Genomic DNA, 288358 nt, shown 5'->3' with positions numbered 1-288358 from the left:
TTCTTTATTTTACACATGAATATGCATTCCGATCCCGATTCCCGATATCGCAAAAATATCGGAACTCGGTATCGGAATTCCGATACCGCAAATATCAGCCGATACCCGATACTTGCGGTATCGGAATGCTCAACACCAGAGATGACCCATGCAAACAGGAGGGGGGAGATAAACCATGCATACAGGAGGGGGGAGATGAGCCATGCATACAGGGAGGGAGGGAGATGAGCCATGCATACAGGGAGGGGGAGATGAGCCATGCATACAGGATGAGAGGGAGGAGGGGGAATGGGCCATGCATACAGGGGGAGATGAGCCATGCTTCCAAGGAGGGGGGAGATGAGACATGCATATAGGAGGGGGGAGATGAGCCATGCATACAGGAGGGGGGAGATGAGCCATGCATACAGGATTAGAGGGAGGAGGGGGGAATGAGCCACGTATATAGGGGGAGATGAGCCATGCATACAGGAGGGGGAGATGAGCCATGCATACTGGAGGGGGGAGATGAGCCATGCATACAGGAGGGGGAGATGAGCCATGCATACAAGGAGGGAGGGAGGTGAGCCATGCATACAGGAGGGGGAGATGAGCCATGCATACAGGGAGGGGGCAGATGAGCCATGCATACAGGGAGGGGGCAGATGAGCCATGCATACAGGGAGGGGGGATGAGCCATGCATACAGGGAGGGCAGGGGAGATGAGCCATGCATACAAGATGGGAGGGGAGCATTATACAGTATGGAGCATCATGTGTGGCCATTATACAGTATTGAGCATCATGTGGGGTCATTATACAGCATGGAGCATCATGTGTGGCCATTATACAGTATTGAGCATCATGTGTGGCCATTATACATTATGGAGCACCGTGTGGATGTTATACAGTATTGAGCATCATGTGGGGCCATTATACAGTATGGAGCATCATGTGTCGCCATTATACAGTATTGGGCATCATGTGGGGCCATTGTACAGTATGGAGCATCATGTGTGGCCATTATACAGTATGGAGCATCATGTGTGGCCATTATACAGTATGAAGCATCATGTGGGGTCATTATACAGTATGGAGCATCATGTGTGGCTATTATACAGTATTGAGCACTATGGGTGGCCATTATACAGTATGGAGCAATGTGTGGCCATTATACAGTATTGAGCATCATGTGGGGCCATTATACAGTATGGAGCACTGTGTGGCCATTATACACTATTGAGCATCATGTGGGGCCATTATACAGTATGGAGCATCATGTGTGGCCATTATACAGTATTGACCATCATGTGGGGCCATTATACAGTATGGAGCATCATGTGTGGCCATTATACAGTATTGAGCATCATATGGGGCCATTATACAGTATGGAGCATCATGTGTGGCCATTATACAGTATTGAGCATCATATGGGGCCATTATACAGTATGGAGCATCATGTGTGGCCATTATACAGTATTGAGCATCATGTGTGGCCATTATACAGTATGGAGCACTGTGCGGCCATTATACAGTATTGAGCATCATGTGGGGCCATTATACAGTATGGAGCACTGTGTGGCCATTATACACTATTGAGCATCATGTGGGGCCATTATACAGTATGGAGCATCATGTGTGGCCATTATACAGTATTGACCATCATGTGGGGCCATTATACAGTACTAGACTGTGGCCCGATTCTAATGCATCGGGTATTCTAGAATATGCATGTCCCCGTAGTATGTGATTCGCGGCAGACTGTGCCCGTCGCTGATTGGTCGAGGCAACCTTTATGACATCATCGTCGCCATGGCAACCATTATGACATCATCGTCGCCATGCTGTGCCCATCTCTGATTGGTCGAGGCCGCCCGACAAACCGTCGACCACTCCATATAAGGTATGGTCTACAAACCGCCAACCACTCCATATAAGGTATGGTCTACAAACCGCCGACCACTCCATATAAGGTATGGTCTACAAACCGCCGACCACTCCATATAAGGTATGGTCTACAAACCGCCGACCACTCCATATAAGGTATCCTGTTTGTAGACCATACCTTATATGGAGTGATTTCCAGGACAGACAGACAGACAGACAGACAGACAGACAGACAGACAGACAGACAGACGGAAAAACCCTTAGACAATTATATATATAGATGGAGCATCATGTGTGGCCATTATACAGTATTGAGCATCATATGGGGCCATTATACAGTATTGAGCATCATGTGTGGCCATGGCATGCACAATTTGCTTCTAATAATCAGTTGGCACTCACACATTCATGTCTATTGGTTTGTGAAAAAAATCAGACCGTACTTGGATGACATCTGAGTGCAAACCCATTTTCACAAACTGACTGCATGGAGAAGGTGGAGAAACTTTTTTTCCATCCTCCACCTCAGAGAAATTCAGATCACACTCTGATTAAACCCTGATCAGAGTCTGATTAGCATAATTATGCTGATATTCTCGGATTGAGAGAATACGGTTGTCTGCACCTGCCCAGAGAGAAATCCATTTTCGGCATTGTTTTTGCTAGGTTCATTATGGACATTGCTGGATAGCCACTTTAAAGGGAACCTGTCACCCCCAAAATCGAAGGTGAGCTAAGCCCACCAGCATCAGGGGCTTATCTACAGCATTCTGGAATGCTGTAAATAAGCCTCCGATGTATCCTAAAAGATGAGAAAAAGAGGTTATAATATGCTCACCCAGAGGCGGTCCTGATACTATGGACGTCGCGGTCCGGTCCTGGGCCTCCCATCTTCTTACGATGACGTCCTCTTCTTGTCTTCACGCTGCGGCGCAGGCGTACTTTGTCTGCCCTGTTGAGGGCAGAGCACAGTACTGCAGTGCGCAGGCGCTGGGAAAGGTCAGAGAGGCCCAGCGCACTGCAGTACTGTGCTCTGCCCTCAACAGACCAAGTACGCCTGCGCCTGCGCCGCAGCGTGAAGACAAGAAGAGGACGTCATCGTAAAAAGATGGGAGGCCCCGGACCGGACCGCAACGCCCATTAGACTGGACCGCCCCTGGGTGAGTATAATCTAACCTCTTTTTTTCATCTTTTAGGATACATCGGGGGCTTATCTACAGCATTACAGAATGCTGTAGATAAACCCATGATGCTGGTGGGCTTAGCTCACCTTTGATTTTGGGGGTGACAGGTTCCCTCTAAAGTATCATTGTATTGCTTTGGACCAGAGTGAGACTCAGAATACACGAAGCTCTGCTGCAGACTCCACTAAATGTGCCTCAAAACACACCTCTGCCTGTCTGTGCCTTCAGCTCTGCCATATCTATAAACATGTCTGCCCTGCTATCTGATGGTGTCGCCCACACTCTCAGCTTTGCTATTCAAAGTGCCTGTCTGACAGCATAGTTCTGCTGTCCCAGGGTGCTGTCTGCATACTCAGCTCTGCTATTCTAAGGTACACGTCTGCCTTCACAGCTCTTCTGTTCCAAGGTGCTGTCTGCACATTCAGCTCTACTATGGCCCAATGTGCATGTCTGTCTACATTGGCTCCTTTACCAAGCCACTTTTCGCACATCCAATTCTGCTGTACCTAGATGACTACATACACTGATCTACTATTCTAAGGTGCCTGTGCACTCATCCATTATATCCAGCTCCTTTGTTCCACATGGCAGCATATCCAGTTCTACTGTTCCACGTGCAGTCCAAAATATCTAGTTCTCTGCTGCCCTAGGTGTCGATTCGCTAATCCGGCTCTGATGATAGTCTAATAGTGTATCTCTGCACTAATACCTCAGGTTCAAGCTTTTAATCCAGACCTATGACTTAGCAAAGCCATTTCCCTAGATGAGCCAAACAAAGTTTCTGAATATCTACCACATATCAGTACAATGACTGATTTAAAGGGAATGTGTCACAGTGTATCTGCAGTCTGATGTGTGGACATAAAGGTATAAACAAAGAGAAGCTGAGAAAAATGATATATAGGTTTGTTGGAAAAGATTCAGTATGCCTTGTATTTTATTTATAGAAATCCCTGGTGTTTGTACATGAGTCCAGTGGATGTTCCTACTCACCGATTGACAGGTATCTTTACATGTACAGTCCAACAAGGGAGGCTGTCAATCATGGAATAGGACAGCCCACTAAACTCATTCACACAAACACTGGGTGTTTCAACAAATAAAATGCAAGTTTTACTGACAATACATAAAAACGTATATCAATCTGATCAGCGCCTTCTGCTCTATAATAACATCTTACCTGCAGATCAGATACCATTTTAACATGTAAAAAACAGACGTATACTGAGCATAACAGGTTCTAGTAATAATTTTAATTAGTAAATCTTGTATAGAAAAACAGTTTATGAACAATATCAAGGTCAAGCAAACAAATGCAGACATAGGTCAATGAAACATCACAGATAGTAAAACACAAATCTTCATTAAGTGTGCTTATAGGCAAGGGCACACAAAACCAAATACTAACACATGTTATCTTTAAACCAGGTGCATGTATAAGTATATGTGTATAAGGTTGGAAAAGGTACCTCTTACCTATGGAAGCAGAAGGACTCTTGTTGTCTTTAAAACAGGCTAAGAATAGTCCCCGACGCGCGTTTCGCATAGTAAAATGTTGCTTTCTTAACTAGTGATGAGCGAACGTGCTCAGATAAGGCATTATGCTTGTATGCTAACCGAGTGTCTTCAGCATGCTCAAAACATATGTTCAAGTTCCTGTTTGACAGCCACAACACATGCAGGGAGTGCCTAACAAACAGGCTAACAATGAGACTCTCATTTTCAGCTTTTTTTGGCAAATTCCAATTATGCAAATTGAATAAAAAAGAAGGTGCATTATTAGTTACATCAACAGGATAATATGAAAAATATTACGGGGGTTCAGTGGCAATGCACTAAGTTGAGGGAGTCATCCAAAAAGGGACAATACTCTAAAGTGCTTCCATACATTGTTAGCTCAGCCTCTGTCATATACCCTTGCCAGAATCTCCAGGATCAAGATTGTTTTCCTGCATCAAATAAAATTATGGAAAAAAATCTGGATCTTTTCTAGCGTTGATTGTAAGGACTCTCAAAGAAAACCTCCCCGGTTAACAAGTAACTTTAGTTATGCTTTTTCTGAACAACTTGTTTCAGACCCAAAGTGGGTCTGTCGTCAGATTCCCAAATGTTTTTGACAGTATTCAGACAATCTGATGTCAACAAAGTTTTTTTGTTCTTGTATTTTTTATATAAAAAAATGAATGTTTACCGAAATATTTGAACTTATGTTGTTCTGTTGGCCATTGTTGCCATTTCTGCGGAATTTTAGAATTCTTTTATGCTTCTTAGTTGTGGCTCTCCTCTTTGTTATTCTCAGTGTATTTTGTACAATCCTCTTTGATTCCTTTTGTTTTTATACATTTTAGCCTTTTCATCTCTGAATTTCACCGAGTGTTCACATAGTTTCATCTGAAATTGATTTGTGACGTGTCTTTGAAGACAGTAGGTAAGTAATATCGTGAAAATCTGATGGTTTATCATTGTTTTAATCTTCTTTTGAAGTTTGCACATTAAAAAGTCCATGAAGTCCACAAACTTAAAAAAAACTGTTGTACTGTTATTTATTTTTATGGCTTTTTGAAAAATTACTCATCAAAAAGAAGAATTTAAATCACATATTAATTCTGCAGCAATTTGCAGACATCACCATCACTGTTCCCATTGGTGCTCGCAATCTGAATTCCCTATCAGTATGTCTTTGGAGTGTAGGAGGAAACAAAAGAACCCTGAAGCGCTATTAATTCAACAGCACTTTAAAGACATCCTCACTGGGGCTCAAAATCTGAATTCCCTACTAGTATGTCTTTGGAGTCTCCCCTTTGTGGATCAAACTTTTAATTCCCTATCAGTATGTCTTTGGAGTTTCCCCACTGAGGCTCACAATCTGAATTTGTGGGAGGAATCGGAAAACCTGGAGCACTATTGGTTCCGCAGCACTTCACAGACATCTTCATCACTGTCCTCATTTGTCTTTCACAATATGAATTCCCTATCAGTATGTCTTTGGAGTGTGAGAGGAAACCGGAGCACCCCAAGGAAACCGACTCAAACACGGGGAGAATTTGTTAACTCTTCGCGAATGTTGTCTTTTCGGTGGGATTTGAACTTAAAGGAGTTGTCCACTACTAGGACAACCCATTCTCATCCTGAATGTTTGCCCACTTACACTCACCTCCCATGCGTGCGCTGTTCCAGGAGTGCCGACAGTCTTATTCCCAGGGCTGACATAAGGTTGTTACATCACATGAGCCGTGCGGCCATCCTTCACTAGCATCACTGTCCCCGCCTTTGGACATATAAGTAATCAAGAGGAACTTAGAGCCGCGTCTGGCAGCCCACTTCCTCTTGATGGATTATACGTCTGAAGGTGGGGAAAGTGACGCCAATGCTGATTGTCTGCAGAGCTTATGTGATGCAACAACCTTATGCCAGCCCCGGAAATGCAAGTGCTGACAATGCTGGAACGCCAGTGGCAAAGGAGGTAAGTATAAGTGATTTAATTTCAACAGGGGCAAACATTGAGGATGAGAAGGGATTATTCTACTAGTGGACAACTCTTTTAAGACCTCACCATGCCAAAAACAAAGAGGTTGTACAGTTACACTGCTATTAGTGAATTCTTAGTCAAAAGAGAAGGTGCCCTGTTCAAACTCATCTTATGGTTACAAAAAGCGTTAAAGCTCTGGAGGACTGTCTCGGCAGGCAGGCAACCTATAGATTCATTAGGTAGTATGTAATAACTATTTCACCCTCTAGTGGTGCTGTAGGATAATCGAGCACTTACTGTCAAGTTTCTCTTGATATTACAGATTGGTGAGAAACCAGGCAAGATGACAATTTGTGATCAGCTTATTGAAAAGAGATCTGTCTGAGCAAAGATATTTGAAATATCCCTTGATAGGGCGTTGATCCAGGGAACTAGTCTGATTGCAGTATGTGGAGTCGGGAAGGAATTTTTTTCCCCAATGTGGAGCTTACTCTTTGCCACATGGGTTTTTTTTTGCCTTTCTCTGGATCAACATGTTAGGGCATGTTAGGTTAGGCTATGGGTTGAACTAGATGGACTTAAAGTCTTCCTTCAACCTTAATAACTATGTTACTATGTTAATAAAAGTGGGTGACCCCTTTACTACATTTTTTTTGTTCTATTGGGATGGAACATTTAATAGTGACCAACTTAACACAAAGATAAAAAATTTTCATAGCAATTGTCTCAGCAAGGCCTTGGAAATTGACTTTGCAATCTGGATTATTATTTTGTGAAAAGGAGGTCTCACATTTTACAATTTTTAACAGTTTACTTTACACTCTTCCATTCCCAAGAGATCTTCCATTTTCGAATTCCAAAGATTTAACCATTTTTCAGATGAAATATTTTTTTTCTGCCAAAAAAGACAGCATTAGTAGAGTTGAAAAAAAATTAATTGCCTAAGCAGTTTGAGGTATAACAATGTTTTCATCTGACTTCTTGGGCGTCTGAGAATGTATTCAAGTCTCTATCCTGTAGTAACTTACATTAACACAGTACAAAACTAGGATTAAAGAGAACACACTTCTAAGAACGTGAACGGCAAAAGAAATGCTTAAATGACGTTTACCTGGACTGTAACCTCATTTTTATGATCTATTGATAACAGTAAAGTCGCTTGAGTATAGAGGTCATAGATCAGCCATTTTCTAAAGCTTCTGATAATGGCACTCTGATTGCAGTCTATCGAAAAAAGTTACAGCTCTAAAAAACAAAGTTATTAAAAAATGTAAAGTTGTAAAAAACTAAAGAAACTTATATTTAGCATCAAAAGTTTTAAAGTAAAGACTAGTTTCAAACAGAAACAGAAAGAAAAACATGAAAAGATAGAATTTTTTACATTGTTAGTGCTATTTGCTGCATTGTCTAAAGTATCTATGCAGCCATATAATTCCCTGTCTGGGAATCAAAGATCAATTTATGGGAAGTATATGGAAAAAGCTTGTACAAGCCCTGGGAAAAATATAAATTATGTAGATATTTCCATTGACATATTTAATCTTAGATCCCTAGTGCCAGCCATTAAAGAATCATACCTCCAAAGCCTCTTTAGCTTTTTGCGAAAGAGAATACATTTTATACTGAAAAATAAGAACAAAAATCAAAACAAAGATGAAAAATAAACTAATGCTAACACTATACATAATGAAATTATAAGAGATGAGCGAAAAAAGTTAGATTTTTTTAGTTATTCGCATCAGCACAGATTCAGAAAGATGATTCATTCATCACCCGTCCGGTCCTTATCACATCTTCAGATTGCCACCAGCCACGTTGAATTCCCTGGGGCTCTCACGCTGGACTGGGATTTCGGGGTCTGATGAGGACTGGAATCTGCGTACAAGCAGAATCTACGTGTAAGCGAATTACAGAAAGTCCTATTCTTAATTCATTCGCCCATCTCTAATAAAATTCAGATGCGGTTGGACTTTATGTGACTTGCGTTTTGCAGTTGTTGTACCTTCAGGTTCACAATGCAACTCCATTCACTGGTATTGTGGCTGAGAACTTTGGTCACCCTACAGTTGTAGATGACAAAGTCGCCGTGTATCCTCAACCTGAATCACTGACATAGCCAGTTTTCAGCAAAGAGCAGAAGTCCATGATGTCACCTAGGTGTATAGTAAGGGAACCAGCACTGCAAAATATAATGTGAATCTTTGGCGTTGACTCCCACACTGGAGAAGAAAACCTAGAAGACAGCATAGACCATGGCCACTCCATGCTGCTATTCAGAATAAAATAGTGATTTAGATTCGTTGTGCACACTCCTGCCCTATGATCTTCTTTCTATTAGTGGAAGTATACTTTCAGGGTTTTCTCTTTTCTGAGAACATGGAAATAGGCACTTAGGCCCGGTTCATCATAATTTTGCATCCTTCTATATGTGAAAGCATTTTCTATTTTTGCACCAAATTCATTATGGCTTTCAATCAATTTTTCCCCTATTTTTTTCAGTCCTCATTTTTTACGTTCATTTGACAATGTGGTTATAGTTTTTATTAACAACGTCTTCAGCAAATAAACCATTGGCAAATTTTTGGTACAAAAATCTGTCTATATTTTTTGTGAATTTGAAAATTCATGTGCCATATTTTACAACTTAATAAGTGTAATAAGAGGCATTGAATTCATGGAGAACAACTTCACTGTGAATCAAATTTCCAGGGAAAATCCACTTGAACGGGAAAATTAAATTTTTGCATGATTGGATCATCTCTGCTTAACAGCTATGGTCACCCTTTTTATCGAGGAGGGGTATTTTTACATATGTTTGTGGTTACCATTTATTTATTAGGTTGTACTACATATTAATCTGAAATCTATGTTCCAAACTGCCCATCATGCTGTATGTAGTTTGCAGGATTGGTCCAAGTGTCCGATTTTTCTTTTCTCTTGTAGAAGTGTCTCTTCCTGCAATAGAGACTGAATGTGGGGTTTTCTAGTGTTTCTAGGGTGCTGCTATTTTCACTAGCTTTCATGTATTAGCAGAGCTCAAATGCTGTGATGCCTCCACTTGTAAGCCATGTTATCACTCCCAAAGGGATGTGACAATATGCTAAGTGGGCCAACTAGTAAAAAGGAGGAATGCAGCAGCACTCTGTAGAGGCGAATACACATGCAAACACAAAATCTTTCATAATTGCTGAGTAAACTAATAAAAAGTAAAAAAAAATAAAAAAATTACCCACAAAAATGAAGGCTCTTAGCACATAAAATGGCCAATTCATGTGAGCACGTCAACCGCGACAAGGTGACACTTTTCTGATGGGTCCTATCATCTAATAAATGCCTCTCTTGTGCTATAAAAGTCTACAGTGTGAATGGGCAAACACGCCTTTCTTGGGTTACAAACTTGCAGATTAAACTAAGCTGGTAGGAACCAGAGCTGATTATAAATACCCTTGGGCTGATGGGTGGGGTGCAGAGTCAGAAAGGAGGAGGTAACAACCTCCAATGGATAGCTTCAAAGAATAATAAACCTGACCTGCACCTCCATATAATAGGAACAGGTTCCTACTGCAATGAATACATAACTTGCAAAAAGGATTAACGCAGCAGCACTCTGTAGTGACTAATTCACATGCAAACACAAAATTTATCATAATTGCTGACTAAACTGTAATAAAAAGTAAAAAAAATATTTTTGACAAATTACTTACAAAAATGAAGGTTCTTAGCGCATAAATTGGCCAATTCATGTGAACACATCAACCGCAACAAGGTGACCTCTGTTATGTTGGGCTGGTGGTTAGGAGCACTAGAAATGACCAGATGAGCAAACTAGCAATACAGGACGAGCTCTGGGAAGTGGGAGCTCTGCTGACCGCAACGCTAAACCTATCACAACAACTAGAGATAGCCGTGGAGTGTTCCTGACTCTGCCTAGACGCCTCTTCACAGCCTAAGAGCTAACTACCCCTAAAGATAGAAAATACAGCCTACCTTGCCTCAGAGAAATTCCCCAAAGAAATAGGCAGCCCCCACATATATTGACTGTGAGTTAAGATGGAAGTCACAAATACAGGAATGAAATAGGTTTCAGCATAGGAGGCCAGACTGAACTAAACAGACTGAGGATAGAAAAGGTATCTTTGCGGTCAGCATAAAAAACTAACAAAAAACCACGCAGAGTGTGCAAAAGAAACCACCGCACCGACTCACGGCGCGGTGGTGCCACTCTGCATCCCAGAGCTTCCAGCAAACAAGATTAAATATAATAGCAAGCTGGACAAAAACACAGTGGTAACAAATAAGCTAGCAGGGACTTAGATTTTGCTGAAGTAGACAGGTCATCTGAAAGATCCAAGTGAACTGAACCAGTACTAGGACATTGACAGCTGGCATCAAGTAAGGATCTGAGTGGAGTTAAATAGAGCAGCCAGCCAAGGCCTGAACGAGATCAGCTGGAGAAGGAATCTCAGAACCAGCAGCTCCACTCACAGCCACCAGAGGGAGTCCATGAACAGAATTCGCCGAAGTACCATTCATAACCACAGGAGGGAGCTCGAGAACAGAATTCACAACAGTACCCCCCCTTGAGGAGGGGTCACCGAACCCTCACCAGGACCCCCAGGCCGATCAGGACGAGCCAAATGTAAAGCACGAACTAAATCGGCAGCGTGGACATCGGAGGCAACAACCCAGGAATTATCCTCCTGACCATAGCCCTTCCACTTAACCAGGTACTGAAGCTTCCGTCTCGAAATACGAGAATCCAAAATTTTTTCCACCACATACTCCAACTCCCCCTCAACCAACACCGGGGCAGGAGGATTAACGGAGGGAACCATAGGCGCCACGTACCTCCGCAACAACGATCTATGGAACACATTATGGATGGCAAAAGAAGCTGGAAGGACCAAACGAAATGAGACAGGGTTGAGAATTTCAGAAATCTTATAAGGACCAATGAAACGAGGCTTAAACTTAGGAGACAAAACCTTCATAGGAACAAAACGAGACGACAACCAAACCAAATCCCCAACACGAAGTCGGGGACCAACACAGCGACGGCGGTTAGCGAAACGTTGAGCCTTCTCCTGGGACAATGTCAAATTGTCCACTACGTGAGTCCAAATTTGCTGCAACCTGTCCACCACAGAATCCACACCAGGACAGTCCGAAGGCTCAACCTGCCCTGAAGAAAAACGAGGGAGGAAACCAGAATTACAGAAAAAAGGCGAAACCAAAGTGGCCGAGCTGGCCCGATTATTAAGGGCGAACTCAGCCAAAGGCAAGAAGGACACCCAATCATCCTGATCAGCAGAAACAAAGCATCTCAGATATGTTTCCAAAGTCTGATTGGTTCGTTCGGTTTGGCCATTTGTCTGAGGATGGAAAGCTGAAGAAAAAGACAAATCAATGCCCATCTTAGCACAAAAGGACTGCCAAAATCTTGAAACAAACTGGGAACCTCTGTCTGACACGATGTTCTCCGGAATACCATGTAAACGAACCACATGCTGGAAAAACAATGGAACCAAATCAGAGGAGGAAGGCAATTTAGGCAAAGGTACCAAATGGACCATCTTAGAGAAGCGATCACAAACCACCCAGATAACTGACATCCTCTGAGAGACAGGGAGATCTGAAATAAAATCCATGGAAATATGCGTCCAGGGCCTTTTCGGGACCGGCAAGGGCAAAAGCAACCCACTGGCACGAGAACAGCAGGGCTTAGCCCAAGCACAAGTCCCACAGGACTGCACAAAAGAACGCACATCTCGTGACAAGGAAGGCCACCAAAAGGATCTAGCCACCAAATCTCTGGTACCAAAGATTCCAGGATGACCAGCCAACACCAAACAATGAACCTCAGAGATAACTCTACTAGTCCATCTATCAGGGACAAACAGCTTCTCCGCTGGGCAACGGTCAGGTCTACCAGCCTGAAACTCCTGCAGCACCCACCGCAAATCAGGGGAGATGGCAGACAAAATTACCCCCTGTTTGAGAATACCAGCCGGCTCAGGAACTCCCGGAGAATCAGGTACAAAACTCCTTGAAAGGGCATCAGCCTTCACATTCTTAGAACCCGGAAGGTACGAAACCACAAAATTGAAGCGGGAGAAAAACAGCAACCATCGAGCCTGTCTAGGATTCAACCGCTTGGCAGACTCGAGATAAGTCAGATTCTTGTGATCCGTCAAGACCACCACACGATGTTTGGCTTCTTCAAGCCAATGTCGCCACTCCTCAAACGCCCACTTCATAGCCAACAACTCTCGATTACCCATATCATAATTGCGCTCAGCAGGCGAAAACTTTCTAGAAAAGAAAGCACATGGTTTCATCACAGAGCCATCAGAACCTCTTTGAGACAAAACAGCCCCTGCTCCAATCTCAGAAGCATCCACCTCGACCTGAAACGGGAGCGAAACATCTGGCTGACACAACCCAGGGGCAGAAGAAAAACGACGCTTCAGCTCCTGAAAAGCCTCAACGGCCGCAGAGGACCAATTGAACACATCAGCACCTTTCTTGGTTAAATCAGTTAATGGTTTAACAACACTAGAAAAATTAGCGATGAAGCGACGGTAAAAATTAGCAAAGCCCAGAAACTTCTGAAGGCTCTTCACAGAAGTAGGCTGAGTCCAATCATAAATGGCCTGAACTTTAACAGGGTCCATCTCGATAGTAGAAGGGGAAAAAATGAAGCCCAAAAATGAAACCTTCTGAACTCCAAAGAGACATTTAGACCCCTTCACAAACAAGGAATGAGCACGAAGGACCTGGAACACCATTCTGACCTGCTTCACATGAGACTCCCAATCGTCCGAAAAGACCAAAATATCATCCAAATATACAATCATGAATCTATCCAGGTACTTTCGGAAGATGTCATGCATAAAGGACTGAAACACAGATGGAGCATTAGAAAGCCCGAATGGCATCACCAAGTACTCAAAATGGCCCTCGGGCGTATTAAATGCTGTTTTCCATTCGTCGCCCCGTTTAATATGCACAAGATTATACGCCCCTCGAAGATCTATCTTGGTGAACCAGCTAGATCCTTTAATCCGAGCAAACAAATCAGACAGTAGCGGCAAAGGGTACTGAAATTTGACGGTGATTTTATTAAGAAGGCGGTAATCTATACATGGTCTCAGAGAACCATCCTTCTTGGCCACAAAAAAAGAACCCTGCTCCCAACGGTGACGACGACGGGCGAATATGCCCTTTCTCCAAGGACTCCTTTATATAATTCCGCATTGCAGCGTGTTCTGGCACAGATAAATTGAACAGTCGGCCCTTCGGAAACTTACTACCAGGAATCAAATTAATAGCACAATCGCAATCCCTATGAGGAGGTAGGGCACTGGATTTGGGCTCATCAAATACATCCCGGTAATCTGACAAGAACTCAGGGACTTCAGAAGGGTGGGAAGATGAAATAGACAACAATGGGACATCCCCATGTACCCCTTGACAACCCCAACTGGATACAGACATTGATTTCCAATCCAATACAGGATTATGGACCTGTAGCCATGGCAAACCCAAAACGACCACATCATGCAGATTATGCAACACCAAAAAGCGAATATCCTCCTGATGTGCAGGAGCCATGCACATGGTCAATTGAGCCCAGTACTGAGGCTTATTCTTGGCCAAAGGTGTAGCATCAATTCTTCTCAATGAAATAGGATACTGCAAGGGCTCCAAGAAAAAACCACAGCGCCTGGCAAACTCCAAGTCCATCAAATTTAGGGCAGCGTCTGAATCCACAAATGCCATAACAGAATAGGACGACAAAGAGCAAATCAGAGTAACGGACAAAAGAAATTTTGGCTGTACCGTACCAATGGTGGCAGACCTAGCGAACCGTTTAGTGCGCTTAGGACAATCAGAGATAGCATGAGTGGAGTCACCACAGTAAAAACACAGCCCATTCTGACGTCTGTATTCTTGCCGTTCATCTCTGGTCAAGGTCCTATCACATTGCATAGGCTCAGGCTTCTGCTCAGAAAACACCGCCAAATGGTGCACATTTTTGCGCTCACGTAAGCGTCGATCGATCTGAATGGCCAAGGACATAGACTCATTCAGACCAGCAGGCATGGGGAATCCCACCATAACATCCTTAAGGGCTTCAGAAAGACCCTTTCTGAAAATTGCCGCCAGGGCACACTCATTCCACTGAGTAAGCACAGACCACTTTCTGAACTTCTGACAATATACCTCCGCTTCATCCTGACCCTGACACAAAGCCAGCAAAATTTTCTCTGCCTGATCCACTGAATCTGGTTCATCATAAAGCAATCCAAGCGTCAGAAAAAACGCATCTACATTACGCAATGCAGGATCTCCTGGCACAAGGGAAAATGCCCAGTCTTGAGGGTCGCCACGTAGCAAAGAAATAATAATTTTTACTTGCTGAATGGGGTCACCAGAGGAGCGGGGTTTCAAAGCAAAAAACAGTCTACAATTATTCTTGAAATTCAGGAACTTAGATCTATCCCCAGAAAACAATCAGAAATTGGAATTCTGGGTTCTAACATCGGGTTCTGAACTACATAATCTTGAATGCTTTGTACCCTTGCAGTGAGTTGATCCACACAAGAGGACAGACCTTGAATGTCCATATCTACACCTGTGTCCTGAACCACCCAGAGGTTAAGGGGAAAATAAATACAAAACACACTGCAGAGGAAAAAAAATGGTCTCAGAACTTCTCTTATCCCTCTATTGAGATGCATTAACACTTTGTGGGCCAGCAGTACTGTTATGTTGGGCTGGTGGTTAGGAGCACTAGAAATGACCAGATGAGCAAACTAGCAATACAGGATGAGCTCTGGGAAGTGGGAGCTCTGCTGACCGCAACGCTAATCCTATCACAACAACTAGAAATAGCCGTGGAGCGTTCCTGACTCTGCCTAGATGCCTCTTCACAGCATAAGAGCTAACTACCCCTAAAGATATAGAAAATACAGCCTACCTTGCCTCAGAGAAATTCCCCAAAGAAATAGGCAGCCCCCACATATATTGACTGTGAGTTAAGATGGAAGTCACAAACACAGGAATTAAATAGGTTTCAGCATAGGAGGCCAGACTGAACTAAACAGACTGAGGATAGAAAAGGTATCTTTGCGGTCAGCATAAAAAACTAACAAAAAACCACGCAGAGTGTGCAAAAGAAACCACCGCACCGACTCACGGCGCGGTGGTGCCACTCTGCATCCCAGAGCTTCCAGCAAACAAGATTAAATATAATAGCAAGCTGGACAAAAACACAGTGGTAACAAATAAGCTAGCAGGGACTTACCTTTTGCTGAAGTAGACAGGTCATCTGAAAGATCCAAGTGAACTGAACCAGTACTAGGACATTGACAGCTGGCATCAAGTAAGGATCTGAGTGGAGTTAAATAGAGCAGCCAGCCAAGGCCTGAACGAGATCAGCTGGAGAAGGAATCTCAGAACCAGCAGCTCCACTCACAGCCACCAGAGGGAGTCCATGAACAGAATTCGCCGAAGTACCATTCATAACCACAGGAGGGAGCTCGAGAACAGAATTCACAACAGACCTCCCTCTGATGGGTCCTATCATCTAATAAATGTCTCTTTTGGGCTACAAAGGTCTACAGTGTGAATGTGCAAACATGCCTCTCCTGGATTACAAACTTGCAGATTAAATTAAGCTGGTAGGAACCAAAGTTGATTATTAACACCTTGTCGCGGTTGATCGGCTCACATGAATTGGCCAATTTATGTGCTAAGAACCTTCAAGTAATTTTTTTTTTTATTTACTTTTTATTACAGTGATGATGTTAGTCTCTGATACTTCCGCAATGTGGGATAAGGTGCCTGCCAAGTTTTATTTTTTGCAAACCGCAAATCGAATCTCCAATTGTACAAATTTGGGCAAAACTGCAAATTTCAGGAAATTCTGTTAAATCCTTCTGCTGATGGGCAAAAGTCCATGAGATCAAACTTCCACGAATGACAAATTGTTAACCTATTATTACAAATAGATCATGATTTTTCTTTTTCTGGAACCCCAGTGAATATAAAAAAAGTTTCCACCTTATGAGAAATTCATAAACCAAATAAATTGATCATTCACAACAAGCGTACATGTAATCCATCAGCAGCTGTGAGATAAAATATGTTTAATCAGATTACCCCAACTCGGAAAATATAATGTCATAGAAATAATATCTCTACAGTACTCAGCCATATATTGCAGCACAAGATTTCAGCATTTCTTGGCTCCTTTCAGGCACACGGCCACAAAACACAAGTTGGTAATCAGTAAAGTCCCAGCAACTAAATGCATTGATCTCCATGTTTTGTTCATGATCCCCCCAGAGATTAATAGATAACAGACTGACCTCAATGTATTACACTGGAAGAACAATCTCCATGATCATCACATCTCCATCTGCCTGAATGTGCGCTGAATGTACAAAGAGATGAATCTTATATATTTCAACTTTTAGTTGACTTCTGTTTTTTTTCAGGCAGCTTTTGATTAAATGAGCAGAATCTACTTCCAATGAAGACTATGGACAAGGACATGTAAATCCCTAATTCCACCGCTATAGGTCATAAATGATGGAATATACCGCACACATTTAAACCCTTCATACCCCGGCGACTTTACATTATTTGCGCATTCATCCCCCTCTCCCTCTGTCCATACTGTCATAAGAGGATCTGTTTTGATGGGGTTTTTTAGCAGTACAAGCTTTAATTTTGAAAGACACCATTCATTTTACCATATGAAAAACAGGAGGACAAAAAATCAATTTGCAGCAAAATGATGAAAAAAAACGAAATTCCAACATGGGCTTCAAGGACTCGTACCACAAAAAACTTATCTTCGTAAATCAGGACAATTATGGTAAATTTGTATAGTTTATGACAGGTAGAAAGAGTAACCCCAAACAGAATTTTCATATCTCTACTAAATATACAGCTTGCTCTGTATTATCTTTTGCTGGCTCATGGTCCTCTCCATGGATCCACCATGGGACATAAAGATAATGTGATCCTTAGTATCCTACCTCTAAATGCGGCCAAATTTGACCAAAAGATTTTCATGCAGCCACATACTGAACGATTTCGTGCTGGTCTGTGAAGTATTTGTAGAAAAAAAAGCATGCACTCTGGGAATTATGGCAGGTTCAGGCTGAACCTGGATGGATCCAGTAGAATCATGTACTTGAAAAAACAGCCGCACTCAAGATATGAATTTTTGAATGCATAACATAGGTGAAATTTATTGAAAGCACCACAGTGAAAATAAAGTGTAGAGGTAACGTTTTGACCCCGTGATGGGTCTATATCAAACCTCACTTAAAGGAAGAGAGAGACAAGAGGAGGAGGAGATGCCGCGCCGTAGGTAATTATAGAGGTTCCTGGAAAGAACTAATAATGTAGAATTCAGAGATCCGGAAATGCATGTAAGGGGAACACGATGCCAAAGGCGGCTGCAGGTCTGGACCCACAGCCGCCTTTGGTATCATGTTCCCCTCCCGGGCATTTCCGGATCCCTGAATTCTACATTATTAGTTCTTTCCAGGAACCTCTATAATTACCTATGGCGCGACATCTCCTCGTCCTCCGGTCTGTGAAGTATGACTTCAAGAAAAAGACCAAAGACAATTATCAAACTGATCACAGCCTTGCTCTATAACATGGACTTGGCTTCTACTGAAGTATATAGATTTTATTTGAAATGTGCTTCTTTACAATTATTTTGACATGCAACCACACTGGAGATCAGCTTTAAACAGATATCCAACATTGGCAAAATAATGTGCCAACAGTGAACAGGAAATGGTCAAAGTCTTTCTTTTCTCGTAGTATGAAATCTGTAGAGAATGATCAATTGCATAGGTATAGAGCCAACATAGACTGGGACCCATCTCCAAATGTCACTGGAGTGGCCAACATTATATGGACATCTTTTGAGTTTTTTTTAGTTTTTGTTTAGAACTTTTTTACCCTTATATTAGAGATGATCAAATCGAGACAAATAAAAATTGTTTTGAATTTCAGAAAAAAAATAGATTTACCAGAACTTTTTTCTGATTTCAAAGGAAGGGCTCTAAAAATATTATACTCACCCTGCCCCTCACTTGTCCTCTTGCCACTGCTCTCTAACCCAGTCTTCTTCTTGCTCTCTTCTTGCCTCCAGCACTAGTCTTGTCTTCTTTCTTCAGTCTTCTTCACCTATCATGCTTCCAGAGTTGACTAGAACTCAAGTAACACCATGATGTTGTGTGCCAACTTAAAGTATAACATTGTGTGAGACCTAGCGAGAGCCTGAGATGCCAAAGAGTGAAGAAGAGTGAAGGCGGAAGAGAAGACTAGAGGCGGGAGGAAGAAGCAAGTCAAAGAGGACTGGTCAGAGATCTACAGCGCCAAGATAGATGAAGTGCAAAATGGTTTTAACCTTTTAACATCCCAGGAGAGACGTAGAGACGTCAGAGTATAATAAATGAATTTTACCATCAATTTACTTCACGTCAAATAAATTTTGCACAAATCAAATTTCCTGGCTAAATACAAGTGAATCTGTCGAATCGGATTTAATCACATTCACTCATCTCTGATCTACATAGATAACATTTTTCCAAACTGATCAGGTATAAATGGTTGAATACTGGAGCTTGAAGGCAGACAATAAGATTTTTTATATCAATATCTCAGTTTCCACAAATAATAGGAAATTTTTGGGAGAAAAATAATATATTGACATTGGCTTTAGAACATTAAATATGTGACTATTCAGCAGGAGAAACAAATGCGTTTTACTGCTATGCATCAAGTACAATAAAATAATATATCATTTTCAACCTAAGGGTGAATGCACCTTGAAAAGAACTTACCATATGAAAGAAGATTTTTAAAGCTTTTTAAATTTAAGCTCTTGAAAGGTAACCATGGCAACCAGTAACTTAAAGGAATTTTGCCAGTCTTCTGAAGAATGTAGGGGTGGATTCGACAGTAGGTCCAAATCTGAGACACAAACACACTTAATAGCTGACATTTTAAAATCTCCTAATAATTATGATGCCATGTCGCAAGCTTAATTCCTGATAAAGTACATGCATTAAAAGGCCAATACGATTAAAAAGTAACTGCAGTTTTAATTTTTAGTTCATAAATCAATAGTACACATGAAAATAAGTAACTTTGTAATGTATCTTATTAGAGAAATTGGCTTCTTTCTCCTCTTGGACTGATTTTTAACTCTTAATTAATGAGTAAAATCCGTTTACAACTAATACAGATGTTCATATTACTGAGAAAAGAGATGACAGTTGATGCTTATAAAGATCTACGGGTAGGGAGAAAGGAGATGCAAGGAAAAGCAACAGGCAGAAAGAGTAGTCGTGAAAAAATGTAATTCAAAAACTTAAGCCATAAAATTCATTAATCACAATGGGAAAAAATTATTACTACTGTGGTTGCAGCAGTTGCAAACGAGAGTCCTTGGGATAGTACTTGGCACACTGTAGGCATCATCGAGCCTACCATTGTGCTTCACTGTAGGCAGGGTGTTCTTTTAATTCATTCTCCTCCAGATGAACGGATCATTCATTAGCCCAAACAGTTACCATTTTAATTCATGGAACAGAGTCTCAAAACTTTTGAAACTAATTTATATGGTTTTGAGCATATTGGAGTCAACGTTTTGTGAACTTTGGGGTAAGTAGAGCTGTTTGTATTGGAGTTTCAGTGTACAGAATGAGTCTTATGTGTGCAAACTCAAACTTTAGTTCTTGCTGCTACTAAATATTGCTACACGTCATCTGAAGTTACTTGAGTTTTTTCTGCAGATACAGCTCTGGCAAAAATTAAGAGACCACTGCAAAATGTTCAGTTTGTCTGATTTTTCTCTATAAACTTCTGACAACGTCTCCGAATTTCCAACCAATAAATTTTGCATTTTTGTTCTGACAAAGAAAAATGGTCAAAATAAAAAAAAAAACCCAGTGCTTTCAGACCTCAAATAATACAAAGAAAACAAGTTTATAATAATTTATAAACAAAAAATACTAATACTCTAACTCATGAGTTCAGAAATCAATATTTTGTGGAATAACCATGATTTTTAATCACAGCTTTCATGTGTCTTGGCATGCTTTCTACCAGTCTATCACACTGCTCCTGGCACAAAAATGTAAGCAGTTCTTCTTTGTTTGATGGCTTGTGACTATCCATCATCCTCTTGATTACATTCCAGAGGTTTTCAATGGGGTTCAGGTCTGGAGATTGGGCTGCCCATGACAGGGTTTTGATGTGGTGGTCTCTTAATTTTTGCCAGAGCTGTACATGAGGAAGGGCTGAAATTTGAATAAATCACTTGTTATTAGTTGTGTTGAGGTATCTAAATTGTTCATTTCATTGGTTTATTGGAAACAGCAGAAGGTTTATAAATTTTGCTAAAAAAACTTAGGCCCCGACTGAACAAAACCCTCAATGTCCATGTTGGTCTTGATGAGGGGGCATACTTAAGTAAAATGTGCCTCTGTGTACCTTGCCAAAAGTCTTACTCCAGTCAGGGAGTGGAGTAAGATTTCTGGTATAAGGCACACCGCACTATGGGCAGGATGAATCACAGCCTGGCTGCACAATTTCAGGCCAGGTATATTAGTCCCTGAAATGCTCTGGCATTTTATAGATAATATACTTTGAAGATCCAGCAGGGGACAAGAGCCGGAGACCAGACCAGACTTGTCAGGCTCTGACCTCTGCCATAGTTACTGATTCACATATCTCTCCCTATGAACACGGGAGGATGAGATCTGTTATTCAGCAGCTGTAGCGGTACGAAGAGCAGGCCAAAGGCAGAGCCGGACTAGTCTCGTCTCTGGCTATGTCCCCAGCCCGATCTTCAAACTGTTATCTGAAGCATTGGAGGGTTTTGGGAAACAATATACTCGGCTCCATGTGTGTAGTCCGACTACGAATCATGCTGCCCGCTGTTTGGGCAACATGAATCAGATGACAAATGACCTTTAAAATTAGGCCCAAATTTTAACTTAATTATTTTTATATAAAACAAATTTAAATGAAGAATCGAAATGACCAATCGGAGATATGAAAACTGTGCCTTTAAATAACAATTAAATGTGATCAGCATTTTCATTATTCTAACAATTGAACATTCTAGAACAGTTTTGAGCCAGGACATCTGTGCTGTGAGTCAACGCAGCATGGAAAACCTACTGTGGAGCCCTTTTCAGTTTGATGAGTTAAAAAAGAAATCAAATAAAAAGGAATCTGATAAATTGCCTTTAAAAAGAATAGTTATTATTTCCAATCTAATTATGTTGTCAGGAACGAAAAAAAAAAACTAGCTGGAGGTTTATTTTTAATTTCACTTAAATAGGGACTTTAATCGCTGAGCTGGAGATGTGGAGAGAGTGGAGGGAAGAATAATAAATAATTGGGCGCCTCCCAAACATAAATCGAAGATGTTTATACTGATGAGATGACACTGGTGAATGCGTGCATCCTCGCTGAATTTCATCGGGAAGACGCAGAGAAGAGATCTCTATTTACATTTCTATCGCCTGAAATAAATTCAAAGTTTAATTGTGGAGCATGAAATCATAACGATGAGCTAGCAGAAAAGGAGAATGATGTATAAACCTGTTTTGTGGAGCATAGTACTAGAGTTGGGCAAATTTATTGGAGTGGAATCGAATTCTTCTTGAATTATATAAAAAGTCGTATTCTCCAGAATGTGTGCATGGTCGGTAGCTGCATTCATCCTGCTGTGAGCAGGCTGGCAGATGCAGTGACAGACAGGAGGCAGATCAAGGGTTAACAGGTTTTAATAAAACAAGGAGTTACTCCACGCAAGGAGATAGGAAAAACGTTAGGTAAAATGCAGGCAGAATAGGGAATACAGGGGTTTGGTTAGAGGAAAATCAATGCAGGAATAACAAAGAAATTCGTTCTCAAAGAAGTCACTTATCCATTGGGCGTCTTCCTGACAGAACCGGTCCTGGAGTAGATAATGGCACCAACAGCCATCAGCACGACGTGGATTTGGTGTGGTACTGAAGTAGGCGATGATAAGTTCCTAGCTGTCAACGTTGAGTCTTTGAAACGTCCCATGGAGTCCTCAGTAAGGAGACTCTGGTGGCCGTCAATGTATAGGCGACAGTCCTGTCAAAATTAAGCGAAGCTCGACGAATATGCACCGGGGATTCAGGAAGCTCTTCCCAGCCCACGTCTCAGTCTCTGTCAGGTGCCACACACGCAGCACTGACCGTTATAAAGCAACTGGCACCACGATGTCTGGGAGCCAACCTGCACACTGCGGGCTTCTCGTCAGAGTCTCCGCAGTAGGTTTCTCTTACAGCCAGGGGCGCATCTCTACTGCTAACGGTCCCTGAAGCCGGAGCTCTCACTCTCCTCAGCCGTGCTCTGCGCCTTCCCACCAACTCTGCCTGGTCCCGCGTGTTGCACTGCCCCTGGTAATGCTTTGCTATGCCCCCTGTCAGCCAGTGTAAAGATCGATCCAGTTGCCTAAACTTTCCCCTAGACAACAGAGGAGACAGCTCCGACAGTTCCAGACCCGGCACAAGAAAGGCACCCCCAGCCCGGTTTCTCTTCTTACACTGCAACACCATCAGCGCAGTGAGCTTGTGAAGCGAAAGTGAGCAGTGCTGGAGAAACCCTTTAACCCTTTCCAATTCAACGTCTGACCTTGTCCAACATTACGATTCTCTTGTTCTGCTCTGATGTTGGAAGGCATCAGGCATGTTTATCTGGTTGCATTTGTTCTGATTAGTAATGACTTTAGCCAACATATAGCACAGGTTGTTCTCTTTCGGTTTTTCGGTGGGCCACTTGTTTTGAAAAATTTTTAAAAATTGCATTGGAAAAGGTTCCGACTGCTACCCTGAACCTGAATTTTTTGCAATGAGAATATTTTCCATTTCATGAATAAAATTGTATGAAGAGGTCATCATTAAAATCAATGCAGAAAAAAGTAATGACTACTTTTACTTATTATGCTTGCTTATTTGTGCCATCATATTCCGCAGTGCTTTACAGATATCATCATCAAAGTCCCTATTTGGGGCTCTCAATATAATTTTCCTATCAGTATGTCTTTGGAGCAGAGGTATATCTAGGTTTTCTAACACAAGGGGCAAGAATTTACTTTGGTCCCCCAAGCACATATGCAATTTGCACACGTACAGTCACTTGCCGATGAGCTGCTCTTCCTAATTCTCTCATTGAAAAACTGAGAGAAGCAGGAAGAAAAGTTAGTTGTCACGTGACAGTAAGCATTAAGATTACATATGAATGAAGTAGCCATGTGATGACTGCTGGAATGAGCAAGCAGAGCTGAATCCTGACAGTGAATATATTATACGCTGACAGGATTGGCATGCCACAGGGCTTCATTTTATAATTAAAAACCTGTCTAGGTTTCAGATAAAAGTCTGTAGTCACTCTAGATGTCTGCAGGCTTCTGAATTCTCACAGCCCATGCACTGCACACTTTTAAGACCCTCCCTTGTGGAGGCAAGATTGGACGGTCGTGTGAGCACAAGTATGTGATTTGTATACTTCTGGCCAAATTCCGACCAGATGAATCCGGCCTCGCTCAATTCATTTTCAATGAGTGAGACCACGCATATCTGGTCGGCATGTGACCACATGCATGCAAATCGCATACTTTCTGTTTTGTGACCTCCCACTTTCACTACCGCGCCAGAGAAACCTGACAGCATGCAGTGTGCACTGTGAGAATTCAGGAGTTTACAGTCACATAGAAAGGCTGCATACTCATCACAAACTTGGACAACCTCTTTAATGCTCCTAACATTAAATAAAACATAGTAACCCTTAACTTGTCAGTTGACACAAGACTTTATTAACATAGACATGTACCACGTAATCTTATAAGTAATAGATTGTTACATATATACAGGATCAGAACCAATAACAGTACAAGAATCCATCACCAGAATCACCAGCAGTACAGAAATACATCACTAGAACTCCCATCAGTACAAAACTACAGCATGACAACCCTCATCAGTATAGAAATACATCACCAGAACCACCAGCAGTACATCAGGTGGTCCGACAGCGCCCCCTGCCGGATGTGCCTGGGGCAAATGCCCAGCCTGCCTCCTCTGGATACGCACCTGCTTTGGAGTAAACGGGAGAAGCTTGCAGAAACCCACGCAAACATGAGGAGAACATGCAAATTCTTTGTAGATGTTGTCCTTGGTGGGATTTCAACCCAAGACCCCAGTGCTACAATATAATAGGGCTGAATACTGAACCACGTACTTTTAAAATCAGTCCAATATCCCAGCATGTAACATCAAAAAGAATTCTCACTGCTGCATTTAAAAAGAGATTTTCAAGATACTTAATACATTCATATGGAGATTGAGAGATTTGTATTGAGAGACTGAAAAGTCTAGGTGTAGCCCTAGCCTTAGTCAGCTCTGAGCTTACACTTCTATATTGTTTTCTTTAAGACGTTGACCTCCTTAGAAGTTTAGTTTCTACATTACATAAGGTAGTTAATTAAGCATTCATTGCTCTAATTATACCTGCATGGAACCGTGACCCACATAGGGCCAGGTTACAATTACTATGTTACATCACACACCTGCTATTAGATCGAGTTACCTACAAGGAACGTTTTGCAGGTGTTATATCCTTCTATGCAATGCACTAAATAACTCGGAGCAGAGGATCTAGTTCTAGTTACAATTCTTTCATGAACTATTATTATCTATAATCCAGGAAAGGTTTATGTTTCTAGAAAATACTTGGCTGCCTACAATAAATTCACCATATGGTGTGCAATACAAAATGTAGATTGCAATTCAATTTACTGCCTCCTTATAAACATAATGCATATAACTGAAGAACTTAATCATTACGTACTAAAAACTTGTAACTATAGGGTACGACCTTTCCAAACTTCTGATTAACAGAAAATAATTATTTGATGCACTATGTGGCCACAGTTCTTTTCTGTCCACCATTTTTGGTGAGATTCTTAGCTGATGAAATGACCCTTACTATTATAACTCTTTTAGGGCATCACTAATTTAGTGCTCATTGGAAATGTTCCCCAAAAATGGTTCTGCATGATGTAACATCTAATGGAAACTATATAAACATTGCATTATGTAATATAATGATGAGCGCAAGTGCTCGCTACTTGAGTTTGTCTAGGGTGCTCGGGTATGCACCGAGTATTGCGGGTGCTCAAGTGACATGTTCATGTCCCTAGCCTGCATGTTTCACAGCTGTTAGACAACCACAAAACATGGAGGGATTGCCGTGAAACATGCTGGTTGAAGACTCAAACATGTCATTTGAGCACCTGCTATACTTGGTGCATACCCAAGCACCTTAGGCAAACTCGAGTAACGAACACTGTAATGAGTTGCCTAATTATTGGTGATATACTATTTCAGTGGTGTGAAGGACGGATAAGGTTACAGGTCACATATGTGGATAACAATTGGTTATGTAACAAGGTGGCACAGGGTGGTAGTCAAGGGCGAGTTCAATAGGACACATTCAGTGAGCACCCCAGCCCCTTGCACACAAACAGACAAGTGAAGTCCCAGTCCTGTGGTACAGTCAGTTACCTCCATCATACACCGTCTCCAGCTACTGGGGATGAGTATGCAGGAAAACACCACAGTCCACAGTTCTGCTCCAATGGGAAAACTTTACTATATTAATGCAATGATTCCTGCCCTGTCCCAGCAACTCCATGAGCCAATCCAGCCTCACCAGCTCCCATCTGGGTTTAGGAGCCACAAAAGTTCTTCTGGGGACGGTACCACAACACAAGGGCTGACCACACTGCCTGGCAGTCCTTGGCAGCTTGTATCCCTCAGACGGGGGTACTTTCTGTTCTGGGCTGTGATAGGCATCCTACCTCAGGCAAGCCTGCCCAGGCTCTGCTGCAGGAACAGGAAATTTATTCCCTGTCAGCCTGCTGGACCGGCCCCCTTTTTAACTCCTGCTATCCCAAAACTAACTATGTACATATGCAGGTACATGTTGTATACAACACATTACACTTAAAACAGTACATATAAAACATTACACATAAAACTTAAGGGAGCCATCAAGGTGCTGCATGAGATCAGTGTGTAGAAGAGAGGAGGCAACTGCCACCTCCTTACAGTTACGCCACATGAGATCTGTTTTAGGTGGGGACAGAGTATAAATAAGGTTATGACTACATGCTGTAGTCACTAGGCAGTAGATAGTGTGTGTGCTGGTATGAATTAAGTTTTATAGCACACCCAAAGTTATATCAGTAAGAGGTCCAAAGTGTGGCCTGAAACAGGAACAGGAACAGAGACCCTGAGATCGCATAGGGCTGTTATAGATTTCTTTATATGTTCTGAAACCTGGTCTCTGAGGTAGAAGTAAATCTGCGATCAGTAATAGGTTGCGAATCACTCACTGACATCTACTGATTTTGAAGTGGCTGTAATTGGTCTGACCAAAATTATGACCCTGGGCCTGCTCTACTGCAGTGTCGAAGTGAAATTGACTATGACGTGTAGCGTTAAGTGGAACTGTGGCCTGAGACAGTGGAAGCAGTCATGGCCTGTATCGACTTCTGTGAAGGTACCAAGGTGGCCTGCATCATCGGACCCTCTTACACCAATATCAGTAGGTAGCATTTTAGACTGTTCCCAGCAGAAGCAAAACAGCGGGATGTGGATACAGTGATAAGCTGCAAAATGTGCTGAGTAACATTCCCAGACTACTGAGTTGAGGTGCTGTGCCCATTGCCAGTGTCACTTGCTGGGTGAAATTACTATAAGAAGCTGTTTGTGTTCTTTAGTCTAACCACCAAACTCTGTGCCTCAGTACAGATGTGGAACTACCAAGCTCTGTGACTCAATCATGAAGTTTAATCCTGTAAGGCTTGTCAGGGACACACTGTTGATCTAGTGATGATCTATCTGTAGGATCAGTCAACAATATGAGATCGGTGAGGGTCCAACAATCAGAACCCACACCAATAAGCTGATGTATGGTCCAAGTTTCTCCATATGTAAATCCCGTATAACCCCTTTAAACTTTGAATAACCATTTGATGCCGTTACACACCTGTCCCAGATCAGTGGTTTGCGTTCCTCATTTCGGGCTCCTAAACTATGTTGTGTTCCATGTCGGACTTGCTATACTTTTGTTGCTCTATACACATTGACCTGCTCTGCTGCCTTTTCATACTTTCTTCTGACCTGCTTGCAGTTTCCTGCATTCCACCTATCTGCCCGCAGTCTCCTGATAGCTTCTATCCACGTGCGGTTTCCTAACGTCTTCAGGCAGCCAGTGGTTTTCTGCATTATGGGGCCTATGTTCTCTTGGACGTCTCCCGCCTACCTTCCTGCTGTCTTTTGACGTATTACACACACCTGCGATTTCCTGCATCCCACCTACCTGCCTTGGGTCTCCTGTTCCTCGGCTGTGCATGTCGCCGCGTGCCCTACCTATCTACTGCAATGACGCCCATGGCTCGTGAGCCCACCTGGACCTTGAGCTTGGAGGATAACCTCACCAGATGCGTAACTACCAAGCTCCATGCCACAATACTATGTGTAACCATCAAGTTTGTGCATTGCATAAGAAATTGGAACCACTGTTTGAGCTAAAGCTTGTGTTGTCTGTGTAACTGCACCACCTTAAAGTAAGGTACCTTGTTTGGGGCAAAAGACCATATAAAGAAAACTGACCTGTTTATATGTGGGCAAATTGGAGATAAGAAGGAAAATTATCCAGAGTCTTTGGCTACCCGTGCCTTGTATTTTAATACAAAGTAAATGTACGGTAGTTTATTCCAAATGTCTTGATGCAATTGTCCATGTGAATGTTTTAGAATACCATGAGGGTATACTAAAACATAATATAATCTGTGCAGAAAGTGGTGTTAACCAGCAAAGTATATTAAAGAAATGACAAGAAAATTAGAATATGAGGCACTTAGATACCACAAAGGTCTAATTCTAGACACTGTCTACCGAGCTGAGTAGTTCCTGCTTAATAACCCATTTAGCGCCTGCGGCCTGCAGCACATCTCAGTGTTCTGCGTTCCGCACCCTTCCTTCTCCAAGCGGGTTAAGCCATAACGAGCGCCGCACAATATCCCCAGCTGTTTCCTATGAATTATATGTTTAATATTGAAAAAAGGGATTTAATGATACTGCAAAGTTTTAAGAGATTAAAAAATGGAGACAAGAATATTATTATATTCATTACATCTGGAGAAAATTGCTTTATTGGAGCTAAAAAAAAAAAAAAGTTCCGAAAAATTTATAATCACAAAGGCCATTATTTTTTTAAGGCAAAATGTAAAAATATTGCTTCATTAGCAGCACTGCAGTAACAGCTTTGTGAGGGACCAGGGATCATGAAAGCTTATAGCAAATGAGACGTACAAGTAATGGCCCGTCATTTACTAACATACTCACTCAATGCATTAGCAGAGACTTAAAAGATTAATCTGAGCTAAGAGTCCTATGGATGGAGAAGAGCGCGGAAAGCGGGCGAGGGCTGTAAAGATACATTTTAATGGTCTATTCTTCTGGACTGAAATGACTAGACGGGAGATATGTATTTATTGTAATGTTTTCTGTTTTAATTTTATTTCCAAGTGATAGAGTGGATTTGCTGGTGGGTAAGTTACTGGAGAGTAAGTACTTTTAGCATTATCATTTGCCGCTTAGAAGAAATGAGAAAATGGATATAGCTCTCCTGTAAAGTGCTGGTAATAATAAAAAATAACCTGTAATTGACCTTAATCTTATCCATTCTTCATTATTTTCATTCTTGCTAACAAGTTTTTTTTTTTCTATTGATTCTAGCCATTTACCCGCATTCAATAAATCAAAATCATGCCTTCTATTAGATCATTAATTTCTGAAAATCCTCAGCACTAACATTAATTAAAACAGTGGCCGCGCACATATGTGGGTGAACGAGTATTTTGAAAGTACAAAAAATCCTTTATTTGTACAGTCAGTGATGTTTGTGTGTAGGGAAAGGCTGCCGAAGTTGACGGGAGTCATTTCTTCTTGCAGAAAAGAAAGGGGTAATTCAGGTTGACCTCAGAGTCAGGTTTACCAATGCCTGTGTGTATAGATGGGTGAGGGCACTGGTGGAGTGATACTAATGACACATTTACATATGTAAATTATGTGCTTGTGTATTTTAATTAGATACTTTCAGAATTTAAAGAAAAGAGATGTCACGTCTCAACTAATCAGGTGGATCATGGATGTTCCTGGTTCTAGAAGAGCAGTTTTTGAGCAGCATGGAAAGGTGGCAGTGGTAACATCTAATGGCAACTATATAAACATTTCATTATGTAATATTATAACGATGAGCGCAAGTGCTCGCTACTTGAGTTTGTCTAATGTGCTCGGGTATGCACGAGTATCGCGGGTGCTCAAGTGATAGATAAAAGACAAAACCAAAGAATCTCTAGATGAACTCTGGGAGGCATGTAAGACTGCATTCTTTGCTATTCCTGATGGCTTCATTAATAAATTGTATGAATCATTGTTGAACCGCATGGATGCAGTCCTTCAAGCTCATGGAAGTCAGACAAAATATTAAATATGACTCTAATAGCACCACAAGTTCATTCACCAATGCTATGCAACATATATTTATATTTTAAGTTAATTATTTGTGTGGGCGCATTACTTTCTGTGAGCGACAAAACTTTTTTTTTTGCCAAAATCTGACCATTCTGTGTCCATTAACTGAGCAATATTTCTGTATTGATGCCAATTTATTTTCTTAACTTAAACCACATTTCGGAGGGTTTCAGCTTTCAAAATAATAATTTATACAACCAATGGATGAATTTAAAGTCAGGTTATAAGGTTTTATTTACATAACATGGATAAGCGACATAACTTCTGTCAGGGAGTGTAATGTAGGCTGAACTCATCGATATCACATTTATGACAATCCAATGTGTATAGGGATGCCAGCCAGCTGATGGTAGGGAGAGATGTCGATTGGTCATGTCTAATTTCAGACTGTCAATCACTTTGCTCTTCTGGAAGCAAGTCTTCACCAGACATGTCTGTCGATAGCATTCTAATAAGGAAGACAAGAGCGTTTGGCCAAACGGGTGCTCATGGGAGAGCCAGCCGAGAGGGCTGTTGGTCAAACGATTGGCCAAAAATTTTTTCCGCTGGACGATAGCCATCTAATGTGTATGGCGGGCTTTACTCCCCTTAGCCAGCTTGAACCTGCAATCACTTGACTGTAATTATACTTTAAACTGAAATACTACAGTAACAATATTGCAGTACATAATTATAATTGTAGTTGTCCTATAATGCCCAACCAGGCTCGGACTGGCCCCCCAGAGAACCGGAGGATTCTACGGTGGGCCCAGGCACTGACACCTGCTGGCATACTGGCCAGCAGCTGCCTAGGGCCCCCACTGCTTCAGGGGCCCCCAGTTAGTGGCTATGGGTCCCCTGAGTCAAGGGGGCCCACCTTGAGCCAGCGTAGCAGCAGCTGGAGACAGGATCCTGTCCCCGCTGCTAAAGGAAAATGAATATTCACGCTTCCCCATGCCCATATGGGCACGGAGAGGCGTGAATACCATTTCTCTTTAATAGTGGGCAGCGTTAGCCGCAGGCTGCAGCTAACACTGCCCGCATGTAAAGCCCCACCACCGCACCACACACAAAGCACCGCACCACATACACACACACGCAGGCACACAGACACACACAGCGCAGCTCACCTCCTGGCGTCCTGCTTCCTGTCTGAGACAGCCCAGCTGAATGACGTCATCATCCAGCATGCTGTCTCGGACAGAAAGCTGCCGGCGAGGAAGAGGCTGCAGGGATGGGCTCCTGCTGTGGGGAGGTGAGTTGTGCTGTGTGTCTGTGTGGTGTGTGTGTGTGTGATGAGCTGCTGCAATGAGCTGTGCTGTGTGTGATGAGCTGTTGCCGTGAGCTGTGTGTGCGTGTGATGAGCTGCTGCTGTGGTGAGCTGTGCTGTGTGGGTGTGTGGTGAAGGACAATGATATTGGTGGGGGAGACAATGATGGAGGTGAAGGGCAATGATGGTGGTGGGGAAAACAATGATGGAGGTGATGGGCAATGATGGTGGGGGACAGACAATGTCGGAGGTGATGGGCAATGATGGAGGTGAGGTGAGGCAATGATGGAAGTGATGGGCAATGATATTGAGGGAGGCAATGATGGAGGTGATGGGCAATGATGGTGGGGGAGGCAATGATGGAGGTAATAGACAATGATGGTGGAGGAGGCAATGAAGGAGGTGATAGGCAATGATGGTGGGGAGGCAATGATGGAGGTGATGAGTAATGATGGCGGTGGGGGGAGGCAATGATGGTGGTGGTGGAAGGCAATGATGGAGGTGATGAAATGGGCAATGATGGTGGTGGGGAGAGGCAATGATGGAGGTGATGGGCAATGATGGATGTGATGATGGAGGTGATGAAATGGACAATGATGTTGGGAGAGGAGGCAATGATGGAGGTGATGAAATGGGCAGTGATGGAGGTGGTGGGGGAGAATGAAAGGGTTGGTGGGGGGCTGCATTATACTTTATGAGGGGACTACATTATATTCTGTGGGGGGACTGCATTATTCTCAGGGGACATTATATTATGGGGGGCTACATCATACTATATGAGGGGGCTACAGTATACTCTATGGGGGGCTGCATTATATTCTGTGGTGGCACTGCATTATTCTCTCAGGGGACTACATTATATTCTGGGGGCTACATATTACTATATGAGGGGGCTACAGTATACTCTATGGGGGGCTCCATTATATTCTGTAGTTGGGCTGCATTCTCTCCGGGGACTACATTATGTTCTGGGGGCTACATCACCCTATATGAGGGGGGCAGCATACTCTATGGGGGCTGCATTATACTCTGTGGTGGGCTGCATTATACTATATCAGGGGGGCTGCATTACATTCTATGGTGGGGACTGCATTATACCTGAGGAGGTTGCATTATATTTTGTGGGGTGCCGCATTATATTCTATGAGAGGGGACTGCATTATATTTTATGAGGGAGCTACATTATATTCTATGAGAGGGTGACATTATATTCTGTGAGGGGGCTACCCCAACCCTTGCTACATACTGTAATTAAGATGTGTACTACCTTATATTATACCCTCATATTAGTGCTTTTTACCGCACAATTGGTGGTCTTGTATCTATTTCTATGTAGCTACATAGTAGACCCCAAGAACGATTTTCTCTGGTGGGCCCAAGGTGCGATTTTCTCTGGCTGTGCCCAACTACTGGGTTTCATAGGATGACCAACATGGAAGCTATGGTGGACTTTAGCAAACCCCAGAGTAACACATCAACACCCCACAATCACATTGTGGGGACCAATACATGCGCACACCAGCAACTTAACCATTTAAATGCTGCTGACCCTGAATGACAGCAGCATAGGTCGTGTCCCTGGACTCTATGCAGGCACCGGCGCTGAGTTCGCATGTTTTCTGGCACATATCAACTCATTTCATCAGCTGACATGTGCCCCTAACATCCGTGAGTGGAATCTCCCATGGAGACTATTGAAGCAAGTGAAAAGTAAAAAAAAAAATAGCAAAAAATGTAAAAAATATAAACGTTGAAATCACCCCCATTCGCCCCATTCAAAATAAAACAATGAAAAAGAAATAAAAAAATATACAATTTGGTATCGTCGCATTTAGAAATACCCGAACTATCAAAATATTAAAAGAATTAATCCAATCGGTAAATGGCATAGCAAGAAAAAAAAAAATGCCAGAATTAGTTTTTTTTGGTCGCCGCAACATTGCAATAAAATGCAATAACAGGGGATCAAAACATTGTATTGATCCCGAAATGGCATAAATAAAAGAATCAGCTTGGCACACACAAAAAAAGCCCTTAACCAGCCCCAGATCCTGAAAAATGGAGACGCTACTGGTCTCGGAAAATGGTGCCACTTTTTTTTTATAAACATTGGATTTTTTTTACCAGTTAAATAAAGCAGAACCTATACATGTTTGGTATTTGTGAACTCGTAATGACATGGAGAATAATATTGGTCAGTTTTAGTGTTAGACAGTGGTAAAAAAAAAAACTATTGTGAAATTGCACTTTTTTTTTTCAAATTCACCGGACGTTGAATTTTCTTCCTGCTTTCTAGTACACGAGGTGTCTTTCAAAACTACAACTTGTCCCGCAAAAATCAAGCCCTCACATGGCCATATTGACAGGAAAATAAAAAAGTTATGGCTCTGGGAAGAAGGGGAGCTGAAAATTGAAACACAAAAATGGAAAACCCCAAGGTCATGAAGGTGTGATGGAGAGAGACAATTCTAGATTATGTGGATTCTGCCCTAAAGATCGTGGATGCGGTAAAGATCTATTTTATCTGTCTTTTGATGGGTGGTGGACCACGTCATTGAACTTTGCCCTCTCTCCGAACTTGATGATGTCCTTGAGGAGGAAAGTGTGCCTGGTTAAAATAACCATATCGTCATCTCTTAACAGTTTTACTTTGTTAGGAACATTGTGAAGAACTGAGCTAAGAAGGGTTTCAGGGATCTAGAAATCTTTCAACTTTTTAATTGCCTGTTAAGGAAATTTTCAACAAAAGTTGAGATTTTCTGCTTTTTCTTCTTTTTTAAACTTGTTCTTTCAGAAACCTAGACGTATCCACGGGAATTCTTCTCCTTGGCTTTTAATTTTCCTAATAACTGAAGCTTCTCTTACAACTTCCTAGGAGGCATTTGCAATTTTGAGGTTTTCTTCAATGATAAATTGTAGTACTATAAATGACAAAGCATATAATTTAATCACTATAGGTATCCTGCATTTCTAGATTGATTCATAAAGATTACAATCGTACGCATACTGATTTGTGAATTGTATTTGTCATGTTGAGGAAACAAACAGCAAAAAAACCCATTGTATTGATGGCATAAATTGCTTGTAATGATCTTTCCTTATCTTATATTACTCTCATTAGTGTCTTCTTCCTGTTCCTGCATCAGTATTAATGTAGTTAAAACTCTTGGATAATGATGACTGGGCTTATTTGCTTTCAACTCAGATGTCAAGTGTAATCGTGAAGTGACAAGCAGTAGTCTAGCTGAAGATATACCAATCAATAAAGTTGAAGTTTAGATGGAGTAGAATTGACAATTTTGCACCAAAAAAACTAAAACAAATTCTGGATGGGGTTTAAAAAATATGGTGGTGAATCCAGTACACCATAAAAATGTTTAAACCCACAGGAGACTAATGGGAGGTTCTTGGGGCTACAACCATCTGTCAACAATCACACTTCACCCACGGGCCAAAAACTGTGTGTGCCCATAACCATGCCAAGGGTACGCATGAAACAAGAATATCAATCCTGCGCCAAGGCACAGTATTTTCTTCTGTTCCAATCACCTATGGCCTTGCTGCACTACTTCTCACACCTTATGCCATGTTCGCAATGCTGCTACAAATTAAATTGACATAAACCAAAATGGAATAAATGTAGAGGTATATTACACTAACATAAAACGAAATGAAGTCACCACATATTTCCAATGCTGACTGCCATATCTACCCATTCCCTACAAACCCAATCATGTACTGGGGCTAGTGGAGGACATTTCATGTGTGTAGTCAGTTCAGCTGTACTAGGACCTGTGTTGAAGCATGGCCTTGTACTTGCGGTTGCTCAGTCCACTTTCTCCCCATATAAGTTCTCCTTTTCCAATCTGGGATGTTGGGAAAAGGGTCCCTCTGAGTCTCTCCACAAAAGTCCTGCACAGGGGCCCCTCACTGTCAACATCAACTCCTGACTGCAGCTTCTGCAGTACAGCAGGGTCTTTATTGGCAGCAGTTCTTACTAGTATATAGATGATGGTTCATTCCACCTCATAATGGAAATACTGGCTGTGGCATGAAAATCTAAAATAGGCAGGTAGATGCCTACATGTCTTAGTTTTGTAGACTACGAAAAAAAATATTCAGATAAAATTAGAAAATTGATTTCCTTTGATATACAGAATCGTTGAGTCATGAACTAAAAAAAAAGCCTCTAATCTAAGAAAAACCTCTGTAAACAACTCTATAATGTAAATAAGACGGCAACGGGAACAAAATGAGCCAAAACAGAGCTAGGGAAAAGTACATGAAGCACCTCTACAAAAACGACTCAAAAAGAAACAGACTGGAAATGACAGAGAGCCGAACTTCCTGAAAGTTGAAGTCGTTGCTGGGATAAAACTTCTGTCAAACAATATTGTGCCTGTATATTCCAGTAGAACTAATAATGTCTTCTGAAGCAACAGTTGATGTCATCATATGCCTGTGTCAACAGATATGGACAACTGTCAAATGGCCCAAGGAATGGACAAGAGCAGTGTTGATTCCTATTCCGAAGGGAGAAGCTACCGACTGTGGGAACTATTGTACTATTGAACTCTTACTAGCAAAATGCTACTGAAGATCCTACAAAAATGGCTACAGCCTTACTTTGACAAAGACCTACCAGAGGAACAAGTAGGATTCAGAAAAGACAGAGGAACAAGAGATGTATTTGCTAACATTAGATAGATAGTGGAAAAGACCAAAGAATACAACAAGATCTATTTTAGCTTCATCAGATATACAGTACAGACCAAAAGTTTGGACATACTTTGTCATTTAAAGATCTTTCTGTATTTTCATGACTATGAAAATTGTAAATTCACACTGAAGGCAACAAAACTATGAATTAACACATGTGGAATTATATACTTAACAAAAAAGTGTGAAACAACTGAAAATATGTCTTATATTCTAGGTTATTCAAAGTAGACTACCTCTTGAAGCTCATCAAGAGAATGCCAAGAGTGTGCAAAGCAGTCATCAAAGCAAAAGGTGGCTATTTTGAAGAACCTAGAATATAAAACATATTTTCAGTTGTTTCACACTTTTTTGTTAAGTATATAATTCCACATGTGTTAATTCATAGTTTTGATGCCTTCAGTGTGAATGTACAATTTTCATAGTCATGAAAATACAGAAAAATCTTTAAATGAGAAGGTGTGTCCAAACTTTTGGTCTGTACTGTAGAACAGCATTCAACTCTATTGATCACCAGAAACTTTGGAATACCGGAAAGTATATGGGTGTGCCAATCCATCTGTTAAGCCTCATTAGGAACCTTTGCATTGACCAAGAAGAAACAGTCCGAACTGAACACGGCATAGTTCAAATTAGAGTGGAGCGTCAGACAAGGTTGCATCCTGTCACCATTTTTTTTCAATTTATATGCAGAAGCTATTTTCAGGAAGGCTGGACAAATCATCGACAATTAGTGTTGAGCATTCCGATGCTGCAAGTATCGGGTATTGGCCGATACTTGCTGTATCGGAATTCCGATACCGGGATTCCGATACTCTTGTGGTATCGGGTATCGGAACAACATTAATGTTAAAATGTGTAAAAGAGAGAATTAAAATAAAAAATATCGCTATACTCACCTCTCCGACGCAGCCGGGACTTCAGCGAGGGAACCGGCAGCGTTGTTTGTTTAAAATTTGCGCTATTACTTGGTTACGTGAATTCCCGGCTTGTGATTGGTCAGGTCGGCCACGTTGCCGGGACGCGGACCAATCACAGCAAGCCGTGACGAAATTACGTCACGGCTTGCTGTGATTGGTCCGCGTCCCGGCAATATGGCCGCCCTGACCAATCACAAGCCGTGACGTCACGGGAGGCTGGACACGCGCCCATTTTAAAATGAGCGCGTCCAGCCTCCCGGCTTGTGATTGGTTGACCGCGGCGCAACCAATCACAAGCCGTGACGTCACGGGAGGCTGGACACGCGCCCATTTTAAAATGAGCGCGTCCAGCCTCCCGGCTTGTGATTGGTTGACCGCGGCGCAACCAATCACAAGCCGTGACGTCACGGGAGGCTGGACACGCGCCCATTTTAAAATGAGCGCGTCCAGCCTCCCGTGACGTCACGGCTTGTGATTGGTCAGGGCGGCCATATTGCCGGGACGCGGACCAATCACAGCAAGCCGTGACGTAATTTCGTCACGGCTTGCTGTGATTGGTCCGCGTCCCGGCAACATGGCCGACCTGACCAATCACAAGCCGGGAATTCACGTAACCAAGTAATAGCGCGAATTTTAAACAAACAACGCTGCCGGTTCCCTCGCTGAAGTCCCGGCTGCGTCGGAGAGGTGAGTATAGCGATATTTTTTATTTTAATTCTTTCTTTTACACATTTATATGGTTCCCAGGGCCTGAAGGAGAGTTTCCTCTCCTTCAGACCCTGGGAACCATCAGGAATACCGTCCGATACATGAATCCCATTGACTTGTATTGGTATCGGGTATCGGTATCGGATTGGATCCGATATTTTGCCGGTATCGGCCGATACTTTCCGATACCGATACTTTCAAGTATCGGACGGTATCGCTCAACACTATCGACAATCTTAAATATGCAGACGATATAACACTGATAGCAACAAGCGTAGATGGAATGAAGGACATATTCCAAAGCGTCAAGCTGGGGAGCTTGAACATAGGACTGGTACTCAACACGAAGATAAAGATATTGACTTCTGCCAGGTACAACCAGGACACATTTGAGCAGGACAGCGACAAACTGGAAGTTGTAAAGGACTTCAACATATTCATATCGATGATCACTCAAGATTCAGTAACGACCATGGAAGTCAATCTGAGAATAGCTATGGGCTCTACAATGTCTTCATATTGAGGAACATTTCAATAGCAACTAAGATACAGCTCGTAAACATTTTGTTCTTTTCTGTGGTAACATACGGATGCAAAACATGGATGATAAAGAAATAAGACAGAAGAAGAAGAATCGATGCTTTCAAAATGTAGTGCTGGAGAAGGTTATCAATACCATGGATGGCAGGAAGAACAAACAAATCAATTTTGGAACAAATCAAGCCAGTCATGTAACTCGAACCAATGATCACCCAGCCCTGACTTGCCTGCTTTGGACACATCATACCAAGAGATCAATGACTGGAGAAGAATATCATAGTTGGAAAAATATAAGAAACAAGGCAGAGAGGAAAACCAGTAACTTAATGACTTGATACAATAAAAATAAAGGTGGCGAAGACCATGGCGGACCTAGCTACAGCTGCACTAGATTGATCTTCCTATAGATCATTCATCTTTTAAGTCACTATGGCTCTGGATTAATCCGAAGGCCATTACAAAAAACAATATTTAAAAATATATTACTAATGGTCAGATTGTTCCATTTATGGCCCTACAAAAGGCCAATACAACTCTATTCCGAATTAACCAATTTATAGTTAATTCTGTGAATACCATGTAAGACATTGTGGAGAGTCACAAAAATCACACATTACTAAGCCATTTTAACGTAACAGGGGGAGATGTTGCACAGGCTATGAGTATGAAAGAGGGTAGAAGTAGAGACAACATGCTTCCCAGGGAAAGCTAACTGAGCTCTGAACATGCAGCTACACAAGCAAGTTAGAGAATTCAGGTCTTAAAAACATAAAAGAAACAATAACGGTAAAAAAAAAGGTTAAAAATATAGTGCAAGACAATAAATTCATAAACTATTTTTTCCATGGCATATATGTGCTCTATTTTATAAAGAAGAAAATAAAGTTAATCTTTATCTATACAAGAACATCAAAGGGAGCTTTTTATTCTAAATATTCCCTTTGCATTTTTCTTTTCTAAGGATAACATGATATATTAGTAAAGTGTAGGGTCGTTAGAAATGAAATCTGTTTTGTCTATTAATCACTATTGGTGAATCTAAATGCAATATTACATTAGGTGTTGGGTAAACCACAGAAATTTTCATCAATATGATTCTAATTGCCTGATGAGAGCATAAGAAATTTTACACTTCTCATATAAGTACAATTAGATTGGTCTTGTGGCATGAGGCCAGACTGTGATTTCATTCTTTCGTTTACAGCTGGCACACGAAAGGAAATGTCAGGAAGTCAGATCTAAAAAACAATAAACTGTTTTGAAAAAATGCAAAAGTGTCAAAGACATCCATGCATCCGTAGATAATAGCAATGAAAAAGATTGTAGTAATCAAGCCAACTATTCTTGATCTTCCTCTTTAATTATTAATAAAGTCAAGGGGCACATCTGTTTAAAAAGTGAGATATCTCAATCAGATTTCTGTTATTCTGTTTCTGATGTAGGTCAGTGTACTTCTGAAACGAGAAAATGAAAATGCTGCAAAAATATAATTTTCTTTTAAAATCTCCAATGTGAGGCATTTTACATACTGGTGTCTAGAGATGAGCGAACCCTTTGACGTTCAGTTTGGCGAACATTGAAATGATAAAACTCTGCCATCTCCAGGACTGGAGGTGTCTCACCGGCGCTGCCCATAACCAAGGTGTATTTGGACTGGGGCATCGGGAGGGTAGTGCAGGAGGTGGGGGTAACCTCGAATATTCCCGCAAGTGTTTTGCTAGGGACACACTTGGGGCGGTTAGAGTCCCACTATGTGGCTGCTGAACCCCCAAGGTCTGATCCTCCAGACAAAATCATAATGTCCATTCGGTGTCATTTTGAATAATGTGCTTACCGATGGGGATGTGGGAGATGTACTATGCCCCATTCCCCTCGGGGGTAGGATATTAATCAAGCCAGCTGTGATAATGCCTCACAGTATGGCCAGCAGGCAGGCTGGAACAGTTTGTCCTGTGAGGTTGTCACTGAGGGGACAGACAGGGGGCTGTTGTGAATTCCGTTCAAGGTGGATTGCTGTTGAGGGAAGATAGAGAGAAAAAAAAAATCTATAAATCTTCAGCACAGCGAGTGTGAGCGAGCTGAGTGTGACCTGAGCGTAAGTGTGAACGGCGGTAAGTGTGTGACTTGTGATTCAGTGACTTTGGAATCAGGGAGTTTCCAAGGGAGGAATTGCTTCTGTTTTTTTTTTTTTTTTTTTTTTTTTAATTAATACTTTGTATTTATTTTTAATTAAAGTTTCTGTGTGGTGCAATCCCCATTAGGAAATGTGCTCCACAATTGTTAATGCCATCCAGTGTACATCTTGCCACATGTATGCAGTCCTTGACCAGCCGGTCGAGGGTGCATACTGCTGTGCGAGATGTGAGCACATTGTGCATTTGGAAACCCAGATACTGGATCTAAATGTGCAGCTGGCAACACTGAGATCCATAGACAACATGGAGAGGAGTCTTCTGCTCACAGAGCAGACGCTCAATGGGATAGATGAGGAGGGGGATGGTAGGATGGAGCAGCAGGACAGTGTGGCAGTTAGCTGGGTGACAGATAGAAGGCAGGGTAGAGGGAAGAGTGCCAGGGAGGCTAGTCCTGATCTGGCACACCCCAATAAGTTTGCTAAGTTGGCAGATGAGGGGGGTGCCAGTACAGGGGTAGCACTGCTGCAGCCAGGCATGTCCTCTGACAGCCGGAGGAGTGACTGCTCCAGTAAGGAGGGAAATAGGAGAGCAGGGCAGGCCAGACAGGTGCTGGTAGTGGGGGACTCAATTATTAGGGGAACAGATAGGGCAATCTGTCACAAAGACAGGGATCGTCGGACGGTGTGCTGCCTACCTGGCGCTCGAGTCCGACACATCGCTGATCGGGTGGACAGATTACTGGGAGGGGCTGGTGAGGACCCAGCAGTCATGGTGCACATTGGCACAAATGACAAAGTTAGAGGTAGGTGGAAGGTCCTTAAAGATGATTTCAGGGAATTAGGCTGCAAGCTGAAAGCAAGGACCTCCAACGTGGTATTTTCCGAAATACTGCCTGTACCACGTGCCACGCCAGAGAGGCAACGGGAGATTAGGGAGGTTAATAAGTGGCTCAAGAATTGGTGTAGGAAGGAGGGGTTTGGGTTCCTGCAGAACTGGGCCGACTTCTCAGTGGGCTACAGGCTCTACGCTAGGGACGGGCTGCACCTCAATGGGGAAGGGGCAGCTGTGCTGGGGGAGAAAATGGTTAGAAGGTTGGAGGAGTGTTTAAACTAGGGATTGGGGGGGAGGGTATTCATTTTATAGGAGGGGAAGATAGTGCAGATAGAGAGCTGGGCACAAATAAGGAAGTTGGGGGTGGCGGTGGCATGGGGGGTGGGGTTAGAACAGTTATTAATTTAAGAAAGAATAGAGGTACAGAGAGTAACATCAAGTGCATGTATACTAATGCCAGAAGCCTCGCCAACAAAATGGACGAATTAGAACTAATGTTGTTGGAGCATAATTATGACATGGTGGGGATATCTGAGACGTGGCTGGATGAGAGCCATGACTGGGCTGTTAACTTGCAGGGCTATAGCCTGTTCAGAAATGACCGTACAGATAAGCGAGGGGGAGGGGTGTGTCTATATGTAAAATCTTCCTTAAAACCCATCCTGCGTGATAATATAGGTGAATTTAATGAAAATGTGGAGTCCCTGTGGGTGGAGATAAGGGGAGGGGGAAAAAATAATAAATTACTGATAGGGGTTTGTTATAAATCTCCAAAAATAATGGAAGCAATGGAGAATATCCTCGTAAAGCAAATAGATGAAGCTGCGACTCAAGGAGAAGTCATTATTATGGGGGACTTCAACTACCCTGAAATAGATTGGGGAACAGAAACCTGCAGTTCCAGCAAAGGTAATCGGTTTTTGACAACTATGAGAGACAATTACCTTTCACAGCTGGTTCAGGACCCAACAAGGAGGGGGGCACTGCTAGATCTAATATTAACCAACAGGCCAGACCGCATATCAAATATAAGGGTTGGGGGTCACTTGGGGAATAGTGATCATAAAATAATAAGTTTTCATGTAACCTTTAATAAGATGGGTAGTAGGGGGGTGACAAGGACACTAAACTTCAGGAGGGCAAATTTCCAACGGATGAGAGAGGATCTTGGTGCAATTAACTGGGACGATATCCTGAGACACAAAAATACACAAAGAAAATGGGAGACGTTTATTAGCATCCTGGATAGGACCTGAGCACAGTATATACCGTATGGGAATAAACATACTAGAAATAGGAGGAAACCAATATGGCTAAATAGAGCTGTTAGGGGCGCAATAAGGAACAAAAAGAAAGCATTTAGAGAATTAAAGGAAGTAGGTAGTGATGAGGCATTAAATAAATACAGAAAATTAAATAAATTCTGTAAAAAGCAAATCAAGGCAGCAAAGATTGAGACAGAGAGACTCATTGCTAGAGAGAGCAAAAATAACCCCAAAATATTCTTTAACTACATAAATAGTAAGAAACTAAAAAATGACAGTGTTGGCCCCCTTAAAAATAGTCTGGGTGAAATGGTGGATGAGGATGAGGAAAAAGCCAATCTGCTAAATGACTTTTTTTCATCAGTATTTACAAAAGAAAATCCCATGGCAGCCAATATGACTAGTGATAAAAATTCCCCATTAAATGTCACCTGCTTAACCCAGCAGGAAGTACAGCGGCGTCTAAAAATCACTAAAATTGACAAATCTCCGGGCCCGGATGGGATACACCCCCGAGTACTGCAGGAACTAAGTACAGTCATTGATAGACCATTATTTTTAATCTTTAAAGAGTCCATAATAACAGGGTCTGTACCACAGGACTGGCGTATAGCAAATGTGGTGCCAATATTCAAAAAAGGGGCAAAAACTGAACTCGGTAATTATAGGCCAGTAAGTTTAACCTCTACTGTGGGTAAAATCCTGGAGGGCATTCTAAGGGATGCTATACTGGAGTATCTGAAGAGGAATAACCTCATGACCCAGTATCAGCACGGGTTTACTAGGGACCGCTCATGTCAGACTAATTTGATCAGCTTCTATGAAGAGGTAAGTTCCGGACTGGACCAAGGGAACCCAGTGGACGTAGTGTATATGGACTTTTCCAAAGCTTTTGATACGGTGCCACACAAAAGGTTGATACATAAAATGAGAGTAATGGGGATAGGGGAAAATATGTGTAAGTGGGTTGAGAGCTGGCTCAGGGATAGGAAACAAAGGGTGGTTATTAATGGAGCACACTCGGACTGGGTCGCGGTTAGCAGTGGGGTACCACAGGGGTCAGTATTGGGCCCTCTTCTTTTTAACATATTTATTAATGACCTTGTAGGGGGCATTCAGAGTAGAATTTCAATATTTGCAGATGACACTAAACTCTGTAGGGTAATCAATACAGGGGAGGACAATTTTATATTACAGGATGATTTATGTAAACTAGAAGCTTGGGCTGATAAATGGCAAATGAGCTTTAATGGGGATAAATGTAAGGTCATGCACTTGGGTAGAAGTAATAAGATGTATAACTATGTGCTTAATTCTAAAACTCTGGGCAAAACCATCAATGAAAAAGACCTGGGTGTATGGGTGGATGACAGACTCATATTCAGTGGCCAGTGTCAGGCAGCTGCTACAAAGGCAAATAAAATAATGGGATGTATTAAAAGAGGCATTGATGCTCATGAGGAGAACATAATTTTACCTCTATACAAGTCACTAGTTCGACCACACTTAGAATACTGTGCACAGTTCTGGTCTCCGGTGTATAAGAAAGACATAGCTGAACTAGAGCGGGTGCAGAGAAGAGCGACCAAGGTTATTAGAGGACTTGGGGGTCTGCAATACCAAGATAGGTTATTACACTTGGGGCTATTTAGTTTGGAAAAACGAAGACTAAGGGGTGATCTTATTTTAATGTATAAATATATGAGGGGACAGTACAAAGACCTTTCTGATGATCTTTTTAATCATAGACCTGAGACAGGGACAAGGGGGCATCCTCTACGTCTGGAGGAAAGAAGGTTTAAGCATAATAACAGACGCGGATTCTTTACTGTAAGAGCAGTGAGACTATGGAACTCTCTGCCGTATGATGTTGTAATGAGTGATTCATTAATTAAATTTAAGAGGGGACTGGATACCTTTCTGGAAAAGTATAATATTACAGGGTATATACACTAGATTCCTTGATAAGGCGTTGATCCAGGGAACTAGTCTGATTGCCGTATGTGGAGTCGGGAAGGAATTTTTTTCCCCATGGTGGAGTTACTCTTTGCCACATGGGGTTTTTTTGCCTTCCTCTGGATCAACATGTTAGGGCATGTTAGGTTAGGCTATGGGTTGAACTAGATGGACTTAAAGTCTTCCTTCAACCTCAATAACTATGTAACTATGTAACTATGTTCTGGAGCTCCCTCCTGTGGTTGCTAATGGTATTTTTGTGAGTTCTGCCCTTGGGCTCCCTCTGGTGGTTTCGAGTGGAACTGCTGCTCCTTTAGGTAGCTGTAGCAGCTGCCTTCAATAATCGCCTTGCCTGGGTTTGTTATTTAAACCTGCTCTGGGCTTTAGTTCATGCCTGCTGTCAATGTTCTTGGCTGGATTTGGTTATCTCCTTGGATTTCTCATATGGCCTGTCCTTGTCAGCAAAAGATATGTTTTTGCTAGTTTTTGTTTGTCCATTTGCTTGGACTCTATTGCTCTGCAAATATGTTTCTTTTTGTTCAGCTTTTCACTATGTCTTATTCAGGCTAGCTGGAAGCTCTGGGAAAGCAGATTTGCCCCTCCACACCGTGAGTCGGTGTGGAGTTCATTTTTGTAAACTCTGCGTGGATTTTGTAGTTTTTAATACTGACCGCACAGTATCCTTTTCTCTCTGTCTATCAAGTTTAGTATTGGCCTCTTTTGCTGAATTCTGATTTCATTTCTGTGTACGTCATTTCCCTCTCCATTCACAGTCAATATTTGTGGGGGGCTGTCTTTCCTTTTGGGGGTTTCTCTGAGGCAATATAGCTTTCTATTTCCTTCTTTAGGGGTAGTTAGTTCTTAGGCTGTGAAGAGGTGTCTAGGGAGAGTCAGGAACATCCCACGGCTATTACTAGTGTTGTTGTTAGGATTAGGGACTATGGTCAGTAGAGATACCACCTTCTCAGAGCTCGTCCCATGTTGCGTTTTAGCCACCAGGTCATATCAGTGTGGCCTCTTAACCACCAGGTCATAACAGTGGGCGCACAGCTGCAGAGGGGGAGCATGCAATTGAGGATGGGATGGTCCCAGGAGAGGTAGGGATCCCAGGTAAAGCCTCCTTGCAGTGATGTCAGAAGGCCAGGTTAGTTAGTTAGTCTGGATCAGCAACGTGGTTGGAAGCAGAGAAGTGGGCACTACATGGCCGCTGTGATGCAGTGATAGCGCCGGGGGCCCTTGGGGGTCTGACTGCTTCCCCCCTTTCCGACCACGTGGCTGCTGAGTCAGATGGAAGCCAGAAGACAAGTCCCGAGGAACTGACCAAAGATATGTCAGTCTAATATATTCTGGCCATGTCAAGTCAGGGGTTTCAGGTGGCGTTGGAAGCCGACGACAGCCTAGGGGCTCTTGAGGAGCAGGTGGCACAGCCTTCCTCAGACTCACACCTTGAGCAGGTGATCTGGGACCAAGGACGGCTGTACAGGTAACGATCCAGCAAGGTTCAAAGGAGGTGTAGCCCAGGGATCAACAGTTGTTGGTACACTATCCATTCAGGGAGGAGTTGATGCGTATTGCACCTAAGATTCCGATGGCTGGACACCTAGGGGTCACCAAGACCAAGGCCAGGCTAGCCCAGTATTTCTGCTGGCCAAGAATGTGGGCCAATGTGACTGCCTACTGCCGCTCATGAAACACCTATCAGAGTACAGGGAAGGTGAAGCAGCACCCAAAACTTCATTGGTAACTCCTTCCATCATTGAATAGCCTTTCAGGAGAGTGGCTGTGGATTTGGTTGGCCCGATGGTCAGTCCCAGCAGCTCTGGGAAATGTTTTGTACAGACAGTAGTAGACTATTCCACCCGGTACCAGGAAGCAGTAGCATTGTCGTCCATTCTGGCAGACTAGGTGGCCATCGCCTTACTGGAGATTTTCTGCCAAGTGGGTTTTCCACAGGATACGCTCCTGACCGAGGGACCCAACTCATGTCGCAGCTGATGGAGTCCCTCTGTAAGCAGATACAAGTGCAACATCTGGTGATCAGCCTGTACCACCCACACACCAATAACCTCTGCAAATGGTTCAATGACACTCTGAAGCAAATGCTTAAGATTTTGGTCGAAATCCCACGAGCATGACTGGGAGCAGTACATCTCACACCTGCTATTTGCCTAACGGGAGGTTCCACGGGTCTCAACAGGGTTCTCCCCCGTTTGAGCTCCTGCACGGACATGTGCGGGGACCTCTAGCTCTGGTGAAAAAGGTCTGGGAAGGAGACTTGGCCACCCTTGGAATGTCAGTCATCTGGTATGTCATGCGCTTCCATAATAAGTTGCAGGCATTGGCGCAGCTGGTGCATGATAACATGATGCGAGCCCAGGCCGATTATAAGCGATGGTACAACCAGAATGCTTGTGTGTTGACCTACCAGGTGGGTCAAAAGGTGTGGTTACTGGTCTCTGTACCCCAGGACAAGCTTCAGGCATCCTGAGAGGACTCGTATCTCATGCACCAGCAACTCAATATCGTAACGTACCTGGTCACTCTGGACCCCTCATTCCATTTAATATACATTTTTTAATCTTTTTTAACGCGGTCTGAGTCCTTTGTTCAGCCAGCTAGAAATTTCTAAAGGAGTTATGGAAATACTATGTGTCCTAGCTGTACATCGTATATATTTCCGAGACCCCCAAAACAGGACAAGCGCCTGCCTGGGTCTTGAGTCATTCTAACACACATGGGAAGGGAGATACATGGAACAGCCACTAGCAGCTAGGTAGAAAAATTGTGTTTAGTCTCGGAGTAGCAGGGGCCTGGTCAGATCCGATGACACCAGAACCGTTGCCCTAGGACTGCACAGAAAGGAGTTATGTTCTTTCATAGGTTTTGGGAGATTTATCTCCAAACCTACAGGGGAGGGATTAGGCTCCCCACTTGTCCTTTCTTTTCAGTTAACAGTTGAATACAACTCTCAACATTGTCTCCTACTAGTGCCGATTTTAGCATGAGCAGAGGACTGTGATGTGAGCTGTCTTCACTTCAGCACCTGGCGCCGGGGAACAACTCGAACAGTACAACTGATTTCCAGGCGCCATATATGTCACACTGATGACAGAGATGTGTCATCTGTGTGTTATTAGTGTGCACATGTGTGGGATGTTTTGCGGCCCATGCTGCTACCGGGAACACTGACGTCTGAAAGAGCGATTAGTGAACTTGGTCATTTACTGAACTTTGGTCGACTTTTGCAGATTTTTAGGAAAAATGCTCGGGAGTCCGAACATGAATCCAAATGAGCTACGTTCATGCCAAATTTTAGATTGGATCCCAGCTTATTATTGGATCCCATTGTCTTTTTTATGGGTCTGTCAGGGTTAAGGCAGAAATTAAATTTCTCAACATTTAAATTTATTGAAGGAAACTTTGTTGAATGATAAGCAATGGATCGATACACATGATAATGATATCCAAAAGAAGACAAAAAATGGACACTCTCAATTAGTGAAAGAGAAAGCTGTTAGCCAACCATCTGATCTGAATCCAATAGAAGATTAACAGAAGGCGCCCACGAGGAGTAGCTCAGAGCTTTTAGAAAGAGACCACAAAAACCTTCAGGACTGGAGGAGTATTTGTGTGGAAGAATATTCCAAAATCACACCGCGTCACTGTACCTGCCTTTGGACAAATCGTACATGAAGAGGAAGTCCGGCCGTCGCTGCTGGCATCACGTGTCACAACATCACATGAGAGCAGGTACCGACTGGGGCTGAAATTCAGCTCTGGCATTTGAAATCATACAGGCCCATGCTGTCCCCGTCCCAAGCCTGGATGGAGGAAGGCTAGATTTACTACAAGACCTATATTTCTATTGATACCTGTGGCCTGCTGGAGTAAGTGACAGATTCAGCAAATTTGTGCTCAGTCACAACTCTTACCAGTATGAGTGTCTTGAGAACACTGATTCTGTTAACCATATAGCAGACAAGGCAGCCCATGACCAGACAGGCCCTTCTGGCATTTGTCAGATGGCCAGTCCAGCCCTGCATGAGAGCCCCCGTGAGAGCAAGTGCTGGCATGGGAGGCGAGTATAGGTTTTATTATTTTATCGGGGCCAAACATTTTGATCAAGAAGGGGTTGTCCTAGTAGTGGACAATCCCTTTTTTATGTGCGGCTTCTTTAAGTGGACTGTTTTGTTTATTTTACAATGGAGCCGAGTGTATATGAATCAATTCTATGAGGACATGCAGTTTCCAAGCCACACACTTTTTTCCAACACTGTTTTCCACGCTGCAGACAAATTTCTTTAGTTGCTCTATGTGACTGCAAACTGCTGAAACGTGATAGAGTGCTGTACACACTGTCATGATTCATCTGTCTTCCCACCTTAGTCATTGCAAGTAATTAATTTGCATAGTTGCAGTCACATGCTGACTAATATCTCAGACACCGCTCTTAGGAACACACTGATAAAAGTGGATGAGAATTTAGTCGGTATTTGACCACAATTATCCCTTCATTACTCCAGCTTTATCTATTAATTATTTGTTTTTAGAGCACCATTAAGTCAATGGTGCTGTACATAAGAAGGGGTTACATATAAAATACAAATAAATTACAATGAACAAACTAACCCTGACAGACTGGTACAGAAAAATGAGGGCCCTGCACTTGCAGTCTTACACTCTACAGGATAATGGGGAAGGAGACAGTAGTCCTGGGGGTGGAGACAGCTTCGGTGATGGTGAGGTGGCAGGCTTTAAGCTTTTTAAAGAGATGGGTTTTCAGGATCCATCTGAACGTTCCGAGTGTAGCGGATAAACAGATGTGTTGCAGCACAGAATTCCAGAGAATGAGGGATACTCAGTCTTGGAGGCGATTGGATGAGGAATGTATGAGTGTGGAGGAGGTCTTGGGAGGACCAGAGGTTGCATGTTGGAAGATAACAGATGCTTAGTTTGGAGATGTACAAAGGAAACAGATTATGGATTGCTTTGTAGGACAGTGTTAGTAGCTTGAACTGGATACGTTTGGGAATTGGGAGCCAAAGTATGGACTTGCAGACGAGAGAGGAAAAGGCGCAGCATGGAGAGAGGTGGATTAGTTGGGCAGCAGCGTTCGAGATGGAAAGTAGAGGTGCGATATTGTTGGATGGGAGGCTACAACGGAGGATTATTGCAGTAGTTGAGGCGGAACATGATGAGGGCATGTACTAACATTTTAGTTGATTTATAGTTGAGGAAATTACGTATTCTGGAAAAAATTTTGAGTTGGAGGCGGAAAAAAGTGGCAAGAGCTTGGATGTGTTTTTGTAAGACAGGTAAGAGGGTTACGACAAGGCAGTGGTCTTCCGCTACTGCGGAAAGCGTGGGGCCATTATTTGTAATAGATAGACCAGGTAGGGGAGTTAGGTGAGGTGGAGGAAAGATGATGGATTCAGTTTCGTCCACAATTAGTTTTAGGAAGCAAAACGAAAAGGAGGATATGGATGATAGACACTCAGGGATTCTGGATAGCAGAGAGGTGACATTTGGGCCAGAAAGATAGGTCTGAATGTCATTAACAAATAGTTGGTAATGGAAGCAATGGGACTATACGAGTTGTTCCAAGCCAAATGTATAGATTGAGAAGAGTCAAATGTTCCAGGACAAAGCCTTTAGGGGACACCAACAGATAGTAGGTGATATGAGGAGGTAGTGAGTTTGGATGATGCTAAATGTGTGTTTATAAAAGTATGAGGAAATGCAGGAGTGAGCATAGTCTTTGACACCAAGGGAAGAGAGGATATGTAGTAGGAGTCATTTTGGTCAGGGCAACTTTGGTGGAATAGTGGGGACAGAAGCCGGATAGCAGGTTGTCAAAGAGTGAGTTAGATGAGGGGTAGGAGAAAAGTTCAGCATGTATATGCTATTCAAGGAATTTATAGGCGAACAAAAACAGCGATATGAGCCGATAGCTGGATGTAGAGGTGGGGTCGAGGGATTGTTTCTTCATGATAGCTGTGATCATGGTATGTTTAAAAGCAGAAGAGAAGGCATCAGATATTAACAATGGGTTGAATAGATAGGCTAGGGCTGGGATAAGTGTGTGGTGGTGGTGATGTTGGAGAACAGGTGGGATGGGGTAAAGTGCACAAGTTGTAAAGTGGGATTTGGAGATGAGACAGTCCTTCAGTGATGGTGGGGAAACAGGTTATAGGAGAAGGGCAGTGGTCTGTTAGACAGAGGTTGGGGTGGTTAAAGGGAACCTGTCACCCCCAAAATCGAAGGTGAGCTAAGCCCACCGGCATCAGGGGCTTATCTACAGTATTCTGTAATGGTGTAGATAAGTCCCTGATGTATCCTGAAAGATGAGAAAAAGAGGCAAGATTATATTCACCTGGGCAGGCGGTCCGATCCGATGGGTGTCATGGTCCGGTGCCTCCCATCTTCATAGGATGACGTCCTCTTCTTGTCTTCACGCTGCAGCTCCGGCGCAGGCGTACTTTGTCTGCCCTGTTGAGGGCAGAGGAAAGTACTGCAGTGCGCAGGCGCCGAGCCTCTCTGACCTTTCCCAGTGCCTGCGCACTGCAGTACTTTGCTCTGCCCTCAACAGGGCAGATAAAGTAGACCTGCGCCGGAACCGCAGAGTGAAGACAAGAAGAGGACGTCGTCCTATGAAGATGGAAGGCCCCAGACCGGACGGCAGCGGGACCGCCCCTTGGTGAGTATAATCTAACCTCTTATTCTCATCTTTCAGGATACATCGGGGGCTTAACTATAGCATTACAGAATGCTGTAGATAAGCCCCTGATGCCGGTGGGCTTAGCTCACCTTCGATTTTGGGGGTGACAGGTTCTCTTTAAGCAGTAAAGACTTGCCTTGTTTGGTCTATCTAGTTTTTGAAATGTGCGGCAAAGTCTTTTGCAGAATTGAGAGAGGTCTGAGGGGGCCGTGGAGAGAGGAGATGGGAGTTAAAAGTGTTCAATAACTGATTGAGTTTGTGGGATAAAAAAAGATAGGAGCGTTGTTAAAGCCTTGTACCATCTACTCCCTTTATGAAGCAGAGGTAAATACAATAAGGATGGGCCTCTGCTGTGTGCTAGCCCCCAGGACAACATTTTCCAGCCAGCCCCTGCTGTTTTTACTATTTAAGCAGCCTAATCTGATACAGAAGTGTGTTGTTAAATAGGCTGTTGGTTACCACCAGTTACCATATGCTTTCCACTATCCAGGGGTTGATAAGTGAAAATGGATACGGTCACTTGTACATTAATACATTTCCGCTTACGTTAAAGAGTTAAAAAGGGTTCAGTATAGATGGATATACATCTTTTCCAGGCTATTCGAGGCATGGCTGCATTTGCCATAAATCAAATTTTTTGGGGAAAATTCAGCAAATTCGAATTTCAAACCATCCTCTCATCTCTACTATCGGATGTATATGACCAGCTTCCACAGAATAATAACTTCTACCAAGCTCTAAGACAGATTTACAATGCTCCCCGTCCATAAAGTCTGTTTACTTGCTGTAAATATTATTAAAATCTTAAAGAAAAAAGATAAAACCCATATTCCCATTAGACCCAATAAACCCCATGTCTGACAATGCTTATAAAACGGGAGTAACCGCAGAGAGATAGAAATCCATGCTCACCAAATATTTATTGACTTTTGATTTTGAAACTGGAATGTCGATTAATTTACCAACCATGAAGATGAGATGATTGAAATTGCCGTTGGATCTAGAAGGTCCCTGCTAAATATTCTATAAGCTTTCGATTCATATAACAGAAAATGTCACCTTTGTTGTTGGTTGAGAGAAGGCCCTTATTCGGGAAGTTTAACCCTATAAGAACCAGAAATGTTCCTTACCAACAGACCTTTATCTACATTTTCGAAGAGATATCTAGATAAGTACTTGACGTAGACCTCAACTTCATTTAAACCCTTCAAGAGATCAATGGTCTTGGTTTATGTCTCCTCTGGACAACAATGACCTTTTTAATAGCTGTTTATTATGCTGCAACCAATCAAGGAAACAAATAATGGGCGATCGGCTGGGGGAACGCACTACATTTTCTGCTACATTAGGCTTATGAGAACAACTACATTAAATTAGCAGATTTTTAAAACTTGCCAAATGTTAATTCCCCATACAATGAATAGTCATTCAAACAAATGCAATTAGAAAAGACAGCTAACTAATACCAACCATGGGGCACTGCTCGTTAATGAGCATTTGTATTCTCTATACAGAAAGTGACCAAAATGTTTTTTTGCTTTTTAGATATTGTCTTGATTAGTTTTTATTTTTTACCATATCTGTGGCTGAAACATTTTTTTTAAAGGGAAAAAAATGTTTCAATTTTCTAACCTGAAGCTTAGCTACTGTATTTTACAAGGGACAGTTTGTATGAAAAAGTGCTTTCGGAAGGCGTGTAAAGGCCCCGTCTCACTAAGCGATTTACCAACGATCACGACCAGCGATACGACCTGGCCGTGATCGTTGGTAAGTCGCTGTGTGGTCGCTGGGGAGCTGTCACACAGACCGCTCTCCCCAGCGACCAACGATCAGGGGAACGACTTCGGCATCGTTGAAACTGTCTTCAACGATGCCGAAGTCCCCCTGCAGCACCCGGGTAACCAGGGTAAACATCGGGTTACTAAGCGCAGGGCCGCGCTTAGTAACCCGATGTTTACCCTGGTTACCAAAAAAAACAAACACTACATACTCGCCTTTCGGTGTCCAGGTCCCTTGCCGTCTGCTTCCTGCTCTGACTGAGCCGCCGTACAGTGAGAGCAGAGCGCAGCGGTGACGTCACTGCTGTGCTCTCACTTCTCACTGTACGGCCGGCAGTCAGTGAGAGCAGGAAGCAGACGCCAAGGGACCTGACGGACATCAGAAGGCGAGTATGTACTGTTTGTTTTTTTTTTACATTTACGCTGGTAACCAGGTTAAACATCGGGTTACTAAGTGCGGCCCTGCGCTTAGTAACCCGATGTTTACCCTGGTTACCAGTGAAGACATCGCTGGATCGGTGTCACACACACCGATTCAGCAATGTCAGCGGGGCCTCAACGACCAAAAAAAGGTCCAGGCCATTCCGACACGACCAGCGATCTCGCAGCAGGGGCCTGATCGCTGGTACGTGTCACACATAGCGAGATCGCTATGGAGGTCGCTGTTGCGTCACAAAACTTGTGACTCAGCAGCGATCTCGCTAGCGATCTCGCTATGTGAGACGGGGCCTTAAGGAAGGAACTTATGACAAATGTCAAACTGAAGTCACTGTAAGGCCTCATTCAGATGTTCATATTTTTTGTCATAGGTGAAAAAGAGAACCATTTTTCAGCGTGCTGGACACAATTGTGGTCCATTTCTCATGAATAAAAGAATACATAAAGCTTTTTTAAAGCTTCCATTAACTGCTCGGTGAAAAACGGACAGCATTCAGATGACACGGATGGCATCCAAGTGCTATAATTTTTTTTTTACACAGACTAATTGACTTGAATGGGCAAGTTTGATTTACAAATGAGATTTAAAAAAAACGCACATTATTTAATGAACATTCAATATTCAAAATAAAAGACCGGTAAACTGAACTTGCCCACAGACTGTAACTGGTAGTTGTTCTCACTGTGAAAAACACTGATAAAACACCTAAGAGAATAACAGATCCGAAGGAGGCATGACAAGTTACCAGCAAAGTTAATTGGATAATAATTTGCTCTTCCAGTGTAATATGGCACTATGCCACAACCATAAAAGACTCAACATTGAAATTGCAACATCAAGAAGGAAAAGTCAAGGAATTATGGAAATCACAGATCGATCGACATGTTAACGGTAAGCTAATGATAAAAAAATAGCAATTAAACTTCTCTATTTATTCAGTGTCAAGTATGAGTCCATGAGCAGAAATACATGCCTTGGCTGCCATCATTGCCGCCATTAATGTGCCATGCTCAATGCACTTGGGCATGAAAATCAACACAATCCACTGCTGGCAGATCTATGTGCAATTGACAACAAATGACATCCCAAATGTGCTCGATAGGGGAGAAGTCTATAGATTCTGCAAGCTAAAGGAATGCATATAGGCCATGCAGGCTGCTCACAGTAGCATGAGTAAGGCTGGTTTCACACTTGCGTTTTTTGCCGCTGCATTTTAGCGCTAAAAAACGCATGCGTTTTTTTTCTATACTTAACATAAAAAACACATGCGTTTTGCCGCGTTTTGACAACGCATGCATTTTTTTATGCTTGCATTTTGTTGCAGAAATGCAACCTGTAGTAATTTTTAGCGGCATTTTTTTTGACGCAAAAAAACGCATGCGTTTTTTCGCGGCAAAAAAACGTATTGGTCTATGTAAAGGCATGCGTTTTTAAGCACATGCGTTTGTTTGCGTTAAAAACACATGCGTTTTTATAGAAAAAAACAAGAATACACACTTATAAGCCACCCCCACCATCAAGGTGATAAAGGGATCCTAACCCTAACCCTACCCCTAACCCTAGGGATCCTAACCCTACCCCTAGCTATTTCTATTTATAGTGGGTTTTCTGGTTGATTTTGATGATTGGCAGCTGTCTCACACTTCTCAGCATGCGTTTCAAAAATGCAAACGCATGAAAAAACGCATGTAAACGCGGCAAAACGCCACGTTTTTTTCCTGCATGCAAAAACGCATGTGTCTAAAAAACACAGCGTTTGCACGCGTTTACATGCGTTTTTTCACCACATGCGTTTTGTTTTTAAACGCAAATGTGAAACCAGCCTAACATGCGGCCTGGTGTTGTCATGTAGAAAAATTACTCCTGGGACTTTCTGGAGAAATGGCCATACCTCTGGTTCCACCACCAAATCTCTGGACTTGTCTCCCATCAAACACATCTGGGAAGTCATTGCTACGCAATTACAAAGGGAGCTGCCAGCAGTGGATCTTGATGATTTGAGCCCAAGTTCATTAGGTGTAGCAGAACCTTCCTCAGGTAACCATTAATAACCTCATCCATGTTTGTATACTATAACGTTAGAGTTCAGCTTTCATTTTTTAGTTACATACGGAAGTGGATCTCTTAGCTTGCAACTGCTCACACGTTTTTCTGCTTGGAAGTGATGGTCCGTCTGTGATGTTTGAAATTTTGTAGACCCTGTCCACGACATGAACATGATTCTATTGAGTACGAAAAAAACAGCTCAAACACATCTTGATCAAGTCAAGATGGACTGCAAGGTCAATAAGGTATCAGGATCGCAAACATATTTAAGTAGAGGTTCCTCTCTCCACTGTAGGATGATTCTCCCGGGAGGTGGTGTGAGGAACACTCAGCACAATGTGAGATCAGAATATGAAACAGACACCTAGTGCTCCAGATTCTGGATATTTTTTTAACTCTTCTGTGCTGGATTCACAGTAACACAGTTCAGTACTGCTGTATGTTGTCATCCTTCCTACTCTTGTTTGTCTGTGTGCAATAGAAAAATATCAAGAATCTCTTGCACTTTCTGTAGTGTGTATGGAAGACATCAGAGGAGCTAGTCTCCAATAATTATGTCCGAAAAAACGGGAAAAATTAGTAAAAATGCATGATGCAAGTCATGTAATATAGTCAGTGCTTATTCTGAAAAGTTACGTGAAATGGTAGATATGTTTCAAGCTTTGTGCCCATTACAAAATGCCACCAAAAGTACATGGACACTTTACAGATATGAAAAATTGCCTTGAAAAGTATTCATACCTCGTTAACTCTGTCACATTACACCTACAAACTTAAATGTATTTTATGTGACATACCAACTCAAAGCAGCGAGTATTTGTGAAGTGTAAAGGAAATGAGACATGTTTTCTGCTTATTTTGAAAAGATAAATCTGAAAATTGTGATGTGCATTTGTATTCAGCCCCCTGGAACTACAGCTGTTCTGTGAAGGCCTCGGAGGTTTGTTTGAGAACATTATGGCTCAAAAGACATTATGAAAATCGAGGAACACACCATATAGGTTAGGGATAAAGTTGTGAATAGTAAAGCAGTTTGGGGTATAAAAGTAAAAATATCATCTGAAGAAAGCCATTTAAGAAAGCAAGCCATAAGAAGTCTCATGTTCAGTTTGCAAAAAGCCATGTAGGGGACACAACTAGCAGGTGGAAGACTGTGTTCTGGCCAGATGAGACCAGAATATAAAATTTTGGGGCTAAATGCAAAATACTGTGTGATGGAAAACGAACATTGCATATCACCCTGAAAACACCATTCTGACCATCAATCATGGTGGTGGCAGCATCATGCTGTGGGGATGCTTTTCTTCATCCTTGGGGAAAATATGTTAGAAGCTGCAAAAGATTTGAGACTGGCATGTAGGTGTAGGTTCACCTTCCAGCAGGACAATGACCCCAAACTGCCAGAACTACAATGGGAAAGTTCAGTTAGAAGCATAGTCATGGGTTTGAATTACCCAGTCAATGTCCAGACCTAAAGCCCGTTGAGAATCTGTGGCAAAACATTAAAATGTTGTTCACAGGTGTTCTTCATCCAATCCCACTCAGCTCAGGCTAGTTTGCTAAGAATGGGCAAAACTTTCAGCCTCTACATGTACAAAGCTGATAAAAGACATACCAGAAAAGACATGCAGGAATTAAAGTAGTGACTCCTCTCCCGGCATGGACGCGAATCACTAACCGCCCCAATCCCACACATACTCTTCCTCCTGCACAGGGTGTGCGCATGGCCCGCAATTCCCAGAGCACTGTGCTTAGGGTGTGCTCCCTCCATCTTAAACACCCAAAGCTTTTTTCAGTTTTGCGTTTTTGTCTTTCACTCCCCTTCTTCCCAGAGCCATAACTTTTTTTATTTTTCCATCAATATGGCCATCTGAGGGCTTGTATTTTGCAGGACGAGTTGTACTTTTGTACACCATTGGTTTTACCATATCATGTACTAGAAAACGGGAAAAAAAATTCCAAGTGCTGTTCAATCCCACACTTGTTTTTTTGCGTTGGCTTTTTTACTAGGTTCACTAAATGCTAAAAAAATGCCTTTATGATTCTTCAGGTCATTATGAGTTCATAGACACCAAACATGTCTAGGTTCTTTTTTATCTAAGTGGTGAAAAAAAAATTCCAAACTTTGTTTAAAACTAAAATTGCTCCATTTTCCTATACCCGTAGCGTCTCCATTTTTCGCGATCTCGGGTTGGATTAGTGCTTATTTTTTGCGTGCCAAGCTGACGTTTTTAATGATACCATTTTAGTGCAGATACAATATTTTGATCGCCCGTTATTGCATTTTAATGCAATGTCACAGTGACAAAAAAAACCGTAATTTTTTCTTACTATGCTGTTTAGCGATCAGGTTAGTCCTTTTTATTGATAGATCTGGCGATTCTGAATGTGGTGATACCAAATATGTGTATGTTTGATTTTATTTTTATTGTTTTATTTTGAATGATGGGGTGAAAGGGGTGCGATTTGAACTTTTTTTTAATTTATTCATATTTGTAAAAACATTTTCTTATTACTTTTGGCATGCTTCAGAAGCCTTCATAGGTGACTAGAAGCTGCCACAACCTGATCGCCTCTGCCAGAGAGGCGATGTTTAGATCCCCTCTATATAGATTTACTCACTTGCTACGAGCGCGGACCACTGGGTGGCGCTCACAGGAAGCCGGCACTGACAACCATGCCTTTACACCGGTGACCAGTGATCACAAGACGTGGATTACCGGTGAGCGTATATCCAGCGCAATTTCCAGAAGCGTGATTTAAATGCCACTGTCAGTTTGACAGCGGCATTTAACTGGTTAATAGCCGTGGGTGGATCACTATTCCACCCGCAGCTATTGCGGGCACATGTCAACTGTTCAAAACAGCTGACATGTCCCCAGAAAGATGTGGGGTCAGTGCCGAAACCCACATCAAAGGGAGTCGGATATCGGCGTACTATTATGGCCGATGTCGGAAAGGGGTGAAAAGGGACAGTGTGCACCATGGGTGGGGGCTGAGCAACGTGTTCACGCTGCCTTATTGCATGCTTGCTTTTCCTCAGTTCCCTGTATCTGCCTGTTTCTACCTGTACCTGTCTTCCCGTACCCACTGTGTTGCTGTACAGCAACTGTTCACCATCAGAGGTTCTAGCGAAGAGTCAGATTATCGCCCAGTCATGCCCCTCCAGGCTCTCTTCGGTCAGAATTTTATAATATTGAGAAGTGCAAACATAACATTTTAGTGGTAAAAATTTAATTTTTGTATTTGCTGCAAATTTGTCAGGTACACAAGGGTTAATTGGTGAAACCAGACCCCAAAATTTACAGCTCAATTTCTCCCGAACCTAGTGCTGCCCCATATGTTGTCAGAAATTACTGTTAAACCACAAGTCAGGGCTCAGAAGAAAGGAGCGTCATTTGGCTTTTGGAGCACAGATTTTGCTAGAATAGTTTGCAGGCGATATTTGCAGAGCCACTAAGCTGCCAGAACAGCAGAAAACCCCCAAAGTGACCCCAACGTAGAAACTGCATGTCTCAATGAATTAACCCAAGACTACAGTGGCTATTTTATAACATCCATGCCAGTCTAGCACCCATACATTGTGCCCCCATACAGTGTAGAGGCCCATGTATTGTAGTGCCCCCATACATTGTGCTTCTGGCAACACATACCCTGTAAATTGTTAAGTACTCTTTCCTCACTACAATAATGCCAAACATGTGGCCACTTACTGTGGTTTATGCACAGTGGGGCGTTTGGATTTGGGATTGCAGAATTCACTATTTTATTTGAGAGGGTTGGAGCCATGTCGCTTTTCTTGTTTTTGTTCTACCAGTAGTTCCAGTGACCGATGATGGACCCAAGTGGGGGCTGGTTTAGTGCGTTTTTATTGGTAACATTTTGGGGTACATAATTTTTTTCAATCACTTCCAGAATAAGGCTGGGATCACATTCTTGAATTCTACGCTGGGCAATTACCTCAGGGTTTCCGCGTAAATCCCATAAAAGGGTGAATCAGACGAAACCCCCAAAGGAATCACCCACCATAATGAGACAGATGGAGACACTTCGTGCTCCATTTGGCATTTGCTCTGGTGGTATCCATCTTTTTAGGCGTGCACGGATCTGTGGTCGCCCACATTTGTGTGCTAAAAAGGATGAATACAATGATGGGACGCTGATGAACACAAACCATTCCAAAGTGATTCCATCTAACTCATCAGTGACTGGTTCTGTCCGGGGTTTTGTCTGAATCGCGGTTTTGGGGAACTTGCACGGAAACCCAGACATAAGCGCTCAGCAGAGAGTGCAGGATAAATGTGAACAGAGCATTATTCCGATTTTTGAGAGGTATAATGAAGAAAGACAGCCAGGGGCGTAACAACAGTCCTGCGGGCCCCGGTGCGAACTTTTGAATGGGGCCCCCCCCCCCCCCCAAAAAAAAAAAATGATATACAGACACACGCATACAATGTTAAACTAAGAAGTAAATATCTATTGCAAAAAAAACATTTCCGAAAGATAAGAAAAAAGTGTTGTAAACAACAGCTTACCCTCAAAAGATGAACTTTCATGTTGCATCCCCTAAAAAGAAAAGATTGTAAGGAAAATTAGCTGACAGTATGATCTCCCCATCCTGCCCCATCGTATCCATCCTGGCCCATGATCCAATCCTGCCCCATGTCTTTCATTCTGCCCCGTGTCTCCAATCATGCCCTGTATCTACATTCTGCCCATGCCCCCAGTGTGTCCAGCAATCTGCCCCAGTGTGTCCAGCATTGCCTCCAGACAGTGTATCCAGCAATCTGCCCCAGTATGTCTGGCAATCTGCCCCAGTGTGTCCAGCAATCTGCCCCAGTGTGTCCAGCATATTACCCCCGTGTGTCCAACAATCTGCCCCCAGTCTGTCTAGCGTTCTGCCCCCAGTCTGTCCAGCGTTCTGCCCCCAGTCTGTCCAGCGTTCTGCCCCAGTGTGTGTCTCCAGCATTCTGCCCCAGTGTGTGTCTCCAGCATTCTGCCCCAGTGTGTGTCTCCAGCATTCTGCCCCAGTGTGTGTCTCCAGCATTCTGCCCCAGTGTGTGTCTCCAGCATTCTGCCCCAGTGTGTGTCTCCAGCATTCTGCCCCAGTGTGTGTCTCCAGCATTCTGCCCCAGTGTGTGTCTCCAGCATTCTGCCCCAGTGTGTGTCTCCAGCATTCTGCCCCCCCCCCCCCCCAGTGTCCCCCACTGCTCCAGGGGCACCCGCCGCTCCGGGGGCCCCCCGGCCGCCACCCTCCTTGAAGACGATACTCACCCTGCTGCCTGCTCCAGCGATGGTCTCGGCATCTGCTCTGCACTGCATCTTCTTCCTGCTTGTGCTGGTGCGGTCATGTGATACTGATTAAAGTAATGAATATGCGCATATTCATGGCCTTAATGAAGCGGTACCACGTGACCGCACAAGCAGGAAGAAGATGCAGTGCAGAGCAGACGCCGAGACCATCGCTGGAGCAGGCAGCAGGGTGAGTATCGTCTTCAAGGAGGGTGGGTGGGGGGCGGCCAGGGGGGCCCCCGGAGCAGTGGGGGCCCTCCCCGGTGGGCCAGTCCGAGCCTGCCGGGGCCCCTGACCTGCGGGGCCCGGTCGCAATGGCGACCGCTGCGACCGCGGTAGTTACGCCCCTGAAGACAGCAGTACGAGAGTATTTATTTTTATGCGGTTCACCCTGCGGTATAAATGATGAGGTGGTTTTATTCTTCGGAACGGTGCAATTACAGCGATACCAGATTTATGTCGTTTTATACACTTTTTATAGATTTTGCTGCGATTACACGGTAAAAATGCTTATTGACAAAAAGTAGTTTTTTTTCGCAAACAGTGCTGTATAAGGGCTTATTTTTTGCTGGAGGAGTTGCAGATTTTTTTGGTATCATTTTGGGGTACATAACATTTTTTGATCACATTTTATTGAGATTTTTAGACACAGAATGAACAAAACCAGCAATTCAGTTATTGTTTTTATTTTATTTAATTGAGCCATTCACTGTGCGGTAAAAGTGATGACAGATTTGTTCGTTGGGTCAGTACGATTACAGTCATACCAAATTTATATCGTTTTTTACGCTTTGCTATTTTTACACATTGAAAACAATAGTTTAACAAAATGAAGGTTTTTGCATCATCATATTCTGAGTTCTAACTTATTTTTTTTGCCAAAAGATCCATATTAGTGCTTGTTTTTTTTTTGTTGCAAGACTGTCTGGTGTTTTCATTTGTACCATGTTTTTTACATATGACTGATCGCTTTTTATTCAGTTTTTTGTAAGTCAATATGATGAAAAAGCCTAATTTAGCGGTTTTTCTTTTTTACGGCGTTCGCCAAAATGAGGTGCCAGTTTTATGGAGCGGACCAATTATGCGTACGTATTTGTTTACTTTTGTTTTAGCAGAAACTCTGCGTTTTGAGTGTCGAAATGGATTTTTGTGATATAGATGCTCCATTCTCAAATTTGAACTCAGTCCAGCAATCCAGCCCAAGGCCATCTTTCGAATGTCGTGTGCGCGCCTTAGGATCTGGCTGTATCGAATCATAAGTGTCCTGTTTATTACTGTAAAAGATGATTGGAGATTTCAAAAAGAAAATAGTGGACTAGTCATGTAGAAGGAAAACACCTGTCCACACCATTAATGAGGACAAGGGGAAATGTCACAATGTAATAAGACATTAGATGGACTGCAGAGCCGCTGTAAAAATTTTAGCAATGTGCCACTTTGTGGTGGCTTGACTGCAAATGTGACCCTTGACTCAACTGAGAGCAAAATATACATCACATTCAATTTTCCATGACCTGGCCACCATAAGCAGAAAAATGTCATACAAACATGAGAAGCCCAAGCAGTGACCATTTGGGGTCTAGCCCTGGTTGGTCCAATCCTCTTTACTATTTGGTGGCAGCTATCTATGCAGAACACTACCCTCCAAAGAACTGTATTGTTTGCAAACAAGCCGGTAGTTAAAAGCCCTAAGGCCATGTTCACTTGGTCAGTGTTTTATATCCGTATTTGTAAAATACTGACAAAATATTGAATATGTGAAACAACAAATGGAGGTTTGTGGAAGGAGCGCTAGCGGCCGTCCCAATGAGGAGGAAATAAGTTCGCAGGTCCCCGCAGCTCCAGCCAGATACCCCACAACGGGGGAGAAAGACTTGCAACAGGAACAGAATAGCCGGTCTCAGGAGCGCAGGAGAACACAGACACCAGTTAGGGTAAAACCACAATGCGTTGAAACGCGTTGTGGTTTAACCCTAACTGGTGTCTGTGTTCTCCTTCTGCGCTCCTGAGACCGGCTATTCTGTTCCTATTGCAAATATTAAACATGGCCTAGGGTCACAGGGTGGAAGGTACAGATCATCAGGCCCCTTTGCTCTTTGTGACATTACCTCCACCCTCTTTAGGGCATTCGTTTCCATCACTACTGTGGATGTCTTCCATGCACATTTGTTGCAGAGTAAAACATATGTTTTACACGTCTACTGACAAGCCAAAGTACAAAGTCATTTTTCACCATTCACGGTTTTGATCCAATTTCTTAAGAAAAAAGCTGGATGTCTTGACTGGATAAAAAAAAAATGCATAAAACAATTTTGGAATTTCTGTTTTTGTATTTTTTCCTCAAAAAATTATTGACAAAAGCCAACCAATAAATTAAGACTGAAGAGAGTACCATACAAACAAACAAAAAAAAAATTAAAGAGCAAAAAAAAATTATGACCCTTGGAAATCAAAAGGGAAAAAAAAGTTGCGTGGTTAAAGAGTTAACAGAGGTGATGATGGTGACTAGGTTATCCAAGCATGCTCAGGTGCTAACCGAGTGTCTTCGACGTGTTTGAAAAATATGTTCGAGTTCCCATACCTGCGTGTCTCTTGGCTGTTCGACAGTTGTTCGTAAGGCAATCCCTGCATGTGTTGTGACTGTCGAACAGTCGCGAGACATGCAGCCGCGGGGACTCAAACATTTTTTTGAGCACGCCGAAGACACTCGGTTACCACCCGAGCATGCATGGATAACCTTATCTGAGCACGTCCACTCATCGTTAATGACATTAAAAAAAATTATCTGGGTCTAAAATTGATATATTTTACTAACCATACAAGTGTATGATGTTATACTGGCATGCTGGGTCAAAGTCCCAATTCCTTGTTCACCACTGATGGGATTTGTAGAAGACTACATATTCCCCCAAAATTCTAACTAAAAATCCTCTCATCTTGAGTGTAACCATCATTTTATGTAAAAATCACCAGATATACACAAGGATTGACACACATTATCCGAGTCATTGTGAGACGTTGGGATTATAATTACAATGGAGTTCTTTATTTGACAGCTCCGCAAACAGAACAGAAAGATTTTCATGTATCTGAAAAGTAAAAACGGTAATAGACAGACCACAAATTTGTTTTATTCTTGCCATGCTGAAACAATTTAAAAACTGAAAACAAAAATAAAAATAAACAAAAAAAAATATGATTGTGCTCACAGGATTAATAAATTGGGAGTTAAAATAAAATTATATAAATTTAAAGATACATATGAAATTAAAAATGGGTAGATAGAAAAAAAAAAAAAAACTTCCCAGAGAGAAAAGGTAAAAGTTAAGGATAACTTGGGAAAATACATCAAATATTTAGAAATCGAGAAAACTTCAACGATAGCTTCTGATTATACATATTAATTTACCCATCGTAAAAATAGTTACATACTTTGCCATTATATTTTCAGTCAAGGTTTTTTTTTGTGTGGGATTTTTTTTTATTATATATATATATATATATATATAGATTTCTTTAAAGGTTTATATTAAAAAGCAACACTTTCATGTACATAAAACTGTACAAAACAAGGCAGCATCACAAGCAGGTAAATTAAATTTTTTGTGTTAGCCCCTTTCCATTGGTGGACATTGCCGATACCGCAATATGTCAGGAGGCAAATAGAATCAACACTAAAAATCTAAAAACAGGCTTTGATTATTTTATTTTTTTTATACACCCTTTTTCTTAAATGTGATACAGAATGTGAAGTTGGGGAAAAACCCAGACTACTCTGCCAAATGTAGCCATCGGAGAACCAATTTTACCATCATGACCGAATTTTAACCTTTGGTTTTTGCCCTCGGAAAGTAAATGCCTTGAGTTGTCATAGCGCAGGCTTAAAATGCTAGAAAGTCTTTATAATAGGAGCAATGACCTGCTCTCATATTGCACACACAATTAAAGAAAAACAGGATCGGACAACCAAATCAATATGGTGTACAAATAAGAGATCCATTATGCCCGTTCGGATTAGTTTACATTTTTGACATACCGTATTACCATTTGCAAAAATTTGGGAAGCAAAACAGATTAGAACTGTGCATTTATGCAACAATGCTAGATTGTATGTTACACATTCATACAGAGATGGGAAATTACAGCACTGATTTTTTTTTTAATTCCTTTCTTGTATATATCCAGTCAAGCCAAAGAGGTCATCTACATATCGTTGCACCTTTAGTCCACATATTATCTAAGCCTCAACTACCTGGTAGAATGATACTTTTTGTTGCCTACAGACCCAAAGCTATGGTCCATGCACATAATGCTTCCATGTAAAAAGACTCACCCCCCCCCCCCCCCCTCAAAAAAAGAAAAAAAAACAAAACAGTGTTCAGGTTAGACTTCGCTAGGTCAGACACCCAACACTATAAAACTACAGTAAATAGCTTGCAAGCACCATGAAACTTGGGTAAAATGACTTATGGCATGCAAATAATTACCCTCCCATCACCAGATAGTCCAAAACCTATTCTTTCACTTAGGCTACTTTCACACATCAGGTTTTCGCTGTCGGGCTAAATCCGGCTAAATTTCAAAAACCCGGATCCGGCGAATGTTGCCACCGGATGCAGTTTTTTTCCCATAGACTTGCATTAGTGCCGGATCGCGCCAGATGACAATGCGTTTTGTCCTGTTTTTGACGCATCCGGCAAATCTGCTGTTTCCGGTTTCTGAAAAAAGCGTCCATAACAATGTTTTTTGTCTCCGGTGAAAAAGCTGGTAGCGCTGGATCCGGCTGTTTGCTAGAATGGAAGCCTATGGGAGCCGGAAGATGCCGGATCCGGAAAATGACGGATTCCGGCGCCGGATTCCGGTTTTTTTAAATGGAGCCTGCTCCAATTTTTTTTATCCAATTATCTAGAAATGCTTGCTGGATCCATCGAAAAAACTGATCCGTCGCATCAGTTTTTCACAATCTGCGCCGGATCTGTTTTTTCCAACATTCGCCGGATTGTGCCTGATGCAAAAAACCTGATGTGTGAAAGTAGCCTTAGATGAACATGCAGTGGTAAGAACTCTATTACACCTCAAATGACAACGTTGAGTAAACATAAATAGCCATTTCCTTACAATAGGCAATTGTTCTACCTCCTAATGTTTGACCCCACAGGAAGGCCTTTTGTGATGAGGACTGCAGTGTTACATTACAGTATACAAGCTAAAATGTCCCATCATACTCATCCATTCAAAAGTTTCTTCTAGCACGGAAGACTATATCAAGTGTACTACTTATTTGGCCAAGCAGTTTTCTTTTCGTTGACAGCTGTCATATTCTAAAGGTGGCAGAATGCGTCAGACACCCGAGCTGTCCAAACTGACTCTACATATTGTGCATAAAATGTCAAGAATGATTGCGCCACGAAAATACTCTTCGCAAACAAGATCTCACCCACATTAAAAATGCAGCAACAATTATACGTGAAAGAGCAGCGGGTGTCCTGAAGTGCAATGCAGAAAATGCCGAGGTGAGAGGAGGTGAGTGAGGAATTAGATAGCAAGTGAATGGGAGACAGGAGTGGATAATTAAGAACCTACCCAGACAGAAATGTGTTTTAGAGATGTCATATTAGATCATGTGGGAGCGTAGCACAGCTCTGACACAGTCACCCCTCACTAGCAAAGCAAAAACTGTCAATCTTCCATTCTCCTACAGGTCTCTAAGCTGAACAGAGATAAACAATGGCTAGAACAGAGCAGCGGGTAGAAAGCAAAGCATTCCAGATTGGCAATGTGCTAATGAGAAATTAGTTTTATAGAAAACAGCTGCTGGGAGATCATGATGGAAATGTAACCCTGTGCTGCCAAAGACATAGGGTTAAGGAAGCACGAGAAACAAAATCTTGATGTCTGGATTATTGTTGAACATCTATCGGACCATTTTGCTTCTGTAAGAAGACCCAAAAACCCAAAAGAGAGACCTAAGCAAAATTAAGTTATGAAATTACTATGATCCAGAGACATCACTGAGGCATAAGGCACAAAGCAATGTCCGTAAGGCCATTGATGACGCCCATCAAGCATCTACGCTCCACAGGAGCCTTCCTCACCAATTCACTTACATTGAGTCTCATATCCTCTAGTGGAGCTTACTGAGTAGGTGAAGTTAAAATTAAATATTGGTTCCAGTTAGATGGCGTTAAACCATCAAAATTTCTTAAGTGATGCCAAGAAATAAACCTGGAAATGTACACCAAGCAACTACATGATTTGGGAAGTCCGACATTGTACCTTTACATAGCGTTGCTTTTAAAATTCAGGTAGTATCATCTATGGCTTGTAGTTGGAGCTGCAATTTAAAAAATGGCTACTTCTATTGCATTTGAAAAAAACAAAACCCCCCAAAAAAACACTCTACGGCAGGTTCAACTACCGCAATTCACATTCCCTACACAGATCGCGTGCCTGCTGTCCTAAACTCAACAGCTTCAAAAACATACATTAGATTGTTGAGTTGGGGGTCAGGAGACCCCACAGACAGTCTAAACTTCTAGGTCCACAAGGACAGTGAATTGTGGAGGTGGGAAACCAGCTTAAAAGACAAAACATTGGGAAAATACCAAGTGTAAAAAGGGACTGAAAACGTCTGCTTGTGTTCATGTCCTGAATCTTTGATCATATTCAAGTCTATGGGAGAGTTCTTATAGGATATACAGTTGTGTTATAAAGCAAACTATCCTATTATATTCAACATTAACCTAAAATGGTAAAAGTGAAGGTCCACTCTTGAAAAAAATTTATAAATATGGTCACGGCACATTTTTTTTCTTTAATACATTGCTCCAAATCCATGAGTCTTAGGAAAAATTATGGACACCATGCTTGAACCCAATGGACACCATTATACAATACAATAATGTGGTCCATTGGGCACCCTTTGGGTCTGTGATGTGACATAGCAAGTCCTCTACCAATTTTACTGTTCGACTTCTACGATAGAGCATAACAATGAAATTGACAAATAAGGATGCAAACCGAGCCATAAGTAATACATTTCAGTCTGCTTTTAGCTACCACTAAAGGAACCCAATATGTTGGGCTAGTACATTAGATTCAATCGTTTAACAATGTGCAATTAATTTCTGAGCTTCACCATAAAAGGCTTTGGGAGCTCAGAACTGTAACATTTAATTATGGCTGTGTGAAGGAAATAAGACAAATTTTTAGTGAAGTATTAGAAAGGAACCCTGGTTATATCACAAAGTCAGCACAGAATATTGGAGCTAAAACAACATGATACGAAAAGGTTCACATTCACGTTCCAGGTGCAGACCATAAGGTGCAGGCCGAATGTGGATCTCCTGACCTGAACTCAACAGCCCAACAGACACTGGTTGTTCTTAATACTTTTTTTTCCCTGTTATTTTCTAATTTTTCACCAAAAATTGAACACCAACATATTGTTTCATAAGACAGTAGTGAATAGCATTATATATTGCATGAAAAGAAACACAAAAGAAAAGGAAATACACAAGTAGGAATATCCGGTGACATGGCCAGATGGCACACGTCAGGTGGAGGTTACTTTATACCTGCTAATACAATATTTTATACCAGTAGGAATCCGGGCTTTTTACATTTTTATTTAACAAATCGCTCCTGTGGCACCAAACAGTATGGATCAGTATTATGCCATTTGTTGTAAGGAAGAAATGAAGATATACATCCGTTAAATACCATTAGTCAAATACAAAGCATTCCAAGTTCTCTTCTCCATGCACTCAGTGTATTAAAATGGGAAAAAAAGAATAACTGTAGCAACCCAACCCTCTAAAAGTAGCTTGGCATACGAGTGCCGCATTTATAAGTTCCCCTCGTAGGATACAAAACCTTCATTTTATTAAATTGGTAACTGCTTCTGCCAAAACACATTGTAGTGTCACCAAATGGTAAAGTTTAGCTAAAAAAACCCCAAAAAACATCAAAACTTGTCAGATCAGAGCTCGTGGTGCAATTTACAGTCGAAGAGTTAACACAAATAGGAGCAACTTTTGACTTCGAAAATCTCGGCAGATTATGTGCAAATTAGTATGTATTACAGAGATATACACATGGAACTTAACCTTTCTACTCTGGTTTAAGGTTTTCGCTCTCCCATTAAATAGGAAAAGGAAGTAATGCCACTGAATACACCAGCCTACATGCTGGAACCAAAAACAAAACCCAACCGGTTGTGGGCCATTTGGCAGAGTGTAGTCAAAAATTAAATTACAATAAATAAAACAAACAGAAAAAAGAAAATAAAAAGGGATGGATTCTTGCAACGATAAAAGCGGAAGTCAAGCAGACTTAATATTCATTCAAAGGGATTGTATTTACAGAAGTCTACATGAAACGGCCAGTCAAACTCGCAGCTTACCCTGTTATTGATGAGTTGGATATGCAGATAAATTACAGTTTGGTCCCCATCAGGCTGTCCTTTTGCAATCATCCGTACTCATTCAGTTGGCACCTTTGGTATAGAATATCCCCCCATTTTTTTTTACCTAAGGACATTAGTTGACACCAGATATTTCACAAGATCACTAGACACCTTCAAACCGTGGTTGTGAACCAAAGCCTAAGGGAGAATCCTTGGGCATTTGCCTAACTCCATCGAATTTTCCTCGAGGAGGAGCATTCCTTACATTTTAGCAATAGCATGCAGTACGGTAAATGTTGATTAAAAAAAAGGTGACAGTACATGAACTGTATTAAAGAATTTCAGGTGCGATACCCTTCTAACTAAACGGAGCTTAAAGAGCAGGAATCATCCAATTGATGAATCTCCGCATGGATCATAAACTCACAAAGTCTGCAAGCCATTTTTAAGTAGTAAAATTTTGGGAAAAACAAAAAATTATTACCTTAATAGATTGAATATCAAAAATATTTCTGTAACATTTTATTGAAATTTACGTCGAAAGGACCTTAGTACCATGTATGAGACGAAACTTTGGGTAATGTTTGACACCAGTCTACCAGAACAGATACTAAAGTACCTGAGCAGAACCTTAAGATTTATTTCCAATAGGAAGGTGTGAGGCTCTGAATGTGCCTATGTATTTATATATATGCGCAGAAGAACCATGATTTAAACCTAGTGCCAAGTGTTTAACCAAAAATAAAAATACCTCTACCAACTGTCATTCATTCACCACAAAGACGGTAATTTCTCCTATAAATGAGGACATTCAACCTATGTACCAGAAGAGATGACAGCACCAAGAACACCCTTCTTTAGGAATCTCAGACACAAACCACAATGGCTTATAAAGTCCACCTTTGCTTTAGGGTTTCTCATCTTTGGCTGAGAAACATAACGCAAGTTCCCTTTTCATATAAAAACGTAATTTTTTTTTTAAAAGAATAATGTGCTTCCCCTCTCTAAATCCAGTTCTGACCTTTACGATAATGAATTGTCTATGTAGAGGGCAGTTTCAAATTTTACATAGGAAATAAGAAAATTAAAAAAAAAAAAAAAATGGAAAACTGAGCAAAAAAAAAAACACTAAAAAATAAAATAGGCATAGGCCTTGAAGCAGTTGCATGGACCATAAAGCAAACATCTTTAAGTTCCTCTCAATAGTTCTCCTTCATTTAAAGTTAGCCTGGTTTAGGTCTGTATCTCCCAATTCTTCCTTCTCTCCTAGTTCAAACCATGCCAAAAAGTGAATTTCACAGGTATATCTCCCTCTTGGCAGATTGGGAGGAAGGAGTTGTGGCGTGCTGAAAATCAGCCGTTTGGGTTAGGGGGATTTCCTCCATAGGGGAGTCCGTACATGGCTCATGGCTGTTACTGGTAAAGGCACTGTAAGTCGGTAACAGCTGGATGTTGGCCATTTTGGTGGTGCTGTTATTGTTGCCTCCAATGCGGTCCTCTGGAATTCTAGGGTTTCCATTGCCAATCTGCTCTTGACTCCCCTTGTCTTGGTAAGGCACAAAAGTGGAGAGCTTCAGGGCATTTTTGGGCCTGCGGTTGGGGGATGGCTGGCCGGGCATCCAGCAAGTATCAGAGTGTCCATATTCTGTACATTCCCGCGTGCAGTTTCCCGTCATGGCTACATCAGGCAGTGGTCTGAGATCTGAACACAAACAGAAAAACAAGGAAAAATTTTGGTTAGCAGTTCAATAATGCAACAGATTTATCACTTTTATTATCACCTATCCTGTACCCCATGAGCTGCCATGTACTATAAGAAATGAATCATATCTTGAAAGTATAAAAGTAATATTGTGGCGTCATCAGTGTTCAGACTATACTCAAATACTAAAAACATACTTGGCATACATGGGAACAAAATGTGCACACAATGAAATAAGGTGGTCAAACTATGGCTCTGTGATAGAAACAAGATCGTAGAATACTTGCCAAATTACGCAATTCTAACATATAGAACTCGCTCACCAGAATAATCAGAAAAGTGATTGCATGATAAAGTGGAAAATAGCTACAGTAGCGTTACTTAGCAAATACTACATTGGTCTTGTTCAAGCTAGACATGAAGCATTTTTTTAGAAAATAGAAATCACCAGCTTTACCAAATTGTTCTTAAGTTTTGCAAAGCCTAAAATTTACCTGAAAATTTGTGTACTCTCTCTGGGATCTCTAGACACATTCTAGACCAGGAGAGGGGAACCTAAGGCCCCAGGGCCATTTACAGCCCTCGATGACCTTTTATCAGGCCCTCAAGCAGATTCGCAGGGACCAAATTCTTGGGCAAAGAGCTGTAGTTTGATTGTCACAAGCGCATTAATTTCTTCTTGCTCTGTTAGCACACACATGCAGTGTTCACTACTGAACATTGAAGGGCATGCAATGAAAGATTACGTCCTGAAACCAGTGTCAGAGTCCGGATGCACTTTGTGGGCGGAGTTTGTACGGCCCCCAAAGGATGGTATAAATATCCAAATGGTCCTTGGCAGAAAAAAAAAAAAAGATTCCCCACCCCTGCCCTAGACTAAGCACAGGAGGCAAAACTCTAGTAGGGTAATTGTGCAGCCAACACACCTTTGGACTGAGTTTAAGGCACTGTTGTTACGGCACATATTCACCTGAACGTTCAATCAATGCTTTGAAGCGATATGCCCTTTGTACTGGAACCTTTTCTGGTCTTTTTTCCTACGATTAGATGAGTAAAATCCTGCTATGGCCAAAGGTCCGATGTTTGAGTCTGCTATGACTTGAGATCTCTAGCCAAATGCCTGCATCTGTATGGTGTATATGTTATATGACTATCTGACAAGTTGTTGACCCACACACCTTTCTTTACACCGGCTGAAGCCATTTCATTGCTTAGTGATGGCTTCAGCTTTTAAATCCTTCGAGATCCCCTAGGACTGTATCCAACCCTCTTTAAGCTCCTTAACACAAATACAACCTTAGTAATGGACAAAGTAACCTAAACATACAGGACTATGGGTGGAAGGATGGTAACCAACAGCCTGTTCCTCACACAATCATCTTCACTGCTGTGCTGTGACACATATTGTGCAGTTTTGTCAGTGTTTTATGGCTTTCTTATCCTCTTTGTCAAGCTGTGACGTCCTTTCACTATACAGATTCACCCCAAAATAGCATCTGCATTCCCACTATGAGTCCCTCATGAAAGCCTGTGCTCTGTCATATGATGATGAAACCAACTTCTCCACCATTACAGAAGATCGACTATCCACTCTACTCTCAAGATCGCATCTCACCACCTGTGCACTTGACCCGATCCCTTCCCACTTCATCCCAAACCTCACCAGAGTCTTCATCCCAACCCTAACCCATCTCTTCAACCTATCACTAACAACTGGTGTTTTCCCCTCAAGCTTTAAACATGCCTCAATCACACCTATCCTCAAAAAGCCCTCTCTTGACCCATCCTCTGTATTGACCTATCGCCCCATATCACTTCTCCCTTATGCCTCAAAACTACTGGAACAACACGTCCATCTTGAACTGTCTTCCCATCTCTCTTCCTACTCCCTCTTCGACCGCTTACAATCAGGCTTCCAGTCGCACCACTCGACAAACTGCCCTAACTAAGGTCACCAATGACCTATTAACCGCCAAGAGCAAGTGACACTACTCTATCCTCCTCCTCCTGGACCTGTCCTCTGCCTTTGACACAGTGGACCATTCCTTGTTGCTGCAGACCCTCTCATCCCTTGGCATCACAGACTTGGCCCTATCCTGGATCTCGTCATACCTAACTGACCGGACATTCAGCGTCTCCCACTCACACACCACCTCGCCACCTATCTGTCAGAGTCCCGCAAGGTTCAGATCTAGGGCCCCTGCTCTTATCCATTTACACTCTGGGCCTGGGACAGGTCATAGAATCTCACGGTTTTCAGTATCATCTCCTTGCTGACGAAACACAGATCTACATCTCAGGACCAGATATCACCATGCTACTAACCAGAATCCCTCAATGTCTGTCCGCCATTTCATCCTTCTTCTCTGCTAGATTACTGAAACTTAACATGGACAAAACAGAATTCATCATCTTTCCCCCATCTCACGCGACCCCCCCAAACGAACCTATCCATTACAGTAAATGGCTGCCCACTCTCCCCAGTCCCACAAGCTCGCTATCTCAGGTAATCCTTGACACTGATCTCTCCTTCAAACCACATATCCAAGCCCTTTCCACTTCCTGCCGCCTTCAACTCAAAAATATTTCACGGATCCGTACATTCCTAAACCAAGAATCTGCAAAAACCCTAGTCCATGCCCTCATCATCTCCCACCTTGACTACTGTAATCCCCTGCTCTGTGGCCTCCCCTCTAACACTCTCGCACCCCTCCAATCTATTCTAAACTCAGCTGCCCGACTAATCCACGTGTCACCCCGCTATTCCCTGGCCTCTCCCCTCTGTCAATCCCTTCACTGGCTCCCCATTACCCAGAGACCCCAGTACAAAAGCCTAACCATGACATACAAAGCCATCCACAACCTGTCTCCTCCATACATCTGTGACCTCGTCTCCCGGTACTTTCCTGCATGCAACCTCCGATCCTCACAAGATCTCCTTCTCTACTCACCTCTCATCTCCTCTTCCCACAATCGCGTACAAGATTTCTCTCGCACATCACCACTACTCTGGAACGCTCTACCACAACACATCAGACTCTCGCCTACCATCGAAACCTTCAACAAGAACCTGAAGACCCACCTCTTCCGACAAACCTACAACCTGCAGTAACCAACGATCGACCAAACCACTGCACGACCAGCTCTATCCTCACCTACTGTATCCTCACCCATCCCTTGTAGATTGTGAGCCCTCGCGGGCAGTGTCCTCTCTCCTCCTGTACCAGTTGTGATTTCTATTGTTCAAGATTATTATACTTGTTTTTATTATGTATACCCCTCCTCACATGTAAAGCGCCATGGAATAAAATGGCGCTATAATAATAAATAATAATAATGATGTGAAAGGTGGAAGCCCTTATGGGAAAACTCAGTTCAGCTGTAAATGAAATGGGGCGTCAACAGTGTGAGACATGTAATGACTGACAGTCTGCTCTCCTGATCTACATGTCTCATGCCTCTAGAAGCAGAATCTCAAGGAGATCTATGCTCGGCCCATAAATCTTAATCTCTTCAAATGGAGTAGATCTCAAATCCGTAGTAAAAAAAAATAAAAAATTGCAGATAACTTAATAAATCTAGACCTTATTAAAATTTTTGTCCATGATTAAGTCTAGATCTTACACCTAGACCAAAACGCTCGCTTTAATGGCTGTAGGAACCCACAATAATTCCAACTAAAGCTCCTAAGAGAAATTAAGAATGGTTCAGGAAAGGCGATCAATTGTCAGCCTTACAAAAAGATCTTATGGTAACTGAAAATTTGGTAAGAGTTTAAGGAAGTGGTCCCAGCCAACGTTATCAAGAAGAAGCCCAGAGAACACGTCATATTCATGGTCACAAAATAGCACATACAACTAACCAAAAGTCCAGATCACAATTGACCTTTTAGAGTAAGCACATTAGTTTCCTCCTCTTATCTCCGTTCTCGGCAGGAAAATGCTATACTGGAGTTGCTAAGGAAGCTGAAAAATCTGTTCGGGCAGGGAATGTGGCTCAGTGTCCTTAACTTTATAAATTATGCTGCTAAAATTTGTTTTGCATAATGTATTGACAAAAAGAGTAAGAAAAAAATTCAGTCTGTATGGGAAAAGCGTGAGTCAATTTCTAGACGAAAAATGAATGGAAAAATAAGCATTGATTGATAGTGCTGTTTTAGGAGCCAGCGGGAAGCACCAGGCTCAGAGCATGTATATTATTAGCTTATACCGATTTTATGTTTCTTAATAAAAATCATCTATTGGTGCAATCTACAGTCTAAAGCTTTTGTTTTTTTTTTTTATTCTGGTCAGAAGTTGGTCCCCTGTGATAAAACAAAGGTGAAATAAGCTACAGTTTGATGCAACTGTTTGCAAAGTATTTGCAAGAGGCAGACAGGCGGTTCTGGTGCCCCATCAAAATGTCAAAACAAAACATTTAATTACTATTCTTGCTGAACAATAAACCTGACGATTGGGAGACCCTTAAGGTTCACTATGCATTTGCCTCTGTCTGCTTGACAGCTGGTGCATCGCTTCTCTTGGGCTATTAAGAGTCCCATCTCTCCCTCCTACAACCCCCTCCTCTTTCTACCTCCTCACCGCACATCCCCAGACTCTTGCCGGTTACAAATTTACACATAGAATACAGAAATCTATAGAATTTTAGATCCAAAAGGCAAATTTACTAACAAAATTTCTTTGCAAAGTGTTTAAAAAATGCCTTTACCTGATGATATTTCACAATTAGGACACAAAAACACAATTAAGCTAAAATCACATCAATAAACCTTCACGTGGAAGAACCAATTTTACCAATTATATCTATCGCTACAGCAAGGGTTATAGCTGCCCCAGAGTAATGAAAATCATCAGATGCAGGTCATTCAGTAGGGACACCATACATTGGCCGCTAGGTAAAAAAACATGAACTCGTTCTTAAAAGCACCCATAGCCGTATGAGCAAACCTACGGTTTTCAGCGTGAGTTGGCAACTCAGATTAAATTACATCTCCATCTGTCTATCTATTGAAGCCTACAGATACTCTTCCTATAAATGATTTGGGGAAAAACAAAAGTTCAGTGTTCTGTATGAGAAAGAAGCTGACTGATATCAGCCGGCGGCTTATCTCTCGGAGAACAATGCAGTCGGCAGTCCAAAATCAGACATGGGCATTCAAAGTCTCTTCCAATCATCAGTTGGCCGGCGCCTTCATACCCAGACCATTGGCTGAACCCGTCGATATCAGCAGGTTTGGCTGACAGCAATGTGAACGTGAAACTTTAAGCTACTGCCAGACAACTCTAGAGGTAGCTTAAGGACCTATCAGACACTTTCGACTAAAAGAGACAAACCCAACATTAAAATGGATTGTCTGACAGTCTAATGCAGTGTTCCCCAATTCCAGTTCTCAAGAGCCACCAACAGATCATGTTCTCAAGATTTCTGTAGTATTGCCCATATGATAATTCTATCACCGGTGATCCGTTGGTGGCTCTTGAGGACTGGAGTTGGGGAACACTGGTCTAATGTGTATGAGAGCCACACAATTCTCCCTTGACCATGTCAAGGGAAGGAAGGATCTGGATTGCTAAAATTCAACCCCATCTTTTGTTTTCTGGGAGATAAGCCACCTCATGGAATTTAGCTGCGTCTCTCAGCGAGCACAGGACCACTCAGCTGAGCAGAGCTTTTCTATTTATGAAAGAGCTCGGAAAGGTAATGGTCTGCCGAATGATCGTCCGGCAATAAGTTGTCTAATGTGTAGGGGAATTTTTACTCATCTGTTTATAGAAATCTCGCGCACAATCCGCCAAGACAAGATTGTCAATACATGGAAGGGGTTGGACAAAATAAGACATGAAAGTTGCATGTGTGCCCTTGTACACAATCTAAACTACCAGGTTAATAGAGTAAGAATTGACAATACTTAGGAGAGGATAATTGACATTCATTTTAAACAAGTTGGTTTAAGGGACGATTGAACATGGGAAAGGATCAAAGATGGAGAACCATAAAAGGACACATGAGGAATGGAGAAGAGGTTTGGTTGATATACCAATGCCTCAATTATTTTTAGTATATGTTCAATCCGTGATCATATGAATTTTTACCTCCTCATACTTTGGTTTCCTGGCGAGAATATCGTATCACTTATACAGTTAATATGTGAAATATCAGCAAAAAAAGCCTTAAAGACAAGGTCATCCATGAGCTGAACCCTGCTCAACAGAAATTGAAATAATACTGATTTAGCACAATAAAAGAAAACTGGTGTCCTTGGGAAACAGACCAAAATACTATTGCCCTGTAGCGATCTGATAGCCAGAAAATATGCCTTAAGGCGTACAAATGGTCATTGATCACAATATGCCAAGGGAAATGGATTCTTCGACCATGACTGAAATTTACCACCAGAACAAGAGGCTGACTGCAATGAGGTAAAGGGTTTCTGTATAAGCAAAAATTGGACATGTATAGCCTACCTTATTTCATATGCACCCTCATAAGTAGCCTTTATTTTTTAGGTAGCCATACACAATGTCAGCTGATTCTGCTAATTTCAACATGACCTGCCAACAATCGAGTGCATTCAGTTATGTTCTGGCTTTTCCGTCGACATCAGAAAATGAGGTAAGTAGTTGGATTTCAACATGTTAGGAGATGAGCGGTTTCCAGAAGTTTCTGAACATGGCATACTCCCCTCTCCCTACTGAGACCATGTCCACACCCAGTTGAGCCAAGTGTACTGGTGTATTGGGTGGTGGGGTCAGGAGGAATTTTTGGTCATTCAGCTGAAAGTTAATTACCAGCTTGACACATGTAGACAACCTATTTGAGAAACCCTTAAATTGATGGGAGAAACATAGCACACATACATCTATATAGTATAGCAGCACTCTCCATAATAAAAAAAAATAAAATGAAGTTCCTCTAACTCAGATTATGACTCCCACGTCTCAGGCATTCAAAAGGAATGTTTTACCATCCCTATTCTGGTTACAAATTCCAGTAATGAAAGAAGGAATTGAAATGAAAAACGAATCCAAGTTATCAGTTCTTATTCATCAAGAATCTGAATTGAAAGCCAAGACTCTGTTGGCTGTAGAGACAAGGATGAACATGATATGAGTGCCATATGAGCTCCAATCGGCTCATCACGTAATTGAACCCCGAGCAAAAAAAAAATTCTGAGTAAAATCAATAAAATGCATGCATATGGCAGTCTAATGGCACAGAGAAAATACAAAGAAACTCACTTAATGCACAACGGTTGGACTTCTTACTTGTCCCTATTATTTTTCCACAGTGCAGACACATACAATCAAGTTCTGAAATGTCATCCTGTCTTAGCAAATATTGGTGACAAATACAATGTGTATGCTCATGCTAATGTACTAATCTTGCCATTAGGCTCTACAAGTTATTTTTGGGGCTCAAACCCACCGGAAACAACATGCTAACACACTAGACTACACACCTGTCCTCACTAAAACAATGTAAAGTGAGTAGAAGAGGAACAGGAGGTCATTTACCAGAGTCCTTTCTACATCGCGGGTTGCAGAGTCGCCTGCCCTGCAGACTTTAGAACCTTATAATGAGGCAGACCGCAGCCTAATCTTGGCACGTCCCGGGTTAGCGGACTATCGAAATTTTCACCGCTCTTCCCTGTGGCAGTGCGCATGTATAAGAGAGAGATAAAGAGAGAGAAAGGACGGCCAGTGAGAGAAGGTACATCACAGACATTGTTCCTCACTTGTAACGTGTTCGTATACATTCACATACAGAATTTCTACCTATGCCTGCCAATTCTCTACAGGATAAAAGACTACTAGTAACAGTGACCATCTGTCTTCACTTGACTGTTGTAATGCAAATTTTAGAGACAGAAATCTAAAATTTCCTTTAAATTTTCACAATCGTTTCCTATATTTATTAAAAAAGTATCACCAATGTGTCATGTAAACGCAGCCAAGAATCCATATTATAGCTTGAGGGCACAGTCAGACGGTAGTTTAAATCGGAGTGAGATCGGAACGAAGTGCCGGACTGGACAACAGCTCTCACGACCCAAGGGGGTCGGTGATGAAGCTGTTGTGCTCGGGTAGGGACAGCTGCCGGCCAGTCCGTACACTGCGTTCCGATCTTGCTCCATTTTATAAGGCAGTCTGAATGCGCCCTAAAGGGAACCAGTCATCTGCCCAAATGCTATTAAACCTCCAGATAGAAGGTAAATCTGTAGCTTAATAGTGTTCCAATGGTGTCTGTTTCGGTTAGTGAAAGTGCAGCTACTGAAAGAAAAGGAACTTTATTCCTCCCGGGAGCCGCCGGCTTTCAGTCATAGAGGCGGGGCATGGGGAAGGTTCAGTCACCGCTCAGTACACAGCGATTGGTAGATATAAGCACGCCTTGGCACTTTGACGGCATGCTCTGCAGTGCATCTATGTACAGTGAACTGTCGGAGCTTACAGTCACCGCAGCTCGGCAGAGGAATAAAGTTAATTTCCTCCCTTCAAGAGGTTGGCCAAACAGAATTGGAACAATATTATCCTGCAAATTAACACTAGATTTCATATATCCCTATATATGAGCAAGAGAAGCTGAGCTGACTGATCTAAAGGTCTGTTGAAAAGAAATCAGTATAACTTGTAAAGTAATCACCTAACGCCAACTCACTCTCCTTAGCCTCCCACCGGACTCTATACCAAGAATAATAAGCCATTTAAGTGAAAAAAATTACAAGTTCTACTGATCCTATAAAGCAATGTATCAGCCTGCTCAGCTTCTGCTCTATAGTGTGTTGCTGGCGGACTGAATTTCATGGTCAATGTGACAGGTTCACCTTAAAGGCCAATACTTATTGGTTTTATCATCGGCATGTTTGATATGACACCTTGGCATGGTTCATCTAGTTTTTCATGATGGAGAAGCATTGCTAAAAATGTTGGTATGTAATTCTGGAAAACTAGTAGTTTAGGGAAAGAGTATTATGTGAAATATAAGTTATGGTTCACGACTTTCAACAGTTCGGTGATGGGTAGCATGATATGACTGCTAATGTTCGATGTCACAAGGCGGAGCAGAATGAAGTTGCAGAGCTTCAAATCCTACACTCTCCTCAATCTACCCCTAATCCTAAGGAAATGCTTGATGTAAGTATTTACATCACCCATAGTCTGCCCCATGAACCCAATGAAAATGGTATTAATATAATCCAGCCTTAAAGGATTAGATTGCTATAAAATAATCTTGAATACAGGGCCAAGTGCCCAGAGGACCCTGACTTAAAGAGTAACAACTTGTTTTTATATAGGGAAGTTTTCCTATTAACTTTTTCCCCCCTAAATCTGATTAAATATTAGTTTTAATATAATGCGTTAATATTCCCACCGATCGCAGTCATCTTCAGTATCTAGCCCCATGATGGTAATTCAGACTCTCTGATTCACGCTGCACTCTGCGTGACTCGGAAGTGGATTTGTAAGTCTATGGAGCGTCAGAACAAGGCGTCATAGGCTTATATTGTAAAATAAATCCAAAATCAATCCGCACTACACTGGTACAAGTCAAAAATCGATAATGCAAAATCAAGATGGTCCTGGCACGCATGTAAGTTTTTCCTTGATACCTTTATTCAACAAAACTGGACGCGTTTTAGCCCATCCATCCACTGCAGATGAAAGCTTTTGATGGGCTGAAACGTGTCCAGTTTTGTTATATAAAGGAATCCAGGAAAAACCTACGTTGAGTGTCGGGACAGTCTTGATTTTACACTGTAAAAGACTTCCGGCAGAATACAGTGTGATGCGGAGAGTCTGAATAACCATCACATGACTCAGAAGAGAAGTGGAACTGGTCTAGGTAGCGGAGAAGACAGTGATCGATTAGTTTATTAATACTCTGGCTATACTAATTACACGGGTTTAGGTTGAGAAAAGATAATGGGTTAAATAAAAAGTTAATTCTTTAAATTAGTGATCAGCCTTTGCAAAGTTATGAATCTTTCCAATATACCCACTACCTTATTTTGCCATACTGTCTCTCTCAAACACCAAACTAAAAATCTACAGTTCATGCTCTTTTACAAGCTGCTTTGAACCGTTGCTTAACAAGAATCCGTACTTAAAGGCTAGTAAACACTCTCTGGGCTTCTCCGCTCTCCTCCCCCTTGCTTAGACAAGTATTCACAACTTTGCAAAAAGCTGATCAATATATATATTTTGTATGCACCCTTAAAATCTAAGGAAATTAAGTAGCTGGCATATAGGCAAATTGTTCAATGTAGAACACATTAAGACTATGGGTCTCTCTCTCATTCTATCTATTCTGCTCTCTATGTCTATGAAAACATGTAATAAATGGGGGCCTTTATCCACATCCTTTTTTATTCCATAAGGATTCATGGTTAGTTGGTTGCATTTTTGCTGCAATTCCAAAGCAATGGTCATAGCTCTGATTCTCACTCTTGCCCACCAACGCCATTACATTTCCTCCATTCAAATAAGACAACCCCCAAGTTGTTAATGCAATGGTCACAAATGCAATGACAGTATTCCAATTTCATGGCTCGTCATTTGTAGCACCACTTCTACATTAGATATGTACAGTGCATTTATGAGAGCTGAGCAATTACGACATGCTAAAACAAGGGGGGGAAAGAAAATTTGTCAGAAGCTTGCTGGACCATTTGGTTAGATTGGCAGTGGCAATCGCCACCGGCAACAATGCAAAATTTTCACATATTCTTAGATGATCTAAAATTACAAGTGGAGGCCTAAAGGAGAAAAGCTAGACGTAGAGCGAAGCATAGCAGGAGCCAAAGGGAATATGGAAACAGGCATGCAAATGAGGAGCAGAAGCGTGGACTGGTTTTTAAAAAAAAGTCTAGAAGACCTGGGTTAAGGTAAAAAACCCAGTGAATAATAATGTTTTTATTTATTTTTTTTATATTTTAACTAGGAAGATATGTACCAAAAATATTAATATAAGAACAAATGAGATTTAAAGTTTATAGTACTGTGTAAATATGGCCGAGTGTTTAGTAATGCCCTTCCAGTCTGCTCCATCACTGGGCACGAGAACCAAGAACTAAGGCAAGTTATGTGTCAAACTTGTACAGTTTGTCATCCAAGCCTGGCCAAGACCCATGGTTCTAGGCAGATGACCCTGCTGCCCTTTGCCCAAGCCACACCCCTGCTTAAAAGTGGTATCTACTACTGATGAACGAACATGCTCGGCTAAGGTGTTATCCGAACATACTCAGGTGCTATCCGAGTGGCTTTGGCCTGCTCAAAAAATATGTTCGAGACCCCGCATCTGCATGTCTCGCGGCTGTTAGACAGCCGCAACATATGCATGGATTGCCTGTGAGGCAATTCCTGCATGTGTTCCGAATGTTGAGCAATCGCAGGGAATCAAGCTTCTTTTTCGAGCACGCCCTAATCCAACCATGTTCGCTCAGCACTATTGTCCACTATCGGCAATCCTCTAATTAAAAACCAAGGGAGGTGAGGGAACAAAATAAAAAAGACATTATTCCTCCTGGAACACTGTAGTAAGGGCTGCAAAAACCACTTATGTGTTGGTATCAACACACAAAGCTGCAACTAATCAGCTCGGCCACTGATCATATCTTTCTCAAGTTCCCGGTAGTACTAATAAGGGTTATACAGTGGTGGAAAGCCTCTTTATAGGGTTTGCAAGATTTAAAAGGCCCTTTTTCTCTCCCAGTAACGCCACTCTTGTCCATTTCTGGTGTTGCACCCTAACCCTATTCACAGGGGGTAAAAAAAAAAAAAAAAAAAAAAAAATACCTTTTCTCTAATCTCAAGCAACCACTTTAATGACGGCATAAGGACATCAGCTTGAGAAAGCTTTCTATCCACTGCAAAGACCAGCTCCCACCCCACAGCAAGTCAGAAGGTCAGGTTAGATTCTACTTATAAAGCAGTTAAGACCTCTTCTTTGATGACTCAGCTTCTGGATCCTTGCAGGTTACAGACTGTGGGTCTTCATTTAGAAATGAACCTTTCTAGGTGGGACAATCCAATTATAGTACTTTAATTGCATTCACACCCCATTCCTGGTGCCTTTATGGCCCAAAAGGTTTGACTCATATGACCTAAAATACATGAAGGTTGAAGGGCCCTATTGAAGATTTTGTGTCGAGTCCCAAGAGTTATGCACAGAGCAAATTTGTTCGAACTCACCAGTTTTGGCAGACCATCCAATGAACATGCGGTCCTCAACAGAAGTTGAGGTAGAGGAGGATTGGGTCATATTGATATTTAAACAGCCGATATTTTTATTGACAGATAAGCCAATGCCAATGGAGTCTGGCAGCAGTTTTTGCTTTCTCCACATTGACTACATGTGAGCACTCGCCTGATTGCTCATGTGTATGGGGGAGTCAGTATAGATCATTGCCTACCCCATGAGTATTCAGGCCTCATGGGTATGGCCAGCATAGAGTGTTGTCTGGGCTTAGGGTACAAGTCTGCAATCACTCTATATGAAAGCAGACTTGTGAATCCTCACATCGCGCATACTGCACACTGTGAGGAGTTTCCAGTGCAGTTAACAGAAGAAGGCTTTTAGCATACTTCCGGCCACATTCTGACTAGACTTGTTTGGCCTCACTCATTATGCATTGACCAAGGCTGTGCCCATCTAGTCCGCACATGACCACATGTATGCAAATCACATTTGTGGTCACGCTACTCCTGGCATCGGAGAATCTTCATAGTGTGCACGATGGGAAGACTCACAAGTCTGCAGTCACAGTGAGACCAGACAACCCCTTTAATTGGGCATTTTCAAGTCTGGAAGTTATTCCCTATCTATTGGTTTGCTGAGGTTATGTCTGCTGGGACACCGACCTACACTGAGAATACGGGTTCTAAAAAGTCCCATATGAATGGAATGGTGGTCGATCAAGCGCAATGTCGTTCCATTTATTCTTTACGGGACCACCGGAGGTAGCTGGGCGCTGTGCTTGGATGGTCTTCAGCACGCTCCTAACAATGAATGTAGCGGTAGTGCACATGATCGACACCTGGGCCAGTCACACGTGGCTCGGCATCGGTGGGGTGCCAGCTGTCAGACCCCCAGTGATTGGGAAGTAATTTCCTATCTTAGATAGGGGACAAGTTCCAAAAGTGATAGAACCCCTTTCAGAGTGCCATTGTTTAGATTTCTACTCTTACATCATAGACTTTGCCCACCCAAACTGTCACCAGAGACACCCGACCCCTTTTATCAGCCATTCTACAAAGTTTCCAGTGGTTGGATCAGACAGTACCAAGGAGGAACATACAAGGTGTCATATAGGAACTGGGGAGATGTGGATTTGAGTTCCCAGTAATCCAGCAATTCTGCACATGACATAATCCTAGTCTTGAGATTACCGGATTACCGGTTGCGCATTGTATATATGGCACATTTTTTGTTTCTGCTTTTTTTGTATACATAAATGATAAAAGCATGCAGAATGGGGGAATGGATCTGATACCATCTGAGAGAAGGCTTGCGATGGATTCCCAGAGGCTTGTTTCTTCAGTATAATTATATGCTTACTGATTCCAGCATAGGGATTTCGGAGACCCCATGCAATTACACTGGCTGAAATAACAGGGTAGTGGAGGAAAAGTAGCAGGCATTATATTTTCCATGAAGCTGCACATGTGATGGAGGAAACTCTGGGGAACTCGCTCTACAGCTTTCAGTCACTGTGGGTTAAGGCAGATGCAGCAATGAAGAGATCGGGGTCTGTGACAGAGCCCCCGAAAAAGGATGCACTAACAATATAGCATCGCTTCACTAGTGAGGTGTGCACTCACAATTTTTCAAGAGAACCCATCAGAGCTGTTTATTTATTTTCTCATTTTTATGTTATGTTCCTCTGTTATTATTCCTGAAAATGTATAAAGAGCACTGGGTGCATACCTCTTGTGAATGGGCCGTGTGAGACTATAAGGCCATGTGCACACGTTGTGGTTTTTGACTGCAGATTTGTTATAAAACCTGAGGGGTTTCCTGATGCCAGAAAAGTGAATGAGAATCCTCAAGTCATGTATTTAAATCTGCAGGGTGTCAATTCTTTCAGCGTTTTTGCTGCAGATTTCACCCATTATGAGTGGCGAAAAATCTTCAACAAAAACACAAGTAAAATAAAGCAGTAAACGCGCATGTTCTCAATTTAGGCAAAGGTTTCCAGGATGGCCAACAGAGTAAGTGAAAAAAAAAAAAACGATAGAAGGAAGAAAAATAGAAAAAAAAAGTAAGAAAAAAATAGAAAAAATTAAAGGAAAAAATAGAATGGAAAAAATACAAAAAAAGAAAAAAAAAGGAAAAAAATGAAGGAAAAAATAGAAGGAAAAAATGAAGAAAAAAGTAGAGGGAAAAAAGAAAAAATAGAAGAAAAAAAAAGTAGAAAAATAGAAGGAAAAAAATACAAGGGAAAAAATACAAAAAAGAAAAAAATTTAAGCAAAAACTAGAAGTAAAAAAATGAAGAAAAAAGTAGAAGGAAAACAACAACAAAAAAGAAAAAAATAGAAGGAATAAAGTAGAGAAATAGAAGAGGAAAAAATTGAAGAAAGAAAAAATAGAAGGAAAAAGAAAAAACATAGTAAAGGTATATGTAAAGCTTGTACTATAAAACAATATATTCGTACAACATGAAGTTTCTCCTGAGGCTTGAAATTTCCCGTACATTCATCAAATCATACTCACAGGAATAAAGGAGGTGGAGATTTACGCAGCTGTCTGCAGGGTCGCGGGGCTGGACGACTGCATTAGCTGTCCCTGTGTCTGCAGAAATGACATGAAGGGAAGAAGGTGGTCACCTGTGACTCAGGAGGAGGAACATCATTTCGACAGAAGATAAACTAATTGGCAAGTCAGAGAATGGACACTTTTTGGTGATCACCTCAATCCTTCCATGGGAATTTCCGAGGGCTCAGATCCTGTTAATACAACCTTCCAGTATGGGGTCTCTGAAACAGCACCCCAGATCTCAGCTTCCCGTTTGATTTCCTTGAAGCATGATTTATACTAGGAAAGGGTTCCTTACGTTGTAAGAGGGCAAAAAGTCAGAATCACCAATTTGGTTGCACAAAATAGCATTTGTGATATCAGCATTTCAATTAAATGATTTAATGAAGGAGAAAACAGAGAAGAAAGGGTTACTTGTATGACAAAGAGGGTTCCATTGTTTCCCAAACAGTGACATCCATGACCTGTGGCTAGATCTGGTATTACAGCTTATCCTTAGTCATATAAAAGGAGGCTGTGCGGCTATATATCAGACCCTATCCAGTGGCAAAAGGGGCCCCATATACTAGAGCTCAAATCCGTAAAACCTGAAAGCCATGGAAACTAACATTTATTTTGTAACCGGTTGCAACCCTTTTGCACAGCAATTTGCCCAAATTTTACTAGAAAGCGAATAAAAGGAACGAGAAAGGGGGGAAAAAAGTTCTCAAGCAAGGCAACATTACCAGTTTCTGCCAGATACTTATTCCAAGCATTGAGCAAACGAAAATGGTTTAAGCTGAACTTTTATTGGGATATCCAAGAAAAAAAATGATTAATACTGGCTCTTTAAAGGATGCTGAGAGGAGGAGACTTAAAGCCACAATGCTCCTCTAGGAAATATGCTAATTATGCAAATTGTCTCTTCAGAGAGGAAGAGAGCTAGAACTTGAGTGCCACCTATTGGAAGGTAGCAATCCTACAAGTCAATGTTGACCCTTTAACGAGCCTTGTCACATGACTTCGGATAATAGCCAAACCAGAATCTCAGTTTGCAGACACTGTGTTTTGGGGTACTGCCCCTCGTCAGTGCAAAGCGGAGATCTGGTTTGGCTGTGTGAGAGGCACCTGACCGTTATCCAAGAAGTATTGTTTCTCCTTGTGGAGATTGACATGCTAAGCATGCCGAGATGAGGAGACTTAAAGCCGCAATGCTCCTCTGGGAAATATGCTAGTTATGCAAATTGTCTCTTCAGAGAGGAAGAGAGCTAGAACTCTAGTGCCACCCAGAGGTATGCTTAGCATGTCGATCTTCGCAAGGAGAGAACAATACTTCTTGGATAATGGTTGGACGCCTCTCACACAGCTAAACCAGATCTCCACTTTGCACTGACTCCACTTTGACTGACGCAAGTGTGAAAGTAGCCTAACGCCACATCGATGGGGTCGCATCACACCAGGCCGGCTAATCAAAAGAAGAGGTATAAATGCTGAGAAGTAAGAGGCGGTTCTCAAGTGTCCCATTGGATGACCACTTGACAGGGTTAAGCGCATCAAAATCTTTAATTTTCACTCCTTTCCAGCCCCTAAGACGGTAAAATGGCCAGCTACCATTTTGATATTTTTAGGATTTCACTTGGCTGAATTCAGCAAATTTTTCAGAACCTGAACCATCAGTGGTGCAGACACGTGGACCAGATATCACAATAGGATGGATCTAAAATATCGCAAATTTTGATGTGGGCATTAAATGAAAGCCCTGTATACCAGTCTATGTATATCCATTAGCGATGAGCGAACGTGCTGAGATAAGGTGTTATCAGAGCAAGCTCATATCCCAACAGGTCTTCGGCGTGCTCAAAAAATATGTTTGAGTCCCCGTGGCTGTAACCTTTTTGACAGCCGCAACACACGCATGAATTGCCTGTTTTTTGAGACGCTCTGTTAGCGCATGAGCATGCTCGGATAACACCTTATCCCAGCACGTTCGCTGGTCTACTATCCCTCTCACAGTATGACAGATGGATGCATGTTACTTGGGAATATTGATTTACGTCTTCCGCTTTCTGAAGTACGATGGCCAATATTGGTGATAGGAGCTTGCAATCTGCAATCAAGTATAGCAAATCAATTGAACTGTTGCCTTTACAGTAAAGCTGTTCCCAGAAAAATACTTAAGGCGCTAATTAAATTTGTCAAAGAAATGCCATTATCCACTTCGAGCTGTTATTTCGTCTATGAGGAAACGTTATGAACATGTTCAGAAGGAGGTCTCCTGGGGGTGTCAGATAGCAGATCAGCCTGCAGCAGTTGCGTTGCTGCCAGTCGTGGTATTCTGGCATCGAGAAATTGTGAGTGAGCTATTGGCAGAGATCAGCTGCTGTGCTGTTTGCTATAAACGCGCATTAACAGTTCTCGAGCAGGGGGTAACTTACAAGGCCATCGCAAGCTGCCATAAGAGCCGTCATCTCGGCTGCCAGCACGAGCAATTGATTTTGTTGTCATTAATCTAAAGGCTAAATGTCTATTCCAGCGCCGCCTCTGCACACGGCCGGTCAGCGGGCTACCGGTGCCAGGTATTTGGGAACGCTGACTCACGCAATGGAGCACAACCAGCACCCACAGCCACACGGCACCGTAGGCCCAAGACGATATGTAGATTTCTCTCTCTGCAATTCAATGCACTGGGATTCATTGAGGCTTGAACATTCAATTTCTTGAGATTTTTTTTCCTTTTCAAGAAAATGAAAGAGCCGAATCATAAAAAGGAAAGCGATTATAGGAAAAGACATGCTGACACAGAATCAAAAAAAGACTGACAGAGAGGAGAGATCGGGTGAGAGGAGGCGCATGAGAATGATATTCGAAGACAAGTCAGGAGGAGAATAGATGAGTTTAAAGAGATGGAGAGAGCCAGAATTCGGTGCTCAGCCAAGTTCCTCTGGAGACCCTGCCGGGAGATTGAAAGAGGCTATGAATGTGTAATTACCGGGGCTCAATATGATGAGATGCATAGCGTATGTGTGCTGTTAGCGGGGTGGCCTGGGAAATTCACCATCATTAACCCGTCCACAAAACATCTCCAGCGATGGGATGGGCAGTGCTGATGGGATCAAGCCAAGCGCCAAGCAATTACAGGCCACGGCTAGAACCTTACAAGATTCTCGGCTTTATAGGGATACTCTTAACCCTTTACAGGATACAATAAAAAAAAAAACCACATTTGGAATGGATATAATGGCAATGAGATACTAACACCGGATGGGTAACTTCGATAATACATGGAGGGCCGCCAACTTTATTTTTTTTCTCGTAGGTGTAAAAAAAAAAAAAAAAAACCTGAGTCAGGGCCAACAAGTATTAGAAGGGATTTTTCATTATGGCTCTAAAACTTAAATGTGAGAAGCTATTACATGGCTCTTAAATTATGTATTAGTAGCATTAGATGGCTGAGTGCTTCCATTCTTATGCAATACGCTGCTAATTGGGGTTGAACTTTACAACCCGAAGATGATGTTCTGCAGGAAATGGACTTCTGGAAAATTAACATGTCGTACCCTATAGTGTTAATGACCAACTGAAGACGTCTTCCCTTTAATACTACGTCTGTCAGATGGCTGTGTAAATCGGAGCGAGATCGAACGTAGTGCATGGACTGGCCGGCGGCTCTCCTGACCGGAATGTGACAGCTGCATAGAAATACATGTGACGCTCAGGTGGGGAGAGCCGCCGGCCAGTCCGTGCACTGCGTTCCGATATTGATTGGATTTATAGGGTCGTCTGACTGCGCCATAAAGGAGAGGGACATTCAGGTAAGTGTATTCTGCAAAGAGCTTTGTAAGGGAGTTGCATCTAAATCTAAAAAAAGAAAAAATATTTGCAAACAAATGGTGGCGGCTTAAGCAACTTAATGGCTTAAGCGGCTTAATGCAAAGTCGACCCACTAAAAAGGAAAAAAATAAAATAATCAAGACTATGAAGAACCCAGTAATGTGAAAAGCAGTGAATACGTTGATCCAAAATGTGTTCAGTTTGACCCTTTATATTTTCACCAGTCTCTTCCCTAAGTTTGCAGCAAGTCCCAAAGCAAGAATGATGAATCCTCTGGCTGCAACTCTAATAGAGCGCCCTCAGGTGGACTAGTGCATGTAAAAAAAAAATCTAATTACATACCATGAAAATAAGTACTGACAGGTTATTAATTATACATAGTAACGAACGAATGTCTACCATCTCAATTTGCAATTTGTTTGCTTGATATGAGGTACACCATCTTTGTAACTAGATGGAATCTGCCATTTATGACATGATTGAGATCAAGTCACAGAATGTGTTTTCTTAGGATTGTCTACGGGAGGATCTTGTCTATTGAAGACACATTAGCTGAAGATTAATACATGCAAGTGTCTCTCTGGCACAATAAAACATAACTGCTAAGCTTGCACTGAATATCACATTTTGTTTTACTGGAAGTTTATTTTATTAAGCATATGGCAAGATGGTGATAAAGCACCAGCAGAATTAACAGCTCCGAATTGACAGTAATTCTCCTGAAATTATCGGCATTGCTACAGTAATTTAGTCCTAATGAATGCAGCGTGTGGGCAGAGGCCCAAGAAAACCACCTGCTCCATCCCTCACCTGTCTTGTGGGAAGGGATGCTCTGTCACCACATGTTTAGGGGGACTCACGGTCAGGCTAGGAAGGATCAGAGACAACAAAAGATTAGGTGGTTGCTTAGGAGTGTCCAATTAAAAAAAAAAAAAAAATCAGCTCAATATGGAGGGATATATGACACAACATGGGACCCTGGGACTGCACGCTACTACTCAGATCGCGAGACCCGTGAAACGGCATGCTACTACTCAGATCGTGAGAGCTGAGAAATGGCCCGCTGCTACACAGACCATGAGATCCATGAATCTGCAACCTACTACTCAGATTCCGACACCCATGAAACGGCATGCAACTACTCAGATCGTTAGACCCGTGAAACGGCATGCTACTACTTAGATCGTGAGACCTGTGAAACGGCATGCTACTACTCAGATCGTGAGACCTGTGAAACGGCATGCTACTACTCAGATCGTGAGACCGGTGAAACGGCATGCTACTACTCAGATCGTGAGACCTGTGAAACGGCCCGCTGCTACTCAGACCGTTAGACCCATGAATCGGCAACCTACTACTCAGATCGGGAAACCTGTGGAACTTCACGCTAATTCTTTGGTCCTGAGACCACGTGACAGAATGTTACAATTCCTCGTTGCAAGGCCCTTAGGACTGCATGTTACTACTGTATCTTGTGAGATTGTAGGATTGCACGCAACTCTGCGTCGCGAGTCCCACTGAACTGCACGCAACTATAGTGCCTTGCGAAACCCTTGGAACTGCATACTATTATACCGCATTGTGAGACCCTTGGGACTGCACGCTAGTACTCTGCATTGTGAGACCGTGTGATTGCACACTATTTCTCTGCGATGCAAGACACGTGGAACCACACGTTACTACTCCCCGACAAGAGACCGCACACCACTACTCTGCATCATGAGAACCAGTTGGACCGCACGCTACTACTCCTTATCGCTCAACAAGCTACAGCTCTTTGTCATGAGACTCATGGGTCTTAACACTACTCTTTGTGGGACCACTATGGAATTACTACTGCAGACCTTAAAGCACCACTACAACATTTTTTTTTTATTTCAGCACTGGAGCGGTGCCACTAATCTAAGTTCCGTGTCCCTAGTATTATACTTACCAGCTGCTGTCCTCAGCTCTTCCCAGTGCCGCTCCGGTCCCAAGGTGCCATCTTGTGACTGCAACTGCTGCCTGTCCGAAGTCAGAGGTAGCGTTTGCAATCTCGCAGTGTAAGAATATAACAGCCTTTTTCTGCTTCTCAGACTTTCATTGAGTTGGGACTTTCGTCTCACACAGCAAACACTGGAGCAATAGGGGAGGTCACAAACTGCAGAAGACCCACCAAAAAGGCACAGAAACTAGATGAAGATGGCAGCTGGTAAGTGTAATTTAGGGGCACTAAACTTAGAAAACTTAGATTAGTGGCACTACTCCCACGCTGTAATTCAAAACAAAAAAACACTGGAGTGGTGCTTTAAGAATTACGTGGATGACTCCATGAAAGGACTGCATGAGATCAGCAAAAAATGTCCAAAAACGTATACAAAACTATATAAGTTTGCAGTGAAACCTACGATATTTCCAATACAAAATCCCACAAGAACGTTGATTAACGTTGATGAAAATCTGAAGATCTAACCATTCCTATTCCAGAATAATGTGAGTGTTGCCCACAGAAAACAACATTAAGTTACGGTACGGAGAAAATGGCTTCTATTCTGAAGTGTCAACATCTCGCTGTGGGCCTCCAGCACCGGAGTGTCATCGGAGCCGCTCTCTGTCCTGCAGCCATGTGTCTCAATGCTTACTTTACGTGTCAGAGACCGGCCCTGGAAGCTCCACATTAGCACTGATAAATGACTTCTGAAGGAGGCCACACTGTTTAGGTTAATCCGGATGATCACAGATGTATGACGATGTCACAACCTGGCTTTTCTTCACACGTTCACAATTGTGCCATATTTCCCACATTTACAGCATTACCCAAAGGGGCTGCCTCTTCGGATGTCGTCAAATGATCACTTCTCGTTGTATCGCTGTTCTACATAAGGTGGAATTCCCCTCTGCTTTTGTAAGTCTCTCCTGATTTTATTAAACTTTTACTATGACTACTATTATAGTCACAAAAGGGTAGACCTGGAAAAAAAAAATTCCAATACAAAGCTGTGAAAATATGACTTCCAAGCTGTATAGACAAAATTAAAGGAAATAAATTCACTTAAGAGCTATAGGGTCGATTTATTAAGACTGGTGTTCTGTATTCCATTCTTAATGAAGGGGCCTAGCATCGTAAGATGGACAGAATCTATATATATAATTGTCTAAGGGTTTTTCCGTCTGTCTGTCTGTCTGTCTGTCTGTCTGTCTGTCTGTCTGTCTGTCTGTCTGTCTGTCTGTCTGTCTGTCTGTCTGTCTGTCTGTCTGTCTGTCTGTCTGTCTGTCTGTCTTGGAAATCCCGCGTCTGATTGGTCAAGGCCGCCAGGCCTCGACCAATCAGAGACGGGCACAGCATGGCGACGATGATGTCATAATGGAAATCCTGCGTCTCTGATTGGTCGAGGCCGCCAGGCCTCGACCAATCAGCGATGGGCACAGTATCGACGTAGATGTCATAATGGTTGCCATGGCGACAATGATGTCATAGAGGTTGCCTCGACCAATCAGCGACGGGCACAGTCTGCCGCGAATTCTGGAATCATCATTGTCCATATACTACGGGGACATGCATATTCTAGAATACCCGATGCGTTAGAATCGGGCCACAATCTAGTATATCTATATATATATATAATTGTCTAAGGGTTTTTCCGTCTGTCTGTCTGTCTTTCTGTCTGTCTGTCCTGGAAATCCCGCGTCTCTGATTGGTCGAGGCCGCCAGGCCTCGACCAATCAGAGACGGGCACAGCATGGCGACGATGATGTCATAAAGGTTGCCTCGACCAATCAGTGACGGGCACAGTCTGCCGTGAATTCGCCTCGACCAATCAGCGACGGGCACAGTATCGACGTAGATGTCATAATGGTTGCCATGGCGACGATGATGTCATAAAGGTTGCCTCGACCAATCAGCGACGGGCACAGTCTGCCGTGAATTCTGGAATCATCATTGTCCATATACTACGGGGACATGCATATTCTAGAATACCCGATGCATTAGAATCGGGCCACAGTCTAGTATATATATAATTGTCTAAGGGTTTTTCTGTCTGTCTGTCTGTCCCGTTTATTTATTCGCTGATTGGTCGAGGCCGCTAGGCCTCGACCAATCAGCGACGGGCACAGCATGGCGACGATGATGTCATAATGGAAATCCCGCGTCTCTGATTGGTCGAGGCTGCCAGGCCTCGACCAATCAGCGACGGGCACAGTATCGACGTAGATGTCATAATGGTTGCCATGGCGACGATTATGTCAAAAAGGTTGCCTCGACCAATCAGCGACGGGCACAGTCGGAATCATCATTGTCCATATACTACGGGGACATGCATATTCTAGAATACCCGATGCGGGCCTCAATCAGAGACGCGGGATTTCTACGTCGATTCTAGAATATGCATGTCCCCGTAGTATATGGACAATGATGATTCCAGAATTCGCGGCAGACTGTGCCCGTCGCTGATTGGTCGAGGCAACCTTTATGACATCTACGTCGAGACTGTGCCCGTCGCTGATTGGTCAAGGCGAATTCGCGGCAGACTGTGCCCGTCGCTGATTGGTCGAGGCAACCTTTATGACATCATCGTCGCCATGCTGTGCCCGTCGCTGATTGGTCGAGGCAACCTTTATGACATCATCGTCGCCATGCTGTGCCCGTCGCTGATTGGTCGAGGCAACCTTTATGACATCTACGTCGAGACTGTGCCCGTCGCTGATTGGTCAAGGCGAATTCGCGGCAGACTGTGCCCGTCGCTGATTGGTCGAGGCAACCTTTATGACATCATCGTCGCCATGCTGTGCCCGTCGCTGATTGGTCGAGGCAACCTTTATGACATCATCGTCGCCATGCTGTGCCCGTCGCTGATTGGTCGAGGCCTGGCGGCCTCGACCAATCAGAGACGCGGGATTTCCAGGACAGACAGACAGAAAGACGGAAAAACCCTTAGACAATTATATATATCTATATATATAATTGTCTAAGGGTTTTTCCGTCTGTCTGTCTGTCCTGGAAATCCCGCGTCTCAGCGACGGGCACAGTATCGATGTAGATGTCATAATGGTTGCCATGGCGACGATGATGTCATAAAGGTTGCCTCGACCAATCAGCGACGGGCACAGTCTGCCGCAAATTCTGGAATCATCATTGTCCATATACTACAGGGACATGCATATTCTAGAATACCCGATGCGTTAGAATCGGGCCACAATCTAGTAGATATATATATACTAGACTGTGGCCCGATTCTAATGCATCGGGTATTCTAGAATATGCATGTCCCCGTAGTATATTGACAATGATGATTCCAGAATTCACGGCAGACTGAGCCCGTTGCTGATTGGTCGAGGCAACCTTTATGACATCATCGTCGCCATGGCAACCATTATGACATCTACGTCGATACTGTGCCCGTCGCTGATTGGTCGAGGCCTGGCGGCCAGGCCTCGACCAATCAGACGCAGGATTTCCAGGACAGACAGACAGAAAGACAGACAGACGGAAAAACCCTTAGACAATTATATATATATATATATATATATATATATATATATATATATATATACATATATATACATATACACATACATACATACATACACTGCAGACCAAACGGACACACCTTCTCATTTAATGATTTTTATCTATTTTCATGACTATGAAAATTGTACATTCACACTGAAGGCATCAAAACTATGAATTAACACCTGGAATTATATACTTAACAAAAGAGTGTGAAACAACTAAAATTATGGCTTATATTCTAGGTTCTTCAAAGTAGCCACCTTTTGCTTTGATGACTGCTTTGCACACTCTTGGCATTCTCTTGAGCTTCAAGAGGTAGTCACCGGGAATGGTTTTCACTTCACAGGTGTGCCCTGTCAGGTTTAATAAGTGGGATTTCTTGCCTTATAAATGGTGTTGGGACCATCAGTTGTGTTGTGCAGAAGTCTGGTGGATACACAGCCGATAGTCCTACTGAATAGACTGTAAGAATTTGTATTATGGCAAGAAAAAAGCAGCTAATTAAAGAAAAACGAGTGGCCATCATTACTTTAAGAAATGAAGGTCAGTCAGTCCGAAAAATTGGGAAAACTTTGAAAGTGTCCCCAAGTGCAGTGGCAAAAACCATCAAGAGCTACAAAGAAACTGGCTCACATGAGGACCGCCCCAGGAAAGGAAGACCAAGAGTCAACTCTGCTTCTGAGGATAAGTTTATCCGAGTCACCAGCCTCAGAAATTGCAGGTTAACAGCAGATCAGGTTAGAGACCAGGTCAATGCCACACAGAGTTCTAGCAGCAGACACATCTCTACAACAACTGTTAAGAGGAGACTTTGTGCAGCAGGCCTTCATTGTAAAATAGCTGCTAGGAAACCACTGCTAAGGACAGGCAACAAGCAGGAGAGACTTGTTTGGGCTAAAGAACACAATGAATAGATATTCGACCAGTGGAAATCTGTGCTTTGGTCTGATGAGTCCAAATTTGAGATCTCTGGTTCCAACCACCGTGTCTTTGTACGACGCAAAAAAGGTGAACGGATGGACTCTACATGCCTGGTTCCCACCGTGAAGCATGGAGGAGGAGGTGTGATGATGCTTTGCTGGTGACACTGTTGGGGGATTTATTCAAAAGGCATGAAGGCATACTGAACCAGCATGGCTACCACAGCATCTTGCAGCGGCATGCTATTCCATCCGGTTTGGGTTTAGTTGGACCATCATTAATTTTCCAACAGGACAATGACCCCAAACACATCTCCAGGCTGTGTAAGGGCTATTTGACCAAGAAGGAGAGTGATGGGGTGCTACGCCAGATGACCTGGCCTAGACCTGAACCCAATCGAGATGGTTTGGGGTGAGCTGGACCGCAGAGTGAAGGCAAAAGGGCCAACAAGTGCTAAGCATCTCTGGGAACTCCTTCAAGATTGTTGGAAGACCATTTCCGGTGACTACCTCTTGAAGCTCATCAAGAGAATGCCAAGAGTGTGCAAAGCAGTCATCAAAGCAAAAGGTGGCTACTTTGAAGAACCTAGAATATAAGACAATTTCAGTTGTTTCACACATTTTTGTTAAGTATATAATTCCACACGTGTTAATCCATAGTTTTGATGCCTTCAGTGTGAATGTACAAATTTCAGAGTCATGAAAATACAGAAAAATCTTTAAATGAGAAGGTTTGTCCAAACTTTTGGTCTGATTATTATATATATATATATATATATATATATATATACACATATACATATACACATATACATATACACACACACTCATATACACACACACACATATACACACACACACACACACTGCATATACAGACACGCACTTTCATGAATTGAAACCAATGTGCCTTGTGGGGCTGAGTATTATCTTGCAGTCAAGTCACCATACACAGACTAATGTTGGGTAAACCCCGCTGATATTGACTGGTTCGGATGACAGTCTAATTTGTATGGGGGGAGGTCGACTGATGAACGGGAGAGATATCCATCATGTATGTCCGATTTTGGACTGTGGATCCCTTTGTTCTCGGAGAGATAAGCTGACTGACATGTCTAATGGCTGACCTCTCATAGATCACCTAAAAAGGCTGAATGAGTGCTTCAGTGTATGGAAGAGATGGCAGAGTAGGCTGCTGGCAATCTAACTTGTATGGCGGGCTATACAAGGGCAAAGCCAGATGTGAGAACAACCGGGTTGAGGTCATGGTATGACCAATAAACAGTTTTCAAATTGCTCACTAAACCAAGCAATCAGTTGATTTTGACGGAAAAAAAGCTGTTTGCGAAAAAGTAAGTGACTGCTTGGGGAAGCCAAGCACTTGGGGAACGACATGTTGGAAAAATGGGAGAGTTTGTGGGTATTAAAATAGAGAGGCATGGCTATATCTCCTAGACAGTGGCGCAACTTGAAGCTCATGGGGCCACACAGAGACTTATAGATTCTTGTACAGTCACCTGCCTTAACTATAATGAGGTATATACATTTTAAGTGTTTCTTTAACACCTGATAAATGAGTAGCTAATAATACACATATATATATATTATATACATACACAGACCTGCGGCCAGTCCGTACATTGAAGTCCATACTTTTACATTTTATGTCGGATGAAGTAAAGGGGTTGTCCACTACTAGGATAACACTTCCTCGATCTGAATGTTTGACGGCAGTAAAATAAACTTATACTCACCTCCCGAAACGGCGCCATTCCAGAGGTGTTTGCTCTCGGGCTCTCGTGCCATTATGACACGAGCCCTGTGCCCAATTAGCGCCGGCTCCACTACCATTGAATTTGGACATATTGAACATCAAGAGGAAGCCATGGCTGCTACTAATCGCTCACGTCCTCTTGATGTTAGATTTATTCTTAGGCGGAGACCATGACGCCAACACTGATTTGGCGGGGGGGGGGCTCACGTGTCAGACTCCGTTGAGCCCCAGGAACGCGAGTTTTGACACCGCTCTAACACCGGAACAAGAGGTGAGTATAAGTGTTTTTATTTTATCATTGCCAACCATTCAGATCGAGAAGGGGTTGTCCTAGAATTGGACAAGTCCTTTAAGCCGGCCTAATGAGTAGATATATTTAATCTGTTTTTATATACAACCTTGTATATTAATTTGACTGGTGTGATTACATCAGTGATGTCAGCAGTGTGACATCATAGACCCTTCCATCTTCCCAGTGAAGTTTTTGTCTTGTAGTATATGGAAAGCTGGGATGTAAGGGGGGGTTACATGAGCGCCCCCTAGAGTTTTACTACTGTGCAGGTTAAATGAGACTCAAATTTATTTATTTTATTTTTTTTGAAGCATTCATTTTAATATAATATAACATCAAACCTCGACCGTCACTAAAAAATAAAATCCAATAATATACAAGATAAAGTGTTCTTAGTTTCTGGATCTCTAGGAGCGGCCACACGCATACATGCAATGCACACCCCGCCAAACAGTGGAAACACAGCAAAAAGTGACAGTGGAAGAAAAGGCTGGCGTTTTGTTTTAAGGCTATTTTGCAATTGAGATTATAAAACATAATTAAAAATTACACATGAAAGGAGAAAGCGGGAGAGAGGGAGAAAAGGGATTGGGAGCGTGTGTACGATAAAGGCCTGTGTTATCATCCGGAAGGGAGGGAGCCTCAGGCTGTTATCATTTAATTAAAACCTCTGAATATCCTAGCTGTCTCCACCTAATCAAAGGGGACACAAATACAGAGAGGAGGGTGGGGGGTGAACGGGATGGAGAGAAAGCGGATTGGAAATGGGAGAAAGAAGGGGCCGCGCTGATGGAGGGGATTAGAGAAGAAGCAGGACGGGGAAATTGTAGCACAGGCATAGACACATGGGAATGTAATACTGTCTGGTAGATGGAGGCGGATAGCCGGTTTAGGGTAAATCTGGAAAATGGAGCCAGTGGTCAGGGACGGTTAAGAAAAAAATCAGGAACAGCGCCACTCAGGTGCATGAACTTTGTCTGTTTTTACAGTTCATCCCTGTTTAAGTGCATGGAGATGTAATACCAAACATAGCCCATCGGCAAGAGTAGCTCTGTCTATGGAAAGAGCTCAACCCATGAATGTCGTTAGAACCCTATGAGCCTGATAATGTCAACAATTTGTCCACAAGAAAATATCTCTATGTTTCCAGATGTATAGTAGAAAGAGGCCTTTAATGATCTAAAGCAGAGGTGTCAAACTGCATTCCTCGAGGGCCGCCAACAGGTCATGTTTTCAGGATTTCCTTAGCATTCCACAAGGTGCTGGAATCATTCTGTGCAGGTGATTAAATTATCACCTGTGCAATACAAGGAAATCCTGAAAACATGACCTGTTGGCGGCCCTCGAGGAATGCAGTTTGACACCTCTGATCTAAAGTGTTGAGTTCCAACGCGTTTTGGTGCCTCGCAAGGTAACAAATTTGGTCCAGTGCGAAACGCGTTGGAACAATACAGAACCATTTTTGGAACACAAAAGGCTTCTTATTCACAGCAGCAAAGGCCATTTAACGTGACATCATCCTCGTCCATGATTATTCAGTCGCGAGAGGCAGCAAACTTGCGCCTTTCACCATCATTACTGGTTGATACTGCTCCGTGCGTCTACTTTTGGCACCCAAAAAATTCTTTAGTGCGAGACCAATCCTGGACAGTCCCTTTAAAAGGGTAAGCCAATGGGACAAAAATAAAACTACAACGTGCCATACCTCTTCCTAGCTTTTTTCTGTAAGATTGTCAAGGATCTTGTTTTTTTTTTTTGTTTTTTTTTTAGATGTGTTACATTCGAGAAATGTGATAAAATAATTTCCATATGGTTAATGCTCTACAGAATTAAATCCAGTTATCACAATATCATGATCAGCCCTGCCATGGTATACTTTTATATGCAGGAAAGATATGCACACTTACAGAAAAAGACAAGCAGCCGCAGAGTAATGAAAAAAAAATAAAAAATACAAAGTTGAAGTCGGACGAAGCTTCAATAAATTCATTCGTTTAATCCTACAGTAAATCTAACAATTGAAGGCGAGGGCTGGAAGCGGTACGTGTCAAAAGAAAGGAAGAGGCCGAATCAAAGCTTATCCTGGCACAAATGAAGGCACAGGAAAAAAAAAATGTAACAAGGTAAAGATAAAGAATCAAGAGGGGATAGAAACGAAATGCACATTCAGAGTCGTTTGGTTCATCTCTGTGCCAATTAGAGCGTCCGAGAGATGGAGGAAGAGGGTGGTGGGGCAGAGGAGGACAGCGATGTTTATCCATTCATCTCGGTGCCAATTAGGGAGTGGGAGGGAAAGCACTGGAAGAAAAGGTAAAGCGACAACAGTGCACTCACCCATCGTAAACCTGGGGGAACGCATCCTCCGGAAACAAAAAAAATGGATTATAGAAATGAAAACTACTGACTGTTTCAAGTTAATGCACAATAGACGGCTTTCAGTGCCATGAAGTCACAAGGTTTTAGGCACAAAGTGGTTGAATACATCAACAGATGAAATATATATATATTGGTTTAACAATTCACAAGTAATAAATGAAATAAACATGAACACCATTCTCACTCTAAGTGTTAGACCAAAGAATAAATGGGTAACACGAAAAATTGGGGTTACTAGACCTCATGGTCAGTGGCAGAATATGGAGCTACGGATTCATCATTTATAGTCCATGTACAGTCAAGAACGACTTCAACCATTTACTGTGGAAAGGATTAGATTACGTCAGCCTGAGAAGAGCGGATTGGTTTCGGGGAGCTCCGGTCAAGGATCCAGGTCAATGGAATATGGTAGTTGGCCGGTAGGGATGGGTTGTTCGCAAACTATTTGGTACTAAGAGCAAGCTTTGCTGTAAACAATGGAAGTCGGCACCCCAGTGAGAAGGGCGGTGGAGTCCATTTTGGTGGAGTCAGAATGGGTATAAAATTGATCTGGGCTTTTTGTAGATCTGGGCTTTTACATGCTCAGTAGCGACCAGTGCTGTGGAGTTGGAGTCGTAAGTAAGTCAGAGTTCTGAAGTTGGAGGTTTGGCTTCCCAACTCCACAACGCTGCCATTAAAGTCTCAGAATGGGTGTCTGAATGGCTCTTACTGGGGGTAAAATGAGCAGATTTGGAGGCCGAAACCCTGCCCACCAGGTTATCATCAGAATTAAATTTTAAATGTGTGTTAACTTGAGGTGAACACATTTAATAGGGATCTATTTTGACCCAGCTCTTTTTGGTGTTCGGAGCCGAGAGAGCCACATCACCAAAAAGAGCCAAACTGCCCTTAACTACTACTAGACGGGAAGTCCACGAATCTCTTACCTTCAGGTATTGCCATTTGATTAGCCGGGGCTAGTGTGAAGTCTTCTGTGCATCATGTCACTCATTACATCACGTCACTCATTACATCAAGCCGGCCCTGAAAAATCTAACGCTGTGTCTCGGACACCAGAAGGTAATAGATTTGCGGCGCTCCCATCCAAACTAAAGGTACCACAAGTCTGGACGCAGGATGGGACTCCCGCGAATCGATTCACTCATCTCTACTACAAACCCATTGACGCTGGCCGAGCAATACTCTTTAATGGCCCGTTCACATAGGCTGATAAACTGTATATGAAAGACGAATTGCTAGGCCATGTTCACACGTTGATTTTTGCTGCATTCTTTCTGCAGGCAAAACCTGCTGTCTTGGAGGTAAAGAAGCTACTTCCAAAAAGCAGGTTTTGCTGAGTTTTTGTTGTCTCTTGTGCTTGTTGATAAAGTTTATCCTCCCCCCACAAAAAAAAAAAAAAGCAAGATTTAACTTCCTTAGGTTTTTGCACCAAGAACGCAGCAAAACCTGATAGCTGGGTTTTTGCACTTACCCATTGTTTGGTATGGGCGAAAAACGCTGAAAATACGCAGAAAAAAATGCTGAATGAAGTGACATGATGCAGTTTTCAATAACGCAACAGTTTTCCAGATTGGTCAGGAAAATAAAACCAATGTGTGTGCACAAGATTTCTGAACTTCATAGACTTTGCTCGTACAGTACAAAGCAGCTTGACATTTGTACAAAAAAAAAAAAAAGCTGCACAAATGCAATGTGTGAACAGAGCCTAAAAAACATTGCTTTTGATCCATTGGTCGGATGATCGGCGGCATATTAAGGCGGCGTTCACATGGAGGGCTCATGCTGAAATCGCAGCTTTCCTGTGCCGTTGTTGTCTGTCCAGAGTTTCCATGCACCATCACCTAATCTTGCTGAGACAGCCATTTCCCTTGCAAAACCATTATATAACTATTTGTTTTTTAATGAACAGGGTCTGAATAGAATAATATACAAGGGCTTAATGAGAAGAACCATGCAAGTTTTAAGTTAAAGGGAATATGTCAGCAGTTTTGCTACGTAATCAGAGAGCAGCCTGATGTATGAGTAAAGACCCTCATTCCAGTGATGTGTCCCTTAGTCTATTGTTGCAGCAGTTGTCATGCAGTCAGTTTTCTCTCTGCAGATCTAGCAGTTCTCTGAAAGCTGAGGTCTGTATAACCCGCCCACATCACTGCTTGGCAGCTTCCTGTGTGCGCTGCGCATTGACAGCTGCTAATCGGGGCGGGGTACAGAGAGCAGCTGATTAGGGGGCACAAGGCAGCTAGTCCTGTAATGTTAATCTCCAGATGATAAAACACTGATTTTATTGGAACGCGCTGCGTAAGGGTACCGTCACACAGTGCAATTTTGATCGCTACGACGGCACGATCCGTGACGTCGCAGCGATCGTATGATTATCGCTCCAGCGTCGTAGACTGCGGTCACACGTTGCAATCACGGCGCTGGAGCGATGCCGAAGTCCCCGGGTAACCAGGGTAAACATCGGGTAACTAAGCGCAGGGCCGCGCTTAGTAACCCGATGTTTACCGTGGTTACCAGCGTAAAAGTAAAAAAAAAAAAACCGTACATGCTCACCATCTGATGTCCGTCCGGTCCCTTGCCGTCCGCTTCCTGCTCTGACAGATCCGGCCGTACAGTGAGAGCAGAGTGCAGCGGTGACGTCACCGCTGTGATCTGCTCTCACTTTCCGGCCGGCAGACAGTCAGAGCGGGAAGCGGACGGCAAGGGACCGGACGGACATCAGATGGTGAGCATGTACGGTTTTTTTTTTTTTACTTTTACGCTGGTAACCACGGTAAACATCGGGTTACTAAGCGCGGCCCTGCACTTAGTTACCCGATGTTTACCCTGGTTACCAGCGAACGCATCGCTGGATCGCTGTCACACACAACGATCCAGCGATGTCAGCGGGTGATCAAGCGACGAAAGAAAGTTCCAAACGATCTGCTACGACGTACGATTCTCAGCAGGATCCCTGATCGCTGCTGCGTGTCAGACACTGCGAGATCGTAACGATATCGCTAGAACGTCACGAATCGTACCGTCGTAGCGATCAAAATTGCACTGTGTGACGGTAAGGGACATCACTGAAATCAGGGTCTTGCCTCCACATAAAGCTGTTCTCAGATTACATCAGAAAAACTTACAGATTTTCTCTAATAGTAAACTAATAAAAAGAAAATAATTTAATTTGTTCATGAAGCAAGTTTCACCTTAATAGTTCCATAACGAGTAACATTTAACACCATCTTATAGTTTTAATTCAAGTGTTGTGCACTGGAACCTAAATGTGCCCAGAATATAGGATATCTCTTCAAATTGAGCAGCACAATACAGTGTCGGCACAGGTGGGACCCCCCATATACATACATGCAGACTAGTCTTCCATGCAGCTTGGTCCCCTGGATTTAAAGTATGTTTTTATCTAAAACGCCACAGAGTGTTAAGAGTCGGGCAGCAAGTATCTACGGATACAGTTTCCCTACAAGTCCTTTATAGGCCCAGTCATTAAAGGTTTACTGCTCCATTGTTTGATTTTTATTGGGTCTACAAGAAAACACGTCTATAGACTTCCAACTAAACTCTTCGAGAAGTTTCTAAAACTAAACTTTCTGAAAAAAAACAAAAACACATGCTAAATACGGAGATGATGACAATTAAGCGTCTTCCTTTTCATCTAGCATAACTTCAACAGGTTATTATAGCGACACGTACAAGGTAAGATCTGCGAATTCTCACATGTGATGTGTTACATCTGCCCAGATGGAGACTTCACAAATGAACAGATCGCCACCCTATACTAAACACCAGCAATGACTTAAAGCATGCACATATGTTCCATTTCTTAGAATCGCAGATAAACCCACAAAATGAATTGCTTGAATTTAATTGCAGTTGACGCTGTATTCTTCATTTTCTTGTACCCTGTGTAGCTAGTCTGCGGTCTTCGGTTTGACTCTAGCAGAGCTGACACTGATCAGATGCAGCAGACAGTGGATTTATGAGTGGCCAACTGGTGCCCGATACCGCTGGGATATCACTAATCCCGTAATCCTCTTCTGGCGCAATGGCTTGATCCTCTTCAGAACCTGCCACACTGATCTCAACTACTTCTTAGGGCTTCACTCTTGGTTCCCCCCTCTCCTCTCGCTCACCACTGCCACCCAATCATACTTAGAAGGACAGACTAATCCACCAATTCTCTTTCGTAAAGACTTTCAAATCCTGTGGTGCTAAGTCCATGAAAACAAGACACAGGGCAAGAGAATAAGCACACGCATGAGCGGCGTGGGCGGAAAGAAGAACAAGTTTATTATCAGAAGACTTAACCAGAAAGAAAGAGACAGGCATAGAATTGGAGATTTTTTTGTGATATTAAAAATAGCCATTTGTAGGTTTAAGGAACTTGTCATCATATTTCTAAAGAGGTCATGCTCTGAAATATTCCCTAGCAGCATAAAGCAAAAAATAAATTCATAAAGTAGCTACCAGTGTGTGGTCCAAACCTCCCGAGAAGTCCTGCAGTTCCACTTCTCTCCTAACTTGATTGACAACTCACAGGATTCATCATTACATTCTAGCTATAGAAAAAAAATCAGGTGCATACACAGTGAAGTGGGGTATACTAGCATTAGCTTCATCGGTGCTCTCCACGTGTGACTAGTACGGTGCCGCCAGGGCAGTGGAATCTGAGTTGGTGTCCATTTTGGTGGAGTCGGAGTGGGCATAAAATGGACTGACTCAGACTCCAAAAATCTATAATAAATTGGGTACAGTAGTTCAGTGAAGGATATATTGAATATTTTTTTCATAAAAACGTGGGAAAGTTATAAAATGTCCTATGTCTGTTTTGTTCCTGATCTAAGGGATCTTGGCTTTTAGTTGAGATTAATCTGTTCTACACTTTATGTACATTCTCAGTAGTGAGGTGTGTATGAGGGAGTCGTAGTTGGAAGTCAGAGTCCAGGAACCTGGAGTTTGAGGTTTGGCTTACCGACTCCACAGTCCTGGGTGCCACCTCCCACAAATAGGGGAAACCTGTATATCAACTAGACCAATGTGGGGAGAAGCCAGCCAGCTGGAGACCACATGGGGCTTGACAGGACTAAACTGTTTTTTCATGCTATGTTTCCTATGAAGAGCTGGAGCCTCAGAAAAAACAAAAAAACAAAAACAAGCATGCCTGCATACCAGGCTGATTCATGCTGCCCACGGTTCACGTAGAATTAATCGAGTGATAGGTCCCCTTTGAAAGGCCTCTGTGGTCAGATTATTTCACAACTCTTGGAAACTACAAACCTTTGATCGAACTGCTCGCGTAACGTAGATCTACGTTGATTGAACCCACAGATTTCAACTGTATCATACATCTAATTTAAATGGCGGACCCTTGATTCCTCCTTAATTACCCACATGATTAAGTAGGGGTGAAAAGATTTGACCACTGGAATTTCAATGGCTGATCCTTTTATCCAGCAGAAGACAAACTGCTGCCAAGAGAATCTTTCGGCAACTCTCTAAGAAGACAGGAAAACTCAGCCGAGCGCTACTGTGTGTGAGGGACTCAAGAGAGATATCTATTGGCAGCTATTTAATGTGCAAGGCAAGGTTAGGGCTCAAAAATAATTTCACGTTTCGCTATTTGTTTCTACTAATAGTCACTACTCTAAAAATCATTAAAGTTATCAGAAATTTAAAACACTGTAGGAAAACCGAAGAGCAGAGTCTTTATATCTGAGCAGAGAAGGCCACAAAGATCACTACACAGACAGGGGATAGAACAATCCTATCCCACTCCAGGCCAGCTCTGAAGCAGTGACATTGATGTACCAAACCGAAATACAAAAGGGAGAGCAAACTTGGCTTAAAGCCCTGGAGTACATAATTACACATGCAGGCACACAACAAAAGTTGACAGAGAAAGGTGGGCACGAGGCCAGATCAGCGAGGAATCTCCGGCAAACAAAGTAATGAGAGTTCACAACTCTTGGAAACTACAGAGCTTCGATCGAACTCCTCGCGTAGCAGAACCATAGAATAAGAACAAGAGCGCTGGCTGGAGGCACACCTACACAGCTCTCGGCTTGAAGCACCAGACTAATCAATACTAAACAAATGGATCCTTTGTGTGTTAAAGAGCCTCTGGTTTTCTATCTTTGCTTTCCCTTGTGGCACTACATTGAGGCTGAGCGGGTCAAAAGATGCCGGCAGGAGTAAAAATCCAACTTGGTTGGTGCAAGGCAGACATCACTGACAGTTAACGTCTGATCCACAGAGCACTATGGCAGAAGCCAAGCTTTACACGTAATGCAAAGCCATCCTGAACTAACCCCAATAGACATGGTTTTAAAGGATATTTCTGATTAAGGAGAAGCAATCATTACATTTAATGTAGAATTACTGCGCTTTAATCGGGTTTAACATGTACACAATATTGTTATCTCGGCTAGAAAAGGATGGACTTAATTTCATTTAAGCTAGGATATTCTTAAAATGAAAGAATGTGTGTGCAAAACACTTTCTTTATTCTAGGATGTAGAAGCTTCTGTCTCTGTAATTTCACAAGATACTATTAAAATTAAATGATCGATGTAATATCAACAGTGGGATCTTGACATATATAGATAGTATGTAGGATTGTCCAAAAACTGAACAACCACAGTGATCATGACCAAGATGATAAATGTACATGCCTACTTTATCCATTTTCAAAGGAGTCTCTGAGTTCCCGGTAATCTCCAGGACTCCTAAAAAAATCTTCATTCTCCCACCTGAGGTTTTCGTTTGATCATCCACTATATAGACGTTTCCCTGACAAGTCTACAGTATGAGCTCTAAGGGTATGTGCACACTACATCCACCGGGAACCCATCTGAAAAAAAGGTAAAAAAAAATAATCCAAAAACGAAAAGAAAAATTTGCTCAGTCTTCTTTCACTTCTTTGAACAGGTTCAGGCTTTGACAGCCATGAAGTAACAAAAAAGTCATCTGACCATTCTTCAGGCAGCTTCTGCTTCAAAGAATTGCTTGGAAGCTGGCATTATTCTATATACAAAGTTAAATGAAGTGAAAAAGATGCAAAAAAACATGCATCAAAAACCTGCTTCATGTCAGCATCTAAAAGACATGGCATGCACATACCCCAAGGGGGAAAATCTGTAGATTTAGTGATCAAATGAGACAGCGTCTAGGGTTTAGGTGCTAGGGTCAGGTTTCTTGCCAAGCATAAAGATATAAGATACCAAAGGGTCCATTTAGAAAACCTGTTAAGGAGTGCTGATTAAAGGGGCTGTCCACTGCTAGGACAACCCCTTCTAAAACTAAAAGTTTGGCCCCGATAAAATAATAAAACCTATACTCCCCTCCAGTGTCAGAGCTGTTCCCGTGGTGTCGGCACTCGCTCTCCCCGAAACATGTGATGCCTGGCACCCAATCAGCACTGGCATCACCATCTCCGCCTTTGGACAAATTGAACATGAAGATTAAGCCAGAGATCGGCTGCAGCATGGACTTTCTCTTCATGTTCAGTTAGTACGAAGGTAGAGACAGTGACGCCAGTGCTGATTGGGCGCTGGGCATTCCACCGAATCACAGCCCCAGGTAGAGCTAGTGCAGACACCGTGGGAAAGGAACCGGCACAGGAGAAGAATATAGGCTTCATTATTTTATCGGGGCCGAGCATTTAGTTTAAGAAGGGGTTGTCCAGGTAGTGGACAACAAGTATATACACTGCTCAAAAAAATAAAGGGAACACTTAAACAGAATATAACTCCAAGTAAATCAAACTTCTGTGAAATCAAACTGTCCACTTAGGAAGCCACACTGATTGACAATCAATTTCACATGCTGTTGTGCAAATGGAATAAACAACAGATGGAAATTATTGGCAATTAAGACTCTCTCAATAAAGGAGTGGTTCTGCAGGTGGGGACCACAGACCACATCTCAGTACCAATGCTTTCTGGCTGATGTTTTGGTCACTTTTGAATGTTGGTTGTGCTTTCACACTCGTGGTGGCATGAGATGGACTTTAAAACCCACACAAGTGGCTCAGGTAGTGCAGCTCTTCCAGGATGGCACAACAATGCGAGCTGTGGCAAGAAGGTTTGCGGTGTCTGTCAGCATAGTGTCCAGAGGCTGTAGGCGCTACCAGGAGACAGGCGGGTACACCAGGAGACGTGGAGGGGGCCGTAGGAGGGCAACAACCCAGCAGCAGGACTGCTACCTCAGCCTTTATGCAAGGAGGAACAGGAGGAGCACTGCCAGAGCTCTGCAAAATGACCTCCAGCAGGCCACAAATGTGCATGTGTCTGCACAAATGGTTAGAAACAGACTCCAGGAGGATGGTCTGAGTGCCTGACGCCCACAGATGGGGGTTGTGCTCACAGCCCAAAAATGTGCAGGACGCTTGGCATTTGCCACAGAACACCAGGATTGGCAAATTCGCCACTGGCACCCTGTGCTCCTCACAGATGAAAGCAGGTTCATATTGAGCACATGTGACAGACGTGACAGAGTCTGGAAACATCGTGGAAAGCGATCTGCTGCCTGCAACATCCTTCAGCATGACCGGTTTGGCAGTGGGTCAGTAATGGTGTGGTGTGGCATTTCTTTGGAGGGCTGCACAGCCCTCCATGTGCTTGTCAGAGGTAGCCTGACTGTCATTAGGTACCGAGATGAGATCCACAGAATCCTTGTGAGACCATATGCTGGTGCGGTTGGCCCTGGGTTCCTCTTAATGTAGGACAATGCCAGACCTCATGTGGCTGGAGTGTGTCAGCAGTTCCTGCAAGATGAAGGCATTGAAGCTATGGACTGGCCCACCCGTTCCCCAGACCAGAATCTGATTGAACACATCTGGGACATCATGTCTCGCACCATCCACCAATGTCACGTTGCACCGCAGACTGTCCAGGAGTCGGTGGATGCTTTAGTCCAGGTCTGGGAGGAGATCCCTCAGGAGACCATCCGCCGTCTCATTAGGAGCATGCCCATGCCTTGTAGGGATGTCATACAGGCATGTGGAGGCCACACACTACTGAGCATCATTTCCTTGTCTTGAGGCATTTCCACTGAAGTTGGATCAGCCTGTAACTTCATTTTCCACTTTGATTTTGAGCATCATTCCAACTCCAGACCTCTGTGGGATATTAGTTGTGATTTACGTTGATCATTTTTAGGTTTTATTGTTCTCAACGCATTCCACTATGTAATAAATAAAGATTTACAACTGGAATATTTTATTCAGTGAATCTAGGATGTGGGATTTTAGTGTTCCCTTTATTTTTTTGAGCAGTGTATAAAATCGATTGACACTTGTTCACTGGCTTGTTTATATTGGCTAAAGAATTCTAAGGGGAAAATGGTGACCATATTAAAGCAGCCTGGTTTACTTGGCATGATGTGTTGTCGATTATTAGGATTTTTTTGCCAGAACAATCCAGTCACCTGACCAATAATGCTCGTTTGCTGGGCGATCAACAACCTGTTTACACTGGCTGATAATAGGGAATTGTTGGCTTTTCTAAATGGACCTTAATAGCCCATGTCTTTTGATCATGAGGTTCATGCACTTTAATAATGATTCCAGGGCCGTTGGGAACATTTTGATGATGGGAGTAGAATGATATTTTAAGAGGTTGAACAAATATATTAAAATATGCTTCCACTATTTTTCCAATAAAATGTTTCTGCAAGATTTGCTTTATCCAACAATGGCGTCTAATCTGCTGAAACTTGTGTCTTGTGTTTGCGGTTTTAGTATGGGTTTTATGATGTGACTTGCGGCTTACGCACGTGAAGGGTGTTCGCCATCCTTAGGTTATTCCCTTTATATAGGTGGTCCAAAATAATGAGTAAAGTGACAATTAAATTCCATCTAGGGTTGTGGAGTAATAATACATTATGGTATGCAATCACAATACAAATAAAAAATTTGAAGTTATTTACTAATTACAAGTTTCTATAGCAAATGTACGTCATGCTTTGAAGCCTAGGTTCTTAACCTGTTGTCCATATATCCCAGGGTCTAGAGGTCATAGGGATACCGTCACTCAGGTTGTGCATTTAATACGTTCAGTACAGTGTTTAACCTTAGCTTTGTGGGTGATTTGATGAAAAACGGGATTCTTCACTATATTTAGAGACCATGTTGCAGGGGGTCAAATGTAATCACAATTTTCCTTAAAAAGATTGTCCCGGCACCAACACTTTTCACTGAGTTCAATAATGTAGAAAAAGCAACTGGCTAACGCCCGATTTCAATAGCTTGTCAAACCTCTTCTAAGTATATGCATCAGAGAAGGGGGCTGGCTAGACTACTGAAACCAGTCAACCAGCACCCTTCACTCACAGCACTGGTTACATGCCAACAATGGGAATTTCTCTCTTGGCCTAACCCAAGCTGGAAGTGGAGCTTCAGACACCAAGAGCAGTGCTGGTAATGGGAGATTGGGGCACCTTTGTTAATTGGATTAATTTTTCTTCAAGCTGGAAAACAACTTTATATTGATTTTATATTTTGTCGAAGCAAAAATATGACACCGCTACAGAGAAAAAAAAAAAAAAATCACTAAATCACATCCCCTGGTGAAACATCTAATGTTGAGATAAATAGCACTTCACACGTGAACTGTAGTCATTTTGGCACCAATATATTGGAGTCTATAAATCCCGTTATATTTCCCTGAAGTATTTACTTTTGAGGTAATAAAACAACAAAATGCAATTGAGAAAGGCGAGATGTCTGTATCACAGGCCTTTTCTACAAAGGTTCAGCTTAACCTTGGCATGTATACAATTGTGTGCCGCACAATGAGCCACCGACACAATAAGCCTTTGTTATTGTCTCGGCAAGTGTTTTTCTTCTTCTTCCTCCTTAAGACTCGGGAGTTAATCCCATACAGAGAGGACCATGATAATATGGAGAGAACAAATGTTTCTGACTTCAGAGGTTGAACAAACTCATGGTCTTTAAGCTGGACTGAGGTTTCGGCACAGTCTTCTCCGTCCTTGAAGTTGTGCATCTTTTGTGTGTCACCATCACTTGCGCTGTCTGGACAGTGCTTAAATCCTTCTCTAATTGTGTTGATGTTCTGGCTAACAAGCAGGTTTCTGCAGCCAGCAACAGATGGATTAGCCGCAACAAGTCAGGAGAGGAGGTGTGGAGGGGTTTAGAGGGTGACGTGTGTAAAGGAGGTGATGTTAGGGTGTTAACCAGATTTATGTTGATTCCATAAGCCCAGTGATCTGTTCCAGACTCTCACTTTCACACCCAGCAGTCTGATGCTCATCATCAGTCCCTAGGAACAAGCTGGAGAACATAATGGCAATTCCTGTGCCCAGAATCCCTAATAACAAAGGCAGAGTCGAGGTTTGCACCTTAAGTCACTGGAGATATCTCCATTAGGCGGAGAAACAAAAACACGAGCGGGGGGAAGGTTTCAGCTAATACCGGTGTGATTCAATTAGCAGCATTTAACGGGAAATGATTAGATGGGATGGCAAGGTAATGCATTTACAGTCAGGGAGGGCACGCGCGTTGGGGAACTAACAAGGGATAACCTCACATATTGGAGATCCAGGAGCCGAAAATGGAATTATACCCCCAAGGGCTAGAAGCTTCTAATTGAATAAGCTCAAAGCAGATAGACACAGCGGCCCAGATACATCCGGAGAGGAAAGAGGAGAATGAGGACAAGGGCTGACGAGGGAGGGAACGGATTGTTTTTCATGGTAGAAAAAAATATTGTTATATCCTTTTATCTGCAAAGGGTTATGAATTACACTAGAGTTGAAAAAAAAATGATTTAATTGTGATTTTCACAATGCAAAGAAAATAATGTGCACTATATATACAGTATGGTGAGGAAGGAGAATTAAACTTAAGCTTAAAATAGATTTGGGAGAAGATGAAAAAAAACAAAAGAATCGAATCGACAAGTTGAGATCCGGATATACTATAGACCAATGTCGGCTACACTTGTCGCTAGAGAGATTTGGTTGAGAACGCGTATGTGGTTTTCGGCCAACAGATTATCCCATGAAATGTTAATCACGCATGTCCAATTTTGGACTGCCTGTTGACTTGTTCTCCCAGAGATGTCTGATGGAAGCCTCCTCACAGATAACACAGAAAAACTAGGAAGAATGATAGAGATGGCCGAGAAGCATCATTTATCCGACAGCCATCTAATGTGTATGGCCGGCTTTACAACTTGATAACCAAGTAATTTAGGGTGGCAGTGCAGGCAAAAATTCATAGAAATGTTTTGATGGCCCAACGAAGAATGCTGTAACCATGAGATCATCTATTTCACATGATTAGTTAGACTATTCCTAATGGTTATTATAGTTTCAGGGCCCCAGTATGGACAATGATCTAAAAAACGGGTCTCTAGTACCAGACTCTACAGGCACTGACTATTTAGTTCAGTTCAGGAGACCCGCAACCGTCCATAAATTGCAGTCCTTACCAAGAGCTTGAAACACAAATGTGTAGAACAAGCCGTAGCATTCTGGTATGGCTGAAACCACAGGAAAAAAAGGGGGCAAAGGCACTACTAAGAGAGACAACCTCTTTATGGTTCACGTATGGGAAAAAAATTAAAAAAAAAAAAAAAAAAAAAAAAATCGGCTTGTTCGGCCAGGTGGACTTACCTGGTACTGCATTTGTCACATTTATTTTAATGCACACTTTAGACAAAACCTTATGTTTCCTATATTGTCCTTGGAAAGAAAGTTGCCTCCTGGTTTGGCTTTCTTCACTTTCCTTCTGTGGAAATGGAATGTATATGGTTCCAACCGACTATTGGTTCAACTTCGGCAAACAAGAAGAACCAGTGGAGAACCAGACTGCTAAATGATGAGCCCTTACTTACCGTACTGTTTTGGTTGTACCACTTGACCACTTAATTTCAAATCTACTTTTTCTGTAAATGTAGATAGTAAGATGTTATGCCCACAAGAAACTTTGAATGGTGAATTATATATTCACAAAGACCTACAGTAAAGGTCACGAAGATGTCACCACAAGTCAATAGATGCCACCAATATATGCTCTAACCATCGGATCCTACTCAACCACACCTGCTACAATCCATTAAACCCCAATTATTTGAGTGTACTTTAACGTACTATTTGTTCCATTCTTTTAACACCCATTAACTCCTATTAACTTTGCTGATTGCTGTTTTTTAACAAACAGCAAAGCGCCGTATCTAGGACACTGGTATGAATCATTACATCAACCTCTCAGCTCAAGTACCAAAGCAAGTGGAATGTTAATTGTGCCTATAATTTTAATTTGGTAACATAAGGACAATTCCACATGCGGACCTGAGATCCTACATATTACCTGCACTAAGCTATTTTAAGAGATGTCTAATAAAAGTCGTCAGCACCTGCCGAAGATATCTTTCCCATTACTAAAAAGTGACTATTAAAATGTTGTAATTTGTGGACTCCTGTATTACGAGGTATAAACCTCAGTCAGTTTATGGATTTTACAACATGGAATTTGTGAGAATTAACACTTCAGTTACTTTAATTCATGTAATTATCGCCACTTCTAGTAAAACCTGATTTGTAAGTAACTGAACACTATTTACCCGAGCTCAGACGAGTCATCCTTGGAAGAAGTCTTAAGGTTTACAAATATATGGCTAGTCTCTTTCATAATCAAGACCAAGTCGGCCTGTTCAACCTGGCGCCGGCTCAGAGTGGTCACGGACAGCTCCTGCCGGCATCTAGACTGCTCCACATCAACAGAGGAGCTCCTTTTCTTCCCGGCTGCTCTGTCAACAGTGCATGACTGCCAAAGTTATGTTGATGGATAGCCTGCACCCTGCAGTTAGGAAGGGGTAAATCGGCTGTCAAATTAGCATGACGGCGTCAGTCACGCCTCATCAACAGAGCAGCCCCAAAGTAAAGGAACTGCTCTGTTGACTTGGAGCAGTTAAGTCACCTGCAGGACAGAGCAGAGTGGAAGAGAATGCTCTTTTGATGGGACATCAGTGGAAGACGCTGAAATCACCTGCAGGAGCGGTCTGTGATGGCAGAAATCAGCACTGGGCACAGCAGGCAGGTACGGGAGTTAGCAACTACCTGCCAGTTAGTTCTACCGTCCTTAGTGAAAACATTTAATGGTTGAGGATAACCTCATTGAGCCAATACCCTTTTAAGAAATGCCTCTGAAAATAGTTTTACAAGGAAAGAACTTAAAGGGAATCTGTCACCTCGTTTTTCGCATATAAGCTGTGGCCACTGCCACTAGGGGCTTATCTACAGCATTCTGTAATGCTGTAGATAAGCCCCCGATGTATCCTGAAAGATAAGAAAAACAGGTTATATTATACTCACCCAGGGGCCGTCCCGGTTCGGCCCGGTCCGATGGACGTCGCGGTCCGGCACCTCCCATCTTCATGCGATGAGGTCCTCTTCCTTGCTTCTATCGCGGCTTCGGCGTACTGATTTGCCCTGTTGAGGGCAGAGCAAAGTACTGCAGTGCACAGGTGCTGGGCCTCTCTGACCTTTCCCGGTGCCTGCGCACTGCAGTACTTTGCTCTGCCCTCAACAGGGCAAACAAAGTACACCTGCGCGGCGTGAAGACAAGAAGAGGAGGTAAGATGGGAGGTGCCGACCAGGACCTGCAACGCCCATCGGACCGGACCACACCGGGACCGCCCCTGGGCGAGTATAACATAACCTGTTTTTCTTATCTTTCAGGATACATCGGGGGCTTATCTACAGCATTACAGAATGCTGTAGATAAGCCCCTGATGCCGGTGGGCGCAGCTTTTAGGCGAAAAATTAGGTGACAGATTCCCTTTAAGCTTTTAAAAGTCAGCTTTGACTAGACATGGCTTTATTCACACCAACTCTTGATTGTCATCCCACTTCATATCCCAAGTGGGATGACAATCAAGATAGAATGGGTGCGATTACAACTAAGGCTAGTCACCATTGTAGAGTCAGGGTCCATTTTGGTGGAGTCAGAGATTTGGCTTACCGACTCCACAGCCCTGGAGGAAACATCCTGATACATGTGGCCCTCTAAAAAGTAAGTGGCATCACTGATCCCTACACCACCGCACATCAGCTTTCACATTGCGATGCATTTCCAAATCCATTACTAGGCCAGAGCAGTGCAATTTAGTAGAGCTTGCCAAATTAGTCCAGAAAACAAAAATAATTTCATTATTAAAATATTAATATTAAAGCAAACCACGGATTCTAACCTGCTTGGAACATTTTGCAATATATTTGCAGATGGTGATGGATATAACTGCTTTCTGATCAGATTTGTGGTAAATGTAAGTAATCCATAGATAACAATCACTATATTCAAGGCTAAATCCCACTAATCTTTAGGTATAAAGCTAGGATTACAGATGGACCCCTGTGCGTTATGACTGATGCTTCCTATTTATAATTGGGGTGTGGAAGTCCCAAAGGATCCGGCTTAAAGGGATGGTCCTCATTAAGGACAGATGCATTTGTATAATACTATATGTGGAGAGATTTTCCCTGAAATGTAATACAGGTCTGATTAAGCAAAACCAGGTTATGAATTGAATGAGCCTTAAGTCCACAAGACTGAAATCCATGCGAGGGAGAAGGCATTATGAGGATGAGGTGTAAGATTACATGAGAGCACTTGACTTTTCAATATACACATTCAAAATTATAAAGCATATATATATAATATATATATATACATACATACACACACACATATACACACACAGTATGTATATGTAATGTTTATATCTATTGCATGAACTCCTAAATATTTTTAAAATTAGTAAATCATGAAGGTTTTGTATGAGGAGCTAACCATTACAGAACATTAAAAGTGATTGTTACACTGATAGAAACCTGTGGAGCCTGAGAGCCTGTCCAGTAGGATGTACCACTGATGTGATCTGGAAAACGTTTATCATGTACTGTGAAACTATCTCCAGGTCACAGCAGTTGCTCACTATTCAGAAAGGCAGGGAGGACAGCAGTGCGAACAGCCTCTCCTCCGCACTCCTGGTTAGGGACGAGTAGACCCGTGGAAGTTGGGACTTGACTGAACTGAAGTCCAAAGTGTGTCTCTCTCCCCCAAACTGTATAACGGATTTCCAGGAGTCTGTGTTCAGAGTTCAACACCAGACACTAGGTGTTCAATATGAACCCCAAACTTTACAGTTCGTGTTTGTTCGCTCATCTTTACTCCTAGTATCAAGCACTAGATTTGACAGGCAGGGGATACAGCAGTGCGAGCAGCCTCTTACCTCAGTAATTCTGCTATCTCGAGTATTAGGTCTGATACACAGGGTGGGCAGCAGTGCGAGCAGCCTCTTCTTACCCCTCAACCTCCGGTAACTCCAATATTTTTACATCTCTACCCCCGCTATCTCCAGTATTAGGTCAGATAGACAGGATGCCTTTTCTTACCCCAGCACCGTTGGTATCTCCATTATTAGATCATTCACCAGAAGCACATCTTCCTGCACCTGAAGGAAGGGGCAGAGCTTTCTACTGCCCATGTTCACAGGCACATCTATTAATATTCTCGGACAGGCTTCTGTCAGTAACAAGACTGCAGACATTTTAAATGTACCATAGTGGTTACCTCCATTGACAAAATGAGTGTGATTTGGAAAATTAGAGTTATTTAAATATTTTTTGTACTCACAGAAAACGGCTATAAGTGTATAGAGATGGTATTGCTTTTGTACTTTCCCCATTGGCATCTGTGATTCACTAATCCACATACACAAATTAAGATGGTCAAAATATGCAAGTTTTGGCGAAACTGGCCGACCAGCTAATGTGTATGGGGCCTCCAGACTCTGCTCCTGACAGAAGGACTAGGCAGTGTAATTTCAGACACCCGTCTCTTTACTGTCCCATTTGAGGGGTCTAAATGTCCTTGTATATACGGGATTCAAGAGAGATGGCTGCTAGCTGAACTTTCATTCGACAGCTATTTAAGATATATGGACACCTTAAGGGACCAGAGAACAAGACAAACTTTGTTTTTAACCAGGTGGCTTTTGACGTAGTCCACAAAAAGGACTGCAAGAATATAAGAACACACAAATGTCAATAACCACCTTCGAGGACACACACATAATTGGGATCCCGGTCTTTCAATCTTCTGCCTTTTCTATACAAGTCGTTTGAAGTTTCTGCTTATGAAATAGTCATTCTGTATCTCTGAAAAGGAGCCAGTGCGACTCCTCAGAATACATTTTTCATGAAGATACAGCAATACTAGAAAAGGTCAGGTCACATACGGCCTGCCATATATCAACTTGAAAATTCAGTCTCCAAATTGTCCACATTCTTGCATCTAATCTTTCCGAATCCACAAGTTTATATTTCATGGCCAGAGACTAAATGTTCCATTTCAGAGACTGTCTAATAAGACTTGTTAAACCGTTAACATCAATAGAAGTTAACCTATTTCCTCCATATATCTCTGAACTAATCTGCCGATATCTTCCCTCAAGCAATCTCCGGTCCTCCCAAGACCTCCTTTTCTCCTCCACACTTATTCACACTTCACCCAACTGCCTCCAAGACTTCTCCCGAACATCCCCCATCCTCTGGAATTCTTTGCCGCAACATGTCCGACTATCAACCACTTTTGGATCCTTCAGACGGAACCTGAAAACCCACCTCTTCAGGAAAACCTACAGCCTGCACTGACCTCGCTGCCTCCATCACTACCTGAGCTACCGCCTCACCAACACCAAAGCTGCTGCAACCCTCAACCTATTGTCTCCTTCCCCACCATCCTGTAGAATGTAAGCCCGCAAGGGCAGAGTCCTCGCCCCTCTGTATCAGTCTGTCATTGTTACGTTTTTTTTCATTTAAGTGATATCTGTAATTTGTATGTAACCCCTTCTCATGTACAGCACCATGGAATCAATGGTGCTATACACTCACCGGCCACTTTATTAGGTACACCATGCTAGTAACGGGTTGGACCCCTTTTGCCTTCAGAACTGCCTCAATTCTTCGTGGCATAGATTCAACAAGGTGCTGGAAGCATTCCTCAGAGATTTTGGTCCATATTGACATGATGGCATCACACAGTTGCCGCAGATTTGTCGGCTGCACATCCCAAAGATGCTCCATACAAGGCAGGATGGATCCATGCTTTCATGTTGTTTACGCCAAATTCTGACCCTACCATCTGAATGTCGCAGCAGAAATCGAGACTCATCAGACCAAGCAACGTTTTTCCAATCTTCTACTGTCCAATTTCGATGAGCTTGTACAAATTGTAGCCTCAGTTTCCTGTTCTTAGCTGAAAGGAGTGGTACCCGGTGTGGTCTTCTGCTGCTGTAGCCCATCTGCCTCAAAGTTCGACGCACTGTGCGTTCAGAGATGCTCTTAGGCCTACCTTGGTTGTAACGGGTGGCGATTTGAGTCACTGTTGCCTTTCTATCAGCTCGAACCAGTCTGCCCATTCTCCTCTGACCTCTGGCATCAACAAGGCATTTCCGCCCACAGAACTGCCGCTCACTGGATTTTTTTTCTTTTTCGGACCATTCTCTGTAAACCCTAGAGATGGTTGTGCGTGAAAATCCCAGTAGATCAGCAGTTTCTGAAATACTCAGACCAGCCCTTCTGGCACCAACAACCATGCCACGTTCAAAGGCACTCAAATCACCTTTCTTCCCCATACTGATGCTCGGTTTGAACTGCAGGAGATTGTCTTGACCATGTCTACATGCCTAAATGCACTGAGTTGCCGCCATGTGATTGGCTGATTAGAAATTAAGTGTTAACAAGAAGTTGGACAGGTGTACCTAATAAAGTGGCCAGTGAGTGTATAAATAAATAATAATAAAAAAAAGTGGGGGTTAATGTCGATCATGAACTGTTACTGCAGCATGAGGCAGTCACTATGCCTGTATAGAAGGGTCATTTTGCAGGACTTTTATACTTCCAAGAGGTGGCACTAGTGACATTTTTCAAACTATGGGTGAGAGACAATTTGCATTTTTTCCTACGGCACATTGCCACTCAGACTCTATAGGCAATTGGTCTCTTCTCTGTATCTACCTGAAGATATAAGGCTAATCTGCAGATAAAAAGTGTACCAGTTCTGCCTGGCCGCCGCACTAAATGTGCAGCTACCACAAGGAAATTAACTTATTTCCTCCAGGGAGCCATCGGATTTCCATCATAGGGGAATGAACGGACCAACTACAGTCACCTGACAGCTCTCTCTGTACAGATATGCTGCAGAGCGAGCCCTCAATCCAAGTCCCAGGGCGTGCCTACAGCTCCCGCTTACAGTGCTGTTAGTCGCAACAATGGCCGCCCCATGCACGCCCTCATAACAAAGCAGACAGCTCCTGGGAGGAAATAACCATTTGTGCCCTTTCAGTAAGACAGGCAGTACTGCAGAATAACCCTATAGCCACTATATGAATCACAATGTCATACCTTTACTAATGTCTATACTCATGTTGTAAGGCTTGCAAAAATGTCCAACAATTACTTATAGTGCAGCTATCCAACATGTGCCACTAGTGACATGGCTCCCCATTATTACCCAACTGGTCTTCCCAAGTAGGGTCAGTATCCTCCAAAAGCAGAACACAAGAACCACAGAGTATCTGACTGATCCAATCACTGTTATTACTACATTTGCCGCAATCTACATTCGGATGCCATCATCAGAAGGTCCCAGGTTGCCCACACTAAAAAAAAAAAATAATGGCCTCATTCATTCTTCTAGTTTTCAGGTACGTTTTAAGTTTTCAAGGATAACAACGTATCCATTACAGTCTATGGTACGGTTCACGCGTCCATGCTTTTTTGTGGTCTGCAAAGGACATGTCCATTTTTGATTGAAGGCATGGAAATCACCAATACCAATCTAATGCTCCGTGGAAAATCACTGACAGAGGATATTGCCCACCGTGTGCTACTATTTAAAATTATTGCAGTGGGTAGAAGCTTTGGTATTTTTTACGCATATGAGAAAATCAGTGATGGCAAAACCTGCCACAAGAACCAAACACGGCAGATTTTCATCAATTTTTTTGGATTATGAAAAAAAACTGGTTCGTCCTGATGAAGAAGTGTGTCACTTCGAAACGAGTAGATCAATAAACCGCATTTCTATAGTTCTTGTCTCCTGCTCATCACTGGACTACTGGCGGCGCAGATTTGAACCCACTTGGTTTTCTCAGCTGAATGATTTACAGCTACTAGCCAGCTTGAATACATATGGGGATTCCCTAGCAACCAGGCAACCCCCACATGTACTCAGCCTGGCTAGTAGCTGTAAATCATTCAGCTGAGGTGATGAAAACTAAATCTGCGAACACTAACAAATACTCGGAGGTCACCCGAGCAACAAGTATACTCGCTCATCACTATTAGCTAGTGTTGCCTCATGGGTTAACTCCGAACTGACCAAATTCAGTACTGGGCTTGTCCATAGTAATCTTTCGTAACAATGGGCAAATCGAAGACCAGGCCCTTACTTTAGCTTCTCATTACTAGGTTACTTGCTACTAATACCAATAGTACATAGATATCTAGCTTAATTTATGCCGCAGAGCCCAATTACATACAAAACTAAAAATAAACCTATCTAAAGGATATCTCAGTTATTTTTTAATGTAACCTAAGCATAGAAAGAAGTAGGGGCTGAGAGGCTAACTACAGTGATGTGTCACGTAGAGGCCATTCCAGTTATAGTTCTATGAAATGCAATATGTGTATTTATTTTATAATAAAATAAGTAAAGATATTGTATTTTCTAAGTTTCCTTTCTACAAATGCTAATTATTTCAGATTTTACCTAGTATTGTACATATATATTATAGATACTCTATATCTATATAGATATACAGTACATGCAAGTCCCTAACCTAGCAAGGTATGACCTAACAGAAAATCTGAAGGCCCAAGGGTCCTTCAAGTGAATCCTGGTGTGTTTGAGCATGGCAATATATTGTATCACAGGATATTCCCATGACGGTATCAAAGACAAGATGGTGGCAACCAGTTATATGTTAGTGTTGCCAAAGGACTAGATTAACCAACTAATTTTTCACATGGAATATTTTGTGCCATACAAAATGCAAAGAAAAGTTTTTTAGGGCATGTATTTTAGGATTCATTTCCACTCCCCCACCCAAGAAAAAAAAAATGGAAAGAGTCTATGTACTAGACCTAAGGATAAAGCATAAATAATACACATGTGGAACGACACAGCAAACACTGCCGAAAAGCATGATGTTTGGTGATGGGCAACACTAAATGATGTGACTAAGTTCTTCCTTCCCGTTCTCCCTCTTACCAGTTTCAGGATGTTCCATCTCACCGATGCTACCATCAGGGGTGGTTCGCTCGTAGTGGTCTTCTGGGAGAGCCAAAGGCCCTATTCTTGGGCCAGAAGAGGACTTGCTGCTCGGGGTCTCCGACTCTTCTAGGCCGCTGTCATAGTAGCTGTGCTGAGAAGGGTCCTGGATGTCAGGTGCCTGATTGGAGGTGGAAAACGTCACTCGACGATGAGGTAACTACGGAAGACAAAAGAAAAATCGGTTTTCAACTTGGAGCTCATTAAGAGATAGAAGATGAGGAGAAAACAAGAACCACAGTATGAGAAATACACAATACGCTAAAAGTGCTCATACGTATAAGAGGTCTTCATTGATTCAAGACTAAATTGGTTCCACAGCGCTGGACTTCGGCACAACGTGATGATCCCTCTATGTACATACCAATATTAGGGACAGTAAAGTACTTGGCAACCAGGAAAACCATTACAGTATTGATTAATGATTAGCCTGGGTGCCATAGAAACTAAAAAGGGAACAAAATTATTAGGATTGTTATTTTTTTTCTTTTAATACAGTGGACCCCTTAATTTGGCAGATCCTAAGGACCCTTTACTCTGCACAATTATCATGGGCGAGCAATCTTAGGAGTCCTCATTTCCTGATAATTGTTCTATGAATGAGGAAAATGCCCAATCGTCGAGCGCAGCACAGGAGAATCGTTCTTGGCAGCACATCATCGTATTTAAACAAGAGTTGCGCTGCCGAAAATAATGGCTGACCACGCACACCGATTGATCAATCACAGATCGTTTAGCGGAGTCGGACCTGTGAAACAGGCTATTAAGCATTTTGACAGCTGTCAGACGATTAATGATGCACATCGCACAGTGTAAATGGCACCCATAATCAATGTGTTCTATTGACCACCATTAGTATTCAGCAGGGGTTTAAGAGGAAAAAAATATTTATACATATACAGCCACTCTTTAGTCTGACTACCAATCGAGAACATGTTCTCATGAATAGGCGGAAAGTCAGTATTTGGACTTTCTGTGAACTAAAAAAACAAAACAAAAAAAACCCCTACACTTTCACCTTTCAAATTCTAGCATCTCTGAAACATTTCCATTCTCCACGTAGCTCTGCCACATGTCACTATGCATCTGCTTTAAGAGCTTGGTGATATCGTAGGCAAGTCCCAAAATAATTAGCTAAAGCATTAATAAAGTCCTGATACTGCCTGTCTATATCCAAGTTCTGCGTGCATCATCTCCATTGTATTTCTAGGAGTCACAGATTCATACTGTGATGAACTGACAGGGAGAAACTCTTCACCAGAAGGAGGCAAAGTAAAAGGTAAAGGCAGGATCACAAATGGTACACAAAGTCAGGGGAAATCATTAATAGGTTACTGATGTATTACTTCGCATTAGGTTGGAGAGAGAACAATATGGCAATGCTTTGCCCTCTCTGCAAAGCAACAGGTATCATGTGAAATGCAACTTGTATTAGGGGAGCCATAATATAAAGGAAATAATGACAATGGTGGCCAACCCAGGTTTGGCACATATACCAAAATCAGTAGACAAAAAGCATATCTAAAACAGATTAATTCTTTAATAATTACTCAGATAATGAGGAATAAGCGAAGAACAAAAATGCTGCTTAAATTTTATCTTCAGTAATCTGAACAAACATTTGTCAGATCACGCCGAGCAGTATATTAAAATAGATTTCGGAAAGTAATGAGCAAACGTGCTGGGATAAGATGTTATTGGAGCATGCTCAGATGCTAACCGAGTGTCTTCGGTGTGCTCAAGTCCCCGCGGCTGCAAGTTTCGCGGCTATTCGACAGTCGCAACACATGCAGGGATTGCCTGTTTGTTAGGCAAACCCTCCATGTGTTGCGACTGTCGAACAGCTGCGAGACATGCAGCCGCGGAGACTTGAACATGTTTCAAAAGCATGCTCAGATAACGCCTTACTAAGCACGTTTGCTCATCACTAATTTCGGAACATTCTGAACCATGTAGTTCCACAGTGGCTGATAAGGTACTCGCTTTGACTTTGCATTTTTTATTAGCGGTTAAGACATTTCCAATCTCCCCCTTTGCAACCTCAGCTGGCTTCTCCGCTAATGTTGAGCTCCATTTCAATTGTGGAAAAAACTCATGACAACAATAACCCATTTGAGATAATGATCATATCCTTGTCCCCCCTGAAGTTTCCGTATTCGAGTGCCCACGATATCCAGGCGCTGGCTATTTGTCTCAGACGGAGATGATACCTGTATTAAGTAACAGATGTTTATGGATATTCACAGATGCCTGCTTCCACAATGGCACGGACGCCTTCTTCAAATGGCTGCCTCATGTTTACAGATAAAAGCTTTCAAGGCATAAGTGTTTCTGCAAGCCTGGATATTATAAGCATCAGTTAGCCAATAAAAGGTCAACGTGGTCTGCTTGCACTAAAATAAAAATATACTGGTGTCTTGTCATTGAAGATGTTCTACTGCAGTCAAAAATTACAAGCAGGCGGATTATGAAAAAAAAACCCAGCAGGACGAGAGAGAGAGAGGGTGGAAAGAAGAGAGCAAAAATGCTCAGAAACAGCACCCTAAAGAGTTAACTGTTCCTTGGAAAAATGGCTCTGTGAGCGCGGATGATTTGCTGATCAATAATCTGGTCATTTGTGCAGCAAATCGACGGACAAACAATGGAAATCTGTTCCATCGGTTGGAAAATTATCAGCCTGGTCTCTAAGGAGTTGTTACTTTTAGCTGCTTCTGTCCACATAAAGTCAGGGCGGAATTTTTCAATCGATTTTCATCCATTTTAGAGTGTAAATTGCAGCAAAAATTGCCTCAAAATCATTGCTTAGTGCAAAAATTTAATAAACATTACTGTTTATGTACGCTCGCCAAATATAAAAAAAAAAATAAAAAGCAGGCATGGTCACTTTGGAGGGAATGCAGTTTTTTGGAAAATTTAATAAAAGGGAGTAATGGCATGTCGGCACAAAATGACTTTTCGATCCAGGTATAAAGTGCTTGTCGCACTTGTTCCCACCTACTTGCATGTATCTCTGCCCTCCTCTCCGATTAACACTCTACAGGGGCCACCAGGAGAAGACGACAGATCAAAAACAATGGAGTTGGAAGGTGTGCCGAGCGCCGATACTTGCCTTGATTAGTTCTTTTGTGTACCAAACTTCCTGCGCAAAATGGCTGTTATACCATTTTCATACCTTTAGGTAGTCTAATATGCCACATTTTATGTGAAAGCATGCACCCCTTTATAAATTTAGTGCATTTTATTCTGATTCAGGAGGAGTCCAGGGCCATTCCCTGTCTGTTTAGGTTTCGAGAGTCGTTGCGAATGATACGTTGAAGGACGCTTGCCAGGAAGAGTGTCTGGATGCTAAGTATCACGTATAGGTCCATTTCTCAATCAATAGGACGTGTGCACAACACATGCTAGGTGTCCATAAAGTATATATTGTTAGCTGCAAAGCAGCTATCAACACAATGTCAGCAGTGACGCTCGCCTTGCAAAGAGGAATCTATAGGTGCTTGATAACCCCTCAATGAAATGCCAGCTCTAATTAATCTACTCTTGAGGGTCCTCCTTAGGGCGAAGTCAGATCTATGTATAACACGACCGACGATGTCAAAACTGTGCATGGACTGCATAGAAATACAAGACACCGTAACGCTCAGGTCCACGGAGGTGCTGGCCAGTCTGTGCACGGTGATGCAATTGTCGACCATGTTATAGATCCATCTGACTGCGCCCTTAAGATCCTTGCAATATATATTTTCTACCATCAAAATAGTGCCGCTTTATACATTGTGGAGGTATGAGCATAAGGGTGCCCAAGAGAGATAATCAGAAACCACCAACCTTAACGAGGCTTAAGTGTGGGCTACTTTGGCCCGACCACCTATCTCCATCCAGGGGTGAAGCTATAGTAGGTACAGGGGTTACAGACAAACAGGCCCTGGAGCTTTGAAGGGCTAAAAAGGTCCCTTTGGCCCATGTGAGATGTCCAATCATTAAAAACCTATGAAATTTGAGAAAGCTGTTGGATATTTTGCCCTGATCCTATTATCTACAAGTTACGACTCGAACTCCATCATAGAAAGCCCTCTAGTGTAAGAAAATTGGCTGAGCAAAAAACAAACGCAATCATGAGTATGTCTAGGTCTCAGCATGCTGCTTGCGCAAGCACAGATGATATACGAGGTCATGAGCAACTGATAACCTGGTGTTAATTCATTGAGTGTCAAATGTATACACGGGGGAAATGGTTACACTGCGGTCATCAAATCAATATAGAGATAGAGACACGTGTAACACAGATAAGTTTATCAAATCTACTTCAGCCACCAATGACGCCAATACTAAATCTACATCTAAAACGCAACTTGATTTTAGACTCAATGATGGTTAATTTTCTTGCAAATGGCTCCCAGTGAACGAGGTCTTCCCCAGATGACTAAGCCACAAGTTCGTTATTGATGCATCTAAAACATCTTCTGCACAACACATGTTTTCTTGTAGAGATGGATTACAGTAATGGAGCATTATTGCAACAAAAATCATTAAAAGGCAGTAAGTTGAGCCAGAGACCCTTTTCTTATTCTGTTCCCCTAAGGGCAAGCTTTAGATGTATACCGTTGACAGTGGGATGTAAAATATAACACTGAATAGTCATTTGTGAGGATACGCTGCCCATAAGGTCCTCAAGTATACTGCATGGTATATTGTATACAGTTATGGAATACCGGTAGTGTATATGGCATTTCTTTCACACTCTAGTACAGGTCACTTTTGGCCCATCAGGCACATGGAGCCCCTATGGGCATTCTTAGGGAGTAACAAAGCAGCCATTTCTAGCCTTCCTGATATGAAGAGGACTTACCACTGAACTCCCCACTTCGGCATCATCTTGGAAGCAGAATGCCAATCTGGGCAGTGGAAGGCGAATGAAGAGCACCAGGTAGGGCGACCATAGAGGAGAATGTATACTTTAAATGGTATGGCTACCTGGAGTCCAGAGCTTGGCCTAGATTTCTCACCCTGACCAATGTTTTGGTAAAATAAGCATTTTGCAATATTGTGCCAGGAGATATTTATGCCATATTTGTCTTTATGTTGCTAGTCTATCCACGTCATGATACTACCGGTATATTGAATTTTCATTATCAGAAATTGGGAGTCCTCAGTGGTACATTAAAGGGTGGACACATCTGTAGATGACCATCAAAAAATTGTGTTAATCCCTGATGGATCCGTTTGTCTAATGAGTGAATCAGATGGCAACAATACAGGACAGAGGAGATGTCAACACGTTATGTAATATGCTCTTGGTATCTTCCAAAAAGATATAAGAACAACTTTATTTCACTTTAGCATTTCTTTTCCACGAGCAGTTTAGATGGGTTGCCAAAAATATTTAGTGAGTATGATAGGAGTGTAAGGATTCCCTTTAGAAATATATGGTCTAGAATTTCCTAGAGAGATTCTCTTCAAGCTTAAAGAGTTCTCGTAGAGGATCTATGGCGTAACAATTTTCAAATTTATCTCAAAACTCTCTGAGGACCTCTGACAAGATTGGATGTGAGCAGGAAAAACAAGATCAAGGCAGACAACCCAGGAGGAACAGTACAACAGTATACTGCCTCAAGGAAAACACTATTTAAGGAAATTGCCTTTTTTTAACAATGCCAAGATAAGATAAATTGCTCAGCTCTACAGACAGGCATCCATCCCAAAGTTATTCATGTTACAGTATTTATGGCGAACCGGACAAACGTGAGGAAGGGGGGACAAAAATCTGCAAAAATAGCACATACTCGTCAACGCAAGGTTTGTAGAGTCTCAGTAAATATTTCTAATGTTATAACTTTGTGATGAAAGGGTTAAATGCTCTCACCAAAATAACCCATTTCATAATTGGAGCTAGGCCAGCAATCATCCCATTGCCTTCAGACTGCTATCTAAGCGTATGTGCACTTGACGTCTTTGACACGCAGTGGAACCCGCCGAGTTTTCAAAGAGGATGTACACTTCAGGACCTGCCCTTTTTTTGTTCTGAAAAGTTTTTTTTTGCATCTTTCTCGTTGTTTTTTGAGCGACTGTCTGCTTTTGATTGAGGCGCTCTTTTTGTATTGGCGGTTTCTGGTCGTTTTCTTTTTCGCCATTTATTACATGGCAAAACTGCCACCGGATTCTGTAGTAAAAAGGCAGGTAAAAAGCTAAAAAAAAAAAAAAAAAAAAGAAGATACCTCAGTATTTTCCACGGGTCTTTTGAGCCTTCCCAATGACTTGTATCATAAAGTATGGAACATCATCAGAGAGGAAAACATCTGAAGAATCTGCTTACCACATACCCACTATGTTTGTGAGGTTTTAGGGCATTACCAGGTGAGGTATCATGTGGCCATACATGTAGGCCAAACATAGGTGTCATCTCAATAAGCAATCTGTTGTCCATACATCTTATTAATGCATATATCCCTCAGAAGACGGAACTACACCAGGCACTTCCCTCTCTGTGTGAAACCTTTATCATCTGAATTTATGCCATAATAAAATGGGTAAAACTTTTCATCTGACAAGCAACGATCAGCTTACCACCGACGCATCCTCAACCTGAAAGGAGTTGTCTCCAAAGAGAAAACTTTTATAAGGACAGAGTAATACATTCACTCATGCTCATGAGGTTATCGACATTGAGTCAGGAGTGGAGATGAGAGAATATGAACTTAAAAGTTCGGGGTTCGTGCCGGACTGGGGGAAGAGAGGGAGAGGGAGAGGGAGAGAGATCGAACTTCGACAGATCCACTGATCCCTAGTCAAGAGACCCACAGTTGACAGGACATCAGTCCATGAAGCAGTCCATGAAGTTATTAAAAGAAAAGAAGTATGAATCTGAAAATCTGTGTTTTTCTGTGACTTGCTGTTTTATGTGCATTAAGGAATGGTTAAATTTACCCCCAATTTCTTTTCATCTTCTTATATTGCAGATCTTGCGAAATGTAGTTGATAAATGTATTATTACCCATTCAAGTGGCCATTTAGTAATTCAGTCTGACGAACTACATCAACAGTAAACATTTTGCGTCTACCTGAGCTAGAACTGCTGTTTTAAGAACTCTACCTGGGCCAACGAAGGGGAACACAAGCTGGTAACACCCTTTTATGACATCTATATGCTTAAATTTGACAAGCTAACAGGGAGAGTCTCTCAAAAAAGGGCTCCATTTAAAACGCAAACTATACTATAACTAACCAGTATATGGTTTCCTGAACCAAAGTAAAATTGAGAGATGAACATGGCATATCCCTCATCTGTAGAAGCCGGGAACCATCATAATATAGCTGTTAAGTTCTGTAGGGACATTGCATTTTCAATTTCCATCAGCAAATCACTAGTTCATAATATTTTGCTGGCACAATATATCTTTGCAAAACAACTTTCAAAAATATTTCCCTTTTGATTAAAAGAATGTCTAAAATGCTGCATCTTTTCCCACAGCAAGATTTATTTGTAGCTATTTTTCAAGTAGCACATTTGGATTAATAAAAAAAATAAAGGTAAGCCAGCAAAGAGGTGAATCCACAAGTAAATTAACTCTGTTCATTGAGGTGGAACATCGAAGGAATGTTTTCTACACCTTCTGTAAGCTCCTCTCTACGAGATGCGTCGGTGGAATACAAAACTATAATAGCTATATTAAATTTGTTTCTTTCTAACAGTTTGCGCGTTTCTCTTTGATGGCTTATATTTACTAATCAGTTTACTTCTACCACATTGGACAAAAATTAGATTACAGAAGTTGACATTCCATCACAGCTTTGTCGATTGATGAGTTAAGTCAGGTGCATTCATCATCACATGTGAAAAAAGTTATTAAAAGAAAAGAGATAAAAAAGGAAAACTTAATTTCCACCAATAGCACCTAAAAGGCAATATTACAAAATGCAAAGACCTGCATCCTTCCATGGTAGGCCATCGGAAGGGTCGTAAACTGATGAACTAGGTCTAGGAAAAGTAGGCTACAAAGTTGCACATTAGTCAGATTATGTTAAACACACAGTATTGGTATTGAGGGATGGGAATTACTTTCTTCAGGTCAGTGATCCTGAGTAACGGGTCACTCGCTCGCTAAACATTGGCCATTTTGGCTTTGTCGTTTATTAACAAAAGAGCACAAGTTCTCACACATTCCAAGTAATTGTACGTTTTGACTCAAGTTTTTATAGAAATCCCCGGAATCTAAAAATAATAGAGTAATATTAACTTTGGTCAGCCTTTGTGAAAGGTTTGACTCTGGAACAAATTTATGTACGACTTGTAAAATATTAGGCAACACGAATGTGAAAGAAGTCTTGAGCCATAAAGAAAAACAGCCAACGGTAGATAAATCCCAAACAGGGGAGTCAATCTAGATCAAGCTTTAATGGCTCAAGATTAACATCTTAAAGTTGTGACTTTCAAAAAGAGAACAAAGAGGATCGTAGACTGAAAAGGAGCATGTTTCATTGACTGTTTTTTTTAAGTTCTAACTCCTCCATACTTTTTTTTTTTATTAACTTGGAATATTGGTAGGGTTTCCACCATGCTGGTAAATCAGTAGCCCAAAAACAGGCAGCCGGCCACCAATTTTTATTGGCATCGACAAATGCCAGTAAATTCACACACTAAGGTAGTGGATTGGAAATGCCTCATAGGTCAGGTCTCCTCAGACCTAGGAACATGGAGTGTGACAATGGCAGGAAGAAGTCGTAGCGGACGATGCATGAAAGCTGGTCACATTTGGCAGCTGGACACCTACAGATGGCTTGCTTAGGCCTGAAAGTGAAGCGGTAGTAGGAGACACATCCAAAACAACATTCTTGTTAAGGTCAATTCACACATGCCAGTTTTGTTATGATACTCAAAACCTTGTTGACATTTTTTTGGATGGAAAACATCTCTCCACTGTTTGTACAACCTGTATGTATTAGATTATATGTTACCCAATGCGGGAGGTGCTGTAGAAAAGATATAACAATAAGTCAAGATGATCAAAACTTTTACCCCGAAGTATGTTCATTCCATTACAAGTAATTGTTCCTTGATATATGCACACAATAAAGGGCTCAGTAAGACGCTACTTTTTCTCATTTTACCTGGATAGAAAACGTGTTTATTCTACGGGTTGCATTGGAATGAGTCATCCGCACAAGATCAAGGAGACATGTCGAAATTTGAGTAAAAATTGGGATCAAACTCACCAATGCAAGTATATGGGACATAAAAAAAAAAAAAAAAATACATACGAACAGGAAAGCACTCAGATGTCATCCATGTGTGCTTTCAGTTTTTCAGTTTCCCACTGACTGATAGAACGCCGAGAAACCGCCAACTTTAATCATCCTTTGAGAATATGGGCTCATTTCCACTGGCGAGGAAAACGGACGAGTGCAATCCGATAAAAAATTGGATTGCACTCGGACCAATGTTATTCAATAGGTGTCTTTTCATTTGCGATTTTTTTCTCAGCCGAAATCGGACTGAGAAAAAAATCACAGCATGCTGCGATTTGCTGCGAGTCTCGGACGAGACTTGCCAATGCAAGTCTATGGGTGCGAGAAAAAAAACGGACGGAATACGGACCATCCGTAATCCGTCCGTTTTTTACGGATACATCACCATTCTGTGGCCTAGAACACTGTCCATGGTCCTGTAAATGACTGTAGAAAAATAGTTGCAGAGAAATAAAACGGATTGCATACGGATGTAAAACGGATGGTGCGATTAAAAATCGCATTGCACTCGCATTACACTCGCATGACAATCGCATACGCTACATCCCTTTTTTCGGTCCAGATTACGGACCGATTTGTCTCTCGCCAGTGGAAATGAGCCCTAAAAGTTACTGACATATGAATGAGCCCTAACCTGATACATACCGGTAATTCATTCTTGCCAATCCACGGCCATGAACTGGATCAGAAAAATAAAAAAATCACCCATTTATCAACTACACTCAATTTAAAGTTTATGCTAGTTCCTAAACTCTTTTGTAGACAACGTGCAACCAAACCTTAGAGAAAAGTGAGAGGGCCTTGACTATAGATATATATGGATATATACAGACAAAGTATGGGTAGATCAGGCCAAGACTCACCTTTGGTTAACACGCAAGACTGGCCATACACATTGAGATGTCCAACAGCTCACCGATGCTGCGGTCAAGAGCCATCTCAGACAACTCTCCTATACACAGGAGCGCTTGCTTGGCTCCTGTGCGGTCTATGACAAAACCACCAACTGACGTGTCGGCCAGCGGGATGTCAGGGAGAACAATGACATTGGCAGTCCTAAATCAGATATGCGCAATAGACTTCTCTCCTGACCAGTCGACTGGCTCCACCTTACATATAGACTGCCGTCTGAGCCCATCGATATGGGCGGGTTCAACATTTGTCTAATGTGTATGGTGGCCCTAGGCCGGGGTCACACTTGCGAGTGCAATGCGAGAAACTCGTGTGAGTCTCTCGCATCAATACTCGGCACTGGCGCCGGCACTCAAGACCGGAGCATGCGGGTGCATGTATTTCTATGCAGCTGAATGCTCCGGTTCTGAGTGTGGGTGGCAGTGCCGGGAATTAATGCGAGAGACTCACGCAAGTGTGACCCCGGCCTTAAGAAGAGCCCACTAATCAAGCGAGCGAGCCCACCAATCAAGAGAACCCAGTAAGGGCATTCAGGGGCTTATTCAAAGACTTTGCATGAGAAGTCTGGTGTAAAATGGTATGCATTGCCAAAAAAATTGTGACTTGGTACTTTCACACCAGCTGTGATGTGGGAGTGTTTGAGCAAGATCAAGTTCATCATAATTTATGGTACAAAAATGTGGTAACCACAACGGAAATGCCCACCAGTGTATTCCTCGAGTACATTTCTTACGCTGGTGCGTGGTAAATTAATGTGGCGCATCTTACGCTTCGAGAAGACTGGCGAATAAAACGTTAACGTTAATTCATCTGCCCCTAAGAGAACCCGCAGATGTGTAAAAAATTCTTTAATATCAGACTCGATGTGGTTATCTATAAAATATTGTGCTTATCTGTCTCTACGTGGATTGGAGAAAAGCTGGAGTTCACTAAAGACCAAAACGAAAAGGAGTAACAGGTAGATTTACACGGCGTCTATCAGATTTCCCTGCAGGAGGAGAGATATGAATTTTCATTTGTCAATGTCATTATCAGTATCAGTCATAAAAGGGTAGTGTGAAAACAGAAGAACCCGCTATGTTTTCTTCATTACACGCCGCTTTGTTAATCATCTGCAAAGTTGTAGTGATCAGGGTTGAGATATTATGTCGTTGCTAGAAAATTCACTCATAAGTGACTGTATGTGCATCAATTTTTATTTGAGGGCTCCTGGGGGCTTTGATGATGAAGTATGTGATCAGGATGAAAATGGCAAAGTCAGGGCAATTTGTTCAAAGAGATTTATTGGACCAAGTATGTGAAACCACACTTTAAACCATTCCCTGCCACAGGGGCCTGAAACGCGCCGGCACATTGAACAGTACGGAGGGAAGAGAAGGGACTTATCTGCGGTGCGTAACCATTTCTTTGCCTGAAAAACACCACTGCAATTACAAATTAGAGATTACAAAAATCAGAATTCTGGACTGCGCTCTGTTCAGAAGACTGTTCGGAAAAGAACTTCATTTCCATGCCATTTTTAGAATAATAATGGCTCATTAATGTGACTCATGAAAGGAACATAAACAAATGCTTATGTTCATGCAAATTCAGAATGTCCTATATTCAAGAGGCTTCGGATTTAGAATCCAAAAGGTACAATCTGCACTATGCAAATTACTTGTTTTTTTAAGAGCATTTGATATAAAAAATGAACGCATTAATTATAGCGATTATATAGATCCTCAGAATAAAAGCACCCATGCACATTGGCTGACTGCTATCCTCCCTGATTTCCCCATACAGCTCGTTAGAGCGCTCCAATGTCCTTTGGCAGAACTGCCGAAGGACAAAAGGATTGGTTATTGGTAATCCAAGAGGTCAAAGCATCTGTCGGGGGAAGAGTCGAGGATCCCAATACTCAGCAATTCCAATGATATCGGTCGACTGTAGTATCATGTATGGGGGTCTTAAAAGTGACTCACCAATTAACACATGGGCATTTACATTTTGGTGTTCATTACTCGAGTGTCGAATTTCGTAAATGAATCATTTTAGCAGTCTTTCTAATACAGAATTCCGAACCCCATGTGGATCGACACAGCTAAAAGGTAAAATTCTGGTAGCATGCAGCCACCACTAGAGGGAGCCTTCTGCATACAGTTTGATCTGAGTTAAACTATACCAACACCAAAGCTCCCTCTAGTGGTGACAAAGTATTAACATTTTATCATTAAAAGCACCACTCCTAAGTTTTAAAATAAAGGGGAATAAACATACTTAAGACCATCGGGGGGTGATACCCGTTCAACTCACCTTGGTCTTAAGGATTCTTCATTACTGTAGCACAACATGATATAGTGTTTTTCTCCCAATTGGTCATCTCCAAAGTTTTAGGCTTTTATTCATGGTCACTAACCATTCGCTATCAGTAATGTATGTACAGAGCATAGAATAAAATACTTACTCATTGCGGTTTTCTGCCATTTCTATCACCACTCGGGACCTTGATCATATTTTACTATAGCTGTAAGTAGCCGGATCACTCCAGCATCTTCCATGTAACCGAAAGTCACTTTCTCAACAAAATCTATGAGACTCCGAATGAAGGTCTTATAGACAGACATTGAGAGGAAGAGTCTGCAGTGTGAGCCAGCAAGTCAAAGCTGCCGTCACATGATGCAGGACAGGACCGGTGCTGGAAACAGGTGACTAGTGAGTATTTTAATGCATGCAGTGTGCATACACTATTGGTATTAACAGAAAGTGAAATAAAATAAAAGAACACACTGGAATGGGGTTAAAAGGGAGATATATTGTAAAACACACACAAATTTTTACAAGCAGACAGAATGTGACTAATGTACCATAGCGCACTGTTGAACGGTAAATTTGAGTAAAATATCTCACGTGACCGCTATGGGCACTATTTGCCTCCCAATGAACTCACATTGGCTATTTATAAACAGACTAGTAGAACCACCATGACATCTGTGGTGACCCAGCTGGAAAAAAGAAGAGGTAAGTAGTTTTTATTCCACTTTTTGCTTTACACCACTTTTTTTTTTTTTACTTTTTTTTTATTAAGTGAAAAAAAAAGAAAAAAAAGATCGGTCAAAGAAAAAAAAAGAAGCACAAAATTAGGGGTTTATACTTCTAACAGAGGTACATAGAAACTGACATAGCACACATACTGAATAGAAATCGCCAACATGGTAATTAAAGTCATTACAATAAGAAACGAGGAAGCTAGTCCATCAAGTTACGCAAGGTATACAGTAAAGCGTTAATCACATACAGAAGCCAGTGACATCATGGAATCAGAATGGGAACATGCATTCCAATGGATATTTGTTAGACCATAAAATAGAAGAATTTATTTTGCAAGCACAACAGTCCATTAATATCCTTGTTTAATGTGTAATTACAGTCCCAAAATTTTATAGGCATCACAAAAGTTATTTTTTCTGAATTTAGAACAGAAAAAAAAGATAGGCTCTGCATGCCAGACCATGACAATGGCAGATTCCCCATTTATTTCCAACCTTTAGAAAGAGAAGCTGAAATTCCGGCACGCTAACAGACACAGCCACAGCACTGACATGGATTTAATGGAACCTTGTGACCCAGAACGGAATCTCTCTTTCTTATGTAAACAGCTTTACTTTCAGTCCAGGAGCTCAGTCCTTCTAAGAGAGTCCGGAACGGGTAATAAGATGGAAATAATACAGAAAAAGGTTTGCCCAGATGCCCTATATTGTCCTGCGCCATATTTACAATGCCCGTGGAGGTGATGACAATTGTTATACAAGTTACTGACCCATAGAATTTACAGTGTATTCTCTCAATGCAAGTAAATTAAAAAAAAAAAAATAACAAAAATTTACACAATTTGTTAGCGCCTGGAACAATACTTTTCTCCGGTTACACATACAAAACATATATAAAAATTCCACCCATTAATTTGGGAAACTCTTCAATATGCTGTGAAGGAAAAAAACCTGAAATTAATCACTAAATTCTAATAAACAATCTTAAATCAAAGCTTTTTTGATGGACTATTTCGTAAGCCTTAGGTCAGTTTCACATGGCACTTGTACATGGGCTGTGGTCAGATTAGAAGGTTGGGTCTCAAGCGGAGCTAAATGTTTCATATATGCCCATCAATAAGTTTTAAGTTTGGAGTCTCGGAAGTTGGGCGGCGTATTCTGATGCAAGAATGGTCCAGCCTTAGGCTAGCCCTGTATGGCGATTGTTAGGCTTTATGGGAGACTTTGGTGAAGTTGTTGACATACCTGCTGCATGGAACACACCAACCTGCTGATGGCCAAGATGAGAAAAGGAGAGAAGTGTGACCATTCTCCTTCTATTGGATGATTCTATAGACAAAGTCGCTCATGTAGCTTAAGCTACAGGTCCTGATAATATTCAGAAACGGAGCACGTGCCACAGACGACTTCTAGACAATCTCAGATACGTTCTCCTGGAAAACGGAGTTCCAGCATCCACTGATGCTCTCTACCCACCGGTCTGACTTTTATTTTAGTGTCTTACATGAATTTTATCTTATCGGACTTGCCTATTCATAAGAGATTCCTGACCTATCCTTGGGACAAGTTATCAATTTCAGATCGCTGGATGGCTAGCATCCATCCCTCACCGATCACTAGTTTTAATCATTTGCGGTTTCCAGATGTAAATGTATTGAACGCCACTGCAATGTGAAGTTCCATTTGACGGGTAGTGGCCACTGCCACGTGCTACAGAACAACTCCCATTCGAGCTGAAAGTCCAAGAGGCAGCTCGGATGCGGGGCACAGCAGTGAAGACTGTTTGGTCAGACTGTCCAGGAAGTCAGAACTAGATGAACCTATTCACAAAATAAAATTTCAATCTATGGAGTTTCCGGAACCCCGCCAATACCCAGTTCCTTATGTATATGGAACAGTGGTCATACTTTGACAATGCCACCACCATTGCCGGAGATATTTATCCACAGATCTCTGCAGTTTCCTGCAATTGTATGCACTTCACAACTATCGAAACATTGAAATCGCAGCCAATTATCACATTTATGTATCCCACATGTGCTCTAAGCCAAATTAGTTGCGTAGCAAGTATTAAAGAGAATCTGTCAGCAGGTTTTTGCTATGGAATCTGATAGCAGCAATCATGTAGGGTAGATGTAAAAAGTTGTACGGTACATCCTTATTCCTCATCATAAAACCAATACTGAGCTAAAGAATCACTCTCACCCACATCTATAGAGGGTTCCTATGTGCGACGAGCGCTGGTTATAATCTACAGTAGCTGTTAGATTCCCTCCAAGGAGCAGCTGCCTTGGGGAAAGGAAGTGTACATGACATGTGTGAAGATTGTATGACTGCAAGCAAGAATAAATGCTCCTGTTGCTCTATATATAGAGGCACACAGACTATGGGATTGCTGGTGTGTGACCTGTATATCCCAGATAATCATTCCTCTACTAACATCCCCAGGGTGAGTGTCAGCGGTTCACCAAGAGATTTCCTCCTCTCACATTGGAGGTATGAACAGTGTCGTACAGGTCAATTAATTATGAATTTAATTCCTTCAGATCCCGGACGAATAGAAGACCATTCAATAATCTCAAAACGTGTTCAAAATAAAACAATAGCAATTATACAATAGAGGAAAAAAGATGAAAAGATGCTGAGAGGTAAAAAGAAAAATCGACTTGAGAGCCAAAATCGGGACAGACGATACAGCGCATCCCTGATTAGGCTTCATGTTGTAATGAGAGTGGAAATTAGGAATGCTCCAGTTGCTGATGGACTAAATTGACCAAGATAATGAACAGGATGACTGTTGAATGTGTGGTTTCAAGGCAGCCTTGTATATAAACCCAGGTAGGACAAATGGAATATTTCTGCAAGGAAATGTCAGTCCACTATTAGCTGCCCATTAAATCCCAAAAATGCGACAATGGAGAGGATTACAGGGTTGGTCTTTAAAGGGCACCCATCCCATCCTAAATATCGACCATAACTTGATTATAAGAAGATCCTTTATGTGAAATACACTTATTTCTATGCATGGCCTATAAGTCTCCTTACTGTCGCATGTCAAAGAATAACGCTCTCCGCAAGGAGAGATGATACCTCTTAGACACCAGTTAGAAGCCTCTCAAACAGCCAAATCAAATCTCATGCTTTGCACTGAGGAGGGGCAACACCCTGAAACATGTGACTTGGCTTCTATACCAAGTCGTGTGGCAAGGTTCATTAAAGGGTTGATACTGACTTTTAGAATTGCCGCTTCAAATAGTTGGCACTAGAGTTCTAGTCCTCTTCTAATCTGAAGACGCAATTTGCAATGATTGACCACTGCAGCCATACGTTTATCCAGATTGAGCAAGGAAGTTCAGAGTCCAATGAAGGACCCAGGAAGTTTCAGAATGGGAGCAAAGCAGGGTCGGTAACCTGAGTATCAGATTATTTGGGGAACAACATTAAAAAACTTAAGTTCCTCGATCAGCACTAATTAGAAACCATCTACAAGAGCCTTTGCAATCCATCGTTACAGCTGATAGCCATAGGTAATTGTGCAATTTAAAACGTTTCACCAAAAGGACAGTATCTGTATGCCTCATCAGTGCATGTGGCATCATAGAGGGAAGATTCTTCACCCGCAAAGAGCCACTTGAAAAAGAAGGACTAAGCAAGGGCACCATGTAGCACTACATTTTCCCTGCAATCGCTTCTTCCCGTAATGGATGATCACCAGTTTTATTGGGTTGGCAGAAATCTTAAAAAATTGTACATCAAGTATAAGAGAAAAGCAGATAAACTTAAGCAGCAATCTGTATTTAAAGGGAACCTGTCACCATGAAAATGCTGTCCAATCTGCAGCCATCATGTGCTAAAGAAGGGGGAGCAGAATACATTGATATATAGTTTTGGAAGAAAAGATTTAGTATAATCTGTGTCTTCATCATTTCAACCTTGGTTCTTCCTGGGATTTTCCTTCAGGGGGTGGTCCCATCAGTGTTACTTATACAGGTATGCACTCAGGAAAAAAAAAAAAGCCATCAGTCACTGACAGGACCACGCACGAGACTAAAAATCCCAGAGAGGACCGCCCACTAGACCAAAAATCTCAGAGAGGACCACCCACTGGACCAAAAATCCCAGAGAGGCCTGGCCACAGGACCAAAAATCCCAGAGAGGACCGCCCACTGGACCAAAAATCCCAGAGAGGACCACCCACTGGACCAAAAATCCCAGAGAGGCCTGGCCACAGGACCAAAAATCCCAGAAAGAACAGAGGTTTAAATGATTAAAATATGGGTTAGAATGACCCTTTTCTAACACAACTATATATCAATCTAATCTGTTCCCACTGCGCCATAACTTGATACCTTCAGATTGGACTGCATTTTCACTGTAACAGGTTCCCTAAAAAACAAATAGAAAACATAGAAAAGCTTTTTGGTAATCCTTACTTATTTTAAATTCTTTACCATCATATGGAGATCTTCTCCCCTACAACAATTCTTATAGGGGCTTCAAGAAGTGGTATACCCCTCTATTTATTACAATAACTGATCAAACATGGCTTTTTCTCATGAAAATCTCTGTTGGGAATTTGAGGCGTACTGAGATCGTGTAGGGTCTCAGCATGGACGCAGTTTTAGGACTTTAGAACAAGGTTGTAGAGAACAGTAATGGGCTGTAGCCTCATCAGTGATGTGTCGTATTCTATATACTGTAATGACGGGAGAACATCAAATGCAATTCTAATAAGCCATAGCCACAAAGCAAATCGTTATAATGGTCAAACATTTCCAATTAAAGGTCAAGAAGAAGAAGAAAATAATTATTTCAGAAGCAAAGACTGACGATACTGGAAAGCTTTAATGGCACAAGGAAAAATGGAAAATGAAGGGGTTAACTGAAGAGCTGTGCTCCAAATTACTACATCCGGAGAGATCCAAAAGGGAAAAACTAATTACGGCATTCATTTGGAGAGTTATTTCAAAGCTTTGTGCTTTATATTAAGAAATGACATGGAAAATAAACTGCGGTAGAATTACGCCCCCATTTTGATAACGGTAATGTGAAATATAATTGAGAAATGTAATATTATTGTAATATTTTAAGTATTTAATTTTACAGATTTAATAACAGACTAATAATGTTAGAAACCGGATCCTGTAGACAGTGCCTAATGTATCAGAAAGGGATATGCGATATTGAAGTACTGGAAAGTCTTTTCTGTGTTTATCTATACAAAAAAAAAAGAAAAAACAAACATGGCATGTCCTATCACCCTTTTTGCAGGGGAGAAAAAGAGTAAACACCATATGGTGGAGCACTAAGTGCTTAGAACGCTTTAAGAAGGAACTGTAGATATTCGAGACAAGTAAAAGAAAAAAAAATTGCACCCACTTGGTCCAGCATCCACTTGGTCCAGCATCCACTTTAGAACTCTGACAGCCTGACCAGGGAAGGGACAACTTCCTAACCCAGCACTCCCATGACGGCATACTAAGCACCTCTTGGGGTATCAATGTCATAACATCACCCAAGATCTAGTCATTGGCCTCCTACAACATGATTCCAAGCATCCGTGACTTCATGATGTTGCAGGGTTTTGGTAACTAAGAGGCGCCCAAGATGCTGACATTTCGGTCACCGATTGAGGTGGTTTGTTCTTCCCTAGCTAACAGAAGTGGACACCGGATCAGGGTGGTGCACATTTTATTTTACTCATCTCTAGTATCTACAATTAAAAAACTTGTTAAGAACCAAGGAAATTTAGATACCAGTAAAAAGATTCGTACAAACTTGGCCTCGCACCCACTTCAAAACTACCAGCGGAAGCCAGATGAGGGAAGTGCGAATGTTCTGCTGGTGACCCAAAGACCTCATCCAGGCGCCTCTTGTGATTACTAAACCCATGCTACGTTATGAAGTCACAGACACTCGTTATGATGTCATGTGAGCTTTAATGACTAGGTCTCAGGTGACGCTATGACATTTGGGGGGCCTGGTAATTCCAAGAGGCGCCCAAGATACCGGTACTTGAATGCCACCTGAGGAATCTCACAATGACTTAGTCCAGCTGACAAGGACTATAAAAGTGGAAGCCAGACCAGAATAGTGTGAATATTTGTGCTCATGCTTAGTAGACACCCTACATTATGGTATCTAGAATCTGTGAAGCAAAGGATTGGGGAGAGATGTGGAATTAAAGACTCTACAAGAAGATCTGAGAGTCCCGTTTCCTTGTATGACAGCTTTGCCTGTAGGAGCATGAATACATGTAAAGCTGTCAATAACAGTCCTGGTGGCTTAAGAACATGAAAGCGCCACAAGATCTGTTTGAGCATCTTATTTTTACTTAACATATGACTGTGTGAGGCTTTATAGAAGACCCGTCACTTGCCTTAATTTTTTTGTCTAAATGCTGAGGTTCCTTAGGTCCCTGAGGTTTTTTACTCCTGCAACTTTTTTTGGGGGGATATAACTCATTCAATGTACGTCAGTCAATCTATTCTTGTTAGTCAAGGAACAGTAGTCCTCAAGTTAACTCATTGGGAGTCTTCTTGAGGAACCCGCCCCTTTGACGAAGAAGAATTGATTGGCTTTTAAGGATGAGGGATATAAGCTCAGGAATGGGGAGACACAGGAACGAAAAAAAAAAAAAAATATGCCAGATTCAGGAGAACAAAAACACATTTATGGTAGCTGGCAATGACAGGTTTTCTTTAAAGGAAAGCTACTGTACATTAAAAATGACCTATTTAAATAAGGTTATTGAGCTACATGAAGTTTTGAAAAAAACGTTAGTGCTTTATTTTTTCTTTCAGACCATGACCTTTATTAAAAAAAAAAAAAAGGGAAAACTACACAAAAAAAAAAAAAGGGAAAAAAGGCAAGTTTTATTTTAAGACTGCTACCTCCTGCCTTTCCAAACTTTCAGAAAGCTCCTCCATAGGCAGGATTGCAATGGCAGCTAAAACCTGTATAGACGTCTGATAACAGAGGATCCACCAATTACGATATGCAATATCATACCTGATCTTCGTCCCCTCAAGCTCATTAGACAATTTAGTAGAAAAGATAGTCATAGTGGTCAGACCCAGACGCTATGCACATGTGTTGTTTCCTGAAACAGGAAGTTAGAGTCTAAAAAAGCCCCAGTGGCCAGTCTGAAAACTGCTAGAGTTGTAGGGTTGTTTTTTTTTTTGTTTTTTTTTTTAATACAGATTGTGATATGTGAAAAAAAATGTTTAACATACACAAACCCTGATTTGCATAGGTAATTTTCTGATAGCTTGCCTTTAAGATGACAACACTTAGAATAGTGGCTCACACTCTTTCTAACACATGGTACAATGCTGTAAGAACCATACTGGGTCACTGAAGGAGGCACGAGATGACAATATCTACCAACACCATAAAATGTACATTTTTAAGATATTTAGTAGATAACCGCTTTAGACCCCAGATCAAATAACAAAAACATCTGCCATTAATCAGCCTCATATTTTCAGAAGTTAACACTTATCAGAAATCGCCATCGTTGGGACATTAATCTCCAGTTTAGAACATGAAGAGTCAACGAGGCAATGGGGAGCCAACTGCTGGTCTAAACGTTCTCTTCGGAGCTGTGTGGTGTGAACAGCGAGAGAGAAGACAAAGGCGTCACATGTCGCTAACATGTCAGACTTGCCTTAAATCACCATGGCAACAGTGGAGACGGCTGAGGCTTTAGCCTTTTTAATGCCATTAGTTCATTAGAGGCCAGTGGACATGAAATTAATTCCTACCAGATGAATAATGGTTCTAGAATCGAAAAAAAATGTCAGCATTATGGGGCTATGAATAAAAATATATGAATAATCAAGTTATAATGAAGGGAATATTGACTACAGCCTCTCCTGCTTTCATGATTGCCTCATATACATCAGCCAAGGATGAAGTGGGTGAGCACTATATAAAGGTTTAGAGACATCTTAGGAGCCCAGGTATTACACGTATGATCCAATATTCTAACACTATAGTATGTATAGGACAAGTACTTCAAGGAATTGTCCAAGACTGGAGAAACAGATGTGTTCTGGCGGTTCTGGGCCTTCGCACTGCGGATTATTCTGCACATGAATGACATATCGTAACCAATGTAGCCGCGTGTGGTGAGACTCACGCCATTCTCATCCATGTCACTTGTCGTACTGCCATGTGACACTATGGGTCTAGTGAAGAACGGCAGCACCGAAGGCCCTACACTGCAGAGCTGGAGTTCTGGCTTCAATCCCCACCAGAGGAGAAAACTGCAAAGAGTTTGGTTTGAGTCAGGACTCCGAAGATATTCCGATAGGGAATTATTTGTCTTTACACATCCTCCAAAAAAAAAAAAAAAAAGAAAAAAAAAAGGCTTTTTTAAAAATTTTATGTGCCAGTTATGAGAAATCTACCAAAGGTGGTCAATGCAAATCAGGCTAGAAGTAGACTGCTCCTTCCAACTTAATCGATCTCCCCGTGCAAGTGCACTGCCACACCCTCCCGGGCTAATGCACTGCCACACCCTCCCGGGTAAGTGCACTGCCACACCCTCCCGTGTATTCCAAGTCAGATTCGCACACTGCTTCTTAGTATAATTTGTCATGACTGCACATCCTATCGACAGATAAAGTATAATTTTTATTGGAGGAATTTCACCTATAAAGCCAAACCACTACTGCTGTATGTAAAATAATAAAAAAAAAAATTAAAACACACATGCTGGCGGGTTCTCTTTAGAATCAAAGGGGTAATAAGACTTTTCTTTTTTTTTTAAAAAAAAAGCTATGAATTAAGAATAAAACATAATAACCTCTGTAGCGCCTCCATGGATCCAGTGGAGACAGTTCCGAAGGTCTTCGCTGGCTTCAGATGTGGCGTCTGCTTCATTCTGAAGTCCTGCCTATAATGGTCAGATGACTAAATTATTCTTAATTAATCCATGGCTGAAAAAAATAATTAGTTCACTCTCAGACAACTTCCTTTGTATAATACCACATATATTACTCCCTCCTTATGTACCCGTGTGCCTTGTTTTTGCTCATGTTTAATGTATTTGTCTATATTTGCCCCGTATTTCACATGTAAAGCGCCATGGAATAAATGGCGCTATAAAAATGAATAATAATAATAAATGATCAGCGAATTTTCTGTACAGAGATTTGTTAGTTGTCTGAAAATAACCAAGTCTATGGCATTTACCTAGCACAGTGCGGTAAGTAATCCTTAGTAATTAATATCAGTTTCGCCTGGCTGGCTTCATCAAGGCGCATCAGCTACTGTATATTCGCTAACCGTGAGAGAATCTCATTTAATATAGTGTCAATGTGACATTTTTAATCCCGACAGTAATAAACATACAGATTACTAAAGAGCAGCCCATCATACGAGTGCGCATTAATAAAAGTGTCAGGATAAAATTACATATATGGAAAACTTACATACGGTAATTGTAGCCATCTCTGCCTCAACACTCAACTGGCTATTGTGGGGGACAAGGAAAATGTCACGAAAGTAGTGACAGCTGCCAACTTTAGGCGGACACCTGCTTTGTCCTGTTGGCAAAGGTGGCTTGACATGGATAGCATCCAACTAGATAAGGTTGCAATGATTTCAGCATTGTCCTTGTCAAATATTGGCGTAGTCATTCCTGCAGCTGCTGCATCAGCTCTTGGCATCGATTAGATGTCACATTGTCAAAAAGTTGATTTATAGACCGCGAAATGGAATGGGTCATCAGGAAATGGCCTACTGTTTATATGAGGTTTACATAATAAATCTACAGAGTAATTAAACCTTTGAGATTTTTTTTTCACATATTATTGCTTTAATTTCTACAAGTAGATCGGTGTGGGAATGAGGTCTGAAGCCTCCACCGAATGCTCAAACCTCCCCACATACGCCAGAAAGTAGCATCGTAAAGTTCCTGGCTGAGCGCGCACAAAGACCGGGGTACCGGGGTGTGCCAGTTCAGGCATGAGCTGTTCACCTTTCAGAATGAATTTTGAGCGATCTGTGATGGTCTCAGATCCCAAAACCCCACCAGAATGCTTCTAGTTATCAGGGCAAAAATACATTTTGTTACCCTTTAATAATTTGTTTGTTTTTCTCTGTCATGATCACCATAATGAACTGATATTTTCTGTTCTGAACTATTCACTTTTTAGTATTCATATTGAAAACAGGATTACCCATAAAAAAATTATATATAGGATTACAGTTTGCTTCAGCCCCTGTGGTGTTCTAGTCTGTACAACTAGGAGGACAAATATGCAGTCTAACAATTGACCAATGAGGGATTACCTCCTCCCACCTTTCTCCATGCATGTAGAACAATTTACTGAAATGAAAATCTGTGAGATATAAAAAGGCCCTACTCCTGTCACCGGTGTGACTCTACAGAACGTCAGTCCAGGAATCACAGTTCTAGCTGGTGGAATACAGATCCACTCCACTGCCCATCACTGAGCCCACGAAAGCAATCAGGTCAGCTGGCTACATAGCTCGCTGCGCTCAATCAGCTTCCTGCTACCTCCTCTCTGTGGGTAGTCACCAAAAGGTGGTAGATGGCCATGGATTCCCCAAAGTCGTGGAGGTTCTAATCCCCGGCAAGCCAGCACAAGGGTGAAACTGTCATTCACACCATCTAGTGTTCTTGCTGGGAATAACTATAAGTAGTTGACTGTTGGTGATCCATTAACGTCTTACAGGAGTATGGTACCCTCAACATGAGAAGTGTTCTGCCCACGTGGAACGAATACAGGCGTTCACCGAGATGAGCCCTAACCCATGCGGTCTTTCCAAAAACAACCAGGCCAGCGGATGAGAGCAACCACTGACTCTCGTGGCTCCAATGCCCACGGCAGTCTTCCACAGAAATCCATAATCCTCTCCAAACTACTGATTTCTATGCTATATGTGGCTTCTGTGAAGCATCTCTCAAAATGTTGTGAATGTAAGCTCAGGCACCATTTTTTAGTACAGAAAATAAGATTCAACAAATTTACAATCAGAATAAGAGGGGGAAAATACATTTCACAATGAATAATTTTTTAAAAAAAAGCATACTCCCTTTTCGTACAACGTGCCATGAAGAAGGGGTATATATGAATTTCATGATAACTAAACGGGTTGACCAAAAATCACAAGATATATTTATTTTTTTAGTCTGGCGGGGTATGTGGCTCTAACTGCTAGGACTCCCACAGAGAAAAGATATTCCCGAATCTACCATGTGAATATAGGTCACCTAGAGAAAGTGAGAAAGTGTTGCTACTCCATTCATTCTCTTTAGGTTTAGGTCACCTCTTTGGCCTGTCTGCATGAGTGGGGAGAGATGACGAAATGGCTGAGGCCAATCATCTACGCAAAAAGTTTCATGTAAACCTCCTTTACATTCCCCGTTTTTTTTTATGAAACACTAATGGCTCAGAGAAATAACAGAAAAGCTATCAAGCTTCTGAAGGTGGCATGTTTTACATGGATTAAATGTTCATGAACCAATGCCCTTTGTGATTGACAAGATTTTAGTGGTTGCATCAAGTATGATCCTCTCTAATGACCATTATCCAACATACATAATCAATACCACTGAACACAACGTACATATCCAGGCTGCCACAGCCTAATAATTACTGACACTCATGCCGTCACAAATGCCAAAGACAAGTTCTTCACAAGGACAAACAGATATAGGAGTTATATTTTAGGCAAACCTACATTAAAATCCCACCCTCTGAGCTCACAATTAAGGAATAATGCCCACACTATGATATACAGTGCTAAAACGTTGGCTCGCGTAAATGAAACCAGAGGGAGCAGTCAAAAGCTCACAAGCCATCCAAGTCACTAAGATTATAAACATGGTATGTCAGTGTCAGCGTTTTTTTTCCATTGGGGCCCTGGAGAATCCAGTTAGGAATCTGAGAACAAGTCCTCAGAGCGAAACATCTCAAGATGACCACATGCAGTACATGGATGACATCAGATTTCAAGTAACTAGTCTAATATCCAAAAGGATCAGAATTAATAGACAATAGTTGTTCTTTCTGACAGTTGAAGGACAAATCAAGGAATGTTTGTTAGGTGAAATGATTTTTAAAGGTTTGATGAAATTCAATGTTCTCGCCAGCACACAGTCCTGTAAACAAAGGACATGTGCTGCCAAGAATGATGATATTCTATGCCCGCAGAATGATCATATTATCGATATGATCAATTAACTGTTCTGTGTGCATAAAAGAGCAGAGGACCTGTCCATACAGGCTATTAATGGCATGTAGCTGATTGGCGGTCATTTAAAGGCCACAATCAGGCTACGTAAATGCAGACTTACCCTTTGCCACAAACTGTAGATCCACTTCTGCTCATGAAAAGTTCTATAATTAGCCAAGGTCAAGGACAACGCAGTTAATTAACTATATTCGATCACAAAGCCATAACACAGTGTTTACGATTCTAAACCAGTGTGCTTACGCTTGATATCCAAAATTTGATTTCTAAAAAGTGCCACCAAGCATGAGTGAACACTTCAGAAACGATGATTGATCTTCCGCTCTTACCTAGAATATTCTGCTACTCTTCATTCAGCAACAGAAGAACCCTTAACAGCAAGCTGAAGGGTTCAAGAGCTGCTCTCCTTTCCGCTGGTCTTTATTGTGTTAGTAGGTAACAATGTGTATTTTTGTTCTTAGCCACTAACAGGCTTTAATGGTTTTACTGACATCACCAGACTACAAAAAAGAAGTAAAATTGGTCATCAAAGAAAGCTAAATGCCAAGTTTCTTTTTCTTGGTGTGTACCGCTAGCACTCTACTTTTTGGTCTAGATAAAGTCAGAGAGGCTTTAGTAAAAGTTGAATTTCCATTAACAAAATGGTACACAGGGGTGTTTGTTCACTACACCATTCAAGATCTGGCTAGTGGAAACCAACAATCCTAAAACAAAAAGTCATATTCCAAGAAGTCCAGCCACAAAGTTCAATCGTTGAAGATCTAGAAAGGACAGACTCGCACAAGTAAAGGTGTAAGTAGACATTTTGGGCAAAAGTGCAAGTGTTTTTGGTCATAGGTTTATCTTTAACATGACCAGTAATGAGCTCTTAGATAATCATTTCTTCTAATATAATATATGAAAATGGTCTAATAGCAAGATATAATCAATGAATTTGTGAAGCCAGTGGATTGCATGAGGAATCCAGACGGGTTTAAAGAGTAAAAGTGTTCAAAACCAAATAATTTTTGTACAATATGATCAACTAATGAACCCTCATAAAATAAATTCGATGAGAACAACTTAAATCCAATCTGATCAGAAATATTTAAGGTGCTCCCTCACACACATTAAATAAAAGTCCAACACTTTTGGGGGAACGTTGGGCTGCTGAGATAAGCCACTGGCGGAGGTACTCTCAATGGGAACAAACAAGTGTTCGGCGGAGCCAAGCGTTCCCATGTTTGTGGAGTCAGGAGAAATAGTCGGGGTTCAATGACCATCTGGACAGCTTTAGGCACCATTCACATCTATACTGCGGAAATGGAAACCACAGCGCAATGTTGGACCCAAGGGACAAATTAACCACAATAATGAGATCTGGTTGATGGCAAAGTATTTTTTGTCATCCTGGTAGAAGAAAAAAAACAAAAACACAACAACCCTGCATTCAGCACTATTATTCCCAACAAATATGACAATCTGCAATGGAGGCTGTCAAAGAACATGTGAACATAGCCTTAAAAAGAGGTTGTCCTAGACCTTTATATTGATGGCCTACCCTTACGATAGACCATCAATATCTGCTCGGTAGGGTATGACACCCGCCACTGCAGCCAATCAGCTGTTCCCAGTACCTGGATGTACTCTGTTGTAGAGCGGAACTACCGTATTTTCCGGCGTATAAGATGACTTTTTAACCCCTAAAAATTGTCCCAAAAGTCGGGGGTCGTCTTATACGCTGGGTACGGCGTGTGCAGGGAGCGATTCTGGATGTTTCCAGGGTCTGAAGGAGAGGAAACTCTCCTTCAGGCCCTGGGATCCATATTCATGTAAAAAATAAAGAATAAAAATAAAAAATATGGATATACTCACCCCTCCGAGAAGCCTGGCTGTCACCGCTGCAAGCGTCTGCCTCCGTTCCTAAGAATTGCAGAGCGTGAAGGACCTTCGATGACGTCGCGGTCAGGTGACCGGTCACATGAGCGGTCACGGACCAATCACAAGACCGCGACGTCATCGAAGGTCCTTCAAGCTCTGCAATTCTTAGGAACGGAGGCAGACGCTTGCAGCGGTGACAGCCAGGCTTCTCGGAGGGGTGAGTATATCCATATTTTTTATTTTTATTCTTTATTTTTTACATGAATATGGATCCCAGGGCCTGAAGGAGAGTCTCCTCACCTTCAGACCCTGGGAACCACACGCCGTATAAGATGACTGGGCGTATAAGATGACCCCCGTCTTATACAGTGGGCATATCCCAAATTCCATATTTTATATGGAAAAGTTGGGGGTCGTCTTATACGCCCAGTCGTCTTATACACCAGAAAATACGGTACATAGCTCTGTCAACTGATTAGTGGCGGTGGTTGGATACTGCTCATCTGCATTTTAATAACTCAAATAGGGGGCAGATATTCAGTACCTGGCCTTGGCCACTATGAAATTGACAATGCTCCAATGTACAGCAAAGCAGCTGAACACATCCGGTGGCTGGGAATAGCCAATTCGCAGGGATGATGAATTTCGCACCCTCACCAATCAGATATTGATGACCTACCCTAAGAACAGGTCATCAATAAAAAAAAAAAAGTTCCAGACTACCTCTAAGTTCTATTCTATTTACGGTAGTTACCGTAGTTCCTATAGATAACATGCTGTATTATACAGCTCTGTCAAAAATTAAGAGACCACTGCAAAATGTTCAGTTTGTCCGATTTTTCTCTTTCTACGCATATTTGAGAAAAATGTAAATTGTTCTTTTAGTCTATACACTTCTGACAACATGTCTCCGAATTTCCAAGCAATACATTTTGTATTTTTTTTTCTGACAAAGAAAAATCGTTAAAAAAAAAAAAAAAAGTGCTTTCAGACCTCAAATAATGCAAAGAAAACAAGTTAATAATCATTTAGAAACAACAGTACTAATGTTTTAACTCAGGAAGAGTTCCGAAATCAATATTTTGTGGACTAACCATGATTTTTAATCACGGATTTCATGCGTCTTGGCATGCTTTCCACCAGGCTTTCACACGGCTTCTGGCGCAAAAATGTAAGCAGTTCTTCTTTGTTTGATGGCTTGTGACTATCCATCATCCTCTTGATTACATTCCAGAGGTTTTCAATGGGGTTTAGCTCTGGAGATTGGACTGCTCATGACAGGGTTTGATGTGGTGGTCTCCTAATTTTTGCCAGAGCTGTATTTTTCGAGAACTCCAAAGATACTCTGTTGGCACACAAGCATTGTTGGATAACACCATATCCCAGCACGTTCGCTCATCACTAATGATCACTCCTTTTCAACTTAATTTTTTTTTTAATTATGGTTTAAAAAAAATGAAACCTCCATCAATGTTCAGCCTTACAAATATGCTGCGTACCAGAGTTTTAAATCTGTGTATTTACATTTTTGGTTTTCTTAGTGGGCCTTGCATCCAACAGACTGTAAAATGAATGATGCAAGTTGACCCCGTTGCCCCGATGCTCATTATTACTCTCAGCAAAGGCCCATGAGGTTAGTAAATATTACGGGAGCCTTGGTAATTACCGGCACTTAGCAAAGGCTGCGTCTAGAGGGCTGACAGCTTCTCGGTGCCCATCTTTGCAATTGCATTTCAATACAGTATTTTTTTAACCAGTGAGCCGCAACAAGGGAGGAGGAAAGGTTGTGGGTGATAAAGGGATACAATTCCATTGGCCTTAATTATTTATGGTACCAGCTGTTAGGGTTGCTGGTCCATGATAATAAATCTTATCGTCCTGTAACCATGTTAGACTTCAAGTGTGTCCAGGAGCATCCCGTAAATTCCCTTCCATTTTTCACTTTCTGACAAGACTCCAGAAGCTGCCGTTACCCACACTAACGTCTCACTAGGTTTCTTTCTTTGCAAACCCTTTTATTGCTGGAGAAATCTTGGTAGAATATATGAATTCACCCATGTGTACACATAACGCATGTGTTCTCTATAGTGCAACGTGTCGATGATTATCATGGAGAATTAACGATTCGTAGTTTTCTTGTTAATCCTTTACTCAAAAACTCAAGAGTCAGTCAAGAGAAAATCATGATGAAAATGCATCTAAAGCTCTCATACAAAATCAATGTCAATGGCTTCTTGGGTCAAGCTTTCGACACTGGCAGCTTTTTTGGCTCTCGATACTAGAAAACAGTTGGAAAATCAAAAGACTAGAAAGGAAATACTTCACATTGTACAAAATGGTAGCGTTTCTCCTTGTGGAGGGTGACAAACCAAGCCTGGCATGTCAGAGTGAGGAGACTTATAAGCCATGCATGCTCCATTGAGAAATTAAATATGCAAATTGTCTCATCAGAGAGGAAGAGGATAAAAACTCTTGTGCCTCCTATTGCAAGGCTCGTTTAAGAATGGATGCTTACAGAACGTTGCACTAGAGTTATTCCTCCTCCTCTTTGTACAAGGTACAAATTGTCTCTTCAAAGTAACATATGTCTTGTGCTACAAGGAGAAATTAAACAGTCTAAAAATAAGAAACCAAATGACTAATGGGTTGGCTACTACTTTACTGATGGCCTATCCTATCCCCATTGTTGGAGGTTGCCGTTCCTGGTGACGGCCAGAAATTCTAGGATTCCATCGGAACACGGACGTTCCGTCAAAACTATAGCCACTATGGCAGGGTACTAAAGACCACCCTCCAACCCCCAATATGTATTTGTACAGGGTATGGATCTGCACTGACCGCAGCCACTATGGAAATGATGAGGCTGATGTTTTCCAGCAGCATTTGAGTATTTCCAGCCACCGCTGGTAACAATCTTTTCAGCGGGAGTGCCGGGTGTCGCACTTTCACCGATCAGATATTGAAGGCTTATTCTATGGACAGGTCCTCAATGAAAAAGAAGTGGCCAACCTTTAAGTTTTTCACTTTAATAAATTTTATATTTATCAAGTCATATTTGAGGTCTAGGTCGTTCTCTCGGGAAAAAAAAAAAAAATAGAAATTGTTAAAAGGGGAACATAAAAATAAAAAATCAAAAAGGACAAGGAAAGTATACCAGATCTAAGAGTAGAAAAAACAAACAATTGGAACCATTCATGACTGGTTGATATCCACAACTTCTTTCAAGAATAGACTTCAGATATCTCTACCATTAAAAAAGGCCATTAATTTTTCAATTTTGGCTCGTATAACAGAAAAAAACCATTGGCATGAAATGTTGCATCTCTGACCCACAATGTAGGAGACCAAAGGGTGGAACAATACAGGCGCTTGTTCAATAGGCGACACATTTATGACCAATGAAGTGGTGACTTACGAGGCATTTGCCTTTCAGACCACAAAGCTTCACATTTTTTCTTTTCATTATGACTGGAACGGTGGTAAAATGTTTAATGCATGAAACACCATTTTCTTGTCCTCGCCCGTCTAAAAATGTTACAAGTGTTTAGAATCCATTCATTGCTTTAACTGCCAGGTGATTCATAAGAGGAGCACTTAAATTAGTTTACTAAACTTTCGATGTTTCACCCGGCTCGGCTAAAGGATGAGATGCCAAGCGCGGCTAAAAGTGAATTAAGGTCTTCTCTGCCCTTCCACAACAAGACGAGGATGTACAGAATATAAATCTGGGTGGTGGACAAGCACAAAAACAATAACTCTCAGGCACCAGAGTGCCTACCATAAATTACACTTGAAGTCTCGGGAGATGAGGTAAGGTATCTTTAATTTCTAAAAACTGCCAAAAAAAAGCCTGGCTACTTTATCTTGCATTATTTCTTAACCCTCTCACGGCCTATAAATGAGTCGACAATGCTTTTAGAAGGTTTGCTTGCAACAACTTCCCCGAAACAATCAGATGCGCTTCTCATATTTACCCTTCTGGGACATCCATGGGTGCACGGCTTGCATGGAGCGGGCTCAATAGCTGAGCCTACTCCGTAAAGCACAGGTGCCAGCTGTGTTGCACTCGAGAGCTGGCGGCGTCAATACTATGTTTCAATCCAGCTCCAATTGCAGTAGATTAATCCCTTAAATGCAACAGTCAAGCGTTATTGCAGCATTTAAAAGGTTTTTAACATGGCAGTCGTCACTTCTGTGGTCATCGGTCCCCAGCATGGTGCGAACGTGGGTTACCAATGGGATGTAATTGCAGTGAGGGGCCTAGCTAAAGGGGATGTCTGGCCTTAGAGTGACTGCAGACTTGTGAATCCTCACATTGGGCACAGTCCATATTCTCCAATACTGGGAGGGGACAGTCGTGTGACCACAAGTATGCAACTTGCAAACTTCCGGCCACATTCCGACGTGTCCAACCTCGCCGAATACACATTGAGCACACGTCTAGTTGGCACATAACCCCATGTGTGAAAATCATTTACTTGGTAAATAATTACTTATTTCTCCCATACTGTAATACATACATATGCACACAGATAAATCGTCAGAATTGCTCTTTTTTGTAATTTTGATCTTTTTTTTCCATTTTTGGGGAGGGGGCAGACAGTTGAATTAACCTCAAAACGGTTCCAATAAAGCTGTCACATTCCACAAAATAAGCCCCGATGACCGTAATAGACCCCTCAGAAAATATATGTTGTTATTTGCTCCCAGAAAATGGAGGCAAAAAAACCCCCTGAAAATTGGTAGAACTGGAACCATATAATGAAAGGGGAGAGAACCATACTGACCCACACAACAAAGTAACCAGGTTACTTTTATAACAAGGTGAACATCGTAAAAACAAAGAAAAGGATAACAAGTCTGAATTGCACCACATGGTAAAATGGCGCCAAATACCACAACTTGTCCCATAAGAAAAAACACTCAGTTATTTGACTGTCGGAAAATTAAAGACCCCTTGACCTTTGATGATCTGACTCCTATGATGCACAATTCTAAAATATCCGCTGGCCATTATTCCCGGCAGCAACCGCCTCTTTGAACGTAAAATGCGTCGATTAGAAGCATCTTAAGAGCGCACTTTCCTTTTAGACTGCTCATATCCTAAAGATGGCGCTGCACAATCCTCTGTAAATCTATAGATAAAACACAAGTGATGTTTAACCGCGGCGCATAATGCAGATAAGCGAGTGGGATTTAATATAATACCTTATGGTGGGCTCTTGTCAGCAATCAGTCATCATACATAATTTATATTAAATTTATGCACGACATACTCCCACGTAACATCTCAATCCAAGCCCACATTTTTTTTCTGTGTCATCTCTTTGGCGTGCCTTGATTTAAATGAGCCTAGGGAGAGTTCTCCATCTCCCCCATTCCAAGCACGCCATTAGCCTCCAGGTCCCCCTGACATAAAACCAGGTCAGGCAAAAATTAAAAAATAAATAAAAATAAAAAAATCTACGTACATGACAAACTCTCCCCGAGAGAAGTATCTAAACAAGCGGCTGGAGGCTCAGGCACACGTGCTAATTTCGGGCACAGAGGGATGAGGACAAGCAGGCGGTTTTGTGACGCGTGCTCCCGTATTATCAGCTAATGGGGCACGCTCTAATCTGGTTTGACGGTGTAGGCTATACGGCGGCACAATTACGCAGGACCATGTGACGATTATTTGGTTAATTTGGTTTGACACCGATATACACAAGTAGGAACATAGATCTAAGCATCGATAATAGGGCGGCATGCGAGACCGAGTAAGAGTAAGCTTACCAAAATAATCAAGTAATATGATCAAAAAATTCTCCTGGAAATCAGCTGTACATTCGACTTTATACTACTATTTGAGACATGTTCTCGTAATTGAATACCGTGGGCAGATTTCTCAATTCTAAAGCCCCCCATACACACGAGGTAGACGTCAGCCGAAACTTCGTTCACCCGGCAGTCACATACATAGGAGCGCTCATTCGGCAGAGTGCTCCTGTGTTCTTTACGAGAATGCCAGTGCCAGACATGTCTGCAGGCGGTTTAACTCCGGGAGAACAAAAGGATTGGCAGTCCCAACCTAGACATGCCGGCCCCATACACAGAGTGGCAGCCAAGCTCGACCTTATCTGCAGGTTTTGCCGATTAGACTATGTATTCGTTGTCTAGTCTTGAGTTATAAGTCTGCAGTCACTATGTGGATTCCCCGACGGGACGGTGATTATGTGACCACAAGTATGAGATGTTTACTCCTGGCCACATTCAGACTAGATGTAAAAAAAGTAAAAGAGCGGAAACCTCCAAATATATCGAGATCAACCTAATCTATATTTTGAAGTGACTAATACAAGGAGAAAAGAGTATGCAATATATAGGGACCGCTTTAAAAAAATAACAATGAATTTTATTAATACAGAACTACAGGCAAAATATTGGTTAAAAACATTTAAAAAGCCCAAGACCACAAAAACCCATTGTAGAGTTGTGGCCACCCTGGTCCACCAGACCACCAATAATTGCCTCCACTACTCCAATATAATGCAGTTAATCAAACAAGGAGGTGAAACAAACATAAGTATGCGGGTATAATGAGAACCCTACATGAAAGAGAGCAGGACTCGATAGTCCATAAATAGGTTGTGTTTTGTCACACTGTGTGGCTTCCTCACAATTGCCCCTGAGGAAGCCACACATGGTAAGGCAATACGCGTGGGTCTGGTCCCTTGTCCTACCTGATGACAGGCACAGTTTTTGTGACAACACTTTATGGACCATCGAGTCCTGCTTTCCTTCATGTAGGGTTCTCATTATATCCACATACACTTAGAATTTGTTTCGCCTGCTTTTCTCTGTGCTAACAGAGAAACCATTGTTGCCCTGTATGTGAGACTTTACTATATGAGGCTTTATTCATGCATTTTTGATCTACGGTATTCTTGCGTGTCATTTGTGACTTGCACCATTACTATGCATGTTTGTCTCCTTTATGCTCTCATATACAGTGGCACATTGTGACGGACATATATGTGTTTGATTACATGCATTATATTGGAGTAGCGGAGGCAATTATTGTATGTGTGTTCATATTTGTGCCATCTGGTGGATCAGGATTGCCACAACCCTACAATGGGTTTATGTGGCCAGTATGCTTAGGCCTTGGGCTTTTAAAATGTTTTTAATCAATATTTTGCCGGTAGTTAAGTATTAATAAAAATTTAAGTGAGTGAGTGGCCTTGCTCAATGCAAATGCAGTGTGCAAGGACGGAAAGTCTAGTCGGAATGTGGCCGGGAGTATGCAAATCATATGCTTGCGAATCCTCACAGCACAGTGCACAGGATGTGACAGATGGCCTGCAGACCTGCAGACTAAGACCTGACAACCCCTTTAACACTACGGTTTTGTTGCCCAAAGTCACCAATCACAGAGAAGTTTTCATTTATTCTCAGATAAGGTAAAACTGTTAGATGATTGGTTGTAATGGGCAACAGTAGATTTTACACTTAAGCAGTTAAGATAAATTTTGCCCATTTAAATGTTGTCGATAGGCCCCCATAATGGAGCATTTCCAACAATTTTGGTCCATTAAGTAAGCGCCAATCAACTATGTACAAGTCATTTGCAATGGTTTACTGGCCGGTGACTACAGATTAGCGACCTAGAGAGGCAACTGAGCCGGCACAACAGGTGCTGAGCCGGCGCAACAGGCACAGGGCCGGCGCAACTGGCGCAGGGCCGGCACAACAGGCAACGTTAATTAGCAAAAGAAGCAGCAGGCCATGGTGGAAACTAAATCATGAGGTGCAAGAACTGGGCACCGTTATGTAATCAAAGTGATGACTATTCTCCGTGGCATAGACGATGGTGATGGATTGGACAACCAGAGCTCTAGTGAAAAGGGTTAACACAAGTGTTGTCTTTAGCGATTCTTTAATCTTGAAGAGAGGAGCAGGAGGATTCACTAAATTGTAAAGCAGCTGAAATGGAAAGCGAAGGAGGAGGGAAAAGACGGGGAGAAGCAGTCATCAGACTAGAGAAGAGATAACCGTTAAAACGCAGAACCAGAGAAAATGAAAAAGTGATGGAGGAGCTGAAAGAGAAAGGGATGGCAGCTAGAAAACGACAGACAGAGCGCCAGATGACCGAGATAGAGGGGACGTGCCAGATGAGCTAGAAGCAACAATTTATTGTCCAACAAGCCCATGGTAACAACAGAATCCTCCGCGACGGCTCAGCTGGCAAGTCCCAGTGATGTGTAGATACACGACATGGAGAAGCAGATGGGGAAATTGCTTAGTAAGGGCGATTGATTACTTGTTCAGTAATCATAAAACCATTGTTTCATCCTGTTAAAGAAAGAAGCCATGTCTAATCTATCTACATGTAGTCTAGCTCATACGATTCTTGGCGGAGGCAACAGTGTACCTCATTTCTGCTTGGTTAACAGAACAAATTGGCTTTTTGTTTTACCCTGAACTTCTAAATTTGACAGTCTCTGACGGAGGACTTGGCTGATCTGCCTTGCAGGCATAGTGGACATCAACGATATTCATCACCGGGTGACTGTCGAGCATAGACGACCAGGCCAGGTACAGAGCAAAAAGCTTAGATGTGTGGCCAAGCTTCCAGAAAATACTTTAGGCTATGTTTACATAACGTGGATATGCTCCAAAATACTACTTCAAAATAAAATCACAAAATTCTTGGAAAACTTTTCCAATCCAATTCTAATCACGTGAGAAGTTTGAGCGTTTTTCGTTTTCCTTCTGAAGAAGTTTTGAAAAACAACTGGGGGAAAAAAAAAAAAGGAGTACATGTCACTTCTTTAGAGGGGATCATAATGAAGTTTGCTTTAATTTAGGCACTGTCAAATTAAGAAGGTGGAAAAAAAATTATTTGGGAAAAATAATGAAACTCTTTCAAATCTATGTACACAGTTTTTAGAATAGAAAGAGGAGAGACGTTCCATGGAGTCTTCAAAAACTTGGGAGGTTCTGCCCTAAAAAGGTTCCAAAAAAAAAAACAAAAAAACGACTAGACCGTTTTGCCTGCCTCAAAAAAACATTTTTGGGAGCTGAACACAAACATGGTTATAGGAAGATATATATTACTACAATTTAAGGTCCAATTACACTGCATGATCATCATGGACGTGTGATCTTAGAAACGCCCTTTTTACGATAACTGTGCAATCTAAACAGGTTGCCCATCACTCGATGAACTTGTAAAGCACTTGTTCGTTGGGTGAAATGATCTTTTGGTGTGCAAAAAGATAAATTTCAGGCATAGTCATCCTGCGCTGCTGAGAAAAATGGCAACCTATGATCCATCACCGATCAGTGGGCATCTGGAGAGGGGTGGGCCTGAGTAAACAGGTTATTAAGTGAACGCCTACCGGCAAACTGCACAATGCACCATGTGAATGAACCCTTAATTCTGACCACTGATCTAGGATGACACGTTGACCACTAAATGACTCCAGAGTTGAACTTTTTACAATCAGGTCTACATAAAACAAAATATTGTATTAGAACAGGGCAGATACGAAGCAGTCAGAAATCTCTGATGCAGACGCTACTTCTCTACCATCTTGACTTTTTAAGTGACCAGTAAATAAATGGACTGGACAGTTCAGAGTCATCCAGTAGGATCTTGCAATTTTGAGCTAGGATCAAGGTTTGACATTAATCTAACACGTCCTCGAGATCTGGTCTTGAAGGCAACAGCTTCAGGACAAACCGCCAGGTTGGACTGGTTCTTACCTATGTATACTCTACTATGGAATTCTTCTAGGAATAAGCAATATACATGTAGACACACAATGTTAATTAACCCTTTGAAATGAACTACATTAAGGCCTACAAACTTTACTTTCTATAAGGCACTGGGAAACAAATGGACTAGACATAAAAGCCATATCCAAGGTCTTGACCAGAATCCAGACTCCTGGTCACAGTCGAAAGTTAGAGGATTCCACAATTGTTGGGTGGTCAACCTTCAAACAGTGCCAGTAAGTGGCAATAATGTCCCCTACACTGTTACCTATACTTTTTTATTATGTTACATAACATCGGGTCTATGTAGTTTAACAGCAAAACATCATGGGGTAGAAGAATCCAAAACACGAGCTGTGGACAGGAGAAAACCTTGGGTTACTCTACGGTTTTGGCAAAATTTGTTTGGCAGCAGCTTGACGTTGTCACTTAGGCTCCATGCACATGGCCATACTAGATTTCCATGAAGAAGTAGTATAGTTATAGCTAGAGAAATGGCTACCATCACGTTTGATCATGAAGGCCTTTCCCAAAGCATGTTTTTTTTTTTTTTTACAAACTCTCTCCAGATCCTGCAAAACACGTTCTTACATTTTGGCACCAAATGTACGCACGGTGCCATAATAAAGCCATGTGCATGAGCCCTTAGGCTGCCTCCAGCAACGTCTGCACGTGGCACTGGAGTATGAAGACTGTCTGGGAATAACGGCAGAGGAAGCTACAGACAAATAAGCCGTATATCACATCATTAAAGTAATGATTAGCAGGACCTTTTGTTTTTGCGCTCCAGCTCATAATGTCACGATGCAGCAGGCTAAAGCAACATGACGACTCTTCCTCTTCTGCATAGGTAATTGGCGCTGCACCTGTGGAGTCGGACACTTACCGACTATTTTTAAACGGAGGTTTAACAGATTGTCACGAAAATGTCAGATTGCTAATTAGTAACGCACCAGCTGACTGGGAGACCTGTGTGCATCGCAGAGAACACCGAGCGCTATGCACTGAAAAACAATGTAATATATATATATATATACTGTGTGTAAATATATACATATACACACACACAGTGTGTGTATGTGTGTGTGTATGTGTGTGTGTGTGTGTGTGTGTGTGTGTGTGTATGTGTATGTGTGTGTGTGTGTGTGTGTGTGTGTGTGTGTGTGTGTGTGTGTGTGTATGTGTATGTGTGTGTGTGTGTGTGTGTGTGTGTGTGTGTGTGTGTGTGTGTGTGTGTATGTGTGTATGTGTATGTGTATGTGTATATTATATATATATATATATATATATATATATATATATATATATATATATATATATATATATATATATATATATATATATATATATATATACATACCGTAATCATTTTTTCTGTGAAACAACATTGATCATCGGATTGGTTTTCACAAACAATCCTGACTGCCTTTATCACTGCTTGATGGGAATGGATAGCCCAGATGTAAAAAAGGAGAACCAGGCTGGATTAATATCACAATTTTAAGGGAATCAGTCATAAGGGTTTTGCGAGCAGTATGATGTAGGGGCAGAGATTCCAGCGATGTATCACTTACTGGGTCGTTTGCTGTAATTTTGGTAAAAATCACAGATTCACAGATCTATCAGTTCTCTAAAGCCCCGAATAACCCAAACACACTACTGATTGGCCACTTTCTGCCTATGCACAATGCCCACAGAAAGCTGCTCAATCAGGGGAGGAGTTATATTGAGTACAAGAATATGCCTGGCAGCAACTACTAGTCTTATAACAATAAGCTCCTGCTCATGAGACAGATTCGATCAAAACTACAACAAGCAGCCCAGCAAGTGATGCTCAGCTGGAATCAGTGTCTGTCTCTATATCATGATGCTCTCAGAAGGAATACAAAATAAAAACCCTGTTAATAGGTTCCTTTTAAATAGACTCAGTCCAATTTATAACACTAGAGACCTCACCCAAGATGAAGTGGGGATTGGTCTGTCCCTCCCCGCCCCTACTGTGAGGTGTTATTACACAAAGATGCGGAATCTTAGGTTGGTGCAGAAGAGCCATTGGCAGGTGCAATACATGCTGGAAAGTTAAGAAATTGATGTTCCAGTACATGTAGTGCTGGCAGAACCTGATTAAGAGGAACTTCCCATTCAGAATAAGTGGATAGCAAGTTACAGAGCGTAAGAATTGGGAGGGTTAACCTAGTATGTGCCCCAAACGTTATAATTGTTGGGATGAGTGCAGCAAACCCATACCCAAAAATAAAACCAAATTTTTCTTATAATTAAAATACGGTTCTAGACTACAGTGGTCGACCACAAGTACTCTGACTCAGGACATTTGTATTGACCCAGTTATCTGTCCATGGATTAAACAAAAAAAAAAAAAAAAAAAGATATGACTGTCTAGTAAACAGGTGAGAAATGGATGACAAGGTAGATAATCAGCTTTTAGTGTCTCGGGAGCTGATCCATGCCGCCCAGCGATTTCCTCCTTATCTCGTTGGTGGATGCATCACTAGGACCTTGTTTGCTTTTGCTCATCAGATTACTGTATGCATTATATGGCTGCTTTCCTATGAGCCATTTCCTGCGCATTGACTGCTGCGGTTCACTCACCGGTCACACGTTAATCATTTAACTAGTCAGTATGACAGATGTAGGGAGGCAAAACCGTCAGGTACCTCCATCATCACAAGAGAAGGATGGATGGGGCACAAACATGGGGGAAGGAGCATTGGGTTTGTAAATGGTCATTATAAGACTTTTCGGCACCAAAAACGTGCATCTTGGCAAGGAAAAAAAAAAGCTGCATTTTTGCTGCGTTTTCTTAAAAGCACTTTTCCCCATTAATTAAAGTGGGTGAAAAACAATACATACCGGTAAACGCAGAAAAAAAATTGTTGTGCTGCAGATCTGGCACGGCTTCAAATTCGCAAGGAAAAAGCAAGCAACGTGTGCATGAGATCTCAGAAACCTAAATTCCCTAAAATGCTGCGGAAAAACGCAGCAAAACAATGGAAAATGCAATGTGTGAACGTGTGTGCAGTAGCTAGGCTGCATCAGAGTACGGTATATCCTTACGGGGAGGACATGCTGCAGATTATGATACCTGCCGTGCTGATCTGACGCGGCTTCCGGCCAATGAAGAGATGTATCTTATGGTCTCCAATATGCCAAGTGAGATCTCAATTATACAAGTGTGATATAGTCTTGATTGGTGCTTAAGAATTTAAATAGCCTAGATGATGCATGCTCTAATGCCCCTGATGAAGCTTGAAGCGAAACACGTTTTCCTCAAAGTTTGCTTGAACCAACTGTGAATCATTACACCTATAACATCACTCCTTAGGCTGGTTTCACATTTGCATTGGTCAGACCTGCGGAAGGCTACGCAGTTCCTCCGTTAAGCCCCGCCCACTTCTGCACCTCTTCCAATCAGCTCCTCCTACGTCGGCATGCGTCCTGTATACCCATCTTTAACATTGGGTACGCAAGTCATGCGAATGTATGCGGATGCCTCTGCATGCGTCGTTTTTGATGCTGTGCCGAACGCAACATGTTGCATTTTCTTGTGGTCGGCGCAGCGTCAAAACGACGCATGCGGAGGCATCCGCATACATTCGCATCGCCTGCGTACCCAATGTTAAAGATAGCTCCGCATGTGGCGTGCGTACCCTGAATTATAGAGGTGCGGCAGTGGGCGGGGCTTAACGGAGGAACTACGCAGCCCTCCACAGGTCTGACCAACGCAAATGTGAAACCAGCCTTAATCCTTACTTTTTTTTCTAAATATTTATATTGTCTGGATAGTATTGACTACTTTGGGCTTGTCACGACGGTAACTTGCGTGCCTCCTCAGCACAGCCCTACTCACTATGATCATCTCGCGGCATTTCCTCGCATCAGGTAGGTCCGCTGAGGTTTATTTCCTACTGAACTGCTACTTAAGCATAGTGGTTCCATCTGGCATAAGGACATGTGGCCGGTCTCTGTAGGAATTTAACCCTGCCGTGTCCTGCAGAGTTTGGCCTATTCCATGCCAGCAGGCTCTATTTAAGGTAGCTCCACTCTCCACCCATTGCTTAAACGTGGTTTCTGCTCTGTTAGTCCATGTGCATGCAACCTTCTGTATCTAGCTTCTCGTTAACGACCCTGCCTGTTTACTCGTCCTGCTTGAACACTCTGCTCCGGACCTCGGTTACGTTTTCTAATCCTGTGCTGCCTGCCGGACCTCAGACCGTCTGACTTCACCTCCCCATAGCTTATACCCATACCTCTGACCCTACAGTTAGCTACCGCAGTCCCGGGGACGGCCTTGGAATGGCACCTGACAACTACCCGAGGTCAAGCCTAAACTCATCAGCAGAGGCTAAAGTGAATACCAAGTAGTCACTTAGTCACGACCTCTCCAAGGTAAGCCCGGCCCGTAGCACAGAGGGTCTACAGCCACCGTTACACATTTTAACGAGACTATCCGTCCTCAATACTTCAGTTTGGTTCTACTCTATATAGTATTTTAAAATGTCTGACTTTGTAGATCTACAGTATTGTTTACCTGTAATAAAATATATTTGTGTGTTAAGCCTTGCACATGTTTTCACATATAGGCTTTCGGAGAGGCTATTGCTTCGATTTTTACGGTGGTCGGTCATGAACGTTGGCATTGCCGCGTGCCTGCTGCTCAGTAGCTGTCCATGGTAGGCCAGTATCTGCATCTCTGGAAGTCAGCTCTGCGACAGCAGCTTGGTAGAAACCAGCATTTATGTAGATTTATCAGTGGGAGGAAGAAATGATCAGCAGCGCCTTCACCTCATCTCCGATAGAAAGTGAGAATATATAGTGGGGGAATAGGAGGATGTCAGAATCAGAAGTAGCTGGATTCTGGGGGATGAAAGGGGGCACACAACACTTGTAAGCAGTGGGTAGTGTGGGTACGCAATATCTGCAGCTTCCCACACCTCATGTTAAACGACTGCTTGACACAGGAATGATTAATACCGTCCCCGCCATGACTAATCTCTACTTCGATGTGGGCTCAGAGGGAGAAGTAGCATCTCTACCTCGCACCTCAGTCTCTTCCGAGAGCGTGATTTCCAAATAAAACAGGACATCTTTTGTTACTGAGGATTACGGGGTGTTAAGAGAACCTCCAAGAGCTTGAGATGCCATCAACGTGCTTAAAATAGCAGCACTTGTTCTCCTTGTTTAAAGGCCGAGCTTTCAGCTCAATAAATCCCAGCAATTAATGGATTTAGAATGAAGCAGCAGAAGGCCCGGCCCGCCACCCCCACCGTAAAAACTCACCGATGGGTTCTGTTTTCCAGAACTCCAGAATGAACCTCCGTAAATACCTAATCCACTGCTACCACAGAGCACGGCGAGGGATTAACGGCATTAAATCACACTATTATTTTCTATAAACACTCACTTCAACAAGACATTTCATTGGTTGTATACGGCGTTATCTTTGGCAATTTTGATGCACCCCCCCCACGCCGGCCGTAACTACTCTAATCTCACGCAAAAGGGGAAATTATACTGGTTATACTGCCTCTTGAAATGCTGCGTCTCTCGAAAAAAAAAAAAAAACATTAAACAGCTAAAAATCCACACGTACTCTGATTATTAAATTACTGTAGTTGTGTTGAGTTTTGGCACTTACGGTAACTTGTCAAAAAAGGCTAAAAAATGCTTTAAAAAAATATGGTGGTTTTCAAGACAAAACAAAAAATCTAAAAAAAAAGCACACTTGGCACCCTGAATTATACAGCGGCTTGTAAAATTATGTACCCCCTTGGCTTTTTACTTATTTTGTTACATTCCAACCAGTGTTTAAATAGTTTTGTAATCCCATTTGTGTGTGATGTATCAGCACTAAATAGTTTAACTTGGTAAAGTGAAGAGAAAAAAAAAAAAAATAGGCAAAAATTTAATTTATGGGATCAAATAACTAAAAATTGGCATCTACATATGTATTCACCTCTATAAATGAAGCGTCTAAAAATTTCTGGTGCAAGCAATTCCCTTCATAAGTCACAAGCTTAGTGATAGATTACGCACAGGGGGACGTCCTAAGTGTCACACATCTGTCAGTACACACACCTTTTCTGAAAGGCCACAGAGGCTGCAACACCATTAAGAGGCGCAACTAACCAAACAAAACCGTGAAGACCAAGGAGATCTCCAAACACCACCATGAAGACCAGGGAGATCTCCAAACACCACCATGAAGACCAAGGAGATCTCCAAACAAGTCAGGGACAAAATTGTTGAGCAGTACAAGTCAGGGTTAATTTATAAAAAATATCCCAATCTCGGATGATCCCCTGGAGCACCATCAAACCATTATCATCAAATGGAAACAACATGCCACAACAAACCTGGCAAGAGAGGGCTGTCCACCAAAACTCTCAGCCAGGGCAAGGAGGGCATTAATCAGAGAGGCAGCACAGAGACCAAATTTAACCCTGAAGGAGATGCAGAGGTCCCCAGCAAAGACTGGAGTATCTGTTCATAAGATCACAATAAGCCATACAATCAATAGATAGATGTAGCCTTTATGGAAGAGTGGCCAGAAAAAAGCCTTTACTTACACATAAAAATTGTAAGGCTCGTTTTGAGGTTGCCAAAAGACATGTGAGAGACTCCTCAAATATATGGAGGAAGGTGCTCTGGTCAGATGAGATTAAAGTTTTTGGCCACCAAGGTAAACACTGTCTGGCAACAAACCAACACAGCTCATCACCCCAAGAACATCATCCCCACAGTGAAACATAGTGGTGGCGGCATCTTGCTTTGGGGATGTTTTATGGAACCAGGGACAAGGAAGATTGTAAGTGTCGAGGGAAAGATGGATAGTGAGAAATACAGGGATATTCATGAGCAAAGCCTGTTTTGGTTGGTCAGTCATTTGAGACTGTCATGGAGGGTCACCTTCCAGCAAGGCAATGAATAAAAGCATACTGCTAAAGCAAAAATTGAGTGGTTTAAGGGGAAATGTGTAAATGTTTTGGAGTCAAAACCCAGACCTTAATCAAATTGAGAATCTGTAGTCAGACGTGAAGATTGCTGTTCACCAGAGGAAACCATCTAACTTGAAGGAGCAGGAACAGTTTTGCCTTGAGTAATAGGCAAATATCCCATTGGAAAGATGTGGAAACCTCCGAGAGACTTATCCAAACCGACTTGCAGATATAAGTGCCACAAAAGGAGGCTCTACAAAGTATGCACTTTAGGGAGGGGGATAGTTATACACACTGAAGTTTTCAGTTATGTCCTATTCGTTGTTTGCTTCACAAAAAAAAACAAATATTCACAGCTATAGACATGTTCTTTACATGAACTGATATAAACCTTAAAAAACGGGAAATTCCAGTTTGTAAGGTAACGAAACACGACAAAAAATGGCGAGGGGGTGTATACTTTTGCAAGCCACTAAGATCACATTCCATTTATCGCATGTACTAAATGGTTTATTACAAGATTTTAAGAACTGCACAAATCAATTAAAAAAGGTTTTCCAGTATTAAACAAATATAGCAGCTTGCCTTAAAAAACAGCGCCATCCATGACTATGCATGGTATTGCAGATAAGCTCCATTCACTTCAATGGGGCCAAGGTTAACATGCCCTATGGTGGTCAGTGGTGGCACTGATTATTAAAGAAAGCAGCCAATGCTTTTATAATCCTGGGAAACTCTTCTATGGTTCACGGGACCCATCATAGGACTCAAATCACCCATGTCCCACCTTTATTGGCCTGGTGCACTTGTGGTCCTAAGTGTCTGTAGCAAAAGGACTTCAATGTGGACCTTCAAACCACTGGCAAAAGCAGCTGAAGATGGCCTTGCATATTCGATGAAGGTTGACTGAAAACACAGATTTTCGCGAAGACTGTTTGACCAAACATGTAGACAGAAGTTGAAGATAATCAGAAGTCTAGAGTGGACATTTGATGAAGGTCGTCCAAACCACCAAGATTATCGAGACCAGTTGATTAATCAAGGCCAAATCAGTTGACAACTATATTGTAGAACCAACTTAAATTTGGTAAGGTGTTAAGAAGTCTGCAGTGGTCACAATAGAGAATAACAAAATAAGCCAACGATCTGCCGACGGGCACAATTCAACGAGTATTCGTCTCATTTTCAAACAGGCCGATATGACGTTCCTCGTTACAAGTGTTTGGTATTTACCATATGGGGAAAAAAATGACCATAACTCTCCCAACAGGGAATAGATGAAGTTAAAAATTATGTTAGGGAAATAATGAGAAAAAAAAAAAAGTCCGCCTTTAGGCACGAAGCAGATGTTCTTTAATTCATGTCTGAGCCTCTCAATTAAGACATATCAACTGTCACTTCCATTAGCGACAAGACGGCCGTCAGGCTGAGGATTCGCGGGTCCTAGAAACAGTTAATGGCGGATTACGCTCGGTATTGTTATGCAGGAGGAACACAATAAAACGGAATGGTTAAAAAGACGCGTTTTGTGACTTCTCCAGATTTCCAGACTTTGCCTCTACATCGTTAATATTTATAGACTACATCTGTGCATGTAAATTACCCTCGCTTTATTACAACCTGCCTTAATAGACTTTGGATGAAAAGTTTGACGTTATCTAGATTTTCACAGCCGAGTTCTGTATTATTAAAACCAGAATAATAATTTCAAAATTGGACCCAAACTTCTCCTTCGTTTACATTCAAGCAGAATAGAACGGGCTATAAGTATGCAGAAAAACGACCCAATTTCCGAGATACCTGCTTGTTTCTCTTCCTTTCAAATTTAATGATCTCTTTTGAAATGTATAACCCTACCCAGCACTAAAGTAAATTATAACATTTAATCACCGCCGCTGCCAGACATAATGTATTGCAACTACTGAGCTGGTGAAAGAACAGAAGAAAATGCGGAAAAAAGAAGATTTATACAAGATATATTTAAGAATACACAGACTAGCAAAGAAGGGCCTTGTTATGTAAACTGGGAAGCAGGGATGGAAACCAAAGGCTTTTAAGTGTTAATCCTCTCAAACATTGCTACAGTATACCTCAGAGGCATAGACCGGGGGCCTGAAGAGCAGGTGACACTGCTGGATTTTCAGGTGCTTTTACCAGAGCAAGTTTTGGCTTTTAGGGGTCTTTCTGATCCGTGTCACTGAGGGAGGGAGGGGGGTCTCGAGTTGATCACCTCTGATAATGACAAGGAGAGGAGTAGGATGTGAAGCACAATCATTTTCAAGTCAAATTTCACAATTCAGTTCCTGATAATTTTTGCAAAACAAATCAACAAAATGATGGCTGCTTGCTTCCATTTCTCTTGCTTCTTTTCATAGGCAGGGAAATTTTTTTTTTTTTTTTTTTTTTTTTTTAAAACATTACATACCTTGCCTACCTTGGTGCTGAAGCCCAATCCTTCCTTTGGCCGCCCCAGTCGAACCCTCCGGCCCCCCCAGTCGAAACCTCCCCTCTGGACGCCCCAGTCGACCCCTCCCCTCTGGCCGCCCAGTCACCCTCCCCTCCCGACTCCCCAGTCACCCCCTCCCCTCTGGACACCTTAGTCGCCCCCTCCCCTCTGGCCGCCCTGTCGCTTCCTCCCCCTGGCCGCCCAGTCGCCCCCTCCCCCCTGGCCGCCCAGTCGCCCCCTCCCCCTGGCCGCCCAGTCGCCCCCTCCCCTCTGGCCGCCCAGTCGGCCCCTCCCCTCTGGCCGCCCAGTCGCCCCCTCCCCTCTGGCCGCCCAGTCGCCCCCTCCCCTCCGGCCGCCCAGTCGCCCCCTCCCCTCCGACCACCCAGTCACCCCCTCCCCTCCGACCACCCAGTCACCTCCTCCCCTCCGACCACCCAGTCACCCCCTCCTCTCCAACCACCCAGTCGCCCCCTCCTCTCCAACCACCCAGTCACCCCCCTACTCCTGTTTTCCAATACATATTTCAAGATGGGGTTTAGGTGAATCTTAATTCATTCTCAACACTATGTTTCTATACACAAAAGTACTGCACTAAAAGCATTTGCTAAAGAGGAACCTTTCCACTCCAGCAGTGCCGAGATAAATATGCAAAAATCTCTCGGCAGCTGAATTTACCAGGCAGGAGTTAAAGAGCTAATAGCCTCGGTGTATATAAATGACCGCACATCGCATGATGGAGACTCGAGGGTCAGATACACTGCGGGAAGAAGATGCTGAGCGGAGAAGAACAGCAAGCTCGGAAAAAAAAGGTGCAACGTGTACGTAAATGTAGGGGGAAACCAGGTCTGAGCACACAGCACCCACTGGCCAAAAGCTGGCGTGGAGCAGAGCGGGTCACGATCCCCATGCAAATCAGCAGCGAAGCCAAAACAAGCTGCAGAACAAACAGCCTTTGATATGTTCCTCAGCTGAGGCTGCTCAGAATCCTAATTACGAGGGAGTGATGCCCCGGTTCTAATTAATTTTGTTTTTGTTGATTAAAAATTATTTGTTTGAAGCTTTCTCCGTGAAGGGCAATTACCTACCTACTCCCTAATTAAGAAGGTTCCTTCTGCGTTGTACCCCCCTTTCTTTTTAAGCGGCTTAGACGCAGTTTACGTACACACATGCATATATAATTACTTAACCTATGGAAGACAGGTTTATTGCTATGAAACACTATTAATTGCGCATCTTTAATGAGTTTACAGTATATCATTTGTCAGCAGCCGCAGAGTCGGAGAAGCCCCAACTCGCATGTAAAATAGAACACAGCAATTTACACATCAATGGTACAAAGGAGTAACACTACAGGGGCTTCAAACATCTGCATCCGAGCCGAAATGTCCAGCGTCCTGCTGAAATATGCTGAAAGTGGGCCCGGCAACCCCCCGCACATGTCTAGGTTAGCAAATCCCTGCATTCATTATTAAACATCAATTCTGGAACATCTTGAGTTTACAAATCTACGCTGCGGCATTCCTCTTATAGAAATTTGTAGATTGACATCTGGGCGGTTTCATTTTTCCTTGTCGAAAGGGCATATCCCCATAGGTTCTGACGCTTCAGCACTTATTGGATAGAGTAGGCTTGTAGGGCCACACCCCTTCCCAACTGGTAACACCCAATTGACAATTTATTCAGAAAAAAAAAAAAAAAAAATTATATATATATATATATATATATATATATATATATATATATATATATATATATATATATATATATATATATATACACACACACATATACATATACACACACACTGCATAATAAAAAGTTCTAAGAAAAAATGCTATGGAATGATTATGTCATGGAGAGTACAATTACTTACTAACGCAGAAATCAGAAAAGGAAAGGTCCTCTTTATTATTATTGCCCTCGAAAGCCATCTATCTGGGCCTGAAGACCATGGAAAAATGAATAAAATAATACCTTAATGGCTCCAATCCGATGTCTTATTCCAGAAAAATCCATATTGTTTTAATATGTAAATGAGCCGTTAAGATCTATGGGCCGGACATAGATCTCCCTGACAATCTGCTTCCAGAGCTAATTTTCAATGAAAGAGGGTGATACCAGTGAGAGACATATAATGACTGACAGTCTGCTCTCCTGATCTACATGCAAACCTGCTACCATATAGTCTGCCATATTCATGAACTTTGTATAACCCGCCCCCACCACTGATTGGCAGCTCTCTGCCTATGCACAGTGTACACAGGAAGCTGCCAATCAGTGCTGTAGATGGGGTTGTACAATGCTCAGCATTCTGAGAAAATGTAGATCTGCAGCAGAAAAAACTGATTTTTATCAAAAGTGCAGTAAGCGGCCCAGTAAGTGACCTGTAGCTGGTCACCTACATCATGCTGCTCTCAGATGGAGTAGCAAAATCCTAGTGACAGATTCCCTTTAAGCTGGTTGAGCATATTGGATGTATATCAGCCAAACGCGCCTAATGTACATAGGGAACCTCCATACTGATGGCAGTCCGGCTCTTTTTGGTCACCTGGATCACTTGGCTCTCTTCGATCCTAAATGCAAACCTATTAGATATGTGTTTACAATAGTCAAGCACACACGTCTAGGCTGCATTAATTAAATCTTAACGACCTACGACTGAAACTGTGCCTACTTGTAGCCAACCGATTAAATTGATGGGTTGGAGGGGTTTGGTTCAGGTTGGAGGGGTCATTTTACACTCATCGATAACCATTCAGAGAATTCAGTTGCTCACGCTGGTGGCCGGCTCCCATAGTTTACAGAACGTTGTGAAGGACCCACCACTAAACCTCCATGCTCTACCCACTGGCCGATATCTAGACATGCAGCATTTTCAGCTTTTCCCTAGAGGGTCACTTTTAAGACTCAAAGTATGAGAAACATTTCAGAATGAATGGATTTTGTGTTCCCTTTTCCGTACATTGTTTTTGTAGCCTTTGCCTTCTCCACCCTCAGTTTTCTTGACAATACGTGTGAAGATAATGAGCTCGCACCAACCTGAGGAACGCGGCATCTGCCACTACTTACCTACCGGCCATTATCCTCTCTGACTACACAGCCACACAAACATGGACTGGTGCTTACACAAGCTTCACATACATGAATAAAAATGAGCCAAATGCAAATGTTATCAGTAATGGACTCCGGACATTTACCGTATATTCTTAGTACAACACTGCAATGGCAAAACCTTTTAAAGGTCCTAAAGTGGATTTCTGGATGTCGAAAAATCTTGAATAGTTTTAAAATGTATACGGTATGTACTGGTGTCCTAATTTCTTAACCTTTAGAAAATATGGATCCTGTCTGCTTCTTAAATGCGAATTTCCACATTCGCTTCTCGACGTAGCAGTCACCCTCACAACCTTGAGGTAGCACAGTCGCACCCCTCCCCCGGTGCCACAGTCACACCCCCTCTCGGCTGTCACAGTCGCACCCCTCCCCCGGTGCCCCAGTCACACCCCCCCTCGGCTGTCACAGGCGCCCCCCACCCAGGTGCCACAGGCGCACCCCACCTCCTCAGGTGGCACAGCCATTAGGCACGGCCTGTCATCAGACAATTTGTGGGTTCCCTCCCCACATCACCACAACCAAACAGCAATAACGAAATGTCAGCCATATGACATCCAGTTGACAATATGTCATTAGTGAAGGAATGAAACATCGACAGGTGACACTTGGTCCATGGTGACATCATAGCGCTTGGCACAGACAGATGTCGTCACATCCATTTTGACAACAGCTGTTTGGGCAGACCGCACAGGAGCGGATCCAAATTCAAAGAGTTTAAATAGGGGGTGGCATGAGAAACCGAAGCTGGGAAGAGGATCAGGGGACCATCGCTGGTCTAGACCATCCACTGATCAGCTAAACTTGGAGGAAGTACTGGGACATTATTAGTGATGCGATAACGTGCTCAGATAAGGAGTCTCGAGTCCCCACGGCTGCATGTCTCCCGGCTGTTAGACAGACGCAACATATGCAAAGATTTCCTATTAGGCAGTCCATGCATGTGTTGCAGATGTCGAAAAGCCGGGAGACATGCAGCCGCAGGAGCTCGAATGTATCACTAGACATTGTATAAAATATTCAAGTCCCAAAATTGGTCACTTGCATAGTCTGACCTTGAACTCTGCTTCAACGTTGGAAGTTTAAAGCCTCGGAAGGGTGAATGCAAAGTAAATCATATTGCATGTTTGCTCCACAGAATGCTACATGACAGTTAATCCAAAAAATAAAAAAAAATGTTTCAAGGAAAAAGAAAAAAAAAAAAAATCTTTTATGAAGACTGAGCCTGCCAGCTGTGAGAGGCTGATGAAATTCTGCACGCATCACTGGTAACCAAATACTATTAAGCTTTTGACTTGCTGGAGGAAGATACCTGTGATTGGTTACGCTACACTGGATGTCTTCCCGGAGTGAATCACAAATCAGCTCGGAGCCACCACTGGGTCACAGGCTGTAATCAAAGGGTCACAGGCCAAGTGCTTACATAATATCGCTGCCGTTTGTTAATATTTATTTATAAGGCAATTCTGCGTAATTAGTAATTATCCATGTGTGTATTCATGAATGGTCCAGATGTAAAAAAATAAATAAATAATGGGAGAAAAATAAATTATGCCATCAGATAGAAAACATACAGAAGTAATGTGGTCAAAAAGAAGGTTGTCAGAATAGGACTAACTGCAAAGAAGAGTTGCTTAAAGGGGTTATCCAGTTAAGACCAGGCATTTCCCTACATCCTCAGGGGATTTCGGCATTTAGAAAGGCGGCCCCTCTATTCAGGATCGTCATCTCGGGCGGAAGAACCGTAAACAAGAGGCTGCAGGATCTGGACGGTTTTGCATTAGAATTATTTAACTGGGCTCAATGTAATGGCTTATAAAGGTTGTCAGACAGTATTTCATTCACATTTCAGTACTTTCTGCTGCTTCAGAGGTCTGGGTCAAGTTCTGACGCATGTTTGCCCCATTAGGAAGTCATAGCATTACTGTAACGACTTTCAAATACAGCAGAAACCACTACCTGAACTAGCGCAGTCCTCAGGGGAGGTGCCGAGTCCGCGGGGGCGGAGCAAGCCTCTTATTCTTAGTTAAACCACAGCAAAAAAATAAAATTATATATATTTTTACAACACATTTAATTTCCACTGCTTTGCTGCTGCTTGAAAGCAAACACTGCTCTTACTGATTACAGGGGCTTGCTGGGGGGTGCATGGGTTGGGAACAAGCAAAAAGACACCGATTTGTTTATAGGGAGTTGTCCAACTCAGTGCAAATTTTTGGCAAACGCAGCATTCTGCTGAATCCAAACAGTATGCTTTTTAACTTAAGTAAGGATTTGGTTTTACTTGCCAGCTCAAGTGGTCATGACCTGACCAACTTGAATACTCTCAGTCACATGCCGACTAGCTTCTCATTCGGGTTTCTACACGTTTTATTGAGAAAAGCTGATGAGAAGCTCATCGGCACACTGTGGCTGGCCAAAAATTTACACTATTTTGGACAAACTATTTAAGCCAGGCGTTTTGCTATGAATTGGCAAGTGGTTGTACATGGATTAAAAAGGGGTTTAAGATGCCGCTCACTTCCACATAGGAGGTACTGATGAAATCATAAGCTGCACGCCCAACCCCCGAGCTGCACGTCCAACCCCCAAGCTGCCCGCCCAACCGCAGAGCTGAACGCCCGATAAGCAGCCATTATGCACATCCTATTCTACTGAACAGGACACTATGCCTGTTGATTATGCAGTCATCTTTGGTAATGTGTTTTATTGTAATATTCGCTCTGCTCATATTCAATCTTTCAGTAAGGCCTCATTCCGACATCCATGAATATAAAATAATTAAAATTAAAAAAAAAAAAAGGGTGCGTGTCCTCAGTAATTTTCCCGTAAAAATAAAGAAATGAAGCTTCTCCCATCCTTTGCAACGTTAATGACAGACAGCATGCATCCATGTGCGGTCTTGTGATTTTCACGGGCCCATAGTCTTATTAGTACTTTTCATTCGCGATGCTGGTAAAAAAACCAAACATGTCTGCATGATTTTTACACAGTCATAAAAAAACAAAAAACAAACACAGATATGTGACCAGCTCCATAGACTACAATAGATACATGTTCTAGACATGAAAATCACGGATACAACGCATATGTGAAAAACGGGTGTTTGAATGAAGACTGAAATCCACTGTGATAAACAGTGTTAAAATCCCCAGCTTGTTTATTATACAACATCATTTTTAGAGAATTTTAAAGACTCCATCATGGAATCTGTGCCTAAAATTTGGATAAAACTCTTGAACATGGCCAAGTTGTTAGAGATGTTCTTCTAAAAACACGCAAACTAAAAAATTCTAATAAAATGAAGGCAAAAGAAATACAGAAAGGCAATTTACTAAATACAATAAATCAGACAGAAATGTGTAAGTGCTGGGTACAGGCAGAGGAGGAGCGCGGAAAGTAGCGGAAGCAGAGCGTCATCCCTTCTATCAATTTTCTTTGAGGCCCTGATTTCCTTCTATAATTGACAATGTAGGCGGCTAGCTGTGCCAGGCAGGAGCTGGTGAACTCGCAGCATGGCGCGTAGCAGGGCGAGATGATTAAACAGCCTGGATATTTATACTCTGGTCCCTCGTATTGATTACTTCATTACCGCAAGGGTCAAACTCCTCCAGAACTTCACCACCTACCTACCAGAAGACAGGAAAAACAAAAATGCCCTACATCTATATCTGCTCACGGATCCGGCACAATCTGCTATAGGAACGTTACCTAGACTTAACACAATTCTACACGTTTGTGATATTTTACTTGACTCCTTCATGATGGAGCCTTTTTTCGTTTTTGCGTTAGTTTTCACTCCCCTTCTTTTACCTTTTAATTTTCCGTCCATATGGCCGTGTGAAGGCTTGCCTTCTGCGGGACGAGTTGTACTTTTGAACAACACCATTGGTTTTAACATACCGTACACTCAAAAACAGGAAAAAAAATCCAAATGCGGTGAAAATTGCAAAAAAAAAAAAGTGAAATTCCACAACTTTTTGGGATTTTTTTTTACCATGTTCACCAAATGCGAAAACCGACCTGTTATTATGATTCTCCAGGTCATTATGAGTTCATTGACACCAAACATATCTAGGTTCTTTTTTATTTAAGTAGTGGAAAAAAATGTCATGGTTTGTAAAAAAAAAAAAAAAAATGGTGCCATTTTCTGATACCCAAAGCGTCTCCATTTTTTGTGATCTGGGGTTGGGTGAGGGCTTATTTTTTGTGTGCCGAGCTAACGTTTCTATTGATACCATTTTGTTGAAGATATGATGTTTTGATCGCTCATTATTGCATTTTAATGCAAAGTCGCAGCGACCAAAAAATAGCGGGCTTATGCCGGAAAAGATGTGGGCTCACCGCCACATCAAAGGGGGAGACACGACATGCGCTGTACTAGTACGGTGCATGTCGTGAAAGGGATAGTATCTACCAGCTGTGCAGAAGGAGGAAGCTGGAAAGCCGAAGTAGAAATCTGCTCCATAATGTCAATGTCGTTAGCTGGCATGAATCGCATATATTCTGTTGGAAAGGATCGTTAATGAGCGATGGTGGCAGTGCGCTTACAACTAATGGAAATATGTTGTATCCATCGGAAACTTCACTGGGCATAGCTTTAAAAAGAAATATCCTGGCAGATTTTGGATAATGAGTTGCTTATTAGAAAACTTTATTGTTTGACGAAATTTTCAACTAGTATCTTAAAAAGTTAAACATCTATATGCTATGGAAGAATAAATAAAAAAAATGCTTGTAATTTCATGTTTGTCCACCTACGCGCCAAGCTGTAGAATGGGTGCCAACTAGTTGCTCATGTGCTAATCGAGAGTCTTCGGCACACTCGAATAATATGTCCGAATCCTCGCAGCTGCATGTGTCACCACTGTTAGACAACCGCAACACATGCCAAGATTGCCTAACAAACAGGCTATCCCTGCATGTGTTGCGGCATTAGTACAGACAGGATATCCCTGCATGTGTTGCGGCTGTCGTACAGCCGCGAGACATGCAGCAGCAGGGACTCAAACATATTTTTCAAGCACGCCGAAGACACTTGGTTAGCACACAGTGGTGGTCAAATATAAAGTCCCAACAACTCACATATCCATTGGACACCACCAAAAAAACTCTGCTAAAAATCGTTAAGGTCCCTATTCACATTAGACCAACACTGGCGGTCTCGAATGACAGACTAATGTCCATGGGGCAGAACGAGTCTCCCTGATAGATCATGTCGGTAGAGAAAAGGATACTGCATGTCAGATTTTGGACCGATTAACCTTTTTGTTCGTGGTGACAAGCCATCGCCAGCAAAGTCTGGCAGCAGCCACCTCACTGAGAAGAAAGGAGCGATCGGCTTGAGTAGATTGTTCTGGTGAATGAAGGAGGCAGACATCACTGTTGTACCAACAATCAACCAAACCATTATTTCACGGACAGCCATTTTTGGTTGGGCGATGATAGGACTTTACCCGTTTGTTAAGTGGCCATTTTTAGTAGAGAGGTTCTTAAGTTGGCCTTAAAGGGAATCTGCAATGTTAAAAGTGCCATCAGACTAGATCAGATAAGACTGCATAGCATAAAGATCAAAGATGAACATATGGATATATATAGTTTAGTGTTATGACCCCAATGGCAGAGGGTCTCAAAAGTACATACCAAGTCTGCAAACACAAAAAACCAGCTCATAGGGCAGTGGTAACTGGGCTGACCATATATCTAATCCTAGCACCACAAATAGCAGCAGCCGGGGAACGTGCCTACGTTGGTTCTAGACGTCTCGCGCCAGCCGGAGAGCTAACTAACCCTAGAAGGGAAAAGATAGACCTTTCTTGCCTCCAGAGAAAAGACCCCAAAAGTTGGATACAAGCCCCCAACAAATAATAACGGTGAGGTAAGGAGAAAAGACAAACGTAAGAATGAACTAGATATTTAGCAAAGAGAGGCCCACTGACTAATAGCAGAATATAGTAAGATGACTTATATGGTCAGCAAAAACCCTATCAAAATTTCCACGCTGGATATTCAAGAACCCCTGAACCGTCTAACGGCCCGGGGGGAGAACACCAGCCCCCTAGAGCTTCCAGCAAAATCAGGAATCACATTTAGTACAAGCTGGACAAAAAATAAGAGCAAAGCAAATAACCAAAAAACAAGGAAGCAGGACTTAGCTTAATTTTGCAAGATCCAAGACCAGCAGACAGGAGCAAACAGAAAGGAACTGATTACAACGATGCCAGGCACTGGACTGAGAAACCAGGAAGTTTATATAGCAACACCCCTGGACTAACGATCCAGGTGGGTGCCAAACTGAGGAAAGACAATCCCAGAGTCATATCACTAGTGACCACAAGAGGGAGCCAAAAAAGTCTAATTCACAACAGTTTAGTGGCCTGATCATTGGCTTAGGAGTCCAGTGGGTGGTCTTACATACAGAAATAGTAAGTAGGACCTCCTACAGGACTCCTAAGACCAGACTGCTACCCAATAATAATCTAAGTTTTGTACAACCAAAATGTGGCCGCCTACTGAAGTTTGACCCCATATATTGGCCTTAAAAGATGCATAATGAGCTGCTACATGGTGTGTGATCTTTTCTATGAAGAGCTGAATCCATTACGTTTATAGACTGTTCAATGAAAAAAAAAAAAAAAGTGTCCAGCAAAGGGAGCAAGTACTGTGTCTGCAAATAAAAACAAAAATGAAAAAAAGTGGAAAAGGACACCAGAAAATATGACCAAGAAACGGAAAAAAAAACACTTTAGACTAATAGAATGAAAAGATTTACCACCATAATGGCTATGCGTAGAATATTATAATTGCCTACCCTTGTAAAACACAATGCTTCATGATATAACTATACAGGTTATGTATACTAAACCAGAGAGAGGTACCAAACAGTTAATGCAAAATGCAAACGCAAGAAAAATCTTAAGACACGCCATTCTGTTCCCCCTAAGAATCTGCCAAATCCAGCCCAGACTCAAGCTGACCTCTTGGCGTTTCATTCAGTGCTTCCCTCCATGCAATTTCCAATGTAATTAAAATGTAGCGTCAGATAAGGATCATTAGATTCCGCAGAAAGAGTCATTGGCAGGGCAATTTCTATCAAAGTGAGATTTTGACAGTCGTTGCTGAGCCTAGCCATACATTGACGAGAACGAGGAGCGCGACGGTGGACATGTCGGCACAGGCTGCGACGTGACCAATTACAGATATTAGCTGGGAAAAGGGGGCGTTTAGGAAGCGCCAACGTGGAATACAAAGCAACGGGAAAAGTGGGCCCGACTTACAGACGGACAGGTCTGTGATAAGTTTGTGGGAGAGTGTAGAGGAGAAGATAGCGATATGGACATGAAAGTAGGAAGGCAATGTTCAATGAACAGGTTAATTGTATTTCCCTCTCCCGAGGCTCAGCACCGCGGAAAACGCGGATTTCTTTTGCTTCCATACGTGAAGATCACTTATCACACAATAGCAAGTTCAACTAATTCTTTTCCTGCAATGCATCAAAGCCACACAATGGAGTCTGCAGCAACTACGTGCAAAATTGCTCTGCTCCCTATATAGCGTATAGGGGCCGAAAAGGAAAATAAAAACACCTCTCCGTGACCCCAAACCTTTGACTCTCTATTAGAAAGGGCATTGTAAGAGGTCCCTAACGCATTTCACGCCTACACAAATCCTTCTTGTTAGATGCCACTAGAGGGAATGAGGGCAGATTATCTGTGAGAAAAACGTTGTTTCATCTATGTATTTATTTGCCTCATTTCAGCTCTTTAAAGGATTTACAGATGACGTCGATAAAGGGAACAAGTCTCTACTTTTGCGACACTCTTACATGGATCAGCATTTAGAACATTGGTCAGGTCGCAGAATTTTAATTTTTGAGAATATCCATACAAATTTATTTAAATGGCTAAAAAAATAAAAATAAAAAAAAAATCCAGAAAGATGACACTTTTCTCAATGGTCCAACCAAAGTCCCGTCATGAAGCACCAACGAGGGGACTTTGTTTGAACAGTTCTCGTGCTGACAAAGTCCCTTTAATACTGGAGATTTGGTGTAACCAATTGGGACAGCCATGTTGTGGTGGGATGGCTTTTATGCTTTTTTGACCAAAATAGTGCTAGCCAAGTACCCTATGTACTTATACTATTACTATTTATTTACTACAGGGTATATGTCCATTTTGCTTTTTTTTCTTGGGTTTTATCTGTGAAATGATCACGGTGTGTTCCTATTACAGGGCTGTGGAGTCTTAAAGCCAAACCTCTGACTTCCACGACACCGACACCACCAAAATGGGCTCCGGCTCAGACTCCACAGCCCTGGTTCCTGACATGTTGCAGGTATACCAACTTGTATTCCGGCTCATTTACTTGGTTTTGCTTTAGTTTCTTGTACTTTGTACAAACAAGGGCTTGGCTCCCACCTTTTGATTTTGGCATTTCATCCATGTAGCTTCCTTGAGGGGTGTCTATGCCCAGTCAAGCCTCGGTCCTGCTCTGCCCTCATCTATATTAAAGTCCGCTGACACAAGGTGAAATTTTAAATACTAGAGCGAGGACTGTCCCAATTGGGAACACCTCTTCACAGTGGGAAGTCCATTACACTGCTTTGACCAAAATAGTATTAACTAAGTACCCTATGTTTTTTACATGTACTATTACCATACACTTGCTTACTTACTACAAGTGCTCATTTGTTTTGTTTTTTTAATTGGGTTTTCTCCTGTGCACTATGGGAAGAATAGTTTACGAACAGTGGGCTAGGTCAGAGACCCTGGTTTCCTGACAGATCACAGAACCTCCTTACTGCGATGCTGGTAATGGATATTCAGCCAACCACTTCGAACACGAGAATTATACACTGGGAAATCCAACGTGCATGTCTACAATACAGCACACTTCAGAGGCCTGCAAAAGCGTCTGCAGACTGGCCCATAGACATGTTGGCTTGGCTTTATTTCGTCATTCCTTCAATCTATAAGTGACAATGACAATGTTAAAGATTTAAAAAAAAAATGAATATGTTTATGATTTGCACACAGCTACTAGAAATGTGCTTGGTCAACTAGTAACTAAAATAGCTATGTCACTGTAAAATATAGGGGCTTCTAAATAATTCAGGATGCCTCTAGCAAACACCATACTAACAATTGACCATACCTTGCCTGTGTTAAAAGGTTTCTACAATGTGATATTTACAGATCCGTTACGGCATTTCCACAGCAGCCATGAATTATGGTAATGGACTTGGCTTACCAGGAAACTCTTACCTAGACTGGTCAATATCAAAAGGAATACAGCTAGGTACTCATCTGACCAATGCAAGAATGAGGCAAGATTGCCAACATTAGTAGAGTTTAGCTTCCTTAGATTAAAAGGGAATCCGTTAGCATATATTTTCTATTTAATCTAAGAGCAGGGGTGGACAGATCAAGTGAGCTCGATTCCAAGTATATGTCACTTATCAGGCTGTCTGTCGTAGTTGCAATACCATCAGCGTTTTATCAGCATGAGATTATCACTGCTTGACTAGGTCTCACCTGCACAGCAGTCTAGCTAATCTGTGTAACCCCGCCCATACCACTGATTGGCAGCTTGCTGTGTACATTATCAGTAAGCTGCCAATCAGTGGTGTGGGCGGGGTTATACACATTTTAGTAATAACCACATCTACACCTACAACAGATAAAACAGGGATTCTATCATAACTGCACCATGCAGTCCTGTACGTGATAAATCACTGGAACCAGGATCTTTGGGTCAATATTATGCTGCTGACAGATTCCTTTAAGATCACACAGAACAGACACTAGGAAGCAAAGACGCGTCGTCAAGACGTGCCAACATGGCGGTTTCAAACTAACTATTAATGACTGCTAAGCCTTTAGGTTAAATTCGCTGTGGAAATCTAGTCATTAATAAATACACCACTAATGGCTGCATAATTTTGTATAATCAATGGAAAAACAACAACAATCGCGGTACCTTTGTAGCCATCGGACATTAGCTGGTGATTTTTTAAGAAGGAGCATACAAATCGGGTAGATAAATCCCCAAACATAGACCATTCAATGAGGAGGCCATTTTCTGACCATTGCCGACCCTAAATTTTTGCAATCATTAGAAAACTACAAGTTATGCCGGAGTACATGGAAAAAGAAGGAAAAAAAAAAAAAAAAGTGAAGGTTGAGTTTGAAGGGATAAAACACATTTCAAAGACAAATGAGCGGACCGGTGTAGAGAGAATATTTCATCAGAAGTTAATTCATAGTGACAGGTCTACTTTAGTCTAATACCATGTTCTCGCTTTATACCGTATCCTTTTATACGGTTAAAGTTGTTTCCAAAAGTGGATTAAAAAGATAAAAATTCAATTAAAATGACAACTCCAATTTGGTTGCTACTTCCCAAATGGTAGGATATTAAAGAGAAAAATCAAACGGCGCATTTCCCACCCTCCGATAGGACTAGATTATTAGACATCAGTTCTTTTAACAGGACAGAAATGTATTTTATTCCTTCTTTACTGTGGGAAAGTTCTAGCGGCTAAAGAACCGTTATTAAAAGCACTACACAGACTACTAAATGGAAAAACCCAGGATACAATTTTACAGACGATTGGCAATTCTTAACTGGCTCTGTATTTTGTATTTTCTCTGGTTTCGCCTGTGTTAAGATAAATCAGTTACATCAAGTGCACACAGACACAACTAACCTCTCCGAGGACTCACTGGCATATGGAAGAAAAACGTGTACAAAGAGCGAAAAGAAAAAAGAAAAAAAAAAGGACATCGGAGGCTGAAAATTTAAAGAAAATAAAGTAACATGATACAAAAAAAAAAAAACACAACATGGAGTAAGAAAATAAAGAGCGGCAAATTGTAAAGAAGTGCGACACTAACGAGAGGTTCTGCTTGAAGTGGTGTAAAATGAGAACCATGAGTCATCGGGCCGAAAAGAAGAAAAAAAATTACAACCTAGTCCGGAAGCAATGAAGCCGTAAGGTTCAAATATGAAACCTTTATTACCCGTCACCTTACAAGCGATACACACCTAGAAAAGACAACAAAGGAGAAACTGTGTGTTCAGGATATAGTCACACTGCTCCGTACAGTTTACCTGCAATCGAGGCAAGGACGGTGACGTGTTCACCACTTAAACTTTCCCCTACAGTGTTAGGCGAGACTTAAAGGAAGAAGAGAAAAAAAAAAAAAAAACAGACGGGAAGAAAAGTTGCTGTTGATCAATAGTAGTCGTTAGTCAGGAGTCGCAATCGCCGGGCAAACGCTAAATGGTGACACAATGGTGTGCACAACTTCTCTACGGAAAAGTCACAAGCAAGCTTGTAGTCATTCCAAAGATGCTGAAAGTCAGGTTTACTTATCCTTTTACATAATTTAAGGTAACTGCTGAAGCCACATGTAAGTTTACCATAATCAGCATACAGCTTCGCGTCACCAGGAAGCTCTAGTTGGAAAATATTTACCCAATTAATATCGGGAGGTTCTTAAAAAACTTGGTTCAAGTTCTCTCAATTTTTTATTTTTATTTTGTGAGGGAAATGGGGGTCACTTTTCAGTTTTTGCCTTCTTATCGTAGGTCCGGTTTCAGAGCATAACTACTAACCACTAGTAATGATTGAGAGTGCTCGGATATCATGTTCTCAGAGTATCTCGGGCGTGCTTGAATAGTATGTTCAAGTACCTGCTGCATGTTTTGAGGTTGTGAGACAGTCACAACACATTCGAGGATTGCCTGTTTGGTTAGGCAGTCCCTGCAAGTTCAGATGTTCAGGCACGGGGACTCAAACATATTATTCGAGCACACCGAAGACACTCGGAGAAAACCCGAGAATGCTCGGATAACAGGATAACCGAGCACACTCGCTCATTCATCACCAACCACAACTTGAGTAGAGATCGGCTGGTCACCAGCACTGGAAGTGGTGAAGGAGATTGGCACACGAGTTGTGGGTGATCGGATCATGGAGGAGTTAAGGGTGAAGTGTGTTTACAAGAGATTCCTGACAAGCAGGTTAGCTGGGTAGTAAACTTTTAGGGAATGTGTCCATTGGCTGCGCTTTGGACGCAGCGGATTCCCCGCTCTGCCCAAAGCGCCGCCCTATGTTGTACGCTCGGTGATTCCGGATGTGTTTATTGAACACATGCAAAATCACCGCATCCTATAGACTGGGTTATTTATCTTGTGGAGACGGAGTGTCTCTGCAAGATAAATAGACATGCTGCGGTCTGGAAAGACGCGCCGCATGTCTGGATGCGGCCCTGCACATATAGTGGAGATGGGATTTCATAAAATCCCCTCCACTATGCTGTAACATATGGACGCTGCGGATGTACACAGCGTCCAGTCCACAGCAAATCCTGAACATTTCCTGACCATGGAAACATAGCCTTACAGTTCTTGGGAAAAGTTTGTTTCTCAAAGTACCTACTCTGTCAATTAGGATTGAAATGGACAGAAATGGAAGACTGAATCTAGAACAGAGTACTGTAGTCGCACAGTGAATATCAATGGTGACCTTTCCACCTGTCCATGTCTCCAGGGTCTACTGGCACATGTTCTACCTGCCAGCTTCCATGCCTTTTACTTGCTCATCTCAATACCCCCTGAGAAATTGCTTACAGCTCCAGCAGCTTTGTCTCTGATGTGGCAGAACACCATACTCTCAACACAAATCTACATAAAAAAGGTAAAGCTTATTTTGGCAGATTTAAAGGTTCTTGTCATTTACGTCACAATTTATAAAAGCAGGTATTTGCCTGAGGCCATTTGCTCAACACTTGGGTTCTGTTTACCTTCTATGCTTTAAAGAGTCTAAAAAACAAAAATGATGGAATAAAGTGAATTTTTGAAGGCGGCCAAAAAGAAAAAAAACAAAACAATGAGCCAAAATGAAGATTGGAAGCTCATGCAAGATCATAAGGATTTTCTTAAGTCCATTTGATCTGTTGAGATTTTTTTTTGCGATGAAAAAAAAGCAATAAAAAAAAAGGGGTCTAAAGTACATAAATATCACTATAAATATGTAACATAACAGATAACCAAATTCGGCTTGTAGAAAGACACCGGGTGGATTAGGAGTATCAGTGTGTCAAGGACATTAAGAGGCAGCGACTCAACAGCCAGGGGCCATCACTAGAGCAGTTGTAGTCTGATTATTTAACACTTTGTTATAGTTGCAGGAGCTTGTGCTAGAGAAAGTGTACTTCCAGCCTGTTGGGTTTCAGTAGCCGATCCTTTTGTTCTTACTAGAAAGAAGACTTGTCAGCGGGTCCTCCATAGAGAACATGAAAACATGTTGTACGGAACACCACAGCTTGTCATTAGACGGTGGCATCATGTCCAGGCCCCAGTTCTGACCATTTTGGTGGAGCTGGGAAAAACTGATGCAAAACACAAAAAAAGTCGCAAAGTTTAGGCACAATACCATGTTGCATCTAAATTTTTAAACTTTTTAAAGCTTTTACACTATCATTCGGTGAATCGGGTTCCGTGTAGTTCTCGTATGCGACTCATTTATTTAAAAAGACAATATTACACCGAACAAAGCGGCAGATTAGAAAAACCCTCACTAATGGCGATCGGTTGATCAGAAGGAGTGGCTTGATTTTGATTTTCCAATGTTACTTTGCTTTTTCAAAAAAACTTAAGGATTTGATCGCATGTACCAGCAGCTGGAAAGCAAAAAGGACGCCAAGGTTGGCATGTAAAAATGGATGCAAAAGAATGATGGTTATTACATATCATGACCAAGACTGCTCATTCCTACTGTGAGACATAAAACGGACTAATGCCAGATGACAATATAATCATCCGCGAGTCAATGCTGCAGAGGTAACGAGCCAACAGTTATGGCTGGGTTACGAGGTGCCGTAAGCTTCGGAGACCCCTTATCGTTGGTAGACTATGCAGGTGCACACAATGAGCAGAGCGCAGAGCAAACATACTTGCGTGCAGCTGAGAGGCTGCTTCATGATATCTTTAGTCTATGAGGTCACATTCGGAGGGAGGAGGGAACAACAATAAAGGCCTTTTGTTGCTTGGTTTCCATGAGGACAGAAAGCCGTGAATTCCTCAGAAAGAAGTACCAATGAACCAAGCCAGCAGTTGCTACAGACATGAACAGCTCAAAGTAAGAGAGGATCTTGTTCACGAGACACCTCAAAAAAGCGAAGCCAAAGCTTCTACCTGTAACCCCGAGGCTACAGGTTGCATCGGAAAATTCCTGCACAGGTACAAGGTCTTTTGTCAGAATGAAGACAAACGACTAATGAACGGTTCCACTCGGATATGTTTTTGATACAGCTGGAAAGCTCACCCAAAGGCTATGTTCACACAACCATCCGAAAGCAGTCCGTGGGAAAAAGAACGACAGCACTTGGATTCATGGTACTTAATAGGGCCGATCAGATTTGTTTTGTTTTTTCTTAAAATTGCAGCATGCACTAGTCTTCCGTATCTCAAGTCTATCAAAGCACAAAAAATAAAAAATAAATGACCCAATTTTTACAGATACTTTGCAGTCCTTATTATTCATAACATGAGAGGCTAGATTTGGCATAAAAAATGTTATTAACTGCTTATGTACAAAAGCAAATGCCATCCAGATGACCGATATCTCCATCCATGAAGTGAGATACTGTGGATTGAGTTACCAGTTACAATCATCCTTAATTGGTCCAGATACTTCCAGGCAACTTCATCACATGTGATAATGTGCTAAATAAGCGATCTGCAAATTATTTCTATACTACGTTGACTTACCACTGAAAAAATAACTCAAAAGTGTCAATCACTAGGTGTTTCGTTCCAGTCTATCTTTCCGTCCGCTGACTGTTGTAAAGTGTAATCCATCCATCAGCAGATATTAGAGAAGTGGTGGTGGGTCTTAGTCTGTTCCGGTTTTTCTGAAGACAGGCAACTTTCAGATCAGGGAAGGCAAGTTACTTGAACAGCTGAAAGCAGAGGAAAACAATTCCTAGATTCCAAAGTGCTGGAAGAATACTGGTTACGATGAATAGGCCAACAAAAAAAAAAAAAAAAAATATAAAGCCACAGCAGTCCACAGGTTGTGTGTGGCATTGCAGCTATGTCTCCTAGCACATCATTTTTGTTTTGTATTTTTTGGTTTTGTATTACAAGACCATACCCAAGGAAGTGCAGTGAGATGGTGAAGGACAGAAAACATTTTTTGCAGAAAATCTGGAACATCTAAAACTCACCAAAAGCTCATTGAGAGAAAAAAAAGTGGGTTGAAGAGGTTAGGCTGCGTTCTCACAATGTTTTCTTAACATATGTCCCCAACCTTTCCGACCTGGAGAGCCAAATCCAGCTATGAAAGAGGGTCTTGAGCCAAATTCAGCTCTGAGAGAGGGTAGCGAGCCACAACCAGCTCCTTCCCCACTCACAGTAGTGACATCGAGAGCCTCCATTACCGGTATAATGACAACCAAAGCTTTTCCACTGAAATCACACCAAGGCAATATGCCAAGCTCCACGGTTTCCTATCTCACCCCAATTCAGATATTCTGTACACAAAAGTCACCATTTAGAGTTCTTCTCTTAATAGTTTTACACCTGGTGCTAATGCACCTAGCTGGCAGGCAGCCACGAGCCACACATCACAGGATCGCGAGCCACATGTGGCTCCCGAGCTACAAGCTGGGGACCCCTGGTCTAGGGTGTCACAATGCTGTAAAAGCCAGGTTGGTTAACAGGAATCTTACTAAAAAAAGATTCAGCGCTTCATACAGTTCCTTGTAACTCCATTTTAAAAAGAAAAATACAATTACGGTACCAGTTATTTTAGCTTTTCTGGAGAAATTAAAACAAAAAACAAAACAAAGGGGAACCCTGGAGCTTTTTACTGGACTTTCTTTCGGTTAGTCATTCAGGCCTCTTACCTACAAGCGGGGGGACAACACTGTAAATGAGCACCAACATTACAACATTCTTTTTTTCAAAATTACTTAAAACCAATTTCTTTGGAATTGCCTCTTCCTGTGGCGATAGAAAATGTCAGAACATGAAAGCACTGAAAACCTCTCACACAATAAATTGCTTCCTGTTTTCTTTTAGAAATTCAGCCTTTCATGTATACCTAAATATAGATGGATAATATGCACATCTACTTTTATTTTCCTGAAAACTTCTAGCAGAAAATCAATTTCTGTTCCAAAAGGAAGCCAATACCTAGACCTTATCCAGTAACGCCATAAATACAAAATACAAATATTCTACATTATGTATTTTTGCCAAGAAGGCTGCTTAAACATACAAAGTGGAGGAACTGAACATTATTACATAATGGTGAGGCGCTCCCCGTCCCTCGCGGCCAGGTAAGGGGTAAGGCGCTCCCCGCCCCTCGGCCATAAAAGGGTGAGGTGCTCCCTGCTCCTCGTGGCCATGTAAGGGTGAGGTGCTCCCTGCTCCTCGTGGCCATGAATGGGTGAGGCGCTCGCCGCCCCTCGTGGCCATGTCACGGGGAGGTGCTCCCTGCCCCTCGTAGCCATGTAAGGGTGAGGTGCCCCCTGCCTCTCATAGCCATGTCACGGTGAGGCTCTCCCCGCCCCCCGTAGCCATGTAAGGGTGAGGCGTTCCCCGCCCCTCGTGGCCATGTAAGGGTGAGGCACTCCCTGCCCCTTGCAGCCATGCAAGGGTGAGGCGTTCCCTGCCTCTCGTGGCCATGTAAGGGTGAGGCGTTCCCCGTCCCTCGTGGCAATGTAAGGGTGAGGCGCTCCCCATGTGGCACACTTCGCTCCTCATGGCCATGTAAGGGTGAGGAGCTCCCCACCCCTCGTGGCCATGTAAGGGTGAGGCACTCCCCTTGTGGCACACTTCGCTCCTTGTGGCCAAATATTGGCATGGAACTGTCCTCCCCTTGTGGCCATGTAATGGGGTCCTTGAAATGGAGTGTCCTTGTGTGGCACTGTCAACCCTACGTGGCCATATAAGTGTGTTTCACAGTCCACCCCTAGTGGCTATATAATGGCATGGAACTGATCTTCCCTGGTGGCAATGTAATTTGGTGTCCCAGTAATGGTGTGGCACAGTCTGCCCCTCGTGGCCAATGGTATCACAGTCCACACTTCGTTTCCAAGTAATGACATGAAACTGTCCTCCCCTTGTAGCCACGTTATGGGGTGTCACTGTCAACCCTTTGAGTCCATGTAGGGGCCCACGAGGAGCAGGGCGCGCTTCACACTTACAATACCACAAGGGGCAGGGCAGCACAGTGGCTCAGTGGTTAGCACTGCAGCCTTGCAGCGCTGGAGTCCTGGGTTCAATTCCCACTAAGGACAACATCTGCGAGGAGTTTGTATGTTCTCCCCGTGTTTGCGTGGGTTTCCTCCAGTTTCTCCGGTTTCCTCCCCCATTTCTAAGACATACTGATCGGGAATTTAGATTGAGAACGCCATCGGAGACAGCGATGATAATGTCTGTAAAGCGCTGCGGAATATGTTAGCGCTATATAAAAATAAAAGATTATTAAAGATTATTATTATGTAGTGGTGTGGTAAGATCCGTCCCCATGGACATTTTAAGGGATTGTTGTAAAGTCATCAAAGATGGAATAGTGGGCAAGGATCCCTGTGAAAACAGATGTGCAAGCAAATTTTGTCTCCAAAAACATTACTTCAACTACTGGGTTGTATTGAGTATAAAGACTCAAAGCTATACAGTACTTATCACAGGGCAAAAAAGGAGATTATCAGTCTAGAAAAATAAGTCTAAACACACTAAGTGGCCAGTACGTTGGTTTAGAATATACTAATGGCATTCTTTAAAAGCAGTTCTAAAGTTGGAGCCTTGATTTGAAAAAAGGATTTCCTAAGAAATAAAATTGAGACCTGTCCTTAGTCGGGTCCTTCAACCAATCAATATTATTTTAACAGGGGCAAACAAGAGGAATGAGAAGGGATTGGCCTAGTAGTGGACAACCCCTTTAACCAAACAAACAATGAGGGGGATGCCATGTCGCAAATTCATAGTGGTCCAGAGGTCATAGGTCACAGTTTAAAGGGACCTGTCACTCGATTCATGCAGCCAAACCATGGGCATCATGAATAAGATCCTAGGAATCAGAGAGGATAACCCTCTGAATAGATTTAAGACTTGGTCTTGGGAATAAAAGGGAAGGATGAGACTAGCCCAGCGCCGCCCAGACCAGAATGTCCCTGCTCAACTACAGGTGATTGACAGGTCTCTCCCTACATATACACATGGGAGAGACCTGTCAATCAACTAGAGCAACGCAGGGAGAAGGTGGTCAAAGGCTGATCCGGACCAGTCTAGTCTCGCCCTACAGTCAACCGCTGGACTTTCATCAAAACGCCAAAACATTTCAGAGTGACACATGCCTAGCTGCCATCATGCTGTCCGTGGTCGAGGAACATTCATCAAGCGGCCATTTTCCTTTCAATTCTAGAATATTACCCCAGGAAACTGTTATAATAAAGGAATGAAAATAATAAACCTGGCAAACCTCATGATTGTAACTTATCCCCCTTATTCTGCAGATGTCGAAGCTTCTGGAACAACATCCGCTGGTTATTTGCTTCCAGTTATGAAATCCTCAGTTTCCCAGTCTGTCTCAGGATGACACAAATGGCCGTCACTTGCCGTAAAAGTACTTTCTTGTGGTTTCCAGACAGCACCTCTGACTTAATTACAAGTTTATAGCCAGCCTTCTTTAGAAGTTCCTTTGAACTTTTTTACAGACAAAAAGAAATCCGAAAAAGTACACACATTACAACACAAAAAGCAAAGAAGCAGTAATGGCCAATAAAAAAATAAAATTCTAAAAAAAAATAAAAAATTGGATATTTGTTATGTTCTGACATGAACTCCAGTGATGGGAGGAATGCAGCTTTTCGTGACCACTTTTTCACCTTAACGAAGCTGTGACATGTAGGTATATGTTACATGTCCATCCACAGCTACATCAGGTGAAAGAACGTTCACGCCAATGACGCAAATACTTAAAATAAATTTAAAAAAAACAAAACAGCAACATGAGTCATATGGGATAGAAAGTGTTAAAGTGTGACTCAAAACTATTTGCTCATCTTTCAGCATTACCAGGTCATATACTCACAATACAACATCAGGCACCCGGACCTAGGGGTCCGTGTTACATAGCAATGGGAGTGTCGCCATATGGTGCCACGCTACAGTACTGTACGGTCCCATAAAAGTCCAGCTGCTAGCAAATAACAGATCGTAGGAATCTAGCACAAATGTGTTTTCACTAGTTGCATTAAGGGGAATTGTCAGCAGGAATTTGCCACGTAATCTGTGGACAGTGTGAAGTAGGGGCTGAGACACTGATTTCAGTGATGTGTCACTTATTAGGCTGTGTGCTGCACCTTCAATATGAGGAGATTAACACTACAGGACTATAGCGCTCATGCCTCCTGGTCCAACTCCACCCCCCACAGCTTACGGTCTATATTTAATGTACACAGAAAGCAGAGGTTTGTGGCTAGAATCAGGGTCTCTACCCCTACATCATGCTGCTGTCAGATGAAGGTGGAGAAACCTTGTGACAAATTCCCTTTAAACAAGTAAATATGTTGTGTATAGATTTATAGGCATACGTATGGGAAATATATGGTTAACGGTATCATGCAAAGTAAATATGTCCCGAGTGCTTTGCATGGGAGCCTGGTATTTGCATGGAGAGCTGGCGTATCATTATCCCGAGCCCACTATCAGCACATACAAACATTCTGTTTGTCTTTCCAAGCAAACTGAACTGCTCCATTACGGGAAGTCATCAAATAAGGTAGATTACTAGCTGGGTTTTTTTTTTTTACCTATGCCATTAAGTACATAGCATGAAAGATGTAAACCACATCCTGTAGCCTGTAGTAGAAAATAAAATAAAAAAAGTGACAAAAGCGTACCATACCAAGAGACCAATAGAGATCTTTTTTTTTTTTTGCAAAATTGGTCAACTGCTTACTGTTCTGTTTTTCAGCAGATGCCAGAAGAAAAAGAATTAGGAAATGGTAAAGGGGTATCCCCATCTCAAAGATCCTGTCCCATTATGCTGAAGGTTTATTATTATATTATTATTATATAATAATGATAGTATAGTTCTTCTGATTAGTCATGTCACTTACCCCATGAGCAGGGCATTGCAGTAACCTAGATATCCATGGTTACGACCATTAACTAACAACTCACTATATGAGCGGTAGTAACTATGGATACCTAAGCTACTGCAATGCCTTGCACGTGAGGTGACATAGCTAATCAGAAGAACTATACCACACTTCTAATTGGAGGTACTGGATTTTATTATTATTACATCTACCACATATTGGGATAGGATCTAACCAAACCTGTGCTTGGCCGCCTCGGCACAAGCAGTAAAGGCTCCTCTACACAGACTAATGTTATTGGCGGGTTCGGCCGACGGTCTAATTCAGTGTTCCCCAACAGATCATGTTCTCAGGTGATGGAATAATCAACTGGGCAATAGTAAGGAAATCCTGGAAACATGATGGAGGCTCCTGAGGACTGGATTTGGGGAACACTGGTCTACTGTATATGGAGGTGTTGGGCAACCGATAGTCAAGAAGATATCAATAATGCTCATGCTCGTCTGATTTTGGACTGTCAATCTGATTGTCCTCCAGGAGCACTTGGCCGAGCATGCACCCCTGGGTGCTCGAGAGTCAGCCAAGATGGCCGTCAGAGGAACGATTAGCCGAGACATCGTTTATTGGACAACCATCAAATGTGTATGGCCAACTTAAGTGAGCAATGGAGAAAACGATCGTCCGTCACCTCCGCCAACAAGTCATCTTCCCTTAGAAAAAAAAGCACAAAGATGAAGTTTAAATACCTATACTTGGCCAGTCCTGCCAAAATCAGCAGATTCAGTTGACTAAAATGGGTATTCCCATGTCCCAGATCCTATCACAACATGTGGTAGGTGTAATAATAAGATCAGCAAATACCTCCAATTAGAAATGTAGCATAGTTTTTTGGATTTGACAGGTCTTTCTCATGTGCAGGCATTGCAAGACCTTAGGTATCCCTGGTTACGACCACTGATGTAGTGACAGTGAGCTAGTGGTCGTAACCAGGATACTTAAGGTCCTGCAATGCCTGCCCATGAGGAAAGACATGGCGAATCTGAAAATCTATGCTACATTTCTAATTGGAGGTATTGACTAATAACATTATTACTACGCCTACTACATAGGATCCTGGAGATGGGATTACCCCTTTAACATTCTCGGATTCTTTTTCTTCTGGCATCTGCTGAAAGAACAATGTTAGTGTGCGTAGCACATTTACTCCCGAGGATCTCGACACCCATGCAGACCAGCAGAGTCGCCTTCCACACCGTCATCCAACATGCCACGAGCACTTCTACCCCTGCATGCTGAAAAAAAAAAAAAAAAGTTGATAGTCTGCCAAAGTGGAAAATCCCTTTAAATCTCTGGACTTCACACTGGAAAAAGGGATCGCAAGTGACAAATTCCTGCAGTTAAGCCGCTTCATATGACATCTAGCACATGGGCTCAATCATTTCAAGAATCCATTTAACACCCCGTTGGTGGTCTCCCATCTCGCGGGGGAGTTACACCAGCATGCCATTTACAGTCACAACTGTGATCTCAAAACGTTAGAATTATCCTCGACCTCCGGTAACAACCAGCTAGTTAGTTTAATGATATTACATTAACTAAATCGATAGCTCAACTTATTTCAAGCTTTTTTCTCCTTGTTGCATTCTCATTTACAATCTTTATGAAACCCATACATCAATGTGACTTCTTTATCTCGGTACTTCTTTATCAGGAGGCATAAAATCTTCATACGTAAAGTTCAATGATTTATGTCCGGCCGTTAGAAAGCTTGATGGTACTGGAGATTTTATTAAGGTTATTGAAATTGCAGTTAAACCATCTCATGTTAATGATCTTTGGGTCAGGTGGGGATTAATAGATCCTACCTCTACTAGTATTGATGCAGTCATCTACTGGTGTCAGCTTTTTTTTGTTTTTTTTAATGTATTTTACTAAAAAGTAAGAGAAAGAGTTTGGATATGTTATCTACAAGTCTCGTTTGTACCTTAGTTCCTTTGCTATAACTCAGCAGCCATTTGCAAGATGATCTCCAAACTTTAAAGCGTCCTCCTCTACCCTGGCACTGAGAAGTAACTATACATTTGTCATCATGAATGGTCAATCTACCTGGTGACCGCTGTTTGCCTTCTCCGTCACCAGCGTACCGGTCATCCGTTAACCAAGACGGCTGCCGAAGGTCCCAGTCTAGTCTGAACCAAACCTGCACAACACAGGAAAATCCGGGAAAGGGAGGTTTACACTTATCGATATGCTCCTAATGCCAACCTGGATGACGAAGGACCAGGACTGCGCTTTCAGTGGAGAAGACCGGGAGAGGAAAAATGTAGAAACGAAGAGCAACTGGTACGAAGAAGAACTACTTTACAAATATATAATCCCCTTTCAGTGCCAGGGTGGCCGGTCGCTTTACCGCTGCCTGCCGTGACTTTCGGAATTAGGCCAGAGGGGACAGTCCTATAAAAGGGAAGCCTACTTTAAAACATACATATGTTGTACCAAGAAAAGCCCTCTTAGGAGTTCTCTAGATGTTCGGAAAAAATTTAAAAAAATTGGAGATTTTTTTTTCACATTTAACAAGAAGCAGCACCATTTTTGTCCAGGGACGGAATGCGATTTTCCAGATTGGCAAACAAAAATGGCAACCTTTGGACTAGAGTTGGGTGGTTTTCAAAACAAAATGGCAGCTTTATGTTCTCATGTAACTCTTATACGTACATGTCGACCTAGGCACACAGTTTTGACATTTTATAAATTAGAGGTCAAGGCACTGGCCAAACTTCAAGTTGGCTTCCCAAGGTCATTTGACAATGGCTTTCAGAACAGGAAATTAAAAAGGTGGGAAACCCCATAACAGGTCTACTTTAAAGATCTCATCCAAATGGGGCCTTTGAAAATTTTAGGAGTAGAGTGAATGCTCAAATACAAAAACACAGTATGTTGGCGTACAAGTGCCTAACGAACTGCCCAATTCAAAGGCCATAGAAAAGGGTTCACCCCAACGTGTAAGACTGGGGCAGTTTCCAAAGGATTGCAGCAAATAATGGAAACCTACACGCAAAGTAGAACGATTTTGGTCACGTCATGGGTGCACCCAAGCTGCAAGCAATCTAAGTGACGAGTTTAGTTCCTGTAAGGGAGAATTTGTCCCAAGAATCCTTGCTAGGACACTGGTCACATACTGCCAACGGTGATTAGCAAATACGCTCGGATAGTCTTATCCGAACATGCTCGTGTGTTATACGAGTATCTCGTGTGTGCTCGTATGTTATGTTCGGGTCCCTGCAGCTGGGGACTAAAAACCTAAAACACAGGCAATCCCCGCATGTGTTGAGGATGTCTAACAACCGCAAATCATGCAGCTTCAGGGACTCGAACATAATATATGAGCACACACGAGATACTCGTATAACACACAAACATACTCAGATAAGACGTTATCCGAGCACGTTCGCTTATCACTAACTGCCAAGAAAGTCATGGACACTAACGATGCACTTGTACCTGCATGAGAAAGTAGAGGGCTATGGTAATTTGCCTCTACCAGGCAGAAGTTATAGTAAGCGGGGAATAATAAAAAAAGCCCTCAAAGAGGTCTAATGTTTGCATGTTTATTGCTCAGTATGAGGACAGGATGCTGCTCTCTTGCCTGTGGTTTACGACCTTCTTTAGGCATCTGCTAATGTGTTTCGGTTGGTTAGCAGTAAAAGCATCCTGAATGAGAGGAGAGAATGAAACTCGATAAAAGGCCAAAAAAAATCATGTTTAAAGAGAAAGTAGGGGACACTCCCTTCATGGCGGAGTAACCGCAGAACATATTTCACAGTGACTACATGGAATTAAGCAGCTCGTTTATTGGTTAGTTTAGTTTGCTTTCCTTAAAAAATAAAATTATTATTCACTTACTTCATGTTAAAGCATTTTGCTGAATAGACTATTAAGAGACTTTGTGTATCATGGGGTTTTTTGGCTGCCGTTTGCCCCGAACAATTGCCCAGAGAAGCATCTTGTGAGGCTAGACCAGTGTTTCCCAAACTCCAGTCCTCACGGACCCTACGGGTCATGTTTTCAGGATTTCCTTAGTATTGCTCAAGTAGTGGAAGTATCATCAAGGCATCAGGAATTGTCTCACCTGTGCAACACTATGGAAATCCTGAAAACATGACCCGTGGGGTCCGTGAGGACTGGACTTTGGGAAACACTGGGCTACACTGATACAATGATCAGTCTCTAATACCACAGGGCCTTAAAAAGGTCTCATTTAGAAGCCATTTCTTGCCATAAGGATTTTAAGGTGGCCCATACACCTTTGACATCTGTTGGCCAAATACTTGCTGGTCAACAGAATCTCCTGATGTCCCCACCCCAGGACATACAGTGTTCGAAGGGATTGGAGTCATACCCAAGCATTGAAGCCCCTTTAAAAAAGATATTTTGGGCGGCTATAAATTGAAGCTTGTTGACACCAATGCAAAATTTATATCACTGATGCCCCCACCCATACAGATGAAGACATTTCTGGAAAAAGCTGATGGAACTTGTTTGTTCATAAGAATAAAGGATCTAATTTTGCCTTCCGCATGATATCTGCCATCATGGAAGAGTTGGGTCACCCACATTCACATTTGATGGTAGTCCAGTCAGGCCTAAATTAGTGGGATTGGCCAACGTTCATCTAATGTTTATGGGCACCTAAAGGTCCTAAGGTGTTCGGTCTTAATGTACCATTGGAGCTTTACCACTAGTAATAGAAGCAATTCTTCAAAGAGAAAATTTTACAAGTTCATCTCCTTCCATTTTGTAGAAATCGAGATATGGTTTCTTAACATTAACGTGCCTGACTTCATGCAGAATGGGTTTTATACAGACCTAAAATAAAATGGTTAAACTCCAGGCTACATAAATCCTATGAGACAGCGCTCACGATTCTGACTTTACCATAATGAAGCCTTGATGTGCAATTTCTATACAGTTGTAAATCTAATAAATGTCTATAATGCTACGTAACACTAACAACTGTCCGGGATATCAGGATTGCTCATATGCAGCGTCCATGTTACATGGCTGAGTGATTTCTTCTAGTCTCAGATTAACATTGGAAGTTGGATCATTCCATTACGGGTGCATAAACCTATAAATTCTTCATGTAAGGCCCCATTAAGTCTTGCTAGGGTTAATCAGGGTCACCCATTAATAGTCTGCGCCTTCAAACACATATTTTGTGGCTTCTGTTCTGTGAGCAACCTTGAAGTCTTCATTTTCCCAGACACAGGGGCAGCTCTGGAAGTCTATTAAACAAAGATCTGTCGCATTAGAAGCCATTATGATGTTGAATGGCTGAGCGTTTTTTCCCTCATACACTGGTATTATTTATATGTCCCAGAAGAAAGGGGAGGAAGAAGAAAGGGAATATTACATATAAATCGACCAGAAGAATGAGATGCAACACTACCGACCACCAGTGCACTCTCCAGTCAAGAATAGAATACATCAACTCGAAATAAAGTTATGAAGTTCTCATCAAATGTAAAAATAAAATATAATATATATGTCAGACTCCAAATAAAAGTTTACGCTTTCAAAAACAGGGCACCACTTCTGTTACTCAGCTTCTTTTGGTATTGTGCCTTATTCTCATTGAGGGCCTTCACTTACCAAAAAATGATCCAACATCATGAAAAGGTGTTTTACTCAGGGAAATTTAAAAAAAAAAAAAAAAAAAAAAAAAAAAAAGAGTAGACTAGTAATCTCCCGATACGGACTTCTGTCGCAAAAACTGATTTCACAACGGACACTTTAAAGTTTGATAAGATTTTGAGACAGAGCAATGGCAATCTGCTCAATCATTGGGAGCATAACTAATGGGTCCGACCACTAAATCTGATGAACCTAAAGAATAACTTGACTATCTATAGAGAGTTCTAAAGAAAACTCAATGTAAGTCTACGAGAGCCAAAATGAGGCCAAGAAGAGGCTTAGACTTAAGGCCCCGTCTCACATAGCGAGATCGCTAGCGAGATCGGTGCCGAGTCACTAGTTTTGTGACGCAACAGCGACCTCAGTAGCGATCTCGCTATGTGTGACACGTACCAGCGATCAGGCCCCTGCTGCGAGATCGCTGGTCGTGTCGGAATGGCCTGGACCTTTTTTTGGTCGTTGAGGTCCCGCTGACATCGCTGAATCGGTGCGTGTGACACCGATCCAGCGATGTCTTCACTGGTAACCAGGGTAAACATCGGGTTACTAAGCGCAGGGCCGCGCTTAGTAACCCGATGTTTGTTTTTTTTGGTAACCAGGGTAAACATCGGGTTACTAAGCGCGGCCCTGCGCTTAGTAACCCGATGTTTACCCTGGTTACCAAAAAAAACAAACAGTACATACTCGCCTTTCGGTGTCCGTCAGGTCCCTTGCCGTCTGCTTCCTGCTCTGAGTGCCGCCGTACAGTGAGAGCGCAGCACAGCAGGGACGTCACCGCTGCGCTCTGCTCGCAATGTACGGGTCACTCAGTCAGAGCAGGAAGCAGACGGCAAGGAACCTGACAGACACCGAAAGGCGAGTATGTACTGTTTGTTTTTTTTGGTAACCAGGGTAAACATCGGGTTACTAAGCGCGGCCCTGCGCTTAGTAACCCGATGTTTACCCTGGTTGCCCGGGTGCTGCAGGGGGACTTCGGCATCATTGAAGACAGTTTTAACGATGCCGAAGTAGTTCCCCTGATCGTTGGTCGTTGGAGAGAGCTGTCTGTGTGACAGCTCCCCAGCGACCACACAACGACTTACCAACGATCACGGCCAGGTCGTATCGCTGGTCGTGATCGTTGGTAAATCGCTATGTGAGACGGGGCTTTTACTTTGAGAGCTTGTGGTCATTACCTCTAACTTCCAGTCAGTCAGAAGTGGTGGATCAAGGCCTGAGCGGCAACGGGGAGAGCTGAAGACAGCATCTAGGAGTCAAGGGACTTCAATCAATGGCACCAATCCAGTGCTGGAATTAAAAAGGCAAGGCAAAAAAACAGTGGTGCTATACAAATATGGCCTACGATTTAGTTTCCACCTAAATTGTCTTATCCAGTACTTCCAACCCACAGCTGACAATCATTCAAGGGTCTTCTAGGAACATGACTAAAGGATTGGTCCTGAGTGTTATCAATGTTGTTACTACTTACACATCAAGGTTACATGTTTAGAACATGGATAGACATTTCAAAGTATATTATAATATATGAAATCAGTTTAATTTTTTATCTATGCAATGGCTGACCCACTCAAAACATGAGCAGTGGACCACAGGTCATTTTACGTAGATATGCCTCCACCCAAAGATACAGAAAAAAAAAAACAACATACACAACCTACCTCTATTTATACACAAAAAACAAACAAAAACAAAGTACATATACTATATACCTACACAACACCAAACACAAATGGTAAACCAGGTGCATCAGCAAAATCACATATTGCCCGGCCATTAAGGGTGGAAACATACGGACACTTTTCAAACCATGAAACGCATCAGTAGCGTCTTAACGTCTTTTGATTACATGGAGCATTCCAAGTGCTCTGAGAGGTTTTATGACCCAGCAGTGTATTTGCATTTAGCTGAAGAACTGCTGGTCAGGGTGATTAACGTGATCAGCGTGACCAAGTCATCTAAAAGTAACGTGTTCAATGGAGAAGATTATTGCCTAAAAGCCTTGAATAATAAATGTTTCCTTGTCTGGCTACTTACAGGAACTTTACAGATTACTAGAAGTTGCTGTTAAATCTAGCTCTTTTGTTAAATGCCAACAAAAGCCTACCATATACATAGAGTTATTGCACCCCCCCACTCCCCCAACACACAATAAACCAATGTTGGTCACACCAACAGATAACACGTCAGGCAGATGTGTTGGGGGCCTCCCAGACTTGTCTTGATAGATCATGGGGGATTGAAAGATCTGGTATCAAGGATTTTGGATCACAGCTCCAGTCTCCGGTCCTCAAGAGCCACCAACAGATCCAATTTTCAGTATTTCCCTAGGTTTCGTCTGTGTGATAATTCCATAAGCTGGGAAATACTATGGAAATCCTGAAAACATGATCTATTGGTGGCTCTTGAGGACTGAAGTTGGGTGAACAGTGCTCCAAGAGATAAGCCACTGCCAGCATTTCTGGCCGTGGCTCTCTAGTAGAGAGTGTTCAGTGCAGAGTATTCCTATGTATGGATCTGTGAAGGAAGAGCTACCAGATGATCGTACAGCCAACAACTAAAGTGAATGAGCGGCTATAGCTGTAGCACCCTGAATTCTCTACTCTTTACAATGTGAAATTAATTCACACTTGGTCTTAACAGATCGAATCTCATAATAGGGGCATACCTTTATCTCAGCTAGGTGAGCTTTCCATCTTCGTATGCTACTAGGCAAAAACAAAGTAAGTTATATCTATTCTTACATGTAAAGAACCACAAGTTAGTCGGCTATCGGCCGAACAATACTGTGGCCGATCGTTCAGCTGACAGCCATCTCGGCAGTCCCTCCAAAACACAGGAACGCTCAATATGGTTGAGTGCTCCTGTACCCATCTAGTAGAAAAACCACCAACAGGCATGTCTGGCAATGGATTATCTCCTGGAGAACAAAGACCAGCAGTCCAAAATCGGACATGCGCGATTGTTTTAGGGAGATGTCAATCAGATGGCTGTTGCCCCCATACGAACTAGATTGTTGGTCAAACCCAAATAGATATTGGCAAATGCGGCTGACAATAGTCTAATGTGAATTAATACTAAATTCATCAAGTACAAGATTTTGGGGAAAAGAAGTCTATTTATGCGGGCAATATATGTTAATCCAAGTTAATTTAGGTAACATAAAAAAAAACTCCCCATATTTTATTTAAGACAAAAAAAACCATGGACAACTGACAAGGTTAAGAACCGAAGACTAAAAAGATTTAAAATAAATAAATAAACTAAAAGCTTCCACCAAACTAGCAACAAGCTCGTCGATACAATGCTACCTACTCATATAAATGTTATTCCAAACGCATAGATTAGTACCAGTAATATTTTCGGCAGCCATTTCGATGATGGATGCAGTTTTTAAACAAACATGACAACTAAAGTATATTTTAATTAATTTTAAATAAAACTTGGGAGGGAGCCGTTCCCTTCAGCCTACACACTCGGAGTTCAACCAGTGGTGCGGAGGCCTCTGTGCTCCTTTATCTTTAATGATCGTAGCAAGCCGAGAGACTGGTACGGAACAATTGATTAAAACGCGCACGTTAAGAGTCCAATTAGTCTTTTCAAGAGGGTGGGAAATGGGATGATGGAGGGAGACTGAGATTATAATCAAAAGTGACTAATTAGAATGTATTACTCCAGTGCTGGGAAAATAATCTATATACTCTATGACCAAACATTGCTAATTGTCAGGTGAAGGCATACCTATTGGCACATTCAGGGTCAATTTGATACAAAAGATACACTGGTATTTCCCATTTTTTTTTACTTGGTCCACACTTTCGCAGGTGAAAAAAAATGATGCATTTGTGCCTCATTTATTCAAGATCAAGATTGGGGTCATTGTCGAAAACTTTTTTTGTTAAAGGGATATAATGCACATTAACATTGTATGTTGAAACGTTTAAAGGTCGTCCGATTTGGAAAATACATTTGTAATGCCCAGCTAAAATATTCAGAGTCAACAGACAGTGGTGCCAGCGTGTGACCACCAATCTGCGATTCACAGTGGAGAGTGGTTACAAAGCCAAGTCTGCGCATGTCACAGACAGGCAACAGATTTTTAGGGGTCACCTATTGGAAATTTCCGCTCTAAATTCCCAGAGGGACATTTCATGACCTAGAAGTCTCCCTAAACCAGCTTGGTTCTCTCGAAAAGGAGAAACTTTACCTCTTAGACCACTTGTCTACTGGTTGACAGTCACCTTAAGTAGAACCTGAGCCGTCACACATGGCCACTGCTACCAAAAAGTTTGATACAGTGTATTAAATAGCAGGTAAGAGCCCGAACTAATGAATCCAGTTTTATACACGTTCAACAGCTGCTGGATGAGCAGCCGTTCCTCCAAAATTGATCCGCTGATCTCCACTGGGAAGAAGTTTGGATTTTGACATCTGTTAGGCAAAAGTCGATAAACCCACCACACAACAAAATAATTGGTCCAAACTCCTAAAAATCAGCAGGCTTGGTTTACTTTGTTCCAATGTGTTGGGGAACCTTAAAGCAACCCAAAGCCCCAGGACAGAAAGCGAACTATATACTTATGTACACTCACCAAGCCAGTTCCATTTGGATAATCGGATCAGATCGGTGATCCTTTCTTCCCGCTTTCAAAATGACCACTGCAGTGACATACGGAGTACAGTGAGAAGTCGAATTCATGTCTTCCTTGCCTTTCCATCACACAACACACGCAAGACGTACTTTAGACTCATCACTGCACTCCCTGTGCCACAACGGTGACCATATTGGCAAAAGGAAGATCCGAACAACGATCTGATACAAGTAGGGAGGTAAACTGTGGGCGCCAGGTAGGGCAACACAAAGACAAATACATAGTCATTTTTCAGTCCCAAGTGATGAGTTGCTTTAAAAGACAGGTTGGCTCTATAACAAATAAAGAGAAAGGAGCCTATAATCTCTTGGGAATGGAGAAGTCTAAGGGTACTGTCACACTCTGCAACTTTCCAACGATCACGACCAGCGATACGACCTGGCCGTGATCGTTGGAAAGTCGTTGTGTGATCGCTGGGGAGCTGTCACACAGACCGCTCTCCAGCGACCAACGATGCCGAAGGCCCCGGGTAACCAGGGTAAACATCGGGTTACTAAGCGCAGGGCCGCGCTTAGTAACCCGATGTTTACCCTGGTTACCATCGTAAAAGTAAAAAAAAACGTACATACTCACATTCCGGTGTCCGTCAGGTCCCTCGCAGTCTGCTTCCCGGACTGACAGTGCCGCCGTAAAGTGAAAGCACAGCAGAGCGGTGACGTCACTGCTGTGCTCTGCTCTTACATTCCGGCCGGCAGTCAGTCAGAGCGGGAAGCAGACTGCAAGGGACCTGACGGACACCGGAATGTGAGTATGTACGGTTTTGTTTTTTTTTACTTTTACGATGGTAACCAGGGTAAACATCGGGTTACTAAGCGCGGCCCTGCGCTTAGTAACCCGATGTTTACCCTGGTTACAAGTGAACGCATCGTTGGATCGGTGTCACACACACACCGATCCAACGATGACAGCGGGAGATCCAGCGACGAAAGAAAGTTCCAAACGATCTGCTACGACGTACGATTCTCAGCAGGGTCCCTGATCGCTGCTGCGTGTCAGACACAGCGATATCGTATGGATATCGCTGGAACGTCACGGATCGTACCGTCGTAGCGACAAAAGTGCCACTGTGTGACAGTACCCTAACTTTTATCGTATGTACAATTCAACTGTGGCTGGGTCTTCAATGGCCCGAAAACAAAGCCAGGGCAACTAAGGAGTGGCTCCATAAGAAGTATTTCAAGGTCCTGGAGTAGCCTAGCCAGTCTCCAGATCTGAACCCAATAGAAAATCTTTGAAGGGAGCTGAAACTAAGGGTATGTGCACACGTCAGGATTTCTTGCAGAAATTTCCTGAAGAAAACCGGACATTTTCTGCAAGAAATCCGCATGTTTCTTTTCGCGTTTTTTTTCCCGTTTTTTCTGCTTTTTTTTAGCATTTTGCAAGCGTAATTAGCTTGCAGAATGCTAAAGTTTTCCAAGCGATCTGTAGCATTGCTTGGAAAACTGATTGACAGGTTGGTCACACTTGTCAAACATAGTGCGTGACAAGTGTGACCAACTTTTTACTATAGATGCAGCATCAATAGTAAAAAGATATAATGTTAAAAATAATAATAAAAAAAAGTTATACTCACCCTCTGATGGCCCCCGAGCTCCTCAGCTGTTGGTTTGTGTGCAGGACCTGCGATGACGTCGCGGTCATGTGACCGCGACGTCATCGCCGGTCCTTCACACAGAGCATCTATAGGAACGGAAGAGAGAGCATGCACCGATGAGAGGCGGGAAGACTCCGGGGCCATCAGAGGGTGAGTATATCACTATTTATTTTAATTCTTTTTTTTTTTTTTTTAATTTACCAATTATATGGTGCCCAGTCCGTGGAGGAAAGTCTCCTCTCCTCCAACCTGGGTACCAACCGCACATGATCTGCTTACTTCTCGCATGGTGGGCATAGCCCCATGCGGGAAGTAAGCAGATCAATGCATTCCTAGGTGTGCGGAATCCCCGCAATTCCGCAAATTAATGAACATGTTGCTTTTTTTTCTGCAATGCGATTTTTTCGCGGAAAAAAATGCAACATTTGCACAAGATATACGGAATACACTGAAAATAATGGGAGGCATTTGTAAGGGTTTTTTTTTCGCGATTTTATCGCGTTTTATAGCGAAAAAAAACGCAAAAAATCCTGAACGTGTGCACCTACCCTAAATGTTGTCCAGCGATAGCCCCGAAACCTGAAAGATCTGGAGAAGATTTGTATGGAGGAGTGGGACAAACTTGTATGTGCAAACTTGGTCAAGAAGTACAGGAAACCTCTGACCTCTAATTGCAAACAAAAGGTTTCTATACCAAATATTAAAGTTCTGCTTTTCTATTGTATCAAAAACTTATTTTATGCAATAAAATACAAATTAATTATGTAAAAATCATACAATGCGATTTATTTATTTATTTTTTTTAAGATTCTCTGTGAAGTGAAGTGTACCTACGATAAAAATTACAGATCTCTACATTCTTTGTAGGTGGGAAAACATGAAAAATCTGCAATGTATCACTTATTTTCCCCACTGTATCTGTCACCCATAATCCCCTATATCTAGGTTATTCTGCTAATCAGGCCTATGACTAGTCTTCATCTCGCCAGATGTAGATAGACGGTGAAACAACAGTTATCACAAAGTGAAGAGAAAACATTCTGTACTATAAAAGATTACAGAATACAGAGCTCACCGGACCGGAACAAAAGGTTTAGCCACATCAAAACTTTCCCATTACAACATCAATAGTACAATAGGCTTCTTTTCATCTCGTTATCCGCAATAACATCGTTAGGAACACTTACGGAGTCACTACCAAGGAATATTTGCCAACTAATGTCAATAATAAGATTAGTCCTGCAACACCCACTCTCACAAAATCTGGTGCAAGCACCTTCTACCCTTTCATGGAGCTTCTACACAATTACACTTAACACCCGACCCCAGACCGCAATGTAAAACTTATGTAGCTCCATCCCTAAGGAATGAAAATAAATCACCAAGACATGGTGGAATCTGCTTCCTCTGATGCAGCAATGACAAGTTCATTAAACACTTATTGAATGAAGATGGATTGAGTCATCGAAAGACGTTGCTGCAATATAAACCTGACGGTTCCCAAGGATAACAGAGATTGTGCAGCAACTGACCTGAATAGTTTGATAATAATAACCTATACCTGGAACATTCCCGAAGCTCATTATTACAGAGGACATTCATACATATGTATAAAAGAAAAGTCTTTAGAAGTTCTCGGAACTAGAGATCAGAATAAAAATAAAAAAAATCTATGCCTTCACGACTACGTTTTTGAAGATCTCCACTGAAAAACACCTACAGTCAACCGGTTGTCAGATTTAATTGGCTGCTTAAAGGGAACTGCTAGCATTTTAAGTGTTATTTATTGGGTATGACGATTGGTCATGGACAGGTTTCGAATCAACTCAAGACCCCCCCACTCATACATTCCTACAGATTCCAGCACTCCTAAAAAAAAGTTCTACTTCCCATAACCAGATAATGCATTTCAAAAGACGTTTATGGGATTAGGACATTTATAGGTCTTAAAATATCAGACAAGTAGTGGTCTAACTCTCAACATCGCCATGGTCAGCTGTTTGAAGGAGCTGTGGCACTGTCCCCTTAATCATGTAGTGGTCACAGCTCCATACATTCTATAGTGGTGGGGTCTGGTTTAGTGATGAGATAGCGTGCTGGGATAAGGCGTTATCAGACCATGCTCGATTGCTAACCGAGTGTCTTCGGCGTGCTTGAATAATATGTTCGGGTCCCCGTGGCTCCATGTCTAGACAGCTGCAACACATGCAGAGATTATCTGGTAGGCAATCCATGCATGTATTGCAGCTGTCAGCAACGAGACATGGAACCGCGGAGACTTGAACATATTATTCGAGCACGCCGAAGACACTCGGTTAGCACCCAAGAATGCTCAGATAACAGCTTATCCCAGCACGTTCGCTCATCAGTAACCTGGTTCTGCAGCTCAGTCACATTCACCAAAGCCGCAATAGGCTACAATACAAGACCATCCCCTCATTAAGCCGATAAGGGGTGCCAGAAGTCACCACAACCATCTAATATAGATCCGGGGCTTGAAATGAACCCTATATATCAATGTATAAAACTTAACAGTTGAGACGTTTGTTCGAACATGCTCTGCGCGTTTATCTCCAGGCTTAGAGTTTGGTGTAAATAGCTCGATTTTACATGCACCATTCGAAGATTCCAAGTTAATAAATCAAAGTTTAAGACTTTCAAAGATGAGCCAAAGATGAGTAGCTAGAATGTCTCGCTCTTTCGTGGAGCCGGCACGTCTGTGCTTTAGCAAGAGCAGCAAAATTATGTTAATTGTCACCATGTAAATGTGTCAATACCCCTGTAGTGGTGCTGCAGGGAAATTAAACAATTGTCACCAGGTGTTGCTGCACACCATGAGATTAGGTTATTTTTGAGAAATTCATCTGGATTTAAAGCTTTTTACATAAAACGAAAGCTCCTTGAGTGCAAACGGACAACCAACGTGGACTAAACTCCTAGCCTTAAAATTAGAAAATAATGTTGGAAATTAATTTAAGAAGAACCTGTTACTAGATTAATGCAGCCCAATCGTGAACATGAGCCAGGCTGCATGATAGCCAGACCAAGAAAGAATAGTTAAAGGCAGCCGGGGACCAAAGCGGAGTAGGGACTACAGCAAAAGACTGATTCAGCCCCCAATTCGGCTTCTATCGGCCCCAGGTGATTGACCGATCTTTCAAAGTTACACAAAATGAGAGACCTGTCTAATCAACTGGAATGGGGGGTAGAAGCCGACAAAAGGCTATGGTGGATGAGTTACTTCTCTCCCTACAGTCCCTGATTGGCTTTTCAAACCATTAATATTTTCTGTGAACCGAGATTTTTAGTGCTTGAAGAAGCATGACTAGTGACAAGGTGCCTTTATAAAAAAAAAAAGGAATCTGTCAGCAAGTTTTTGCATGAGGTAAGTGGCAAGACACTGATCTCAGCTATGTGTCACTTACTAGATTGTGTGCGGTTTCAACACAATGAGCGTTTTATCAGCAGGTGAATATCCCTACAGGACTACAGCACACGTGTATCCTGGTCCGATCACAAAACACCAGAACTGACTAGTAACTTGCTGTCAATACGCAGTGTACACAAAGCTGTGGCGTGGGAGGGGGAAGCTTTCTCAGATCTGATGCATATTACATTCTGATTGTATCACAACTGTAAACCAAGTGATAATTTGCTTGACTAAGGGTCCCTGTCCCTACATTATGCTGCTGTCAGATGAGGTAGCAAAAGCTTTAAAGCTTTTCCGTGGATTTGGGGCTGAATTTCCTAGCTGTGCGTTAGAAATGAGATTGTACTGACAATCATTTGCAATATATGTCCCCGGTTCCCAGTTAAAAAAACGGACGCTCATTTTCTTCAGCAGAAAGTGTCCGATTCTGTAAAATTAGGATTTATAGAATCAATTAAAAAAGTTAAATCCTGACAACAGTGTCAAGGATGCGCACAATGCTAAATAAGTCATACATGGAGGGGGAAAGACGACGTAGAGTGAACCTGCCATTACCTCCGTCTGTAGGATCTGCAAGCAAGGTAGCCTCGGGCAGCGAATCACTCCAGTGTGGTGTGGGAAAGATAGTCCCCAGCGATGCTCATACCCAGAAACTATGACAAAGCTGTCAACTGCGCTTTGTGTCACAGCAAGTGATATTAATCAGTGGGCTGTGCGCTATCACAGCCCTAAGCCATGGTAATAATACAGCACTGCTTTTTGCCTTTGTTTGACAGCGCCATGCAAACTGTTTGTTTTATCAAGTTTTATGCAAATGAGACAAATTAAAAATGCCGTTCAACCTAAAGCCTTGTAGATCGTATTTGGCGGTGCAATTAGGACGAAGTAGGAAAAGGTTTTCATAGGATAGGTCCTTCTCCCTCTGCTGGAATCAAGCCCTGGAAAGGGTCTCCGATGCCGCTGGTTGTCGGGTTTCCAGTTTTAACTACTTTATGGTTTCCTTTAGCAGCCGGTTTGGGTTGACTACAGCGTCCTTCAAGGGTGTGATGGACAGGAAGTGTTGGAGAAGGGCTGGTCCTTATGATCACTGGAAGATAGTGAATCCTTCAGGAACCTTTTTTCATACACTGAATGATAATGTAACTTATTAAAAAAAAGTTTTAGAATATATCAGGACTGTGGAGTCGGAGTCCATTTTGGTGGAGTCGGAGTCAGTGTCATGGAAATTGAGGAGTCAGAGGTTTCGCTTACTGACTTCACAGCCCTGGGATAGAATATCTTCAATTGCACCTCATGCTACACACATTATTGTTCTATTTTTTTGAAAATGAAACTTTTTACATAATTTTTTAAACCCAAAATGGATCTATAAGGACGATCAAATCCATGTTGCCGGGAAGTCAACATGCCTAGAAAGGTCAGTGTCACTTTTTGATTTATGGAAGTGAATTACCAAGGAAACTTCAGAGGCCTGGTGACTCTATTCTTGGTCTGTGGCCATCAAACTCGGATGTACATGGTGCCTTTTTACTTTACAGATTTGACCACCAAAAAACAGCTGGAAAAAAAATCTGTATAAGCTACAAGAAAAAAAAACAGTCCAAAATATGCCAAAAACACAAAAGTTTAATATACATAAATTAATAATTCAAAGAAATACAGAAAAATATACATGGGTTTTATCTGGGTAGAGTGTGATTAAATCCGTGGGTGTTAAAAAAAAGAGGCCCGAGTGTAGGTCAGGATCAAATTTTAAAGTGCACAAAAAAAAAAAAAAAAAAAAAGAGGGGTTTTATCTCATTGTAGAGACTCATGAAAAACATGTCGAATGTCTATACGTAGTGAACATCTCATGTACATTGATGGTAAACAAGTGACCAGTTATGGAGGCAAATACTTAAACATTCAGTGTAACATGTCTCTGGGTCCTTGTTACGCACTGTGCATGTTACAAATAGTATTAGTAATACAGGGAGTAATAACCCATTTCAGTAGTCCATCCTATCTAGACCACGGCCACACTCCCCCAACGCGCGTTTCGCGGCAAATGTCGGTGTGTGAGGAAGTGACATTTAACGTGAAACGCACATCTCGATTCTCCACAATGGAATAAAACCCCTCTTTTTGCTTGCACTTTAAAATTTGACCTACACTTCGGCCTCTCTTTACACCCACAGATTTAATCACACTCTACCCAGATAAAACCCATGTATATTTTTTCTGTAATTCTTTTAGTTATTAATTTATGTATATTAATAAACTTGTATTTTTGGCATATTGTGGACTCTGTTTTCTCTTTCTTTTGCATAATACGGAGAGACGCCAATCGCATGGGTATATGAAAATACATTACTGGTATTACCTGTACAAATACTGGTTTGCAGCCCTGGGGTCAAATCCCACCAAGGACAACATCTGCAAGGAGTTTGTATGTTCTCCCCGTGTTTTGCGTGGGTTTCCTCCGAGTTCAGGCCACACTCCAAAGACATACTGATCGGGTATTTAGATGTGTGAAAGGAAAACATTTCACATTTCTACTACACTAATGGCTTCTGACTACAATTTTTTTTTCCCTCTCTACCAAAATGGTATTGTTCATCAAGTTCTTGGCGATTGATTTGTGTAAGAGTATTGATTTAAAGGGGTTTTCTCTTTATTTTTATTTTTTTAAACCACAATTTAAGATAAAGTATACTCGCCTTACAACGGATGCCCCATCACTCCTCTTTCATCTGTCTTGGTACATCCAGTAATGTCCATTTTGGGCATGTGACTACTGCAACCAATCTCCAATTACAGTGGCAGCCAGTGATTGGCTGCAGCGGTAGCATGGGCATCAAACAGGAAGTATAGAGCAACGTTGAAGAGGGAGCAATAAGGAATCAGTAGGGTGAGTATGCTTTATTAATTTTAGAGTTTTCTATTTGATTTAACCCACCACAAAAATAACAAACCTGTAGATCTAGATGGAGACTCTAGATATTCTCAGGAAAGACAAATGTAGTGTGTTAGTGTGTTTGGGTACTAACATTAACAAACGGGTTTGATTTTATTTTTTTTACGTTGCTGCTCGGTATAGGATAACGCAACAGTTCTCGACAATCTAGACCTGTCGATAAAACAAACGGATCTTTCCATAAAAGTCTCAGTTTTTCTAGAAACCAAAATGCATTCTGTGAATTAGCATTTAGTCCATTAGGATGACTTCCATTACGAGTGAAAAAGACCTATAATATCCACTAATATGCTTCTAAGTGTGCCTTCCTCCCCTTCCTGGCCTTAATTGCAGCAGTTGGACACGAAGGAAAGCCGTGTATGCTTCACCAGGCACTCAGCGAAGCCTCTGGGGAGTTTCCATTCCATATTCAAAGTCCACATCTAATAGCCCTAGCCATTCAATCTTTCCACGGAATTAAAAATAAAAAAAAAAATTAAATAAAAAAAAAAAAAGACACACAAAAGACAAAGAAAAAACACTGAAATGTATAGTTAAAAAAAAAGCAAAAAAAACTTTATTCACAAACGATATTCACAGTGTTCAAGGTACAAAGTAGATAAATTGAGGTTAGACAACGCTATTTCTTCATAGCATAAATACAAACACAAGTGACGCCGCTTACAGAAAGTGTAAGGAGCCGATTGTATAACTCATTGTGCAAACATTTTTCTTCCTTTATATACATTCCAGTGAATAAGGCTGAATTTTGTGCACGCTAGCCTCAAGCTATTGGCCGTTCCTACAGTAAAGATCATGCAGGTAGAATATGCCGTCCTATGCCTGCGGAATAATACTGACAAACTTTTCAAAAACGGTTTTGTTTATCAAAATAACTTTTGTGGGTTTAAACTCTTTAAAAAGCAATTTTTCCTTTCCAAAATACATTTTATTTAACAGATGTTGGAATAAAAAGACAATTCTAAACAATTGGATGTGTAAAAAAAAATAAATAAAAATGTTCCTGTGCTGCAATAATCTTATAAATGTGCCCCTGCTATGTACTGTGTAATGGCCATGTCTGATCGTACAGGAACATGATCTGATCATACCACATCTACCTTGCAGGGGAGGACGGAAAAAGAGAGTATACAGACAGGACAGCACGGGGTCACAGCTGATGCTTTCTGTGATCACATGCTGTCCTGTCTGTATACTCATCTTCTACAGCCCAAGACCTGACCATGTTCCTACACGGTCAGACACAGCCATTACACAGTATTTTTTTTTTTTTTTTTTTTAACCACCAACTGTTCATTTTTTTATTCCAAGATTGATTAAAATGTACTTAGTGGGAAAACCTCCAAGCAAAAGGCACAATAAAATGACTAAAGGTCTCCTGTGTACTATGCGTCCCTCCATAACAGTATAACACGTACTTACTTAGCAAACTTTTAGATTTTTTATCTTATTTTTTAAATTTTTTAATAAGCCTACATTCTCCAGGTTGACGTTTTTCAACTTAAGGCTTGTTTTGTACTGTCAGAAGGTCATCATCTCCACACGGATTAAGGTAGGCAGAACTTGCCAACCATCTTATGTGAGGGGAAAGGGGAAAAGGCTGCCAACTTTCTCCATTTGTCAAGGAAATGAAGGCAGTCAGAATGTTCAATTCCAGAGCCTTTTAGGTTTTTTTAGACGGTAAGAAGCTGCCAGATCTGTATGGCAGCGGCTTTCTCCCCTCCCTCAAATAAAAATCCATGAACATTTGGCAGAGTCAATCCACTGGTGTGTATGTGGGAATGTAGAGCGGGGACAACAGTTTTAGCAGATGTAGCTTCAAAACAGGTTGGAGACCACTGCGCCAAATCAGGACAAAGCCCAGGGAAAAAAAAAATGGTGTTTTAGGTATATATTAAAAAAGGCCAAATACGCTCCTGAAGACGAAAGGACTATTTTAAAAAGACTAAGGATTGTGGGGAGGCTGAAATCTTTTTGGCAGAAGTTTAGCTTTAGCCGTCTTCTGTTTTCAGTTTTATACAAAACACAAAATAAGCAAATTTGCAATATTAAAACAAAATTTTAAAATATATATACACACACACACATTTCAAGTTGGTCCTGAAGGGACTTTTTAGAAAAGAAAGAAAAACAATAATTTGGCACTTCTAAAGTGTGCACCTTAACAAATATATTCAGTTTGTTTTAGACATTGCTATAATCCTTCATTTTTATTAACATACATAAAAAGGTTGGCTTTAGTAAACAAAGCTATAATATCCAGCAAATTTACTGGCTTGAAAAGGCACCAGCCTTCAAACTTACAAAGTTTTCCCATTCGCAACACCATTAAACATTAGGGCACCTTGGCACTTGTACGAGTTTATATGGCAAGTTAAGTAAGACAATTTTAATTGTACTCTCAAAAACAACCCTATAATACCCCGGGAAGGTAACAAAGAGCCCTTTTTATCACCCTCATTGAAAAAGTTTTACGACAGTCTCTTATTTTCTAGTGCGGAGAAAACTTTGCACTTCAGACTGGAGAAACTTTGTGTAGAAACTAAAAACTTCATTAGGATTTCAATTCTTTGGCGCTTTCAGTTAGTAACTTAGGATGTGAAAATATCTTTCTTGGCCAAATGTTCCTATGTCTGTGCAGTTAGAGACAGAAGGTTAGTAACATCATCATGCAACTTGGGTCATAAATCACACTAATCGCGCTCACCTTCTTAAGCACTTTACATTAATGTCCCTGTCCCCAAAAGGTTGACTTCACGGATACCCTTCTTTGCCCATTGTCATATGGTTTCAATGGGTTGAGCTTTAGCTTGGGATGGTACCTACAGATCCTAAAAGCCATTGCTCTTCTGAGCTACTATTCAGCCATGTGCACACAACGTCTTTTTCGGGAGGATTCCACCCGGAATGTGCCAAATGTTACCGTAAAATGAACATGGGGAACAGTACTGTCAAAACGACATTGTTGTGCATAGTACGGAAACCCAAGAGTGGCATAGCATGCTTACTCAGGCAGCTTCCATCTGGAAACTGTCCGCTCTCTATACTCAACAGTATAGAGCGAGAGCTGCCACCACAGGAATAACGGCAAACCCTTCTAAGGAAATTGACCAAGTTGGAGTTTTCTTGAAGCAGCTTCACCTGGTAAAATTTGGTGACTGTGCCGATATCTAAGTGACAATTTGAATTTGAGACAACTGAATTGAGTGACTGAGTAGCGGGTGGAAGATGCACTTGGTTAGGTAAAGTTGGTGGATAAGGTAGACAGGAACAAGAGAAACGAAGCAAGAGACAAACCATGCAAAAAAAGGAGGAAGCATAAAAGAAAAAAAATATTCATCAAGCTATAAAAGTTAGCAGCATTAATTGCACAAGGCACTCCATGAAAGCCCTCTTAAACACAGCAAGAAGACCTTCTTAGTAGTATCACCCAACACCAAACCAAGACCTCAGCTCATGACCCAAAGGAGAGGCGCAATCTTTACCGCATGCAACCACAACAACGCAGAAGTCACCCAGTAGTTTAGTCAAGTTATAGAATGATTAATTGCTATGCATGTCAAACTCTTTCCCCCTTTCCTTTCATTAAAACCAAATGAAATACTGCAACAAAGCAAGCACAATTAACGTAAAGCCCTTATCCTATGAGGATACAGTGAGAGCCAGCTCACAACATTAACCTAATATATTGAATATAATTCAATTAATCTTTAGCAAGTGTCAGCTAGCAGTGGAATTCCAGCCCATCCTACTATTATATGAATAATTTACCTATAAAATAGATAAACGGCCTCCCTGGACTTGTACATAAGGACTATTATCAGGAAGTGCTGCTGAAAGAACACTGCTAAATTTTCTTTGGTTGAATACAGCAACAGTATTAAACTGTTACCCCACCTGCAGAACAAAATGGAAAAAGGGGAGCAGGTTTCTTCTTCTTCATGCCCACCATACCCACTGACTTAGTTACTCCAACCCCTCATTAGAAGACTGCATCACCATACGTCAGTCCATGCTAGAGTGCCATCGATGGATGCCTCACGTAGGAAGTGGTCGCCTACCTGCTTATGGTTGTATTTCTGGGGATTTGTCCGATAGCTGTAATCCGAGTACTGATCAGACCCAGTGGAAGTGTTGTCCCCAGTGCCAACAAAGGTGTTGGCTGCTGGCAAGTCTTGAACAACTTGGTGCTTCTTGGAGGCAGATGGGGATTGTGGCTGAAGTTGGATGGATGGCAAAGGGGAATTTGAACGGTAGTGACGGCCCAAATCTGGGCTTCCTGGTGGGTAGTTCAAAGGTAGATGGATTCGAGGGCTGTCTCCAACAGAGTCACTCATCAAGTTAAATTTTAGGGACTTTTGTAGTCCAGTTTCTTCATCCTCTTCTACGGGTTTGGGTGGTTTTGGAGACTTGCTTTTCTTTACTTTGATTTTATTTTTATTGTTTTTATTACTCTGTTTTGGGGCATAGAGATCTTTTGTTTCCTTCTTTCCCGCTTGATACCCACTCTTCGCTTCCTTCTGTCGGCAATATCGGACCAAAACAACCACCACAATGACAAGGATAACTGCCATGATGCCAGCAATTACACCAAATACAATGTTTCGCTGTTGCTTATTGCGTTCATATTCTGGATCTCCAGCAATATCGATGTCTAATGGTGTATCCTGGCTGTGACCAAGTAAAGTCTCTACATAGGTCTGGTTTGTCAAAGTTTCATTTATGAAGAAATGGACTAGGGCTGTGCCATGTCTGGAAGGCTTACCGCGATCATTCACCCTTACTACTAGACGATGCAGACCATGATGTTTTCTTAAAATCTGTTTTTCTAGAGTAACCTCACCTCCTGTAGGAGTTATTTGGAATAGGTCAAATGGGTTACCACTTGCAATACTGTAATGAAGTTCAGCATTTATGCCAGTGTCCATATCCTCAGCCCGTACCTTGCTGACTTGCGTACCTGCATGAGTAGAAGGGGTTAGATAAGCGTATGAACTATTTGATGGTACAACAATCACTGGAGCATTATCATTCTCATCAAGAACATTGATAGTCACTCCAACATATGATGAACGGGGAGGGTCCCCTCCATCCACAGCCTTCAAACGGAAAGTATATGTGCTTTGATGCTCCCGGTCGAAGGAGATGCTGGAAAGGATGGTGCCTGTCCCATTCTGGATAACAAATTCTCCACTGTCCGGTTCTACTGAGAGATGGATACGAGCATTTTCCCCTTTGTCGGCATCGATGACAGTGACCATACCAACCGGGCTCAACCTGGGCATATTCTCCATGACTGAGAAATTGTAGCCATTCAGCATGAACTTTGGATCATTGTCATTGCAGTCCAACACTGTAATTACAACTGAGGCCGTGCCTTTTAAGCTTGGTGTGCCCTTGTCAGCAGCTACTACATGGAAATTGTATTGTTCTGTTGACTCCCGATCCAACACAGTGTTAACCCTAATTTGACCAGAGTCCGGGTGAACTGAAAAGATTCCCCGAGTAGTAGGGTCAGCAAGTATAGAATAGGATATTTGAGCGTTGGAGCCACTATCGGCATCACTTGCGCTAACTTCCATCACAAGATCATCAGGTGAATTATTTTCTTTGAAGGTCACTTCCATCAAGCTTTGCGAGAAGATCGGAGCGTTGTCATTCACATCGGTAACTTGCACCTTAAGAGAGTTGGTGCTGGAAAGAGGAGGATTACCAGAATCAACAGCCACAATTTCAATAGTGTATTCTTTCACGGATTCATAGTCCAATGGTGTCGTCGTCTGCAGGAAGTACTTCTTTTTGCTATCAGTTCCAGTGTCGCTGACCTGCTTCAGCTGGAAGGGAACATCTCTAGCCACAACACAAGTCACAGCAGCATTTTCGCCTTCATCAATGTCAGAAACTTGCACCAAGGCCACTGGTGTCTCTACTGGCACATCTTCAGAAATATTTGCGACACCATCTTGATGGGTCACCAGACCAAAGCCTCTGATGTCAATAACTGGCTTGTTATCATTTGTATCACGAATGGTAATTGTGACTTGAGTACGTGCAGATTTTGGGTTGGATCCTTTGTCTTTGGCCACTACAGAGAATCGTAGAGTTCCAATATCTTCACGATCTATAGGACCTTGCACAGATATCAGACCAGTTGACCGGTCTAGGTGTAGTAACCGACGTACAGTATCGGTGGCCTGGTGGAAGGCATAGTCTATCTCTGCATTGGCTCCTTGGTCAGAATCATTGGCCTTAACCTGAAAAACAAGCAAGACAACTCAGTTAAAATGGGTTATTTTTTATTTTTTTTTGGGGGGGTGCAAGTTAGTAAAATGTGTATAAGGTAGACATCCCTCTAGGCTTGCAAGTTAAAATGACGAAATGATAACAAAATGGTAATGCATTTCTACAATAATTAAACTATGTATTTTCTAAAACAAAAATTTTGCTTTCACCACAGTGGCAATAATATTTGACCAATATGCAACATTACAAATGTTCAGAGGGAAAAACTATTTAGCTCTGTTGCGTCATGTACAACAAAATCGAAAAAACAGGAATGCTATGTTTTCCAGATTTGATAACCCAGAATCAATTTTAAGAAATGAATATCTGGCAAAAAGGTCAATGCAGCCATGAAGAGTGAGGGCTTTGCTTTGATCACATATTGATGGTGTCAGAGTCATTCTACCGTGGCAGGCGTGATTTTGAACTAGCTCAAAGAATGCTACTACAATTAAAATGCGGGGCAGAGCTCAGATCAATGGACTACTGAACTGAAAAGGCCTCATTTTCAGACATGTTCAACCCCGTGCAAAAGTGTAAGAGTGTACATCACGTCGAGAAGGGAATGGGAATAAGAGCAGGCCAACAGTAGGATAGTTGTACTGGAAAATATTATATTATAATACATACATGTTCAAACAATTGGACAATATTTACCAAAAAAATTTACCCGATTTCACCACTACTGCCAGTATTTTATATTTCGTCATTTGTTAATATATTCCGCAGAAACCTATAGCAGGCATGGATAGTCACACTATCATTTTCAGGGTACTTTTGCACATGGCATTTTATTTTTATTTTATTTTTTTTGCAGTGTATTTTAAAAGTACCAGCATGGTCAAGAAGATTTCTAAAAATCTACTACAATATAATTGTCTAAGGGTCACTTCCATCTTTCTGTCTGTCCTTCTGTCTGTGTCACAAATATTCAATGGTCGCGGCCTCTGTCTGTCATGGAATCCAAGTCGCTGATTGGTCGCGGCTGTTTCGCCACGACCAATCAGCGACGGCCACAGTCCGGCGGAAAAATGGCCGCTCCGTACTCCGCTCCAGTCTGCCCTCACACAGGGTTAATAGCAGCGGTAACGGACCGCGTTATGCCACAGTGTAATGCAGTCCGTTTCCGCTGTTATTAACCCTGTGTGACCAACTTTTTAGTATTCATGCTGCCTATGCGGCATGAATAGTAAAACGATCTAATGTTAAAAATAATAATAAAAAAAAAAAATCGTTATATACTCACCGTCCGTCGGCCCCCTGATCGACAACAGGCCTTTCCCGTTCGCGACGCTCCGGTGACCGCTCCATGCTGCGATCTCGCAAGATGATACGTCATCATCTCGCGAAACCACAATGCACTCTTGGGACCGGAGAGCACGAGCAGTGTCGGTAACCGCTTCACCGCTTAACTATTTTTTATTTTATTTCCTTTTTTTTTTTTTTTTTTTTTAAATAAGGGGTGTTGGGTTTCAAAAAAAAAAAAAACGCATTGTGTCCATCTACAGGTCTTGAAGCTCCAACCAACTCCTGCTCATGGAGTTAAGCTGTAATACAAGACTTAAGCCATTTAAAAAAAACTTAAAGTGTAGAGCAATTATACACAACCACTTTAGCCTTTAGGTATTTATCGTAATTTACAAATTGAGAAAAAGGCACCAGGAGTGCCTGATAAGTTACTAACACTAGTAAAAAAACAAATGAAGTCAAAGGTGGATATTTTGGAGGGAGTTTGGAATAATACACAGTTGGCTGAAAAGTTGACCTAATCATATCCAGACAGCGAACCCTGGTCCTTTTACTTTGTACATTCCAGGTCAAGGGTCTGTGAACTTTTGGGGGTCCTGGTTTCAAAGCTCTGGCAACAGATGCCATCTTGACAGCTCCAATTTGTTAGAACATGAGAAAGCAGCTAAAAAGGTCATGTGAAGGAAGAGAGGAAAAAAAAAATAAAATATATTCCAGATCCTACAAGTCAAAGTTAAAGAGTTATTTCCCTGATATTAGTCTTTGAATAAACTACCTTCATAAAAACTCACCCAACCTGTTCTAGTTAGGCAGAGGCCCAAGTAGTAATAGAGGTAAGGAATGTAAAAAATCCTGCCGAGCAGTCACCTGGAACTACAGTCACGGCAAAATCAGACCCTAATGGACTGAACTGGTTCTTCCTATATGACCACCAGGAAAAACAAGATTGTTCAGCCCGGAGGAAAGGGCTTTTGTAATGGACGCGTATGTATGTGTTTATACATGCATGCGAACATGAAAGAAATTAAATACACATGTAAATGAGTGAGTACGGAACTGTGAATGAGTGCGAGAGTGAAAAATTATATATATATATATATATATATATATATATATATATATATATATATATATATATATATATATATATATATATCTATATCTATTTGTGATACTACTGATACAATCAAGAATTTTGGAAAAAAGGATTCTACAGATACGAGCTTCTTCGAAACTGGAGGTTGTATCTTCAAACATACATTAAGGAAGAATAAAAAATTAATTAGGTATAAGAGTAACTCAAATAATATCGTCATTTACTGTAGCACAACCAACACTTTAGAAAAAATAAAAACCAAGGCCATTTAATGCCCACCGAAATCAAAATTGGGAATTCTTGGCTGAGAAATCGGCAAATTGCCCGAATGTTGTCCTACCGTGGCCACAAGTCTAAGTATCCAAAAAGGTCGTTTCTCTGCAACTCCATATACTGGGTGTAAATTATCTGCATAACTGAACCATAACATAAGTTAAATCTGGCCTGGGGAAATGTGAGTAATTAGAAGCAATTCGATAATTGCAGATTTTTTTGGGAATGGGAAAGGGACATGTGATCTTCATTAACCTGTATAATACGCAAATAAAAATAGAAAAGAAAAAAAAAAAAAGAAAAATCAAATGTTATTTTAGAAGGAAAGAACTATTAAAAGATGCCGGTGTCCAGATTGCTTTAACTTGATGTTGGCTGTACATCTTACATTAAACATTCTGATCCGAGCAAGGCTTAATCCCTTCAGGTTGTAATCCTGAGCAGAATGGAAGAGCCACTCCATTAGACACACAGGACATACTTTAATTACTTATCTGATGGAAAACAGGTACACATGCTGACAAAGTGTCTTCTACTATTGAACTTCTCTATAAAAAAATAAATTTCGAGAAATGCAATCAGGGAAAGTATAAATCGAACACGTTCTGCTTACCTGGAGTACGGAGTGCCCCATTGGGCTGTTTTCAGGCAGCACCGCTTCATAAGCCATCTTCTCAAACTTGGGAGCATTGTCGTTGGTGTCAAGGACAGAGATCCGCAACAAAGCGCTGCTGGCTCTTGGGGTCTTTCCACCATCTTGGACCTTAATTGTGAGATCATACGAGTCCCTCTGTTCACGGTCAAGACTTCCCATCACGATAAGCTGTGGTTGCTTTTCATCTTGGTCCTCCGCTACCTGCAGTCCAAAAAGCTCATGTGCTTCAGGCCCCACTATCAACTCGTAAGAAGCCACCCCATTCACTCCAGCGTCACGGTCAGTAGCAGCCGGGATTGGAAAAAGCATCCCGATGTTGGTGTTTTCTGGAATGGTGAGGGTAAGAACCGGAGAAGCAAAGTTTGGCGTGTTATCGTTAATGTCCAAAACTTCAATTTGACCATCAAGTAACCGAGGAACTGGAGACATTAAGTCAGTCATGGACACCTCAAACTCCAAGTAGCAGGACTGGCCTGGAAACAAGTTCTGGCATTCTCGGAGCATTTCTCGGTCAATGGCAGTCTCTGTGGTGTAGATATCTCCAGTCTTTCCATCCACGCGGAGGTATGGATGTCCCAACTCCAGCTTATACAGGTGCTTAGAATCCGGATAGCCATAATCAGCAGCTAAGCTTCCGATCAATATATTAGGTGGCTGTTCTTCCTCGACCTTATATTTCACCTGGGTGGAAGATGCAATAAGGGGAAGCTGAAGGAGCAGCCATAAGTAAAAGCAGGAGACTACGCTCTTCATTCTTAGCTTCAACTGGAATGGCCACTCTGCAAAGAAAGCCGGAGAAAAAAAAGGAAAGAGGTTAAGGTCAGAATAACATTCAAGCCAATGAGAAAACAGCCTGAGTATCAATCATTCATATGCTAATCAGAAAAACACGCCGCGGACACCCTGCTGTGGAATGCAGGTGTTGGTTCCCAATTGAAATGCTTAGTCTGACTAGTCAGAGTCAAGGTACAAGGACAAGGGAGAAAAAAAGAAATTATACACACACCCCTTTCAGGTGTTTGTCACATACACCTAGCAATTGTGTCCCTGATATGACATAAAGTAAAGCCACACCTGAGAGATTAGAAACCTTGCAAAATAGGCACCAGGGTAAGAACATGATCAATAATGAGTCAGACGTAACGATGGGATTATAGGCATCAAATCCAACTACGACCTGTGCTAAGAAAGCAGAATAGACTCCCAATTTATTACAATAATATTGCAAGGACAATTCAAAAATATCTGCAAAAAAATAAAAGTAAAACCACCTTAGTATTAAAAAATAAATAAAAATAAAAAAAGATCCATCAAACCACAAAAGTGTTGGGTGAACAAGCTCCACTCAAAATGTAGTTTTTTTTTTTTGTTTGTTTTTTTACAGCTTATGTTTTTGCATCGTTTTTTGGGATGTAAATAACGTGTGTTGTCAACAGTTTAATAAAATCCGTTATAGTCATCAAAAACACTGCAAAAAGGTTTGATGCTTTTTTTCATTTTCTGTGAAAAAACACAAAAAAAAGCTGAAAGAATTGACATGCTGACTTAAAAAAAAAAAAAAAAAAAAAAAAAAATGCTGCAGATCTCAAATTCAGTCAGGAGACCAAAAAAAAGTGTGTGAAGTTTCTCAAGTCTATGCTTATTGGCAGTAATTTAAAAATTGCAAAAAAAATTTTAAACAAATCTGCATGTGAACAATCTTCTCTGCATTCGAGAAAAAAAAAAACGGAAAAAATATGCGCTTAGTGAAATATATATATATTTTTTTTTTTTTAAGGTTATGAATAACATAGAACTAGAAAAAAAAAAAATCTGCAACAATGGCTGCATACATGAAAGACAGTACTGTAGTTTGACAGTTAAGGAAGCCTGTACGCAGGGCTGCGGCGACGTCACAATCCTTCCGTGCCGCCTTTAGCCGGCTCACCTACATCTCAGAAAGCAAAGCCGTGACTGTCACCTGCAGGCTGGCACTGATGGCAGCGGCCGGCACAGTGAAGCCATCTTATACTCCGATCTGCACTGTAATGGGGCTACAGCTTTCCGCAAGCGCTGGAGTATGGACCCTCCCTGCAAACACACGACCTTCGCCCCTGACCTGTGCCCCCCCACACTGCCGACAGTTACCTGCAACACTAAATTGCCTCATTACTGGAGGAGAGGAAAAAATAATAGGGTACAAGTTGCTGCATACGTTATATTTTTCCAGGACAGATTACAAAAAAAAAAAAAAAATGTAATAAATGGTTTTTTTTGTTTATTTATTTATTTTTTTTAAAGACCGGTTGATGCAGTTTAAGGCACAGCCAGAAATAGATCCAGCAAGAAAAATATTTCATTTACATTTTCCCACTTTTTAAAGCCACGCAACGGCGATTTTCTAAAATGAGATCAGTGACAGGCTATAATTACAAACAGGGAATTTATTTTCATTTGCCCCGAGACAAAACTGGTTTCCTAGCGGTGGTGGAACAACAAGCCTCAGCGCACCCTGCCTGCGACTTCCTTACCCAGATCAACAGGTTTCACCTGCCAGTACTCCGAGATCAGCAATCTGCATGCGAGACAGGTGCGAGCGGTGGAATCCCAGGCAACTTACGCACAGTCCCCTCATACTACCTCTAGGAGCCGAGGAAGGAGCCTTCAATCTTATTTAACTCTACCAAACCTCAGATGAGAAGAAGTCAGAAAGCAATACCTCTACGGCGATAATGAGCGAGCGACAGAGCCAGCAGTTGCTGAAGAAGTGTTACTTGCCAGTCCCCTCCCCTGGAGCTTATGCCTCCCTCGTCTGTGTGACAGCCTGAAATCCAGGGCTTTGTGCTATATAATAGGAACCCTAGAGGCTCCCACGGCTACAACTGATCTAGCAGGAGCAGAGGGGGCAACAATGCCAAGCAAGAAACACAAATAGAAAGAACAACCTGGTAAGGGCAGAGTTATCGTACCACCTACATGTGCGAGGAGAATGTTACACGTACCGCATCTGTTCTATTGCAATACACAGTGATTTATACCCTATGGGGAGATCACCATATTTCGTATACACGCACATTAAGCGGTGGTGTAGCGGAGCCGGAATCAGAATTGGTAACCTCTTCACTATAGGGAATAGATGGAACAGGGCTCACATGGTTATACATGGGACATCCACTTTCTTGATCGGTGAATGAACCAGTGGTTGAACCCTCAGCAATCATATTTATCATCAGTAATGCGTTATTTGTGAAGGAACAAGGCAAAGAATTAGACCAGTAACCCGATGGCTTGATACAACCAAGATAATGGCGGAGAAGACCCTGGTGGACCTATGTAGGCTTGCACGAGATCGATCATCCATCAAGTCGCCATGGTTCGCGATCGAGCTGAAGTCAATTTAATAAATGCAGTACCCGACAGAAATGAATAACGCTTGCCACACACTTAAGCCCTCCACTTATACAGACTAATGTTGGCCCACAGTCTAATGAGTATCAGGCCCCCGACAATTGTTGGAAAGTTAAGGATCAGACATGTCCAACCAAGGATTGCCGATCCTTTTGTTCTCAAACCGTTGCCAGACATGTCGGCCAATTGAACACTACCGTTGACGGAAATTGCAAATGGCTGAACAACTGACAGCCACCTAGGCACGCTTTAGATGGCCATCGGCTATGACCGAGGAAGCTATAGAGATTGACCTATTCTTCTGCATGTGAGTGCCCACTCAGCTAAGCAAAATCGGGTTTGGCTGACCATACACATTGTTCATTCGGCGGACAGCTCTCTCTGTCTCTCTCTGTCTCTTTCAACTCCCCGATTCACATGAAGGTTGGAATTGGCCAAAGGTTTATAAGTTTTCACAAACGGAGACTGTGGAAAGCTGCTGCCAATATGGCTCTGGCAGTGGCTTATCCCCATAAAATAAAAAGGGTTGGGTAGTTTTAATTTTAAATACCTATCCATTTTTTGCTTACAGGCTTAAGCCACTGGCAAACTACCAGACATCTGTCAGGGGCGAAATGGGAGGCCCACCCATATACATGAGCCGGTTGGCCAATCCTTCTGATATCAGCTGGTTTTGTCAACATTATTCTAATATGTATTGGGGCAATGAATGTTTTCAGTGGGAGAGAGGGGGGTATAATTTACTGTCGGACTCCTCACCCAAAACAAAAACACTGGACTGCAATGCCGAAATTCAACACTCAATCCTTCTGTCTCCCAAAAGCAAAACATGGACACCCTCGCACATTTAGTCAGCCAGTCCAGTCAAAATCTAAAAGTTAGGCCAATCGTCATCTAATATACATGGTCACTAGTGATGAGAGAACATGCTGGGATAAGGCGTTACCAGAGCATGCTCGTGTGCTAACCGAGTGTCTTCGGTGTGCTCGAATAATATGTTCAAGTCCCCATGGCTGCATGTCTCAGGGCTATTCGACAGCCACAAGACATGGAGGGGAATGGCTGTGTGCAAGGCAATCCCTCCATGTTTTACAGCTGTCAAACAGCCGCAAGCAGGCATGGGGACTGGAACATATTCTTCGAGCATGCCAAAGTCACCCTGTTAGCACCCGAGCACGCTCGGACAACAGCTTATCTGAGCATGTTCGCTCATCACTAATGGGCACCTCAAAGAGGACCAGTCACCTTCCATAAATCAATAATTTTTACATGGCGTAAATGCCAATTGTGATCTTAAAAATCTAGCTTTTGTCTTTTCTTCCTGAACCCATCACTTCCAGACAAACAGCTTCCTCTTCCCCGTATAGAAATAGTCTTCATAGCCGAGTGGGTGTGATCACCAACTCTTCGGTGGGCATCTTCCATGGTGCCACGACCAGTTAGGTAAAAATATATGATTTACATACAAGAAAGAGGGGCCATTATCTCAGGAGTGGAGTGTCGCAGAGACAAAAGAAATACAAAGCCAGATTCAGAAGAACATCAGCATTTAAACTAGGTAATTATATAGCAAGATGAGCCAGAAAAATGGATATACTTCAGCTTGACACAGGCCGTGATGGGGGGGGGGGTGAGGCTGCTTTCGATTTAGGAGCTGTAGATTTTTTAGATATTCTATCTGCACAAGTTCTTCTACTTATCCATCAGCCATATTTTCTTCATGGTAAATTCCACAAGAAAAATGCCGCACAAACAGCGTACAATCAAAACCTTTTCATTTTGTTGCTACTGAATCATCTGAGATGAAGAGTATTGCAGAAAAAAAACAAAAAACCAACGGCCTTGAATCTTCACATTATCAATGCAGATTACACGGAAACTGTGCAGGTGTGATAATCATATGGATAATTACATAAAATGGGATCTCGCTCTCCATCTCAAGATGTTCCTTGGAGACACATGACAACAATCTCAATGAGGAGACCTACATGGTGATGTGCACGGCTTTAAAAATACCTGTTTTTATAAGCGGCAAGTCTGTCCTACCAAGGCCCTTTATTTATGGCAATTCTGTATGGTTCACCATATGGCAGAGCCTATGATGACAACCCCAAAAAAAATCATCATGGCAAACAATAGATTTACCACAATTATTTTCAGTTACTTGAATGGTGACTTCGACCTGATCGCATACTCTTCATCTTACTGCCTGTGGCTGAGACTCTGCTGACGCGAGACTGCCGGAAAAAGGTGAGCTCTGTACTCAGTGACCCCTGGCATTCCCATAGAGAAAGAATGGAGCTGTGGTGCACATGTCCATCCTCAACTCTATTCGGACAGGGTATTTAAGAGCCCCATTCTAAGGATTGTTGGAGGCCCCAGCGGTCGACCAGTGACCGTTTAATAAGTTATTACCTAGCCAATAAATTAGCGATAACTTTAAAAATAATAAAATAAAATGCTCTAGTGTAATGTATGGCTAAAATATTTGTTGCGCACTTTTACTGGAGAGCTTTAGGTGATGCTATTTCGACAAGATGTAATAGCCATATGAATATTTTATATATTTATATATTAAGGCTAAGATCACAAAATTGACAAATATCGGAAATAAAAGTATAGAGAATTTACACTGTGCAGCGTTAAACATGTTGACAGACAGCGCCGTCACCGGTTGGTGATATTAGCCTATTCATAATAACAGAAAGCCATTGTTCTCGGAAGTTCTCGGTTGTGTTTACACAGGACAATGTGCTGCCAAAAACGACCTTTTGGGCCAACGAAAGTATCATTTCACCCGACGAACGACTGCTTTGTTCTTTCGTAAGGTGATTGGCAGCCCGATTAGACTGGAAGATTGCCGTTAACCAACATCCTTCACGAATGCTCATTCAAGATATTTGTGCAGTGTAAAGTTTTCTTTAGGATTCTAAGAAGTTAAAAAGTCAAGAAGTGCTTTGGGAAGGTTAAAGACAGGAAGGCTATGAAAATCAAATAGTCTCATGATCTTTAATAGTCCTATTGTGTGCATACAAGCAGGTTGTTAAGCCATAGGCCTCCCCCCAGCACCTCGATGTACTGCTCCTCAAACATCTCCCCTTTCTTCTAAATATTAAGAGACCTTTCTCTTACTTTAAAAAGGAGTCTGTCATCCTGAACTTAGCTGCAGTTAATCAAAAGGGCCTTTCATCCCATAACTACCTGCATCTGACAAGTACGTTCATATTGTCCTGAGAGAGTGAAGAACAGGAAGGGTGATGAAAGATGGATTACGGAGTCTCCTCAGGGTCATGTAGTTTAATGGGACACAAAGGTTTCTTCAGTAACCTATTGTGTGACCAAAGAAGGCAAAACAGCAAGAGCTCTTGGGTGCAAGGAAAATATCAAGGCATCTCCTGCGGATACATAGCTAAAGACAGTAACGTTCCTTGCTAATCTGAGCTTTTCGTTCTTCAGGACGTTGAATGACCCCAACAATGTAGTGCACATCATTAAATGGTCTCTTCAGTGAATAGCCTACAAGAGGTCTTCACAGTCATCGAAAAACAACAAATGCAAGGGATTCATCCATATGGTACCATACCTAGAAGGTTTTCAGTTATCGGGAGAATTTCTGCCCATGTTCTTCAGTAATATATAGACATCCCCAGGATGCACTAAATTAGAGAAGATCTCGTCATAGAGAAAACCCAACGTGGTCCTATACTAACCCACCACTACAATCTGAGTGGGTGCCACGTCATGTAACATTTTCCCTACAATGCCTGTAGTTTCAGCAGCTAGATCTGTGGCAATCAGATTGCTGGGACAGCTGTATTTGGATTGGGGTGGGGTGTGGGTAGGTCAGTAGGTTTCACACTGCACTTTGGTCATTTTATGGAGCGTGACTCATTGCTGCATATGCCCCATACTGCAGTGGCAGGTTTCCAGTTGGCCGACTTAAGACCCATGGCCTAATGAATTCTTCAGGGTGAAGGAGGAGGAGATCAATACAACCTAAATAATTGATAACATTACAATGCAGCAATTTACAAGGTAAACACCTAGAGCTAGCAGAAGGCAGAGCTTGCTTCTTCTGAAGAAAAGCTAATTTGAATAACCTTTCCCAGGTTGCAAAACTCACTACACCAGCTGGTGTTCTCCACAAACAAGGGCACCTGACCTCAGAGGAGATTAGAAACTTGACAAAAGTATTATACAACATACCCTTTGGCTGGTGGAAGAACAATACTTCTCAGACAAGGAGAACCAGTTCTGACTATTCTAAATCTAGTCTAAAAACCAAGGATTAGAGAGACGAGAGGGTACACAGGACCACCCCAATATACAGACCAAAGTAGGATGAACCTGCTGAGGTCCGAGAGATCAGCCAACAGTAATGTATATGGGGACCTCAATCTTTTCTGACCGAAGTCTGAGGAGAAAACAATCCTACAATGGATTCCAACAGCAGATCTTTCTCTGGGAGATTAGCCACCTTCAGAAGTTTGGAAGTGGCCCTCAGAAGACAATAGCACCCTTGTTTGTGTACGACAGTGTTCCCCAACTCCAGTCCTCAAGACCCACCAACAGGTCAGGTTTTCAGGATTTCATTAATATTGCTCAGGTGATAATTGCAGAACCTGCACAGGTAACAAGTCCATCACCTGCGCAATACTACGGCAATCCTGAAAACATGACCTGTTGGTGGCTTGAGGACTGGAGTTGGGGAACACTGGTGAAGGAGATGGGAAATATATCCATCGGTCCCGCCACCATTCGTCCTACAGCTAATGTGTATGGGGGGGCTGGAGACTCGTAACTAATTAACTCTGAGGGCTGACCACTATTTTATTATTATTATTTATATAGCACCATTAATTCCATTGTGCTGTACATGAGAAAGGGGCAACATGAAAATACAAATATCACTTACAGTAAGCAAACTAACAACGTCAGACTGGTACAGAGGGAAGAGGACCTTGCCCTTGTGGGCTTACATTCTACATTAAGAGTAAATCTTATCAAGCTCGGAATAGTTAGGAAAAAAATTAGATAATCCCATCTTTACCTACCGGACCAGTGTGGCGCTGTCTCGCCTTACTGTGCCAACTGCTGGTCTCTAGGCATCAACGTCAGACTTTATCTGATCGGACAAAACATGAAAAAGGCAGCAATCAGCCAGTGATTGGCTGCAGCGGTCACGTGGTGTTCTCCCTGGAATATTGATGACTGAAGACTGATGTGTTAGGCCATGTTCACACTTTGCGGTTTTTACCGCGGAACCGCTGCGATTTTGATGCTGCGGGTCCGCAGCAGTTTCCATAGCGTTTCCATTTACATGTAAACCCTATGGAAACCGCAAACCGCAGTGCACATGCTGCGGGAAAAAACGTGCAGAAACGCAGCGGTTTAAAACCCGCAGCATGTCACTTCTTTGTGCAGAATCGCTGCGATTCTGCAGCCATAGGAATGCATTGAACCGCTTACTTCCCGCATGGGGCTGTGCCACGTTGCGGGAAGTAAGCGGCTAATGTGCGGGTGGTACCCGGGGTGGAGGAGAGGAGACTCTCCTCCAGGCCCTGGGAACCATATTTGGGGTAAAAAAAAAAAAAAAGAATAAAAATAAAAAATCATGATATACTCACTCCTCAGCGCTGCACGCGGCCGGCCTGTCAGAGTTGCTGTGCGAACAGGACCTGCGGTGACGACGCGGTCACATGACCGTGACGTCACGAAGGTCCTTCTCGCACATCATCTTTGGAACCGGACCGCCGGGTGCAGCGCCGAGGAGATCGGGACATCAGAGGGTGAGTATAACCAATTTTTATTATTTTTAACATTACTATTGATGCTGCATATTGCTGCATATGCAGCATCAATAGTATAGGAGTAAACCCGCAGCGGAAATCGCAAAACAAACCGCGATAAATCTGCAGGGATAACCGCAGCGGTTTTGCCCTGCAGATTTATCAAATCCGCTGCGGGAGAACCCGCAGAGCACACCGCAAAGTGTGAACATGGCCTTACAGTTCGGAGTATGTAGGTGGGATTGTAGAGTTTGCTTTTTCTTTTATTTATTTTTTATTTATTTTTAAAGGCAGCATTCTGGGTTTATTAACATTAAACGGATCTGTTGCTGTTCGTTTTTTCGACATACACAAAAAAACATTACTTGGTCCGTTGTCTCCGGCCACACATTTTTTGACGGATCCGGCGAACAACGGATGAAACGTAAGGCCATCCGTCGCTAACACAAGTCGCCGGATTAGTTTTTTTTCCAAAATTTGACGGATTGCGACTGATGGCAAAAAACTGATGTGTGAAAGAGGCCTTGAGGCTGTGTGCACACGTTGAGCTTTTTTTGCTATAAAAACACATTAAAGACGCATACATATGCATCCTATCATTTAGAATGCATTCTGCAATTTTTGTGCCCATGATGCATTTTTTTCCACGAATAAAACACATTGCGGTAAAAACGCAGCATGTTCATTAATTTTGTGGGTTTTTTTGCGCTATATAATGCATTGGGAAAGCTCCGGGGGAAAAAATGCGGTAAAAAAAAGCAAAAAAAACCGCATGCGGTTTTGTTGCAGAAAATGTGCGGTTTTCTTCAGGAATTCTCTGCAAGAAATTCTTACGTGTGCACATACCCTAAATGTTATTTGTAATTCTCAGCTTCAAGCTGAGGGAAAGCTAGACTTAAAAGTTTCAGAAGGGGGAAAAAAAAAAAAAAATGGAACCAGTTTTAGTAGCTTGATGGTAAGATATAGAAAAAAAAAAAAATTAAGCTTGGTATTGATACCCAACAAAATTTGTTTTGGTTCTTGTGTTACCTAAATTTACTCCTAATCACAAAATAAGCGTTACCATATGCATGATTACAGCGCACAAAGTGCATGAGGGGGATAAACAGTGATTTGCATCTGCAACAAAAAGCCCGAGTCATTCAACTTCCAATAATTGGCGAGGCACATAACATTTCATTAAGAACAGAAGAGGTGTGAAATCTGGTGATGTCTTCCTGAATGCTGTAATCCCCCCGGGGGGCATCCATCACAATGGCTAATGTAATGTACATATCTCGCAAGGCTTAGCGAACCCACAACACATGGCTCCATGGGACGGGACCCTGCCGGGCCACTTAGTATCACAATGCAGCAGAGGACAAGGGACATCTATGGAAATTAGCCTAATTGTTTAACTGGTGTACAGTCCATTTTACACTTCATTATATCCCAAATCCCCCCATTATGGCTCCGGTCCTCACACAGATGCCAATTTCAATGTGAATCAGTCATCCCTAAGCTCCAACTGGTCCAATACAATTACAGAGTCATTTATCAAATTCCGTCACCCCTCAATTTTTTTTAATACTTGAAAAGCGCCCCTATCTCAACATTACATTTGGTGAGTAGTTTGTTTTATTTTATTTATTTTTTTTAAAGATTTTATATGGGAATAACGTACTGGTAGATGTTCATGCCGACCATTTACACAAGATGGAGACAGGCAGAACATTTGACAAGTCTTCTGGCAAGCAGTGTTACAAGCCAAGAACATCGCGCAAGGTGAATCAGAAGCAAGAAGTATCTAAACGTCAGAGGATCCTCTGGGGACGGTCACATCAAACACCATTGGATAAAAGCTGGTGACCAATCATGAAAAGGTTAGAACCGTACGTTCTTGTCAGCAGTTTTCCATATCCGAAAAATATTGGTACCATGGGTGTCATGATGCGCCCAAAAGTAGTACTCAGTGCCATGGCCTCAGATCAAGGAAGCTCAAAATGGCTTTAAGTCGAGTAGTATGAAATTAACCAACTACCCTCATCGCTCAAAATAGTCCACAGATTAGTCAGCCAGAGAATTATGCCTTTATAAGGGAATCTGACAATAGGTTTTTGCCATGTAATCTGAAAGAAACATGGTGCAGGGACAGAAACCCTGATTCCAGTGATGTGCCACTTACCGGACTGTGTTGCAGCTTCAATAAAATAATTGTTTTATCAGTAGTTGATAATTACTATAGGACTAGATGTCCCGAGCTTCCTAGTCAACTGTTGTGTAACCCCACTACACCACTAATTAAGCAGCGTTCTGACATTGTACACAGACAGCTGCCAGTCAGGGGTGTGGGTGGTGTTATACGGGGCAGAGCATGCAGGGCACTGCACCAGAGGGGGAAATGGATTTTATCACAACTGTTGCACCCAGTAAACTAAGTGACATCACTGGAATCAGGGTCTCAGCCCCTACAACATGCCGCTTTCAGATTACGTAGAGACAAACACGAGATTACCTTTAATGTCCATATAAACAATTGTAATGTGACTATACAAAATACAGCACAAGTCACGGTTTAAATATCCATCAGAAAAACATTTTTAGTATAGAATCTTGATTTGTTTTAACTTCTGAGCTTTTGAAGCAGAAGACATCACATGATTCCAAGCAGACTTTGCCCGAGAAGTGGACTAGTCGTCTTTTAGCCACCTCGAAGGTTTTTGAAGCACGACCAGTTAAAAAAGCGCCAAGAGTTGGAACATAAAAACATTGTACTGCAATATCCAAAACAACTTGCTGTGCATATGGTCATTGGTTTTAGCACTTTGGAGGTGGATTTCGGTTGGAGTTTGCACATACACTACAAAAAGGCAAGACTTCTATGAGATCTATGGGCTGGCGATAATAGTTTTTACCCTTTATCTTAAGAGAGTCTTCGATTACAATATTATGGATGACTTGCTTGGGACAGTTCATCAGGGAAGAGAAGAGGTGTAGGCAGGGTAGACACATGCCTAGGGCACTACCTCTTGCCTCACTGAGAAGAGTGTAGTTTGGGGGACGTTAATTAACTCCAGAGGCAGAGAGTCTTCCTCCAGAGGCAGAGAGTCTTCCTCCAGAGGCAGAGAGTCTTCCTCCAGAGGCAGAGAGTCTTCCTCCAGAGGCAGAGAGTCTTCCTCCAGAGGCAGAGAGTCTTCCTCCAGAGGCAGAGAGTCTTCCTCCAGGCACTACACGCCCGGGAGCCTGGAAGAACTAATTAGCATAAAAGACAGCAACTATAAGGCATACAGGTAGGACTATTAACAATTCGATCACCTGTATGCCCATAGTAATAGGTTATATACGTCCCAGGTGGTGACCAATTCCCTTTAGGGGTCAGGTCATTAATAGAATAGTGGAAATCCCCTTTAATTGTCATCTTTACCCCCATTTCCAAGTTCTAGTAACGTTATGACGGCCACAGCACCTGGAAGTTGGAGAGCGTTGCCTATTAATCTTCTGTATGGCAAGAAATGAGGACAAAAAGTTGACACTCCCATCAGAATATGGAGATGGAAAGAGTAGATGAATGAGCCAACGTCTTTTTTTTTTTTTTTTTTTGGGGGGGGGGGGGGCTCACCATCCCTACTATATACCGTAAAATAGGGGACCTTCAAGCTTTGAGGTCACTAGTACACCACTTTTATTCACTAACTTTGCTTGATACTTGAGTTGTATTTTCAGAGTTTACAAATAAAAACCCGTTATTAAATTTCTCTCTTATGGTGTTTAATAAAAAAACAAAACAACAAAACACGGCATCAGGAACTTTTTCTACTACCGCCATAGAATAGCCATCTAGTGCGGCATTTGCTGTTTGCGCCCAGCAGAGGCACGGAAGTCATTGTAATGGATGCGGTGCACGCTGCTGTTCATATTAAGTCACGTCTCCAGTCAAAATGGCCAATCTTCCCAATTTATATCCCGTAAAAGCAATGTTCCCCAGCTGTCAGATGTATGGGATTTAGCTCTGGATTCCCGCTGCTTTGTGAATATCACAATTTCTCCTCATCTCAGGTGCTACAAATTACAGTGGGAAGTCTCCAGGGTTAGAGAAGATCATGGTTCCAAATCACTGCTCGAGGCGCCAAGCGATATGCAAAATAAAACAGGGATATATAGCACAACGTGCAAGAGATCACACCTTACAGCCAAAAATCAGGAGCCGGCCATAGGAGGATAGGGGAAAGCATCGGGTAAATATGCCCAAGATGAGATTTTCTTTTCTTTTTTTGATCAGGGTAGAAAGGTGAAGTCTCAGCACACAGAGCGGAGTGTCAGCCTATACATCATGCTGCAGAGCCGTACACAGGCTCCGGATCCATCCTGCATCGCTCTGTCACCGGGTATGAACTTCTCTTTCTTGAAGATAGAACGGTAACGCTCCACGGGCCTTGTGAGCAGCGGAGAGATGGAGCTGATGGGGCATTTGATCAAGTGGTTTTGCACTTCAGCCAGTCACTTCGGCACGCCTGACTTCCTGATGCATCGCTCCCTCTATGCAACCAAACTCCATTTATTCTTAAGTCTCGGTACACATTCAAGATTCACTGCCAAATCCAGATACAAAGGACGAGGGGAACAAAAAGAAAAAAAAAAAAACCCCACCACACCACAGACATACACCTAACCATAGTAAGCATTCGTATATTTACCCATACAAGGCAAAAATAATACCACCTACCGAAAAAAGGATGTCCAACCGGCTGCAGATCTCCTGAACCAAACTCAACAGGTTCACAAGCCACGGAACCTGTGGCCGGTGGGAGGGAAAGAGGTTCATACTGGAACGGTGAAACCGGCCTAATTTACAGCTTATCTAGTATTGTTACCCATAAGACCCACCATCATTGGCCCATTGAAGAACAATCTATACTCCTTCCCGTAGTAGAGTGGTCCTCCATTGTTCGCACCACTTTTCCCAGCAGGTCACGTGAAGTTGAGGCGTCACATGACCTCTGGACAATTTAGCAGTGGCCATATAGCTGAGCGGATGTCTACTCTGATGAAAAAAAATACATGTTTTAATTTTCGTATGGGTCCTGAAGTGAGTAAGTAGGAGTTGACCAGTTGTAGGTACACCTTTGCGTTGGCTATAAAACTCTAGGCAGCCATTACTTATTATTACTGCCGATGCTCCGACTCCTCAATTTCCATGACACCGACTAAGACTCCACAGCCCTGCTTTGCTGCGTACACAGCAGACGCGACTTAGAGACATCATTGCTTCTGCACTTCTTAGCTGAATGGTGGAAGGAGCCGGTGGCTCCCTCCTCCACCACCATCTGCATCCTCGGGATAGAAGGGGAGCGACCGCATAATGCCAGTGGACCTCCTGCTGTCTCAGTTCACGGACTGGACTGGAACGGCCAGGGAGACCAAGTATGGCCTACAACGTAACATGAATTGGTGACAGGGAATAGTCCATTGGACTAGTGGGAACCAGGACCGATGGGAGTGAATACATCGAATGCACGCCACGGCCTATGTTCGTTCTATGAAAAGTACATAAAATACATTCCAAGTTCCAGCTCAGAGACCGATCATAGAATCTAGAAATGTGACATCTCTTCCCATCTGTTCTCCCTCCCTCTAGTCTCTGGATAAATGTCATACAAGAAGCCCGCCATGCTACCGCAAAGCAACATTATCCTAGCAGGAATTTGGCTTTTGTTTGAGAGGTGGTTGGAAATGTTTCAAAAGAGTTTTTCATTGAACACCATTTCCCAATGAACCAGGTAGAAAATCGGAGCAGATCTGAAGCCATCGTCATACAAAGGCCTTGATTATTAGTGTACAATAAATGGCAGACCGCGTGGGTAAAGGCCCGGCTCTCATAGCGCAGGCTGGTATAAAAGCCAACACGGAAGGGTCAAAACCTACAACACACATAATGAAAAAGCTAATTAACTGGATTTAGGAGTGAATGAGGTTTCCTTTTCAATAGTGTCCACGGATTATATTGTTCAGGCAGCCCCGTGTTACCTCAAATAAAAACGCCAAGACTGAGGAGCCATTCAGGATGTCGAAATGACAGGTTAATGGCGAAAAGCTGTTTATATGGCCAGGCCTGTGTGTTAAAAGAAAATTTGATGGAAATTCATCAAGTGTTCCACACCGGAAATAAACCGGACAATCTGGTGTTGTATAATTATGTAAATGTCGCTTTTCATGACAAAAATAAACAGCGACATGGACTCTGGGGACTGATTCATACTAGACATGAGGAAACGTGAGCAAGGAATCTTTAACAATAAGGACTATTTCCAGACAACCAAAAATTAAAACAAAAACAGCGCTATCGTAAGAAAGGGGTAGGCCAAAGTGTAATTTGTAGGGACAGCATGGATAAATAAAAGTCCATTAAAGGAAGTCTGTCAACAGAAAATTACAAACCAACCTTGTTGTGGCCTAAGAGATTAGTGTATCATCTCGTTTATACATTTCCGTCCTTCTCTGGTGTCTCATCAACCAAAGAAGATAGGAACGAAGACTCATGGAATACAAGTTGGTGGAAAGGGCAGTGAACTGTGTGACAAAGCCATGGAAGCTCCGATCGCCTTGATTGGTTTGGTCATTTTCTGCTGACAGATTCCATGTAGGAATATTGAGCGCTCCACAATCCTCCAGAAGGCCAAACCATATAAAGCAGCTTTACAACAAAAGTTATTCCCTTATAGCAAACTTAAAGTGAGAGTGTTTTACTAATTTTGATTTTGGGGAATTTTGAGAGAGTTTTTGGTGTAGGCCAAAAAGGGAATCGGTCAGCAGGATTTCACTCTTCAAACTATATGCACCTGTAGCTCTTACAAAGATAACTCCAGCAATACCTTTACATGGCCAGTTTGTTTCTCCATTACTGAGAAATCAGTATTTGAATTAATATGGAAATTAGGATGAAGAGCCAATTGTAGATCTGAAGCCTCCGTCACTCCAGCTCTATTCCTCACCCAGCATAGTCTCATGCATGACTAAATAGCCTCTCTGCAGTGTGACTGAGTCAAGGAGGAGGAGACTGTGCTGGGCAGGGAATGGAGCGACCGAGGCTTGAAATCTACAGACATTCATTTGCATATGAATTCAATCACCAAGTTATTCAGTAACAGAGGAATAGACAGGCCTTGTAAAGGTATTGCTGGATAGGTCTTGAAAGAGCCACATGCATGTACATAATTATGTGAAAAAATGCAGATTCTCTTTAAGAATTCTAAATTTTATGTTGGAAAGTAGAATCTAGATAATCTTAGTTAGGGGCATGAAAATCTTAAGATGAATTGTTATGCTGTCCAAAGTTCTTATGAAACTATTGATCTGTCCGCGTCCTATGAAGAGCTGTCATGGGGACACAGGAACAAGTGGCTGGTAACACTGAATTCTGATGACCAAAAAAAAAACAGTATCAAAAATATATGCACATTTTTTTTTTTATTTTTTTTTTAATAAGAGTTCTATCCCGAGCTTACGCCCATCACACGAGCTGTTAATGTTCCCAGTATGATTTATCAGAACTCCGCAGCAGTCACTTTGTAGATAAGTTTCAGGCCGACCGAAGTCCATTTTAAACCAGTCACAGCAGTCTCTCCCGAAGTCTGTGGTCACAACAATATCCAGAGGATTTAGAAGGGCTTTGGCAGAGTTTACTCCAAATACCCTTGGATAAAACTTGTAGCAGAGTCCTCGAGGTGACCTTGGGTGTAAACGTCTGGCTAGTGCAAAGGGCCTAGGCATTTCTAAAGTTGCCATTACTATGGAGGGTGGTTGATTAAGAAAAAAAATAAAATTACCGTAGATATTTCTAGAATTAAAAAAAAAAAAAAAACTGCAACAGCTGAACTAGTTCACGGAAGGATAAATCAGAAACAAACAGTGACACATCATATTTACTATGCAATATTTGGAGAAAACTAAAACTAAGCACATACATGTAAAAAATACACACCTGAAAAATGTGCACATAGATCATGTAGGATGGTGGCACTAAAAAAAGTAACTTTAAGCCCCTAGATTCTTTGGAGATTGGAGGTGGTCGGGGGTTCGGGTGAGAAGTCCCCCTTGATCACTCAAAAAGTACAGCTCAGGAGAAAGAGCACAGCCGAGGACAGACGTTATAGAAGGTCTAGAGCCTATTACCCCACGATCACGCCTGCCTCCCAAGATGTGCCTTTCTCAGTGATCTTCCAAGAGATCATGGGGGGAAAGAGTCTTGGGACCTAGGCTAACACTAATCTGCTGAGAATGTCATGGCAGCACGGTGGCTCAGTGGTTAGCACTGCACCACTGGAGTCATGGGTTCAAACCCCACCTTGGACAACATCTGCAAGGAGTTTGTATGTTCTCCCCGTGTTTGTGTGGGTTTCCTCCGGGTTCTCCGGTTTCTTCCCACATTCCAAAAACATACTGCTGGGGAATTTAGATTGTGAGCCCCATCGGGGACAAACTGTAAAGAGCTGTGAAATATGTTAGCGCTATATAAAAACGAAGATTATTATTATATTATAGTTAAAGATTGAAGGTAGACTTAAAGATGTTGTTCACTACTTGGACAACCCCTTTCCTTCTCCCCGATAAAATAAAAAATGCTTATACTCTCTTCCCGTGCCGGAGCCGTTCCTGCGGTGTCGGCACCTGCTTTCCCCAAGGATTTCCGTGCGGCTTTTGTGATCCGTGCCTCCAGCGCACAATCAGCGACGGCAAAACCATCTCCGCCTTCTGTCAAAATTGAACATTAAGAGGAAGTCAGATCAGCTGTTCAATTCGACAGAAGGTAGAGACAGTGACGCTAGCACTGACTGGACGCCATGTCACAACAACACGGTAGCCCTGGGCAGAGTGAGTGCCGACATCGTGGAAACGGCGCCGGCACGGGAGGCAAATACAGGCTTTTTTAAATTTTAACGGGGAACAAACATTTAGCTCCAGAAGGGGATGTCCTGGTAATGGACAACCCATCTAAGTCCATAGAGTTCAACCAATAGACTAACATGTTAATACAGAGGAAGGCAGAAACCCCATGGGGCAGACACTAAGCTCCATATTAGGGGGCGGAAATGCCTTCTGACTCTATACTGAAATCAGACTAAGGCCGGGGGTCACACTTGCGAGTGCAATGCGAGAAACTTGTGCGATTCTCTCGCCTCAATACCCAGCACTGCCACTGGCGGTTCGGTCCGGAATATTTGGCTGCATAGAAATACATGCAGCCGCATGCTCCGGTCCCGAGTGCTGGCGGCAGTGCCGGGTATTGAGGAGCACGTTTCTCGCATTGCACTTGCAAGTGTGACCCCGGCCTAACTCTCAGGATCTACCGGTACGTTACACCACAGAATCTAGTGCCCGTATTCTGTAATGTTACATTTTTCAAGAAATGCATCCAAACTTTTTAATGTTAGCGCACAAACAATTACAACATCATGTGGCAGAGTTCCATAGTCTCACTGCTCTTAGGGTACTGTCACACAGTGGCACTTTGATCGCTCCGACGGCACGATCCGTGACGTTGCAGCGTCGCTTGATTATCGCTCCAGCGTCGTAGACTGCGGTCACACTTTGCCATGCACGGCGCTGGAGCGATAATTTCATGACGTAGTTGCGATGTAGAAGTCATACGGGACATTGGGAATATCGTGCACACCTTTGTTACACGCTGCGATCATGCCGCCACAGCGGGACACTTGACGACGAAATAAAGTTTCAAACGATCTGCTACGACGTACGATTCTCAGCGGGGTCCCTGATCGCAGTAGTGTGTCAGACACAGCGAGATCGTAACTATATCGCTGGAACGTCACGGATCGTGCCGTTGTAGCGACCAAAGTGCCACTGTGTGACAGTACCCTTACAGTAAAGAATCTGCATCTGAAGAAAAAAAAAAAAAAGTAAAATACCAAAGTGCCTATGACTGTTTTACACCAGTGGGGTCCCAGGTTAGAAAATGTACCTACGCATTATATTGGGGGTGGGGTTAGTGGTACATTGATATAGACTGGTTTTAATCCAATTACTTTTAAACTAAAAGTACCCTCAAGTTAGATGCCCCAAATTTATGAAGAAATCAATGGGTGCATCCTTGGCATGTCCCTTCGCAAGTAAAATGACGACAGCATAGAATTTCAGCAATAATGAATGCCAGATTTCTGGCATATGATATAGCATGTCTGATGCTGCACTTGGACCCACCTACTTATTAAAAAATAATTTTCTGGAGCAAAAAAGGGTAATAAGTAGGAAACATTTTAATGCAAATTCTATTTGGGGCTCTTTTTTTCGATGTCAGAGACTAACTTAAATGAGGGGGGGGGGTGATATATCCCTACCGGTACAGCAAGCCTTTGATCTGTCAAGACAGTCACAGGCAGCGGTAATTTCGTAGGACAGGCACAGGAGTGGTGCGCCCGGCTGACAGCGCTGACCTTTGGCAAAGTAGCGCTTCTGAACTTGCTTAGAGAAGGCGGACAGGGAAGTCGGTTCTGTTTCCCATCTTTACCTTCTTGCCAATATTCCATTTCTTTAACATTTCTTTTGTCATTTTAGTAAAAAAAATAATAAATTCATAGAATCTGAAAATCTAACAAGACAGAAAGTTTCACAATTTTGCAAACGATCACATGCATTTGCACAATTGTCTAAAATGAGTCCCGCTGAAGAGAGGAAATGAAGTTAATTCTCCCAGCAGCGTTTGGCTTCCAGTCACTGGTCTGTGTATAGGCAGTAACCGCGCCCCAGCACTGACTGACAGCAGACCCAGCTGTTAGTCACTGACAGGGGCACAGTTATGGCCGCTGATCTTTATACAAAGAGCAGTGACTGAACAAGCACTGGCGTCGCCCCCATGGCTGAACCCCAAACACTGCAGGGGAGAATAAAATGTATTTCCTCCCGGCAGTGGGCCTCTAGGTGCATTCGTCAGGCAGGTTCAGAATGCTATCCTGCAGATTAACAACGTTTTTGTTTTTTTTCACGTGACAGGGTCACTTTAAGCAGCAATTGTGCAATGCTTTAGTTCTGCTGCGGGGGAGCTGCAGGGAAATTAAATCCTTCATCAGGTTCCTTCCACCACATATCACAGGTGATCAGGTTTTGCATCTTCAAAAGGACCCGTCTAATAAAAACACACAATCACTATTACGTCACAGTGATTTAACCAATTCTTGAAAATAAACCCACTTTCCCCATGTCCTTTTATGATTTGTAGGCCGATTACAAGAAAATCATTCTGCTAACAGCAGCTTTAATACATAATGGAAGTAGGAACTTATGATATGAGCAACACAAAAAGATTAACCCACTAACAAAAAGTAAAGATGCAGCACTATAACAAAATGAAAAATCTGTTTTGTTTTGTTTCGATTTCAACCATCTTTTATTGATCAGTTTCTAAAATACTTTAGGATGCTGTCCTGTTAGGCCAAGTTCACACAAGCATATAAAAGCCAACCAAATTCCACCCAGGATACAAAACAAAAATATAATAAAAAATAAAATAAATTTATAATGATTTTTCATCCACATTGCACTTTTTTCTATAAAAGCAGACAATAAAATTTACATGACTGAAGATTATGTGAATTGCAATATATCCTTAAAAAATTAGATGCTACGGTTGAATCGTATGGGATTTTTTTGAGGACCCACAGACTTGAACAGTCTCATCTGAAATTGAGAAGACACTAGTACATGCAGTGATTTTTTTTCTTGATGTGGTCATTCGGTCCTGGGAAGAAAACTAAAGATTCCCAGGTATCAACCACTGAGGACTCTCAATTCTAAACATTTTTCTAAAAATTCCCACTGATCCATCTTGGTCCAAGTGCTGTCTGATGTCCGTTTTCCATGGACAGCACTCGCGTGCGTGAATGTAGCCGTAAGAGACCTTTGGGGCAACTTTAGCAGTTTATAATGGACGCATAAGTATTACAATATATTATACAACCTACATGTGGCAAGAGGGAGAATGTGTAAAGCCCTTTAAAGACTGTGAGAAAAGGAGAAAAAAAAAAAAAAAGGTCTTTGGATGAAGTCAGGCTGCTCCCTGTATTACCTCTTATCAGAAGTTTACGCAACAGGGGATTAGATTCTTTGGAAATCACAGACGGTCGCCGAGTAGCATGACCTTAGATCACGTAATGGACTGGTCAGGGTGAAAGGTCTGATCCTCAGCACATGACAATAAAACAAGATTCCGTGTCTGGGATTGAAAGATCAGTCACCACTCACCTCCAAGCTGGACAGTGCTAATTCCAGGAGTCACAAGTCCACCTCCAAAATAGCTCCCGGAAGGATGACTGTTTTAGTAACTGTCTATTCAAAGAATCTGGGCTACAGGCCCATTAACAGATAAGAACGAGGCCAAGAAACACAGAGGTCCCAAAGGTTACGAGAAGGATGAGACACAACAGATAAACCATTCTAGAATTACAAAATTATTTTGTTCACATCGCTACTGAGGTCCTGGGCTACGAGAAACCAAGTACCGTAAAAACATTTGTGTTGGCCACAGAAACCAGATACAGGGGTCTTCACCCGAAACCCAGCAAAAGCGCAACAGATTAACAAACTACTCACATAGAAGACAAAAAGAAAAAACCCTCCTCATGCATAATTTCCTATCACAATTATTAATTTAGGATCACTTTAGTAGTGCCGTAGTCATTTTAGAGTACAGGGACTGCTGGATCTCGGTGGAAAAAACCAAGATGGAGTTTTGTGAAATCAATAGTCCATGTATTCCTTTATGGATAACCATGGGCATTCCCCCAACCTTGAAAAAAACCCAACATTTCCGCTAGCATTATAAAATATGGCTACCCCAAACAGATCAGTAAACTTTATCCCCAACAGTTGTCCAGTAATAATAATAATAATAATAATAATAATAATAATAATAATTTTATTTATATAGCGCCAACATATTCCGCAGCGCTTTACAACTTATAGAGGGGACTTATACAGACAACAGACATTACAGCATAACAGAAATCACAGTTCAAAACAGATACCAGGAGGAATGAGGGCCCTGCTGCTCGCAAGCTTACAATCTATGAGGAAAAGGGGAGACACAAGAGGTGGATGGTAACAATTGCTTTAGTTATTTGGACCAGCCATAGTGTAAGGCTCGGGTGTTCATGTAAAGCTGCATGAACCAGTTAACTGCCTAAGTATGTAACAGTACAGACACAGAGGCTATTAACTGCATAAAGTGTATGAGAACATGATGGAGGAACGTGATTATGTTGTTGTTTTTTATTAATAGGCCACACAGGGATAATTAGGTTAGTATTTAGGGAAGAGGAAGAACTTCACCCCTGACCAAGTCTTTAATACCATCAAGAATGGTGATGAGCCACGACAATAGAAAAGGAAAAAAGTGTGTGACCATTTCTTGGCACTGCCCTTGTTTTTGTAGTCCAGGATAATTCCTACAGACTTAATTTTTACTACATGTTTAGAAAAGGGGGAGGGGGTTGGAATGGTCAGCAGAGTTGCTCAGTCTAAAACTGGGTAGTATGAAGCAGATCCTAGCTCAGATAGTGCAGCCATGTAGAACTCCAGCATTTCAGAGAAAACACTAAAAAACGGCAACAGGGATGAAATGACTGGTCACAATGGTAGGTCCGGGCCAATCTAGATTGACCAGTCTTAGCCTGTATGTCTCTTGCTTTGCACTAAGGAGGGGCAACAGCCTGAAACATGTGTCTGCAAATAAAGAGATTCTGGTTTGGATAAAAATCGTAAGTTACAAGACTTGTTAAAAGGATCAATGTTGACTCTTAGGTACCGTCACATTAAGCGACGCTGCAGCGATATAGACAACGATGCCGATCGCTGCAGCGTCGCTTTTTCGTCGTTGTGTGGTCGCTGGAGAGCTGTCACACAGACGGCTCTCCAGTGACCAACGATGCCGAAGTCCCCGGGTAACCAGGGTAAACATCGGGTTACTAAGCGCAGGGCCGCGCTTAGTAACCCGATATTTACCCTGGTTACCAGTGTAAATGTAAAAAAAACAAACACTACATACTTACATTCCGGTGTCTGTCGCGTCCCCCGGCGTCCGCTTCCCTGCACTGTGTAAGCGCCGGCCGTAAAGCAGAGCGGTGACGTCACCGCTGTGCTCTGCTTTACGGCCGGCCGACGCTGACACAGTGCAGGGAAGCGGACGCCGGGGGACGTGACAGACACCGGAATGTAAGTATGTAGTGTTTGGGTTTTTTTTACATTTACAATGGTAACCAGGGTAAATATCGGGTTACTAAGCGCGGCCCTGCACTTAGTAACCCGATGTTTACCCTGGTTACCAGTGAAGACATCGCTGAATCAGCGTCACACTCGCCGACTCAGCGATGTCAGCGGGTGAGCCAGCGACGAAATAAGGTGCTGGCCTAGCTCCGACCAACGATGGCACAGCAGGATCCTGATCGCTGCTGCATGTCAAACACAACGATATCGCTATCCAGGACACTGCAACGTCACGGATCGCCATCGTTGTTAAGTTGTTCAGTGTGAAGATACCTTTAGGATTGCTACTTCCCATAGGTGGCACTAGAGTTTTCGTCTGAAGAGGCCATTTGCTTATTGTATAGGGAGAGTGTACCCAAGCAGGGCAGTACGAAACCAGTGAGGACCTTCCTCAGTGGCTAGTCACTTGCTCATGCATTTATTTTTTGTCTGAGATATATATATATATATATATATATACACACACACACACACCTTCAATAATGGCTCCAAATCATGCTTGCTTTGGTTAGCATTAATAAGCTAATAGGTTCCTTTTAAAAGGGCTTTAGCATGTATGACAGGCATTCAAGTAGTGTGTACATGGGTTAAAATTATCCTCCTGAGAAAAATAAAAGGGCTTCAAGTCCAAAACACAAGTCAATAAGTCCTGGATGAAGATCTACCACTCAACAATTGGGCATTTCGGAAGTTGCAGCCTGAAGCCACAGACCATTATACAAGTTGATTATAAGTAAGGACCGCGTTTAGTCCTTACTCGCCTTTGCTGCTGCCCTCACTAAAAGGTTATAGTAATGAGTTAATACCGAGGAATTAAAAGTTCCATCTGCAATTGGCAGCAGGAACGTAAAAAGTTATAGCCAATGACCGCGACCAATGTCTTCCAACACCTTCTAAAAATACTTTGTTGAAGGAAGTAAAAGTATCGATCATTGCAGATATAAAAAGGCATAAAAAAATAAGTAGAAACTTAAATCGTAAAATTTGTTCAGACATTTTATGGCCAAAAACTTTACCTTCTTTAAAACTGATTTTTTATTAACAAAAAAAAAGGTGACGCTCTATAAAGACCATGATTATCGTTTAATGCGACCTTCACTCATGGTCTGTAAGTCAAGATACAAAGTGTAGTTTTCCTTTACCGTCACCAGCACATAGTCAAGGCCATATTACCCTACATTCCGCACTTAGTACATTGGTGGAGACTTATCTTTTATGACAATACACATGTATTTGGAAATGGGGAGGGTGGAGTGTACAAAAAATATATATATATACTTATTTTATGTTCTTGCTTCTTTAGTGATCCTACCGTAGCGCACCGGAGTGCTTCTGTCTAAGACGGGTTAACCACTTTGATGCCAATATGTTGACAGGCTCTCCACCTAGCGTCAAAGCAAGGCTCTGTTTCCATGGCAACGTCTTACAAAGTCTCTCTCGCTGGATAGCCCCAGAGACCACTGTTTTGCACTGACCAGCTTCTGTACGACCCTGATCAATACGCTACGGTGTCGCATTTCTCGGCAAACGTATATAAATGGATGCTCGGCGCAGGATTGCTACATTTGTAAAGAAGTCACTCTGTGGTATATGGTAACTAATGCAGTCACGTCTAAGAGGTGGTGGTGGGGAGGGGGCTCACCACAGCCTTCACAGTGGAGTCAAAAAGCAACCAATATTTGCACCGACCCTATTCATGTTGTCTGGGAGTTTCCGATATGGAAGACGTATACAGCCAGCGTTCACGTCAGACTAATGGTACATGCCTGAGAAGCAGGTAATGGATACCGGGCGCATCCTGCAGAAAATGCAAAATGAGCATTTTAGTCTTCGAAACGTTGAACTGACTAGCCGAGCTTGTAGACATGTGGGGTTCATGGAAGATAATGGAGTGTTCCTTGCAGCACTTCATTTTTTCCAAGGTGTTCTATACAATCCTAACATTCGCCTACTACGAGTCATGGCTTTAGATACAAAACCCTCACAGCTGCTGATATAGCAAACCAATTCACATAACTACCTCCAATAATTGTACGAGCAGAAACATAACATAGCAGTTTAATCCTCAGTCCATAATCTCTCGATTTGTCATCAAATTACAGTGCCCATCACTAGTCTTCGGCATCCCTTTCTTCTCGGTGGGATCATTCCTTCAACGACAGGTCATCGTTCGATAAAGACATACCATTTAATGGCAAGAAACAATAGCAAGCGCTTAATTCATTCAGTCCGTACACAATAAACATACTAAATAGCCAGAACATTAACCGATCAAGTACTCAGGAGCACACGTCAAGCATGGCAGAGTGTCTCGTCTCCACCTTGTCTAAAGAGGTTCAGTATGGTCTATACCAGAATCTCATCACACCACTGTCGATACCATCCTTCTCACACGTCTAAAAGGAATACCGTGTAACGGCTATCAAAAGCCTTGTCATTTTCCAAAGACTATAGTCTATGAAAAATATGCTAAATATACAAAACAGAACAAAAAAAGGAATCCAAGCTGTGAAAGTCCACAATACGTCGTTCCGGTTTTCGTAGGCATTTATCAAAGTAGCCTTTTAGTTACACCTGACACTTCAAGCACATAGGCCGCCTAAAGGCATCACGCAGAAGAGTCTCAGAGCAGGAGATCCTGGTATGATTGCAGGTCACAGCTTGTACATACGTGGGGTCTGTGACTAAAAACAATCATAACATGTATGCTATAGCCTGGGGAGGAGACAGAGGGGAGGTAGAGGAAAGAAACGGAAGAGTCGGGGGTAAAGAGTGAAGACAAAACAAAGCTGCTCAAAATTAGGATGTAGAGAAGCTTAACACTCATCGGATGTCCTACATACTTCCCAAGCCAATAGTTTTTTTTTCCCTTTTTTAACATGTATATTAGGTGAAATGTCCAAATTATGGTCAGAACTGAAGCTGTACATGTATCTGTCCATCTTGAGGAACAAAACAGATGGATTTTACCTTCTAAGCCAAAGTTAAAGGCCCCCATACTTATAGCAAAGGCTGCTAAACCTGCTATCTGCAGACTTTTAATATAGGGGCTTCTTGATTTTCCCCATTCAGATGATGTTGGAGAAGGGAAGAACAAGAATGTCAATATTCTTTCGACTTGTAGGGTAGATTAGCAACCTGTGATATCTGGCAGTGAATTAAGAAGCATTTACACATCAGATCAGTGGTGTGAACCCAGTGGGAAGGCAGGACATCAAATTAATCAGGAGGCCCCCCATTCACATTAGAAGTTAAGACTAAACCAACCCTTTTCTTCTCAAGATCAGCCTAAGTGCCTTATTCTCACCCATATACTTTACATAGCTGACAGAACCATCACTTGGCCGACCACTGTATCGTCTGCCTCTCCCATACATAGGAGGGCTCGCTCTGACAAGTACTCCTGGGTTCGCGATGAGAGCCACGTCCAGACAGCTCTGGTGGCTGATCATCTCTAGAGAACAAAAGGATCGTCAGTCCAAAAATCAGACACGACAGATCCTTAACTCTCCTGCCAATCATTTGTCAGGGACCCCCCTTACATAATAGGCCATAATGAACGGATTTGGCCACAAGTCTTAGTCTACAGCATATTGGGGCCTTTACACTGTCACCTTAGAGGACAGATGAACACTGTCGATTATTCATAAAGTATGAGGCAGTCTGGAGAAGTAGCCAAATGAATGTTCATCCGACAGCTTGTGTATGGACACCTTTACTCCACTTGCTCGGTTGAATGGAGAGTACATGTGTGGGGTGATGGTGTATTGGGAAGAAGAGGACAGCAGAGCCAGGATTTGATCATCAGCTACTGAAGGCTAAAAACCCAAAAGAAAAACCTATCAGAAGTATGTACACATGGATCTTTGTGAGAAGCTCCGTGTTCTCCTACCTCCATATGGTCTTTAGTAATCAAAAGGGTCTTCCAAAGCTTAGGAGTCAACAAAGGAAGTCTCAAAGCCAATGGTGGATCTTCTAGAACATATGCAGTTCACAGACATTACATCCAGACCCATAGATAATCTTATTTTTTTTCCCTGACAACTTCAACATCCCCTCAAAAAGAGTGAAAATATTGCAAGAGATATTTACGTTTGCACAATTAGGTTCTCTCTCTCTCTCCCCCCTAAGGGCGAAATACAGAAAAGGCGATAAAAACCTGTCAACATGTTTCTCATTAAGACCATATAAATGTGAGGAATTTTAACAAAGTGAATTTCTCATAAAGTTAAAGTTAACAGAAGATTTTCCGGAAAGGGTCTTCAACTGTAGAATTACGGTATATCATCAAACAGTGGCAGATGTCACGTCAGTGCAAGACCACCTAACCACTAGCCCATCTGTCATTTATGACATCCATACCTTTTGGTCTGATAGGGAGTCACTGCCCTTCGGGAAACAGGAACGATCAATTTGTACTAAATCGACACATTTGCACAGTGAGTTGTGGCAAATTCAACACCTTCTAGCGAACACCCAACTGAGCGGTAGAGTCTCCTGCCTCTTCTATGAGGCCATTGTATGTTCCTAACTATATTACACAAACGCAATACATTTTAGAACATCAATTTCAGTCACTTTGCCGGAAAAGGAGACTCTACATGTACAACATGCACACGTCTCTTCTGTGTAGGGGGGGGAAACCTGTTAAAATCAGCATTCCCCATCGCTTATTCCAAGTGGAATTCTTCATATTTTACGCTCAGCTCTCAAATATCTTTTCTTTTTTTTTTTTTTTTTAAATTGTCAAATTGGCTAGTTTTACAGCACTTGACGTTTATTCCCATAAAATGTTGTCGTCTGCGTGATGATCACTTGCAAATAGAATAAGTATATCGAGACAGAATCCAAAAGAATTATTGCTTGTTTAATGCTCCTTATATGCGCCGTGGGTAGCACGTGCATTAAAATGTTAAAAGCGGTTTAAAAAAAATTATAAGCACGAAGCATTCGCAAAACCTAGAACGATATATAGATGTATTATATACAGTATATAGACATACAGATCCGACAAGGCTGCTGCCCACCTGTTCAATGACTGCACTGCCTCTAGTGGCAACCAGGGAAAACTGCATGATGCCCCAATCACTAGCAGAGTTTAAAAAGAAGAAAACTTGGGGGCAAATATAAATAAATATATATATAATATTTTTTATATAATATATATTTTTTAAATATAAATATTTATTTTCTTATTTTACATGTACTGAAGTACTGAAAAGAAAAGTGTATGCTGAATTGCGTCATGATGTTGGAGGTAGAAATGCTTAAATTATGTTTGGTTTTTTTTTGGGGGGGGTTACATTCTAAGTGGAACTGAAACTGATCAATGATAATATTCAAAGTTGATCAGCTGTTTCTTTCTGTTATCATACAAGCTGGCTGCAAAGAAAAAATAAAAAATAAATAAAAAGCCACCAAGGATATTGGAAAATAAGCATCAACTCACAATACAAACACAAAGAAGAATGTACACATAGGAGAAAAGAAAAAAAAACTACCGATTGTACAAAAGGCTATTGGATAAATCATCTTCAAATGTCATTTAATGTAATAGGAGGCATCCAGGCACATTTTAGTGTTCGAAAATCTGCCATTACTGGCTAGGCATAATACCGAAATGACAGCTCGGAATAAATCAAGCAGGTCCCTTTTCAATACGCGTCCTCGCTAACAATACAGCCAGGCACTCGGTAATATACAGGAACATACAAGCGATGATGATAATGATAATACAGCGGATTTGTCATTGATTGTATGGCTGAAAGACAGGAACGCAGATGAAAAGGGGGCACTCGGAAAACGGGCAACCAGTCAACAGAATGGACTGAAAAGAAGAAACACCAGAAAAATAAAACTCCTCTCTGCCATTCTGGCTCTATATTTCCCCGGGAATACAATTTTTATACATTTTTATGGGGCTCGCCTCTCCTTGTGTATTGAAAAAAGCGATCAATAAATCTGTATGATTCAAAGCGTTCCTTGTAGGGGGGGTAGAGTGCAAAAACAAAATCTATCCATTTTCTAGGGCTTCTGCATTCCAGGATGTTATCTCCTGCCATCCACTATCACAGGACGCTAGGACGGTGCATACTGTTCAATTACATACATAATCAGCGTCTCCATACTGTGCACACAGGGGGAAAAAAAAAAAAAATCTGCAAATGACGGAGGCAAAAAAAAAAAAGCTTCAGAAAGCAAGCAGAAGGCTATACAGTGGCAGCCATCAATGCAGCAGCTGCTCGTACCTACATCTATATGGCCCTATAGTGGGCATCATACATAGGATTCAGGCGCAGGGAGCATTAACCATTAAATCACCGATGGTTAGAAGTGACTATGCGCACATAAGCCATGGCTTACACCGACACAACAAGTGTTAAGAGGATCTCCATGAGCGACGCTGGCCGAGAGTCTCCCCCGCTCACATCAGAAGCCCCTCGCTCCTTTCCATCTGATTGTAAAATGCAGCTTTCTCTAAACTATGGGGATGATGGTAGGCACAGGATTAGTTTATAGTCTTCCAGCGATTGTGCATTAACACATATGGACGAGGACCTATATTCCTGCGAATAATCCTCTTTGCTGGCATTCTCCCGGCAGACAGAGGATACAATTGGCATGTCCCGATTAGCCAGCCTCACTAATACAGTCTGACTTACTGAGGACAAGGAGAATGGTGTGGTCACAGGGTGTCCTTATCTGCTGGCATTCACTATTTGGTCATCCCCCTGCCTTATTCTTTACAAGTGGCCATCTCGACGGATCTTAAAGGAAAAAAAAAATGCTTAAGAATTCTTATGGCACTTGTATGGGCTTGGGGTCTTAAGGTGTTAAATCTGTGTGGTTACCGTAATTTAGGGGGAAATAAAAGAAGAAGATCTAGTGGAATTGACACGCAGTTCTCTCCTGCATTGTAGTCGGTAAACATCTATTTACCCAACACAGCCAAATATTATCATAAAAAAAAGGCATAATAAAACATTCAGCCCTCATCCATCGCCTGGCATGGCTGGGAGACGCAGCAAGCCTGATCCTCAGCATCTCATTTCCTAGGAGGAGCGCAGGAGATTGGGCGATAGGTGACGAGTAATTGCCAGGTCTGCAGCCGAGCCAGACGTTCATTAAAACCCAAAAAGGAATGGTGACACCGTGCCCAAAGACGATGTATGGGATGGTGTACGTACACAGAAAAGGTGTGACCAACGCCACCGTGCCCGGCCAACGCCACCAGCTGCTTTATAGATAGGTTACTATAATGCAATCGAAAGCAAGAAAAATGCGTCCGGGTAACGTAACCCTGGGGCATCAGAGCTACAATGGGGGCATAATAAGCCAGAAAAGGGGCAGAGACGCTAGGGAGCGTCAATGGGATCCGGCACCAAGAATAGGTGTCGTGGTTGGCAATCCTCAGCAATCACCGAGGTTAAAGAGCTACACAAAAAAAAATAATAATAATTTACAAACACCATGCACAAAATTGGTGACTGCAGCAGGTCAGCGCAATACTATATATTTATAATGGCACAAGTGGCTGTTTTTCCAGATCAGTCATTATCCAATACTATTAGTTAGTCCACATTAAACCTCTATACAGAGAATTGTGGCTGGAAACTACAGAAAGAAAAGCACCAGAAGTGGCGCTCCGTGATAAATCACTTTTTTTTTTTTTTTTAATGGAGGGGGGGTGTAGGGAGTGTCGCCGCTTGTTGCCCATATGCTTTACAGACCCCCTTTAATTCTCAAAATGTGCGCTCCATCCACATATTCATTACCTTTTATAGAAGGATGGCGTCGGATCTGGAGTGCCAAGTCATAGGAACTGTTTATTACAGCCAGACTGGCTTATTTTAATGGCATTCGCTGATTAAATAAGTCTCTTGGCCAACGTGCCAGTGGGTAATGTAAGGATTGTTTTAAATACAGAGAGAAAGGCATAAAACATCTGATATTACGCAGCAGCTTGTCCATTAAACTGACAGTGCGGAGGGAGAAAAAAAAAAAAAGTTGTGCTGCAAACAGTGTAACGGCTGGAGAATTGATGGCGGTGGGCTTCCAGATCTACAGGGGTATAGAGAAGAGTATATATAGGAGCACCCATAGGGTCGCCCTCCGCTAAGCCCAGCCGGATCATAGGACACCTGCAGGCTTCTCTAAAGTAGCCCACAATGAATGAGTAGTAGCCATCACTGGCACAGGGGGTGCAGATCCGGGCACCATTAGGCTTGGTGTACCAGTGCGGTAATCACCCATGCATCCCCCCTATAGCCCTTTACATTGAGTAGCCCCCACTACACACAGCACCAGGATTGGTGTAAGGAGTATGACTGACAGATATACTCAGCCATTGCATTTCTATTCATTCCTATGAAGAAAAAAAAAAAAAAAAAAAAAAACCCTTTTGGAACAGATCCCCCAATAATGCATTTATTTCTGGACATCTATGTAGACCCAGGCAATGGTCAGCCTTCCTACGTCAGGGTCTCCAGAGAAGGTCTCCCCAGAATCTATCCAGAGCCCCCACCTCCCTCCTTTCCTTAATCCATACTGACATGTATGGAGGAGACGAGACTCCCATCTACATGGAGTTTGTATGTTCTCCCTCCATACCGATCGGAGGAAGCCCCGGTAGACAACATGCCATCGGATTCCGGGGACTGGGACTCATCTAATAGGGTCTCTGTACAGCGCTTCGGTATATGCTCCCACTATATAAATGAGGGAGGATAGCCTCCAGATCTACAGAGCTAGATGTTCAGCTCCACCACATCAGGCATCGTATGTTCCCCCTATATAAATGACGGGAGGATAGCCCCCCACCAGATCTACAGAGCTAGATGTTTAGCTCCAACACATCAGGCATCTTATGATCCCACTATATAAATGACGGAGGATAACCCCCCACTAGATCTACGGAGCTAGATGCTCCATATCAGGCATCTTATGTTCCCACTATATAAATGACTGAGGATAGCCCCCCACTAAATCTACAGAGTTAGATGTTCAGCGCCACCACATATCAGGCATCTTATGCTCCCACTACATAAATGACTGAGGATAGCCCCCCTCCAGATCTACAGAGCTAGGTGCTCCACCACATATCAGGCAACTATATATGTGACGGAGGATAGCCCCCCACTACATCTACAGAGCTAGATGTTCCACCACATATCAGGCAACTATATAAGTGACGGAGGATAGCCCCCCACTAGATCTACAGAGCTGGGTGCTCCATCACATATCAGGCATCTTATGTTCCCACTATATAAATGACGGAGGATAGCCCCCACTAGATCTACAGAGCTACTTGCTCCACCACATATCGGGCATCTTTTGGGTGATCACTTTTTAATGCAGGGTATAGGATCCATCATGTAACACAGGGGGTCTCCATACTCTGATAGAACAGGGCGATGAGCACAGCTGCAGACTGGGAGGAACAGGGTTCCCCATTATAGACTCACCCCTGAACACTTCCTAAAGTAAGGCACCCCTCCCCATAACCAGTCTCAGCCCCCCATAACCAGTCTCAGTCCCCCACAAGCACTGTGGATTTCATAGGATTCTATAGAAATAACACCAAATATTTGGCACTTTTCTCCCATCCCTGCAATTAAAAAAACCACCTTCCTCCATCACATGCACCGCTCCATCTTATGTTATGGGGTCTCTGCCCCCCACCAATAAGATAGTAAGCACAACCTCAGCCAGCCCCCCACATTCCCATAGCCCAGCATAAGCTTGGGGGGCTCCAGGCTGAGGATTGCCCCCAATCTCCAGCCATCTGTAGTGGAACTGTGCAGTCAGCTGTTTGCATCAATCCTCTTCAGGCAGCAGCAGTGATGTAAAGCCCCCTATCAGATATCTATGGGGGTCTTCAGTGTTGGAAGCAGGTTTAGGGCTCCTTACCTGGCACCCCAGCCTTCCTCCAGCCTCCTCCGCCTTCTTCTTCCCGACTCTTCATCGCTGCTCTTCCCCAGGTCTCTTGTCACATCCACACGGGTTAAGTCCCAGAGAAACGAGCGGTAGAAATCACAGCAGCCCCCCTCCTCCTCCTCCTCCCGGTGGCGGTGGTGAGAAGTTGTGAGCAGCTCCTCTCCTGCTGCCCCGGACGCTCCGGTGATAGTTCCGCAGTCGGGTGCAGGGAGCTCCCCGGCAATGAGCACCGTCCCGGTGTGCGGCTGTGTGTGTATGAGCCGTCTGTGTATGAGCCGAGCTCGCTGCCTCCAGTGTCTCTATACTGGGGGAGGAGCTGCTGATTCTTATCACATCCAGCACTCAGCAGCCACTGTCTCCAATGCAAAGATGCTGCTGTGTGCTGTGCTTGTTGCATGCCTCAACTCTGCAAGTGGGGAGGCAGCCACTCCTCCTCCCCTCCCCCGCACTACTTCCCTGGGGGGCACCCACACTGCGATCCTCACACAGAAAATAAATAACACTCATTGCAATATTTAAGGGTGTCACAGCTCTGTGATCCCAGGAGTGTAGACAGCTGGCATATTATGTGTAGCCATTGCCAAAAATCACAGGATCAATTGTGGGTGAAGGGGGTGTCAGGCATGGCTGGATGAGGAAATGTATTGGGCCGCTTCAGCGTATTTCGCGGTCCGTATACGAATATCCATGCCCAGACTGACCCGAAGAAAGCCTCCTTGGTGTCTCTAAATGCAGACATTGATGGGAACAAGAAGAGGCTGAAAGTCTCTGGGCATTGGGGTTCACATACAGACCGTGAGATACGCTGGCGTGAACACGGCCTCGTTCACACATTCAGTATTCGGTCAGTTTTTTTACTTCAGTGAACCAAAACCAGAGGAAAAGTATAATAGAAACACATCACCACTTCAGTATTTATCACCCGCTCCTGATTTTGGCTTACAAATACTGAACGTGGCCTTATGGTTGCTGGAAGTCCTGACTAAGACCACATGACTTTTTACCTCATTGTTTGTGAGCCAAAGGCTATGGTCACACACAGTATTTGGTCAGTATTTTACATCAGTATTTGTAAGCCAAAACCAGGAGTGGAACAATTAGAGGAATAGTATAATAGAAACATATGCACCACTTCTGTATTTATCACCCACTCCTGGTTTTGGCTAATACTGATGTAAAATACTGACCAAATACTGATAGTGTGACCATAGCCAAACTCAGAGGAAAAGTATAATCAAAACATGTCACCACTTCTGGATTTGGCATACAAATACTGAGGTAAAATACTGACCAAATACTGACCGTGTGAATGTGGCCTAATGGTTGCTCGACTCCCCAACTAAGGCCATGTGACTTTTTACCTCAGTATTTGTGAGCCAAAATCAGAGCAAAAGGATAATAGAAACATATGTACCACATGTGTATTTTTCACCGGCTCCTGATTTAGGTTTCCAAATACTGAGGTAAAATACTGACCGTGTGCACGTGGCCTTAGGCGGGTTACACACGTTCCACATTCAAACTGAATGGTGCCCTGACCATTGCCACTCACTATTGCATACATACAAGTTAAGAAAAAAAAAAAAAAACACTGGCAACAAAGATGCCACAAAAAAAACGACCATTTTTCAGGAAAAATACCACCTGCGTTTTCCTGAAGAACCTTCTGCTTGAAAAACTCAGAAATGCACGCAAGCATCTAAACCAAACGTGCACATAACCAAAGACGGGTTTTCCAAGTGGAAACTTCCTCAGGAAACATTCGTCCTCTTTGGGTAATTGTTGGAGGAGTTTTTCATTAACTGAAGAGGTTTTGAAGGTGTTTTTTTTTTTTTAAGAGCTTTTTTTCCCCTGAAGTGGTTTGCCACTTTTTGACTATTATGGACTATTTTCCATGAGAAGATGCTTCTTAGAAGTGACACTCACTTTTTTTTCCCTCACACCAAGAGTTTTTCATAACCTGAAGAGGAAGATTAAATCAAAAATAGACTGAAAATATGAAAAAGGAAAATGCTTTTACTATAGGAAGCAAGCATTTTTTTGTGGGACTTTTCTGGCAATTTTGCTTTATGTTTTAGATGTGGACCTGATCAAAAAAAAAAACACTCCTGAGACATCTCTGTGTGCACATAGGCCACTTCATCTGATCTGTGGGAAAACAGTGATTTTTTGCAATGCGGTAAAAATTGCATGAAAGTGAACAACGTTGGGGGGCATCTTTTAAAAGGCTTGTCCAATAGTAGTTTGTGATATTTCAGCTACGTTCCATTCACTACAATGCGACCGAGTTACAATACCAGACACAAACCGTGGTCAGAGGTGGAGCTGAAGGAAAGCCGCCATTTTTTTCTTAACCCTTTAACATCAAGAACAATCATTCACTTGGTAACCTATGTATATAGTTCTCAATTGAGACAAGTGGTGTCTGGCCACCGCTTACTCTCCTCTCCCCATTGATACCTCACTAGGAATAGCTGTCCTTTAGTCATGAGCGAACGTTCTCTGTCAAGGTGTTATCTGGGGATGCTCGTGTGCTAACTGGGTGTTTTCGTCATGCTCAAAAAATATGTTCCAGTCCCTACAGCTGCATGCCTCGCAACTGACTGTTCGACAGCGATTTTCTGTTTGTTGCGGCAGTCGAACAGTCAGTCGCGAGACATGCAGCCGCGGGGACTCGATCATATTTTTCGAGCACCTTAGTACCTTATCTGAGCACGATCGCTCATCACTACTGTCCTGTGATCACACATGTATGGCCACTTTGTTTTTTTATCTGTCCTGGTTTACAGTTGAATGACAACTATTGTTTTCTGTAATCAGCCATTTCAAAAGATGAAAAGGAGAACGTACACCTGAGGCAATTACCTTACTTTCTGACAGGAAAGCTGAGTACCTGTGACAAAAAAAACACCTAGCTTTCCCCTAAACAGTTAAAAAGCAGATCTTTTTATCTTAATAAGCGAGAAAAACTCCAGAATTAGAAGTAATATTTGTGCCCGTACTATACAGGTAGTAGCACTGTAGCTCGGTGCCCCACAGGCCGCATATATTGTGCTGCCGCCATATAACTGACAAGGTTTGTACAACCTTTCTTGACTACGGTTGATAAGATAACACTAGTCCTAGTCTCCTGCTCCCAGGATATAGCAGGTCACACACTCCTGTCTGTTGTCGCTGGGTGTGGTGCTCACTAAACACTGCTCCATTTGTACTTGCTGCACAGAATCCCCCACACCTGTGCTGTGCAGAGTCTCGGGGGCAATAACACACAAAACCACTTCATTTTTTTTTCCTTTTATTTGTTGAAAGAGACGAGTACAAAAAAAAAAAATTACAAAGACCATTTTAGCAGTACAACTACGGTACATGACATTCAGTTTATTTAGCGCCCCCCTCGCCAAACTGGAAATTCAGGCCATAAGAATGATGGCTGTGAGGGTGCAGTCTACTGGTGAGCCGTCCACCTGGTAGAAAAACTTGTTTAGCTGGTGGGATTCTGGTAATATAATGCGGGTGCGAAAATGTTATCCTGCCACGGGAGGAGATACGGGCATTTCTGGAGATTAAGTAGTGGGGTAACTTATGGAAACAATGCTGTGTTATTGGGTCAGCCATGTTGTGTTAAGGCCCTCATACACACTACACTAATATAGGCCGAACCACTGATATCAACAGTCTAACATGTACGGGGAGCTGGCCGACTGGTCATCGATCATTCATGGCTGATTTCGGACTAATGGAGATAAGCCCTTCCCACTGGACAACATGTCAGCTGGTCTCCTTTTCATAGAGAACATAGCATAGGAGCACTCGACCAAATGAGTGCTGCCCTTTACAGGAGAAATCGCGATTGGCCGTAGCGTCGATCTGTTGACAGAATGAACAGATTAAGGCTATATTCACACAAAGTTTTTGGGAGCAGATCCACTTCATAAATCACTGCAGTATTGCTTAGAATGAGTTCTCTTCCCATTCATTTTTATGGGAAATCAATTGTGTGAGGAGACTTTTAAGCATTTTTTTTTTCTTGAGAAATTCTGGGAAAATAGAAGCGATCTGTCAATTATTTGAGGAGGATCTGGATGAAATATGCTCCAAACTTGAAATATCAAGTCAAAAGGCTGTAAAAATAATACTTCAAAGATAAAGGGGTTTTGAAGCATTTCTTTTAACTGAACATCAGGAAATGGAAAAAAAAAAATCCTCCAAAAATTCCCCATAAAAGGAACATTTTCTCAAGCGTGATCGGCTAGAAAAACTTATTAGTTGTGCCTGCCGCCACAAAACTCAGTCAGAATGTATCATAAAAGTGACCAAATAGCTTATAACTAGTGATGAGTGAATATACTCGTTACTGGAGATTTCTCGAGCATGCTGGGGGGTCCTCTGAGTATTTTTTAGTGCTCGGAGATTTAGTTTTTCTTGCCGCAGCTGAATGATTTACATCTGTTAGCCAGCATAAGTACATGTGGGGGTTGCCTGGTTGCTAGGGAATCCTCACATGTACTTATGCTGGCTAACAGATGTAAATCATTCAGCTGCAGCAAGAAAAACGAAATCTCCGAGCACTAAAAAATACTCAGAGGACCCCCGAGCGTGCTCGAGAAATCTCCAGTAACGAGTATATTCACTCATCACTAGTTATAACTATTCCCGTATTACCAGCAGGGGGCAGCCCAACAAGAAAGATGGCTGAATTGGTTATATGTGGGTGCAAAGATTATGTAGAAGATTTCCAGGGATTAATGGACTGAACAGGGGTGGTGTTTAACCATCCCCAGAAATATCTATGTAGACCTGGTGTGGATCAATTCGCAGGACCTAGGTCAGAGGCCACGTCAGTAATCTGTGGTCGCTGGATGGGATCCCCAAGATCTGCGTCTTACTTTTTGGCATCTGACGTCCTTCTTTTGATTTGCGCGATGTCTCAAGTACGTAATGTCTTCGCGCCATGCCAGTTAATCAAGATAAGAGGTGTCCATCAAACAAACAATACTGACTCAGCTGATGGACCAGTTCCAGAGATTCAGTTTGCACCAACTCTACCTGTACGTCTAAAGCAGTATTTCCCAAACTCCAGTCCTCACGGACCCCACGGGTCATGTTTTCAGGATTTCCATAGTGTTGCACAGGTGAGATAATTCCTGATGCCTTGATGATACTTCCACTACTTGGCAATACTAAGGAAATCCTGAAAACATGACCCGTAGGGTCCGTGAGGACTGGAGTTTGGGAAACACTGGTCTAAAGTGAGAGGAAATCAGTCCAGCTGCCATTTATAGGCTGTGTTTGGAACCTACCTTGCTAAAACCAAAGGTTTGCCCACTTTTCCAAACAATTTGGCATTTACAGGAGTGCAGTGCAGAGTACTTGTATGAAGAGTGTTCAAGCACCATTTGTTTTACACAGTAGACACCCACCGAACCGGTATCTGCTGCAATCGGAGCCAGCTCGGTTCACAGGACTTTAACCCTCTAGATGATGAACATGATGAACAGCGATCGTGGCATCTAAGTGGTTAGAAAGTGGATATCTCCACTGGACTGAAGCAATCGGTAAAATCCAATGGGTTGTTTAATGGCAGCCGGTGTCCCAACATTGGGCCACAATTTGTAATGTTCTCTGTATTTATAGATCTTGTATTTTAATCTGCTCAGTGCTGGTTGAACTCCCCCTTTCTAAGCTATGATCTAGTGGGACTCCATGCAATACCAGATACAGCCTATGTAAAGAAGAGGTCTTGTTTTCTAATTTCATAAACCCCCTTTGATATAGTTAAATCTTCTATCATTTTGTTATTTTAGAAGGGTCAACTCATTGGTTCCAACTGTAGTTTAGTAACACATATTTATTGGCCGCTGGTCTGAACTTTTACGCTCTCTTCATAAATTGAGTTTATTAACAATTCTCTACAACACTGTGGAAATGAAAGGGTCCTTCTTCATGATCACAGAAACCATATGAAGGATAAAGAGCCTACAGCTTTTCTGAAAAAGAAAATTACATCTGTCTAGATAGATATATCCTTAAGCACAGGAAAAATGAAAATTTGGGAATAAGGGAAAGAATGAGTTAGGCCCTCCAAGTCAAGTTACCTTCTCCCAAAGGATCCTAAATTATGGTAGGACATGTAGACCCACATCCTATGTCTGATGCATCGATTTATGTATAACCTGGTTAGAAGTCCATAAAAATGTCAAGTTATCCGCTAAAGATATAATGATTACAAACTCTGAAGACAATGTAAGAGGGAGATCTTTCTCCAGGTTTTGCGTTACCTGTAACTCTCACACAAATGATCCATTCAGCCCCCAACCATTTGTTCAGGCCAGTTTCTCATCTTCACGAGCTGGAGAGATTGACAGCTGAGATGTTTTCTTCCTTTTTCTCCAGTCGCCTTCATTAAAAACCAGTGAACGGATGTAAAAATAAACAATTCTGTGTTCCAAATTTACAATGTTTCTTTCTCACTCATCATCAAAATCTTCTACGAGGCGGAAGGCTATTTTTGTATGAATGAATAGACTAACAAAGAATTTTATGGAACTGACATGAGGGTCTGGTATAGGTCAGGCAGGGTCATCCATAAGGTTATGTGACCTGTCATCACCCAAGGGTACACCACTGGTCCTGATGGCCTGGGTACAAAGCGCTTGCAATCCCTCCATGCATGCTGGAGAAAACTTCATGTCATAGTTTTTAGGACTGGCTCTTGTTATTTGTGTAGGATTGTAATACTTGGGCACTAAATGGTGCACCATTATAGCCAGTGGCCAGTGCACATGCCAAATTTTCCACTTGGACCTATTCTTTGCATGGAAAAAATAACAACATGCAACATTCTGGTCTGGATGGTCCCCACAGAACCTCAATATATGGACACAACTAGCCCGTCTCCACCTTAGGGCTCATTCAGATGTCCGATTTTCACTTATGAATGTTTTTCGTGTTTTTCACAGATAGCACTCGCACCTGTGGGAGTCTACGGGGCCAGTCACATGTCTGTTATTTTGATCCGAGACATGTCCGTGGAGACGTGTCCACTTTTGATCTGAGGGTCAGACTAAAATTGGCAATAAAATCAATGGGTCCTTGAAAAAATAAAACTGCACATGGATACTGCGATATTTTACGTCAAAACGTTCATCTGAGCGACCCCTTTCACTTACATTGGTCTGTGTGGTGTCTGTGTGCAGCCCATGGGTTATGAAAATACGCTCCTCAGCTTCCCCACTGTAAACTCTTGCTCTTTTTCCTCTATAAGGCTAGGTTCTCATTTCGTTTTTGTGTGAGCGCTAACGGACAGCGTTGCACGGCGAAATTAACGCCGTGCAACGCGTCCGTTAGCGCTCCCATTGCCAGCAATGTTAAAGCGCCTTGCTAGCGCGTGCCATTCTTTTGTGGCGCACCTCGGACGCTGCTTGCAGCATCCGCGGCGCGCCCGAGGTCCGTTCCCCGCTCTGGCAGATCGGGGATCTGCGCTAGCGGGGACGTTTAACGCGACCCCTAAAAAGACATTGCGTAAGCGCAATCCGCTAGCGCTTAGCGCTAAACGGATTGCCCTAACGCAATCTGAACCTAGCCTTAACAGTAGACATGGTGCCGATTTATAAATTGCAGGTCCATTTTCACAATGGAGATTTCCACAGTACATTAGTCGAGATCTGTTAAAGGGGTTCTCCACCATTCAGTCAACCCCCTCATATTAGAACAAAAACTGCCTGTACCTCACTTCTGCTTTCGGCATCACTCCAGCAACTTGGGCACTGGGTCTCTTGTGATATTTGTATGACATGTTAGCTCTTCCGCCAATTTGGATTTCCCATGTGCAAATCTGCAAGGAAAAGGTGCAGCATATCTCTCCAATGTGAACATGCCATAAACCAGAGGTGTCAAACTGCATTCCTCGAGGGCCGCCAACAGGTCATGTTTTCAGGATTTCCCTAACATTCCACAAGGTGCTGGAATCATTCTGTGCAGGTGATTAATTATCACCTGTGCAATACAAGGAAATCCTGAAAACATGACCTGTTGGCGGCCCTCGAGGAATGCAGTTTGACACCTCTGCCATAAACAACGGTGTGTCTACATGTATCAAACCACATCAAAACCACATCTAATTTCACAGCAAATTCCTGAACCATGGATTTTTGCCTTGTTCTTTTAACTATTGAAACACATGCATAACACACAAACCGTGCTCGTATTGGAGCACCCAAATCTTCCGAGAATGGTGTGTGTTTCATGGATGTGTGAAACCAGCCTTCATCTCACATGCTGTTTTTTTCTGGTTTGTGTTTCCACAAGAAATTCGCGTTTGGTTGTGTTGTTTAAATCCTTAGCACGTCAATCTCTGCTTCACCTTTTTTATGCTGATTTTACCTGTTCTTTGCCAGGATAAACTCTAGGCCTGGCCAGGTTCTGCTGAACTTTCATGGACATTCCAATACTGAATTTATTTAGATGCAGAAATGCTGCCGAATTCTGTTTAGAAATCTAGGCACAAAATCAAGATCTTTCATGGAAATCACTGCAGGATTGAGTGAATCTGACCCTGCTAATCTGCAGTTTTTGTCGATCCCCAGAGAGCAGAAGAGAAGCTTCCGAGCACAATCCCGGCCTGTCGTTTTCTATGAGCCCCGAGGCAATAAAACCAGTAAACATACTGTCTGAGGATTTCAATGACTTGAATTAAGATCTCATACTCGCTCGATATTCTCTTACAGCATTTCTACATTCATGCAGAATGGGAGAGGTTTCCTAATGGCTGTGATCATCTAATGGCTCTGTACTGAGCAGATATTGTGCATTACCCGTCCTCTGCCAGATGAGACTGATGTGTGGTGCGGATGCAATTCAATTTGGTGCTGAGCGCGTTAATTATCTCTCCAGTTCAGGCGGAGAGGAGGCTCCAGAAACTCTGCCCGCCAATGATTCTATGGCAGCCAGCTGCATGTGAGATGTAACCACAGAGCGGGTTAAAACAACAGCGTCTTGGCCAAATGGATGCAAGTCTCTGCAGCAATCAAGACCCTATGAAAAATTACCTTGTATAACAGCATAAAAAAAAATAATAAAACTCTGAGGCGGCCATTTCTCTTTAATAAATGATCTATAATGCAATTTTTCTTTCATAAACCGGCTTTCTTAATCTTCGAAGCAGAAGTAAATGGCTGTCATTTCTGCATTTATGTGGGAAATATGGTTGTAAACAACGGTGTGAGGCATCAAAGTACCGCAAACACAGATGGAGGCATACTTCTAGCGTTCCTATAATGGAGGCTGTGGGAAGAACCCATATAGAAGAGGGTACGAGCAGTGGCGTAGCTTGAAACTCATGGGCCCCGATGCAAAAGCTCCAACGGGGCCCCCAAATATTTTAAATCTTTAATAGCAATAGTCTTTTCCTATAGGCCAAAGGGACTTTTAGGCCCCCCTAGGCTCCAGGGCCCGGGTGCGATTGCAACCCCTGCACCTGTTGTAGTTACACCCCTGGGTACGGGAATTTCAATATATTATTCGAGCACGTCGATTGACTCGTATAACACCTTATCTGAGCAGGTTCACTCGTCACTACAGCTGACACTAAAGGCCCCGTCACACTTAGCGACGCTAAAGCGATCCCGACAACGATACGACCTGTCAGGGATCGTTGCTGCGTCGCTATGTGGTCGCTGGTGAGATGTCAAACAGTGAGATCTTCCAACGATCGCTGCTGCGATCTCACTGTTTGACATCTCACCAGCGACCTGTACAACGATGTCACATGGGAGCTATTATGACTATTCAGTGTCTGAGTCGTCAAAGAGGTCGTTGGTAAGGTGTCAAACACAGCGATGTGTGCTACCCAGCGAGACCTCAACGATCAAAAAAAGGTCCAGGCCATTCCGACACGACCAGCGATCTCACAGCAGGGGCCTGGTCGCTGCTACGTGTCACACATAGCGAGATCGCTACTGAGGTCGCTGTTGCGTCACAAAACTTGTGACTCAGCAGCGATCTCGCTAGCGATCTCGCTTAGGCTGGGGTCACACATGCGTGTTTTACATACGTAAGAGCGCAAAAACTACGTACGTAAAACTCGCATTACATACGGCACAATGCTTCTCAATGGGGCTGCTCCTATTAGCCGTATATTACGGTTCAGTATTATACGGCGTTCTACGGCCGTACAAAATCGCAGCATGCTGCGTTTGTCAGCGTATTGCGCAAATAATACGCCAATGAAAGTCTATGGGGGCGAGAAAAATACGGATTCCACACGGACCAGCAGTGTGACTTGCGAGAAGTACGCAGCGCTGTTAGTGAAAAGTCGGTAATTCAATTGCCGGCTTTTCATTTCTCCTTCACAAACCCGACAGGATATGAGACATGGTTTACATACAGTAAACCATCTCATATCCCCTTTTTTTTGCATATTCCACACTACTAATGATAGTAGTGTGTATGTGCAAAATTTCAGCGCTGTAGCTGCTGAAATAAAGGGTTAAATGGCGGAAAAAATTGGCGTGGGCTCCCGCGCAATTTTCTCCGCCAGAATGGTAAAGCCAGTGACTGAGGGCAGATATTAATAGCCAGGAGAGGGTCCACGGTTATTGGCCCCCCCGTGGCTAAAAACATCTGCCCCCAGCCACCCCAGAAAAGGCACATCTGGAAGATGCGCCTATTCTGGCACTTGGCCACTCTCTTCCCACTCCCTGTAGCGGTGGGCTATGGGGTAATGAAGGGTTAATGCCACCTTGCTATTGGAAGGTGACATTAAGCCAGATTAATAATGGAGAGGCGTCAATTATGACACCTATCCATTATTAATCCAATTGTATGAAAGGGTTAAAAAACACACACACACACACATGATTTAAAAGTAGTTTAATGAAATAAACACAGCGGTTGTTGTAATAATTTATTGTTCTCGCAATCCATCAGGAACACCCTCGCTTGGAAAAATAATAAACGCACAAGATACATACCTTCTGTTGAACCGTCTCGTCCCACGAAGTAATCCATCTGAAGGGGTTAACTAATATTACAGGCAGGAGCCCTGCTAATGCAGCTGTGTGCTCCGTGCCTGTAATCCCCGGCGAATGAATGAAATGTAGGTCATTGACCTACATTTCCTTCAGTCGCGGTGATGCGCCCCCTGGTGGATGTCCTCATATGACCTGGAGCGTGGGAAAAAGTTCCCAGGCTGCAGTTCATGAGAACATCCACCAGAGGGCGCCTCACCGCGACTCAATGTAAGTACAGATCACTGCTTTCCTTTCAGCACCCGGGGATTACAGGCACGAGCGAGTGGTTTATCGCAGCTCTGCCTGTAATATTAGTTAACCCCTTCAGATGGATTACTTCGTGGGACGTGATCTGACATCAGAAGGTATGTATCTTGTGTGTTTATTATTTTGCCAAGCGAGGGCCTGGAAATGGATTGCGAGAACAATAAATTATTACAACAACCGCTGTGTTTATTTCATTAAAATCCTTTTTAATCATGTGTGTGTGTTTTTTAACACTTTCCAACAATTGGATTAATAATGGATAGGTGTCATAATTGACGCCTCTCCATTATTAATCTGGCTTAATGTCACCTTACAATAGCAAGGTGGCATTAACCCTTCATTACCCCATATCCCACCGCTACAGGGAGTGGGAAGAGAGTGGCCAAGTGCCAGAATAGGCGCATCTTCCAGATGTGCCTTTTCTGGGGTGGCTGGGGGCAGATGTTTTTAGCCACGGGGGGGCCAATAACCATGGACCCTCTCCTGGCTATTAATATCTGCCCTCAGTCACTGGCTTTACCGCTCTGGCGGAGAAAATTGCGCGGGAGCCCACGCCAATTTTTTCCGCCATTTAACCCTTTATTTCAGCAGCTACAGCGCTGAAATTTTGCACATACACACTACTAACATTAGTAGTGTGGAATATGCAAAAAAAAAGGGGGATATGAGATGGTTTACTGTATGAAAACCATGTCTCATATCCTGTCGGGTTTGTGCAGGAGAAATGAAAAGCCGGCAATTGAATTACCGGCTGTTCACAGATATCGCGCTGAATGAAATCTAAATACAGAATATATATATGTGTCTCAATGACATATATATATATATATATATATATATATATATATATATATATATATATATATATATATATACTGTATATATGTTTTCCCTAACATTTGAGCACATAAATCCATTAGATGTCGGTTTTGCAAGCCTGCGCGAAAATCTCGCAGTACGGATGCCTTACGGATTACATACGGAGGATGCCATGCGCAAAATACGCTGACACACCCTGACTACGGATCACTATTTTGGGAACATTTCTCCGTATTACGGCCGTAGTACGGACGTATAATACGTGGCGTATTGTCTTACGCCATGTGTGACTCCAGCCTTAGTGAGACGGGGGCTTAATGGTGTGTCCGTCCCTTGGTTTATTCTCTGTACACCGTCTATCCACCTGGTTTTCAATGTAATGATTAGTAACTAGTCTAGTTAAAGTCAACTATACTGAAGTAGGAACACTTGTGCCCCCACCTAGTGCGATATTTTCTTCCCAATTCATCTAAGGACTCATTTAGAGGTCAGAGTTCTCAGTCTAAGTTTCATCAATGTTTTTGATCAGTTTCATCAAAATTCGGTCAGTGTCAGATTTTATCATCAGAGTTTGGTCCGAATGTTATCAGTTTTTCTCGGATGAAAAAATAAATAAAAAGGTTTCTCAGTATTTGTCAAATTAAACAGTCCACAGATGGCATGCAAGTACTCTTCGAATTTTTTTTTGCCATAGATTGGCATTGCCGATTTTGATTGAACACTCGTATCAAATCGGACAGTTCTCTAATTTCCCGTGGACCGAAAAGTAGTACAAGTGGTATCCGTCTCTCTTTTATATGAAAAAACAGAAGTTTGAATTTGACCTAAGGAAAATGGATTGTTTTTAAGGCATTCTTTGAGTATCTTTTGTAATTACAGCAGTGATTTTTGTAAAGCGTTGCGACTTTGCTGCAATAATGGAAAATCTCAACAACAAAAAAAGCTATAAAATAGCTCACTATGCAATCTGTGTGGAAAAACCTCTTTGTGCCTCAATGTGATTTTTGTCTCCATACAGTGGATGGACAGCTTGGCCTCCATCCAGATTATCGCCAATGTTGGGAAAACACCCCCCGAGCATATGCGCCTGACAGTGGCCACAAATGTGGTGTGTATTTACCATATTTTCTGAACTTCACAAGACCACAAGTGTGCAGATGAATGTCAATGTGTCACCCAAGTAGAGTTGGTATGAATTGATGTGCACAACCCAGCGGACAGGTCAGTAATCTGTAGCTGTCAAGCAGGAGCCCTGAGAACCACCTCATGAAGTCGCGCCAGGTCAACTAACCAAAAGATGAGTAGCGGATACTGGGAGGCTGCTCTCAGGGTTCCAATCCAATGGCCACAGATTACTGACCTGGCCACTGGACCAAATTGTTTCGCACTAACTCTACAACCAAGTGACAGACTAGACTAAACAAATCTTCCCAGGATTTTTCCAGTGACTTTCAAGACCCTAGTTATAAAACTGTCAGCCAACCATCTGGTGAATGACTAAAGACAACAATAGAGAAGATAGTGACCATTTGTAATTTTTATGGTGGTGGTCACAGAGGCATAACTGGTGGGGCACTTGCCACTGGTTCTTGGTGCCAAGATGGGGGTAAAGTGCGGTCAGTAGGCCAATATGCCTTTTAAAGTGTATTTAGAAAGAACTGGTGCTCTGATAGGTGAAGTAGGTGAAAACAGGCATCTATAGACCCAAAAATCTGCCAGGCTCTTAGGCGCTGGACCACTGTTCAACCCTTGACGTTCCTAAAGAGCACAAAAGAGGTTGTGAAAGTCACGTTGACGGACAAGTTCTGACATTGCTAATAGCAAAAGTTCCTCCGCATGTAATCACTTCCCTATCTCAGGATTGAACTGTACAAAATGTTAATGTCAGGAAGGCTCCATACGCCAAAGCTGCAGCCTGTGTGATATTCCACAACATTAGTCCATATTCTCAGCACTTTTAAAAAAGGTTAAGAAGGACTTTTTCATGATAATCCTATAAAATATGTAACATAAGGAAAAAGGCCTAAATCTGGCTGATGTTTAATTTTTTCATCTCATCTAATTTACGGACATTGTTCCGGTCGCCTTTAAGAACAGACCTGATGTCGTATACATCTGTGCCTCAGTGTGTACCTGATTCCTGGAACATCTGGCTAATAATTCATGTGACATTTCACATCTAATTCCACGTTATCCAGAGGATAGCTTTCATTATAAAACTACTTGTCCCCATATTTTATATTCATGGCAATGTAAATGAGGTGGTGTGACTCTGTGTGTAGTCTCCCTGAATGTACAGAGCTATGGAACATATTTCTAAGTGACATAGAGGAATATCACATTATGGCCTCTGACATATGGGTGATATCCAGTAGCACGGTCACCTTTCTATTTCCAAGAATTGCACTTTTTAGGAACTTTTGTTCCAACTTTAAGTCCCATCAGGTCCACAATTGTCTCCTAATTTAATGCCTAATATATCATTATGACAAGTTTGAAATGTCCTGAATGAAAGGAACACTATTGTGTCTGCCTGCAGTCACCACTAGAGGGAGCACTGGCGCTTACTGAATACTGATCTAATATTGAGTCCAATGTATAACCAGTACGCAGTAGTCAGTGAAAATTGCAGGTAGACAAAATGTTTTTCTTTAAACTCTATGCAGATGATTTGGAGCTGTGTATTAGAAAACAAATAGTACTCTGACCACAATAGAGATGTATATAATTTAAAAGAAATTAAAAAATGGATATTATTTGGTTTGATATGTGCTGGTGATCAGTGAGTGTCCGTGTCATGAGACAATTGACGATTAGCCCAAACACTGCTTTGAAGCATGCAGTTTCTGCAAGAGCGCAAAGCAGTTTATAGGCTGAATGCTAAAGGTACCGTCACATTAAGCGACGCTGCAGCGATATCGACAACGATGCCGATCGCTGCAGCGTCGCTGTGTGGTCGCTGGAGAGCTGTCACACAGACCGCTCTCCAGCGACCAACGATGCCGAAGTCCCCGGGTAACCAGGGTAAACATCGGGTTACTAAGCGCAGGGCCGCACTTAGTAGCCCGATGTTTACCCTGGTAACCAGTGTAAATGTAAAAAAAACAAACACTACATACTTACATTGCCGTGTCTGTCGCGTCCCTCGCCTTCAGCTTCCCTGCACTGTGTAAGGGCCGGCACTAAAGTACAGCGTTGACGTCACCGCTGAGCTTTGCTTTACGACCGGCACTGACACATTCAGTGTAGGAAGCTCTGAGCAGCAGCGCGGACGCCGGGGGACGTGACAGACATCAGAGGGTGAGTATGTAGTGGTTTTTTTACTTTTACAATGGTAACCCGGGTAAATATCGGGTTACTAAGCGCGGCTCTGCGCTTAGTAACCCGATATTTACCCTGGTTACCATTGTAAAACATTGCTGGCATCGTTGCTTTTGCTGTCAAACACGACGATACACGCCGATCTGACGACCAAATAAAGTTCTGGACTTTCAGCAACGACCAGCGATATCACAGCAGGATCCTGATCGCTGCTGCGTGTCAAACACAACGATATCGCTATCCAGGACACTGCAACGTCACGGATCGTTGTCGTTCTCGTTGCAAAGTCGTTTAGTGTGAAGGTACCTTAAGTCTAAGGCCGGGATCACACATATGCGAGATACGTCCGAGTCTCACAGGTGAAATCCCAGCTCTGGCGCCAGTACTCCGGAGCGGAGCATGCAGCCGCACAGGAATACATGGAGCTGCATGCTCCGCTCCCAAGTGCCGGCACCAGAGCTGGGTTTTCACCTGTGAGACTCGGCCGTATCTCGCGTATGTGTGGTCCCGGCCTTAGGGTCCATCTACCGTTCTGTGAGACTGAGTGTGCAGACTCATGGTCTTAATATTGAGCCCCTACAACTTTAACATTTGTGCTGGTTCCTTTTGTTTTCGCTTCAGCCGCTGGGCAGTGCCGCACCTTTTTGCAGACAATGAGTGACAGTGACAGTTCTGTTAAACACCCCTGAAACTGTGACTTCCACTCACAGTCAATAAGTCCAGATTACCTGGTCTGTAGCCCTAGTCCTTGCTCCTGTGGCTTTTCCTAATATATCCCGTTTTCTGACCTTGGCTTGTATTTTGACCACCCGTTTGCTTTCTAATTTTTACCTTGACATTACCTCTTGGTATTGACCGCCACCCTTGACCTTTCTTGCCGCCGGCTTGCTCCACTGGTCAGCAGCTTGCTCTGCTGCACCAGCCCAGGAGCCCCTGTGTAAGTACAGATCCCTGGACAGTGGTTACAGAGTGAAGGCGAGGGCAACCCCTGGGATCTGGTAATTGGAGGGGCTTGGACTATGCCTGTCTGTGGAAGCTCTTTACTCACCTGCCAGGCTTCCATGAACAACGCAAGTGAGACAACAACGCTCTGTGCATGCAGCATCTGCACACTTCACAGCGGTGTTTTGATTGATTAGTGGAGTCTCAGGACTGATATACATTTTTTTTAATGATTGTTACCTCTTCAAAATTTAACAGCAAAAAATAGTTCACCTAAACATGGCACAGAACGAAAACGTGGAGGTTCACTAGTTGCCTAGTTATTGCTCCTGACGTCTCCCAAAACTTCCAGGCTTGAATATAATCAAAGTCATTGTCTCATCACAAATAACCCCTTTAATATGAGAGCCTGTGGAGTAGTTTGCTGATTTTGCGATGTCACTTTGTGCATTCATTATGGAAGTGATGCAGTATTACAGCCAATGTAACTGATGGTCATCTGTGTAATATATCCTTTTGTCTATCTATTTTGCATTTCCAAAAGAAATGAGTTCACGAGATAAGAAAGTTAACTATTGGTATAAAAGAAGTTCATGAATAGAATTCTAGAATGCAGTGAAGACTGACATAAAGTTAGAAAAATCAGACAGGGAAAGTAAATCTTTTCAACAATGAAGATTTAAGTTATTTTCATGCGGTGGGATATGACTAAGAAAATGTTGCCGCTTCTCATTCATCTAAATGGAGCTTGCAGAAATTGAAATGTACCAACTTTGAAAATAAACCCATTCAGATTTTTTTTTCACTCCCAAATTTTTCTACAATATTTCTGCCAAGCCAGAAATCTCACTGCAGTCATCCACATCATATTGTAGGGAATGCCACAGCTTGTCACATTGCGCGGCTAGTCCAACTTTCCACATCCTCATCGGACACGCCGACCTCTGCCCGCAACAGATATACCTTGATAAAGGCCGAATACCAATTAGACACACAATGCACAGGGTTATCGATCAATAAACCCTGTGCCCATCCGGAGATATATATAGTAATCAGTCCTATAAAAAATTGCACACACTAGAACTACATATAAAAATAATTACATAGATTTTATTGGTAACAACATATACAATTTATAAACAATAATAATGGAAATGGTACCAAAAATGAAAACACAACACCACAGACCAAAGGTAATAGTATCACAGAGCCATATAATTCACTGCCACATTACTCATTAACCCCGTGGATAAACAGTTTCTCTCGCCTTGCGGCATAGTCATTCACAATTCCCACATATAGTTCAGTAAGACAAACAGCATAATGGATGATAACAATAGGCAAACTTGTATGATTAGCATTACCTCTGGTCTGATGGTGCCACAACCCCAACGCGCGTTTCGGCTGTGTGTGCCTTCTTCCGGGGGAGAAAGTTATACTTGATAAAGGCCAGCACAGCAGAAATGTTGGATATTATCTGTACACATTGGTTGAGGATGAATTAAAACATCACTTTATGCTAAAGTAACTCTTCATCTCGTTATTTTGGTGCCAAAGTTCCTCTTTGAATACCACAGCTCGTCATGAACCAGATGATCTGTGGCATCACAAGCGCGCCGATCCACATCCCACCGAGCCTCCATCCTGCTCCTGCTCTACCTATTCTGTTGGAGCTGGAAGAAACTGGCATGAAAACGTGAAAGATCTCAAAATTTTGCGCAATCCAAAGTTTTTCAAGCCAATTTACGGAAGAATTCTGGCAAAATTGATTTAATGAATGATGGCCTAAGGCCGGCCTCACACTCAGCGTATAAAAATACGGTCCGTTTTTTACGGCCGTAATACGCAGAAAAGTCCCCAAAATAGTGGTCCGTATGTCATCCGTAGGCAGGGTGTGTCAGCGTATTTTGCACATGGCATCCTCCGTATGTAATCCGTATGGCATCCGTACTGCGATATTTTCTCGCAGGCTTGCAAAACCGACATCTAATGGATTTATGTGCTCAAATGTTCGTTAAAAAATATATACAGTATATATATATATATATATATATATATATATATATATATATATATATATATATATATATGTCATTGAGACACATATATATATATATTCTGTATTTATATTTAATTCAGCGCGATATATGTGAAAAGCCGGTAATTCAATTGCCGGCTTCTCATTTCTCCTTCCCAAACCCGACAGGATATGAGACATGGTTTACATACAGTAAACCATCTCATATCCCCTTTTTTTTGCATATTCCACACTACTAATGTTAGTAGTGTGTATGTGCAAAATTTGGGTGCTGTAGCTGCTAAAATAAAGGGTTAAATGGCGGAAAAAATTGGCGTGGGCTCCCGCGCAATTTTCTCCGCCAGAGTGGTAAAGCCAGTGACTGAGGGCAGATATTAATAGCCTAGAGAGGGTCCATGGTTATTGGCCCCCCCTAGCCACAAACATCTGCCCCCAGCCACCCCAGAAAAGGCACATCTGGAAGATGCGCCTATTCTGGCACTTGGCCTCTCTCTTCCCACTCCCGTGTAGCGGTGGGATATGGGGTAATGAAGGGTTAATGTCACCTTGCTATTGTAAGGTGACATTAAGCCAGATTAATAATGGAGAGGCGTCAATTATGTCACCTATCCATTATTAATCCAATTGTATGAAAGGGTTAAAAAACACACACATTATTAAAAATTATTTTAATGAAATAAACACACAGGTTGTTTTAATATTTTATTGCTCTCTCAATCCACCTGAAGACCCTCGCTTGGCAAAATAATAAACCAACATTATACATACCTTCTGATGAACTATGTATATTGTTGGTTTATTATTTTGCCAAGCGAGGGTCTTCAGGTGGACTGAGAGAGCAATAAAATATTAAAACAACCTGTGTGTTTATTTCATTAAAATAATTTTTAATAATGTGTGTGTTTTTTAACCCTTTCATACAATTGGATTAATAATGGATAGGTGACATAATTGACGCCTCTCCATTATTAATCTGGCTTAATGTCACCTTACAATAGCAAGGTGACATTAACCCTTCATTACCCCATATCCCACCGCTACACAGGAGTGGGAAGAGAGTGGCCAAGTGCCAGAATAGGCGCATCTTCCAGATGTGCCTTTTCTGGGGTGGCTGTGGGCAGATGTTTGTAGCCAGGGGGGGGCCAATAACCATGGACCCTCTCCTGGCTATTAATATCTGCCCTCAGTCACTGGCTTTACCACTCTGGCGGAGAAAATTGCGCGGGAGCCCACGCCAATTCTTTCCGCCATTTAACCCTTTATTTTAGCAGCTACAGCACCCAAATTTTGCACATACACATTACTAACATTAGTAGTGTGGAATATGCAAAAAAAAGGGGATATGAGATGGTTTACTGTATGTGAACCATGTCTCATATCATGTCGGGTTTGGGAAGGAGAAATGAAAAGCCGGCAATTGAATTACCGGCTTTTCACTAACACCGCTGCGTATTTCTCGCAAGTCACACTGCTGGTCCGTGTGGAATCCGTATTTTTCTCGCCCCCATAGACTTTCATTGGCGATTTTTTTTTGCGCAATACGGTGACAAACGCAACATGCTGCGATTTTCTACGGCCGAACAAGACCGTATATTACGGATGCGTAATATACGGCAGATAGGAGCTGGGCCATAGAGATTCATTGGGCCGTGTGTAATGCGAATTTTACGGACGTAGTTTATGCGCTCATACGTCCGTAAAACTCGCTAGTGTGAGGCCGGCCTTAAGCTGCGATCCACTCAGACAACTGGCGGTAAGCATTTCATTTTTATACAGCACACATGGGAGTTTAAAGGGGTTGTCTCCTAGTAAATAACCCCAGGTTAATCAATTCAGGAGCCCATATCACCTCTTGCAGCAGTCACAACATCGCTAGATGGGGCAACTCATTCAGGCATTACACAATGTTTATCCAAATCAACAGGTTGGCTGCGTAATGCCGGACAGGACAGGTCCTCCAGTGCGAGAGGTGCTCTTTGTAATAACTTTTTAGTAATTTGGGGGAGCTGCTTTTCTAAGAAATCTTCCTGGATCTACCTACATATATGAAATAAACTGGATTGGGAAGGCTCATGTACAAACGTAATTGCTCACACTGAGGTTTTTGAGGAGTTCTTTTTGGAACAGATCTGTTCCAAAGTTCTCATCAAAAATGGTCTTCCTTTCCATTTCTAATGGATGATGTTCATAAGAGGAATTTTGTTTTCTTTTTGTCCTGAATACGTTTCTAAAAAATAAAGAAAAATTAATGAAAAAAAGTGCCCGATCACTTTTTTCAAGCGATACCTGATGGAACCTCCTCCAAAATAGGCACTGTCAAATCAAAAGCTTTCAGAAAACACTTTGAGAAAGGAAAAACTCCCCAAAGGGTATGTGCACATGTCGAAAGCGCCCTATAAAATGAGTATGTTCCTTCTTATGTCACTTCTTTTAACCCCTCCAGGGTTTGGAAACCATCAAGCAGTTAACAGAAGCTACCGTCATGCATATTTGTGTTGATCAAAATGCACCAGTAGCATGAATGACGGCAAAATTTGGCGGCTGTGTAGGTGTCGAAAAGAAGCCATGCATTTCCTGAAACTGTTTCCACTTGAAAAACTTTTCATTTCTGAATGTCTTAAAAAAAACACCGAAAATAGTTTTGGTCATTAGTGTATCTCTTCATCAAAGAGAGCGACACAGGGGCGTCATAAATGCGGATTTTGGCCCTACCATATTTTTCAGTTTCTATACAGCAGAAAACACATTGATGAATCTGTATGTGGAATTTTCTACGATTCCATCCACCTCCAGGCACCATCAGAGGTCACCCCTGGTAGATAAGATAGCGCAGATGCCTCACATCCCTTTATTCTGACTCTCATGACAAATCTACTTCCCAAAATATTCTGCTGCTCTGGAAGTTTGCCTGACTGTGCGAAGAACTTGAACAAGGAAGTTTTTTTTTAGTTCTGCTATCTATGCTGTGAACGTGTGAAAGTCGCTGATGGCTTAGACAGAGGAAACGTGACAGCGGGCCTACTGGAATATGTTTTACTGACCTGGACATAAGGTCATTAGAAGACACCGTACCATATCCATACTATATGTGGTATAAGGTGACCAGACCTCATTTTTAAGCAGGGCACTCATGAAATTTTTATTCTGTAGACCTGCTTTGGCATCAATATAGTTCCATGGCATGAATTTTTAATAAGCATCCAGCCATGGGAAGTCTGGTCACCTTATACATGTGCAAAATATATATGAAGGCTTCCAAGTTCCACCTGCCCGGAGAGAGTGAAAACCTCAGCTAAGCCTCTTGGTCATTTGACTGGCACCTCTTCTTCTTGCAGGACTTCTAGCGCTCGCCGATGTCTGCATATAACAGGCTCTGCAGCCCTAGGATCTCCTATCTTGACCCAGATCACAACACGGAACAAGAGGCGATTGGCTGAAGGGGAAGGCTGTGATTACTCTTCCATTAGGGCAGCAAACATCCTCGCTGCCAACATTTAAATACATTATTCAAAGACAGTTTGCTGCAGGGATTCCAGCACAAAAGCACATTAGAGCCTTTTAAAGCAACACTAAAAAGGACCGTCTTATCTATGTTTTCTGTGCAATCTATTGTTCCCTGTTATCAGCCGCAGCATATGATGACTGCAATGTATTTTGATGCCAATAGCTACTTTGTCTAATAAGCATTTTAGACGTTGTGGAAATAAAATTCCCAGCAGCTGGGAGCTGTCCATGCTTTCTAGAAGTTGGACTTTTAACACATCTGATTCTGCTGTGTACGCGGGATCATCACTTTATGGAAATATTGGGCAAGTACAAGGCATCTTTTCGGTAGGGCTTCATTCTCACATATGAGAAAAACAACTGGGTTTAATCAGATTTTCATCAGAGTTTGGTTCGATTTTAATCAGTTTTTTCTCCTAACAAGTCGTTAAAATCGGCGCCCGCTTTTTTTTCCTGGACCCATAAACTTGCATTGCCGATATTGATCCGACACTCGAATGTGTCTCCACGATTTTGCGCAGACACAGCTCACTTCCCAAAATTTCACGGACACGTGAGCGGCACCATTCGTTTTTATAGGTACGAGAGCTATCCGTAAAGAAATAGATTAAAAAATTGATGTGTGAACGAGCACTTATTGCGTCATTTGTTTTATAGCTTTATATCATATTGGTAAATAATCCCTTCTAGCTTTTTAATACGTTTTATATCGGCAAATTCTAGATGCTATTGCAAATCTAAAACCGCTTTTTCTGGTTTTACACAGACAAATGTTAATCGTTCTAGATTGAAATATTATGCGCATTTCTTACATGTTGTTTTTTTTCCCCTTTTTCTGCTTGCTGTAAGTGAATGAAAACCATCCAAAAGCCTGAATGACACAGTCCTGGTATCAAGTAATCACAATTGAACCCAGTCTGAACAATTCTCTATACAGTCTGTTACATGGTATCCGTATGGACCAAATGGAGCCAGGAGAGAGATTTGTGCTGCTGGCGTAATAAAGGATTATTTCCTAAATCCTAAATACAGGGTATAACTTGCTGATTGCTGGGATCTGCACCGATTCTGAGAACACGGCACTGAATCTAACGGTGTGTGTCCACGGTCAGTAAACGCTGCTTGTTTGATGCTGCGCAGAGCTGCAGCGTCAAACACGCAGCGTCCAGATGTTCCAGCATAGTGGAGGGGATTTTTTGAAATCCCGTGTCCACTATGCGTGGAAACCCGCACGCGGCGGGCCTGCGACTCCGGACATGCTGCGCGTCTTTTCAGATCGCAGCATGTCTGTACACCTTGCGGGGACGCAGCGTCCCCGCAAGGCATAACACAGGGCCCTATGGGAGGGGGGCGATGATCCCGGATGTGTACAGTTAACACATCCGGCATCATCGCGTCCCAGAAGGGGGCGGGGCTTAGCGCCGAGCGGCTTCGCCGCTCCGGCGATACCGCCGGCCATCCTGAACGTGGACACGCAGCCTAAGGAACCAGGTTCTATATAGACCCATTTAGAATGAAGCAGACGTGTGCCGCGCTCGGCCTCCACTCCATTCATTGTCTATGGTACTGCCAGCAAAAAATGAGTGCTGTCTCCGAGGGCTTGTTCACATGATCGTATTTCGGCCTGTGAAAAAGTCAGACCAGACTCGGACCAATGTTGAGACTCTCCCGTTCAAGTCTATGGGTGGTGGAAAAAAAATCGGACGCCATACTAAGACACAGTACTGCATCCGATTTTTACAGATACGTTGAAATTCTGTAACACAGAAAAGTATAAATGACCCTGAAAATGATTAATAGCTGCTGTAAAAAAAAAACTTGTTTGTAAATGAAAAGTGAGAAAAAGTTTTTTGCCCTTTCTGGATGAAATTTTGAACGATTTTTTTAGACGCTCGTGTGAACCTACCATATCAGCGCTGCATGTAGGTTCTGCAGTGGATCATACTGCAGATTCACAGAGGATTTCCTCCTATAAATTGAAAAATAAAAATCAACGACTTTTCCAAAAAGATAAAAATCCTGATTCGTTATTTCATTTGCGCTTTTTTTTTTTGTCTTTGGTTTTTGGTGTACCTCTATGGTGTATGTCTTATCTTGTTTATTTTTCAGTCCACCATTATAAAGGGTCATTTTATATACTCCTGATATTTTGGTGCAAATTTTGCAACATTTTAGCAGAAAATGTTTTTTTGTTTTTTTTTACACTTAAAAGTCATAAATTAGGCTAAAGGCAAAAATAAAGAGCATTTTTTGTTTTGAGCAAGATTAAATGAATCTGGGGGGAAAAAAAACCCTTAGCGAATACCTAATGACAAAAAAAAGAAGTGACTTAGAAAATAATGAATTGGACCCAATGAGTATGTAAGGATATGCTAAATTTGGGGTTTGGACCCCTTTTAAGTTGCTGAATATCCGAATTAAAAAGAAAAATTGACTCATGCACTGGCACCATACAGAAAACTTGACATGGTGAGGAGCCGAATATATATATATATATATATATATATATATATATATATATATATATATATATATATATATATATATATAGGTTCCAGAACCTTTTATTGTACCAGGATTCTGCTCTTTTTGTACCTCCCGAAGACTTATGGCTTTCAATTCTACATTAGGGCAACAAAAGAAAAATAAAATGAAATGTAAGGTTATTTTATTTTTCCATTCCTTACAGTATTGTATTTTTTAAATATTTTTATTTAAGGGATTTTCTACACATCTGATCATATTGTACAATTTCATAGTCATTAATGTGAGCTTGCAGAAAAGCTGTGGTTAGGAAAGGTTCCGTCACACTTGTTACTGTCGGATGCCCTGGGCTCAGTCAATGTCTTCTCCCATTGCTGTTTTTGTAAAAGATGCCCCTCCCCCCTGTGAACCATTCAGAAGGGCACAGATCCCCTGCACCCTGTCTGCGTGGGTGCAACTGTACCCATTATTTCAGTTCTGATACAAAACTGTATAAATAAAATGCTCAATAAATATCAATCCTTGGAAGTCTAGATAAATTATACACTAAGTGTAGATGTTGTAGATCTGAGTCATGTAGCAGTGCTCAGGTGGTCAGTTGGTGCTGTAGTGCGTGTTGCTATAGGATTGCAGGTCAATCTACTGCAGCACAGTGAGTTATCATAATGTATGAATAATGCAGCTCTGCTACATCTACATGTATATGTCAATTCTTGGAAGTCCGAATGAAGTACATACTAAGGGTAGATGTAGTAGATCTGAGTTTGTCTCACTTAGCAGAACTGAAGTGGATTGCCATTAGCTCTCCATCATGTGTAGTATCCATTTTTTTTCACGGATCCCACATGTACCCTTTATAACATGCCACTCTGCACATGTCCGTGTTTTTACACGGACCGTCTGTCCATTGAAAAACACAAGGAGACATGTCCATTTTTTTTCCGCCAGCAACCTGATGGTAAAGACGGACACACTGATGGTAAAAACGGACACACTGGCAGTAAAGACTGACATAATGATGGTAAAGACGGACACCTTGATGGTAAACACTAATGGCACCTGTGCCGTCTATTCATATACGTGTTTAAAACCGGTGTGTGAAGAGGACAGGTCAATTTACTGCAGCACAGTGATCATAACACACAAACAACACAGTCCCAGCTCTGCTATATCTGCATGTAAATAGCTCAGGAGGATCAGAAAAGCCTGGACAGAAAATCTACGCTTTTGGAGATACATACAGTTAAATGTTTTGTTATCATAAAAACTGAAAAAAAGAGACGTACTCACAGCAGCCAAGGGGTTAAAGCAGCTTTCTACTTTTAATCCGTATTGTTTCGGAGGAGGCAGCTAAATAACACAATGAAGTTGTGGGATTTCGGATTCCGCCGTCTCATACAATAAGGAATAGGAAAGGCAAAGCCTGTATCAGAGCGAAGACACAGAAGCGCAGGCAGCTGGCAGCAGTGCTCAGAGCTTGTGCACTTCCACGGGCTGATAACAGAGGGAGCTGCTGCCTGCATTTCCCCGAGACCAGGCTTCCTTCCAATAGAAGCTGCATTCAGTGCCCAAGCAGGGGACACCGAGCTGTCACGACGACCAGCGTTCGAGAGTTGGTCAGATGCCCCCCGCCAAGCTGGCCATAAAATAAGCACTCAGTGGCACTGCCCCGGGCATATGATACATGTGGTCTGACTACGATACAAGGAGGCCGGGTGCTGCAGACTGACGCTGAGGACTGATTCACCCAAAAGATTATTATTATTATTATTATTATTTATTGTTATAGCGCCATTTATTCCATGGCGCTTTACATGTGAGGAGGGGTATACATAATAAAAACAAGTACAATAATCTTGAACAATACAAGTCATAACTGGTACAGGAGGAGAGAGGACCCTGCCCGCGAAGGCTCACAATCTACAAAAGATGATGGTTTGTGAACCGTCCGCTGTGCCATCATATTATAAGAGGTGCGTTTACACCAGCCGAGGCTCAGTGTTACACCACCACCAATCAGCAACATGTTGGTCGGCCATTTGGTAGCTTGTTGAGACAGGTAGGCCGTACTTCAGATGTGCACAGAACGATCAGTAATAGATTATTCTTTGGTAACAGGCTGCCACTGTTTTTGACAGCGAGAGTCCTGTTTACACAGGATGATGTGCTGCCAAGAACAAAGTATAATGCCGGTTTCACACGTCCTGATATTTCCGGTAACGAAAAAAACAGTATCGGAGATATTCATGTCAGTGTGTCCATGTGTTGTGAATGTAATACTTGTGGCACACGTGTGACAACCGTGTGTCGCATCAGTACCACATGGACGGCTGCTGGGGAACAAGTGCTATAGTAAGGGCTGTTCCCCGGCGGCAGGTGCTGAAGACGCTCTCATCATTCTCCCCTGCTCTGACGGTGATCAGCGCAAGCAGAGGAAAATGATGAGCGTTATATTAAAGTCTGAAAGATGACAGCAGGTGAGGGCTTTTGGGACTATTACTCCCATCATCCAACACTTGCTGCTGCTAATAACAGTGACAGCAGGAGCGGGTATTCCTCAGCAATATAACAAAATAAATTAAGGAAAAACCAGGCGTGGGTTCCCCCCTATTTTCTTTCACCAACCAGGCAAAACTCACAGCTGGGGGCTGCAACCCTCAGACACCCCTCCATTACTAAGCCGTTTGGCTTGATGTCACCTGACAATACAAAGGTGACTTCAACCCCACTTGCCACCGCTACAGGGCAAGTGGGAAGAGCTGCTGTTTTTAGGCGGGGGGGTGTTGCGCCCCCTGCTGGTATAAACTCATATGAACTCGAGCGTGGGAATTTTTCAGAATATTTTCTAACGCTCGAGTACATATGAGTTTGTACCAGCAGGGGTGCAGCACCACAAGTCTAGGTAGCTACGTTCCCCTGCTTTCCATTCATTCCCCAGTTTTTACAGTCAGGAGCACAGCTGCATTAGCAGGCTCCTGGCTGTAAAATTATTTAACCCCTTCAGATGGATTTACAGCGTGGGACAAGCCTGAACGACGGAAGGTATGGGATATTGTTTTTTTTTTATTAACTTTGTTTCAGGTGACAAGGGTCTTCAATTGGATTGAGAGTATAATAAACTATTACAACACCATGTGTCTTTATTTCATTAAAATACTTTTTCCTAATGTGTGTGTGTTTTATTAACCATATACTACTATTGGATTAATAATGGATAGGTGTCTTATTGACACCTCTCTATTATTAAAGGGAACCTGTCACCTGAATTTGGCGGGACCAGTTTTGGGTCATATGGGTGGGGTTTTCGGGTGTTTGATTCACCCTTTCCTTACCCGCTGGCTGCATGCTGGCCACAATATTGGGTTGAAGTTCATTCTCTGTCCTCCGGAGTACACGCCAGCGCAAGGCAATATTGCAATTGAATTACCGGCTTTTCTGCTATCTAGCGCTGTATTAAATATAAATATATATATGTGTGTGTCTCACTGACATATATATATATCTCCCTATACTATGTGTAGACATTTATTTTAGTTATTCTATTCTATTCTGTCAGTGTGATTTTACTGTACACCGCACTGAATTGCCGGCTTTTCGATAGAGCACCGCTGCGTATTTCTCGCAAGTCACACTATTGGTCCGTGTGCATTCCGTATTTTTCTCGCCCCCATAGACTTTCATTGGCGTATTTTTTGCGCAATATGCTGACAAACGCAGCATGCTGCGATTTTCTGCGCCTGTACAATACCGTATAATACGGATGCGTAAAATACGGCAGATAAGAGCTGCCCCATAGAAAATCATTGGTCCGTGTGCAATGCATATTTTCTGCGCCTCTCATACGTCCGTAAAACTTGCTAGTGTGACGCCGGCCTAACTCTGCTGCTTCATTATAGTGAATGTATTCTTAAGGCATTTTATGTAATAAACGTTACTTGGAGATTTAAAGGGAAACCCTGATATAAGTGTTCAGCATAGCACGCAGGATAAATGTGATCCAAAATGTTATGTAAAAAGTTCCCAATTAAAGCTTACACTCAATCCACAAAAAAAAGCAAGGCCCCACTCAGGTCCGTCATCTGTTAATGAAAATATAGGGGGCTTCCGGGTTACTGGGACCACAAAGGCTCTGGAAAAGCTAAATGGCCCTTGTCCCCAAAAGAAATTCAGCAAATTCTGTGCTTCCAAATCCAAATACCCCTCTCCATTATCAGCCCCAGTGTGCCTGAACCGCAGTTAGTATACACATTTGCAATTTCTGTAGAAGTGAGAGCCCGCCTAATTTATGGGTGCATGAGCTAGGCAAAATGTACTAGTCATTACAACGTACTGGTCACTACAGCAGTAGCTTGTGATTTTCACTCAGCAAGAGCCACTGCTGCTTTTTTTTCTGGAAAACACCCATGGAGTCAAAATCATCATGACACCTGTAGATAAATTCCCAAAGGGGAATCATTTCCAAAATGGGGTCACTTGAGGGGGGATTCTGCTCTTCTCGAACTTAGGGGCTCTGTATATAGAGTCCGCAAACTAGTGTAGAGAATTCTATGCTCCAGGATGCCTCCTGTATAACAGTACTGCTTAGTCATACAGCGAGACATGGCTAAGCATTATTGTACAGCCACGTATGGGTCATTTCTACATTCAGCAGAAAATGGTGCCATTTTACCCATTTCCCAGTGTGAAAATGTAAAATATGGGGCTAAAACTAAATTTTGGTGGCAAAAATGTAATACTTTTTTTCTTCATTGCCCAATGGTATAAATAATTCTGTGTCCCACCTGTGCTGTCAATATGATCACTGTACCCCTAGATTCATTGAGATGTGTAGTTTGTAAAATGGGGTCTCTTATGGGTTTTTTTGCTGTTCTGGAGCTCTGCCGATGTGACATGACACCCTCAAACTAGTACAGCAAAATGTGAACTCCAATATGGCACTTCTTGTCTTCTGAGCTTTGCACTGTGCCTCAAAGGTAGCTTTTGACCACATATGAGGTATCGACGTACTCAGTAGAAACTGGACAACAAATCTGGCATCCATTTTCTCCTGCTACTCTTGTGAAAATAAATAAATTGGAGCTAAAATAACATTTTTCTGAGACAAATTAGATTTTTTTATTTTCACGGCTCTATGTTATAAACTTCTGTGAAGCAGCTGGGGGTTCAAGGTTCTGACCACACATATAGATACATTCCTCAGGGAACTTATCTAGGTGCTTCACAGAAGCTCAAAATGTTGAGCCGTGAAAATAAAAAAATCACATTCTTCTCACAAAAATATTTTTTAACTCCAAATTTGCATTTTTAGAAAGGAAATAGGAGAAATTGCACCATATAGTTTGTTGTGCAATTTCTCCTAAGTACGCTGATACCCCACATGTGGGGGAAAATTACTGTTTGGGCTTGGAAGGTAAGGAGCGCAATTTGACTGAAAAATTTGCTGGAATAATTAGTGGACGCCATGTCACATTTGGAGAGCCCCTGATGTGCCTAAACAGTGGAAAACCCTCACAACTGACACTATTTTGGAAGCTAGACCCCCTCAAGGGGCCCAGTTTCCAAAATGGTGTCATTAGTGAGGGGTTTCCACTGTTTACGCACATTAGGGGCTCTAAAAAAAGGCAACATACATGACGTCTGCTAATTATTCCAGAAAAGTTTACAGTCAAAAACTCAAATGGCACTCCTTCCATTCTGAGCCCTGCCTTGCGCCCAAACAGTGATTTTCCCCCACATAAGGGGTATCGGCATGCTCAGAAGAAATTGCACAACAAATTTTAGGGTCCATTTTTTGCTGTTACTCTTGCGAAAATAAAAAATAGGGGTCTAAATAATAAATAAAACTTTTGTGACAAAAAGTTAAATGTTCATTTTTTTCCTTCCACATTCCAAAAATTCCTGTGAAGGACCTGAAGGGTTAATAAACTTCTAGAATGCGGTTTTGAGCACCTTGAAAGGTGCAGTTTGTAGAATGGTGTCACTTTTGGGTATTTTCTGTCATATAGACTGCTCAAAGTCACTTCAAATGTGAGGTGGTCCCTAAAAATAATGGTTTTGTAAATTTTGCTGGAAAAATGAGAAATCGCTGGTCAACTTTTAACCCTTATAACTTCCTAATAAAAAAAAATAAGTTTCAAAAATTGTGCTGATGTAAAATTGACATGTGGGAAATGTTTATTTTTTTTTTCACTATTTTGTGTGATATAACTCTCTGATCTAAGGGCATAACTAGTTAAAATTGCAAAATGTTTAACATTTTCGCCAAATTTCTGTTTTTTTCACAAATAAATGCAAGTCATATCGAAGAAATTTTACCACTATCATAAAGAACAATATGTCACGAAAAAACAGTCTCAGAATCAGTGGGATCATTGAAGCGTTCCAGAGTTATTACCTTATAAAGTGACAGTGGTCAAAATAGTAAAATTTGGCCTGGTCATGAACGTGCAAACAGCTTTGGGCGCTAAAGGGGTTAAATAAAAATAATAAACTATACATGTTTGGTATCTGCATACTTGTACTGACCTGGAGAATCTTGTTGCCAGGTCAGTTTTACCATACAGTGAACATGGTAAATAAAAGCCCCAAAACAATTGTGGAATAGCACTTTTCTGCAATTTAAACGCACTTGGAATTTTTTACCCGCTTTCCAGTGCATCACATGATAAAATGAATGAAGTCACTCAAAAGTATATCTCATCCTGCAAAAAACACCCTCACACAGCTATACAGTATATGGAAAAATAAAAACATTTTTGGCTTTTGGAAAAAGAGGAGGAACAAATGGAAAATAACCTGGGGGTGAAGGGGTAAATTGTGTGATGGTAACATATTATTTTCTGGGCTGGTGCGGTGCAACCAGGGACGATGCTCAAGGATATGGGGTTTATTTCTGGCCTAGAATTATATTAGCCTTTTATGTAGATATGTAAGTATTTTCATTGTTAATAAAATTGTGGAGTCGCCATTGTTATAGATTCACCGGGTTTTGTCTTGTAATAATTTGAATAAAGCCTGGCTGTGGCCATTTTACCCAAATCACAAACACTCAAGTGTCTTGCTTACGTCAGGTATTGCGGGGGATATGGGGTTGTAATTGGTTACTAAATTAACAACAGGATCCCTCTTGTTGTGTTGTGACTTTTTAGGCAAACTAAAAATAATTTTTCAGGTGATCAGCATCCTTTGAGCAATTTGAAGGAAGGAGCATACAGTGTGCATACGTCACAACTTCCTCACTGAAGCTGCTTGCTGGTTACACTTTCGGGTGCGTTGAAAGGTTGACTATCTATAGAGTGGGGTTGCCAACATTTCAAAAATAATTTCTGGGCAACTAACTGAAAATTATGGATGGACCACAACTGTAATTGGCATATATGACTCTAGCCTTTATAGTGGATGTTTTACCACCACATCCTCAAACTCTTCAAACTTAATGTCCTTAAATTATAAAGACTCCAAGTCATCATAGTGGTTGTTTGGGTTGCGCACCTGGACATTCGAACCTAGAAGGCCCAAAAGAACTCTGAGCAGGATGGATGGAGAGGAAAGTATGGCTCTGCAGTCATTAACTTCAGCGAGAAGTCACACTTTAGCTGTACTATTAAGCTAGTCATAAACATTGGGTGACTTTTGGCCACTGGACCACCTCTCCCATACACCTGAGCTCTCAGGTCTACCTGTGTTCTCCATATAGAGAGCCGAGAGAATAAGAAATGCTGCAAAATATGCCGCAAAAACATTTTAAGCAATTGGTGCAGTAACTTTTTGTTAGTATCAGAATAGATGACATTGACAAGCCTTAATCGTTTGGTGCCCATGACCTTGTTGCCAATTGTCTGTTTTCAGACCACTTTTAGTAGGTTCTAACCAATGTATGCCGGGAACAAGACCTATGGTGTCTAGCCATCAAAATTTGGCCTTTGTCAATATTGCTCAGGTTCTAAAGCTTGCTCATGTATTCTGCTTCCAACACATGAGCTGCAAGAACCATTAATTTGCAGCCAAATATCACTGTGCCATTGTGTAATGGGCTGGGTGGTGGAATTGCTGTGCCTTGGACCAAGGAAAGCCTGGATCAGCATGACTAGGTGCCTCATCACTGGGGCTGATGATACCATGATCCGAGGAGGGACTAAGGAGGTAAACCAGGTGCTACTCCAGGACTGAACTTGGGAGATGGCAGCTAACCCCCTAGAGATAGGTAGCTGGGACGGCCCAGAAAAAGGTAGGGTAGATTCAGGCAGGCACTGAAGGAACACGGGAACCACAAATTCAGACTGGACTGGCTGATATAGAGATGAGCACTGGAAGGTATGGACTGGACCGGCTGAAGAACAGAAGAGCTCTGGCAGGTGCTGAATTGGACTGGCTGATGAACAGAAAAGAACTGGAAGGTGTGGACTGGACCAGCTGAAGAACATATGAGCACTGGCAGGTGCATACTGGACCAGCAGAAGAGCCCTGGCAGATGCAAACTGGACTGGCTGATGAACAGAAAAGCCCTGGCAGGTGCAGACTGGATTGGCTGATGAACAGATGAGCTGGCATGGCTGATAGACAGGCAGGTGGGCATGGATGATAGACAGGCAAGTATACTGGGATACGAGCACTGGGACCTGCGAACTAACAAGAGTGTTTTAGAAAACAACCTTACAAAGTTGCACAGGTACCTCCATGCTGAGAAGGTGCCTTAAATAGTAAGTGTCCTCCATTTCTTGTGATGTGCTGTGAGGATTCTTTGGTGCCGGGAGCAGGCAGTCGCGTGACCCAAAGTATGCAATTTGCATACTTCTGGCCACATTCTGTGCACTGAGGCTGTGCACATCTACTCTGCATGTGACCCCATGCATGCAAATCCCATAACTGCAGTCGAACAACCCACTGCTCGCAGTACTGCAGAGTTCTCACAGCTCGCAATGGACACAATATAAGGATTCACAAGTCTGCAGGCATATAGAGTAACTGCAGACTTAAAGCCTAAGTCCGACAACCCGTGATGTAAAAATAGTGTCCCTAGATAACCCCATGTACCTTTTCTGCCAAGTTTTCACTTCCAGTGTCCTGGCACCAGCTCTGCTGCCACAGTGATCATTTTTTCTTCAGAATCCTCTGCTCCTTTTATACTACACTTCCCGTCATGTGATGACATGCATGTAACTCTGCCCTAACCCTTCCCACTCCTCCTCAAGAGTTGCACACTGACCCAGCATCGTCTCCGCTACTAGAAAGATATACAGATATCAGTGACATATACAATTAGTACAGTGTGTGTGCAGCTTACTGTACATGTATTTAATTATTAAAAGATTATTTTTCTGAAAAAAATGGCATGGACTCCAGTTTTAATTATTTTTCATTGATTACTTAAAGGAGTGGTCCAAAACTAATATGGGTTTTCATCGTAAATGTTTCTATATTTATTTTTATATAATAATTTTTGTAATATGGTTTACGTGAAGAGTCTATATCATTCCCTCTCTAAAAACAACTGCCATTTTTTCTTTCACCTATTTCTGTTTTCATGATTCTTCATTTGAGAATTTCCAGTGCATGCTAGGATACTGAAAATCATCAGGGGCAAGAAGCTGCAATCACTGCCACAGTTCTATCACCACCCTGAAATGAAGCATCATCAGAGACCTCCATTTCAGCAACTGGGCTATTCTCTGCTGTACTGAGCGTGCTTCTGTTGTCAGTTCTGACGTATGCGCAGTACAAGCTCCTTTCCTATTGTGCGATATTTTTCTCAATGCACAGTGACAGTGCACTCCCTTGCCGGCACTAATTAGTAGTGAAGAACCGGCAACTCTGAGCACTGTCAGTGCGCAGAGAACAAGCGAGCAGAGAACAGCCCCGCACCCACAACAGACGTCACTGAAGAGCGGTGTTATCACTCAGTAGAGGAGCAAAGGGAGCTGGATACTGGACACGCTCACCGTGGAGTGACAAATAACTCTTCTCTGTCTGGTCGCCTGAAGGAGAATATTATCTAACTTACTGCATTGTGTAAGCTGTAAAGTTTGGCAAAGGAGGCATAATGCTATGAGGTTGTTTTTCTGTGATTGGCCTAGGTCGCTTAACTTTATGCATGGTTGGGGGAGTTTGGTTTAGAAGAACGTGACCGGTCGCATAGAGCCCTGAACTCCAAACCATCCAACACCTTTGAGATGAACTTGAATGGAGATTACAAGCCAGGTTCTTTGCTCAGCCTCAGTGTCTGACTTCACAAATGCTCTTCTTAGTGAATGGGCAAAAAATCCGACAGAAACTTCCAAAATCTTGTAGGAACTTTTCCCAGAAGAGTAGGACTGTTATAGCTGCAAAGGGGGAACCAACTCCATGAGATTTCATAATCATAAAACCTTCTGTGGGTGTAAGGAGTAGGTGTTCCAATCCTTTTGTCCATGTAAAAAGTGTGAAAAGATGAAACATTTGCTGAATGTTACCAACAAGCATGCACTGAATTTTCTTGGAACAGCGTGGGCACAGGGGCATCGATTCAAAGACTGTGACTTCACAACACTATTTTTAGTCTTGTTTTGTTCTTTGGACATCTATAGAGATTATCCCTCTAATTAATTTACTCATTCCTACATACATTCCCACCAGCCTAATATAAAGCACCACTACGGGACCAGTAATATTCATTACCTCCATTCCACCCTCTCCTCTTCCGTCGTCATCTCCCATCTGTTCCTCTCTTCCAGCGTTTCATCATATAACTCACTCCTGTTTCCAATGCCGAGGTTCTGAATAGCGATTTGCCGTATATATATTGATTCACGCTCTAGCTATGACAGCAGATGAGCAGTGCCCACAATGGTCTGGGTGCCAAGGAGTCTGTGCCAGCAGATGGAATCCCAGCACCCCCCAATGCATGCATCTTGTTTACAAAGTCATCTCTATAAATCGCTGGTACATTTACCATTCAAGGAGATATAATTAAAGACGAGATTTATTTTTTTTATGAAGCATTTTTTATGCGGTTTACATTTCACACTTAATCAGGAAATTTTGCAAACTTGCATTTTTTCTCCCCTTTAGACAATTGAGGTTTTTGCTGTAATGGACAGTAGTGGATAAAATCTATAATGATTTTATAATTTGTAATCAGACGAGCATATTGTTTATTTCTGACCAGATAAATGGTCACAGCACATAGCTTCTGTTTAAAGGGATTGTCTAGGTCTCAAATGTCGATAATCTATGCTCCAAGATAGTTCAGCCATATCAGACCCCTACAATCAGCTATTACATGGTCCCATGGACAATCCGAAGTATGCAGTGTAGGGAGCCGAAAACACCAGAGCTCGATATCGCTGAGCAGTGGCTGTTCTCCAATACTTCAGCTCAGCTCCCATTTATTT

General features: G+C 42.3%; 1 protein-coding gene across 10 annotated transcripts; it reads right to left on the bottom strand.

The window, feature by feature from the left end:
- Nucleotides 1-64299: 64299 nt before the first annotated feature.
- Nucleotides 64300-278472, bottom strand: PCDH1 (protocadherin 1). 10 transcript variants are annotated; one of them, XM_077266286.1, is made up of 8 exons: nt 252579-253085; nt 219202-220022; nt 213751-215943; nt 143687-143776; nt 121631-121850; nt 85625-85702; nt 78428-78560; nt 64300-70913 (listed from the first exon to the last, which is right to left on the bottom strand). In XM_077266286.1, exons 1-7 carry the CDS (start codon nt 252631-252633, stop codon nt 78439-78441), a joined length of 3579 nt encoding a protein of 1192 aa, XP_077122401.1. In that variant the 5' UTR covers nt 252634-253085; the 3' UTR covers nt 64300-70913; nt 78428-78438. The 10 variants fall into 10 exon arrangements, with proteins under 10 accessions (XP_077122401.1, XP_077122398.1, XP_077122394.1 ...); XM_077266283.1 differs by lacking the exons at nt 78428-78560; nt 252579-253085 and adding an exon at nt 278280-278472; XM_077266279.1 differs by lacking the exon at nt 78428-78560.
- Nucleotides 278473-288358: the final 9886 nt, after the last annotated feature.

The sequence above is a fragment of the Ranitomeya variabilis genome, chromosome 5, assembly GCF_051348905.1.
Source record: "Ranitomeya variabilis isolate aRanVar5 chromosome 5, aRanVar5.hap1, whole genome shotgun sequence".
NCBI classification, from domain to species: Eukaryota; Metazoa; Chordata; class Amphibia; order Anura; family Dendrobatidae; genus Ranitomeya; species Ranitomeya variabilis.
This window is presented reverse-complemented; position numbering and strand designations above follow the sequence as displayed.

Coding starts and splice junctions, on each gene's coding strand:
- PCDH1 (XM_077266279.1), bottom strand. CDS start 252,633: ATGAAGAGTCGGGAAGAAGAAGGCGGAGGAGGCTGGAGGAAGGCTGGG. Junction 220,023..252,578: donor GAGGAAGGCTGGGGTGCCAG/GTAAGGAGCCCT, acceptor CTTTCTTTGCAG/AGTGGCCATTCCAGTTGAAG. Junction 121,851..143,686: donor TCCATGGAGGCGCTACAGAG/GTTATTATGTTT, acceptor TGTCTTCCGTAG/TTACCTCATCGTCGAGTGAC.